Consider the following 250,823-nt stretch of genomic DNA (forward strand, 5'->3'; position numbering starts at 1 on the left):
GATTACACAATGTCTATGCAACCTAATTAACCAACAACGTAATGTAAATTTCCACCTAATTAATTCATTTAATCTGTATTTAATCAGTCAACTACATAGGTAGTTGAAAAAAGTCTAAAGTAAAATTAAAAAACAGTAACATGTATGGTCAGTTTAGCTCCTTTATAAGGGCCTTGTTGGAGAGGCAGAGGCACAAAGTAATGAGAGCACAATCTCATAATCAGACAGTAGCCATCATCCCACACAGCTAATGTTAATATGAAAATGGAACATTATCTTTAATGTAGCTGGCCTTTAAAAGAAAGCACCAGGCATGTGTAAAAGAAACCTTTTCACACCCACACATACACACACTCACACACAATCCAACTCTTTACAAAGTGGTTATATAAAGGAGGAAGTTCAATAAATCTGACATTTGTGTTTCCTTGAACCAGCTCCTTCATCTAGCCAGCCAGGAGATAGTAAACAGATGCAGAGCATGTTATCAGACACTGGGACTACATCTCCTAGCATGCCTTTAATGTACTTAGAAGGATTTTGGGTACAGGGGAATTTGGGAGTACAGACTTGTGAAGACAAGAATTCCTGCGGTGACCCACATCTCATAACTTTACAAATAATGGAGTACCATCATTTTTCACTGCTGTCAGTTTATCATCTCTTGGGACGAGAAATAGATGGAATTGATGATGATGTGGAATTCAGGTAACATTTTTTTGTTGTTATTACAAAACAAACTTGGATTCTTCCTTTACACATTTTAATCCTAGTATTAAGTATGTAGAGATTACTTTAGCCGTCCTGTACACTATATTAGTAAATGTCTGAACACCTGACTATCATATCTCTTCTATATGGCCTATGGTTTGTGGACAGTATACCCCTCCAAAATACTGAATTCAGAAGTGTCAAGTGAAGATTACTGTTATTTCAAAGCATACAAAGACATTCTAAGCAATAATGTCCTCCCAACTATGTGGCAACAGTTTGGAGAAGGCTCTCTTTTTTCAGCAAGTGTGACGTTGAAAAACTTGGGTAGCCTGCACCAAGCTCTGACCTTAACCCTGTTGAATACCTTTGGGATGTACTGAAACCCTGAATGAAGGGTCTTCTTCTCCAGCATTAGTAGGCTGAATGGGAAAAATGGGAAAAATTCCAATGGGAAGAATGGGAAAAATTCCAAAAAAAAAGGCTCCAAGATCCTGTTGAAAGTCTTTCCAGAAGAGTGGAGGATAATATAGCCGCAAAAGCAGTGAGGGGGGATGTCCAACAAGCTCATGTGATAGGTAAAGTGAAACTAAACTCACATTTTTTTTATAACATAAAAATGTCTAAATATAAGTAGAATGTACCTTTTATCTTCTCTTCCTTTGTTTCATCTGACAAATGTAAGTTTTTTCGGATTTTCTCAGAATTCCTGTTCTAGGGTGGCTATGTTTGTTCTTCATGCCCCCCTTGTGTACATAAATGTACCCACCCTTTCCTGTTCATCCCCGAGATGGAAAACACATCTACCTGCAGAAGCATTCTGCTGTTTAGAAATTGTAGCATGTGCAGTATAGAGCATGTGACAAGAAATAATGGGCACTGCTCGCTCTACACTACTAGTGAGGTGCATCAACAGAGTATTGGGGGAGCGCACAGGATAAAAAAGAAGTCTGAAAACAATTGCCAGAGACTTGAAACAAAACAAGCTGCCATATATTTGATATTTTAGAAAGATTGATGTAAAAAAATGTTAGTTTGTCATGTCGTATTATTAGTATAGCGGCTCCTCCTGAGATATCAGTTTTTTTTTCATTGAGCCCTGCTGGGTTAAAAAAAAAAAAAACTACTAGTGTGTATGAGACATAAATGTCCACAAATTGTTTTTTTTTATCAAAGTTATGTGAATGTTTATTTCTTTTTGTAACAATGCCAATTGATTTATCTATGATTAAAATCAGAATGCATTATTGGTAGCATGATGTCTACTTTATATGCAAATCTACAATGAAAAAGTACTCCATGCAAAAGTTTACACATAAATGGATAGCTGCATAAAAAATTGGGACTCATCAAAGTATTTGCTATGCCTCTTCTTGCAGGGCTTTTTCACAAGTATCTTAAGCCAGTAAATCAGGTCAAAAACAAAAGAAAAAATAGGTGCTTCAGTGCTGCCCTTGTTCATCATGTTGCCCTTGGCAGAATCCCACAAACAATCTGAAACCATAGTACCCTGCCATTCTAGTCCAGAAGCTCATAACCTTTACTGTAATAAGTAGATTCATTGTAAGATTATTTTCAATTATATTATGAACACCTCCGGAAATAGCTATATATCATTTCTCTGGAATGATGCAAATTTAAAATGTCCAACCGAATGGATGTTATTTCCTATAGACCTTGCCTGCCACCAAGGCAAACAAATTAAATCAATCCATCTAGCTTCCCCTGTGAAAAACACTTCTAAATCAGGAGCAGATGGTATCAGATGGCCCCTAATATGAATCCAAAATGGGATGAGGGAGCGTGGGTGGCATCAAGGGTTTGGCAGGCTCCTAGATGTAGAGAATAGAACACTTGGCTTACAGCTAACTGCAAGATATTGTATATTTTCCCAGAAATAGTAATATATCATAACATATTATACATCTCATCAGAAATAAGTATTTCCCAGGTTTATCTTAACTGTGACTGACATCTGATAAATAAACTGCTAATGGAATAATATGTGTTTAATCTGGCATGAATTAAACTGGCACAGAGTTTAATAAAAAATGTAAACACCACACTGAGAAAAAGATGGTTTGTAGGGTAGTCCACACAAAAATAAAAATATTTAAGTTAATGGCGTTTTCTTGGACAAAATCACCCACTGGCTTGAATTTGCTGGAGACTCTTTGAGTCTCCATAGTCTGTGACCCTGCCCTCCACTCACAGAATCTCCCCATGCCTGCTGTCATACAAAATGCCTTTGTAATACTAAAGTATTCCAAGGACCGCACTAAGGCTTTTGGGTCAGTTTAATTTTAATTTTGGCAAGTTTCCAAGTTTTAATCAAATTTTAAATCTATTTTTGTGCTATCTACGTTGTATGTTTTTGACTAAAACTTCATACAGCTGTTGTTTGTAGACAGTAATTAGTGTGTTGCTTAAGGAGGGGTAAAGTCAACCTTTAAGTGCCGGTTCACACTAACGCGGCACAACTTCTGGGGTGACCTGTGAAGTCGCGTGCACCGCGACTTCGGCGCGACTTGCACGGACTTCATATAATGAATGTTTATGCAAGTCGCTCCAGGTCGCCCCGAAGTAATACAGGAACCTTTTTCTAAGTCGGAGCGACTTGTGTCGTTCCTATTAGAACGGTTCCTGTAGCACACAATGGATCGCGACGGACCGCGACTTGTCAGGCTGACAAGTCGCCTGACAAGTCGCGGTAGTGTGAAAGGGCACTAAGAAGAATTTCAGGTATGGATATATTTTACATGGGTACATTGGTCCAGCTTGAACCAATGTAACTATGTATATACCATTCCTGGCCAGTGCTCTTGGAAGCCGTAAATCCCTGAAGTAGACACCCCTACTCCAGTGATCTCCACTTGCTCCTGAGTCCTATGCTGAGCACCCAGCCTGATGCATTGTAAACACAAGAGGTCAGCTGCTCAGCACGGATGCCATTCGGAGAATGCATTGCATTTTCTGAATGAATGCAAAGATTACTATCATTGGACAAGGTAGACATCACCCCCCACCTCGTACATTTAGAGAACGCTGTGCATTCATTCAGAAAATACAAAGCATTCTCTGAATGGCACCGGTGCTAAGCAACTGACCTCCTGTGTTCACAATGCATCAGGCTGAGCACTCAGCAGAGGACCCAGAAGCAATCAATGAATGAAGTAGCAGTGTCTACATCAGTGATTTGTCAGGGGCATTGGCCAGGTATTGTATATACATAATTACTTTGGTCCAAGTTGAACCAATGTAATTATATATAATATAGCTATGAATGGAATTCTTTTTTAAAATGTTAAAAAAGTTAGAGACAGCAAGTGGGCAGACTTTGGATTTTTTAATTCCATATTTTATTTATTGAAAATGTTTTTTCCTACAAACACATATACCATAGACCAAAGCAAATGTATCAAACTAAACCCATTCTTACATATTAATTACACTTTCTAATCTATTCCATCCCTCTTTTTTAAACTGTTACAGTAAAAAAGAGAATGTTTTTTCTTCTTTTTGGACCAGAGTAATGGGATTGATTAGAAGGTGTAATGTTATAATATGTGGGGTCTGTTTTAGTTTGGAATTTTTGTTTTGTGGATGTAGTTTGTTCTTTATTGGGATGGTTTTCTATGGTATATACTGTAAGTTTGTCAGAGAAAAACCTTTATATGCTCACTAATATGTACTAATTTGTACAAGACCAGGTACCTCAGGTTATTTCACCCAAATCTTTTGAAATTTGTTTAGAACCTTCCTATTATGAAAAGTAAATTAATTTCAAATTCCATATTTAAATTGACTTGACTTCTGATATCTATTTCTCCACTTTTGGTGATTTTGGCAAAATCCACTTTTGTGCAATCAATTTTCTAACAAGAAACAATGTCCTACTAAACTCCAATCCCAGATTTCCTTGGCTTTCCGTAACCTCTAAATGCCCTGAAATACAAATATATGAATTACATGCAACATTTGTTTTAAAAACAACATTGATATGTTCAACAGCATCAATATTTTACCAACTTAGGATATATCCAAATACAATGTAGGAAATTTCCCAGGACCTGTTTACATCTAGTACAATTATGACTATTCCTACGACCTGCTCTAAAAATAGAATAGAGAGTGCTATACGTCCTATGGAAATAAATAACTGAGTTTTTCTCTGGGAGGTTGATATTGAGATACAAGGAGATGTCTTTAGTATGTCTGACCATTTATCCTCTTCAGCACTGCCTACGTCTCAAGACCATTGGTCTCTGTATTTCAGGGGATATTTCATTATATATTTATAGATTAGTATGTTGTATACAAAAGAAATAATACCCTCTGTATTATCAGACAATACTGCACTTTTTTTTTTATTAATATCTAACAAATCTTTTATGAATTCTGTGGTAGCAAAGGGATCATGAAAACTTTGTTTAGGTATGGAGAACCCATAAATGTTCAAATATTTTTTGAGAATCACTGTATTACAATTTCTCAAAATGTATATGTGTGGCTATATAATATATCCAAGGATTAGGGGATCTACATTTAATATGGTTTATATCTTTAAAAGGTTGAAAGTAATTATTACTCCTAAATATTTAGAAAATGTAGCCATCTTATTGGATGTGGCAGAGCTGGGTAAAGGAAAATTAATTTAATCAACGGGTAACAAACAGGCCTATTCCTAGTAATGAATCATCTTGAAAAATTACCAAGCGCTGAGCAAATGCACATTACACGCCCCCAAACAGAAGAGGGGGGGGGGGAACTGGGAGTTTTGGATATAGTCAAATATTATCATGCCGCACAACTGGCACAGCTAATTAGATTTCACACTCAGTGATTCCCACAGTCTATGGATTACATTAGAATTATCCCTCTATCTTTTGATACAGATTAGCCATTTGATGTGGCTTTTGGCTAAGACAGACCCATTATCTTTAGCTCAACCTTAACTTTTTCACTAAACCTATGGGGCAGATTGTCAGCAACCTATAAATTTAGCTAATTTTCTGATTTTCAGCAGGCTTATCATTTACACTCTATGGCTTATTTTTGCTATTTACAATTGTGACATACTGTAGCAGCACAATTTGGGTTAACCAAAATATCTCTACAGCCTTCTGCTTTGGAGAACTTATTATGTAGTTCTTCTCATTCTAAACTTATCTCTATATATTACTCCTCCCTGCTTCATGCTAAAACAGTTAGACTCCATCTCACTGAATCTCGCTGGTGTTGGGACATCCTGGAGCTCGCAGAGGAGGCTTGGCAGGAAGCTCTTCCCTTACAGGTACCCACAGCTATTTCCTCTAGGGATAAGGTTATTCATACTACATTTCTGTGCAGATTTAAATTTTATTTCCAAAAGCAGATTACAAATATACATAAAGAAATGTAACAGGAAAGATGTAAAGAATTCCAATAATCATGAGGTACAGTTGTACAGAGTTGATAGTCAAAACTAATCCACAGAAGTTAAGGACACGGTAGTTATTGACTAAAACATTATCTAAAAACATAATTGAAACCAGGTGAAGTTACCTTCTAGCGTTAACTTGCTAATATGTGTCGATAAATTTTGGGTAAATAATCCCAAAGCATAGGGGGACTCCAGATGGGTAGGTAAAGATAATAAAATGCAGTGTTGTGTAATTAGAACATGTACCTGAATCCACCTAGGTAAAAAAGAAGAAGACCAGAAAAAGAGACAAGGAGGGAAGGAAAAAAAAAGGGGGGGGGGGGTTGGAGTGGGTAGGGAGGGTTTTGAAGCAGGAGTATCAGAGCTAAAAGGTAGGTACCAAGGCAGCCAACTCATGCCGAGTTGTGGGGAATCCATCAATCACCGGGAGTTACCTCAATGACAGCCTTCCCCTCCTCGGAAAGAACAAACATGTTCCACAATGTCCAGGTATGCACATAGACTTCTCAGTTCTGCCGAGCGGTCATAATCAGGTCCTCCATCTTGTTAAGTTCCTCCACCTTCCCCATCCACATGCCAGTTGATGGGTGCTTGGATTGTTTCCAGGTGGTAGGAATGCAAGACTTGGCTGCATTCAGGAGGTGTCAGAGTATAGATTTCTTGTATACTTTGGCGGGCATCATGGAGGCGTGTAGTAGGAAGAACGCTGGGTCTTCAGTGATTTTGTAATCAGTACATTTTTGAGTAATCAAACGGACCTCTTTCCAAAAAATTTCCCAACCTGGGACAGGACCAACAGACATGTAGTAGCGTCCCATGCTCCTCTTAGCATCGCCAGCACAAAGCAGAGGTAGACAGGAAGTATTTGTACGGGAGAGCGGGTGTGCGATACCACCTGGTAAGAATCTTGAAGTTGGTCTCTTGTACTCTTGTACATAGTGAGTATGAATAATGAAGGCAAAATGAATAATGTTGGAATGCTGTGTCTTCGAAAATGTTCTACCCTGATCTGATTCCCATTTTGCCAGATATGGGGGCAAAAAATCATTATGGGGGGTGACAAGGAGATTATACATTGCCGAAAGAGAATATGATAGCGTGCCACCCTAAGAGCAGTACTTTTCGAATGTGGTCGAACTGCGGCAGAACTTGTCAGGCGCTGGAAGGGTCTGTAGGAAGTGATGTAATTGGGACGCGCTCCAGAAATCAAGGCCGAAAGGGCCATTCCGGTCTATCAGGGTCTGTAAGGACAGCCAGGACCCAGCTGTCATGAAATGAGAGGCTTGATATCATCCAGATTCAATCATTGAATTAAAAGGCCATGTACGGAGACTCAGAGCGAATCTGGGATTACCAAAAATAGGCGACAATGGAGACTCCGTGGAAGACCATCTACCTATCGAGATAAGTTAAAAGCAGATGCGGGCCATTGTCCCTATTAGAGGGTGTTTTTTAAGAGATGGAGTAAGGTCCTCAAAACACCAGGGAGCCCCATAAAGCAGACTTGACTCTGGTCTTTTTCTAAGCCAGGGCAGAGCTTAACCCCTTCCATGTCGGCACCAGTCGATGAGACATCCAAATGTGTGGCCTGGTAATATTTGTAAAGATCAGGAAACAGACTACATTTCTTTATAGATCATATTACACCACTTGTCTTCTTTTTCATTTGGATAAGCTGTCCTCTTCTGTTTGTTCTTAATGCTCCTGGGCGGATGGCACATTCTACCATATGATCTGGGACTTCCCACCCATTAGAGCCTTTCGGCCACAGTTACTGCTTTTATTAGTTAAATTATGCAACTACCTAATATTTGTAATCCTCAACAATGTATATTTGGATATATAGATGACTTTACTCTCCCTAAGTGTACTAAGCTTTTTTGTGTTTGGTTCTGTACTATGCAAAAACATCTATAACTATCCACTGGAAATCATCACCTCCCCCTACTGTGGCATCCTGGCTTACTTTAGGTCATCGGGCCATTCCACTATACAAATACACATATGGGGTCAGGGGTTGTCCTAAGAAATTTCACAAGATCTGGGGCCCATGAGTGTTTCACTTGCTACTCTGAATTAAGCATATGGGCTAAAACATACAGTATGTGTCTTATTTGCACATTATGACTGTATTTAGGCTTTATAGAAAACTATACCATGGCTCCTTCTAGCTCTTCTACTGTTTATTAACTTGCAATTTGGTTTTTGAAATACTGCATGTATTGTTTTCAGCTGTAATGGTATACTATATGTGTATCCTTTATACTTGCTGACAGTGTACTAAATGGACATTTTTCTGTCTTAATTTATTATGAGCAAGGTTCACTCTCCCTGTTGTAACTCTAATTCTATATTCAGTAAAGTTACCTTAAAAAAAAGAAAAGATGTCTTATATGGAGAAATAGAAAGGAGACATGGGGAGATACTAGAGCTTGATGACAGGTATTAGTTTTGCACATTGTACTTCCAGGACATATATTAACACCTCTATAACAGGGGCACACTATAAACTGGTGTTGAGATAGTATATGATTCCACCTGTGTCACAGGTGGCCTCTCCATATTTCAGAGGATGTGGTCAGGAGGGCACAGCTTTCCACATTTGGTGGATATTCCTAAAAGTTAAAGTGTTACTAAACCTAGGACCCTGCATTCACTATATCCGGTCTCCCACAGTACATAGAACATGGAAATGCAATTCTTTTAGTATAAAAACCTGCTAAATACCTTTTCTCATCAGCAGTATATAGCAGTCTTGTGACTTCTATCAGTGTCTGGTTAAAGCTTGTCAGAGGAGTTTTCATTCTCTTCTGACTGTCCTATGAGGATGCAGGACCCCTGACCCTCTGTCTGGACAGTGCTGATTGGCCCTGTGCTGATCACATGCACCCTCCCAAAAAAAAAAAAAAAACTGAGCATGTGCAGAGTGTCTCCAACGCTCTGTTTTATCAGGAGATGTATTGGGGACTGTTGAAAAAGGGGAGGATCAGAGAAGACAGGATCAAACAGCCTTTTTACACAATGCAGATGATTGACTCCTTAGGTTCCACAGTGAGTATAACAAGCATGCTTTACTGCATATACAGAATGATTTTACTGTTGTGGGTTTAGTAACACTCTTAACGCTTCTGGAGGTGCTTATATAACTTTATCTACTCTCTTACCCAAGTGAACCTCAAAAGATCCTCTCAACAGGCTTTGCTGTGTCGACCAGTGGACGAGGCATGGGGACACACAAAGAGGTTAATTGCGTTTTTATTTGTGGCAGCAAGAATCTATATTGCCAGATCCTGGAAGTTGCCCACCATCCTATTTGAATTGGTGAAGACAAACCGCTCATGGATTATGATAAACAAAAACCTCCCAGCTATCCAGAATGATAAAAGTAAACATAAAAGTGTTTGAGAAAAATACATAATACACTAGATGCTGCATACTCCTGGAACAGATAGGTTACAAATTCATCTCTGATTTTCCTCCACTATTTCTCCACATTTTCCTTGTTACTCTTTAAATTACTTTATCTCTGAGACAACATGTGAAACTAAGAGATGGTGGCCTGAAACCATGGGCACTAGGAACCATACCTTAAAGGTATCCTGGCAGGATTCAACCATACAAAACTGGTAAGGTTCCTGCCTTTAAACCTAGGCTAATTTTGACTGGCAGGGTGATTGCCTCGTAGTAGTGATCTCTGTGCTGGGACTGCATTCATGTTAGAGTAATGACAGGCTTCCATCAATGCAAAAACACCCTCAAACCCTTGGTTTGATGCCTTTTTCTGTACTCTGAGAGAATATTAACCCCCCCAAAAATGTATTGTGTTGCAGCTTACCAGTTTTTAGAGATGGCAGCTGCACTGGTTTTCTTTTTTTTTAATTGTTTCTTTTATTTTATCTCCTGATCTTGCCAGAAGGTCAGTTATTTTTTAACACACTAGGCCGTCTAAAAAAAGCAGTTAGGGAGTTGAAGAAAAACATTTAACACTAACAGGGGTGCTTACAATGGTCAGCTTTTTTTTATTATTTATTAAAAACCTTTATCGCAGAAGGAAAAGAAACTGACTCTTTGACTGTTTAGCTGGAGTTTAGCTTAAATTTGTTAGTTAAGTTCATCTAAATTTGCTAGTTTATCTAACATTATCCTCTCCCCCAAAACTGACAATGCTGCTGTCCAAGGGTGGTTCTGTTGTTCCTCCATCCAGACTGGAGACCTCATATAATTAAAAATTGACCACACTAAGCAGGAGAGAACACTGTGGTCAGTTCTCTAGCTATGCTGGGAACTCAATGTGCTCTCCTCCAATAATCAGACTTGTCCTTACAAGTCCGATATATCGAGGGCCGATATTGACTTTTGCCGATATATCTGTATCGGCCCCGGAACTGGCCAATATTGCCAATATTCCAAATATTGCTCATGTAAGGTATCGGTATCTCTCATGCACTTGCCGTAAGTGACACCCGGGTGATACCGCTCCGTCCGGCATACGATGATGATCTCGGAGGCCACGTGGTCACGCCGGGCGTGACCACGCATGTAACCTCCGAGATCGTATGCTGGACAAAGCGGTATTACCCGGGTGTCACTTACGGCAAGTGGGCGAGAGACAGATCTGTATTAGGTGGGTGGGAGATGGAGCGGGTGAGAGACAGAGCAGTATTGAGTGGATGCCGAATGGAGCGGTATCACGTGGTATCACTTATGGCAAGTTGGTGAGAGATACCGATTTACCAGCAGATCTGCTAATGTGGAATTGCTTATATCTTTAATTTGTACATATGTGAGTGGCATATTCAATAACATTTGAAAACGGAATTATGCTATGTGACATCATTTTACCCTTACATGAGCATCACCACCTAATGGTTGGAGGAGGAAAAGACTAGTCTCGGACCCTGACATAGGATGTAAAAAATATCTGCCCATATCAGCCGATACCGATATGCGATGGCCAAAATATCGGTATTGGTATCAGTATCGGCAACAAAAAACCTATATATGTCGATCCCTAGTCCTGACACGCCCCCGCTGCACAACCAATCACTGGGAAGATCAGTGTACTGCTGCTTCTCCTCCCCCCACCTCTTAGGCAGCTGTGAACAGAGAGAATGTGATCACAAATAAAAAAGGGAAAAAAAGTATTTATAATGTTTTTTTTTTTATGTCTATACAAAAATGTTTTACCATTACTTTCTATTTTAAACTAAATAGGTGTTTCACAAAGTGATCATTTACAATCACTTTAATAGGAAGTGTTTCTAATGCTCTTCCCAGCACTTCCAAGGTAAAAGGAGAATGCAAGTATTCTAAGTCCAACTCCAAAAAGTATATTTCAAAATGTTCTAATGTAATTGGGGAGTTGTTCAATCTCTCTTATTTACTGCGTTGCTCACCTCCAAAGATATGCATATAGATCTTGTTCCTAGATAGTGAGGTAGCCAAGAATATCAATAGCAGCAAAACAACAAAAAAGAAAAATCAGAAATAAATTCACAAAAGCTCAAAAAATATAAAACTCAGAACCAATCAAACAAAGTATGCTTAACCCCTTTGCGCTGACACCCCCCAGCCCTTTAAAAAGTTTCAGATGCCGGGAGGTGGAGATTAGGATCACGTGACCACCACGATTGGCTGTCATGGCAATCACATGAGTGAAAAGCTCCCAATTCCAAGAACTGATCGGGAGCTTTCCGTTAGCTGCCGGTAACTGTTCCGGGAGCACGTAGGGAGCGCACTCTCAAAACAACTGTGTCTACTAATTGGTACGCAAATATGCGGCTGCTCAGCGCCAAGACCCAGATGCCGAGAGGCCGCATATTTGTGTACTTTTGGTGCCTAGGGGTTAAAAAGCTGGGAATAGAATTACATCCCAGTAGCTAAAACATTGCACATATATAATATGACTCAGGGTATATGCATGTAACCCTTTATACACCTACTATATTACATCTATACCAATAATACAATACATGATTAACCAATTCAATACCTGGCACTTTTACCCCCCTTTCTGCCCAGACCAATTTTCAGCTTTCAGTACTCTCACACTTTGAATGACAATTACTCAGTCATGCTACGCTGTACCCAAATACAATTTTTATTGTTTTTTAACACAAGTAAAGCTTTCTTTTGGTGGTACTTAATCACCGCTATTTATTGTGTGTGTCCCTGTGCTGTGGTTTTTGAGTATGTGAAATATATGGTTGGACTGCCGCTAGGATAGAGGGTGTAGTGTCCTTTTAATTAAAGGAGTTGTAAAGTCTCAAGGTTTTTTACCTTATTGCATTCTATGCAATAAGGTGAAAAACCTTCTTGGTTTCAGTTGCCCCCCAGAACCCCCGTTATTCTTACCTGAACCTGAACGTTTCAGGGACAAGCATGAGCCCAGCAGCTCTAGCCGCTGTCTCAGGTCCTGATTAGCTAGATTGATAGCAGCGGGAGCCATTGGCTCCCGCTGCTTTCAATTAAATCCAGTGACATGAGAGTGGGAGATGTGGCCGAGTCCTGCAGTCTGTGTCAATGGACACAGCAGCGGGACTCATGAGCGCGCCCGCACGGGTGTCCCTATGGAAAGTGGCTCTCTGTGGGGGCACCCGATGAAGAGGAGGAGCCAGAGGTGTTGCTGGGATACCCCAGAATAGGAGGATCGGGGCTGTTCTGTGCAAAACCTTTGCAAAAAGCAGGTAAGTATAACAATGTACGGTGCAAAATAATATTCGTGAAGGTGCTGTGCTTCCCTTCCTCCTGTGACCTCAACTCACCTACTTTAAGTGAAAATAACGCCTGCTAGAAAAATCCTCGGTTAACTCTGGTGGATGATTTCCAACTGACCCATGTAATTCCACAGGGCAGGTATGCTCTCGCATTTGTATATCATGGAGGGAGAATCAAAGTATATCCATAGCATCATACAAACAAAAAATTATTTTATTAAGAAAAATTTAAACTCTCTAAACTTTCTTGTGAACCATGAAACAGAAACTTAGTAGCCGCGGTTTGTGTTCCAAATGCATTCCAAATAACAGGATATGACATCACTGGAAGTTCCCATCTTGGTTATCTGGAAGCGTCATCACTGGGTTTTTTATTTCTTGAAATATAAGTGGAAAAAGAGCGAAAATTAAAAAAAAAAAAAAAAACTATATTTTCTACTTTGTTACAAAAAATATCCAATAAAATCAAATTTCGGCATACATTTAAGCCAGAATGTCTTTGGTAAAAAAAAAAAATCCCAATAAGTTTAAAATAATTGGTTTGTGTGGAATTTATAGTGTTTTCAAGCTATGCTATGTATCATGGAAAATTGGAAAATTGAATAATCCTGATGTGCTGACTGCCTGTCTTATTTCTTGAGGCCCTAAAATGTCAGGACAGTACAAATACCCCCCAAAAGACCCCTTTTTGGAAAGTAGACAGCCCAAGGTATTTAGTAACAGGCATGGTAAGTATGGCTTGTTTGGTATTTAAAAAAAAAATTTAAAGGTTTAAAATCACTTTAATTTCCTGGAACTTAACACTCTTGTTTTGCAGTTTACATAGTGTAGGTACAAGGCACGAGGCAGCATGCTATCTGTAGAATGGTACATCTATCTGCTAATCAATTAGTCCAGTCAGAATTGATTTTGGCACTTCCTGAATGGGTCAGAATACAGTGAGTCTCCCTACTTCATGCATCTTCATGCATCTTTCCCAGACAAAGAAAGAATCCATCCTTTCAATATATTTGGTTATCTTGTCCCCTTCGACCTTTTTCAGAACTCCAACAATTCTAAAGTTATTCCGACACACACATCCATGTCATCCGTTTTATCATATACATAATATTAGCAGTTGTCTTTTGCTCACCTATTCACCCTTCCACCAGAACTAAGATTCTTTCCTGAATTTTTTTAAATCATGTCTAATAAAAATTATTTATTTTCCAATTGCTTTCACCTAGGTATTTTTTGATGAAATAGAGGAACCACATTCTTGCACTGTAGTTAAGGGCTACTTCACACATTATAAGGTGACAGACACTTTACTGAATTATAAAACGCCTGTCCCCGCAAAGACACACAGACAACAATTCCTGCTCTTGTGTGCCACATGTACACTGCAATGCAGCCTGGAGCTGCTCTACAGTGTGATGCAATAAACTGCAGACATGTTGCATTATTTTATTGATTTAGTTACATAATACTAAATATAAATTATGATAAATATTACCAATAAATTCATATTATGGATAATAAATTATTATTCCTAGCTAGATTGTAAAGATTGCTAAAAACTGACCTTATCCAGTAACTGAATTGCAGTGTGATCATGTACATGCATGTAAGCAGGGGTTAGTTTCCCTTTTAGTAAAGCCCCGTACACACGATCAGATTATCGAACGATCTGTCGTCCGTTTTTTTGTGGCATGCTAGTCTGATGTGGAAAGTAAAGAGGTTATTTTCATACGAATTTTCCCGTACGACAGAATTATACTTCAGAAGTGATGTAATTTGTTGGATTGTTTTGTATGTGTTCTTTCGTCTCTGAGCATGCCTAGTCTTGCTCTTAAGATTTTTTTCCGTCGAAAACTGTACTAATGAGACCAAAATCGGATGTTGTGTTGACGGACGATAAAAATTTTATAGCCTGCACAGCAGGATTTTTTAGGCCGAAAAGTCAGAGTTGGCTGTTGAAAGCACCATACTAACAATCCGAAAATCGGCAGATCGGTCCTCGGACAAATTTTCCCTACAAATTTTCTTATCGTGTGTACGGGCCTTAAGACCCCTTCCCTGGCTGGTTGGTGGGAGGGCCTTTTATATACTTCAGTGGGTGGAAATTTTAAACAGACTGGAACTGGTCACCCCAGACTTACAATATACTGGTTTGTGACCCAAGCAAGAGAAAGAGCCAGAGCTGAATTGGCAGGAGGCTCTGTATGAAGGGGAGAGAGGATGGGAGAATTGGCTGAACTTTCTGAATGTGTGTACCTATCAGAAGAAGAAATGGGTTTGAGGCTCTGACTAGTATGGTGGGAAACTGCAGGTCTCTAGGTCACTTACATGCATTGCATAAATACTGAACAGAGTAATGCTGTGGCAATGGTGGGAGGACCCTACTGGGACATGAGAAGCTCTTTCCTCGTTTTTATTTCTTTGAAAAACATGGGGCTCAGAGCAAATGCTCTGCCTTGCAGTGTGGCATATGTATGGAGAGCTACAATCTGGTATATATGGCAGACATGTAGGAATCCAAATAAATACTGAGCTTATGGAAAGAGTCTTCACACATCTCCATTAATAGATGCAAGTGGGGTGGCAAGACTAGTGTGCCATCTGTCGTAAGGGCATTTAGTGTTTTTTTCATGCTGGCAAAGTCTATTTATTCATTTGGTTAAGATTTGAACTTATGTCTTGCAAAATTTCGTATTTGGACTTTGTACTAATCAGCTGCAAACACACCCTTTTAGCATTATTCCACAAGAGGACAGGTTTTCAAGAGTAAAATGGAAATGAAAGAGGTGTTGCCTGACAAACACTTCCAGCCTAAAGTTCTTCCAAACTAATTTAAAGACCTGAAGCAGCCTGAAGGAGGCTGGACCTCGGAAACTAGTTGTGGCCCACCCCCTCCCTAGCTTGTGTGCCCTGTCTTGTTGCAGCCAGTAGTGGTGCGTGAGAGCCTGTGATGCTGCCATCCTTCTACTCTCTTATGGTCTAGACTTGTGTGAGCGGTCGTCTCTCTATTGGGCCACTTTATCTTCAGTCATTTGGCAGTGGGAGCCTTGGAGTTTGCTAATGCAATTAGCCCCAGTTGTCATCTTCAGCGGGTCCAGACATCTTTAGCAGCCCTCCAGTCCACCCCGCCTACCGTCTTGGATTACCACACACGATACTACAGCACCTCTACATGCAGTCTGCAAGTTATTCAGATTTAAGTGGAATAAAGTGTTGTTGTTTTTACCCGCACTGACCTGGCACCCGGTTTTCTCTTTTTATTTTGGATTTAAAGACCTGGGTTACATGAAGATGCAAGTGTAGAGAACATAAGGCTGAAACAGTTAGAGCAAGTACCTAGACCTGCACGCCTTATACATTCATTATGAGTTATTCCCCTGTTGGATATTTCTCCTATTTGTTTACTATGAAGAATTAAATATTAACCACTTTCCCTCCGGAGGATTTTGCTGTCTTACGTCCAAGCCACTTAAGCTTTCTTTTGGTGGTATTTGATCACCTGTGCAATTTTTACTTTTTGCGCTATAAACAAAAAAAGAGCGTACATTTTGAAAAAACAACAATATTTTTCACATTTTTTTATATGAAATTCCCCCCAAAAAATGTAAAAATCAAAATTTTTTAAAATTTTTGGCCAATATGTTTTCTGCTACCTATGTTTGGTAAAAAAAAAAAAAAATCACAATAAGCATATTTTGATTGGTTTGCGCAAAAGTTATTGCGTTTACTAACTAAGGGAAAGATTTCTGTCATTTTTGGTGTTTTTTTTTTTAAACGAGTAATGGCGGCGATCTGTAATTTTTTTTGCGGGACTGCGACATTGCGGCGGACAGATAGGACCCTTGACTGACATTTTTGACACTTTTGGGGGTACCAGTGACATTACTACAGTAATCAGTGCTATAAATATGCACTGTTACTGTAAAAATGACACTGACAGGGAAGGGGTTAATTTTATTGGAGAGGGAGGGGTTAATGTATGCCTAAGGTGTGGGGGGAGGTGACTGAGTGACACAGGGACAGATCGCAGGTTCAGCTATGCTGAACACTCCGATCTGTCACTGTCTGTCACTTAGGAGATCCGCCCGCTTTGTTTACACAAGCGGGCGGATTTCCACACTCGATTCCCCGACGATCGGGAAGAGCGGCGGTGATCACCACCGCTCCTCCCCTGGCCCGACTCCCGCTGTGACTGAATACAGTGGGAGCGAGTCCACACTCGCTCCTACTGTAGTACAAGGGGAGGAGTCCAGCGACATAGGTCTACGTCGCTGGACGGGAACGAGCCTCTTTGCCGCAGTAGAGCTCCAGTGAGCGTTCGGCAAGTGGTTAAACAAGGAGAATGAGAACAACTCATATTAGATAAAAAAGGTCTGCAGACCTAGAAACTCAAGTGCAGGAATCTTACCAACAGAATTCCCAAAAGATGTGAGAAACCGTAAGATAGTTTCCTTCTACTTTATCTGCCAAAACATGAAATATCAGATTGGGAAGACTGACCTTTTAAAATCACAAAGAACAACGCAATCAGCATACTACTCCATTTTGCTTAAAGTGTCATTATCACAAAATCAGCCTTGGTACATTTGTGCCATGGTGTAACCCAGGCTTGGAAACCAATTTGGAAGAAATTGACAAAGGCCGTCCTGACCAAGTGTTGCAGAGGTGTCTACCTTCCTCCAGTCTGGGCAGCTTTGTTCCATGTATGTTCATAACAGGTCAAAGTCAGAGCGTTTTAGATATGGGCTGTATGGTGGATGAGGAATGCATGACCAGACAATTTTTGCACTGGGCAGACTGAAGCATATATGATTTTCATGGCTTCAACCTAGTTGTCACTAGGTTTACCCCTACAATCAGCATACCCCATTTTGCTTAGAGTGTCCTTATCACAGAATCAACCTTATGGTTGGAACATTTGTGCCATGGTGTAACCCAGGCTTGGAAATCAATTTGGGAGAAATAGACAAAGCCCCCCCACCCCCCCCTAACAAAGTGTTGCAGTGGTGTCTACCTTCCTCCAGTCTGTGCAACTTTGTTCCATGTATGTCCATAAGGGCTCTTTCACACGGGCGTTCCGTATGTCCGTTTTTCATCCCATCCGTTTGCGGATGAAAAACGGACATAATGTATCTCTATGTAAATACGGATGTCATCGGATGATCATCCTCTGACATCCGTTTTTTGTCAGTTCAGTTCAGTTCAGTTCAGTTTTTTTGAACGGAGGAGAACCCTATTTTTTCTTCCTTTCAAAAAACGGAACTGAAGCAAAAACGGATGTCAGTGGTGTCATCCGCAGACATCCGTATTTACATAGACATGCATTATGTCAGTTTTTCATCCGCAAACGGATGGGATAAAAAACGGACATACGGACCGGATGACACAAGTGTCATCCGTGTCCGTTACAAAAAAAAAAAAAGGACCTGATCGGGCAAAAAAAAAGGAACGCCCGTGTGAAAGAGCCCTAACAGGTAAAAGTCTGAGCGTTTTAGATGTGGGCTGTATGGTGGTGGATAACAAATGCATATCAGCCAATTTTTGCACTGGGGCTGACTGAAGCATACATGATTTTGATGGCTTCAATCTGGTTGTCACTAGGTCTTATTTACGAACTGTTGCACACAGCAAAGTGAAAACGTTATTCACTTAAAAATCCCTTTACTTCCCTTCCAATGTCATGAGACGTCTTTCACCGCTATCATCCAATTTTGCTTCAATAACAAATTAATAAGAGAGGGAAGATACATTTCTTAACAGGGTAGAACTATTACCGGAGCGGAACCGCTCCCTCAGATATCTTCATGAGGTAGAGGAAACTTTATAGTGCCAACACTTTTAATCCAATCTATTTATTAATGGAGACCCACTTAGAACTTGCATAGTGTGAGGAAACCTTCATGTGAAATGATTGCCCTGAAAGGTCCCCTCTGGCTGTTTATTTTTTGTCTTGTGAACCTGGGATCAAGTCCTGATAACATTTCCAGATCTCCTAACAAAGAAAATATGAATAACTTTACTGCAATGGAAGTTGAACAGCAGGAAAATGAAAAAAGGCAAACTTTAATAAATTTCTGTATTTTTGTATTTTTTTTTAAATGCAAGTACCTGAATTTATTTGGTATTGGCTTCTTGCAGTCCCTGTATAGCACAGCTTAGCTCAGACTGGGGAGGAAGAAGCAGAAAAAGTAGCCATTCAATTAGTCTTATGTAAAAAGCATGTTGATAGGAGGAGAAAGATGAGTGACAAGGAGATGAGCTTATCAGTTTGTTGCTTTTCTTTTCACTGTAAGGGAGACCTGTTAGTGTTACTGACCTGCAACATTAAAAAGAAAGAATTTTTTTTTTGCCCTGCTAGACAGGTATGTGTTGTGTAAATAAAAAAAAAAAACGTAAAGGAGAAAAATACAAATCTTTTGACGTATAAAATCGCTCCGAAAATGTATTTCATATGCATATTTAGATGTTTGCTTGGAGTTCAACTTTGACCACTTGCTGACCACCGTATGGACAAAAATATCCCAGCTGCAAGTGGTTATAGGAAGCAAATGGTTGCAGCTGCAGCCATGAGCTTGGTGTTGATTTTTACAGCTGATCACTTTTGCTGTAGTGAGAAGACACCAATTGATTAACTGCACTGGAAGGCAGAGGAGACACTGGGAGTCTAAAGCCCCGTACACACGTACCGATCGTCGGCCGACAGAACGTCCTACAAATGTTCGCGGCTGGTGTGTTTGTTGTTTGTCTGTTGAAAAGTGCTCAAAACTTGCCCAGGACATTTGTCTTCCGACAGAAAATGACGTCACTACGTTCCACGCACGTTCGCCGCTACAAAAGAGGAAGTGAGTGTTTGGCCGTGACCCTTCTGGGCATCTCGCGCTGCTTTCGGTAGCATTTGTTTGGTTGACGACATTTCGCTATTTTCCGAGACATCGTTCGAGAATTTATTATGGCGACCGTGAATTCGTCCGTTGCTGTCGTTAGTGTTGGAGTTTTGGCTCTGAGACGACGTACGAGCAATAGGAAGAAGAAGCGGACCTCCTGGACGAAAAATTGGTTGCTTAACCGTGATCAATTTTCTCATATGTCCTTGCTGAGGGAGCTCCAGGAAAATAATCCTGATGACTTCAGGAATTATTTGAGGATGACGGATCCCATCTTTTACCGTCTTCTTGCCCTGGTGTCCCCCTATATTCTGAAGCAGGATACTTGTATGCGGCTTGCAATTACTCCTGAGCAAAGGTTAATTGCGACGTTGAGGTATCTTGCAACAGGGAGAAGCCTGCAGGATCTGAAGTTCACCACAGGCATCTCCCCCCAAGCTCTTGGTATCATCATCCCTGAGACCTGCTCTGCCATCATCAAGGTCTTGCAGAAGGACTATATCAAGGTATGTTTGATTTTTTACATTACATGTATTACTAGTTTCACCCTAATTATGATGTTTTTGGATGTACAGCAATTGACACAGGCCATTATTTGTAAACTACCCTCTGTCCGCATGCACATAGTAGTAAAGATGTAGATTATCTTTAACCATTTGTAAAATTACCCACTAACCACCCCACCATTCTCTCCTATGTGTCCCTAAACGCATTGCCTGTTAACAGTATGTCGAATTTTTCAAATTTTATTGCTTTCCCTCAAACAATTAGTCCTTGGCCAATGTTTTAGTACCTAGTTAATGATTTATCTAAAATACATCAGTCCATCCATTCCCACCTATGATTCTGTATGTTTATGTAATGATGTTAAAACCTTCACTGACCACAAGCCCTTATTGATGTATAAATGCCCAGTTTTACTTACCCATCCCCCACCCACATGCTAAATCTCAAAGTCAGCATATACCAAAGCTCAAGTTCAGAGGTCTTCAAACTATGGCCCTCCAGTTGTTCACGAACTTCAATTTCCATCATGCCTAGTCATGTCTGTGAATGTCAGAGAATTACAAGGCTTCATGGCATGTGTAGTTCTGCAACAGCTGGAGGGCCGTAGTTTGTAAATCTCAGCTCTAGCTGGTGAGTATAATGGGCCATACACACTAGAAGATTGTCAGAACAATTTATCCTTCCGATTTACCAAAACCAAATAATATGAGGTCCAACAAACACTTTCAAATCCTATGCAATCTGGCAGGCCCTTGCACTACATAGAAAAGGTAAATCTGCACGAAAAAGTCTTCAGAGAATCTTCTAGTGTGTATGGCCCTTTACAATATAAGAACAATAGGAGGTTGAAAATAAATGTATGTAGATGTTACATCCCCATATCCAAACCTTTGCCTTCCTGTTGTTTATTTTTTTAGCAAGTTGCATAAGCATTTAACAGACAACTGTGTGTGTAATTAATAATGTGATGTGCTCAAGCACTAATTTTTTTTTTTTCCCCACAGTTTCCTTCAAACGCAGAGCAATGGCTGGAGATTTCTGATCAATTTCTGGAGAAGTGGAATTTTCCCAATTGTGGGGGTGCTATTGATGGGAAGCACGTCCGCATTGTCCCCCCTCCGAATTCCGGCACATTTTTTTATAATTATAAAGGTTTTTTTAGTATAGTCATGCTAGCCATAGTTAATGCAAACTATGAGTTTATTTTTTTGGATATTGGCAAAAATGGCCGCAATTCGGATGGGGGAGTTATTGATCAGACGGAGTTCGCTCGTCGTCTAAAGAACGGCACTCTGAACCTGCCATCCAGGGAGCAAACTGTTGAGGGTATGAGCTTTGTGTTTATCGCAGATGAGGCTTTTGCGCTTGGGGAGCATCTCATGAAGCCCTACCCTCAGAGGAACCTCACCCCAGACCAAAGGATTTACAACTACCGGTTGTCCAGAGCTCGCAGAGTTGTGGAGAATGCCTTCGGGATAATGGCCAACCGGTTCCGGATATTCCTGACGTCCATAAACCTGGCACTGTACAAAGTGGATAATGTGGTCTTGTGTTGCTGCATTTTGCACAACTTCCTACGCAGGAATGCACAAAATTATGTATTGCAGCAACTGGATACTGACCCTGCTATGCCAGGTACAAGTGGAGAGGCCCAACCTTCTAACCAAGTGGAGTCCATGACGTCAATGGAAGTTGGACGGTCAGCATTGGCATCACACAGGGCCCGTCAGATCCGCCAGGAATATCTGGACTATTTCGTGGGGAGAGGAGCTGTGTCCTGGCAGCAATCACTGTCACACACCCATTAATCTTGTTAAAGATTGGACACACAAGATAAATGTCAGAGATATATTATTTTTCAACACATTAAAAAAAAATTGCAATGATTCAGTATTGTGGATTCTAATCATTTGGGCACATATGCCAAACACAATTATTTGGGTTAATCATGTGTTATATATGTGTGACTTTGGAAGGGTTAATACATTCATCAGTGTGTTTCTTTACTGTAGTCTCTCACCAGCTGATCCAAAGTGATGATGGCCATGTGTTATTTTTGAGCCAGTGGTGTAAATACAAGGGCCTTCTGCACCCCACAAAATTTACACAAACCCTGTCACATTGAGAACTAGGTCACACCCATGGTTCATCTGATGTCACCTTACATTGGTGGTTCTTGTCCAGAAGTTGCCCATAGTATATATTTAATATAATACATTAGGGTATTAACAACGTACCTACACCTGTTATGTTGTGTTCATTTATGACATCCTTCTCACTGCCCACCAATGTTAGGATATGTCAGTGTTATGTGAAACTTGATCATTGTTCATCTCAAAGTGTTATATATATAAGTAATGGAAAGTGAACTAGAGCAACGAACAAGCAATACACTATAGATTACACTGATCTCCCTACACTGCCAATATCAATGCCATATTGAATCCTAGGACTGCTAGTACCTTGAGTGTTGAGTCACACTTATGCAATGTGGGAAGTCTGCGACTTTGCATCCTTCCTGCATCGCATAAGGGTGACCCACCACTTACTTTTTCCACAGGATTGTATTACACAAGTCTGAAGAACTGTGCCATCCAATCCTGATACATCAGAAATAAAGGGTCATGTGCGACTTGTGTGCGTGTTCAGTGTGAATGTAGCCATACAAAGTGTATGTCTCAATTCGCACTACACTCGCACAAAAGTCGCACATGATGCATTTATTCAGCTGCATCAGGATAGGATTGCACAGTCGTTCACACTTGTATGATCCAATCCTGTATGAAATGTCAGATCGCACTGTGATATGCGTATAAACGGTTGGGATCTTTAACATTTCATTGACACCTCCAGCAACTCGCATATGGCAGTGTCCAAAATGCTTTCATTAACATGTAAATGTGGGAATAGGACAGCCATCATACATGTAATGCTTCTTTACACAGCTTTAGATCTCGACCCCCCCAACGAAAGTCAAATAAAGAATGGAACACACATTGTTGAATGTACAAAAATTTTTTTTCCAAACATTCACAGGGTTAGGGTTAGGGTTAGGGTTAGGGTTAGGGTGTTTTCAAGTTTTTTTCCCAAACGTGGGTACACTCTTAACAACTGAGTGCCATCAAGATATCATAAAATATTAAAAAACTTTTGTAAGAAAAGGAACCAATAAAAACATAAAAAATGTCTTTAAAACTTTTTAAAATTTGGCAATCATGTCGACAAAATCTCGCATTTTTGATTGCAATGCCGTTGCTGTTTCCTTGATTTGCTCGAGGTCTGAGCAACATTGGAGTGCCTCACGGGTTAGTTTTGCTAAAGTGCAAGTAGGTAAATCATGATCTGTAAAAAAATATACAACTGAGTCAATGTGAATCACCTACATGAGGTCATAATAGAGAAACATTTGGTGTCCAGGTTATTTTTAATTACTCTCGAGTTAATACCTACCCTGTTCTTATGCTCTTTTGCCCTAGGCTCTTCTTCTTCCTCCTGTCCTCCTCTGATCCTGTTGCTGATGATTCTGCCGGTCTCCTGAGCTTACTATATATTCATTAGGGGTGTGAACGCATGATGACGTCATTGTGAGGGCATGGTCGTAATGTATATATATTAAGCTGCAGAGACCAGAGACGGGCAGAATGCACGGCAACAGCATCAGATGAGGACAGGAGGAAGAAGCAGAACCTAAGGCAAAAGAGCAGACAACATAAGAGCAGAAGATTGCACAGCAGAAGAGTGGAGAGGAGAAGATCCAAAGAGCAGAGTGGAGAAGACCGGATGAAGATATTTAAGAACATTTCATAAACGTCTCCTGTCGTTATTCACATACACTTCCATTTATGTGGTTAATGTGTAGGGGTACTATGTACCCCATACCCATTCACACAGTGATTGGTGTCCGGGATCTGGGGGCCACCCTGATGAAGGTTGAAGGTTGAAGGTTGCTTCCAAAGTCCTAGGAACCCCCTGGCCGCATGACCCCCCAAAACCACCAGACAGGGTTGTGGGGATGAGGCTCTTGTCCTCCTCTACATGGGAGTAAGGTGCTTTTGGGTGTGCGGTGCAGAGGCCCCCTGGCCCAAAGCAACAAAACCCCCCCATGTTGAGGGCATGTGTCCTGCTGTGGTCCAGGGGGTGTTTGTTCCGCTTGCTCGTTCTCTTTCCTGGCCTGACAAGCTGCATACTTGTATAAGGGTCTGGTAGGGGTTTTGGGGGTAACCCACGCTGTCTTTTTGTTGTGGGCATACCCTCAAACTCAATACCACACACAAAAGGCCTGGTTGTGAACTTGGGGGGACACCCACGGTGGGTTCTTCAATTTTTTGGTGTAGTTCCCCCTCAAAAATCTTCACAACGCAAGTGGCCCCGCAAGTCAGAGCATCCTGATCCGACTTACGGTGCGACTTCCATTCAAATAAAGAGGCTCCCATAGGGAACTAGTGTTGTAAATTGGAGGCTAAAAATAACACTGATAAAAATCATTCTGAAAAAACCTACGTGGGCACACAATTGGCTCTTGGACACTTGGTCCGGGATCCTCAAGATTTTGGGAAGTGGCTTCCACGCTGCTTGGCAAGTTGCCAGGAGATCTGGGTTCTGAGCTGGCTGGGGATGCCACATCCTGGCATGATGCAACATCTGCAATGTAAATTTGTAAGGGAATACAAGAATATAAGGTTAAACAATCATTGCAAATACACATATTTCTATGATCCCACTACACAAAAATCTGTGACTACCAACCTTCTTGTTGTTCTGGTGTCTGGTCACTTGTAGGCTCCACCAGAATCACCTCAGGCATAATGTCTTCATCTACATAATACAAAACATTGGCCATATCATAAAAGTCACAAGAGGTACATTTGTTAGGACATGGTGCCCTGCTTGATAGCTCTTTCAGTAACAAATATGAAGACATGTACATGGTTATCTACGAAAAATATGGTACATTAATGTTTGACAGTGCATAGGAACCAATTACCTTTAGTCGAATCTGTGCCACCATCTGGGCCCATGTCCTCCTCTTCTTCCACAACTGCCGATGGAGCTGCCAAACTTCTCCTCCTCCTTTCCCATTGTTTGGCACGGAGTTTACGTTTTTCTCCTATTTAAAGGTTTGAATAATAATCTGTGATTAATAGGAATGTTTGCTGAGAAGATTCGTGCAGGAAAGAACGTTCGTTGCAACACAATACATATATTTTTAACTATGGCTTCCTGACTTTTAATGTCATATACTAAAACATCAACAATAGATCGATCTAATCACGACATGACAACTAAAATGAGTAATCTAACTTTTTACATAGACATTATAATCTAGACATGTTAATACAACATACACCAAATTAGAAAAAACATATTGCATGATTAAAAATAAAAAAAAAAAATAAAACTTACTTTTTTTCAAAATCCTATGGATTTGGGAAAGCTGATCCTGCTCACGGTGTTTCAGGTCAGACCACCGTTTCCGAATCTGATCTTTCGATCGCTCCACACCAAATTTTTTTACCAAACAGGCCACCACCTTATCCATGATGCCATCTTTCCTGGCATTGGGCCGATCGTAATTTGCCAACTTGCCATCATAGTCCATTTTTTCTAAAATGGAGACCATCTCCACCATTTCTGCCTTTGTCATGGGTGTAGCCCTTGATTTTCTGGTGGCCCAATCACTTCGGCCCACACTAATTGAGCTCCCAGATTGTTGAGACATGGTTCGTAATTAAAAAACGATTGTTCCTCTGCTTCAGGTGTGAGTGTCGCATGTAGGCCTGATCTTCGGCACGTACACACCCCTGCACAAGCCCGCCACTGGAGGAGGAGTTGACGCCTGCGCTGTATTTAAAGGACGCAAGTTCGTTCGGCCGACGATTCGCTAGCGGACATATCGAGGGTTGGAGCACGATCGAGCGGCGAATCACGACTTTTCCCCACAAACAAAGGTACGACTCTTTTAATAGAAAGTGTGTGTTTTGGGCCCTATACAGCTTTTATTAGGAATATCTTTATTATGTGCCAAAATACATGCTATTTTAATATGTTTTGTGTTGTGTTGTGTCTTGCAGGCATATACTGTCCTGCAATATGGTGGACAATTACACCACCCACAACTTTCTCATCAGTTTCATTGATGAGTACAGGCAACTGCCGTGTTTGTGGCAAGTGAAGTCGGCAGAATATAAAAATAAGAAACTAAAAAAACAGGCCATGGAACATTTGGTGGCCTTCTACAAGCCCGTCTGTCCTGGGGCAAATTTTAATTATATACGCAAAAAAATAAACAGCATTCGCACTGCCTACAGGCGGGAGGTAAAGAAAATAGAAGAATCCACCCAGTCTGGAGCAGGTGCACGGAATGTACATGTACCACGGCTGTGGTACTTTGATAACCTGCAGTTCCTGGCAGACACCTTGGAATCCAGGCCGTCAATTTCTACGCTGCCTTCGACTTCGGCAGAGGGCTCAGTGTCTGTAGATCCAAGCCAGGATGAGGATTTCCTGGAGGAGAGTTTTACTCAGGTATGGCATTTCACAATATATTGTCTGCTAAAATGTAATCATGTAACAAAATTATAAGCTAAACCATAATTGACCCTTTATGTAAACGGGCATAGCAAGGGGTTGGCATGACAGGCAACCGCCAGGGGCGCAGGCCAAGGGGGGTGGGTCACAAAAACATTGGCATTGTTTTAGTGTTTATTTTAACAATCCACTCAGCCTGCACACCCCAGAACCCCCAGTTTGCAGGCGGATTCATGCAGGTGTAAAACATTGAGAGCTGCTTCATGCAGGTGTAAAACATTGAGAGCAGCTGAGCCAAAAGACCAGGAGACTGAGACTGCCTCTCACTGCATCCCCAGCACACCTCTGGTCTTACAAACACTGCTGCATCCCCAGCACACCTCTGGTCTTATAAACACTGCTGCATCCCCAGCACACCTCTGGTCCTAACAAACACTGCTGTAGCCTCAGCATTCCTCTGGCTCAACCTTTTTTAATACAAAACTAACAGCTCCTGCAAATGATCCATCCATCCTTGCTTCCATGTCTCTGGTCTCTCACTCTGGGTCAGCAAGGCAGGTGGCTTCCTTATTCCTGTTTCCCTGCACTGCTTCACCCTCAATGCCCTACATCAAGCCCTCTGCAAGTTCAGGCCCCTCTCTCTCTGCAACCCCCTCCTCTCTCTCACACCCCCTCTTTCTCTCCCTCTCTCTAGCTCTCAACCCTCTCTTTCTTTTTCACACCTGAGACAATGATTGCCCACTAGAGAGCTCTACACTGGGCAAACAAGGGGCAAATTAGAAACTTTTAATGCCCTTTAATTTTTTTTTGGGGGGGTGGGTTACAGTTTTACATTGATCTTGGGGGGGGGGGGGGTTGTTGCCAAATACAGCTCCTCAACAAGGGCACTGGAGACCCTAGATACGCCACTGTATGTAAAGTCTGCTATTTGTTCACAATAATATAACAAACATGACTTTTTATATACACTATAACATTCTAATCAATTGTTCATTTCATCAACAGGGAAGTGTCACTGAGGAGGAGCCAGGTTGCAGCCAGGAGCCTGGGGAGCCTGCGGAGCCTGAGGAGCCTGTGGAACTATTTCCACCACCACCTCCTCCTGCCAAACGGAGGCAAAAGAGGAAGCACGTGGATGATATCACAGACGAATTTATCCAGGAGGCCACCATAGCCCTACGTCGGAAACCGGAGGCCAATGAGTCCTTCGGCAACATGACGGCAAAAATTTTGAAAAGGGGGACCTCAGGCAGTGTCAGTATGCCAGAAAAATTATCCTCGATGTGCTGCAAAAGGCTGAAAACGGGATCCTTAATGAGCACAGCCATGCATGCCAGGAGCACCCGTGCCCTCCACCTCCACCTCCACAACACCCACCACCTCGCCAAATGCCACATGGCCAGTGGCAATATGGCCAGCAGGATCCAAACCTGCCCTCATGGCAACCTGATTTCAGTTACCAGCAACTTTAATTTTTGTAACCCCCTATTATTTATTTTACCCCTGTTTGCCAGTTTCTAGTTTAATTTTGTCCAAATGGACCTTTTTTATGTTTAGTTATACGGAAAGTATTGATGTTTTCTTTGGTTTTTTTTGCTGAGATACAAAAAATAAAGAAAATGAAAATAAAAAATGGCCTATCTGAATTTGTTAACATGTTTAATATTGTGCATAACCTGAAAAATATGTTTTAGACATTAATTCATACAAGAATAAAGGGTCATATCAATAGTTAGATCTTTGCTGTTTACAAAATAATAATGGTGAAGAGTTCAAATTATTTAATTATAAAATTTGATAGAACAGATAGAATAGACAAACATTATCTTCATCATAACAGAACACATGCCTTTTGATTAGAAAAGTATGGCATTATGAGCAGCATCTTCCTTCTTCTCACATTTATCAAGATGAGCATGTGCTCCGCATTTCACCTATTTCTTGGACTGCCGCGAGCCGAAAGTTCTTTCTGAATAAAATGATGAGTTTACTAGAGAAAATTCTTCCGGGAACTCATTTGGTTTGATCATGCGTGTTGGGATTTGTAGCTGTGTGTCGGCCGAATTCTGTACTGACAGGCGAACAATCGTCCGTTCTGGTGTCCGCAGACAAAAATTTTCATGTTTGCAAGAAAGACTTTTGTCCGCGGATTGTGCGCAGACAGCTGTCGGAGGCACCATACTAACACGCGTACAATCGGCAGATCTTTCGTCCGCCGACGTTTGTATGACGACGATCGGTACGTGTGTACGGGCCTTAATAGACCCCTGACGTCTCCAAAGAAAAGTACCTGACACTTCCCAAACCAAATCACATAGTGGCATTCTTAGCCCTCTTGTAACAGCAATAAAGTTAAATGAAAAGGTGTAAAAAGCAATTGTCATAGAAAAAATAAAAATAATTTAAAAATATAAAGGCACTCGCCACACATAAACACAAATGCAAACTGCACGTAGGTCCTGCACACGTAAACAGCAATTGCACCACACAAGTGAGGTCACCCCAAATGTCAGTGAGAGCAATAATTCTAGAGCCATCTTTCACAATTAATATTGATAGCCTGTAAAGGCTTTTAACCACTTTACCACCGGAGGATTTTGCTGTCTTACGTCCAGGCCACTTTTTGCGATTCAGCACTGTGCGACTTTAACTGACAATTGCGCAGTTGTGCAACGCCACACCCAAACTAAATTTACGTCCTTTTTTTCCCACAAACAGAGCTTTATTTTGGTGGTATTTGATCCCCCGTGCGATTTTTACTTTTTGCACTATAAACAAAAAAAGAGCGTACATTTTGAAAAAATAACAATATTTTTCACATTTTTTTATATGAAATTCCCCCCAAAAAAAATGTAAAAATCAAATTTTTTTTAATTATTTGGCCAATTTGTTTTCTGCTACCTATGTTTGGTAAAAAAAATCACAATAAGCGTATTTTGATTGTTTTGCGCAAAAGTTATTGCGTTTACTAACTAAGGGAAAGATTTCTGTCATTTTTGGTGTTTTTTTTTTTAACGAGTAATGGCGGCAATCTGCGATTTTTTTTGCGGGACTGCGACATTGCGGCGGACAGATTGGACCCTTGACTGACATTTTTGACACTTTTGGGGGTACCAGTGACATTTCTACAGTAATCAGTGCTATAAATATGCACTGTTACTGTAAAAATGACACTGGCAGGGAAGGGGTTAATTTTATTGGCGAGGGAGGGGTTAATGTATGCCTGGTGCTTACTAACGTGTGTGGGGGGAGGTGACTGAGTGACACAGGGACAGATCACATGTTCAGCTATGCTGAACCCTGCAATCTGTCACTGTTTGTCACTTAGGAGATCCGCCCGCTTTGTTTACACAAGCGAGCGGATCTCCAGACTCGATTCCCTGACGATCGGGGAAGAGCGGCGGTGATTACCGCCGCTCCTCCCCTGGCCCGACTCCCGCTGTGACTGAAAACAGCGGGAGCGAGCGCCGCCCACAAGGGGAGGAGTCCAGCGACGTAGGTCTACGTCGCTGGACGGAATCGAGCCACTTTGCCGCAGTACAGTCCCAGTGACTGGTCGGCAAGTGGTTAAAGTGTGACTTATAAAAAGTTTTGGGTACCGAAGTTTGTTGTCATTTCATGGACATGCACAATTTTGATTCATGACATGTTTAGTATCTATGTACTCGACACAACATTATTATCAAAAATTGGGTATTATATAGTGTTTTTGTACACTAAAATTCATATTAATGCATTTTTTCCTGAAAATTTGTGTTTGACTGTGTGGCATGAAAAATTGCAACACTCACCATTTCATTCTCCAGGGTCTCTGCTTTCAAAAAATATATCATTTTTGGGGATAATTTTGTAAATACATTTTTTTTGCAAAAAATGTTGATTTTACCATGTGTGAAAAAATAAAAAAATGCTCCAGACAGCAAGTGGTTAAAGAAGAACTTCACTTGAACAAAAACCAACAGAAACCTTGCTTGATGTCTAGCTATGTACACCTGATGTGTTTTTTTTTTTTCAGTTGTACCTCAATCCTACAAATTAGAATTCAGTCTGTAACTGATTAAGTAAGACATTGGAAACAAAAAGTACTGCCAAAGAACAGGTGTCAGATGGTGCCTTCTAATACCTTGTTGGATGGAAAAGCCTCTTATGTGTGACTCTTGTGACTAATCCTGATTTTGTTATGTTACTAGGGTCCAGTTCACATTTAGGTCTCTTTAACACATGGAGTCCCCATGCATCTCTATGGGGGAATCGGATGGGAACGGACCGTCTGTCCATTCTCATCCGATCCAATCCGCTGGACGGATGGAAAATAGGGTTTCCATCCGTCCAGATTTGACGGATCGGATCGGATGTCAGCGGACATGTCTCTGCTGATATCCGATGCCCCAAAGAGATGCATGGGGTGACCATTCAGATCCGCCAAAAAAACTGACAAGCGGATCTGAACGGTCCGCCTGTGTGAAAGGGGCCTTAGGCTACATGCACATAATAAGCTAAAATAAAAAATGCTAGAAAAATGGAAAAATGCTGGATAAAAAATGCTCATAATAGAGTTTTTTTTTTTTTGGTGCACATTGAGAAAAGTGCTGCTTGCTACATCTTTGATGCAGTTAACATGAAAACATGGTTTACAAAAAGTTCAATAGTAACGCATGAAAAACTCAATAGAAATGCACATATAACTCACAACACCTAAAACGTGTAGATGTGGAATGGAGCCTAAGGATTTTGTCTATTAAACTTCAATGTTAAGTTGGGCTCTCAAATTAGCTTTGTGTACTCACAATCACCCTGATGTTCCTAGGTGACCAATAATGCCACCTTTTTTCCAGTGTGCTGGGCTTTTCTCCACTGGAGAGGCATCACAATACTTAATGTTCGAAGTATAATTTATTTACAGTTTAAAAAATGTTATTCTGATTTTCAAAAAAAATCACAGGGACTGTTTAATTTTAAGAGATTCATGTAATGTACAATATCCCAGATAGCAAGCAATTGTGCTGCAAGTTTGAAAATGACTTGCTAAGCTGTTGCTAGACTTGCCAGGCTTTACAAATTTGTTGCACAATTGCAGCAAGTCCGCATTGCATGACTCCAGATCTACTTTCTTTGCAAACATTCTGCAAGTCTGCTACAAGTTCTGGTTCAGTTTTGCAGACATCCCAACCTGCAAAAACTCATTTCAGGGAGGTGGCAAAGTCATTTCAGGGAGGTGAGCCCCCCCACACGCCGACGCCCCCCCCCCCCCCCCCCGCGCACGCCTGCGCCGCACCCCCCCCTTTTCCAATTTAACACTACCAGAGAATAATGAAATGAAATGTAATCAGTATACCTGGTCACTGGTGCTGGTCACTGATGCTGGTACTGTACTGGTCTGGTAACTGGTGCGGGTACTGGTCACTGGTACTGGACATTGATGCTGGTACTGGACACTGATGCTGGTACTGGACACTGATGCTGGTACTGGTCACTGGTGCTGGTACTGGTCACTGGTGCTGGTCACTGGTGATGGTACCGGTCACTAGTGCTGGTGCCGGTCACTGGAGCTCGTACTGGCCTTGTCACTGGTGCTGGTACTGGTCTCTGGTACTGCCCTGGTCACTGGTGCTGGTATTGGCCTGGTCACTGGTGCTGGTCACTGGTGCTGGCCTGGTCACTGGTGCTTGTCACTGGTGCTGGTACTGGCCTGGTCACTGGTGCTGGTACTGGCCTGGTCACTGGTGCTGGCCTGGTCACTGGTGCTGGCCTGGTCACTGGTGCTGGCCTGGTCACCGGTGCTGGTACTGGCCTGGTCACTGGTGCTGGCCTGGTCACTGGTGCTGGTACTGGCCTGGTCACTGGTGCTGGTACTGGCCTGGTCACTGGTGCTGGTGCTGGCCTGGTCACTGGTGCTGGCCTGGTCACTGGTGCTGGTACTGGCCTGGTCACTGGTGCTGGTACTGGCCTGGTCACTGGTGCTGGTACCGGTGCTGGTACTGGCCTGGTCACTGGTGCTGTTACTGGCCTGGTCACTGGTGCTTGTCACTGGTGCTGGTACTGGCCTGGTCACTGGTGCTGGTACTGGCCTGGTCACTGGTGCTGGTACTGGCCTGGTCACTGGTGCTTGTCACTGGTGCTGGTACTGGCCTGGTCACTGGTGCTGGTACTGGCCTGGTCACTGGTGCTGGTACTGGCCTGGTCACTGGTGCTTGTCACTGGTGCTGGTACTGGCCTGGTCACTGGTGCTGGTACTGGCCTGGTCACTGGTGCTGGTACTGGCCTGGTCACTGGTGCTTGTCACTGGTGCTGGTACTGGCCTGGTCACTGGTGCTGGTACTGGCCTGGTCACTGGTGCTGGCCTGGTCACTGGTGCTGGTACTGGCCTGGTCACTGGTGCTTGTCACTGGTGCTGGTACTGGCCTGGTCACTGGTGCTGGTACTGGCCTGGTCACTGGTGCTGGTACTGGCCTGGTCACTGGTGCTGGTACCGGTGCTGGTACTGGCCTGGTCACTGGTGCTGTTACTGGCCTGGTCACTGGTGCTTGTCACTGGTGCTGGTACTGGCCTGGTCACTGGTGCAGGTACTGGCCTGGTCACTGGTGCTGGTACTGGCCTGGTCACTGGTGCTGGTACTGGCCTGGTCACTGGTGCTTGTCACTGGTGCTGGTACTGGCCTGGTCACTGGTGCTGGTACTGGCCTGGTCACTGGTGCTGGTACTGGCCTGGTCACTGGTGCTGGTACTGGCCTGGTCACTGGTGCTGGTACTGGCCTGGTCACTGGTGCCGGTACTGGCCTGGTCACTGGTGCTGGTACTGGCCTGGTCACTTGCTGGTACTGGCCTGGTCACTGGTGCTGGTACTGGCCTGGTCACTGGTGCTGGTACTGGCCTGGTCACTGGTGCTGGTCACTGGTGCTGGTACTGGCCTGGTCACTGGTGCTGGTACTGGCCTGGTCACTGGTGCTTGTCACTGGTGCTGGTACTGGCCTGGTCACTGGTGCTGGTACTGGCCTGGTCACTGGTGCTGGTACTGGCCTGGTCACTGGTGCTGGTACTGGCCTGGTGACTTGCTGGTACTGGCCTGGTCACTTGCTGGTACTGGCCTGGTCACTTGCTGGTACTGGCCTGGTCACTGGTGCTGGTACTGGCCTGGTCACTGGTGCTGGTACTGGCCTGGTCACTTGCTGGTACTGACCTGGTCACTTGCTGGTGCTGGTACTGGCCTAGTCACTTGCTGGTACTGGCCTGGTCACTTGCTGGTACTACTACTGGCACAGAGTGGGGTGTCACAGTGTCACGGTCCCGCGCGCGCCAAAATGCCTCCTGGAGTAGAATGTGGCTGTAGTAGAGAGCAAAGCCGCTGCTTGCTCTCTGCAGCTCCTCCCACAGGCGGAGTGCATGACTCATATCACTCCGCCTGTGAGCCGGATCTATTTCGGCTCCGACGTGATTTCTCTGAGTGTGCAGGCTCAGCTTGCTGACAGCTGACACACTCCTGCCTGCATCGATGAGTCATCTCATCTGAGTGACTCACTCTGTGACTGACTCACAGCCGGGATATTGCCCTGAGCTCGCGGGTGTCCGTGAGCTCAGGGCGGATAGCGGGAGTCTCCCGCGACTTGCGGGAGACTTGAGATGTCTGGTTTTGTTGTGCAATAGTCCTCCCTCCCCAAGGGTCACTGTGGCTGATTTTTCATGCTGTACACTTGCAGAGCTCTTGCTGTAGACTCACCACTGAAACTTTACTCTTGCTAAAAACTTGCCACGCAAATATGCTACAAACTGGAAAGGTGTTAACTAGAACTTGTGCTTCAACTTGCCAGTGAAAATGTGCAGCAAGTTAACAGACTTACAATTCAACCCTGCCATAAATGTGTGGCAAGTTATCCTTGCTATCTGGGATATGTAAGGCATTCTATATGTATAAAGATTTGCATCTCTATAATATAATTGTCTGATACTGTATATGTCTGTACTTTGCACACTGCTGTAGAGTCAATATAGTGGCTATAGAAAAGAATCACCCCCTTTAAAATCACATTTTGCTGCTTTGCAGCCTGAAATAAAGACAGACACATTTTTTGTTTTATCCAGCTGTATTTACCCAAAGCAACTTGTAACATCCAAGTGAAAGATATAACACGAACATTTCAGAAAAAAAAATCAAAAATAGAATCACTGAGTTCGAAAAAGGATCACCCCCTCCTAAAAGTGACTTGCAAACTCAATCAGGTGTAACTAATCACCTTGGCACACAAAGCTATTTGACTTTCAACTGTGATTAGCTGTGGTCATTTTGATTAGCTCAGCATGAAAAGAGCTTTCCTTGAGCTTTTCAGTCCCTGATAGTGCAACTGAAGCAAACAATCAACTTTTGGTGGCAAGGCACCATCAAACGATCTCAGGCATAAAGTTGTGGTCAGGAGATGGAAACAAAAACTTTTACAAGGCTTTAGCAAAGCCTAAAAGCACAGTGAAGTCTATTATAAAGAAGTGGAAGGTATTTGGTACAACACAGACTCTCCCTGGATAAGGATGTTGCTCCAAACTGGATGAAAGAGCCAGGAGGAAACTGGTCATAGAGGTTACCAAGAGGCCTACAGCAACTCTGAAGCAGTTACAGGACGTTATGACAAATTGGCCATTGTGTGCATGTGACAACAATATCACAAATTCTCCACAAATGTGGCTTGTATGGGATAAAACAAACCTTGAAGATTCTGAGACCACATGGGAGGTGTCATGGTCAGATGAGACTAAAATGTAATTATTTGGTCTCAATGCCAAATGATATGTCTGGTGGAAATCCAATACAGCTCACTATCCAAATAACACCATTCCTACTGTAAAGCATTGAGGTGGTAATATCCTGCTATGGGGGTGTTTCTCTGCAGCAGGAACTGGAGCACTTGTTAGGATTGAAGGAAAAATGGATGGGGCAAAATCTGCTGCCTTCTGCCAGAAAGTTGTCAATGGGATGAACAACTTTCAGTGACCCAAAGCACACAGCAAAAATGACCACACAGTGGTTGAAGGAAAAAAAAGGGGGATGTCCTGGCATGGCCTAGCAGAGCCCAGACTTGCCCAGGCCAAATGTCAGCGCTGTCTCTCTATGAATGACAATTGCACAGTCATGCAACACCCAAGTACCCACAAAAAGTTTTTATAATTTCTTTTTACACAAATAGAGCTTTCTTTTGGTGGTATTGATCACCACTGGGGTTTTTATTTCTTACTAAATAAACAAAAAAAGACAGAACATTTTGGGGGTATACCTTTCTTTACCCACTGTAAATTTCTAAATGTAGTATATTATTTTTTAAACATATTTCTATGCATGTTAGATTGTTAAAAAGCAATAAGTAAAATAGATATTATGTTTGCATTTGAGTGCATTATTTTTAGAAAAAAATGTGTTGGTATTTTTAGGAGGTAGGTTGAGGAGGTTTTATACTTTTTAATGTTGTTACAGGATTAGGCCCCAATTCACATTTGTAAATAGGGCTGACTGGGGAAGTCTGTGAGCAGAGCCAGTCATCCGCAGGTAATCGCTGCATGACTGATTACATACAAATGACTGCAAATAAACAATATTAAAAGTATTGGGACGCTTGCCTTTATGCACACATGAACTTTAATGGCAGCGAGTTTGGGGTGGAGGAACTTGACTGGCCTGCACAGAATCCTGACCTCAACCTGATAGAACACCTCTGGGAGGAATTAGAGCGGAGGCCTTCTTGTCCAACATTATTAACCCCACAAATGCGCTTCTAAAATAATGGTCAAACATTCCAATAGACACACTCCTAAATCTTGTGGACAGCCTTTCCAGAACAGTTGAAGCTGTTATAGCTGAAAAGGGTTGGCCAAATCAATATTGAAAGCGAAGACTGGTGTAGCACAATTCCCAGCATGGGTGCTGGCTGTAAGTCCCCCTGGGTCACCGGGTGCAACAAAAGTACCTTTGAACATGTTTCTCCAAGTGTGAGCACTGTGACAAGGACCAGTCCAGTATCTTTGGGTTTTTAGGTTTATTTAGGAACTTGGATGGGAGAAGAGATGAGCTGAATAGTCCTGCAATTGAACTATACACAACTTGACGGGGACTCTGAAAAAAATATTCTTGACGCTGATTAGCGCTGGCTTGATGCTCGTTAACGCTGGCCGAATGCCGGTTAACGCTGACTTGATGCTGTAACTTCCCTTTTTACTATGGAAGTCCCTTTTAGCTCCCTGAGGTACTCTCACCTGAGGTAGCTACTTGTACACCTTTGCTGCACTGCTGAATGCTTCAGGGCCCACACTGGCGCCTCCTTTCACTTTCCTATGTTCAGGGCTTTTAACACTTGGCACCCCCTTCTACTGCCACAACTACTGGGTAGCTGTCTCCTGGATCCCTTTGACCTTCTGGAGTGGTACCCTTTCCTAGGCAGACCCCTGGGCAGGTCTTGAGTACTCACGATACTGTTTTTCCTAAAGACTTCTGCCCAGCAGCTTCACTCGGTCAGAAACACTCTGGAATCCTCTCTGCAGCACAGCTCAACCACTGGTCCCCTTAGGCCGACTGCCTGGACCACCTTCACTCTCTGACAGGAGGAGAGACAGCCATCACCTCCTCCTGAAACTGATGCTCCCGCCAAAAGATGCTTTGTCACATGCTCCCCACAGATTTATATCCAATCCCAGGGTGCATTGTGGTAAACCCCGCCCACTGAGACAGTCATAAACCCTGGTGTGCCATTGGCTAGATTTCCTACACTGACCAACAAGATCCCTCATTGGACACAGTGGGGAGACTCCCCAGACTCAATAGACACACCTGACAGCTAGCTAACAATTTAGGCCCCCTGATAAGCAGACAGAGCCACATATGCTTTTTTCTAGCACCTACCTAGGAAGGTGCTACACTGGGACGCCATTAAAGTTCATGTGCGTGTAAAGGCAGGCATCCTAATACTTTTGAAAATATTATAGTACAGCTCTTTGTTCCATCTTTCTAGGGGCTGTAGATGTTGAGATCCAGTATGTGACAGTGCACCCCAGCAAATGTATCTGCAATTTTATTTTTCTGTCGAGACAGGTTTCCTTTAAAACTGTTTCTGTTTTATGCATTTATCATTGAGAATGATTTTCTGAATTTTCTGATTAGAAGGAGACCAAGAAAAAAATATGGTAACTGATCTGAAATTCATTGAAACTAGCCATAGAAACAAATGCAGTAGTAGCCATTGACCCCAATGGCATAAAGCAGAAGCTGCTGTCACATTACATTCATCCCACATGGTCCAGTTACAACTTCTTCAGAACAAGAATCTCGACTATCCTAACAGCCTAATTTTAACGCAGCTGTCTCAGCAGGCAGAAGAGGCATCTCATGCAAACAACATGACAGGAGTGGTACAGACAGTACCTTTTCCATGGGGACCTCTGTCATGTCTTTAGTAGGAATTGCTATGCGTCTGCAATGTTGTTTCAACAAAACAAAAGCACCAGTTATATTGTACTATATATCTTTAATCGTTAAAGCCCAATTCTAGCCAACATATTTTTGTTTTTGGATAGCGTAGGAAAGGATTAGTCCTTGTTCAAATGGAGGAACGACCTTAGACAGTAGCGATGGGCTCGGGCATGTTCAGATCGAGCCCGCCAGGAAGCCGGCACTGCACACCACCAATCATAGGCAGAGTGTTTATGTGCAGCTTCTGGTCGGGAAATGCCTCACCGTCTATGATTGGCGGTGTGCAGTGACGGCTTCCTGTCGTCACAACCAGACAGCACCAATAGACAGTGCATTGCTGAAACTGGGCAGACAGGTTGTTGCAGACTGTTTTGGCAGCTGTACACCATTATTTGCATGTATTGGCACATTGAGCGATTACCTGGACACACACAGATCCAGGAATACACTGGATTCTTTCCACAGTTGGCACATAAGCGCTGTGTGAATGAAGCTTTGCCTGGTGCAGGTATACAGCTGTTTTTTTTTTTTTTTTTTACTTTTATTTATAACTGGTGATTAGTAGAGGAAGGTATTAAAGTGGAATTTTTCCCATAACAATTTTATAAAAAATAATGTTCTTTAGCAAGAAACATACATTCTACATTAATAATTATGCAACAAAAATTAGTGTGTGCTGTAAAATGCCAAAAAAATAACAAATAAATAAAAAATGAAAAAAACAAAACCATATGAAAACAAAAAGCTGCAACCAAATGTGTAAGACGTGTAAAATGCCGCCAGCATTGTTCCGGTTTCTTCTTGCTTGAGGCTGCCATTTTGCTGAAGCCCAGAGCCCCTGAACAGCAGTAAATCTTTAGGCTGTTTGCAGATCAGCCTTTAACAAATTTGGCAGTGCCTAAAAATAGAGAACAACTGAGCATGTGCAGAGCAGGGTTGAGTCAGTATATTACTCGATTTTAAACAGTATAGGCACACATTTTTATATAGCTGTACCTGCAAAAGGGGCTATCCTGAAGTAGGGTTGCCATCTCATCCCCACCTCATCCCTTTAATCCAGGACACATTAATTACACAGGTTCTGAGGCTGATATAATGTACATAAGGCACTAAATAAGTTTAATTACCACCTTAATCAGCCACAGAACCTGTGTAATTATTGTGTGTCCTGGTTTAAAGGGATGAGGTGAAGTGATCTAGCAGGACTTAATTTTCTGACTAAGGTTCCACTTTAACTTTTTCTGGTTCTGCAGGAGTGTTGTGGAGATCAGTCAGTGAATAATAGAAGTGTCTGGGAAGAAAAATTTAAACACAGCACACTACTTCTGGCCAATCAGGAGTTTTCAGGGGTAAAAAAAAAAGGAATTAAAGGGTAAGCTTACAGAGTGGCATTATATTGGTTCCAGTAAGCACTTACATATTCTCTTGTGGCAAGGCCTATCTCCCACAGCCATGCTGTTCTTCTCTCCTAGTGAGAAGCTCCAGCCAGGCACAGGTGGTGCTAAGGAAGCAATATGTGATTTCTTGGTGCTCTCCTGGGTGTTTTGTGAGATCTGATGCTACTTTTGAAGAAAGGAACAAATAATTTTAAAATGAACAGGTGTGGACATTACAGTCCATTTTACGGCCCTGCCGCACAATGAATGAAGGCATTATGTAAAGTTCCAATTATAGTACTTATTATTTCCTTTGTGTGTGCCCCAAGTCATTTCCTTCATAGTGGCGGTAAAGTCATGTTAGAATATGAACAAGTTGAGAGTTTTGGTGAAGTGACAGGATACAAATAACCATATTGGTTATTAGGCCTGCTAATTAGAGTTGCCACCCCATCCCTTTAAAACCAAACACATATTAATTACACAGGTTCTGTGGCTGATTAAGGTGGTAAATAAACTCACTTGGTGCCTTACCTACATTAAATTAGCCTCAGAACCTGCACCCCCCACCACCATGCTTGACTGTAGGCAAGACACACTTGTCTTTGTACTCCTCGCCTGTTTGCCGCCACACACGCTTGACACCATCTGAACCAAATAAGTTTATCTTGGTCTCATCTGACCACAGTTCCAATAATCTATGTCCTTAGTCTGTTTGTCTTCACTCTTCAGCATACTGTTTGCGGGCTTTCTTGTGCCTCATCTTTAGAAGAGGCTTCCTTCTGGGATGACAGCCATGCAGACCAATTTGATGCAATGTGCTGCATATGGTCTGAGCACTGACAGGCTGATCCTCCACCCCTTCATCCTCTGAAATGCGTAAGCCTTTACAGATTCAGGGGACAGTGTATCCTTAGATCTCGATGCTGAGGACTATGTACCTTGTTTGATATGCTTTTATCAAGAACTCGTTTGTGAGTATTTTTATACCTTTCTTTTTAAATAAATCTTTTAAAGGATAATGCACTAGGCCTGTGCGCCCTTGTGTTTGTTTGTCATTTTCAGTGGTCCCAGACTATCCTGGTCTTGTAAGGGGCTGCAAGGCCTAAGTTATCCAGTGTTGCCGTGTCGGTAGTTCTCAACAACTGCAAGTTTGTGGTTGAAGTGGATAGAGGATTACACCACTCAGAGCGCAGGGGACAGGTGCTTTGCATCAACGTTTTTATTTGTTGCTAATGGTGATTACTGGTCTGCAGGCATCTGCAGATGCTACAGTACGTAGAAGCACTTCAGAGCTGGGTCTATTTTTTGAACTAGAGCCTCCTTGAACACAACTGCAAGGAGTGTCTTGCCATACCCGTGTCTTGCCAGCTGCATTAATAATGCATCCACCATCAGGGGGGAATGCAGCAGGTTGACCTTTAGCTTTTTCAGGGTATATAGTTTTGACAACCTGTTTATACAGGCCTTTTCCTCTGACCCCTTCCGGATCCCATTCTTCCTGGATTTCCTCCTCCAGTTGTTCAGTGAAGGGAAATTAGTACTTTCTAACCTTGTGGAGTTTCCTCTACTTCACTCCAGGTTATTGCGTCCTTAACTGCCTTTGCAAAAGGCTCTATTGGACAATCGTCAAAGCCTGTGGCCCCTTTAATGCCTTCTTCCTTCAATGAGCTTTCCAATTTGAACACCACCTACTGGCTTTGGTTGGATGTGCTAGGCAATTCACCCACGTATGTATCAACTCCTTGGCCGATTCTTTAATCAGGGTGGCTACTTTCCAGACATCCCCTTCTTTGTCAGTTGTCGCTTCCTCCAAGAGGACTTGACATACCAGCTTTTCAAGCAATGACTTTCCACCACAAACGCTGCAACCATTAGGGCTGGTAACCTGTGGTGTTTGTAAACGGGGAGCAATATTAATGAAGTGCGAGATGATGACCTTGATCAACATTGCCTGGATGTTTGTGCCTAAACAGAGCAAAGCAGCAGACTGAAATTAAAAACAGCATGACACAGTGATCCCAGAGCAAGCAATGAGAAGGGGATAGGAAGAGCCAAGGTAAAATTCCATAAATGGCACAGTGATCCTAGAGCAGCACTGAGAAGGAGAAAGCAAAAGCCCAGGTGAAAGCCATAAAGAGCACAGTGATCCCAGAGCAACACTGAGAAGGAGATAGGAAAAGCTCAGGTGAATGCCAAAAAGGGGAAAACATACCTGCAAACAATGACCCAATAAGCATCCAGCATGCATGAGTAGAGAGCTCCACCATGTGTTGCCCAAAAATGCCATAAAACCATTTAAAACAATCACATTTTGCCATTAGTAATGATATCAGTGCCTGAGCATCTTGGAAAAGGGCTAGCCAGGAAACAGGCCACAGGAGCTGCATCACTTCCTGCCTTTCATGCTCAGAGTATATTTGCACTTCTGCAGCCATCTTGGAAATGGCAAACACCCACAAAAAAGAGAAATTGAACAGAGGGAGTCCCCTTCCCATATAATGACCATTACTGTTTTAATGAGATGAGGAGTCAGATTCAGAGATCGAGTCTCTAAGGTTCACCTTACTCATTACATTCTGACTGTACAATCTACTTTAGATCTACTAGATTTAGTAGAAGTAGTGAAAAGCCTGCTTGATTGCATACAGGTTGATTGAATAGTTTAGATAAGTCCTCATATTACCTTTTTTTGGTAATCTAAGGTTGATTGTACAAGGATTGTAGGATCAGATTTTAATATGAAGCGTAAGTTAGAAACACTCATACCTATACCAGACCCAAAGCATATTGAGGTGCCACATCCCAAAAAAAATAGTAGCAATTTAGGATTATTCTGAAAGGGGAAGAGACTTTTTAGCACCCAAATATAATCCAAAAAGTATATAAAAAGATCACAAAACTTATATTGACATAGTAAGTGTTAAAAATCAGCCTTTAGGTTACAATGGCACAAAAAATGTGTGCATGCAAAGTTGAAAACACATTCTAAACCACTACCAAGTAAGTATCTTCAAGAGCAAAAGTGCCAGAAGTTCATGTATAAACACCAACACGTTTCAACTTGCAAATAGTGTATGTCTTCTTCAGGGGGTTATTGTCACTGTATAATTATGTTCCTTCATTAGAGAATTCTACAGTGACAATAACCTCTCTGAAGAAGAATACATTGGATTTATACATGCACTTCTGGCACTTTTTCTTATTGCCGAAGAAACATATTCAGTGGTGATTTAGAATGCGTTTTTAACTTTGCATGAACACATTTATTGTGCCACTGTAACATACAGGGTCATTTTTAACACTTACTATGTCAATATAAGTTTCGTAATCTTTTTATATCATTTTTGGATTATATTTGGGTGCTCAAAACTCCCTTTTCTCTTTCAGAAAAACCTTAAATTGCTACATGTATCATGTTTACTGGTATTAGAAGCCAGCAGGTGACTTTTGCTGCTGGTATGTACCCAAGACAGAAGATTTGGATGAAGTAAAACTTTAGTTGCTATTGGATTTATTGTTTTGTAAGCTTATAAAAGTAAAATAGGTTTGATAAAACACAAGAATCCAGTCAAAGTCAGCTAACGAAGCTGGACTCCTAACTGAAAGGCTCAAAATTATATCAACATTATTATTCTTGGGAAAAGTATGAGGAGGCAATTCGTCAAGATTATGTCTGCATCCCATGGGGATAGTACATTTCCAGAAAAAGAAATGCCCCCACGAAGAATGCCAGTCACACACACACATACACACACACCAAGCTAAGTGTCATATCTCAGATGCCTATCTCTTGGCCTGCTTTACATTTCTATATACTGGTATGTAACACATAACGTGCATTAGGTAAGATGTAAAAGAAGTTCAATTGATTGGTATAGGGGGTCCAAGCTGACCTGAATATTTGCTAAATGTGTTGCAGTGTTTCAATGCTGGTGCAAAAAAGGGTCTTCACTCAAGCAATGTGCACATCAGTTAACTATCATGGAGCTTTGATTGGGGATTAAATAACATTATATTTCATCTGCCTGGTGCATTACAATGCATTACGATGAATAGGGGTTTTGTATATAATTTCTTTATAGCTCAAGCCCTGAAGAAGCCACATGGTAGATTGTGTTCTCTATTCTTCTGCCTTAACACTGAGAACAACCTCAGCCATACTGACACATCAGGTTAAGCAAACGGATACTGCACTGCTACTGGGAGCAGAACTATAGATACCCTGCAGCAGGACCGGATCTAGCCTGTCTTATCCGGGGGTGCAGTAAAAAAAAAAAAAAAAAGTCAGGGGGCATTATGTCAATACATTATAATTTCATCCTCCCCTCACACAGCTTCATGTGACTGCAAAAAAAGCACATGTATTAGGCCAGTATTTCTTAACTGTTTTTTTTTTTTATTATTTATGGCACCCTTTAAAAGTATACAAAATCCCAAGGTCCCCCAGTTCTGATCTGTATATATTGGACTGAGGGACACTGACATGTGCACTGGATGATGATGTCACCAACTCCTTAGTGCTGCATGGAGGAAGTTCCCCCTTCACATCAGATTCCACCCACCACTTCAGAGTCAGCCCCATTTACATCATAGTCCCTCCATTACATCACCTCCTTCAAATTAGAGTCATCATCATCTTATGAGATTTCCCCCCCCCCCTCCCATTGGAGCCCTTGCGTTAAGTATAAGAGTTCTGCCATCATAACGGGGGGGGGGGGCTAAAGGGGGGAGGAGGAAGGGAAGGAAGAGAGGGTGAGAGGGTGAGAGAGAGAGGACCAGAATAGCGAAGGGGTGGATGGAAGAGAAATGGTAGAAGGAGGAATAAGGGGGGGATGGGGAGGGAGGAAGAAGATGAGAGAGAGGGGGAAAAGGGAGAGAGAGAGAGATGGGGTGAGGGGAGACATGGAGGGGTAAAAGAGGGGCAGAGATGAAGAAGGAGAGATTGGGGGTCAGAAGGAGTTGAGGAGAGAAAGGGTAGGGAAGAGGGAAATAGGGGGCAGAGTAAGAAGGGGAAATAGTAAGAGGGACAGAGAGAGAATGAGAATTGGGGATGTACAGAGGTCACTATGCAGTGGTTACTTTTTTCATAAGACTCTGCAGTTTGTTTCTTTTTTTAATTCAGGACTTTTACATATGTGTGGTTGAGGGCATTTAAAACCATGTGGTTAAACTATGATTTTACCGATTCCCCTTCAAGGTATATTCACAACTGATGTGTTAGGTGGCTGTTGTAGCACAGTCCCACTGCATGACAAGGAAAAATGCCATGTATGTCTGGTTCAGTGGTACTTTGCAGTACTTTTTTCCAATACTGCAAAGTGCAAGGCAGTCAACTGCCATAAAGAAAAAAAAAAATAAGTAACGATACAACTTGCCACAGTCAGCGCATCTACACTGCACTTATACCGCACAGCACCCCAGCTGCTGCATTGTAACAAAGCAGCTGGTGTGAATGGATTCTTAGCTGACAAGTCAGCAGCCAGGGGGATGTACACATGTTGCAGTTGTGATGCTTTGCTTCACAGCTGCAGCAAGAATTATACCCCCTGTTGCATTTGGCAGGCACCACCCACAAAATGTGACATATTCAATTATAAAGGTCCACCCCAGCACCCTGCTAGAGCCGGCCCTGCCCTGTACACAACTAGGGTTCAGGATAAAGAAGCAAACATCAAACTGGTTAGTGGTAAAGGAACCCAATATATTGTCACAGGTTGCAGTAAATAGCAGTAAGCACATTAATAAGTAAAGGATTAAGTCAATTACAGTTCACTAGACAATATCTTCACTAGCTTATAGCAGCATAAATTGGAGCTGGCTGGTGCTTGGCTGGGAAATGAGAGTGAGAGGGACATTGGCTGCAGCTGCTTTCTACAGCTGCTGCCTTGGGGTGCTGAACTAGTTAACAGCTAAATCAGCAAGAGGAGGAAGCTGAGCAGGGAGAATTGAATGGAATCAGATATCGCTGCACTGTGGGAACTGTCATCCAGAGGAGAGACTCTACTGTAGTCAAGAGCTTTTGAACTTCATTTCCCACAGAAAGACTGCCAGGAGGAGGGAAACCACTGCATTTTCTTGTGCTATACAGGACACAGCTTACTCTTACCATGAGGGAGACCGGAGAGTGCACATCATTATGCAGTGTGCACCATCACTACTGCATATTAGCGGACTGAGCTGGATACAGAGTGTTGAGCGGAGTCACCTGGGTGAAGAGCAGAGAGTGGACTAATTGCTGTGCATTATCAGAGAGTAAGCTGCAATATCACTGGGACTGGGGAGCTGCTGCTGTGGGGATTTACTATCTGCTGCTAGAGAGACTGAGCCCTTAAGGAACTGACCATATAGCCATCTAGGTGCCTTATGGCAGCCTGCAGGCTTGACTAGGACTATTCTCATCTTCATCAATGGTATAGCTGGGCCCCAATGCTGGCCTGCTGAAGAGTTAGGACTAAAGACTGCCCCTTTTACAGCTGCTACACAGAGACTTTAACCTATTGCTTATGCTACGAGGTACCTCTCATGGGATATTGCACCATATCCTAGCCATTCTCCTAGAGTGCACTCTAGACTAGAAATAATATTATTATTCACATTGCAGTTAATGCTTATATGTAGGGTTGAGCGGACACCTAGATGTCCGTGTTCGACGGGTTCGGCCGAACTTTAAAAAAAAGTCCGGGTCCGTGTCCCGGACTTTTACCGAACTTTTCCCGGACACCGAACCCCATTGAAGTCAATGGGGACCCGAACTTTAAGGCACTAAAATGGCTCTAAAACACCAAAGGAAAGGGCTAGAGTGCTGCAAATGGCAGCAAAACGTAATTAAGAGCATGGCAAGTGCTCTGCAAACAAATGTGGATAGGGAAATAACTTAAAACAACAAAAAAAAACAGAAAAATAAAACAATGTTCTTCTTCATCTCTGAAGGACGAGGCCCATATGGAGTAGGAGGGAGGTTGAGGTGGTGGTGGATGTGGCGGTGACATAGGCGTGCGCACAGGGTGTGCTGGGTGTGCCTGGGCACACCCTAATCACCTAGGGCACATAGCATTGCCAGTGAGGAGATGGGAAAGATCTCCCTGGGACCTGCTCTGCTCTATTTCTCCTTGCCTACAGGTACATGGCCCCGATACATTACTCTCCCTGCTGGCAAACACATGCATGTGTATTTCAACTTTGGGGTGCACACCTTAATGCAATAGGCTGCGCACACCTATGGGCGGTGTAGGTGGAAGCGGCGGTGGAGGAGGACCAGGGCCGGATTAACAGCATCATGGGCTTGGTGCTGAGGATTTTGAAGGGCCTTAGGGCCGTGCCTTGCCATGCACCCAGAGGAGGAAGGGTGCAGCCATGCATGCCTAATTCAACATGGGATGCTGTCTCTGAAGCCCATAAACACATCCATGCATCGCCAACTGTCCCTCCTTGTCCGGCCTTCACGCTGTGTGGGGAGGTTCTGAGGGTGCTGCCTGGGGAAGCGAGCATAGAAGCCAGACTTCTGTGTTTACAAGTGACAGAAGAGCGGTAACAGTGAATATGGCCAACCCGGGGCCTATATAAAAGGTAGGGGCCTGGAGCTGCAGCTCCAATAGCCCCTACATTAATCTGGCCCTGAGGAGGAGGACGAGGTAGCCAACACTGCTTCTTTTCACAAATTTTAAATGAGGGTACACCCCAAAAGAGTGAGAAAGAGCAAAAATGGAACAATGGGTGGGTAAGGTCGGTATCCATTGCTATTCTGCATAAGGTACGGAAAAGTCCCGTGGGATCCATGCCTGGTTCATTTTAATGAACGTGAGCTTGTCCACATTGTCTCTGGACAGGCGGCTGCGCTTGTCTGTTATAACGCCCCCAGCCGTGCTAAATACCCGTTCAGATAATACACTGGCTGCAGGGCACGCCAGCACCTCCAAGGCGTAAAGGGCAAGCTCAGGCCATGTGCCCAATTTGGAGACCCAGAAGTTGAAGGGGGCAGACCCGTCATTCACTACATGTAGGCGTGTGCACACATACTGCTCCACCATGTTGGTAAAATGCTGCCTCCTGCTAAGACGTTCCATCTGAGCTGCTGGTGCTGCTGTTTGTTGTGGCGTGCTGACAAAGCTTTTCCACATTTCGGCCATGCTAACCCTGCCTTCTGAGGTGCTGGCGGTGCCCTGGTTGCGTTGGCGACCTCCTCCTCCTCCTCCTCTGCCTTGTGCTTCCACTGTGGCCCCGCTGTCAGATGGGAATGCCAGCAGCATGGCGTCTACCAGCGTGCGCTTGTACTCGCGCATCTTGCGATCGCGCTCCAGTGAGTGAATTAAGGACGGTACGTTGTCCTTGTAACGGGGATCCAGCAGCGTGGCCACCCAGTAATCAGCACAAGTTAGAATGTGGGCAACTCGGCGGTCGTTGTGGAGACACTGCAGCATGTAATCGCTCATGTGTGCCAGGCTGCCCAGAGGCAACGAAAGGCTGTCCTCTGTGGGAGGTGTATGGTCCGTGTCCTCTGTATCCCCCCAGCCACGCACCAGTGATGGCCATGAGCTGGCCTGGGTGCCACCCTGCTGTGAACATGGTTCCATCTCCTCCTCCAGCTCCTCCTCCTCCTCATCCTCCTCATCCTCCAGAACTGTGCCCCTGCTGGACAATTGCGTCCCTGGCGTTTGCGTGTGCAGGAACCCACCCTCGGAGCCCCTTGCGAATGACTGCCCTGAAAGCCTTGGAAATGTTACCTCTTCATCCTCCTCCTCCTCCTCATCCTGTGCCACATCCTCTTCCATCATCGCCCGAATTGTTTTTTCAAGGAGGCATAGAAGTGGGATAGTTAAGCTGAGAACGGCGTCATTGCCACTGGCCATGTTGGTGGAGTACTCAAAACAGCGCAACAAGGCACACAGGTCTCGCATGGAGGCCCAGTTATTGGTGGTGAAGTGGTGCTGTTCCGCAGAGCGACTCACGCGTGCGTGCTGCAGCTGAAACTCCACTATGGCCTGCTGCTGCTCGCACAGTCTTTCCAGCATGTGCAAGGTGGAGTTCCACCTTGTGGGCACGTCACATATGAGGCGGTGAGCGGGAAGGCCGAAGTTACGCTGCAGCGCTGCCAGGCGAGCAGCAGCAGGGTGAGAACGCCGAAAGTGCGCACAAACGGCCCGCACTTTCTGCAGCAGCTCTGACATATCGGGGTAGTTTTTAAGGAACCTCTGCACCACCAAATTCAGCACATGCGCCAGGCAAGGGATGTGCGTCAAACCGGCTAGGCCCAGAGCTGCTATGAGATTTCGCCCGTTATCGCACACCACCAGGCCGGGCTTGAGGCTCGCTGGCAGCAACCACTCATTTGTCTGCTGTTCCATGCTCCTCCACAACTCCTGCGCGGTGTGTGGTTTGTCCCCCAAACAGGCAAGTTGTAAAACTGCCTGCTGTCGTTTACCCCTGGCCGTGCTGAAGTTGGTGGTGAAGGTGTTACGCTGTCCGGATGAGGAGGCGGTAGAGGATGAGGAAGCGGAGTAGGAGGAGTTAGGAACAGGAGGCAAACTGAAGCGCCCTGCAATCCTCGGTGGTGGAAGGACATGCGCCAAATTGCTATCCGCCTCAGGCCCATCCGCCACTGCATTTACCCAGTGTGCCGTTAGGGAGATATAACGCCCCTGACCGTGCTTACTGGTCCACGTATCCGTAGTTAGGTGGACCTTGGCACAGATGGCGTTGCGCAGTGCACACCTGATTTTTTCCCCCACTTGGTTGTGCAGGGAAGGGATGGCTTGCCTGGAAAAGTAGTGGCGGCTGGGCACGACGTACTGTGGGACAGCCACCGACATAAGGTTTTTAAAACTGTGCGTCTCCACCAGACGGAATGACAGCATTTCAAAGGCCAATAATTTTGAAATGCTGGCATTCAGGGCCAGGGATCGCGGGTGGGTAGGGGGGTACTTCCTCTTCCTCTCAAGTGTTTGGGAGATGGAAAGCTGAACGCTTCCACGGGACATTGTGGAGATGGTTGTTGGTGACCCAGGTGGTGGTGTTGCTGACAGATCGTCTGTTTGCGGGGTGGCAGGTGCCGGTATCACTACAGATGTGGCTGGAGCGGCCGAGACTGCAGCAGAAGAGGAAGCAGGATGAGCCAGAGACGTTTCTTGGTTTTGAAGGTGTGTACTCCACTGCAGCTCGTGCTTTGCACTTAGATGCCTGATCATGCAGGTTGTGCTCAGGTTGAGAAGGTTCATGCCTCGCTTCAAGCTCTGATTGCACAGGGTGCAAACCACTCGTGTCCTGTCATCAGCACATTTTCTAAAGAACTTCCACGCTAGAGAACTCCTTTGAGCTGACTTTGGTGCGCTCGTTCCCTTGCTGCGTTGGGCAGTAGCGGGCGTAGTGTCTAGGGCACGGCCGCTCCGCTTCTGCACCCTGCTCCCTCTTCTGCTGTGCTGGTGGCTCTGTGCGACCACCGCCTCTTCCTCCAAACTACTCAGTTCACCTGCATGACGTTCATTCCATGTGGGGTCGAGGACCTCATCGTCCTCCACATCATCTTCCACCCAGTCTTCACCCCTGCCCTCCTTGTCGGTCTCCACAATGCTGAACGCCGCAGCAGTTGGCACCTGCGTTTCGTCATCATCGGAGACGTGCTGCGATGATCCTTGCATGTACTCATCTTGAGAAATAAGTGGTTGGGCATCGCTGCACTCAATCTCTTCCACTTCTGGGGCAGGGCTAGGTGGATGGCCCTGGGAAACCCTGCTGACAGAGTCCTCAAAAAGAATAAGAGACTGCTGTATGGCTTGGGGCTCAGACTGCTGGCCTGATTTGCAAGGGGGTGAGGTGAAAGACGGTTGGACATTGGCTGCAGGTGCCAACTCTGACCTTTCTGCAGTAGACTGGGTGGGAGACAATGTGAAGGAACTGGAGGCACTGTCAGCAGCAAACCAATCTACTATCGCCTCAACTTGTTCTGGCCTCATCACTTCTAGGGGCGTTTGATGCCCTACCAAATACTGATGCAGGTTCTGTCGCCTACTCACACTTGAGGAAGGTGTTTCACTTGTGCGTGTAGCTGGCACAGATCGACCATGTCCTCTCCTTGCAACAGGAGCTCTACCAGCAGCACCACGACCCAGGCCACGGCCCTTATTTGACGGTCTCCTCATATTTCTGTAATTTAAGATCTTGCCCTAGAAAGGTTTTTATTGAATAGCGGAATAGAAAATATGATCCAAAAAAAGTGTATGTATATCACACGTACACAACCACACTAGGCCCCAATTACTATTGTTTGTACCCCTAAAAGGCTAGATGAGGAGTAGGGGGAGTATGGAACAGGCAGCACCCTCAAACCTTCAGAAGTATGAGATGAACCCCAACAACTTGGAAAGGTGGATCTCTCTCACACGTACCGACACAGACTATCCCGCAATTCAATTGATCCTCAAAGGTTTTTATTGAATAGCGGAATAGGAAATATGATCAAAAAAAGTGTATGTATCTCGCACGTACACAACCACACTAGGCCCCAATTACTATTGTTTGTACCCCTAAAAGGCTAGATGAGGAGTAGGGGGGGTATGGAACAGGCAGCACCCTCAAACCTTCAGAAGTATGAGATGAACCCCAACAACTTGGAAAGGTGGATCTCTCTCACACGTACCGACACAGACTATCCCGCAATTCAATTGATCCTCAAAGGTTTTTATTGAATAGCGGAATAGGAAATATGATCAAAAAAAGTGTATGTATCTCGCACGTACACAACCACACTAGGCCCCAATTACTATTGTTTGTACCCCTAAAAGGCTAGATGAGGAGTAGGGGGGGTATGGAACAGGCAGCACCCTCAAACCTTCAGAAGTATGAGATGAACCCCAACAACTTGGAAAGGTGGATCTCTCTCACACGTACCAACACAGACTATCCCCCAATTTAACTGATCCCCAAAGGTTTTTGATTAAATAGCGGAATAGAAAATATGATCCCAAAAAAGTGTATGTATATCACACGTACACAACCACACTAGGCCCCAATTACTATTGTTTGTACCCCTAAAAGGCTAGGAGTAGGGGGAGTATGGAACAGGCAGCACCCTCAAACCTTCAGAAGTATGAGATGAACCCCAACAACTTGGAAAGGTGGATCTCTCTCACACGTACCAACACAGACTATCCCCCAATTTAACTGATCCCCAGAGGTTTTTGATTAAATAGCGGAATAGAAAATATGATCCCAAAAAAGTGTATGTATATCACACGTACACAACCACACTAGGCCCCAATTACTATTGTTTGTACCCCTAAAAGGCTAGGAGTAGGGGGAGTATGGAACAGGCAGCACCCTCAAACCTTCAGAAGTATGAGATGAACCCCAACAACTTGGAAAGGTGGATCTCTCTCACACGTACCAACACAGACTATCCCCCAATTTAACTGATCCCCAAAGGTTTTTGATTAAATAGCGGAATAGAAAATATGATCCCAAAAAAGTGTATGTATATCACACGTACACAACCACACTAGGCCCCAATTACTATTGTTTGTACCCCTAAAAGGCTAGGAGTAGGGGGAGTATGGAACAGGCAGCACCCTCAAACCTTCAGAAGTATGAGATGAACCCCAACAACTTGGAAAGGTGGATCTCTCTCACACGTACCAACACAGACTATCCCCCAATTTAACTGATCCCCAAAGGTTTTTGATTAAATAGCGGAATAGAAAATATGATCCCAAAAAAGTGTATGTATATCACACGTACACAACCACACTAGGCCCCAATTACTATTGTTTGTACCCCTAAAAGGCTAGGAGTAGGGGGAGTATGGAACAGGCAGCACCCTCAAACCTTCAGAAGTATGAGATGAACCCCAACAACTTGGAAAGGTGGATCTCTCTCACACGTACCAACACAGACTATCCCCCAATTTAACTGATCCCCAAAGGTTTTTGATTAAATAGCGGAATAGAAAATATGATCCCAAAAAAGTGTATGTATATCACACGTACACAACCACACTAGGCCCCAATTACTATTGTTTGTACCCCTAAAAGGCTAGGAGTAGGGGGAGTATGGAACAGGCAGCACCCTCAAACCTTCAGAAGTATGAGATGAACCCCAACAACTTGGAAAGGTGGATCTCTCTCACACGTACCAACACAGACTATCCCCCAATTTAACTGATCCCCAAAGGTTTTTGATTAAATAGCGGAATAGAAAATATGATCCCAAAAAAGTGTATGTATATCACACGTACACAACCACACTAGGCCCCAATTACTATTGTTTGTACCCCTAAAAGGCTAGGAGTAGGGGGAGTATGGAACAGGCAGCACCCTCAAACCTTCAGAAGTATGAGATGAACCCCAACAACTTGGAAAGGTGGATCTCTCTCACACGTACCAACACAGACTATCCCCCAATTTAACTGATCCCCAGAGGTTTTTGATTAAATAGCGGAATAGAAAATATGATCCCAAAAAAGTGTATGTATATCACACGTACACAACCACACTAGGCCCCAATTACTATTGTTTGTACCCCTAAAAGGCTAGGAGTAGGGGGAGTATGGAACAGGCAGCACCCTCAAACCTTCAGAAGTATGAGATGAACCCCAACAACTTGGAAAGGTGGATCTCTCTCACACGTACCAACACAGACTATCCCCCAATTTAACTGATCCCCAAAGGTTTTTGATTAAATAGCGGAATAGAAAATATGATCCCAAAAAAGTGTATGTATATCACACGTACACAACCACACTAGGCCCCAATTACTATTGTTTGTACCCCTAAAAGGCTAGGAGTAGGGGGAGTATGGAACAGGCAGCACCCTCAAACCTTCAGAAGTATGAGATGAACCCCAACAACTTGGAAAGGTGGATCTCTCTCACACGTACCAACACAGACTATCCCCCAATTTAACTGATCCCCAAAGGTTTTTGATTAAATAGCGGAATAGAAAATATGATCCCAAAAAAGTGTATGTATATCACACGTACACAACCACACTAGGCCCCAATTACTATTGTTTGTACCCCTAAAAGGCTAGGAGTAGGGGGAGTATGGAACAGGCAGCACCCTCAAACCTTCAGAAGTATGAGATGAACCCCAACAACTTGGAAAGGTGGATCTCTCTCACACGTACCAACACAGACTATCCCCCAATTTAACTGATCCCCAAAGGTTTTTGATTAAATAGCGGAATAGAAAATATGATCCCAAAAAAGTGTATGTATATCACACGTACACAACCACACTAGGCCCCAATTACTATTGTTTGTACCCCTAAAAGGCTAGGAGTAGGGGGAGTATGGAACAGGCAGCACCCTCAAACCTTCAGAAGTATGAGATGAACCCCAACAACTTGGAAAGGTGGATCTCTCTCACACGTACCAACACAGACTATCCCCCAATTTAACTGATCCCCAAAGGTTTTTGATTAAATAGCGGAATAGAAAATATGATCCCAAAAAAGTGTATGTATATCACACGTACACAACCACACTAGGCCCCAATTACTATTGTTTGTACCCCTAAAAGGCTAGGAGTAGGGGGAGTATGGAACAGGCAGCACCCTCAAACCTTCAGAAGTATGAGATGAACCCCAACAACTTGGAAAGGTGGATCTCTCTCACACGTACCAACACAGACTATCCCCCAATTTAACTGATCCCCAAAGGTTTTTGATTAAATAGCGGAATAGAAAATATGATCCCAAAAAAGTGTATGTATATCACACGTACACAACCACACTAGGCCCCAATTACTATTGTTTGTACCCCTAAAAGGCTAGGAGTAGGGGGAGTATGGAACAGGCAGCACCCTCAAACCTTCAGAAGTATGAGATGAACCCCAACAACTTGGAAAGGTGGATCTCTCTCACACGTACCAACACAGACTATCCCCCAATTTAACTGATCCCCAAAGGTTTTTGATTAAATAGCGGAATAGAAAATATGATCCCAAAAAAGTGTATGTATATCACACGTACACAACCACACTAGGCCCCAATTACTATTGTTTGTACCCCTAAAAGGCTAGGAGTAGGGGGAGTATGGAACAGGCAGCACCCTCAAACCTTCAGAAGTATGAGATGAACCCCAACAACTTGGAAAGGTGGATCTCTCTCACACGTACCAACACAGACTATCCCCCAATTTAACTGATCCCCAAAGGTTTTTGATTAAATAGCGGAATAGAAAATATGATCCCAAAAAAGTGTATGTATATCACACGTACACAACCACACTAGGCCCCAATTACTATTGTTTGTACCCCTAAAAGGCTAGGAGTAGGGGGAGTATGGAACAGGCAGCACCCTCAAACCTTCAGAAGTATGAGATGAACCCCAACAACTTGGAAAGGTGGATCTCTCTCACACGTACCAACACAGACTATCCCCCAATTTAACTGATCCCCAAAGGTTTTTGATTAAATAGCGGAATAGAAAATATGATCCCAAAAAAGTGTATGTATATCACACGTACACAACCACACTAGGCCCCAATTACTATTGTTTGTACCCCTAAAAGGCTAGGAGTAGGGGGAGTATGGAACAGGCAGCACCCTCAAACCTTCAGAAGTATGAGATGAACCCCAACAACTTGGAAAGGTGGATCTCTCTCACACGTACCAACACAGACTATCCCCCAATTTAACTGATCCCCAGAGGTTTTTGATTAAATAGCGGAATAGAAAATATGATCCCAAAAAAGTGTATGTATATCACACGTACACAACCACACTAGGCCCCAATTACTATTGTTTGTACCCCTAAAAGGCTAGGAGTAGGGGGAGTATGGAACAGGCAGCACCCTCAAACCTTCAGAAGTATGAGATGAACCCCAACAACTTGGAAAGGTGGATCTCTCTCACACGTACCAACACAGACTATCCCCCAATTTAACTGATCCCCAAAGGTTTTTGATTAAATAGCGGAATAGAAAATATGATCCCAAAAAAGTGTATGTATATCACACGTACACAACCACACTAGGCCCCAATTACTATTGTTTGTACCCCTAAAAGGCTAGGAGTAGGGGGAGTATGGAACAGGCAGCACCCTCAAACCTTCAGAAGTATGAGATGAACCCCAACAACTTGGAAAGGTGGATCTCTCTCACACGTACCAACACAGACTATCCCCCAATTTAACTGATCCCCAAAGGTTTTTGATTAAATAGCGGAATAGAAAATATGATCCCAAAAAAGTGTATGTATATCACACGTACACAACCACACTAGGCCCCAATTACTATTGTTTGTACCCCTAAAAGGCTAGATGAGGAGTAGGGGGAGTATGGAACAGGCAGCACCCTCAAACCTTCAGTATGAGATTGTGTTCACTGTACCCCACAAAGATTGAGTTCACTGCACCCCACAATGATTGTGTTCACTGCACCCCACAAAGATTGTGTTCACTGCACCTCACAAAGATTGTGTTCACTGTACCCCCCAAAGATTGTGTTCACTGCACCCCACAAAGATTCTGTTCACTGTACCCCACAAAGATTGTGTTCACTGCACCCCAAAAAGATTGTGTTCACTGCACCCCAAAAAGGATGTTGTTCACTGCACCCCAAAAAGGATGTTGTTCACTCCACCCCAAAAAGATTGTGTTCACTGCACCCCACAAAGATTGTGTTCACTGCACCCCAAAAAGATTGTGTTCACTGCACCCCAAAAATGATTTTGTTCACTGCACCCCAAAAAGGATTTTGTTCACTGCACCCCAAAAAGGATGTTGTTCACTCCACCCCAAAAAGATTGTGTTCACTGCACCCCAAAAAGATTGTGTTCACTGCACCCCACAAAGGATTTTGTTCACTGCACCCCAAAAAGATTGTGTTCACTGCACCCCAAAAAGGATGTTGTTCACTGCACCCCAAAAAGGATTTTGTTCACTGCACCCCAAAAAGATTGTGTTCACTGCACCCCACAAAGGATTTTGTTCACTGCACCCCACAAAGATTGTGTTCACTGCACACCAAAAAGGATTGTGTTCACTGCACCCCAAAAAGATTTTGTTCACTGCACCCCAAAAAGATTGTGTTCACTGCAGCCCAAAAAGATTGTGTTCACTGCAGCCCAAAAAGATTGTGTTCACTGCAGCCCAAAAAGATTGTGTTCACTGCAGCCCAAAAAGATTGTGTTCACTGCAGCTCACACACAGAAAAATGGATGTGGATCACTGACACCTGCCTATCTCCAATCCCACACCACACAGCAATATCGATTGTAGTTTGTAGAACACAGTTTCCCTAAAATTCAGCAGACTCTGTCCCTAACAGGATTGAGAAGAGATCGTAGATCAGGATTGAGTGCAGACCCCACCCCCCACACAGCAATATCGATTGTAGTTTGTAGAAGACACTGACCCTATATAATTCAGCAGACTCTATCCCTAAAATGCCTACAACTCGCCCTGCCTAAACACTCCGACCTGTCCCTCAATTCTATCCGGACACAAATGGTTTTTTCCTGCCTATCTTTCCCTAATCAGCAGCCAGCACGTTGATGTGTGCTCTGTCCCTGAATCTAAGCAGCATAATGACGCCGCTGCGGCTGCCTCGAACTTATAAAGACTTGGTCACATGCTTCAGACGGCCAATCACAGCTACTGAGACATTTGCAGGCATGGCTGGGATGGCTTAAGGCACACCAGTTAAACGATTGTTGATTGGCTGTTGAAAGCCCGCCATGAAAAGAGCGCCAAAGCATGCAAAACCCGGAAATAAAACGACCGAACACGGATTTTTACCCGAACATACAGTAAAGTGTCCGTGTCCGTGTTCGGGTACAAAAAATCCAATTATTCGGTACGAACACGAATAATACAGTCCGTGTTCGCTCAACACTACTTATATGCACTGTTTATTGCTCACTTTGCTAATTCATGAGTTCATGCATGTTTAGTGGTACAGAACTCTATTCTAAATTACCTTGGCATAGTGATACTGTCTAGCGGATAGTGTCTGAACCTACTTTCTGTGTGTTCATTTATGCTCAAACCACAATTTATTCCTACTATATCATCTATACATGTGTTCTTATAAGTGCTTGGATTAACTTTCATTTAACCAGGTATGTAAGAGGGGCTGAGGTTTATTCTTGGAGTCGAGGCACAGAACAGAGAACTCAAATTTCTAAGCCACTTCTGTGGGGGTAGCACTATACCTGATAATCCACAAAATGGCATTATAAAAACAGTAACAGCAATGATAATTAATACTGTGAAAACTCATCTGTAAACAGTAGGCTATCCACTTTAGAGTGCACTCTATATGAATGGCAGCAATTAAATGTAAAAACTCCCTAAAGAGGTACCTCTTAATAGAGATCGACTGATTATCGGCAACACTGATATATCAGGGGCCAATATGCACTTTCCCCGATATATCGGAATCGGCCCCGGCGGGTACCGATATTGCCATGACGTCATTGCGTATGTTGCGCCACGTGCCACCGTGCACTGGGCAGCTTCTGCGACCTTCTTAGGCCGCCTCCCTCAGCCTTGTTACAGTGTGTTTTACCCACCGCAGCCACACTGGAGTCTGCATGCTGTGCACAGTCGGTCGGGACAGTGAGTGATCTTCTAGTTCTTATCAAAATCACAGTACAGTGACCAGTCACAGACACAGTGCATGTTGTTTAACACAGCCGCCGTGGCCACCCACCACCCACAGTTGCCCGGTGCCAGCCAGCCACCCAATCCCACACACCCACAGGCCTGTGTACCAGCCAGCCACAAGCCCTGCCTGACTGTGCCAGCTAGCCAGCCACAGGCCCTGGGCTTGTACCTGCCAGCCACCCACCACACAGGGTGCCAGCCAGCCACCAAAGGGTGCCAGCCAGCCAGCCAGCCAGCCATCAAAGGGTGCCAGCCACTCACCACAGGGTGCCACCAGCCAGCCATCAAAGGGTGCCAGTTGCCAGCCATCCACCACAGGGTGCCAGTCAGCCACCAAAGGGTGCCACCCATGCACCAAGGGGTGCCAGCCAGCCAGCCACCAAAGGGTGTCGGCCAGCCACCCACCAAAGGGTGCCAGCCAGCCACCCACCACAGGGTGCCAGCCAGCCACCCACCCACCACATGGTGCCAGCCAGCCACCACAGGGTGCCAGCCAGCCACCAAAGGGTGCCAGCCAGAAACCCACCAAAGAGTGCCAGCCAGCCAGCCACCCACCTGAGGGTATCAGCCAGCCACCCACCACAGGGTGTCAGCCAGCCAGTTTCCCACCCACCACAGGGTGCCAGCCAGCCACCACAGGGTGCCAGCCAGCCAGCCACCAAAGGGTGCCAGCCAGACACCCACCAAAGAGTGCCAGCCAGCCACCACAGGGTGCCAGACAGCCACCCACTACAGGGTGCCAGCCAGCCAGTCACCCACCCACCACAGGGTGCCAGCCAGCGATCACACGGTGCCAGCCAGCCACCAAAGGGTGCCAGCCAGACACCCACCAAAGGGTGCCAGCCAGACACCCACCACAGGGTGCCAGCCAGACACCCACCCACCCACCACAGGGTGCCAGTCCTGGGCCTGTACCTGCCAGCCACCCACCACACAGGGTGCCAGCCAGCCACCCACCACAGGGTGCCGTCAGCCAGCCATAAAAGGGTGCCAGTTGCCAGCTATCCACCACAGGGTGCCAGCCAGCCACCAAAGGGTGCCACCCACCCACCAAGGGGTGCCAGCCAGCCAGGTACCAAAGGGTGCCAGCCACCCACCAAAGGGTGCCAGCCAGCCAGCCACCCACCACAGGGTGCCAGCCAGCCACCCACCCACCACATGGTGCCAGCCAGCCACCACAGAGTGCCACCCAGCCAGCCACCAAAGGGTGCCAGCCAGACACCCACCAAAGAGTGTCAGCCAGCCACCCACCACAGGGTATCAGCCAGCCAGCCACCCACCCACCACAGGTTGCCAGCCAGCCAGTCATCCACCCACCCACCACAGGGTGCCAGCCAGCCACCACAGGGTGCCAGCCAGCCAGACACCCACCAAACAGTGCCAGCCAGCCACCACAGGGTGCCAGCCAGCCACCCACCACAGGGTGCCAGCCAGCCAGTCACCCACCCACCACAGGGTTCCAGCCAGCCACCACACAGTGCCAGCCAGCCAGCCACCAAAGGGTGCCAGCCAGACACCCAGCAAAGGGTGCCAGCCAGCCAGCCAGCCACCACAGGGTTCCAGCCACCCACCACAGGGTGCCAGCCAGCCACCCACCCACCACAGGGTGCCAGTCAGCCAGCCACCAAAGGGTGCCAGCCAGACACCCACCAAAGGGTGCCAGCCAGCCACCCACCACAGGGTGCCAGCCAACCAGCCAGCCACCCACCAAAGGGTATCAGCCAGCCAGCCACCCACCACAGGGTGCCAGCCTGCTACCCACCAAAGGGTGCCAGCAAACCATCCACGTAAAGGGTGCCAGCCATCCACTCACCAAAGGGGGCCAGCCAGCCACCCACCCACCCACCACAGGGTGTCAGCCAGCCACCCACCAAAGGGTGCCAGCCACTCATCACCACAGGGTGCCAGCCAGCCATTTTGTTTAAGCCTATATTAGTGTCTTTTCAAGTTTCAATGGCGATGGATGGAGATAGAAAAATTAAAAGTGTGGTCTGGGACTATTACTCTTCTCCATCTCAAAGAAAATCTGCAGCGCTGTGCAAAAACAATGTAAGCATGGGATCAATAACTGCAAAAACCAAAAGGTGAAACATCACTTTCCCAGGCAACAATAACAGATAAGTTTCAGAAAAAAACAGGTGGCTAAAATCTGATGGAAGATTCCAACTGCTGGACAGAGTAATCACAGAGATGATGGTCACTGATAACCAGCCATTTACAATAGTGTCTGGCTCTGGATTTAAGCGGTTGCTGTCCATACTTGAGCCAGGGTACACACTGAAGAGTGACAAATTTTATCGAACTGAAATGCTGCAAAAGATTCACCAAAAGGTTGTTGACAAAGTAAAGACTATGCTGCAACCAGAGAATGCTGGCAACTCACTCTCATTCATGACTGATTGCTGGTCAGGACAAACCGAATCACTAATGAGTCTTACATGCCACTTCATTGACAGCCGATGGACAAGAAGGCATTTGTTGTTGAATACTGAAGAAGTGCGCAGGCCATTTCCACCATTCTATTCTTGCCAAGCAGCGACTGAGGTGCATTCAGGAAGACCTTGGCCTACCCAAAAACAACTTGATACAGACTCTTCCAACACGATGGAACTCAATGCTACACATGTTACAAAGGATGCTGGAGCAGAAGCAAGCTCTCACTATATATTCTGGTGAATATGGACTTAGGGGAAATTCTTGTCCTACTGCTGATCAGTGGGACATAGTAGCCAACATTATTGAGACGCTCCTACCCATTGAGGAAGTGACACTAGAGGTGAGTCATTACGACTCATCTGTGTCCTCTGTCATCCCATGTGTGAGAGTGCTGAAGATGCTTCTTCAACAGAATGAAGGACCCAACACACGTGGCATTAAAAAAGCATGTAGGCAAGCCATGAGGGACAGCCTCACCAAATGGTTTGAGAAGCATGAGGAGAATAAAAATGTTGTGGTTGCATGTCTTTTGGATCCTCGATACAAGAACCATCCTTTCTCTTCTGATGATGTATTGGCCAAGGCAAAACAATGGCTATATTCAACAGAAGGTGCAGGAGGTTTCTCCTGACAAAAAGAAAAGTCAAGAAAAGAAGGTTTCTGATGTGGAAGAGCAGGATGCAGGAGAAATATGTCCAAAAAGACAACGGACAGAAGAGAAAATTCATCATGGTCAAATAGATGCCATGTTCAGCGTTTTATTGAGGCATCATGCGGAGGATTCATCAGAATCTGCAATAATGAGCCTAGATGATGAACTTCATCTCTATTTGAAGGAACCAGTAATTGACAGAAGAAGTGATCCTCTTCAATAGTGGAAAGAAAATGAGGCACGCTACAAAAGACTTGCTTCTCATGCTAGAATATACCTTTCTGCTCCTCCTTCCTCGGTACCAAGTGAGTGTGTTTTTAGTGAAGTGGCAACAATTTATGAAAAGAAAAGAAGCCGTTTAACTGGGGAACATGCTGAAGTGTTATGCTTTCTGCACTATAATATTGTTCTACTTAACTGGGATTATTGATTTGAAAGTGTAGTAGTAGTATCTGTTCACCAGTCCACTGAGTCCACTCCAATCCACTGTGTAGCTTTTGTCTATCTATTTTTTCTAGCAGTTTTGCACTGACTGCAGTAGTTTCAGTGAGTGCCATACTGCAGAGGTAGTCCACTGACTCCAGTCCAATCCACTGTGTAGCTGTTGCCTAGCTTTTTTCTTGCAGTTTTGCACTGAATGCACTGCAGTAGTGAATTAAAATGATTGCAATGAGTGATTTAACTACTGCAGCAGTTTATTATGCATTAATGTACAATCAGATGATGTGAAATGTCCCTGCGATTGAAGTTTTCCTATCAGTTTTCATGCAGTTAAGGTGTAAAGAACAAGCCCTTAATGTTAAAAATGTTAATAAATAAAGATTTACATGTTCAGTAACAGATTTGTGTTGAAATTTGTGGGTTTTTTTTGCAAAATTTTAAATGTGCAAAAATATCGGCCAATATCGGCCAATACCGATGTGCGATGGCCAAAATATCAGTATCGGTATCGGCAACGAAAAACCGATATCGATCGATCTCTACCTCTTACTATGAACAACAAAGTTCTATTCTGAGGCAAAGTAGCTATGTGAGTGAGCAGTCTTTATCCCTAGGTCTTCAGCTGACTAGTGTTTGGGCCCAGTCTTTTAGGTGGTGCACATGAGTACAGTCCCAGTAACGTCTACATGCAGTAAGTAATGCTTCTAGTTAGATGTCCAGTACCTATGTGCTCGGTCTTTGCTAGCAGCAACAGGTTAATGGCAGCAGTGTCCTTTCACCAGTCTCAGTGATACAGGAACTGTGGTTCTGTGGTTCAGATGTCAGCTTACTTCCAGATCTGCCTGGAGCAACTCTGGCCCTCAGAACACGTCTGCAGGCTTGTAGCAAGTTGATGTGCACACCTTGGTCTCCTTGCAGTAAAGATAAAGTTCCTCGGTATTAAGCCTGAGAAAAGACAACTTTCTCGCCCCTTATGGCCAACTCACATTGGGAATTGTAGTCCAATGGTCCATAGACTCTCATTGTAAAGCTTCTTTCCCAATTTTCATCTTCCATGATTTAATGCTGCCAACCATGTCTTGAACTCCTTCTGCATCTGCATTGTTGAAAAACTGTATTTTCTTTATTATCCACTGAGGGACTCAGGAAGTCAGGAATTCTGAGACAGTTGGGTTTATACTGCTACTTAAGGGAGGTTAGCAGCCAAACAAAAACATTTTGAAGCCAGCTTCGGATAAACCAACCTCTGATTGTTATGGTATATCCTTAAACCTGCCTACCTGTACCCCTTTGTGTGGGTATCATGTATCACCTTACCATCTGCCTTAGGAGAATTCAGGTTTAAAACTCTTAACGTTATACAAACCCTGTGGTTCATTCCCTTCCAACCATTGGTGTTGTTACTCTATGAGGAATCTAACACGTGGCTATCAGGATTGTCCAATCAGGTAAACTCTTTCTTATTATACTTCTTCCTTTCCATGAATTCAAGAGTTAGGAATGCTAAGGTTGAGCCTTCTGCAATTGACCAATTAGTCTTTTGGTTGTATATTCTATGTCAAAATTTCCTTTCCTTGAAGTCTAAATGCTAAATTTATGCCCTCTGCTGCTATCACTGGTATCTTAAGCCGACCATACATGGGTCAAATTCCGAACAAATTTTCGTTCAAAAATCAGAAATGTTGTGCAGATAGAGCCATTATTAATTTTGAAATTTGACCAACCAAGCCTTCAATTTCACCTTATATTACTACAGAAAAGAAAATTGTGGCTGGGAATAGTGATGGGCTTGATGTGCGAGTCGAACGTAAGTTCGACTTGAACATCGGGTGTTCATGTGTTCGCCAAACACATAAATGCCTCGGCAGCAAGTTCGCCCGCCGATAAGCGCCCCATCATACACTGCACGATTGCAGTGCATTAAGTGCTTGTGATTGGCCAAAGCATGCACCTGACCTGTATGCTTTGGCCAGTCACAGCACAATGTCCTGATTGGCCAAAGGTAGAGTGCCTTTAGGCAGGAAGGGTGTGAAAGTACCCTGTATTAAAGTGGTTAAGAGGAACCCTATGACAGAAGAAAAAAAAATGGCATGGGGTCCCCCCCCCCAAATCAATACCAGGCCTTTTGGGTCTGGTACAGATTTCAAGGGGAACTCCATGGCAACATTTAAAATAAAAAAAAGGCGTGGGGTTCTCAACAAAATCCATACCAGACCCTTATCCGAGCATGCAGCCTGGCAGGCCAGGATAGGGGGGGGACAAGTGAGTGTCTCCTTCCTGAACCATACCAGGCCCCTTGCCCTCAACATGGGGAGGGTGCTTTGTGGGGCACTCCAAAGCAACTGTTCCCCATGTTGATGGGAACAAGGGCCTCTCTCTGGGTTGTGGTTGTGGGGGTCTGCGGGTGGGTGGCTTATCGGAATCTGGAAGATTCCCGCCCCACCCCATGTGAATGGGTATCGGGTACATTGTACCCCCTACCCATTCACCAAAAAAATGTAAAAAAGGAAAAACCACATAAGACAAGTCCTTTATTAAAAGAAAAAAAATATTGTGTCTCGATGTAAATCAATGTGACGTCAAAAGGGGGCGGTGCCACCAGGTGACGTAATTGGGTGGCCCTTCCCCTTTCCTAAAAAACAGCTGTCAAAGCTGAAGAATAGCATATGGTAGGACGCCTCAGAAGAGGCAAAGCATTTTTGAAATTTTTCAAGTTTTCGGGTCAGCGGGTGTCATGATTGATGATGGATTTACATAGAGGGACACTTTTTATTTATTTTTTTAAAAAAGGACTTGTCAAAAACTGTCTTATGTGGTTTTTCCTTTTTTACATTTTTATGGTGCATGGGTAGGGGTACTATGTACCCTATACCCATTCACATGGGGGGTGGGATCTGGGGGCCCCCTTGTTAAAGAGGGCTTCCAGCTTCTAATAGGCCCCCCCACCCGCAGCCCCCACAACCACAGCCCAGGGTTGTTGGGAGAGGCCCTTGTCCCCATCAACATGGCCCCCCTTCCCATGTCGAGGGCAAGCGGCCTGGTATGGTTCAGGAGGAGAAGGGCCCCACGCTCACCCCCCCCTCCCATTCTGGCCTGCAAGGCTGCATGCTCAGATAAAGGTCTAATATGGATTTTGGAGGGGGATCCCATGCCATTTTCTTTTTGAATTTGGCTTAGGGTTCCCCTTAAAATCCATACCAGACCCTGAGGCCTGCCAGGCTGCATGTTCGGATAAGGTTCCGGTATGAATTTTGGGGCCATTTTTTTTTACATTTTTGCATGGGATTACCCTTAAAATCCATACCAGACCCAAAGGGCCTGGTATGGACTGGGGGGGGGGGGGCACGCTACACTGTTTTTTCATTTTTTTTATCAGTATTGCCGGGAGCCGACGATACATTACAGCTGTGAGCAAGTTTAAAAGACAGTTTCAAAATGTCAGTATTGCTGCAGCTGGCTACATACATCGTACAAATGTGCCACTTTGCAAGCACATTAAGGGGACCCCCCAGGCACAATATTTAAAGGAATTTTTCATTTTTATTGATTCACTTTAAGCATTATTAAAATCACTGCTCCTGTAAAAATTATCGTTTTTACATTTTTTTTTTGCATTGATACATGTCCCCCAGGGCAGTACTCGGGTCCCCATACACTTTTATGGCAATTACTTCCATATAAGCCTTTAAAATGAGGACTTTTGATTTTTCATGTTATAGTCCCATAGACTTTAATAGAGTTTGCATGTTTGCTAGAACTTTTTCCCTGTTCGGGTTGTTCTGGTGGGAACCGAACAGGAGGGTGTTTCGGCCCATCACTAGCTAGGAATCTTCTTTTCTTTCTGGGTCACAGCTCATGCAAATTTCCTATTTTATTATATTTCTCGCACAATTTTCCCATTAGAAATTAGTCAGTTTTCCGAAAAATTTCCAGCATGCCCAATCACTCATGCCCCATACATACTATAAGAAAATTGGGCTAACATTTTCGTCAGAGGAACGATCATACGATTTTCTGATAGTGTGTACACAGCTTTTGACAGCCGAATCCGACCTTCCGAACAAAAATTTCCAAAGAGACAAACTCCAAAATTTTTCTCGTACGGGAACAGAATGAACAATTTTAATTTAATGTGTACCCTTTTCATACAATTTTCGTACGAGAAATATCAGATACAAAAGACTGCCCATGATCAGAAACCGAAAATAACAAAAAAAAAAGCCTTTGTCGTATGAGAATTTTTGTACATTATTTCTATCCTTGGTTACAACTTGCTGTGAAACAATGAGGAAAACCGGACAGATTTTCTCATAGTGTGTTCACTCATAGGTAGTGTTGAGCGAACACGGACTGTATTATTCGTGTTCGTACCGAATAATTGGATTTTTTTTACCCGAACACGGACACGGACACTTTACTGTATGTTCGGGTAAAAATCCGTGTTCGGTCGTTTTATTTCCGGGTTTTGCATGCTTTGGCGCTCTTTTCATGGCGGGCTTTCAACAGCCAATCAACAATCGTTTAACTGGTGTGCCTTAAGCCATCCCAGCCATGCCTGCAAATGTCTTAGTAGCTGTGATTGGCCGTCTGAAGCATGTGACCAAGTCTTTATAAGTTCGAGGCAGCCGCCGCAGCAGCGTCATTCTGCTGCTTAGCTAAGGGACAGAGCACACATCAATGTGCTGGCTGCTGATTAGGGAAAGATAGGCAGGAAAAAACCATTTGTGTCCGGATAGAATTGAGGGACAGGTCGGAGTGTTTAGGCAGGGCGAGTTGTAGGCATTTTAGGGATAGAGTCTGCTGAATTATAGGGTCAGTGTCTTCTACAAACTACAATCGATATTGCTGTGTGGGGGGTGGGGTGAATCTGCACTCAATCCTGATCTACGATCTCTTCTCAATCCTGTTAGGGACAGAGTCTGCTGAATTTTAGGGAAACTGTGTTCTACAAACTACAATCGATATTGCTGTGTGGTGTGGGATTGGAGATAGGCAGGTGTCAGTGATCCACATCCATTTTTCTGTGTGTGAGCTGCAGTGAACACAATCTTTTTGGGCTGCAGTGAACACAATCTTTTTGGGCTGCAGTGAACACAATCTTTTTGGGCTGCAGTGAACACAATCTTTTTGGGGTGCAGTGAACAAAATCTTTTTGGGGTGCAGTGAACACAATCCTTTTTGGTGTGCAGTGAACACAATCTTTGTGGGGTGCAGTGAACAAAATCCTTTGTGGGGTGCAGTGAACACAATCTTTTTGGGGTGCAGTGAACAAAATCCTTTTTGGGGTGCAGTGAACAACATCCTTTTTGGGGTGCAGTGAACACAATCTTTTTGGGGTGCAGTGAACAAAATCCTTTGTGGGGTGCAGTGAACACAATCTTTTTGGGGTGCAGTGAACACAATCTTTTTGGGGTGGAGTGAACAACATCCTTTTTGGGGTGCAGTGAACAAAATCCTTTTTGGGGTGCAGTGAACAAAATCATTTTTGGGGTGCAGTGAACACAATCTTTTTGGGGTGCAGTGAACACAATCTTTGTGGGGTGCAGTGAACACAATCTTTTTGGGGTGGAGTGAACAACATCCTTTTTGGGGTGCAGTGAACAACATCCTTTTTGGGGTGCAGTGAACACAATCTTTTTGGGGTGCAGTGAACACAATCTTTGTGGGGTACAGTGAACAGAATCTTTGTGGGGTGCAGTGAACACAATCTTTGGGGGGTACAGTGAACACAATCTTTTTGGGGTGCAGTGAACACAATCTTTGTGGGGTGCAGTGAACACAATCTTTTTGGGGTGGAGTGAACAAAATCATTTTTGGGGTGCAGTGAACAACATCCTTTTTGGGGTGCAGTGATCAAAATCCTTTTTGGGGTGCAGTGAACACAATCTTTTTGGGGTGCAGTGAACAAAATCCTTTGTGGGGTGCAGTGAACAGAATCTTTGTGGGGTGCAGTGAACACAATCTTTGGGGGGGTACAGTGAACACAATCTTTGTGGGGTGCAGTGAACACAATCTTTGTGGGGTACAGTGAACAGAATCTTTGTGGGGTGCAGTGAACACAATCTTTGGGGGGTACAGTGAACACAATCTTTTTGGGGTGCAGTGAACACAATCTTTGGGGGGTACAGTGAACACAATCTTTTTGGGGTGCAGTGAACACAATCTTTGTGGGGTGCAGTGAACACAATCTTTGGGGGGGTACAGTGAACACAATCTTTTTGGGGTGCAGTGAACAACATCCTTTTAGGGTGCAGTGAACACAATCTTTGTGGGGTGCAGTGAACAACATCCTTTTAGGGTGCAGTGAACACAATCTTTGTGGGGTACAGTGAACAGAATCTTTGTGGGGTGCAGTGAACACAATCTTTGGGGGGTACAGTGAACACAATCTTTGTGAGGTGCAGTGAACACAATCTTTGTGGGGTGCAGTGAACACAATCATTGTGGGGTGCAGTGAACTCAATCTTTGTGGGGTACAGTGAACACAATCTCATACTTCTGAAGATTTGAGGGTGCTGCCTGTTCCATACTCCCCCTACTCCTCATCTAGCCTTTTAGGGGTACAAACAATAGTAATTGGGGCCTAGTGTGGTTGTGTATGTGTGATATACATACACTTTTTTTGGATCATATTTTCTATTCCGCTATTTAATCAAAAACCTTTGGGGATCAGTTAAATTGGGGGATAGTCTGTGTTGGTACGTGTGAGAGAGATCCACCTTTCCAAGTTGTTGGGGTTCATCTCATACTTCTGAAGGTTTGAGGGTGCTGCCTGTTCCATACTCCCCCTACTCCTAGCCTTTTAGGGGTACAAACAATAGTAATTGGGGCCTAGTGTGGTTGTGTACGTGTGATATACATACACTTTTTTTGGATCATATTTTCTATTCCGCTATTTAATCAAAAACCTTTGGGGATCAGTTAAATTGGGGGATAGTCTGTGTTGGTACGTGTGAGAGAGATCCACCTTTCCAAGTTGTTGGGGTTCATCTCATACTTCTGAAGGTTTGAGGGTGCTGCCTGTTCCATACCCCCCCTACTCCTCATCTAGCCTTTTAGGGGTACAAACAATAGTAATTGGGGCCTAGTGTGGTTGTGTACGTGTGATATACATACACTTTTTTTGGATCATATTTTCTATTCCGCTATTTAATCAAAAACCTTTGGGGATCAGTTAAATTGGGGGATAGTCTGTGTTGGTACGTGTGAGAGAGATCCACCTTTCCAAGTTGTTGGGGTTCATCTCATACTTCTGAAGGTTTGAGGGTGCTGCCTGTTCCATACCCCCCCTACTCCTCATCCAGCCTTTTAGGGGTACAAACAATAGTAATTGGGGCCTAGTGTGGTTGTGTACGTGTGATATACATACACTTTTTTTGGATCATATTTTCTATTCCGCTATTTAATCAAAAACCTTTGGGGATCAGTTAAATTGGGGGATAGTCTGTGTTGGTACGTGTGAGAGAGATCCACCTTTCCAAGTTGTTGGGGTTCATCTCATACTTCTGAAGGTTTGAGGGTGCTGCCTGTTCCATACTCCCCCTACTCCTCATCTAGCCTTTTAGGGGTACAAACAATAGTAATTGGGGCCCAGTGTGGTTGTGTACGTGTGATATACATACACTTTTTTTGGATCATATTTTCTATTCCGCTATTTAATTTAACTGGGCCTCCATGCGAGACCTGTGTGCCTTGTTGCGCTGTTTTGAGTACTCCACCAACATGGCCAGTGGCAATGACGCCGTTCTCAGCTTAACTATCCCACTTCTATGCCTCCTTGAAAAAACAATTCGGGCGATGATGGAAGAGGATGTGGCACAGGATGAGGAGGAGGAGGAGGATGAAGAGGTAACATTTCCAAGGCTTTCAGGGCAGTCATTCGCAAGGGGCTCCGAGGGTGGGTTCCTGCACACGCAAACGCCAGGGACGCAATTGTCCAGCAGGGGCACAGTTCTGGAGGATGAGGAGGATGAGGAGGAGGAGGAGCTGGAGGAGGAGATGGAACCATGTTCACAGCAGGGTGGCACCCAGGCCAGCTCATGGCCATCACTGGTGCGTGGCTGGGGGGATACAGAGGACACGGACGATACACCTCCCACAGAGGACAGCCTTTCGTTGCCTCTGGGCAGCCTGGCACACATGAGCGATTACATGCTGCAGTGTCTCCACAACGACCGCCGAGTTGCCCACATTCTAACTTGTGCTGATTACTGGGTGGCCACGCTGCTGGATCCCCGTTACAAGGACAACGTACCGTCCTTAATTCACTCACTGGAGCGCGATCGCAAGATGCGCGAGTACAAGCGCACGCTGGTAGATGCCATGCTGCTGGCATTCCCATCTGACAGCGGGGCCACAGTGGAAGCACAAGGCAGAGGAGGAGGAGGAGGAGGTCGCCAACGCAACCAGGGCACCGCCAGCACCTCAGAAGGCAGGGTTAGCATGGCCGAAATGTGGAAAAGCTTTGTCAGCACGCCACAACAAACAGCAGCACCAGCAGCTCAGATGGAACGTCTTAGCAGGAGGCAGCATTTTACCAACATGGTGGAGCAGTATGTGTGCACACGCCTACATGTAGTGAATGACGGGTCTGCCCCCTTCAACTTCTGGGTCTCCAAATTGGGCACATGCTCTGAGCTTGCCCTTTACGCCTTGGAGGTGCTGGCGTGCCCTGCAGCCAGTGTATTATCTGAACGGGTATTTAGCACGGCTGGGGGCGTTATAACAGACAAGCGCAGCCGCCTGTCCAGAGACAATGTGGACAAGCTCACGTTCATTAAAATGAACCAGGCATGGATCCCACGGGACTTTTCCGTACCTTATGCAGAATAGCAATGGATACCGACCTTACCCACCCATTGTTCCATTTTTGCTCTTTCTCACTCTTTTGGGGTGTACCCTCATTTAAAATTTTTGAAAAGAAGCAGTGTTGGCTACCTCGTCCTCCTCCTCAGGGCCAGATTAATGTAGGGGCTATTGGAGCTGCAGCTCCAGGCCCCTACCTTTTATATAGGCCCCGGGTTGGCCATATTCACTGTTACCGCTCTTCTGTCACTTGTAAACACAGAAGTCTGGCTTCTATGCTCGCTTCCCCAGGCAGCACCCTCAGAACCTCCCCACACAGCGTGAAGGCCGGACAAGGAGGGACAGTTGGCGATGCATGGATGTGTTTATGGGCTTCAGAGACAGCATCCCATGTTGAATTAGGCATGCATGGCTGCACCCTTCCTCCTCTGGGTGCATGGCAAGGCACGGCCCTTAAGGCCCTTCAAAATCCTCAGCACCAAGCCCATGATGCTGTTAATCCGGCCCTGGTCCTCCTCCACCGCCGCTTCCACCTACACCGCCCATAGGTGTGCGCAGCCTATTGCATTAAGGTGTGCACCGCAAAGTTGAAATACACATGCATGTGTTTGCCAGCAGGGAGAGTAATGTATCGGGGCCATGTACCTGTAGGCAAGGAGAAATAGAGCAGAGCAGGTCCCAGGGAGATCTTTCCCATCTCCTCACTGGCAATGCTATGTGCCCTAGGTGATTAGGGTGTGCCCAGGCACACCCAGCACACCCTGTGCGCACGCCTATGTCACCGCCACATCCACCACCACCTCAACCTCCCTCCTACTCCATATGGGCCTCGTCCTTCAGAGATGAAGAAGAACATTGTTTTATTTTTCTGCTTTTTTTTGTTGTTTTAAGTTATTTCCCTATCCACATTTGTTTGCAGAGCACTTGCCATGCTCTTAATTACGTTTTGCTGCCATTTGCAGCACTCTAGCCCTTTCCTTTGGTGTTTTAGAGCCATTTTAGTGCCTTAAAGTTCGGGTCCCCATTGACTTCAATGGGGTTCGGTGTCCAGGAAAAGTTCGGTAAAAGTCCGGGACACGGACCCGGACTTTTTTTTAAAGTTCGGCCGAACCCGTCGAACACGGACATCTAGGTGTCCGCTCAACCCTACTCATAGGCTTCAAATTTAAAGGCCGCTTGAAAATCGTCCGTTGTTGCAGCCCACTAATGGTGCGAGATTCTAAAAATCTTAGATACAATTTGAATTTGACCCATGTATGGCCTGCTTTAGTGCAGACTTATGGGAAAATCAGGGAGTCAATCACACAAGCAGTTAATTACATTTTTAGGGAAGTTCTGTACACCAACTGTATAGAGAAGGCCTCCAAGTTGCCATATGGCATTGAAATGTACAGAACATTACAGCAACTACAGATTAAAAAGGGAAGGTCATTTTTATTAACATTAAATTACAACATTGCTTGTGTAACAACTGTATAGTATATGCTATATTATTTTTTTATTTGCCATATTTTTTTTCCACAAAAGTGGAGTTAACCTTGAAAGTCAATCTAAACCCAATTGCAATTACCCGTCGTTAGATGTTGTGACTGTATTCATTTTCTTTTTACAGGCTAAAATATATATTTTACAAAGTACAGAAAAATACTTGGGGATCCTGCCAGAGATCCAGTCTCATTTTAACTTTCCGTGTACTGAATTACTCTACAATGTTTTCAGCCTTCCCAGCTATCTTCTGTAAGCTACAAACTTCTTTACTCCAATGTAATGGAGATGAGGTTAGGAAGAGATGCTTTTAGTTCAAATCAGGAGAATTTGACTGGCATTACACCAGGTGAAAATAAGGGAATATGAGCCGGAATAAAGAAAACAAGTGCAGCATGTTTTGGGATTTACACTTTATGTACTCCCTGAGTCATTAACCCGAAAAAAAAAAAAGTGTGTAGATAAGAAGTGTTAAGAGTAAAGTCTGAACTTCAGAACTCCTGGATATTTGTTCCAGGTCAGTGAGATTTTCAGGAGTGCTAAGAAATGGCAGCCTCCATATTCTACATAAGTTTCATGAAAAGTCAATCCAAAGCCCACACCTACATGCCTCCACTTACCCAAACCATAAAAAAACAAACACAATGTCTGCAATAAATAATGATTTATTATTAGATAAATATTCATTACTCCAAAATGCCATTGTGCTTACATTGATTAAGAAGTAGCCTATGCCACAGGCCGTTGTGCACGTGGCACATTTTTTTATGATTTAACAGCAGTAGTTCTGTGTAAACAAGTTTTTTATTGTTGACCAATAAGTTAATACAAATTATTGATGCATAAAAGCACTCAAAGAAGAATAAAACATTGTGGTTCTATAAAAACAGGCTTATTTATTCTGTTAACCAAACAAGAAATTTGAAAGCAATGCTGAATTTACCTATGCAGAAAAGCCTTTGTCGTATTTTGTTAAATTAGAAATGGGAACCTACAGTTCTTCAGCAGTCAATGAACTACAGGTTCTAGCATGCCCTTTATTGTGGTTCTTTGATGGTTCAGAGATGCAATTTGCCCTCCCTGTATCTAAATGCCTGGATGTGATGTGTTCTACGTGTTATCAACTACTGGGATAACTCAACCCGCCTTCTTCTTTCCAGGAACAAAACTTCACCCTATCAATTCTTTCCTTGTCATCTGGTTGCTTGGAAGGCTCATTAAAACAAGACAACTATGCAGTTTAATTTGGCAAGCTGGTTGATTGAACCAATTACAGCTCTATGTTGAGTCTGCAATGACTATGACCTTATTGACTCGTGAAGCAGTTGAAGAGGTAGACATGAAAACCAACTCCTTCACATTCTAATGACTTTAAAGACACTCAGAAGCACATGTATGAGCCCCATTCTCCAAATACCTAAAATGGACTCTCTAAAAATAAAATTCTGATACAGCATGATGTCCCATTTTAAAACAGTTTCTTGATCAGTGCTACACATTTACATATTTCTCCCATGATGTCCTGCAGATCTTTCAATATTTGGAAAAGTCCAAGTGGTGGGAGGGATTATACAGCTGTGTTATTTCTCTGGTCTGTAATGTTCCTCATATCCTTCCAATAGCATTGTAAATTCAAGTGTGGATTATAACCCTAGTTTCTATGATCTTCCTGGATGGAATAATCAAAATTCACAGTAATGCTGATACCAAATATGTTTTGATATAATTTTAGATTCTTAAGGGTAAATTAAGGGACAGAGAGGTAACACAGAAATGTTGCACCTCTGTGGCCATTTTTGCTTCGCCAACTGGAAAAACCTCGGTCGTTACAAAACTGTCAACAGGGGATACAACATTGGATGCAGAAAAAAGGGCAACTTACACCTTTTATGTGTAGATACTGCATGGGAAATGCTGAGGAAATATTTTTCATTACAATAGTTTAAGCTTTGGCTGCTCTAAGTGATCCATAGGCATAAAGGTCATTCCGTATGCATAATTCTTACCATTTTAGCAATTATCTATGTATGTATATGTGTGCAATTATTAGATTATGGTAGACAATTAAATAAATGGTTGAACAAACTGGCTGAAAGTTTTTTTTTTAACTTATTGTCAAAGGACAGTGTGTAGTGGGCTGCTTTTTCACAATGTTTGGGAGTTGCTCATTTGTTTTTAACATCATTAAATGTATTTTTTTTTTTTTTGCACAAGATCTGTGCACCCTTGTTCTGCTCTCTATTGTTTCTGTATCCTTGTTATGCATACCACAGGACAAATTCTGAAGGAATTTGAGATGTTGAGGTTGTGAAATTGATAGTCAACGACTGCAGTTGCAATTAATATTATTCTTACTGTATAAAGGAGTTAAGTTCCAGAAGCATATATCACTTGATTTAAAGTGCTTACAAATCAGTGCATACCTAAATGTGAGGGGGGAATGCTGTTTTTCAGAAAAGGTTTAGTCTGGAAATGTCTTATTTTACAATGTACCAAAAGCAGAAAAATGCTGCTGAGGAAACACAAACACATTTAATCTTGCCCAGGGGGTCAATAGAATACGGTGGATTTTGCCTTCATTGTACCCGTATAATGACCCACTGACCATATTTTCATACATGACTTTATAAATTATTGGACCTTTTTTTTTTTTTTTCATTTTTTCTAGTCTCTAGAACCAACAAAGAGGGTCACATTGCTAGAAATCATCAAATTGACTATCTGATGTTCCCAATGTCAGATCAGCTTATTATAGCTTCTTTCTATGGTCTCAAAGAAGACATTCACAGTGACCCTAACTATTTCAGTCCTACAGACTCTAGAAGTGTACAACTTCTAAAGGTGTGGACAAGCACGGTATTTCTTCAGCTGCCATTGTGCTCTTAATGAAAGGAAAGTCTGGATGGCTGCACATCAAACTGAGATCCAATTGCCTTTATTCACATAAAACCATGAAGAACACGAAGAGCACTACATGTACAAGCAAGGGAGGAACAGCTTACACATTCCACACACAAATTGTGCTTATATAGCACAATTTGTGTGTGAAACGCATTAGACAAGGTCAATTTGGTTTTGTTGCAGGCTAGCTGGTAAGTGAGCTGAGAATTTGTGTTTGTTTGTTTTTGATGTGCATTGCCCTTCCATGTGCTCCTTGCTGCAAAGGCTAGTTATAGGTTGGGGTGGTTGCCATTAGTTTGTTCAGCTGAAAAATTACTTAGTTCAATGTTGCTGTTTTTGCAAAGTGATCGACTTTATACAACGTTGTACTTACTTGCCAGTTTGAAAACATTTCAGTGTCTTTTGATGAGGGTTGTAAACTATAGCAATAAAAAAGGCAACATTGGCATACAATCATAAACACCTTGGTGTAGAATATACATTGGGAATAAATATTCTACACATCAGGATTTTTTAAAAAAGATGATAAATAAAATCGAACACAAATGCCACTATTCAGAAGGAAAAAAGAATTCACTTATCAATGAAGTTTTCCCTAAACCCAGGATAATTTAAATGTTTTGCATTCTCCAGTTTCTTTTACCAGAAGCAATGTGTAATGGCGCTTTTCCACTGCATGGAACCGTACCGGTTCGGCACGCTTTTGTGCTTTTCCACTGCTGGTACCGCATGGTATAGGGTCGGAACGGTTCGGTACGGAATGGTATAGGTTTGCTTTTCCACTGCATGGAACCGAACGGTACGGTACGGCTCTGAAAAAACAGTACCTACTCGATTGTGGTTCCAACAGGTACCAAACTGGTACCATATCCCACAATCCTTTGCATGCAGTCACTACTAGCCACTGATTGGTCAGAGAATCCCACCCACCCAGTTGTTATCCCACCCACTTAACTTTAGTACTACTTTAGTGGAAAAGCAAACCTGTACCGTACCGAACCGTTCCGACACTATACCATGCGGTACCAGCAGTGGAAAAGAAAACCGGGCAAAGCAGGGCTGAGTAGAGCCGAGCTGGTACGAGCCGGTACGAGCCGGTACTTGCAGTGGAAAAGTGCCATAAGAGGTGTACACTCTGGAGGTGAACATTTTATAAAGGGTCTCACTATTATAGACCACTAAAACTAAAATATACATTGTTGGTGATATAAGAGTGGAACTCTATATAAAATTTCCACATCCAGAATACAGATAGTTGTTTAGGTATGTGTTTTCTTTTTTTTTTTAATCCAAGTAACACTTTAAAAAAGCCACAGTAGGTAGATATTGACTTGTGAGTCTGTGAAAAGACCTGAGAAGCTCTCATTAGTAATAAACAAGGGTAGTATACATTTGTATGCAGAAAAAAAGGAAAGAGGCATTTGGAAAGTAATCAGCTAACCTTAGACATCTATGTAAGAAATATTGATATGGAAGGTGCATGGCTGCACTACTCTCATGAAAGAAACAATAAGAAAGCAAGCAATTCATGTGCCAGGCATCCACTGTAAACCTGTTCAGATCTTCAAGACAGGGAACAATCTAGTTTATTGCCTACATGTTTTTTGCTGCTCCTGGCTTTAGCCATTGTTGATGACTAAAGCCCCGTACACACGATCAGATTATCGAACGATCTGTCGTCCGTTTTTTGTGGCATGCTAGTCTGATGTGGAAAGTGAAGAGGTTATTTTCATACGAATTTTCCCGTACGACAGAATTCAACTTCAGAAGTGATATCATGTGTTGGATTGCTTTGTATGTGTTCTTTCGTCTCTGAGCATGCCTAGTCTTGCTCTTAAGATTTTTTTCCATCGAAATCTGTACTAATGAGACGAAAATCAGACGTTGTATTACGGACGACAAAAATTATATAGCCTGCACATCAGGATTTTGTCAGCCGAAAAGTCGGAGTTACGGTAGCTGTCGAAAGCACCACACTAACAATCCGAAAATCGGCAGATCGGTCTTCGGACTAATTTTCCCTACAGATTTTCTTATCGTGTGTACGGGCCTTAAGGCTAGGTGCAGCTGAAAGGTGTAAGCAAGAAGTTATGTTGCATCCTGATTTGAAGACGGGTAATGAATAAACAGTGGATTCAAGACTCCTGGAGAGCTAGTTTTCTAAATGTGAAAATGGGAAATTGACAGCACCTGAAAAAGGCTACACAGATATTTGGGGCCCAGTATAAAAGAACTGAGCACTTCTGACTTAGATCAAAAGTTGCACTACCAGAAATAATAGACAATGTGCCAAGATTTTCAACTTAAAGACCTTGAATGAATTATTTTGTTACAAAATATACTTTATAAAAATTAAGACCAACCTGACTGAAATTAATATTCAGTTTGAGCAAAATAAACATGAAAAAACCTCAAACACCCTGAATAATATGTACTTGCTGAGCATATTGACAAACATTTTCCTGCAATATTATAGACTTGGGGAAAAAAATATTAAGAATATTCTAAGCAGTCCATTATGTATATGATCCGATTTAACATCAACATGTCTGCATAGAGGCAGATCTTTCGAGATCACCCTTTTATCATTGGGGTTTGAACTTAATCATACAAAAACTACAGACAATGTTATTTTGTAAACCTCAAGACTGTAAAAATCAATTTAACAAGCATTTTTCACAAGCTGAGGTTTTCTGGTTCCCTCCAAAGCAAAAAATTAGTTTTCCAGTCTTTAAGGATCAAATTCCAACAATAAATATACTGCAACAAATAGAGGAGCAATGGAATCTTGACATTCAACTTAAATACATTTTCTCTGTAATGCCATCTTTGGTGGAAAGGCTCATTCAGCATTCATGCCCTTGGTTAGCTTTACAGGCATATATTTGTATTTAGTCAGTTGCTGTTATTTGATCTTTCCCTCCACTATCTGTTTCTCTGGGCTGTACAGCACTTGTAATGTAATAGCCTGCTCTGTTTTTTCATAGTTGTGTAATGTCCAATTGCTTCCCTGGGGATGTTGGTGGGAAATACTTGCTACTACAAGTGCAATGCATTTTTCAAAGCCTTTCACTGGCTCAACAGTGAGTTCCAGTCTCCAAGTCCAAAAGTCTTCAATAAAAATCCTATGTCACCTGTTGAGGTGTCATTTTGTTTTATCTCCAGCTTTGCATCAATCCATGATGACGATTCCTAAACATCATCTTTGTATGTCAGATTGTTGAAAAAACACACAAACTCTAAAGCAGTTTCCACTGGTTGCATAAAATAAAGAAACCAAGGATTTAAAATCAGTTTGGTACCATGCAGTTTATTGTTGAGGATGTCTATGTATTTCTGTAAAACTTTTAATTTAAGACTCCTGAATGAAGGCTGTTGAAATAAGGCTAGGTGAGAGTAAACCATAATGACAAAAGTCACACTTGGGTTATAATATGTGACTGTCCCACAATCATATTTTTATCATCCACAAGTCCATCAAGGTATTCTGCCTTGGAATTACTGTATAAGTTCTTTAATTTATCCAGCTTTGGGCTCTTATCCTTCACTTTAGGCTTTGGAGTATGTGGAGGCCCATTTGGGCATGAGCCAACATGGTTGTACTGGCCAATATCTGAGCATTCAGTTTCACGGTGGTAAAAGTAGCTAAAGTTGGATACGATGACTGGTACAGGAAGAGAGATAGTTAGGACACCTGCAATGGCACAAAGAGAACCCACCAATTTTCCACCTACTGTCTCAGGAGACATGTCTCCATAACCTACTGTTGTCATGGTAACCACTGCCCACCAGAAGGCCTCAGGGATGCTGGTAAACTTTGTACCTTCATGATCAGCTTCTGCAAAGTATACAGAACTGGAGAAGAGGATAACTCCAATAAAGAGAAAGAATATGAGCAAGCCCAACTCTCTCATACTTGCTTTAAGTGTTTGCCCCAAGATCTGTAATCCCTTGGAGTGTCGAGACAGCTTGAAGATACGAAAAACTCTAACCAAACGGATAACCCTAAGGATAGCCAGTGACATGGCTGGCTGGCCCACCCCTCTGTGACGGGCAAGTTCTGTGCCCAGAGCAACAAAATATGGTATGATTGCTACAAAATCAATCATGTTCATGATATCTTTGAAGAAGGCAGGTTTGCTGGGGCAGGCAAAGAAGCGCACAGAGAGTTCAAAAAAGAACCAACAGATGCAAATAGTCTCCACGATAAAGAATGGGTCTTCAAACGGACTCTTCTCTTTAAAGTTGTGAGTAGTGTTGCTTCTGTGAAGGGGCTGTACCTGCAAAAAAAAAAAAAAAAAAAACATGTAAACAACAAGCAAAAAACAACCTAATCAGCTCAAAATGAAATAGTGACATCCGGTGATTCATCATTTACCAAACTGTTCTTAAAAGTAACCCAAGCTGTATGCATTCAGTAGGACATTAAAGAGGAGCTTCAGGCACCTATCAAAAAAAGAAATCAGCAGCTACAAATTGTAGCTGCTGACTTTTAAAAAAACAGCCACTCACCTTTCCCACGGTCCAGCGATGATCTCACCCCAGCCATCTTCATCCTCCGTCCTCCCTCGGCTGGAGTTGGATTTATATTCATTTTTTGACATATGACATATTGGACCGTGAATACGAACTGTTTACATTTATTGCACAAAAGTGAATTTGGGAAGATTTTGGAGCACTGAAGCACTTTTATGAAGGATATTGTTGCATAGTATATCTGTTGGATCACATTTGTTTTTATGATACAAATTTTGTTTTCCTTTATCATTAGCACTTAATTATGATCCAATTATGTTTTTTTTCACAGCATTAGTACTTTAATGATTTCACAGTTTAAAAGGTTTTATTAGACACTATGTTAATTTAGGCAGAGATTGTCTCAATACTTGTGTACAGCACTGTCACTTTTATAGCATCAATTTTTGATTGAGAATTCCTCAATAGGATAGCAGCAGTATTAGATTAATATTAATTACCATCTGGGCACCGTCACCCCCATTGGTTTTTCTTACATTTTTCAAGTTGCAACAATAGATTCCTGAATGCTCCGAGTGAACTTAATAGGTTTCCTGACACAAGCATGACAGCATACACGAATGGGTATAGGCTCCGCCCCTCGCCCAATCAGGACTGGTTATACTATATAGATGAGTCGTCTCCCCAAGGCTGCATTGTATTTTTGTTCCTCAAATGCTCAATCGGTTATAACTATGGAAAGAAGATTTTTATTTTTGCCCTCACCTTGGCGGATTTATCTGGCCAGTCACACAGGTTCAGCCTTTCCTGTGCAAAAGCTCCCTCCATTCGGGTGTAAACCACCTAGACGAGGGAGGCCTACCCCAAGTACGGGGGTGCAGGATACTGGTCTCTGGATGCAGGTAAACAGTTCTGCCTTGTTATTTGTTGTGACTGATCCAGTCTCTCCACCCTGGTGAGTTGTGGCCCCACTCACTATTTGGTTAGTCTGGCACTCTGTGTATGTTTGTTTCCTTTGCAAAATGCTGGCATTGTTGTTAGAGAAGCTGCCCCCTTCCAAGATGGCTTCTTGTCTACTTCCTGTGGCTGTTCTGTGGGCTTCCCTTTCCAACTGGATGTGTGGATGGGGTTGGCACCCGGCAGACTTCTGGTCGACAGGGAGCAGCAAGATGTGATAACTTCCGGCGTGCGGTAATAGCAACCGAGACCTCTGGGTGGCTGCCTGGGGGTGTATTGGTGGCCACCTGTTAAAGAACAGAGCCTCTCCCATCACCTTAGAGCCAGTCAGGGATGTGTGCTGCACAGGTAGGTAAGCCAAACCTTAGGCTGCAAAGGTAGGTTAATTTGCTGTTTATAGTTCTGTCTGTTTCATTAATGCCTCACAGGTTTTTTTTAGTCTGCAGTATTGCCAGTGGCGGCCGGTTCATTAGGGGCGCAGGGGCGCCGCCCCTCCATTAATGCGTCCGGCCCCCTAATCTGCGTGCAAGGTCGCCGAACGCATGGAGTTCAATGGGGATTTTTTTGCCAGAGGCTCTAATAGGGCGATGCAAAGGGTGGACCCGGGGCGCAGAGCAGTGCGTCTCGAGCCCACCCATTGTGTGACAATAGCGAATGAAAATTTGCACCGATCCTCCTCCTGGCCAATCAGGAAGCGCGTCCGATACACGCTTCCTGATTGGCCGCAAGGCAAACCCCATGCCATTGGCCGAGGAGGAGGCAGGAGTGGAAGGACTGGAGGAGACGCGCCGCTGGGACCAAGGAGAAGCCGCCGTTCGGGGGACTGAGGAGAAGCCGATCGCCGCCGCTGCTGCTCCAGGTAAGTAAGGGGGCACGCACGCTGATCTCTGCATTGGGGGAATGTATGCTGGTCACTACATTGGGGGCACACACGCTGATCTCTGCATTGGGGGCATGTATGCTGGTCACTACATTGGGGGCACGCACGCTGATCTCTGCATTGGGGGCATGTATGCTGGTCACTACATTGGGGGCATGTATGCTGGTCACTACATTGGGGGCACGCATGCTGATCTCTGTATTGGGGGCATGTATGCTGGTCACTACATTGGGGGCATGTATGCTGGTCACTGCATTGGGGGCATGTATGCTGGTCACTACATTGGGGGCACGCACGCTGATCTCTGCATTGGGGGCATGTATGTTGGTCACTACATTGGGGGCATGTAAGCTGGTCACTACATTGGGGGCATGTACGCTGGTCACTGCATTGGGGCATGTATGCTGGTCACTGCATTGGGGGCATGTATGCTGGTCACTGCACTGGGGGCATGTACGCTGATCTCTGCATTGGGGGAATGGTATGCTGGTCACTGCATTGAAGAAGGGAATGTATGCTGGTCTCTGCATTGGGGGCATGTATGCTGATCTCTGCATTGAAGGGGGCATGTACGCTGGTTACTGCATTGAAGGGGGCATGTACGCTGGACACTGCATTTAAGGGGGCATGTACACTGGTCACTGCATTGAAAGGGGGCACGCTGGTCACTGTGCATTGAAAGGGGGCACGCTGGTCACTGTGCATTAATAGGGGGCACGCTGGTCTCTCTGCATTGAAAGGGGGCACGCTGGTCACTGTGCATTGAAAGGGGGCACGCTGGTCACTCTGCATTGAAAGGGGGCACGCTGGTCTCTCTGCATTGAAAGGGGGCACGCTGGTCTCTCTGCATTGGGGGCACACTATACCTTAATTACTGAAGGCCCCTTTCACACTTTTGCGACCTCAAAGTCACGCAATTTTTTACAGCGTTTTTTGCCGCAAGGCAATGCCTATTACATTTTTCTGTTTGTGCCCCCCCCCACCAAAAAAATTTTGAGCACCAGCCGCTACTGAGTATTGCTTATGCATGGCCTGATATACAGGGGTTGCTGTACAAAGTTGAGTCTTTCCTATTAACTCAGCAATGCCTGCTGGCTCTGCAGATTCAGATTTCAGTTTAATGCTCTAATGCCTGGGTTTGCTGTTTTTAACCTTTTAAAGCCAGTGACCTTGTGTAGGTTATCCTGCCAGGGGTATTGGTCTGAGGTATATTAACCCTTCATTGTGCTGCTTATAATATAGTAATTCAACAGTATTAATGGCTGCTATACATTAAAGGCTGCTATCAGAGGTGTAACTAGATTTCTCAGGGCCCCCTGGTGCAAGAAATCATGAAGGCCCCCCCCCCAAAAGCATGTTTTTGACACTTTAGTAATAGTGCACCACCAACCATGGCGATGGTGGTGAGTAGGGTGGGAGCAGTGGCAGCGGTGGTGGTGCGGGGTGTGGGATCAGAGGCGGTAATGGTGGCGAGGGGGGTGGGTGGGATCAGTGGCGGTGGTGGGGTGGAATCAGTTGCGGCGGTGGTGGGGAGGGAAGTGGGATCAGAGGCGGTGATGGTGGGGAGGGGGCTGGGATCAGTGACGGCAATGGTGGGGAGAGGCAAGGGATCAGTGGCGGCAATGGTGGGGAGGGGGGTGGGATCAGTGGCAGCGCCGTGGTGGGGAGGGGGGTGTGATCAGTGGTGGCGGTGGTGGGGAGGGGGGTGTGATCAGAGGTGGTGATGGTGGTGAAGGGGGGGTGAGATTAGTGGCGGCGATGGTGAGGGGGGTGGGATCAGTGGCGGTGGTGAGGGGGGTGGATGGTGGGGTGGGATCAATGGGGATGGTGAGGGGAGTGATGGTTGGGAGGGGGGTGGGATCAATGGCGGTGGTGAAGGGGTGATGGTGGAGAGGGATCAGTGGGGGCGATGGTCGGGGGGGTGGAGGAGGGGTGGGATGTGGTGTCATCATCCCCCACCACCACCACCTCTGTCTTACTGATCCCATCCCCCCACCACCGCAGATCTCATCCCTACACCCCCCCCCCCAACACCTCTGTTGTAGATAGGGATGAGATCTATTCTGTGCCAGGCATGGGATCATTAAGAGGCAGCATTCCAGCAAGCCAGCAAGGGTGGAGTTTTGGATCAAAAAGGCAAGTTCACTTACAATTAGCAGTCGAGTCGGTCAGTCAGCGAGACGATTATTCCCCCTCACTCAGCAACTCCAGCCAGGCAGACACACTACTTCTAGCAGGCACAGCATGTGGTCTCTTCGCACTTGCAGAGGAGAGAACTCCTCCTCCCCCTGCACTCTATTGGTGTCAGCTGGTCAGCTGACTTTGTTTCAGTGACTGTCCACCCCTGCTGCCTCACTGCATTAGCCATCTCTGATTGGAGGATCGGAAGGGATGAGGGCGGTGCAGGCAGCACAGCAGCAGATTGCTTTACACAGAAAACTGGCTGCTGTAGACACCTCTCCCCCCCCCCAGCACAACGATCGGGGGGGGGGGGCGGCAGCCGGCAGCCAGTTACAGACTCGTCTCCCAGCCACTAGCGAACAGTCAGGCGGATGGACGGGCCCCCTCACGCCACGGTAAGAGGCTGCCCCCCCTCAGGTAGCGGAACTCCAGGGCCCAGTCTGCTGCGACCCTGATAGTTCCGCTACTGGCTGCTATGTGTTTAATGATTGCTATGCATTAATTTGTTATGTCTAAATGCTGGAGTAAAGTTCAGTGCTCTGCTTAAATTTAAAGTGTCTTAAGTAATTTGTCTATTACACATCTATCGGTAATTGCTTCTTCTGAGGGGTTAATCCTCACTCACACTAGCATATACAGTATCTCACAAAAGTGAGTACACTCCTCACATTTTTGTGAATTCTTTATTATTATTTCTTTTCATGTGACAACACTGAAGAAATGACACTTTGGTACAATGTAAAGTAGTGAGTGTACAGCTTGTATACCGGTGTAAATTTGCTATCCCCTCAAAATAGCTCAACACACAGCCATCAATGTCTAAACCGCTGGCAACAAAAGTGAGTACACCCCTAAGCAAATAATTTCCAAATTGGGCCCAAAGTGTCAATATTTTGTGTGGCCACCATTATTTTCCAGCACTGCCTTAACCTTCTTGGGCATGGAGTTCACCAGGGCTTCACAGGTTGCCACTGGATTCCTCTTCCACTCCTCCATGATAGCATCACGAAGTGTACTCACTTTTGTGAGATACTGTAGGTCCATTTCCTGCTTCAATGTCTGCAGATGGATGTGTGGATGGCCACTTATAGTGTATTAATGCTAATGTCCTAGCCAATACTTCCAGATATTTATTATGACCACAAACCTTCAGCTCATGTCCTGAAGCCATGAGCTTACCCAGAGACCAGTCATGATTAATAAGGTGAGGGTCAGATAGGTATACTATCCTAAATAAAAATAAAAGAGTGTGCAGGCAGTATGGATGGTAAAATTATCCATCCCTTAATACCAGCACCACTCCCCAAAGGAAAAGAGGCAACTTGTCCCTTCAACAGTGACAACTCCTCTTTGGCTTTGAAGAAAACCGCTATACATTCAAGGTGCTGCCAGGAAGGGCAAACTAAAGTAAATCACTATAATCCTGGGGGGTATGGGGAGTGTGGTTAGCTGATGTGCCCGCCAAAATGCTGTGCCAAGTTGCATATCAGGCGGCAGTAAACAAAAAGGCAGATGTTTTGACGCTGTTCAAACTGACTGGGTGGATCTCTAGTCGCTAACACTCAGGTACTAAGCTAATTAAACAGCTAAGTTTGTTTAAAAGGTACCTCTGCCGAAAAAAGCAGCGGGTCAAGGAGCATTTATCACATTGGCCAGATGTGTCTTCATGCTGGCAGGGGATGCACGATCCTTTCTGTACAGCCCAGCTTTACTTTGGAGGCAGTTGCCCAAGGAATCTTCATCAGACTAGCCAGAAGTGCCAGTCTGCCAGCTGATGATACAATATCCTTAGCAGAGGCATGGGAACAGTAATATGGATTTGGAAATGAAGGTTTATTCTACCATTCGGTAGTGTTGTTTGGCCTGCATGGGAGTTCACTTCAGTAGCCAAGGCTATACGGTTCTCAGCAGAAGAGTTGAAGGCAAAAGGGGCCAGTATTAAGTCTCTGTGGTGTGTGATCCCTGATTGAAATTAAAGTGACCAGCGATGCAGTACAACCACTATAGATGCAGTATGCTGTTCCTCTAGTATTCTGTGGGATTAGTCAAGCCCTATGGCTTAACCCACTGACTGCATATACTTTTTCTAAAGCGAATTGACTGCTATTCAATATAGAATCAGTAATGTCAAGATTTGAGACTTATCCCTTAGGCTAGTCACCTAGGCCCAGAACAAAGAGTTGGTGACAGGGCCTGAAAAGAGCTATAGAAGAGATTGAAAGATCCATAATTTCTTTCTTTGGTCGCCTAAATCCAAGTCCGCTCCTCCCTGGGAGCAGCAAAGTTCCTTTCACTAAAATTTTCCCAGTAGGTGTTATTGCAGGAATTATCACAAACTTGGGCAGAAGAGGCTCAGGATCTGTGGGGCCTGTGCAGTAAGGAAGTCAATAGAATTTTCTTCCCACTCCTCCAACTCCTCTAATTCCCACTATAGTTCTTTAAAGCAATCAAAGCTTTAAGCAAATGTTCCAAATCTTGTTCCAACAGTGAGCCATCAGTCCATTGTTCTTAGTGGAAAAGCAGATTTAGGCAAAAAATGGAACGAAGAATCAAAATCCAAAACTTTATTTTGGATGAATTGAGAACAATCGTTAAAACCATCAGATAAAGCAGCTGTAGTTTTTCTCTAGATCTAGCTGATGTGTACATACGCTTTTCGGTACATCCATGCTTCTGAGAGTTCACCCTAGGTTCATTCAACAACCGTTGGCCTTTCCACATACTCCAGACATTTTCCAGAACATTGCTTCCAGTAGTGACCATCTTTTGAAAGCAAGGGCTGCAGGTTTCATAGCTGGACAACAGCCTGTGGGTGGCTCAACATTCTCCAGATCCTGGAAAATTCTGATTCAGACTCCGATCAAATTTGGACGGATCATCAGCTGCGGAAGACCAATACATCTCATCTTAATAATGAAATTTTGAACAGTCAGGAGAATACTGTAGAGTTGCCCTCATAGAAGGTGACAGTATTAGGTTCTCACTTGGGGCAAGTCATAGCTCTATCCCATCTTTTTATATCCCATGGTTTCAAAAGGTCAAGAAGTATTCTGCAGTAATCCATGTCCGATTGGACTCACTGGAAGATTGAGAACATTATAATCTGACCTCCTAAGGTAATGGAAGATTTGCTTCCTACTCCAGAGAAGATGGCCCCACAAATAAAACAAGTCCCGTTGGTGATGGCCAAAGATAGTTAATCTTTTCAGCTTTCATCAGCTTCCTGGCATTCCAATAGTCACAATCTATTCACTTTCTTGGTGTTCACCTCAGTGACCTCCTAGCTCAAGGTCATTGACAAATGCCAATGGAGGACAAAGTATCTAACATCAGGGGTGCAGTGATTCCCAAGCATTGAAGTAATTTGGGCATCACTGCACACCTAGGTGGCCTCAGTAATGCTCCAAACAGACGGCAATGGTAATCTCCTATCTTCCTGGCAAGAAGGAATATGATATTATTAAACTTACAACAAAGCTATCTCCCATTAAGGTTTGCCAACAGTAGAACCTGTCTCATCTCATCGTTCTTTATGTTCTGGCTTCCCAGAACTTCTTATAAGACACTGTAAGATACAAAGTCTTGGATGTCAAGAGTGCGTCCCTGGACCAACAGCAGTTTAATGAATCTTAACCTGACAGTAACCTCTATGGTCATGAATGAAATGTATTCCTGCAAGAAGGAGCTTCTTCTCAGAAGTTGGAGCAGTGGATCTACTAACATCCAGTTGGGTCAGCAGGTTAGCCTATATAGCCACCAGACCCAGTGGTCTCCAAGCTTCTCATTAGAATCTGTAGTCACCCAGCTGTGATGAGAGCAATAATGTCCTGGTGGCCTTGCAGGCCGCGGTATCCTCAAGTTCAGTCTTTGGCCCAAGAACCTCCTATTCTCCTTTCTGAGATTTCAGACCTTACACAGTGGGGCCAAATGTATCCAGATTCAGCCAAGTTAGATCTAGGAGACCAAGTAAGAAAGGCTCATCTAGGGGTCTAATTTTTAGTATTTGAAACCCTGTGTAGGCCAGGGCACCTGCTACAAACTTCAGGTATACTAGAACATGGGAAACCTCACAGAATTTAGGGATGGAATCCTCTGCCCCCCACTGTAAAGATTAAGATGTCTGCAAGTAAGCAGAGATAAGGGATTAAGTGATAGTCAAGTCTTGGTCAGGTCCTCACTTCCTGAGATCGTTCTTTCCCCTTAGAACTTGCAGTGCAACTAGTGTTGAGAAGGTTGTCCCACTCCTCCATTCTTCTGAGAAAGACTTCCACAATATTTTCCATGACACTGAAGCGGTATTTCCTAAGGCTATCACATCTGGGAGAAGGATTTCAGATATCCAAGCAGTAAACTACCTTATTGCTACCATTATCAAACAAAATATCTCTAGTTTCCCCACAAGCTTGGGTAGTGGTCTCGATGTGAAAGAAATACATGGTGGCCCTTCTTTAGAAGGTCAGACAATGACCTCTTCAGGCCTGGCAGTATCAGAAGAAGACTTTTCACTGTCCACTAGGACAATGGCATTATCTCGGGTCAAAGTATCCTAGGGGGCTTATATGGCGAAGACAAATCCATGAATGTAATGCAGAACCCACTTTACTAGACAGGTGGTGTGCTCATGGGCAGAATTCAGAGGTCCAGAATTAATTTACAGGGTACCAACGAGGTTCATACACTACAACCCATTTTTAGCCTATTACAAAGTTAATCATGCAACATTGGAAGCAGGGGAGTTGACTTTAGTTCCAAATGAATCTAAGGATATGTTGATTAAAACACTTCAGCAGGGCCCTCCCTTATGGTCTTTTGTGGGCATGCTACATCCTATACGTGTATGCTGTCATGCTTGTGTCAGGAAAATGGAAAATTGTATGACGGTAATTTTCCTTTCCTGATGGATAAGCATGACAGCATACGGGTCCTCCCTTGGAGGCTTCGCATTTAAGTATAGTTACAAGAATGCCACCTTAGGGGAGGCAACTAATTTATATATAGTAGTATAACCAGTCCTGATTGGGTGAGGGGCGGAGCCTATACCCATACATGTGTGCTGTCATGCTTATGCATCAGGAAAGGGAAATTACTGTCAGATAAGTATACAATTTTCTGTTTTATCACAGTTGTAGTGTTTGTTGGATAACATTAGCAGCTCATGACATTCTTAGTGATGATAGCTATTTTTTAGAGGTTCTTTCACTCTACAAAAGATAATTGTGCTTTACACTGTCTTTCTGAATAAGGCTAATTTTAAAGGTCAATGATCTATAGTAGTTGTGGTTTAATTTAGTGCATTAGTAAATAAACAGGACCGTAAATGTATCCCTCAACATGTCCAGAGGGCCACACGTTTAGTTTTCAGAAACGGGTTGCAATCAGCCAGAAATAGATCACTATAGCAGTGATCTACTGCTGCAGAGAGAGTCTAAAGAGAGATACTTCAGCTTTCCCTGAGCCTCCTTAGGTGGATTGCTGTGATGTCACTTCTAATATAAACACAATGCAATAGCAATGTCCTGCTACAAGTGGAAGCCCAGTAACTGCTTCTAGAATTCTGAACTGCCTGACACTATTCCAGCACTAAAGCTCAATGAAGCTGATGTCACTTAGCATGTAGCCTGCTGTGCTCCAGACTGGATTAAAGTTCTGGAGCATTGTGAGCTGCATGCTGGACACAGGCAAGCTGTCTGTTTGACATCAATGTTCTTCATTTTTTATATATATACATTTAAACAGATCATCTTAATGCAAATAATCTTGGTAATATGTGTTTGAGTTTTAAATACCTTTTTTCTATGTAAAACTTTTATGTAAAAAAAAAAAAGAAGGGCGACCATACGTGCTCATTACATGTCCATTGCGTGCACCCTTCTTTGCAGTGATACACAATACAGTAGATTTACTAAAGGAAAATGGACAGTGCACCTTCCAAGTGCAGTTGAACTAATTTCCTCCAGAGCCTATTAAATGTGTTAAATCACTCCAATCATGTGCAAGCAAAAATGCTGTATTTTTTTTTTTTCTTGAACCTGATTAAAGGGTAACTTGGGAAAAAAAAAAACCACAAATACTGTAAAGAAAAAACAATATAGTGTATTGCGACACAAATCATATTGTAATTGAATGTTATTAAAAATTACTTTTCCTTTTCAATCTGCAGCTGTTGAAATTTTCTGAAAATGCAATGCAATATGGCTACCTGGGGCTGTTCTGTACACAGAATGTATACTGACCACACCCCAGAAACATCATTTTTTGTTTAATAACTTTTTATTGAAATTTTTGTGAAAGAAAACAGAAAACATGTAAACAAGTAATCCAGTCATATTTGAATGAGAGTACATAATCTGGTGAACATCAAACAAGTCAACACAGGTGAAAATAAAAACCAGAAAAATGTGATGGTAGTAGTAAGTATCAGGTAGCCTGACGTCGACCTGTGGGACATGAGACCACGCCTACTGCAATTCCACATAGGCACGGGAATAGCCACCGTCCCACAGGGCGACCCCACTATAACAGACAAAGGTATGACATGCATAAACGTACGCAATGTAGGTATATATAAAAAGTCCAGCAAAAACAAAGGATATCAGTGTAGAATAAAAGAATAGAGTAAGATGGAGGAAAGCAAAAGAAGAAAGAGAGAGAGAGTGAATGAGGGTAGGGGACGGGGGAGGAGGGCAGGGGAGGCAAGTGGAACCGTGACTGTAGGCATGAAGATCAAGTAGAACTTAAGCTTTACACATCAATAATAACCAATACATTGACCTCTATGAGAGCTGTGGAGGGCAGTGACATATGGGCAAGTATAAAGACCATCCTAGGGAGAGGTTTGGGATTTGAGGGCAGCAAAGTCAGCAGTGAAGGTGAAGGAGAGCCAGCAGGCCCATGTTTTGTTTGATAATGAGGAGAGGCCTCTTTGAGTAAGTGTTAAGTCTTCCATTTGGTAAAGGCGATCAACTTTCCTAAGCCATTGGGGTATTGATGGTACATCAGATTGTGCCCAGTAGCAAGGGATTAGGGATTTGGCAGCGTTCAGCAGATGGGGAGTGATAGAACGTTTGTATGGTGCCACTGGGTCTTTTGTGCAGTGAAACAAGACCGCCCATGGATCATGTGGCACTGGAGAGCCTTGGATCTTGGAAATCCAATGAAGTACCTCCGACCAGAAGATTTGGATTTTGGGGCAAAACCACCACAGATGTGCATGTGTACCCAGAAACATAATTTCCTGCTTGTGTGATTGGCTCACCAATTTTCACAGAAGTCTGTCTAAGATACAAGTCAGATTTCTGGCATCCCCTGCAACAAAAATGTCATTTTTGGTGAGATACTCCCATAAGGAAAACATCTAAAGGGATGCAGGCCCAGCAGCTTTCCTCGCTAGAGCCCTACAGCTGCTACAGCTGATAGATAATTATGAAACCACTCCCATTAGACTCACTCGATACAGAGGCACAGAGGCACAAACAGTGATTTCTTCACAATAACAAAAGGCAGGAATCTGCAACAAAGTTTGGTAAAATCCCTGCAATGTAAAGAGATCACCCAGAGGGGAATGTTTTTTTATCAACAAAAGTGAACTTATGCTTTAAGTATTTTTTACCAACTTGAAAAGCTTTACCACCTTTTCTAAGCCCTGGGAAAAATTATTGCAACTGCACTTGCAAAGTGCACAGTCTATTTGTCTTTAGTAAATCCACCCCAATGGTTGTGTTTACTGCTCTTTCCTAAAATACAAATCTATTGTTTGTCTAACGTGCTGAAAACTATGTTTCTTATATATGGCTAATACATTACCTCAACAGTTGTTAATCGGCAAAGAAGAGGGTTTATAGTGACTAACTGGGTATGAATCTAGGGACTAATCGAATGATCTTTACATTTAATGTAATTTTTAAAATTAAAGGAGAGTAAGAGATATACAAATGTGCAAGTAATATCAAAATGATTTTAAACTTTTGCCAAGCAGCCTAGGAAAATATAGGGTGTAGTTCTAAGGGTGTATGTTGTACAAGCAGGGCCGCTGATAGGGGGGGACCACCAGCCCTGTTGTAGGGGGCCCAAGCACACAGGGGGGCCCACACAGAGAGGGGGATTAGTGATGGACAACAAATACAGAAATCTTCCTCCAGCACCTGAATCTGATCTGTCCCTCTCCCTGCTATCAGCTTTTATCTGTTGAGAAAGAGACAGTCGTCCCTCACTAATCCCCCTCCCTTGTGTGGGCCCCCCTCCCAGCACTTATCTCTGCTCAGGAGTTTATTTGTAAATTGTAACTTTGTTTCTTCCTCTCTGTCTCTCTGATCAATGAGCTCCTACTGCCCAGCCTGTATATTTTTCTCATCTCATCTTTTTTATTTAACATAGTTTTTTTTTTTTTTAGATTTTGCAGGAATTATGCAAGTTATGTTATATTTGTGTCTGCTAATAGTGATTTTGTTGTAATTTTAGCTAAATATATCTTTAATATTTTCTTGGGGGGGGCCCTGCCAGGTAGGCTGTACGGGTCCCCGCGATTTCTAACAGCAACCCTGTGTACAAGTATGGTATTTTCATTGATAAAGGCTCCAGAGGGAGACAGGCATGCAGTCAGGCAGGAGACTGAGGTCCTTTCCCATTAGCGGTCTGGTCAGAAAAATAATGAGGGTTGGGTACCTGGCCATCACTCTGGGGATTTTTTTTTTTGCACCTGGCCCAGTATATTAGAGGACAGTGCTCCAAATAGAACTCTCCATGCAACACTAAATGTGTAATATTTTGGATCTGTTGGCCAGGAGGCATAGAAATACTCTTTTGTGTTCGGTGTATCACTGAAGAAATGACTTTGATATCATATTGAAAAGTAAATGGAAGAAAATAACTGACAATGTGGGTTGACCAGCATGTTTCTGTTCTTCTGTGCTGAAAAGCTGTCTGCGATATTATGCTGATAAATCTGAGTCTTTCCCCTGTGGTTTGAAAGTAATCTCTTACAGTACAAGTACAGTATAATAAGACCTAAAATATGCTTTTAATGAAATACACTGTACTTTTCCTAACCAATACAGTCAAATTCTTTTTATTGAACTACTTCCAAAAGTCACAGTGCAAACAAAAAACTGGTGATTCTTTGGTACCACTGACTCTGACCCTGCCTGTATATAACACGGGTTCATGTGAGGACATACCCTTTCAAACTTTACACAGGGGATGTTCTCTTCCAAATGAGTGAGTCCCTAAGCCAATGCACATTGCATTGGTGCATTGTTAAATCTATGCAATGAAAAATGTATCATTTAATACCAATCAGCTGTGTCCCAAGAAAAATGTAGAACCCTATAAATTCTCATGAAGAGTTTTCGAAATGTAAAATGTCAACTTTTACTGGACCTTCGGCTCATCTATTTCTGTAACTTGCAATACATGCATCTGCTTGTAATTACTTCATTAGCGTTAAATCTTAACCTGCCATCTAGTTTACAGGTTAGACTCCCATCAAGGGAGCACTTGACTGGAGGGTAGAGGAGTATTTACCCTGGGCCTGTACAAGATATGTACAGGGCTGGAGGCCCTGGGTGGAGATACTCCACAATTCAGACCTCTATCAGAGTGGGACCTGTAGCCAGTGACAGCTGTTGAGCTTTGTATCGCTATCTGCTTCCTGATCAAACATACAATCAAAGAACCTGGCAAATGAAATACTTTTATCCTTGCCTTCTTTTTTGGCTCTAAGGCCAAGTTCACATATGGCCCAGGTTCATGCCTGTGGTCCGGTGCATGTCTGTTCACTGGTTCAGGTGCGATTCAGGTCCAAGTTTTCATCTGAATTCCCACCTGTACCGGACCCAAACACACACAGGACCCTTTTGCAATCCATTCCGCGGCTGTCTTGGACCTGTGTAAACTGGCTCTATTGAGAGCCGGTCACACTTACCTGTCATGCGAATTGGATGCAGGGAAACCCGCATCCAATTCGCACATATGTGAGCCCAGCCAAAAATGTTCTGAGAACCGCAAAAGAAGTTGGTGCTGGAGGAATGCATGTGTTATGCACATTTGTTTAAAGGCGTTGTAAAAGCAGAAGATTTTTTATCTTAATGCATTCTACATATTAATATAAAAAGCCTTCTGGTTGTAAACAGCTGCCCTCAGCCCCCCAAATACTTACCTGAGCTCCATCTCTATCCAGCGATGTCCAGGTGTCCCTCAGCTGTCCAGAACTCTCCTTCCTTATTTGATGAGACACAGCAGGGTCGCCATTTGCTCCCGCTGCTGTCAATCAAAATCTGTTAGCCAATCAGGAGGGATAGGGGGCAGGGCTGATGGCAGCTCTGTGTCTGAATGGACACACAGATCTGCAGCTCGGCTCGGGTGCCCCCATAGCAAACTGCTTGCTGTGGGGGCACTCGATAGAAGGGAGGGGCCAGGAGCAGCAAAGAGGGACCCTGAGAACAGGAGGATCCGGGCCACTCTGTACAAAACCAACTGCACAGAAGAGGTAAGTATAAAATGTTTGTTATTTAAAAAAAAAAAACAGGAGACTTTAAGGAAGCTAAAAAAAAGGAGGAGTTACCTTGTTCAGCTTACAAAGTCCTTCTTATTTTACAATTCATCCCATACGATCCCTCCTTTTAGCATATACTGTATATCATATGTGAAAAGGTCTCTTACAATCAGGGCTGGATTAGGAACATCATGGGCCTGGTGCTGAGGATTTTGGTGGTTCAGGGCTTCAGGTATGAATGAACACAGTCAGCGATCGATAAGGATCAATACCCAGAGAGAACGGGGAATCTGATGGACAGTCTGGGGTGAACGAGGGGGGGGGGCAGTTATGAGTACTGATCTCCCTCTATGGTTCACGAAGGAAGAAGCTAAAAGCATGGGAGGGAGAGGAGGAGAAGTAGCTTTCAGCAGCTTCATGGAGAGTCATAGAGGGATATTAGTGCTTGTAATTGGCCCCCCCACCGCATCGATAACCCCCCCGACTGTCATATTTCCCCAGCTGCAGGAGGTGCTGGGAGACTCTCATATGGCCCCCTACTGGCCCAGAGCCGAATAGTCAGTCTGCCCCTGCTGGGCTTATATTAAGGTGGGGGCCTGGAGCTGCAGCTCCAATAGCCCCTACGTTAATCTGGCCCTGCTTACAATAAACCATGCATGCAAAGCCATTTTTTTTAAGTTTTTGGATAGAGTAAGAAATAGTTAAGACGCCTTTCCCGTTTTTTTTTTCCCTGTCTGAGTTCCATTTGCTTTCACTTTGTGTCCCAGAGATACAGCAGGAAGTGGAGAACATTCCCATACAAGAGGATAACCCTTTCATAGATAGTTGTCAGCAGAACAGTTTTCCTCTCAAGATCTGTTTATGTGAAAACCTAAACTTTTTAGATTTCGTGTCTTTCTGCACCCAAGATGATGGCCATGTAGCACCCTGCTAGTTAGGATGCTAGGTAAATTTGTCTCCTTTTCTAATCACGAAAGCAAAAATTGTTTGGTTTGGTCAGGGTTTCCTGGGTTGAAGTTTGATTGCTTTCCCTTCTCTCTAGAAGAAGCTTCTAGAGATTAGGGAGGATGAGTTCAAATAGCCGGCTTATATATTGATCAGGGCCTAGCCATTCAGTGGGGAGGTGTGCTCAGATGGTGGTTGGACAGCTGATAAATAGTCTGAAGCCCTGGAGAGATTGCCTTTCCCCAGAAAGGAAAGTTCCCAGCCTCGGAGGGGGGGGGTGCTGTTGCCCCTGTGGCAGCTTAAGGATTGTGTTGCTGTTCTGCAAAGTTCCAGGAGCTGCAGTGCTATGACCTAGAACCAGCCTGGATCTGACTGCAAGCTTTCTTCAAGGGATCTGGTCTGGAGTGGTGTCCAAGGGAGGCTGGAAGGAGGTCGCTGGGGACTTGTAAGTAAAGATCCTTAAAGTAATCCCTGTGACGTGACGTATATTGTCCTTAAAATATAATTTGGTACCAACAGTTATTTATTGAAACAAGGTAACCAGATGCCAGCATTATCCCCCCCATTCCCTATAGTCTTCAGCTGTGAGGTAATAGACTGCTCAGTGTTCACATTTGAGTTTCTTTAACTGCTCAGTACTTTTCATTTTGGTGTATTCCGTGCCCTAATCCCTCTCCTGTTACAAGTTTTTTCCAGCAATAAACTACAAAAAGAAAAAAACCCTTGCCTGTTTATTGGAGCTGGAATGAATGGACTGTTGTTTGGGTGACTGGCAGCCTCTCTACAGCTTGGGAAAGAACCAGTTAATATCACCAGCTCCCTGAGGGGTAGCACTTCAGTCATCAGGACCAATAGTAAGGGTGAATAACAACTAGCCAATGGTAACCCTTCAAAATTATATCTGAAACTAAATGTTTGTGCTTTATATACACTTTATGGCAACATGCAGCACCTATTACTATGGCCACCAATCACTGCTGCATTGCAGCACATGCTCTCACCTGTTTACCCAGTCGTTCACAGTGTGAGTGGAGACAAATGGATTTGTAAGGAGTCCAAGATACCCCTTTAATTGTTTGCATTCCAGTATGGGAACCAGGGGAGGTCTGCATAATATGATCATTTAAAGGTGCACCGGCCTATTAAACCATGTAGCAGGGCTGTCTTAATAGTATCATGGGCCCATGGGCAAAGTAATGCTCTGGGCCCCTACCAGCCTCTCTAAATGTATGTACCTACTGTCAAAAATGTAGGTAAAAATTGCTGAAAGAATTCAACATAAACTTATTAGTACGTTCAATATAATCGATTTAAAAAAAAAAAAGAAAGTAGGTAAATAAATAATAATAATAATAAATAAGTGGTGCCTCATTGCTAGATAAAAAAAATAAATGGAGTGTGCTTAGTGTGCTTGGTTTTCATTGTGCTAGGGTTGTTTCTAGAATTGTAAAATACTTGGGACACCTTTGGGCGCCTCAAACATAATGGTAATGTGGCAGGCTGAATGCGCCATAGCAAACAGTGAATGTGGCCAAATTGTGTTAACAGTGGGAGGGGCTTAACGGGGTGTGGTAAAATAAAACAAAACACTTCTTGTACCCAATAAATATGCTTAGATTGGTGTGCCACAAGTAAGAGTTTCACAGACATGTACAGTATGAACAGCGCAATCATTCTTTTAAAAATGAAACATTGCCACTTCTATTACAAATGATTTTGTGTACACTGAAAAGAGCTAACACTTTATTGAGCCTTCTTTCTAGAAGAACTTCAATAAAATAGTTAGGAACTGCTTAAAGCAGAGCTCCAGCATGGAAAAAAAATTTAAAAGTCAGCAGCTAAAAATACTGTAGCTGCTGACTTTTAATATAAAAACACCCTCCCCCTCCAGGGATCCTGCGATGTCAGCACCCGGAGCCAATCAGGCTATCGTCTTCGGGAGCATTGTAAGTAAGGGAAACTGGCAGTGAAGCCTTCAGGATGTCTTCTGGGACCTCTGTGTGTCCCAGAAGGCAGCAGCGGGAAGAAGGAGGGGCCGGAAATGTCGTAGATCGCCGATAAGTGATCTTACACAGAAGTGGGAGTGAATACCTGTTTTGACAAAAAAGTGTCAAATGTGGCAGTGGAGAGGGGAGGGTGCGAACAAGCAAAGCTTGCCCTTTTAGGTGGAGCTCCACTTTAACTACCAGCAACTGTTGAGACAATGAATACTTTGGGCAGATGTTTGTAATATACAATATAGTGTATGTAGTGCAGAAGTCTGAAACAATAAAACAGTTGGGCACAATTAACCCAATTCCTGTGCATAATAGTAAAGATTATGTTAATACATAATATAATTGTATTATAATATTATGTATTAACATGATTAGTATGTATTTTATAGATACCTTTGTACCCATAAAAATCCACCCCTGATGAAGCAAAAAATTGTCTGAATTCTCGAAACGCGTTGGGTACCTGTTCACTGTTATGTACAGGAATTGGGTTAATTGTGCTCAACTGTTTTATTGTTTCACTACCCGCAGGAATTTTATCTTGTTATCTTGATTTGTCAATAAACTTTATACTTTTTATACATAATTACTATTGTTGCCCTTTAAAGTCCTACCTCTTAGGGTGTTTTTTCTGTTTGTACACATTTGGGATGTGGGCGTTCTGTCCAAGTATATGTGGTAACACTTCCTCCTTATAAACACAATGTGTTAAACAGTATAGATTGACAGTCCCGAGCTGGTAGCCAAAATAGCAGTGCTCAGATGATAGTCAAAGATTCTCCAGTGAAGCAGAACATATAATGTGAAGAGGGGAAGATGGGTCCACCACCAGGAAAGAGACACACACTGACTCTTACCAAATCCAGATGACTGCTGGGGTTTGCACTGGCATGGCTGATTTCCTTTCCCCCAGGCTTTGGTGAATGAAATCAGTGCCCCACCCCCTCCAGAGATGCTGAGCCAGTCCCCTGACAGCTGCCTAAACCTCATGCATAGAGAGTCCCACAGAGGGCAGTGACAGGAAGAGGAACCCCACAGCAGGCAGTGACAGGAGGCGGAACCTCACAGTGGGCAGTGACAGGAGGCGGAAACACACAGTGGGCAGTGACAGGCTGGCTGCAGCATCTCGGGATTTTCTCCTCCATGGGTGCAGTGTGGCTCAGAGCAAAATGGGCCCCTATTCTCCTTGGGGCCCATATGCACCTCACACACATTGCACCCATGGATTATGTATTCCACTGTATGTAATACAAGAATTTTACAGGATCCCCATGAGCCTGGGGTCCCTGGGCAGTGCCCAGGGGTGCTCCTGCATTAGGACAGCCCTTGCCATGTAGGAGGCCCAGAAGGGAACATTGGGAAGAGGGCATAAAGAAAGCAAACTAGTTCAAAGGACCTAGAAGGATTTCCGCAATTTACTTGATGGCAGAGTAACTATTGTAAATTGTGTATTGTTTGGACTGCACCACATTTTTATCTGATATGTTGACATAACATCACAGGACTGTGTTTAATAACTTTACCTAATTTAAATGTGATGCTGTAGTGATATTTTTATGATATAACATATACAGCCTTTATGTATGAAAGGTGAATGATGGAATGTGAATGATAGGTTGGCATTGTGATGATGATGCGAACTGGGAACCCCAAAAACTGTGTAATAAGACACTGGGCAGCCATGTTGTTCGAAATTCAAAAATGTCAGTACATTTTTTATAATAGTAGACACATACAGTAGCAACAGTAAGCCTCCCCCCCCCCTCCTTTTTTTTTTTTAAGACATACAAGGCTATATAAGGACTGCATCCTCTACAATTAACAAACTCATAGCCATATTAGCTAACATCAAAATAAAGCATGGCAAACAGATCACCCTTTGATTTAGCCATGTAAGATTCTGGTACCTTTGGTACCCTTATTTCCCATTTCTACCTTAATATTGCGTCCCACCTTGCTAACTAGGTGGAACGCATACACCTTTAAGAACAATGACATCATCGCCGAGCGCCGCTATGAGCGGCTATTTCAATCGCCGGTCTTCTCTCACTCATTGCTCGTTCAAACCGCATGCTTGACCAGTCTTGTCCTATGCTGCCGGAGCTTCTAGCTATTTCTTTGCCTGAACAAAACCGGAACCTCGCTACCGATCCCGTATCTCGCTACCGGATCACTCTCTTGCTCCTGGACCTTGCTACTACTAACCCAACTTGTGATAAGTACCCCACAGGGGATTTCTTCCAACTAACTTACACTATCTACCTCTGCATACTAAGGACTGTTACTATGTAAGCACTATTCCTATCATCTGCATAACTTCATAGATTGCTAGCTCTTGAGCCTACCATCATCTACATCATTGCACTAGGTTACTCTCTCTTGTATACTTCATCTGCTGTCCCCCTACCACCTGTTACTATACATGATTGCTAAACCTATCTGCATACTACCTATCATCACCTACCACTCTCCTGAATATTACTACTGAGTGCTCACCATTTCTAACGCCTGTCTCACACCTCTATACTATCATATACATCCTATCACTCCAGGAACATCATATTGAGTGTATGTATATTTGCATAAAACAGGCTGTGCACGGTGATGAGTCCTGAGAGTTGGATATGTTTGTTCAACACATCTCTACATGACTACTGAGTGTAATAATTCTGCAGCTGCAAATCCATTCACTAACAAAAAACGTAAGAGCGTTACAGATTGAACGAGCCATAAAATATGGATTCAGCAGAATTACCCACTCAAGTTATGCAGTTAAAACAACAAGTAGATGCATTGATACTTGCCCTTACAGAGGTAAAAAACGAAAATCAGGCTTTGAGACAGCAGGTTGGCCGTCTCGCACAGCTCTCTGCTGCTCAGCCCCGTGAGCCTAAGATAAACCCTCCTCTAGTGTTTACAGGTGATCGGAAAAAAATTCGTGAATTTAAAAACGCATGTCAATTGCTTTTCTTGTTAAAACCTCGTACCTACCCTACTGACCAAATTAAAGTCTGTACCACTATTTCCTATCTGACGGGTGATCCCCGTGTCTGGGCAGACTCTCTCTTTGAGAAAGATGATCCACTTCTCAACTCCTATCCTTTATTCCTAGCGCAACTCGCTAGTTTATATGAAGACCCCAATAGGCAGAGTACTGCTGATACCCAATTGAGGGCTTTAAAACAAGGAAGGAGACCTGTTGAAGACTTTGTGGCAGAGTTCAAAAGATGGACCCTTGATTCAGGGTGGAATGATACATCTCTAAGAACTCAGTTCAGACTCGGCCTATCAGAAGCCGTTAAAGACGAGCTCGCCCGAGCGGATTTACCTGACACCTTGGCTGCCCTGATACAGACCAGTATCAATATTGACAGACGACTGCGAGAAAGAAAGGCTGAGAAGATGGGATTTCCATTGTCCAGTCCTTCTCGGATGTCGGCTGTTGACCCTACTCCTATGGAGGTAGGAATGATACGTCCACATTTATCCTTTACCGAACGTGCCAGGAGAAGATCCGAACATCTCTGCATGTACTGCGCCTCCCCGGATCATTTGTTAAGCGGCTGTCCCCTTGTCCGCAAAAAAGAGGGTGAGTGTTCAAATGTCTTGCTAGGGGGACTAACGACTTCCTTTTCTAATCCTTATCTTTTTATTCATTTGACATTACAGTGGGACCAAACTAGGATCACCACCAAGGCTATGATCGACACAGGATCTTGTGTTAACTATATCGATACTTGTTTTGCTACCTTAAATAAAATACCTATTATTTCAAAACTCAAACCTGTCTGTTAGTTTCATTAACGGTATTCCGTTATCCTCTGGTCCAATCACCAATCAGACACAAGCACTCCTTGTCACTGCCAATGAGTCTCATATGGAGACTACCACTTTTGATGTACTAACCTCACCACATTTTCCCATTATTTTGGGACTTCCCTGGTTACACATACATCAACCAATCATTGATTGGAAAACAAGAACTCTAACCTTCTCTTCTCACTATTGCGAAACCACGTGTAATCTCTCATCATATGGAAAGATTCTGTCTGTGGTGACAGATGAGATTATACCTCTATGTTACCAGGATTTGTCGGAAGTCTTCCTTGAAAAAAATGCTCAAGTGTTGCCTCCCCATAGGGACTATGATTGTTGTATCGATCTACTCCCTAATAGCAAGTTGCCTTTCGGTCATGTTTATCCTCTTTCACAGGATGAACTCTCTCATCTCAAGGAATACTTGGATGAGAATTTGGCGAAAGGGTTCATCAGACCTTCTACTTCCTCTACTGCTGCAGGACTCTTCTTTGTCCGCAATAAGGACTCAAGTCTCAGGCCTATTATTGATTACAGGCAATTAAATACCATTACAATAAAGGATCGCTATCCCTTGCCCCTCATTCCTGAACTTATTGAACAGGTGCGTGGGGCTACCTAATTTTCGAAATTGGACCTGAAAGTGGCATACAACCTAATCCGAATCCGTGACGGGGATGAATGGAAGACAGCATTCAGAACCAGATACGGATTGTTCGAGTACCTTGTGATGCCATTCGGGTTGTGTAATGCTCCCGCAGCCTTTCAACGATTCATAAATGACATCTTCAGAGACTTACTTGATGTTTGTGTTGTAGTATATCTGGACGATATACTTATTTATTCTGAATCTTTATCTGAACACATAAAACATGTAAGACTCGTGTTGTCCAGACTACTTGCACACAACTTATACGTAAAATTAAAAAAATGTTTATTCCATAAAGAAGAAGTACTATTCCTAGGATACATCATATCTAAAAATGGAATCAAAATGGATATGAGCAAGATATCCTGTATTCTAGATTGGCCTGTGCCAACAACTCGTAAAGCATTACAAAGATTCCTCTGATTTTCTAACTTCTATAGGAAGTTCATCAAGAACTTCTCTGCTATTGTGAGACCTCTCACACAACTCACAAGTATAAAAAAACCATTCAAATGGTCAGAAGAAGCAAATGGAGCTTTCCGCTTGTTAAAATCAAGCTTTACTTCTGCTCCCATACTACGCCATCCAGACCCATCCCTTCAATACATCCTGGAGGTAGATGCGTCAAATATGGCAGTTGGAGCAGTTCTCTCCCAACGACCAACAAATACTTCACCACTTCACCCAGTTGCTTTTTTCTCAAAATCACTAAGCAGCCCCGAGGTGAATTACCCAGTGGGTGAAAAAGAGTTGCTTGCAATAAAATTGGCATTGGAGAATTGGCGACACCTACTTGAGGGTACTCGATTACCAGTTCTCATATACACAGATTATAAAAATCTTCAATACCTTCAGACTAACAAGACTCTTTCCCCCCGGCAGGTACGATGGCCCTTATTCTTTTTAAGATTCAACTTTTTGGTGACCTACACTCCTGCAGACAAAAATAAAAAGGCGGATGCGCTGTCACGATTAACCAAGGATAACTACGCCGAAATACCTTCAATTCCTATAATACCCTATGAACGTATTGTCGGTGTTGTTCGTTCCCTGAAGGAAGAGATTTTGCACAGCATAGGATTGGATTCACCTCCACCACAACTAAGTGCTGATGCAGAAGGCTTCCTCTATTACAACGACAAACTTTACATACCCCCTACTATGCGTACCAAGATTTTGGAATTGTCGCATGATGTGCCTATGGCAGGACATATGGGTATGACTAAAACATTTCATTTACTTAGAAGGCAGTTTTGGTGGCCTGACATGAAGACGACCGTACAAAAATTTGTTTCTTCTTGTGACATCTGTGCAAGGTCCAAAATTGACACTACAAAACCATCTGGTCTACTTTGTAGTCTACCAATACCCCAGGTTCCATGGGAAGTTGTGTCCTTAGACTTCATAGTAGAACTACCACCTTCCAAAGGATTTAACACCATCCTAGTGTCAGTGGACCATCTGACCAAGATGGCACATTTCATTTCTATTCGAAGATTACCCTCATCCAAGCAAACAGCGGAATTGCTAGTGAAACATGTCTTTAAGTTACATGGTATTCCAAAGACCCTTGTGTCTGACCGTGGTTCACAGTTCATCTCCAAGTTTTGGCAAGCTCTATGTCAGATACTACGAATAGAGCGAAAACTTACTTCTCCTTACCACCCTCAGACCAACGGACAGACAGAAAGAGTCAACCAGTGCATTGAGCAATATCTACGTTGCTATACCTCATACCTACAGGACGTTTGGGTGGACCTCCTCCCGCTGGCGGAATTCGCTTATAACAACGCATCCCACAGTACTACTAAGCAAAGTCCATTCTACTTGAACTATGGGTTTCATCCCACTCTTCTTCCACCACGCATCCTTCCATCAAGTAACCCAGTGGCCTCTGATTATCTCACCCAAATAAAGGACTCTCTGGGTTTACTCAACACCACCATATCACATGCCCATAGTCAACAAAAAAGGTACTACGACCTACGTAGAAAACCCTCTCCTCAATATGCTATTGGGGATCTTGTTTGGCTATCTACAAAAAATTTGAGATTAAAGATCCCTAGTAAAAAACTTGGACCTTTATTTCTGGGACCCTTCCCAATTAAGAAACTCATTGGAAAAGCTGCAGTGTAACTCACCTTACCGGCAGATCTCAAAATACATCCCATCTTTCATGTGTCGCTACTAAAACCACATGTTCCTAACCAAGGAATAAGGCCTACAATCTTACCTCCACCTCCAGTACAAGTTGAAGGCGGAGAAGAATATGAGATCAAGGAGATTCTGGATTCTCGTATCCACAGAGGAAGACTCCAATATCTCATAAGATGGAAGAACTATGGACCCCAAGACGACACCTGGTTGGATACTGCTGATGTTCACGCACCTAGGCTTATACGAACATTTCACTCGAAATACCCGGAAAAAACAGTGCTATAGGCCTTCCGGAGCCGGCCTTAAGGGGGGGGTACTGTAAGATTCTGGTACCTTTGGTACCCTTATTTCCCATTTCTACCTTAATATTGCGTCCCACCTTGCTAACTGGGTGGAACGCATACACCTTTAAGAACGATGACATCATCGCCGAGCGCCGATATGAGCGGCTATTTCAATCGCCGGTCTTCTCTCACTCATTGCTCGTTCAAACCGCATGCTTGACCAGTCTTGTCCTATGCTGCCGGAGCTTCTAGCTATTTCTTTGCCTGAACAAAACCGGAACCTCGCTACCGATCCCGTATCTCGCTACCGGATCACTCTCTTGCTACTGGACCTTGCTACTACTAACCCAACTTGTGATAAGTACCCCACAGGGGATTTCTTCCTAACTAACTTACACTATCTACCTCTGCATACTAAGGACTGTTACTATGTAAGCACTATTCCTATCATCTGCATAACTTCATAGATTGCTAGCTCTTGAGCCTACCATCATCTACATCATTGCACTAGGTTACTCTCTCTTGTATACTTCATCTGCTGTCCCCCTACCACCTGTTACTATACATGATTGCTAAACCTATCTGCATACTACCTATCATCACCTACCACTCTCCTGAATATTACTACTGAGTGCTCACCATTTCTAACACCTGTCTCTCACCTCTATACTATCATATACATCCTATCACTCCAGGAACATCATATTGAGTGTATGTATATTTGCATAAAACAGGCTGTGCACGGTGATGAGTCCTGAGAGTTGGATATGTTTGTTCAACACATCTCTACATGACTACTGAGTGTAATAATTCTGCAGCTGCAAATCCATTCACTAACAAAAAACGCAAGAGCGTTACAAGCCATCATAAACCCCATTACCAGAATCCAAACAATATACATCCCAGTCTGATGTTATTAGCCTTTCCTAAAACATTCAATTTTCCAGGCTTAAGTAATTAGAACATTAAAGGAGTTTTAAAGTCAGAAGGTTTTTTATCTTAATGCATTCTATGCATTAAGATAAGAAACCTTCTGTGTGTAGCAGCCCCTCCAGCACTCCCTAATACTTACCTGAGCCCATCTCTCTCCAGCGATGTCCACGAGTGTCTCGGCCATCCGAGACTCTACCTCCTGTTTCCTGAGAAAGTGGTAGAAGCATGATCGTAAGACTGTGACATCCCATTGGCCATTCCTAAGACCTCTTGATTGGTCAGATAATTTCTATCCACACCCCATCCATGGCCCAAAAAGACATGGATGAGCGAGTTTGGGGTGGAGGTACTTGACTGGCCTACACAGAGTTCTGACCTCAACCCAATAGAACACCTTTGGGATGAATTAGAGCGGAGACTGCGAGCCAGGCCTTCTCGTGCACATCAGTACCTGACCTCACAAATTTGCTCCTGGAAGAATGGTCAAACATTGCCCTAGACACACTCCTAGAAGAGTTGAAGCTGTTATAGCTGCAAAGGGTGGGCCAACTCAATATTGAACCCTATGGACTAAGACTGGGATGCCATTAAAATTCATGTATGTGTGAAGGCAGGCGCCCCAATACTTTTGTTAATATAGTGTACGTCTAAAGTGACAACCATAAATAAATTCACGTGATTAATGTGCTCAAAAAATTCCATATAAGACTTACATAAATAATAATCAAATAAAAGTGCACTCTGGTGACCTCACAATTAGTTTTGGTCAAATCACGCTTTTTAGCCTCTCCAGGGCTGAGATAAAAGTTATGTAGATATCCTGATTTCTCCTCCTTTTTACCGCTTCCTCATAGCTTGTCAGTCTCATCAGAGTGCATGTATAAAAGGGAAAAATGCCAATAGTGCTTATGCCATCAAAACAAATCTTTTTTAAAATGCAGAAGAAATCTACTCACATACTTCAGGTGCCTCCAGTGCATCACTCTGCAACACGCTTGCAACTCTTATTTGGTATACTTGTTACACTACACAAGCCACGATGCAAGTATATTCACACTGGGTACAGGCACTGTAATGTCCTTCTGCCCCTTCCCTATGAGGCAGCAGCAATAAGGAGGATGAATGAGGAGATCTAAATAATTTTAGTTAGATCTAGACAACTTTTATCCCAGTCCTGGAGAGGCTAGAAAGCGCAATTTGACCAAACTTAATTGTGAGGTCACATTTACCAAGGTGAGAATACACCTAAAAGGGCGGCGCACAAGTCTGGTGACACACTGGCATGGTCTTTGAGTAGTTCCAACAGCAGATGGAATAAAATATCACAGGTGTGAGAGGTGGATGGCAATACAGCAACAGTCAACAGACTTGTCACCGTATTCACTATATGGACTGCACTTTTATTTGAGTAACATTTATTTAAGTTTTATATGAAACAATAATTGATAATTTTTTGAGCACAATAATTGCATGAATTAATTTATGATTGTCACTTTGGACATCCTGTATATGTGTGATGATACACAATATGTATCTTGTGGAATATGTTTAATTGAAAATTCTAAAAATACTATGCTCATTGGTCTCGTGTAAATTTGGATGGATATAAGCAGCCAGCACAACAGAAGACAGTCTGTAACAATATATACACATATATCTGGGGCCCCAGATGATGTCTTATTAGACAAAACACGTTGGGTCCAGCTCCATCTATGCCATTGCATTCCATAATTGTTACAGGATCATTATTGATGAAAGGCCTGATTTTATGTACTATACTGTAAGTGTTTTTAATCCTTTAATAAACACTTTTTCCATACGGTTTTACACTATGTGGAGGCTCTTTTTGCTTCTCCGGTTATCCATCTATTGAGTTTTACTGGTGAAGATACACTCATTGCCTAATGTAATTCCTGGTGGAATACTTTACGGTGTTGTTAGTACAGTGGAAAGTGATGCCATACATTGGAAATGTTCTTTTCCTTCTTATACTGGGTGTAGATCCACCACTGCTTGAATTGACCCACTAGGCATAAGCTAAACTGGGTCCACCGTTTCTGGTAAGCCCCCTAGATGTTGGGGGTGGCTGACTCATTCATGGTTTACTCATACTATTAGCAATTATTACTTGGATTTCATTTGGAAGACTCACATTTCTTCATTCACTATGGACTATATGTAATTGTTACGTTTGCTTTATTGTTTTCTTACTTAGTTATTATTATGTATCATGTTTAATATAATTTATCTTAAAATTTTCATTTAGATTTTTATAGCGCTGCACTTTGTAGGTGTGAATATGTTTAATTAACTTTTAAACATAAAGGTAATATAAAGATTTTACTTGTTTGGGGGAAAACAGCATGGCACAGTGATTTATGTGTTATATTATGCACATGTTTATGGGAATGTGAAAAGTGCTATTTTTTTTAGCTTTTGATGAATATACATATACATTGTGTACCCGGGCTAACACAATAATCAATCTGTTGCAGGGAATTGATGAACAAGTTCAATTAAAGTTACTGCCTTGCAGATCCTCACCTAAAACACCACTGTTAAAAGTACAGAAGAAAACATTTAAAGCGGTTGTATCTTCACCAAAAAGAAAGAAAAAAAAAAGCAAAGCCTGCAAGACAAATCGCATACTAGCTCATTATGAAATACTTACCTTAAAACGAAGCCCCGACACGGACGCCCGGACACGGCTGAGGTAGCTCGTAGCTGTCATGTTCCCTCTGCGTCTCTTCCGGGTTTGGTGGCTCCGAGGCTGTGAGTGGCCGGAGGTGCGATGACGTCATTCCCGCCGGACCTTCAGAGCGCATGCACCGCTAGTGTCAGCGGCTGCATGCAGTTCGAATATCTCCTAAACCGTGCAGGTTTAGGAGTCATTAATTGTACCTACAGGTAAGCCTTATTATAGGCTTACCTGTAGGTAAAAATTAAGTATACTCCAATACTTCCACTTTAAGGGCAAACACCTAGTTATGGCATAGTGCATCATTTAAGGGTAATTAACAAGATAATACAGAAAGATACACCTGTGGTCCTTAATCCAGTGTTTCTCAACCTTTTTCCAGTCAGGGCGCCCTTGAAAAGTATTTTTAGTCTTGATGCACCCCAGTCTAAAGCTTGGTTTACATTACTGCTTGTCAGGGAGTGTGCGCAAAATTAAATGCATTCCTGGCATGCAGATAAACATGCTGCTCTTTAGCAGACCTGCAAGCTGCATTTTCAGTTCAGTGGAATTTCTGCATGACTCCCTGCATTTCTGCGAGTAGGACAGCCCATTAAAGTGAATGGGTTGCCCTACATGCAAGCCACACAGATGTTAACCAAGGGCTTGTTCACACATGAGGTTGGGGGGGAGGTAAAATGGCATTGTTGGCCCATTTTCACCACCCCCACTTTCCTCCTTTAGCTGTAGAGGCAGCAGCCAGGAATGTAGACATGTTGTGGCCACGTCTAGGTGGGGTGCAGCGGGGTGTGGCTGCAATAAGAGAAGTGTGAGGAAAGAACTTGTATTGAAATAATGCAAAGACAGTTCACAAATAATCCAGTGGGAAGGCAACCCAACCGGGAACACTCAAAGGTCCAACAATGTGTAGAGAGCAGGATTCAGCAGAACGGACAGTACCTGTTTAGAGGGGCAGAATGCAGCCTGGCCATTTTGTGCCCAAGCAGGAACATGTTCAGAGAAGTTGCGAACCCTACACTTTCTTTTCTCATTAGGAACCTTTCCCTGATGCTAATTCGGTCCCTACCAGGTGGGGTTCTTGTCCCTACTTTATACACTCACAAAATGCGTGCCAAACCTGAGAGTCAGGACCTTAAAAAGGCTCTGCCTGACCCAAGATGGCTGGGGGTGGCAGCTTCCCCAGTGACCCAGGAAACCATAGAGGAACAGGATGTTCCTGTTGACCTTCTCTCCAACTGCATGCGTGATGCTGCATTTAAGGGGTTAAAACAGGCCTTGTGGAGGTGACATATCACCTCTTTACTGCCTCCTTGCTGCTATTCTGAACGAGCCTTAAACAAGGAGTTCTGATCATGCAAGATTAGGGGCAAAATTCAAAGTAACGTACATACATACAGTATATACTGTATATATATATATATATATATATATATATATATATATATATACACACTATATTGTCAAAAGTATTGGGATGCCTGGCTTTACACGCACATGAACTTTAATGGCATACCAGTCTTAGTCCGTAGGGTTCAATAATAAGTTGGCCCACCCTTTACAGCTACTCAACTCTTCTGGAAAAGCTGTCCATAAGGTTTAGACCAAGGATAAGACCTGGCTCGCAGTCTCCACTCTAATTCCCCCCAAAGGTGTTCTATCGGGTTGAGGTCAGGACTCAGGCCAGTCAAGTTCCTCCACCCCAAAATCATCCATGTCTTTATGGACCTTGCTTTGTGCACTCGTCCAAATCATTTGGTGGAGGGGGAGATTATGTTTTTCAGAGGCCTGGGTTGCCTGACGACCTCAGGCAACCCAGTTTAAGAAAGGCTGCCCTAATCCACATATACTCTTAGCTTGAATGCCACCTGTAGCTACTTGTTTTTAGTAATATATTTAGCTAAAAATGTATGTTCTGTTCTATTACATGAGCAATGTTAGCACCTGCATTCACACTAATTGAAAGCTGACATGCGAGTAAACACCTCTCTCAGGCTATAGTAATTTTTTTTTCAAAGTGTCTTGGAAAATGAACAAGCCTTTAGTAAATCTACCGCATAATGTTTGTGGTTTGATGTTTGTTCTCTAGTACTATGATTCTATTATGTGTATTTTATGTATGTCTTATTTTTATCTTGTCTTGTTTATCTAAAAATGGCTTCACTTCAGTGTAAGTAAAAGGTCATTTCCCCTTCAGCTGTTTCTCCATTCCAAAGAAAATAGATACATGTTTTAATTGGTTCCATTTAGGCATTTCACTGCCGCCAACATAAGACTTACATTGGCAGCCGTGCAGACTTTTACACACACTCCTGGCTGCTACTGTGATTACATTTGTTGAGCCGACTTTCACACAATCTCAAAAGTACCACTCCCCTGCTTGACCCCCAAACCCCTGCCCACCCTGCCATGTATTTCCGGCTCTGCTGTTCTACCTGCAGGCTAAGGATGGGCATGGTGGGTGTCGCCTGTTAAAGTGGAGGGAAATTAGCAAACATCTATTCCCTGATCTACCCCCCTCAGTGAATGAACATGGAACCTGTATTAGGTAACATCCAGGTTCAAAACTGTAATGCCTTGGGGTTGGGGAAGGAGCTGATTAAGCACCTTCCAGAGGTAAGAATATGAACTGGATGGAGGGATGCAAAAGTGAGAGCCGTGGATAAGGATGAGATGTGGTCAACAGAGTGCAGAAGTGTGATGTGGAAAGAGGTGAGGCAGAAAAAGGCTGTGGAGGAGTGTTGCAGAGGTGAGCTGTGGAGGAAGGGGGGGGGGGTAAGAGGTAAGCAGTGGAAGATGGGTGTAGAGGTGAACCATGAATTCAATTTTGGGAGTTATTCTTGAGTTAGGGGCACTGGGGCACAGCAACAGAGTCCAGTAGTCAAGAGGATGCAATGTATGACAGGGAATCCACAGTGCAGCAGTCAGAATTTTGTAATGTACCTATAGTGTAAATATGTTACATATCTTTTACGGTCATATATTGCATATTATTGGCTATTGGAATGAATGCTACACTGTTTAATGGGGTGTATTTCCCCATTAAAGTCCTAGGCCCTAAGCACTTCGATTAGTGCTGCACACTACATACTCTTGACCACTGTATTCTGTATGTGGGACTATATGTTACATAATCCTTACAACCCCGTATGCTGGAATTGCAGTTGTTAAATGTGTGCAAGGTACACTGCAGCATACAGAGTTCAGCAGTAAAGTACCACACAGCTTTCAGAAGGCAGTGGTCAAGAGGATGTAACATACAGCTTAGTGTAAAGAGAGAAGGGGTCTGACAATTGGGTTGACATATGGGACCTTCCATTTAAAACATTAGTTTCCATGCAGAATAGATTGATTCACTTAAAAATCATACATAGAGCTTATTTTACCCCCTCTAGAAGACACATGATGAATACATCTTCTTCCTCAGAGTGCTGGAGATGTGGTCAGTCCCAGGCAGATTTCTCTCACATCTTTTGGTTGTGCCCTATCATCACAGTGTTCTGGTCAGAGGTGCTAACGGTCATTAATACCTTCATGTCAGCTCTTGTCCAAAAGAAGATTGAAATTAAGGCCTTGTTGACATTCTCCTTCACACAAGGGCGGAATAAACTTTAGTCAGTCTCCTCCTTTTTTACGCAAGAAAGTCAATTACCTTGCATTGGAAAAAGAGGGCTCCTCCTTCCATCTCCTTCTGGAAGCAATTGATCACCAAGAACCTCCCACTTTATTAAGGCACCTATGCAAATATGGTTTGTCCTGCCAAATATGATAAAGTGTGGTCCAAATCGTTGGCGGACCCCAATACCGATTCACAGCCTCTGATTGACGAAGGGACGATGGACACCCAGCCACACACAAGTTGATTCTGGGAAATTTTCTAGGGAATTTGGGCTGATTTTCTTTTCATATGGTCTTCCTATCCTATAATTTATTGTCATCTGCCAATGCAGGTCACGGAGTCACACCACCACTACTGATCTGGTGTTGTTCTGAATGTTCGCATATGTATTACATGTACTATTTTCTAGGCCAGGGATTCCCAAACTACGGCCCTCCAGTTGTTCAGGAACTACAATTCCCATCATGCCTAGTCATGTATGTGAATGCCAGAGTTTTACAATGCCTCATGGGATGTGTAGTTCTGCAACAGCTGCAGGGCCGTAGTTTTGGAATCCCTGTTCTAGGCCCCTGCGTGGGCAACACTTGGTTCGTATTGTTTATGTGTTTTGTGTTTGTTTTTGTTGTAACTTGTTTGCACACAAAAAAAAAAGAGAGAAGGGGTCAGGATTATATAATGTTTAGCACAGTATTCAGGGGTAGTGATTAGGAGTTTGCAATGTATGACACAGCATATAGACTGCAGCAGTCAGAATGTTGTCAGGAATGGTGTACTTTACATGTTCCTGACCATACTCTGTATGCTGTGCTGTGCGGTACATACCTTTTTCTATTGCATCTTACATATGTATGCCCTCAGCAGGCTGTGCTCTGGACTGAACATTACATACCCCTTACCACTACACTTTGTAAGCTGGGTTGTACGTAATATATATCTGACTACTTCACTTTGTACATTATGAATACCTGACCCCTGCACTCAGTATACTATATTGTAATTACATACTCCCGATCAAATAGGTTTTTGGGTCAAAAGTTGTTGTTTGCTATAATTAGCTACTGAATAAAGACGAAAGAAGTGTTTCTGTAAGGTAGGCAGAAAAGCATATGTTATGGAAGAGTTTCAGTTTCTAAAAGTGATTGTGCTGAGGTTTATATGTGTCTGTCAGACTCTTGTTTGTGGCACAATAATTAAAGCATTTTTTTTGTTGTAAGGACTATGGCAGATGTGTGCTGTGCATGCAGCAAGTAGGTTTAGGTTCTAAAAAATGTCCCTGTATTTGAAAAGACCACTCACCCCCATGTATACTTACCTGAGCCTGATCTTGTTCTAGAGCTGTGCCTGTCTGCAGTGGCTTGCTCTGCTCCCAGAGTCAGCAGTGGGAGAAATTGGCTCCTGCTGCTGTTAATCAAATCCTGTGAGTAGAGGGCGGGGCTGGGCTGAGCTATGCTGTGTGTCTTAACAGATGCACACAGCCCAGCTTGGGAGTGAGCCCACAGGTTTGTCCCAATAGGAAGTGGCTTCCTATGGTGGTGCACCTAGAAGAGGAGGAGCACAGAGTGCTGGCCGGAGACCCGAGAGGCAAAGGTTTAAGGCTGCTCTGTGCAATACCATTACGCTGAGCAGGTACATATTACATGTTTATTATTTTAATTTAAAAAAAAAGAAAGCTTTATAATCACTTTTAAATTGTCCCCTTTCCCCTGTCCCCTTTCCCCTCCTAACACCTATGCTAACTAACCTGTGAAAGAAAGATGTATTTACCACTTTAAGTCTTGTGATTTTGCTCCACTGTGTCAGCCAGTGCGCCTATGGATGACATCACCACTCCAGGATTAATTAGCCATTGTTGGAGCACTCGTTTCTCTCTACTGCAGCCGCTGTCATGGTCTTACCTTCTTGCTGTTCTCCTTCGTTTGACATGTGCTGGCGGCCATCTTGGTTTCTGGGTTTCTTGTAGCCTCCCACTCTGCGGCTCCTCCTTCCCACTGGGAGGAGCTGGATGCCTAGCTCATATATATAGGAGGTCTGTGGCTTCAGTTCCTTGCTTGGTCCTCCTGTGTTCACATGCTTCTAGACTGCTGCTGCTTCTGGTTCCTGATCCTGGCTTCGTCTGATTACCCTGCTGGTTCCTGATCCTGGCTTCGTCTGACTACCCTGCTGGTTCCTGATCCTGGCTTCGTCTGACTACCTTCCTGGCTCCTGACCTCTGGCTTCGCAAAGACTCTGCTTCGGTTTTGCCATCCGTTTGGACTTTTGCTTTACAGCTTGATTTTCAATAAAGCCTTCTTATTTTCACTTATCTGTTGTTGTACGTCTGGTTCATGGTTCCGTGACAGCCGCAGATGGCTGACTCATGTGACTGGACTGGAGTGGGCTGAAAATAGGCAAGTACATACATACGTCGCTGTTTCATTAGTTAGCATAAGTGTAAGGAGGGGAGAAGGGACAAGTGTTAAGGCTAATTAGGTGTATAGCCAAAATCCTACTTTAAATGTATTGCAAATCCTAGCAATGAACCCTTATTTTCTTCCTTTTGATCTGTTAAAAAAGTACCATTGGAAGCATTTTATATTTGTTTTCTAAGTGCAGAAAATACTTGTTGATCTTGTCAGAAATTCAGAGCTGTCCCGTGTCCTGTGCTATCTCAAAAGTTCTTGCTGTTCTTATCTGGGATTACAAGTCATTTTGTACCTACACATCAATTTGCATCAATACATCAGTGAATAAAAAGACTAGTCAAAGTCCATACGAAGTCCGTGAAACCAGGTGCTTAAGGGTCAGAAATGAAATGAAATGGAGATTCCAACACCGTAATAAGAAACACAAGTCCTGGAACAACCCCATGCTCAAGTGTAATAATACCCTTACCGGAACATTAGGAGGAGGATTTTGTCTTCAGAGATCAGAGAACAGAACTGGTTCTGTGGAAACGATATATCGATGATGTCATTCTTATATGGAATGGTACTCTGGAGACATTGAATCGTTTTTTTTGAAGATCAGAATGACAATGTCTTTGGGATTCGGCTGCAACATGAGGCAAGTGATCACAACATTCACTTCCTGGATCTCAACATTACTGTCCGAGGTAACACTTTGATTACAACAACCTATTTCTAGGCTACTGATCGGAATGGCTTTATCGGCACCGATAGTTTCCATCATCCTTCATGGCTGAGATCGGTGCCGAAGAGCCAGTTTATCAGGATTCGGAGGAATTGCACCCTTTTGGAGGATTACTTCCAGCAATCCCGAGTCCTGAGAGAGAAGATCCTTGATAAGGGTTATCTCAGTGCTGACCTTGATCGGGTAATCAACGAAGTGGCTGATATTAATAGGTCTAACATGCTGCAAGAAACTCCCAGAGACAAAGATTCCAATACAGGCTTCGCCACTTCCTTTGTAACCTCATACACCCAACAATATCGGGATATAAAAATATTTTTTTCTTGACATTGGAAGGTGCTGAAAAATTATAAAGTTTTAGCTCCGGTGGTAGGCAAACAACCTTCGGTAGTGTATAGAGGCGCACCGCCTTTGAGATTAAGAATAGCCCCTAATATTGTAGATCAACCTCTGAGATCCACTTATCTCTTTCAGGAGATCAAAGTTTTTTTCCCATGTAGAAAATGTGTGGTCTGTAGGGCTAATTCCATCAAGGATAGGAAGAGCACTACTTTTTGCTCACGGACCACACAGAAAGTGTATTCCATTGATACGTTTATCACATGCTCTTCGAAAAATGTGGTTTATCTCCTGGAATGCCCGTGTGGATACCAATATGTGGGTAGGACTACCAGAACCTTACAAATCAGGGCTAATGAACACCTTGGCAATAGTCGCCGTGGTTTTCCCAAACATAGCGTGTCTAGGCAATACTTGGAATGCCACAATAAAAAGGCGACTGGTACCAAGATCATGGGTATTGATAGGTTCACGGCACATTGGAGAGGCAGCAATGTGAGACGGGAAATCTCCCAATGGGAGACCCGTTGGATATTTGATCTTAAGTGCTATACGCCTCATGGCCTTAACGTGGATTGGGGCGTTAACTGTTTTATTAATAATAGCTGAGGGAGAGATACAGTTGACGCCCCGTCCCATTTTATTGAACCTTTTATACATTTTTTAGTACTTTTAGATGCACATAAATTTTAGATCATGGCTGATTGCCATATTTTTAGACATTCTTCTATTAGTATTTATAGTTTAGTAGGTCAATCATTTACCGTGATGGATTTATTTATTAGAATATATATTTATATTTATTCATGACTGTCATAGACATGGGTTATACAATATAATGTATGTTCACCATTATGAGTTTTTTGACCATTTATCCGTTTTGTGACACACCATGAAAAATGGGAGGTTCTTTTTTCCTGTTTTTCTATCCTTACATGTTTTTTCATGCTGTGTCTTTTATGCTATTTATTTCTTTTAAATATTTGATTGTCCTGATTGCCATTGTAGTGTATATTAGTCATTAGGTTATATACGCTGTTTTGATGGTTTTGTCTGCTATTTAAGTATCTATTAATGGCTTGTACAATTAAATTCTCTTGGGGAAGGAGCAGCGGGACGTGGGATGGACCGCACTCACAACGAGTTGCTTGGGTCTGGTGAACCGCACATCATGCGCTGCCCTTCTTCCGGGGTGTTGGTCCTGATATGACGCGCCTTGTGGGAGGACACTCGCAGGTGTGCGTTCCATCTTAACATCCGGTCTGTTACCATCATGGGCGGAAGTGCTTCATCGCGCTCGCCGCAACCGCAAAGCGGAAGTGCGTCATCGCGCACACCGCTACCGGAAGCGGAAGTGCGCGATCGCACTCTTTCATTTGTGGACAATATATAAGGCGTGCTGCATGTCATGGGCTTCGCCTTTGACAACGTCTAGGTACGTCGAAACGCGCCAGAAAAGCCAGCCATATGCAGTCACGCCTCCAGCCGCGGCCTATATGCATACATGCCTTGTATCAAGCAAATGATATGTGAGTTTTTTATCCATTATTTCTTTCAAATAAACATGCATACTTCACCATTGGAGCCCCATTTGTTTTTTGGAGGGTATATCTGTCCATCTTACATGGAGCACGAATGTGTGAGGACACGTCATCTATGATAAGTTTGCCATGAGGAACCCGATGCCTAACATCTGAGTGGACCCTATCCGGTTTGGTGGTGCTTGTGATCCATGCCCAGGTGACCTTCCTTAATCGGGGTCTAACCAGTTCTGTTCTCTGATCTCTGAAGACAAAATCCTCCTCCTAATGTTCCGGTAAGGGTATTATTACACTTGAGCATGGGGTTCTTCCAGGACTTGTGTTTCTTATTATGGTGTTGGAATCTCCATTTCATTTAATTTCTGACCCTTAAGCACCTGGTTTCACGGACTTCGTATGGACTTTGACTAGTCTTTTTATTCACTGATGTATTGATGCAAATTGATGTACAGATGTTTTGATGCAAATTTAATGTTTGGTGCTGTACTTTTTCCAATATTTTTTCCTGGTTTGATAACACCTTTGTATGAGCAGCCTTTTCTCTTTGTTTACCAAGCTCGGCTATCTTTCCTTTTGCATTTTGTACCTATACTGTGAATAAAAACAATTGGTTAGGTACTTAAGCAACAGACAATGAGCAAGACCACTAGTCCACAAAAGTGCTGTGTGTTGTCACAACAGGAAAGTAAGTGGCAAGTTTATTTCTGACAGATGAACAGGTATATTTACTTGCAAGGTATTTTAATAACTTGCCGCCCGCCCACCATCAAATGACGGCGGAGCAGTGTGGCTCTCGTTCTGGGATGGCGTCATATGACGGCGCCCCAGAACAGCCACTCTCGTGCGCCCGCGGGGGCGTGCAGCCCGGCGATCACGGCTGTGCTGTGTTTCTAGGACACGGCGTGACCCGGATCTTGGTAAAGAGCCAATGACGTGGCTCTTTACCCATGTGATCGGCTGTGTCCAGTTACAGCTTGTCACATGTATAGTAAATGAGGAAGTGCCGTTTATCGGCGCTCCTCGTCTCACATTGTCAGAGTGTGTGGTGAGGAGAGCTGATCAGTGGCTCCTCCTCGGAGGGAAGTCCAGGAAAGGTAATCAGGGCATCATCATCAGTGCCATGATTACAGTAAAGTACAATATAGTAAAAAAAAAAAACAGCGTCCAATCAATGCCCATCAGTGACTCAAAACAGTGCCCAATCAATGCCCATCAGTGACACCAATCAGTGCCCAAAGTGACCTCAATCAGTGCCCATTAGTGATGCCAGTCAGTGCTCATCAGTGCCTGCTCATCTGTGCTGCCCATCAGTGCCTATCAGTGTCAAGTGTCATCTATCAGTGCCCATCAGTGTCATCTGTCAGTGCCCATCAGTGTCGTCTGTCAGTGCCGTCTGTCAGTACCCATCAGTGCCACCCACCAGTACCACCTATCAGTGCCCACCAGTGTCGCCTACCAGTGCCACCTATCAGTGCTCATCAGTGCCACATATCAGTGCCACCTATCAGTGCCCATCAGTGCGGCATATTAGTGCCACCTCATCAGTGCAGTCTATCAGTGCTCATCAGTGCATCAGGAAGGGGGTGAAAGTGGTCAGTATTAAAGTGGTTAAGGGATAAAAACTGGGCTACTCTGCATGTATTGCAGAGATATATAGCATGTGTCTTTACTTTTGCTTTGCTTTGACATACGCTTTAACCGGTTGTTGCCTGGCCACAGTACATTTACCGCGGCAGGGCGGTGCAGGCAGGCTACAGATACCTAACCTGGGGATCACATGATCACAATGTCAACAAAGCTGTTATAAATTAATTTCATTCATAACAGCTGTGATTCCTATAGCGATGCTGTGATTGGCCCACGGCTATCACATGGTACCTGGAACAATCACAGCACCATTTACCATGTGTCACTATCGTGACACTGAACTACTCTGATGAAAGTATGTAAAAGAAAATAGTAAAAAAGAAAAAACATATTAAAAAAAGGGAAAAAAATGTTTAATAAATGTAATTAAAAAATGATTCGTTTTTTTTTTTTTAACATGTTACTGTTACCAGTCAGTATCCCTGATCATTGCCACACCACCCCATGATGACGTTGTACTACACTAGTGACAGTATGTAAAAAAACAACTGTGAAAAAAAAATCTAATTTTACTTAACCACTTGCCACCAAATCATGTACCTGTACTTTATGTCATTGGATTCAAGTGGTTGTACAGGGCTGATGCCTGCAGCTGCAGGCATCACCCTGGTACCGTTATTAGAGCCGACAGTCGGCTTTCTTGTAATAACCTACCGGGAGACTCAAGCCACCAGCCAGGACATCCGCCGGCTGGCCAGAGCTGATTCCGGCTTTGTTCGGGTCTCGGATGTAGTAACTCAGCAGCGACCTTACGACGTCCCTTCTGGTTTACTCATCAGCTAATGGCACCAGTTTAAAAAATATCAAAGTATTCAGAAACGCCGATCTTGGCGTTTTGAATACTTTCAAGTGCAGAGGAAGGATATGGGGTCTGTTAGACCACCGATCCCTCCATAAAGAGTACCTGTCATTGCCCATTACTGTCACAAGTGATGTTTACATTCCTTGTGACAGCAAAATGATCAGAATTTTTTAAGGGACAATGTAAAAATAAGTAAATAAATAAATAAAATAAATAAGAAAACATTTTCTTTTTAAAGTGCCCCATCCCTCCGTGCTTGTGCGCCACAGCAAATTCATACATAAGTTGCGCCTGCATGTGAGGTATCGCTGCAATCGTTAGGGAAAGAGCAATAATTCTAGTGCAAGACCTTCTCTGTAACTCTAAACCGGTAACCTTTGAAATTTTAACTTTAAACTTTTTACTTTTAAAAAGATTCGCCTATGGAGATTTTTTAGTACTGAAGTTTGTTCCCATTCCAATGTGTTCGCAATTTTTTAAGCGTGACATGTTAGGTATCTATTTACTAGGCATAACATCATCTTTCATATTATATGAAAACATTGGCTAACTTTACTGTTTATTTTTTTTAAATTTATTAGTGCATTTTTTCCAAACAAATTGCGCTTGGAAGACCGCTGCGCAAATAACACAGTGTGACATAAAATATTGCAACAACTGCCATTTTATTTTCTAGTAATTTTCTAGTAAAATATACTGATTTTAACTTGTAAGCAACAAATGTCAGAAATATGCCTGATCTTTAACCGCTTGCCGACTGCTCACAGTATATTTACTGCGGCAGTCAGCCCCAGTATATTTACTGCGGCAGTCAGAGGGCTCTAGGGAGCAAGCGCGTGCCGCCGGAGGCGCGCTCCCGCTCCCACGTGGTCACGGACCTCCCTGCGCGTGTGACCGGCGAACCCGATCGTCTGCCGGTCACTCGCGATCGTCGGTGAAGAGGGAAAAAGGCAGGCGGCTGATGTAAACAAGTCGCCTGTCATTCTCCCCGGTGTATGAATGGTGATCATACGGTTCTACTATGTAGGGCCGTTGATCACTGTTCATACACCTCAAGCCACAGCCAATCACAGTTAGAATCACGCCCCTAGGGACACTCCTCTCAAAAAAAAAAATTAACCCCTTCACTGCCAGTGTAATTTTACAGTAACAGTGCATATGTATAGCACTGATTACTGTAGAAATGTCACTGGTAACCCCAAAAGTGTCAAAAACGTCAGTTAAGAGTCCGTTCTGTCCGCCGCAATGTCGCAGTACCGCAAAAAAATCGCAGATCGCCGCCATTACGCGTTAAAAAAAAAGCAACAAAAATGACAAAAATCTTTCCCTTTGTTAGTAAACGCGATAACTTTTGCGCAAACCAATCAAAATACGCTTTTTGCAATTTTTTTTACCAAACATATGTAGCATAAAACAAATTGTCCGAAAATGTTAAAAAATTTTGATTTTTAAATTTTTTTGGGGGGAATTTCATATAAAAAAATGTGAAAAATATTGTTATTTTTGCAAAATTGAGGCTCTTTTTTTGTTTATAGCGCATGATCAAAAAATCACACAGGTGATCAAATACCACCAAAAGAAAGCTCTGTTTGTGGGAAAAAAAGGACGTCAAATTTGTTTAGGTACAGCGTCGCACGACCGCGAAATTGTCCGTTAAAGTCACGCAGTGCCGAATCGCAAAATAGGCCCTGGTCAGGAAGGGGGTAAAATCTTCCGGGGCTTAAGTGGTTAACCTCTTTCAGACCACCCGCCACAGATATACTGTGGCAGGCTGGCCCTCCTGCGCGAACCGATGTAGTCCTACGGCCTAGCCTGCAGCTAGGGGGCGAGCTTCCGCCCCCACTCGGCAGTGGGGACTCCGATGCATGGGGCTGGCGGCTCCGATTGCCACCAGCCATCCGCGATCGCTCCCCGCTGAGAGAGAAGAACAGGCTGCTGTTGTAAACACAGCTGACCGTTCTTCTCCCTGGAATGATCAGAGAGCGCCTGTGATTCTGCTATATAGGATCACATGTCTCTATGGTCATTTCAAAAGCCCAACCCCCATACAATTAGAAACATACCCCTAGGTACACATTTAACCCCTTAATCACCCACAGTGTTAACCCCTTCCCTGCCAGTGTTACAGTAACAGTGCATATTTTTAGCACTGCTTACTATAGTAATGTCACTGGTCCTGCCAAAAGTGTCAAAAACGTCAGTTAGGGGTCCGATCTGTCCGCCGCAATGTCGCAGTCCTGCTAAAAATCGCAGATCGTCGCCATTACTAGTAAAAAAAAAACCAATAAAAATGACATAAATCTCTCCCCTAGTTTGTAGACGTGATAACTTTTGCGCAAACCAATCAAAATACACGTATTGCGATTTTTTTTTACTAAAAATATGTAGCAGAAAACAAATTGGCCTAAAATGTTAAAAAAAATAGATTTTTAATTTTTTTCTTTTCGGGAATATTATATAGCAGAATGTGAAAAATATTGTTTTTTTTTTCAGAATTGTCGCTCTTTTTTTGTTTATAGCACAAAAAATAAAAATCGCAGAGGTGATCTTCTTACTAAATACCTCAGACTGTCTTCCAAAAAGGGGTCATTTTTGGGTATTTAGGCTGTCCTGGCATTTCTAGAGCCTCAGGAAATGGGATAGGCCATAAGTACATCAGGATTGATACATTTTCAAATATATATATATATATATATATATATATATATATACAGTATCTCAGAAAAGTGAATACACCCCTCACATTTTTGTAAATATTTTATTATATATTTTCATGTGACAACACTGAAGAAATGATACTTTGCTACAATGTAAAGTAATGAGTGTACAGCTTGTATAAGAGCCCATTCACACAGGGGCGACACGACTTGCTGGGGCGACCTGTGAAGTCGCGGTGCACAGCATGCACCGCGACCTCTGCGCGACATGCACGGACTTCATATGTCGCTCCTATTAGAACGGGTCCTGTGCTAATCGATGTGCTAAACCAAGTCGCCTGACAAGTCGAGCTAGTGTGAATGGGGTCTAACAGTGTAAATTTGCTGTCCCCTCCAAATAACTCAACACACAGCCATAAATGTCTAAACTGCTGGCAACAAAAGTGAGTACACCCCTTAGTGAAATAGCCCAAATCAGGCCCAAAGTGTCAATATTTTGTGTGGCCACCCATTATTTTCCAGCACTGTCTTAACCCTCTTGGGCATAGAGTTACCCAGAGCTTCACAGATTGCCACTGGAGTCCTCTTCCACTCCTCCATCATGGCATCACGGAGCTGGTGGATGTTAGAGACCTTACGCTCCTCCACCTTCTGTTTGAGGATACCCCACAGCTGCTCAATAGGGTTTACGCCTGCAGACATGCTTGGCCAGTCCATCACCTTTACCCTCAGCTTCTTTAACAAGGCAGTGGTCGTCTTGGACATGTGTTTGGGGTCGTTATCATGTTGGAATCCTGCCCTGTGGCCCAGTCTCTGATTGGAGGGTATCATTCTATGCTTCAGTATGTCACATGTTGGCATTCATGGTTCCTTCAATGAACTGTAGCTCTCCAGTGTCGGCAGCACTCATGGAGCCCCAGACCATAACACTCCCACCACCATGCTTGACTGTAGGCAAGACACACTTGTCTTTGTACTCCTCACCTGGTTGCCGCCACACAAGCTTGACACCATCTGAATCAAATAAGTTTATCTTGGTCTCATCAGACCACAGGACATGGTTCCAGTAATCCATGTCCTTAGTCTGCTTGTCTTCAGCAAACTGTTTGTGGGCTTTCTAGTGCAGCATCTTTAGAAGAGGGTTCCTTCTGGGACGACAGCTATGCAGACCAATTTGATGCAGTATGGTCTGAGCACTGACAGGCTAAGCCCCCACCCCTTCAAACTCTGCAGCAATGCTGGCTGCACTCATACATCTATTTCCAAAAGACAACCTCTGAATATGACTCTGAGCATGTGCACTTAACTTATTTGGTCGATCATGGCGAGGCCTGTTCTGAGTGGAACCTGTCCTGTTAAACTGCTGAATGGTTCTTTACCATGAGGTGCCATGTTAAACTTCCAGTGACCAGTATGAGAGAGTGAGAACGATAACACCAAATTTAACTGCTCCCCATTCACACCTGAGACCTTGTAACACTGACGAGTCACATGACACTGGGGAGGGAAAATGGCTAATTGGGCCCAATTTGGACATGTTCACTTAGGGGTGTACTCACTTTTGTTGCCAGCAGTTTAGACATTAATGGCTGTGTGTTGAGTTATTTTGAGGGGACAGCAAATTTACACTGTTATACAAGCTGTACACTCACTAATTTACATTGTATCGAAGTGTAACTTCTTCAGTGTTGTCACGTGAAAACATATAATAAAAATTGACAAAAATGTGAAGGGTGTACTCACTTTTGTGAGATACTGTATATACCATAGTTTGTAGACACTATAACTTTCACAAAAATCTATAAATAGGTTGTTACCCTAAAAAAAAAAAAAAAAAAATAGAGATCTGTTTCCTTATAGCAGGTTAAAAAGCATAATGCTTGTGCTGTCTAACCTGCCCCTGTCAAAACTGTAAAAAACCTGGCTGATCCTGCCACTCCCTGTGTCCCCCTCTGTGTGATGACCACAATAATCATGGCTAATGAGCCCTGATCACTGTGGTCTGCCTGTGATCCTCCATCATCCGTTGTGTCTCCTCTCTACTCTCCCTGTCCTCTCCCCCTTTCCCTCCCTGCCTGTCAGCTCAGGAGTCTGTGTCTCTGCCACCTCCCCCCACCACTGTTAATAAAAAATTAAAATATCACTGCCTGCCCCTCTCTTTCAAGCTCCCATCCTGCACTGTATAAGTGTTTGTAAGAAATGAAGCCTCTAAATACCTTTTGTGAAGTGACTTCAGGCCGGTCACGTGACTCCCGGTCACTCTGATACTACAATCCAGGGTTACAGTGGGAGGGGCCGGGCAGCCAGCTTGGCTGGTGACTCCTGGCTGAGCTCAGAGGGAGAGCTCAGCTCTTCCTGCTGTAGCCCTTAATAGTAATAGCAGAGCAGCCGGGAGTCACATGACCAGCCTTAAGAGACTTCACAAAAAGGTATTTAGAGGCTTTGTTTACAAACACTTATACAGTGCAGGATGGGAGCTTGAAAGATGGGCTGGCAGCAAGGCATAATTAGGTTCACACTGGGGCCATTTTGGAATCGTGCAAGCTCAGTTGAACTCGATTTCAAGCCGGCATTTCAGTCCGATTTGGAGGGCAATTTCCCAGACATCTGTGCGGGTTCCTGCACAGATGTCTATGGAAATTGCCCCCCCATATCGCCAAAAGTAGTACTTTGCACCGATTCAGACAGTGCCTTTGCCGGCAATTGCCTTGATTTAACATGTCAAATCGCATGTCAAATTGAACCAATGTGAATGTGGGCTTAGGGTTACAAACCCTTTAATATACACTTATTGTAATTTTTTTTTTTTACCAAAGACGTGTAGCAGAATACATTTTGGCCTAAATTTGTGATTACACTTGATTTTATTGGATATGCTTTATAGCAAAAAGTAGAGAATATCATTTTTGTTCATAATTTTGTGGTGATCAAATACTATTAAAAGAAAGCTATATATGTTTGAAATAAATTGCATAAATTTCATTTGCGTACAGTATTGCATGACCGTGCAATTGCCAGTTGAAGTAGCACAGTGCTGAACAGCAAAATTTAGCCTGGTCATTAAGGGGGTAAAACCTTCTGGAGGTCAAGTAGTTAAGCAAAGTTGCATTTTAAGTCATTATTGTCATGCGGATCATCAAAGATTAAAAGAACCTTGGCCAATGGCCATACAGCATAAATATCTATTTTATTACTTTTTTTTTTTACAAGATAATCTAAGGTTTCACAGATTTAATTTCTCTCCAATTCTGAGTACATGCCAACAACAAACTGTGCCATCATGTTCTGGATTAAGTGACTCCAAGATGTCCATACACCTCAGAATGCTGCTAATCCTGTCAAGAATAGACATGTAACTAGGATGAGCCGTCATAAGAAATCAAACACGCCATGAAATGAAAGGCTCAGTTTCCTTCACCCGAATGCAAGTTCAAAACATAAAAAATAAAGTCCGTACCTAGTTCATTTGGTTAGAAATATATAAAGATTTTGAAGTCAAACATTACATTTTTACTGATGAGTCTATTTACTGGCACCTACAGTATAATTAAATAACTTACTATAACCAAATGTACATTATTAAAGGAAATCTATGTTGGGTGTAATAAGTAATTTCCTTTTTCTGATGTCCTTATAGACATGCTAGTTGCCTGGCTGTCTTTTTTCCAAATTGATTAAAATTTTTTCTGATTTACTGACCATGAAGAGGTATACAGTCCATGAATCAAAGACAAGTCAGACATTGATAGAAAAGAAAGCAATGGTACTGGTGCAAAAGGAAGGGTTTGGGAGCCACTGATTCTGCTGGCGGACAGTTAAAAAACAAAAAAGGACATAATCTCTACATACAATGTAAAATCCATAAATGTGTCCATAGGAGAATGTCCATAGTAAGCAAAGTCCATGCACAGCTCACTTGGGAGGCAGCACTGTATACAAGTGAGAAGGAGCTTGGAGGCAGCTAGGGAGAGAGCACAGGTGCCAAACTAAGAGAAGCATGAAGGGCTTTATTAATAAAAACAGAAGTAATGTTACTCACAAACATAGGAAACAGCAGGGCATGAAACCAGGATAGGTGTCGTGAGAAATCATCCCCATCAATGGAGTGAGAATTCAGGATGGCCTCTAGGGGTCATGGCTTCTTGGGACACTGTCGGTGGTTTGCGGCACTTCCTCTGGCCATGGAATGCTTGGGTGTCTTCTGATGTCACTTCCCGGAAGTGATCGGATGCTGTAGGTGACGAGTTTGCGGAGGATGCGCTCCTTCTTAATGCCTTCTTAATCAAACCACCGGCAATGTCCCAAGAAGCCATGATCCTGCTAATAGAAGAGGAAGAGCGATGGTATATTATTAAATCCTTTGGATGTGACATGCTGGTTGACCCTGCAGGGTCTCAAGGATAAGGTGAGCGGCAGTGGATGATATTCGCTCTAGGACCACCAACCACTGGGGACAGCTCATCGTTTCTTTTTATGTTGACAGCTGAATCCTTGGGACTTTTGTTTGACGCATGCCTGTATTTGTATTTATGATTTACCATTAGGATTGCGCTGCACTTTTATATTAATATGTTTCAGGAGGTGTTTTTGTTGGATTGCCCTTGAGTGCTTAGCTGCTAGTCCTTATATATGGTAATATTGGGTCCAGCGCTGAATATATTCTTATATAAATTTATTGATAAACTCCAACTAGCAAACTTGTTCTAGAATACAGACACAAAACTCAGAAAAAATGTAAGACAGAGGATTAGCATGGCAGCCAAGTAAATGGCATTTGTGGAGGCAGCCATTAGCAACTGCCGCCCAGGTGTCTCAAATAGCACAGGTTTTCATTACATCTGCTTTCCAAAATTCCTTGTACCTGGTTAGGAAGAGGATAAACAGGTTATTTTGTCATAGGGCGATGAGAAATAAGGTACAGTTGAGCGAAGTTTGCTTCAAATGTCCAATTTAATGCTGGAACATTTACAGTACATCCAGGAAAGTATTCACAGCACTTAACTTTTTCCACATTTTGTTATGTTACAGCCTTATTCCAAAATGGATTAAAATCATTATTTTCTTCAAAGTTCCACAAACAATACCCCATAATGACAATGTGAAAGAAGTTTGATTGAAATCTTTGCAAATTTATTAAAAATAAAAAACAAAAAAAAAAATCTCAATTACATACGTATTCACAGCCTTTGCCATGACACTCAAAATTAAGCTCAGGTGCATCCTGTTTTCACTGATCATTCTTGAGATGTTTCTACAACTTGATTGGAGTCAACCTGTGGTAAATTCAGTAGATTGGACATGATTTGGAAAGGCACAAACCTATCTATTTAAGGTCCCACAATTTACAATGCATGTCAGAGCACAAACCAAGCCAGACCTCTGAGACAGGATTGTATTGAGGCACAGATCTGGGTAAGGGTACAGAAAAAGTTCTGCAGCATTAAAGGTCCTAATGAGCATAGTGGCCTCCATCATCCATAAATGGAAGAAGTTTGGAGTAGCTGCGGGACAACTCTGTGAATGTCCTTGAGTGGCCCAGCCAGAGCTCAAGCTTGAACCTGATTGAACATCTCTGGAGAGATCTTAAAATAGTTGTACACTGAAACTCCCCATCTAACCTGATGCAGTTTGAGAGGTCCTGCAAAAAAGAATGGGAGAAACTTCCTAAAAATAGGTTTGCCATGCTTGTAGCATCATACTCTTAGACTTGAGCAAAGGCTGTGAATACTTACCTACATGTGATTTTTTTTTTTTTTTTTTTTTAAAACATTTTGCAAAGATTTCAAACAAACTTCTTTCACATTGTCATTATGGGGTATTGTTTGTAGAATTTTGAGGAAAATAATGAATTTAATCAATTTTGGAATAAGGCTGTAACATAACAAAATGTTGAAAAAGTGAAGCACTGTGAATACTTTCCGGATGCACTGTAAAGCATCAATATACCAAATTGGTATTTTAGTTTTTTTGGAGGATACGCTTTTTTATATCTCTTTCAAGTACTCTATTGATGATAACTATTCACTTAGTCCCTGGATCTTATCAGGGGTTTCTGCTCCTCCTGCTTGATTTTTTAGTTATTTTATGTTATGAGGAATGCGACTGGAGTACTGTAGTTGGAATATACAAGGTGGATGGCAACATCCAAGATTTCTTGGCTAAGAGAGGAATAGAGTAGTAAATTATGATTAAGTTGATTAAGATAGATCCAACTGTAGAAGTATGCTAAACATACAAGCTAAGATTGGCTCAATATACCAAGCTCCACCTATATTTATTTTTTTTTAAATGGAGTAAGCCTTTAAATACATATGACTTCTGCCTGTTATTGTTCACTTTAATAGATCACCGGAAATTACTTTGTTTCATAAATCTCAATCAAAAATGTTAATTTAAAAAATGTCTGGAGAGTAAAAAGAAGATATACTGAAATTAGCACAATTAAATAGGGAAAGGGTCAAACAGGAACATTTATTAGAGATACAACATACCAACAGGACTGAAATACCAAAAACTAAACTAAAGTCAGCTTACAAAGTAGGCACACCCACTGTAAGCTTGATTTTAAATTTTAGATGGCATGTGATAGAACAAACTAATACTTATTTCACCTCCTAACCAGATGCAAGATCATTTGAACATGTGTATAGAAGAATTCAGGTATTGCAATAAAACATTTTTAGCAAAAAAAATATTTTTCCCAGTGCACCTCAAGCTGACTTGTGTAAACATGATTTACAATTTGTGACTGCAAGTTACTTGCACAAAAGAGTTCAGCAAAATGCAGAAAAACCTAATAAAGTGAATACATATATATATATATATATATATATATATATATATATATATATATATATCTTAAAGGAATTAAATGCTGTGTTTACATATTTGTCTTCAATAGTTCTTTCAGCATTTCAGTACCCATGAATAGTAAAGTGCTCCTTTTATGTGTACATGGCTGATGATGGCGAAATGTAGGTGGTGTCACGTTAAGTCATGCTGACACTCATGGTATGCACATAGCAGAAGTGAGAAGAAGATATGAAAGCTTGATTGAGATCTGGATATAAATAGTCTGTCTTACATCGCAACTCACATACTCCCGGCTGGCATTTACTTCAGTGTCATATGCCCACTGCCAGACAGACCTTAAGCCTTGTATTTCACTTAAAGGTTCCACAATACTGACCCTGCTCCACAGGAACAGATACATTATATAAACATACTTAAGAAAATCACTGAAAGCTTCCCATAAGTTCACGATACTATGGTTTAGCTGCACAGTCCACGAAACAGTGAGGTTGACACACCCCCGCCACGTCTCCTTAAAGGAGAATTATATTTTTAAAAAAAAGATTACAGTAAATCCACAAGTCCTTTTATTAAACACTACTATTCCTTTATATTGGCTTTTGAAATATCCAAATGCAGCATTTTAGAAATTGGATGAAAGGTTTAGAACTTGGAAACACTTTTAAAAAAAAATGTGCATTTTATATACAACTATATAGATCAGGCCAAAAATGAGGGACAAATGAGGAGGAACAAGGGATAGAGGGACATTGTTCCTAATCAGGGACAGTCTCTCAAAATCAGGGACAGTTGGGAGTTATGCCTTATGCTTTAGTACAGTGGTGTAATTGGAAAGTAAGTGAAATTGAAAGCAATAGCATATTTTTTCATCTTGGAGAATCCTTAGCAAAGGTTTAAAGACAGGAGGGGATAATTCTGATTGGAAGATCTCTTTGCGTGTGTCACCAAGAAACAGATGACATAGATAGAATATATGTGCACTGTAGGGTGGGTTGAATGTAAAAGGCAGAAGTGAAATAAAAAGCACGCTGGCCATGTTTATATGACTAAACTTTACTGAGCTGGGCAGACTAGCAATGTTTTTTATTGCCAAATTGCTCAATAGATCACATAGTCTAGTAGATCTCACAGCAGACCATGAATTCACTAAGACAAATCAGCTTGCATGGCACATTTTGGCTAAATATGTTTATGCGAATAGTGGCAATGAATTCTAGTGTTGTCTGTATTGTTTTAAATGTTCTAAAACACAAGGGGAATGAGCAGTACTCTGGGGGGGGGGGGGGGGGTTAGCATTAAGCAAGGTCATATGGTTGGAATGGAAAAGGGTTTTCCCTTTCATTCTTAATAATTTAGTTTCTGTTGTAAAAATCCTAAAAGCCCAAAAGCAATGTTAAAGGAGACCTGTATTTATTCTAAACGTATTGTAGTTATCTGGAACTTAGATGCAATAGCAAGAATCCCAAGCCGTCTGCATTTAGCTTTCTTTCTTCTCTAGTGTATAGTTAGCCTCAAAGTCCAGAGGACACTGTTGTGCCAACAATTACTTTTCAAAGAGGCCCATGCTTTGACCATACCTCATACTGTTCCCATGCCTGTCAGCCAGGAAATGTAATAAATTATTTAAATAATAGAACAGCCTGGGTTGTAAAATATATGAAACTATGTGCAAGCGGGGCCAATTCTCCCTGCACGCGGAGTTACCTTTCGCCTAGAACATGCTCATCAATGCCCGGGACCAGGGTGGGACTGCGTTCATGTGAAAATCCAACATTAAGGCAGTTTCCCGATTCAGAGTTGAGGTGTGTCACTGTGTGCAGTAATAAAAGTATCGAGTTCCTCTGGAAAGTACTGCCCCGTATCACTGCACACTCCTTGGCCCTTTCCACGAATCCAGTGTACCTTTGTTACCTCACTCCCAGTAACAGAATGGAGTCCCGCTGGGCACAAGCGCTGATCTCATATCTGCTCATGTTAACTCTTTCCTTCCTGTACTTTGTGACCAGGTCATGGATCTCCGTAATGTGGGTTTGGTTCCAGTTGCTACAAGAAACCGAGCGCTGGGGAGTGAGCCATAACAACAACCCTCTCACTACCGGAGGACCAGTGACCTATTCCAGGTACCATGCTTCACGACTAGCTGCAAAGTTCATTGTCCTTTGTCTAGTCTTTTGATAAGCCAGAAACCAACATGCACCCCTTTAAATAACCTCAGACCAGACTTAGAGAAGTTGATGTACCTTTACTCAAATTGTTTCTGACATTATAATCCAGCATGAACAATGTCCATATCCTGATCCTAACTATGGCTGATTGGCTGCCCATGTATACCTCTACAAGGTAGTAGTCCATAACTGGCATGTTCCATGTCCTGGTTGATCTCCAAACTCCTGATGCATCAAAGGAACTGCAAAGAGCAGCAGTCCTTCTCCACCATAGCTACAGCATGTTCTACTAGTGCAACTGGTCCAATGACCCCAAACCCAGCCTTCCCCCAAATTTATACCACTGATGGGTAGGCTGGATTCAAAAAGCCTGGGAACTGCAGCATACACATTAACTCTTTCCCCCCTAGCCTGAGCCAGCCACTAACTAAAACCAGCATCTCGGTAGGAGACCTGCCTACACAAGAACCCGTGCAAGGCTGTTATTGTGTTTGATTTCCAACATTTTTATTTCATGATTATAATGATATTGAGTTCTGAAAAACTCCAAGCTGTGTGGAGCATTCAAATTTAGTTGTGCCCCCACAAAGCTCCCTGACCAACCCCCCTCCACCCTGGTTGCTCTGCCCAACCTTAAACTCCTTTCTGATCCTAGCTCACCACATGGCTCCTCCTCCCCACACTACACACAGCTGAGATCACATTCCTTTACACACAGCCACGATCTGCACATCCTTGTGCCTAACCAAATGATGATCCCTGTCCTCTGCCTCTCCAAGTTAGGATCCCTGTCCTCTGCTTCTCCAGAGGTAATCTCTGGCATCTGATTCTTCAGCAGTGATCCTTATCTTCTGCCTCTCCAGTGGTGATCCCTGTCCTCTGCCTCTCCAGCAGTGATTCCTGTCCTTTGATGAATGTGTTATGTGGGTACCTGCACTGCTTTAAATTAAATTAAATTATTAACTTTCCAATAACGTCCTTTGTGTATATAGCTGCTGCTGAAATTAGAGGTAGTGGCCCCCTTTAAAAATGAATTGAGTGTCTGTCAGCGCTGCTAGTTAAATAGTTTACTGAATAAGTGTCAAACAATAAGTGCAAAATGTCCTGTCCTTTGCCTCTCCAGCGGTGATCTCTGTCCTCTCCCTCTTCAGTGGTCCTGAGCTCCTTTCTTATCCCAGCCCAGCACATGGCTCCTCCTCCTTACACTACACAAGGCTGAGATCACATTCCTTTACACACAGCCATACACAGTGTGCAGCTAGCTACTGCAGCTACACTTCAGTTCTGACCAGGGAATTTTTACAGGTCTGAATTCCAATATAGCAGCCAGCTACACACTGTGCAGATCATGGCTGTGTATAAGGGAATGTGATCTCAGTTGTGTGTAGTGTGGGGAGGAGGAGCTATTTGCTGTGCTGGGATGAGAAAGGAGCTCTGCTGAGTACCCTGTTAGTGGTGATCCCTGTCCTCTTCCTCTTCAGTGGTGATCCCTGTCCTCTGCCTCTTCAGGGGTGATCCCTGCCCTCTTCCTCTTCAGTGGGGATCCCTGTCCTCTGCCTCTTAATTGATGATCCCTGTCCTCTGTCTCTACAATGGTAACCAGTGACCCCTTTCCTCCCCCCTTGCCATTGGTGACTCCTGTGCTCTTTCCTTCCAGGAGTGATCCCTGTCCTTTGCTTCTCTGGTGGTGATCCCTGTCCTCTGCCTCTCCAGTAGTGATCTCTGCCTCTCCAGCAGTGACCCCGGTCCTTATCTCTGCCAGCAGTGACCCCTGTCCTTCACCCTTCCGGCCCCTTATTTTTGGCCCTGCTGACTCTGGTCCTCTGCGCTACTGACCGACTGTACACTTTCCGACCAATTGCTTTACAATCTCTTGCTTACCTTCCATCCTTTACCCTACTGACCTCCTGTACACTGCTCTACCAACTGCTGTACAAGCTCCTGCTGACCTTCCATCCTTTGCCCTGCTGACACCCTGTACACTGCCCTGCTGACCTCTGCACACTGCCCTGAAAACAATTAGCTTCTTTACACTGCCCTAAAAATTGATGACCTTATTCTCTGCCCTGCTGACCCCCTGTACACTGCCCTACTGACCTCCCATCCTCTGCCCACCTGACATTTTTTTACTGCAGGCCCACAGGCTAGATCCGACCCTAGGTAGGTGACACCTTTGATGGAATATAGTCCAGTTTAAGAAAAATTTGACACAAAGAAACGAAAGTTAAATAAAATGCAGATTTGTCATAAAGGGTTCACAAGAGACTTCTAAAGAGTAATGAGAAAATTGCCTGGGATCAATTTGCAGGCTGCTTGTCAAATTCATCATCATTTCTGGAAATTAAGAAGTTTAATCCCAACCCCGCTCCAGTCTTTGGGATCTTAGAAATAAATTCTGGCCATTTTCAAGACTAACAAATAAGGGATTGTCAAACAAAATGCATGGTATGTTGGGCACTGCCATGGGGGAACTGTACTAATGCAAAAAGAGGTTTGAAAATGGCAGTTCAGCAGGGATATGTGTCTGTGTTGCTGTGTAAGTATAATAAAAAACATCAGTTTTATCTTTGCATTGTTTCCTTTGTATGGAATACCTGGTGATCCTGCCAGTCACCCTGCCTTCCTATTTCCAACTGACCAAGCCAAAGAATTGAAGCACATCAATCCAAGTGTGGTCAGTTTTCTTCTTTGCATTCTACTTGGGAGCATAGCCCACCTATACTCTAGTGGTCAGACTTGTGCTGACATGCCTCCCTGCACAGCTCTTCACTGGGAAGATCAGTGTACTAAAGTATCTCTGCCTCCTGCTGTCAAGTAGTACCACACTGTATTGTCTAGGAGTTTAGTAAAATATCAAAAATAGTGTGAACAAAACACTTCAAAATAACAACCCCACATTTATATCTCACAGAAAAAAAATATTATATAGACTACATAGACTACATTACAGCAGTTGAAGCAGACTTTACACATTTAACACACTGCATGCTGTTTTTAAGGCCAAATATCCACAATAAAGTGTATTTTTTTGCTGTAAAAAATTAAGGCATAGTGTAAAGAGAGTATAGGCAGTATTTCAACGCTCTGTTTTAGGCCACATATGTAAAATTACATATGCCTCAAGCAACTTTTAAGGCCAAAAAAAAAACATTATGAAGGGTATATATTTTTTATTTAACAATAAAGGAATATTGTACAGACTGCAAAGAGTTTTTTTTTTAACAATCTCTTCCAGGCCACATTTGCAAAATGGCATACATCATGCAGACTTTAGGAACAAAGAAAAAAATCACAATAAATTGTATGTGTTTCATTTCAAAAACAGAAATTGTACTGAGTGCATAGTCAGTATTTTAAAATCTCTTGTAAGAAGAAGAGACAGCAGTCAGACTTTAATCCAAAAGTCAACATTAGGGTATGCTAATTTTACAGAAAATGAAAAGGTATTGAAGTCTGCGCACAAAATTCAAGCATTTGCTCTAATTGCATTTTTGGACAGGAGAGACAACAGTCAGCTTTTAATCCAAAAATCGTGTTGTGTTTCAGGGACTAAAGCCATAAAAATGATGTACTGACTCTGTACACAGTGTTTAAATAGGAATTAAGCTAAAATATTTAATATATTGCAGCTTACCAATTCTTGGATGTAGTGACCGCATTTGTTTTCTTTTTTAGGATTCTTTCCTTTATTTTCACCTGGTGATCCAGCCAGTATATGTGTTATTTTTCAACTTCAACTTAAAGTAGAATTTCACTCTCTCAATCAACACTGACTATTTGTAATCCTTAGGCTGCTAGCATTAGTAAATAGATAGGAAAGTATATCATATTTACTTGTCGGGATCACCGACACATTTCAACATGTATTCAGCACATTACTGTTACTATTACTGCAAATCTTTCTCCGACTTGAAGTTAGTGAAATTAATGGTGGCAACCTTTTTCCGCTTTTAAAAGTAATAGCTGTACTTTCATTGTTGTGCAATTTGCAATATATGGTATACCCTTTTATTATGCACCCCTGGGGAAGGAGTTTTTCTCTGAAACGCGTCAAGTTATCCTGTGTTAACAGCAGCAATAGAGACAAGCTACTATAAAAGAAGATAAATTATTGTTAACCAGGAATTTTGGGTATTCATACGTGTGTATTGCATTGCACATTGTATGTACAAAAAAATCAGCCGTGTTATATATTTAAACAATTAAATATGTAACTGAATAAAGATTGACATGATTGTCTTTTAACACATTGTGCTATTTTGCCTAAAAATTCCAAAAGGGTAAATGTACATTTCTTTGTTATTAGTCACTAGGGATGTTGGCAATGACCAAAGCAGTCCATCTGTAACCTTATGCATGATTAAAATGAAGGTACATTTAAAATGAACATATAAAATAATATATATATATATATATATATATATATATATATATATATATATATATATATATATACCTGGGACATATCCTATGATGAGCGCAACATAGTTAAATTTATTCCAAGGATAAAAATGTTATATCAGATAAGGTTTATATGTATATCTTTCCAGAAGACCTAATATTGAAATGCCTAGTCTCAGAGAGCCGTCTGGTGGGCAGGTACAGTAAGTGCTTAAAAACATTTGATTATTCTATAGAAGTACCTTCCAATCAGATGTGGGTAAATATTCTGAACTACACCTATAGGCTAGTCCTTATCTAAGGGAATTTTGGAAATAAAAAGGGAAATGTTAGTGAGGAAAAGGATCTCTATCACTCTTAAATTTAGGATCGTCACACACCACAGATCATCATCTTAACCCTTTCATACATCACGCTGTCTTGATCTAAGATGCATTATTTATCAGTCTGCATGAGAGACCACCGCATATCCTCTACAGGTCATCAGACAAGCAGCCTTGTAAAACCCCAGATGGGGTTCCATAATAAATCACCATTGGTATAATGTAATTACTACATTACAAAATTGTCTTCTGACTTCTGAAGGTCACTGTATGTAAATCTTATAATTTCTTGTGTTAAATTTTGGCATTAGATCCTTTTAAAAAAGGTATATTTGCCATCTCAGGAATCAGGTAATTTTGTCAAGCTGTTGTTAACATAACTATTAGCAAAGGCTTGACCCCTTTCATTCTGCTGCAGAAGAATCTGAGAAGTTCTGAAAGAGTGGATCTTGTTTTCTGCTAGTTTAGTCCAATATCTTGTACCCTGTAAAAGTGGTGGTGGTACCTTCTGAATGAAAAATACATTATTAAATCAATCATAAATTCCTAGATCTAAATCTTAAGTGTACTAAAGATTTTTTGTAGTTACGTGATTTAATTTTACTGTGTCTATTATTTTACAATAAATCAGACCCATCCATTTGACTTAAGGAAATTAATTGAGTCAGTGTGGTTTATTTATTCATTTTTATAATTTATTTAATGTCTAAAGGCTGGAAGCACTGTCATTTATCAATTAATTTATTAATCAATTTCACCAACTTGATTAATCATGTAAACTTCCTGACAAAAGTGAACCAGCCAAATGTGTCATGGGACAGATGATTTGTTCCTCTCTCACAAAACCACCTGCTACACTGAATTATATCTGAGATAATACACTGGTACAGGACAAGCCAACAGCTCAACTGTGTACAGGGCAGGCTCCGGCCAGTGATCCAACCTAGACACCCAAAAGTCTACGGTGTTCTCGGGGTTCCAAGGTTGTCTGCACCAGCCCTGGACCCCAGGTAACCTGAAATCATATGGTCTAGGCATTTGGTGTGACTGCTGCCAGCGGCCAGGCCTAATTAATTCCTTTTAAAGAACAACTTTAAAGTGGCACTGAGGCAGTGACCTCTTTTCAGTGACCCAAGGATCGAGGCCACATTAGTAATGAAAGAGGATCCTGACACTTTCTTGAAAGGCAACCAAGAGGCTCTTCCATGGCACCTCTTCCAAGTGGCGTGTAAGATCTGCCATTTTCCCTTGTATCAGAGGATCAAAAAAGGTGATCAACCAGCAATGGTCCCTCTCCTTCATAGCCTGAATCCTAGGACCTAGTCAAAAACTGCAGCGTGAACGAGCCTATTCACCACAACAATCCCACCCCACCAACATACAACTCCCAGAATTGATGAGGTAAAATGTATCCCTCAACCTATACCCCAACCTCCTTCCCCTTCTCTTCTAAGATGCTGGGGATGGGTTTTTTTTATCCAACAGCTGGACAAGAAACACTTGCCTGTTCAAGGAAGCTGCTAGAGAGGGCAGGGTTAAGGTTTGGAGACAAGCAGTGAGGTTCAAGCCTACACTTGGCTCTACTTTATATGGCCTTATACTGACCCTGTTTCCCTCTTAATGTTCTGTAAGGTAAAGCTCCGTACACACTGGCCGAATATCAGGGGACATTGGCTGGTCAAAAAAAAAAAAGTCATATATTTAGCTCGTGTGTATTCCACCCTGTCCTCTGTCATACAAGCATGCTGGAAGACCAGCAACCAGCTTACTCCCAATCAGCGTTCTCAGCCAATAGAGGAGAGCACTAATTGGAGTGTTCTGGCAGGGGGGGGGGTGTCCCCCTCTCAGAACACAACAGACCAGCAGGTTAGTTAGTTAGTATAGTGACTCTGACCGGAGCTGACAGGTTTTTCTTTGTTCAACTTGCTGGGTTGAACAAAAAAAAACAACTTATAGTGTGTACCAGGCTTAAGCCTCTCAAACCTCTAGTCAGATATCCAGGCTATTGCTTGAGACCACAGATGTTGCAGCAGACACAGATGGAGATTCTTATGGAGCGGTGGAGAGGTAGAAAGGGAGGCCTCAAGGCAGAGCAGGAGTGCAGGCTTTTTGCTGCAGACCAATATAATTTATGTATAGGATTTGCTACAGTATAGAGGAGGGGAAAGGTGCATTTGCAGCTGCTAATTAGGATGTGCTGCCCTGCACCTGGGAGGAGGATAAAAAAAAGACTTGTTTCTTACCTCCATGGCCTCCTCTGCATGCTTTGGCTGTGTAGCATGCCCCCTGCAAGAACTGAGCACAATAAGCACAGTGTATAGCCAGTTTAATGCCTAGTACATAGGGTGTCAAATTTTTTTCACATTCAACCCAGTGGGCAGAACAAAAAACTAGGGAGCTCACGAGGAGCTTGCTGTACTAACTATGCAATGTTAGTAAAGTGATCTCCCACTTGTGCTATTGTGTTCTGACCAGGGGACTGCCTCTACCAAAATACACCAGTTAGTGCTTGCAGCCATTGGATCCAAACACTGATCAGATAACGATCGGCTGCTGGTTTTCCAGCATGCCCATTTGACAGAAGCTGGACAAGCTGCTATAAACACTGGCCAAGTGTTGGCCAATTTCTGTTGAACCAACCAAAACTGGCTGATATTCAGCCCGTGTGTGCCAGCCTTTAGCCACTTAGCCACAGTTCAAAGGCCAGGAAGGGCATGACTGCTAATTGGCTGCTATGGCAGTAAACAATCACAGTTAGTCATTTTCCCAAACTGCAAATTACTTTTTACCCTACACTGAGCTTCAAGAACCAAACTTCATACTTTTTGCAAAATTCCTGCTGTGATGGAGCTATCTTCTTAAAAAGGTCACATTGGAGTGATATTAAAGGCAATTTAAAAAAATAAATAAATAACAAACATGTCCTACTAACTTGTTCTGTGCAATGGTTTTGCACAGAGCAGCCCTGATCCTCATCTTCTTGGGTCCCCTGCTGGTACACCTAACCCCTCCATCCTGCTGAGAGCCAGAGCAAACACCTTGCTGTGGGGAAACCCAAGCAGGTTCACTTTCAAGCTGCTGCTTTGCACTTCTATTCACAAGCAGAGCCGCGGGTCGCCCCGTCCCCTCTTTCCTCATTGGTTTACTAGCTGTGGTTGACAGTACCGGGAACCAATGTCTTCCGCTGCTGTCTCAGCCATTGAGGGGGAAGAGACCTGGAGGTCCTGAAGGCTGATAGGATACATTAGACCTCATAGGAGAGGCAAACATAAGGTGTCTATCAAATAGTAATTTACATTTTAAAGCATTTGTTACCCCAACACTTCATATCCCTGATATGTGCCTGCGGTGACATGTACTTGTATGAGAAAGTATCCTGTTCTCTTTGTATTGCTTCCTTTGGAATCCCTGGTGTTCCTGTTAGTCCCCTTGCTTTCTTATTAAAAACTGACCACACTAAGCAGGAGAGCACATAGTGGTCAGATCTCTAGCTGTGCTGGGAACTCAGCCTGCACTTCTTCAATGATCAGACTTGTCGTGACATGCCCCCGCTGCACATCCATTTACTGGGAAGCTTAGTCTTCTGTTGCTTCTACTCCCCCCAGCTCTTATGTAGCTGAGAACAGAGGGAATATGATCACTTAGAAAATAGGGGAAAAAAGGTATTTACAATGTTTTTTTTTTTTTTATAGGTATACAAAAGCATTTTGCCTTTCATTTCTATTTTAAACTGGATGGGTTGTTTTACAGGGTGATCGTTTACAATCACTTTATATAGTATGTTGGTTGTGGGATTGTGAAACCTTTTCACCTTTACAGATGTGTTTAAGATAGTTGGCATAAATGGAGTGTTTGCTGAGCATTAAATACTCTACAGCCCCACTACAGCGGACCCTCTGACCTTTTGTTTGGGTGAAGTTGACTATACAGGGTAGGTGTTTATTTTGTCACATTTTGGTCACAGCTGTAGGATCTGAGAGTGTAATAAATGGTACAGGTGCACTATATATTTCCAAGAATATTTTCACACAGTGCTGTTGTAATTCAGCTTGCCCTGCAAAATACAGCTTTAAAGGTTTATAGGAGACTTACATACGTGTTTTTTTTTAATGTGCTCATTTCTGCCAGCACTGGTTCTGTCCTCAGGGCTGACTTGCTGCTGCCACTTGTAAACCTGTAGAGGAAGTCTTCCACTAATCGTTTTTCTCTGCTGCACTCTATTTTGGATAATGTCATAAGTCAGGGCTGCAGAGGAAGTGAGTAGTGGAAAACTTCCTTTGCTGGCTTCTATGTTTACAAGTGGCAACCACATAGGTGCCTAGATGGGATAGGGGACAGCCAAACAGAAGGCAGCAGCAGACAGCTTCTTCTTCTTATAAGCATTACATACATATTGTGGAGCAAACCTGGTGATCATACAGTATTGTTCTGCTGAGCTGTATTACATAATCTAGGTCTAATATCACTGCATTGTGCTTTGCATTGCTGATCTCCTCATCATACACTATCACTTGGGAGGCTAGTTTGCTTTACTTAGTGACAACAACAAGAGAAGGGCGCACCGGCCTTGTGCATTACAACTAAAAAGTTGGCGTGGCATTTTTGGCTCTGAGGAAAAGGGGTTCTCACTCGAAAACCAGGTCTTTGTGGACGCCATCATGCCATCCAGCAGTAGAGAAGTGTTCTGGAGGTGAGTGGTTCCCATTTCCTACATGCTTGTACACATCCTATGTTTGTGAGTATATTGTACTCTACCCATTTCGATTTTAATAAACGTTTTAGTGGTAATGCACAAGGTCAGTTCTCTTGTTGTTGTCTTACAGTGTTTTTGGATACCCTTGGTCCTAAGGGGGCAGCAAGACCATGCTGACCATTCACCTTCCCACATACCACTTGAGTGCAGGAGAGATACTGTCTTTGGAATCATTGTTTTACTTAGGGCTTGTGTGTCAACATTCTAGTTCAGATTAAAACATGAAAATTATTTTGCACTGGGTATTGAAAATCTGAATAAATAAATGGTATTATCTACTATTTGTTGGGTTTACTGTTGACTGTCTTACCAACAGTAAATGGCTTCAAATGTGCTTGGGACAAACGTAGATCTATACCAGTGTTTTCTCAACTCAGGACCCACTAACATGCCAGATTTTAAGTATCACCATGGGGAGATGCAGACTAGAATACTGCAATCACTGAGCAGCAAATGAGATCACCTGTGATGTATTTCAGTTTTCTTACAAACCTGGCCTATTAGTGTGTTCTGAGGACGGGAGTTGAGAAACACTGATCTATACTCAGACAAAAAAGTTAACGAAAAAAAAAAAAAAAGGCAGACTGGATGGACTACTCAGTCTTTTTCTGACATCACTTTTCTATGTTTCTGTGTTACATTCCTTTTCAGAACCATCATTAGTCATCATCATCAATAAGCAGTGCATTATAATTCTAATGAGTGGACTGCCTTACTACTGAAGAAATAATAGGCAATGGGAGGTATGTAGTTCATTCTGAAGTACTACTGTAGCTTAATGCCCTCTGCTCATGATGCCAGCTTTGTGAATGTATTGCATAACCTACACTGCCAATGTACGTGTATACGCTGGATATACACTATAGTTAGTATTTATGGATACAAATGCATAGCATAGAGTAACTTACATTTATCGTAGATTCAAAGGAAAAAGGACATATCAGAGAGGGGCGTGTACAGAAGAAGCAGGCACAATAATAAAGGCTGTTACCATTTTTGCAAGAAATGGTATAACCAAACGCCTGACAAAATTTAGTTTATGTTTTGATCAGTGGACAAGCGGTCCATCAGATTGGCTGTGTAGGGGGGCAGGGGAGTATTTTTTTTCTAATGGAGTCCCTAGTTTAGTGTGACTGTCCAGAGTAGCCGGTTATACTACCCAAGAAAACTATAGTACAATACATTTTTACAAGACAGGGCACTTGCTTAGACTTAGCATTCTATGATAACTGCATAGACTAAAAAAGTATTTAAATGTAGGCTATCCACTTATAATCTAAGCTAGACTACACATTAGATGTACACTATACTAAATTTCTGCTGTTGCTATGGTATCTATCCAAGCATATGCAGTAATACAGTTGTTCTTACAGTGCCTTGAAAAAGTGTTCATACACCTTGAAATTCTCCACATTTTGTCATGTTACAACCAAAAACGTAAAAGTATTTTATTGGGATTTTATGTGATAGACCAACACAAAGTGTTTCGAAGTGGAAGTACATAGCAGGACCGTTAGATCTCTGCTGTTACACAGGGGAGAATGACAGGCGGCTGTGTTTACATTAGCCGCCTGCCTTTCTCCCCCTGTATCCGACGATCGCGAGTGACCGGCGGACATCGGGTCCGCCGGTCACAAGCGCGGGCTTCTTAGTGAACGAGCGGGGGCGGGAGCGCTCGCCCCCTATTGGCTCACAGGCTAGTAACGTACCGGTACGTCACTTTGCCTGGGAGGGGCTGACCGCCGCTGTATATACAGTAGTCGGGCAGCGGTCGGCAAGTGGTTAAAGAACCTTAGTGAACCTTAGTGAACAAAAAACTTCATGAAGGCCAAGAAACACACCAGACAGGTCAAGGATAACATTGTGGAGCAGTTTAATGCAGGTATGTTATAAAAAAATATCCCAAGCTTTGAACATCTCACAGAGCACTGTTCAATCCATCATCCTAAAATGGAAAGAGGATGGCACAACTGCAAACCTACCAAAACATTGCCATCCATCTAAATTGACAGGCCGGTCAAGGAGAGCATAAATCAGTGAAACATCCAAGCGGCTCATGGTAACTTTGGAGGAAATCTACAGCTCAATTGGGAGAATCTGTCCACAGGACAACTATTAGTCGTGCGCTCCACAAATCTGGCCTTATTGAAAGAGTGGCAAGAAGAAAGCCATTGTTGAAAGAAAGCCATATAAAGTCCCATTTGAAGTGTGTGAGAAGTAATGTGGGGGACGCAGCAAACATGTGGAAGAAGGTGCTCAGGTCAGATGAGACCAAAATGTAACTTTTTGGCCTAAAAGCAAAACACTATGTGTGGTGGAAAACCTGAAACATCATGTTGTAGGGATGCTTTTCTTCAGCAGGGACAGGGAAGGTGGTTAGCGTTGATGGGAAGATGGATGGAGCCAAATACAGGGTAATCTTAGAAGAAAACCTGTATGTTAGTGCTCATATCCATGTTTAAACAGTTGATGCAAAAACTTCTCTACACATTTCCTAGGAAAGGGAACACCTCTCAAAAAATGTAAAATGTATAATTATAATCTAATAAAAAAGATGCTAAGAAAAAGCAGTTGCTTATTAATAATTGCAGTGTTTTTTTGTGGCTATATGGTATACATATACTTGGCCTATCCCTGCACACTCATCAGTCTTCCATTTTAAAAAAAAATAATAATAATTTGAAAATACACATTTAATAGTATTACAAGCAACTGTAAAACCTTCTTCACATGGCTGTTTAGCCACATACATCAGATTGCAGCAGGAAGTATCAGTGGATACATGCAGCTTGAAGGACCAGTGAATGTGGTGGCGACTTAACCTGTACAACGTACTGACAGGCTGACAGGAGTCATCGCTGTTCACATGTAGCAGCACACCTGCGGTTAGGGATAGAGGTCTGAGTCTGGACGCATCTGACTAATTGGGGTACAAGCTATATGCTAAAGATGGAAAATTGAAGGGGATCTGCTGTGCTCAGGGAGAGGTTTATGAGAAGGCTGGAAGAGTATTTAAACTAGGATTGAGGGGGGAGGGAGAATTAGAATATAATGAAGTAGACAAATCAGAAACTAATGGAGGGTGGAAATGGGAAGTTGGGGGAAAGAGGGTTATGGCAGGTGATAAGGAGTTTCCCATGTGCAAAATGCAACAATTATTAAAGTGTTTGCTCATCAATGCCAGAAGTCTGCAAATCAAAATAGTAGAGTTGGAAGCTTTGGTGCATTTAAAGAGAACTCATTCACAAGGAGTCTGTTAAAGATGTAGAGTTTAAATCTATTTTCCTCCAGATATAAAGAGTGCCCCTTGTCCTCTGTAATGAACTGAAAATGAATAACTCAACACCAAGTTCACTATATGGACAATATATATTTATACATGGTTATCATATCATTAATTGGTGCCCAAAACTGAACTGCACCTCCAGATGAGATCTTGCTAAATATTTTTACGGGGCAAAATTATGTCTCTCTCTCTATACCTTTTTAAAAATGATTTCGCTAGTTTTAGAAACCACAGCTTTGCATTTAATGCTGTTATTAATACTCTAATCCACCAGAACACCTGTGGGGTGCACGCGGTGTGTTTGGGCATATCCTTGCCGACTAAGCCAAGTTGCGGACCAGGCCTACTCGCTCTGCATGTGATTGTACATTTCCCGTGTGCATGCTCATTAATGCCTGGGACCACAATCATGTGAAAGTCAAACTTGTGGTGGTACCCCATCTTAGAGTAGAGACGTACACTGTGTAGAGTAGGTAAATTTACAGAGTTCCTCTGTGAGAATTCCATCCCATGTCACTATACCTCCACTGCACAAACAAAAGGTCCTGGCCTTGCAAAAAATGTGGGGGGTGTACTCACTTTTGTGAGATACTGTAAAAAACAAAGGGCAAAAAAGACATCACAAAAATAAACCAAATGTCATACAATACTGACAAGTATGTATATAACACAAATACAACTGTATAAAGTGTATACACACGTCACTAAAAAAAAAGTCAGCACAACAGAATTCTCAGAGAGCAAAAAGCAAACATTTACAGTATATGATTAAAACTATATATATATATATATATATATATACACACACACTGCTTTAGAAAAATGAAAGGTACACTTTGAAAACACATGAGATCTCAATAGGGAAAAATATCATGCTGGATATCTATATTGATATGGACTGGGTAACGTGTTAGCAGAGATGTATAGTAACGAAGTAGAACTACTTAAGTACTGTACTTAAGTACCGAAATGCGGTATCTGTACTTTCCTAGAGTAGAATTTTTTTCTCCTACTTCTACTTTTACTTCACTACATTTTTTCGATGATTTCAATACTTCTACTCAAGTATTTTTTTTTTGTGCTGCATAGTTACTCGTTACTTTTAAAAAAATTACCACTGCCAGAACAGTAGATGGCAGGTTGCATAAAGCTCAAAAAAATGTGTATAATGTCATTTGTAAATCTGCGCATACGAAAATAAAGGCTGTGTATAATAAAAGCTGCTATACCAAATCTTTCCAATAAAAAGAAAATATGAAACAAACAAGTAAATGGTGCTACAGCGCTTAAAGTGCATCAAGAAACTACTAACAAACACAGGTTAATCATTTGAATAAATCATTTGAAATAATAAAAAACAATATGATGTTCAAACTTTTGACTTCTTTCTTTAATAACTACATAACACAGTACTTGTACTTCTACTTTCAGTACTTGAGTAGAATTTTTTTTTCAAAACTACTGGTACTTTTTACTTTTAGTACTTAAGTAGCAAATTTTTTGAAAAAAACTACTTGCAATACTTAAGTAAAAAAAATGTTGAATACTTTAGTACTTCTACTTAAGTAACTTTTTCTGCGAGCACTTCCACTTCTACTCAAGTCACTTTTTGATTGAGCACTTGTACTTTTACTCAAGTAGAAATTTCGAGTACTTTATACAAGTCTGCGTGTTAGGAACGAAAGGATGCCACATGAAAACGATCATCCTACAGAGGGCTGAATTCAAGGACACCCCAAAAATCAAAGTGAAAAAATGATGCAGCAGGCTAGTCCATTTTACTGAAATTTAATTGCAGCAACTCAAAATTGTGCGCAGTAGTTTGTATGGCTCCCACATGCTTGTATGCATGCCTGACAATGTCGGGGCATGCTTCTAATGAGACAACAGATGGTGTCCTGGACTCCTGGGGTATTTTCTCCCAGATCTGGACCAGGGCATCACTGAGCTCCTTAACAGACTGAGGTGCAACCTGGCGGCCAAAACATAATGTCCCAGAGGTGTTCTATTGGCTTTAGGTCAGGCGGGCGTGAGGGCCATTCAATGGTATCAATTCCTTCTTTCTTCAGGAACTGGCAACATATTCGGGCCACATGAGGCTGGGCATTGTTGTGCACCAAGAGGTACCCAGGACCCACTGCACCAGCGTACGGTCAGACAATGGGTCTAAGGATTTCATCCCGATACTTAATGGCAGTCAGGGTGCAATTGTCTAGCCTGTAAAGGTCTGTGCATCCCTCAATGGATATGCCCAGACCATCACTGACCAACCACCAAACTGGTCATGCTGAACGATGTTACAGGCAGCATAAAGTTCTCCATGGCTTCTTTAGACCCTTTCATATCTGTCATGTGCTCAGGGTGAACCTGCTCTCATCTGTGAAAAGCACCAATGGCGGACCTGACAATTCTGTTGTTCAATGGCAAATGCCAATTGAGCTCCATGGTGCTGGGCAGTGAGCACAGGGCCCACTAGAGGTCCTCAGGACCTCAGGCCACCCTCATGAAGTCTGTTTCTGATTGTTTTGGTCAAAGACATTCACTCCAGTGGCCTGCTAGAGGTCATTTTGTAGGGCTCTGGCAGTGCTCATCTGTAGGGCTCTGGTAGTGCTCATCCTGTTCCTCCTTGCACAAAGGAGCAGATACCAGTCCTGCTGATGGTTTAAGGACTATCTACGGCCTGTCCAGCTCTCCGAGAGTAGCTGCCTGTCTCCTGGGATCTCCTCCATGCTATTGAGACTGTGCTGGGAGACACAGCAAACCTTCTGGCAATGGCACGTATTTATGTGCCATTCCATTCTGGAGGAGTTGGATGGTCTATGCAACCTCTATAGGGTCCAAGTATCGCCTTAAAACTTAAAACAATCCTGTTTTGGAGGTTGTCTCATTGTTGCCCATCTAGCGCACCTGTTGTTAATTTCATTAACACCAAAGCAGCTGAAACTGATTACCAACCTCCTTTGCTACTTTGCTATATATATATATATATTTATACACTGCCTGGCCAAAAAAAAAAATAAGTCGCCACCTGGAATTATTTAAGCAACTAACTAAACTAAGCATGAAGTAACTATCCTTTTAGATAGTTACTGCATGTGCCCAAAGAATGAGGTCAGCTGACTACCTGAATATACTGAATGACCAGGTTATTCAATCAATGGATTGTTTCTTCCCTGATGGCTTGGGCATATTCCAAGATGACAATGCCAGGATTCATCAGGCTCATATTGTGAAAGAGTCATTCAGGGAGCATGAGACATCTTTGTCAAACATGGATTGACCACCACAGAGTCCAGAACTTAACCCCATTAAGAATCTTTGGGATGCGCTGGAGAAGGCTTTGCACAGTGGCCTGACTCTCCCATCATCAATACAAGATCTTGGTGAAAAATGAATGCAACACTGGACGGAAATAAATCTTGTGACATTGCAGAAGCTTATCAAAACAATGCCACAGCGAATGCACGCCGTAATCAAAGCCAACTAAATATTAGTGTAAGACTTGTTTTTTTGGTGGCGACCTTTTTTTTTTTTTGGCCAGGCAGTGTATATATACAGAAGAGAAAAAGACCCTGGGTTAAGAAAAATCGGTCTTACTCATACAAGCGGGAAACCTCTCATTTAAAATTGAGACCCACGGTATTCAAACAAAAAATCCAAAACACTTCTTTTTTTACATAATAGTCTAATAATAATAATAATAGTCATAATAGTCTTTAGCCCCTCTCTTGGGCAACACTATTATATATAAACCTGAGACATCACCTGCATGATGTTCAATAAAATGTTTGGCTGTATTTGTTGAATGATTATCATATAAATGGTCATGCAGCCGATCCCTCAATCTGCGAGTAGTGCGACCCATATATTGTCGGGAACACAACTGTCAGGTGATGACATATATGACAATAAGATATTTTGTGTTACAATTGATAAAGGGAGGGGGAAGGGGGGGGGGATTCTGTGATTTTTTGTTAGTGTTGGTGGAATTCACAACATCACCTCTTTTTACGTGGTGACAACAAGGACATCCACTGACCTCACATCGGAAAGAGCCCTCAAACTGTAGCCAATGTAAAGTAATGTTTACACTAGAGTACAAACTGGGGGATAAAGATTTACCCTGAGTTGGAGCTCTGCGAAATGGTTCTCATACCTTTGGATAAAACCTGTGCATATATGGTGCGGTTAAATAAGAGCGGTAAAAACAGTGTCTTGAAAAAGTAGTCATACCCCTTGAGATTTTCCACATTTTGTCATGTTACAACCTAAAACGTAAATGTATTTTATTGGGTTTTTATGCGATAGACCAACACAACAAAGTGGCACATAATTGTGAAGTGGAAGGAAAATGATAAATGGTTTGGTTTGCAAATTTTTTACAAATAAATATTTGAAAAGCATGGCGTGTATTTGTATTTAGCCTCCTTTACTCTGATACTCACTTAAATCTAGTGGAACCAATTGCCTTTAGAAGTCACCTAATTAGTAAATAGAATCCCCCTGTGTGTTATTTAATCTCAGTATAAATACAGCTGTTCTGTGAATCCCTCAGAGGTTTGTTAGAGTACCTTAGTGAACAAACAGCATCATGAAGGCCAAGGAAAACACCAGACAGGTCAGGGATAAAGTTGGGAAGAAGTTTAAAGCAGAGTTAGGTTATACAAAAAAATATCAGATAAAGAAAAAGGGGGATATTTGCCAGTACCTCACTAGTCTTGTAAATACTGTAGAACTTAAATTCGCCAGAAGGACAGCGTCCCAATCACCGACGCAGCTTAAGTTAATTGGGTGAAACATGTAGGAGGTCCCTACATCACGTGAGTAATGCTCTGACGTCAGGGATGCCGCGGCCCCCACACACTTGCAAATGCTTGATGCCCCAATTGAGGCAGTGGACGCCATCTTTTCAACAGGCACCACAATGCTTAATTACAGCAAACAGACCAGATGATTAAAGACCGCTCCAACCCATTCGAGAGGCCCGAGCAATTGAGTACCGACATCGGTAGCCAGTCTGGCTCTCTGCGAGCTGTACACCTGCAAGAGCAGTGCTTCCCTCCTATGACCCAGGAAGTGGGTATAACCGTATGCGGGTCAGGTGAGCTGATCCATCAGTCTTGTATTACGTTTACAGTGCGGATGCACCTCACTGCTACCTGCATGAGCGTTTGAACTATCTGATTTATATCAGTACACACAACGTTTGCATAACAACTGTAATCATGCGGTGCTGAAGCTCTAAGAGACTCTATTCAAAACAGCTGAGTTCTTTACAATCTAATATTCAGTCATACTATTTGACTTTATCTCAACCCAGATGAGGACTGATCATACTCAGCATGAGTGACTTTATACCCTCAGCTTAACCTGGTGACAACATTTCAATATCTATGTGCTGCAGACTCTAAGGGGCTATGAACACTTTACTGCAATGACTCAGTGTACACCACTGGCCATACTCCATCTTGCTGACAGCCATATAATTTATATTAGCCAAATAGTGTGACTCTGTGGGGTCAATTTACTAAAGGAAAAAAGACTGTGCACTGTGCAAAGTGCAGTTTCCCTCTGCAAGAGCAGTTGCTCCAGAGCTCAGTAAATGAGCAGAAGCTCCGCTGATTTCCATCATCCAATCATGTGCAAGCAAAAATGCTGTTTTCTTTTCATTTTCCTTGCACGTGATTGGGTATTCTTTGCAAAGTGTATCTTTACCTCATTTACTAAGCTCTGCAGCAACCACACTTGCAGAGTGCAATTGCTCTTCGAAAAGTGCACAGTCTACTTGCTTGTACAGCCATGGCCAAAAATTTTGAGAATGACACAAATATTAATCTTCACAAAGTCTGCTGCTTCAGGGTTTTTAGATCTGTTTGTCAGATGTTACTATGGTATACTGAAGTATAATTACAAGCATTTCATAAGTGTCAAAGGCTCTTATTGACAATTACATTAAGTTTATGCAAAGAGTCAATGTTTGCAGTGTTGACCCTTCTTTTTCAAGACCTCTGCAATTCTCCCTGGCATGCTTTCAATCAACTTCTGGGTCACATCCTGACTGATGGCAGCCCATTCTTGCATAATCAATGCTTGGAGTTTGACAGAATTTGTGGGGTTTTTCTTTTGTTCACCCACCTCTTGAGGATTGACCACAAGTTCTCAATGGTATTATGGTCAGGGGAGTTTCCTGGCCATGGACCCAAAATTGTGATGTTTTGTTCCCTAAGTCACTTAGTTTTTACTTTTTCCTTATGGCAAGGTGCTCCATCATGCTGGAAAAGGCATTGTTCGCCACCAAATGTTTCTTGGATGGTTGGGAAAAGTTTCTCTCAGAGGATGTTTTTGTACCATTCTTTATTCATGGCTGGGTTCTTGGGCAAAATTGTAAGTGAGCCCACTCCCTTGGCTGAGAAGCTACCCAATAAATAAATGGTCTCAAGATCAGAGAAAATTACTTTACCACAGTCCTCAGAAGTCCAATCCCTGTACCTTTTACAAAATATCAAGATGTCCCTGATTTTTTTTTTTTCTGGAGAGAAGAGGCTTCTTTGCTGCCCTTCTTGACACCAAGCCATCCTCCAAAAGTCTTCACCTCACTGTGCATGCAGATGCACCCACACCTGCCTGCTGCCATTCCTGAGCAAGCTCTGGTGGTGTCCCGATCCTGCAGCTGATTCAACTGTAGAAGATGGTCCTGGCGCTTGCTGGACTTTCTTGGACGACCTGAAGCCTTCTTCACAAATGCAGTGGAAATGTTTTTTTATGGGACTACATTTATTTTCGTGGCAAAGAGGGATTTTGCAATTAATTGCAATTCATCTGATCACTCTTTATAACATTCTGGAGTATATGCAAATTGCCATTGTAAAAGCTGAGGCAGCAGGGTTTGTGAAAATTAATATTTATGTCATTCTCAAAACTTTTGGCCACTGCTGAATGTCTGTGTATTGTGTGACTGCAGGTACATCTATCCAAGGCAACGGTGTCTTTTTAATTTCCATTTCAAGGTGAAGGTGCTGGTGGAGTTTTTTACTCAGAGTTTTTTTTGTACTTGTAAATATCCGAATAAAATTATTCCGTGGTTAAATTGATTCTTGTCTCGTTTTAAAAAACAAAACAAAAAAAAACAAACATGTTATGCTTACCTCCTCTGTGCATTGGATTTTACAGAATGGCCTATATCCGCCTCTTCTCAGGTCATTCTTTGCTGCTCCTGGCCCCTTCCTCCTGTAGAGTGCGGCCACAGCAGGCAGCTTGCTATGGGGGCACCTGAGCCGAGCTGCAGCTCTGCGTATCCATTAAGACATGGAGCTGTGGATTCTGTTGGTGAAGCATGTACTGCATATACCAGGGGTCTCCAAACTTTGGCCCTCCAGTTGTTCAGGAACTACTATTCCCATCATGCCTAGTCATGTCTGTTAATGTCAGAGTTTTACAATGCCTTATGGGACGTGAAGTTTCGCAACAGCTGGAGGACCGTAGTTTGGAGACCCCTGGCATATACTATCAACAGACAATGCTACAAATGCTGCCCACCTTCGGTCCATAGAGAATAAACTTGGGTGCTCTCCTGGACTAGAATGAAAGGTTTGTTCATAGGCTTTGATCTGCTTGAAGTTGCACTATGGGGGTTAATGTAGCTGGGCAAATGAGGAGTGATTTTAGATGCATTCAGCTTGTGCTCTAGATCGGTTTGATATATTTGCAAATACACCAACACTAAATTAACACCTTTATTGGTGATTCCACACACTGTTCTGAAGTATATTTATAGTGTCAAGATGTAGCGGGGGGGGGGGTAAAGGTAAGTGTTTTAACATCTTCAGAGGGCAGTAACCAGGGGCTGACTTGCAACTTTCAGTCCAGGGGACAAGTACAAACCAGAAGCCCATGGTGCAGTGACCCCCCCCCCTCCCCACTCTCCCTCTTCCCAGCCTCCTCCTGACCCCCTTTCCAGGCTGAAGCTCCGCTCCAGGTACTCTCTACTTATTGGCCAAATCTGGGTTCCCACCCTGGCCAACAGGGAGCAGTTGGAGGGGGCTGGGACAGCTCGTCGGAGCTGCCTGGCGAGGGTGAGTCTCCAGTGGGGCACAAAACCAGCCTCTGCTCAGAGACAGTTTACACCATCCATACTGGAGAGGAGGACTGCGCTCTGTCCTTGTCTTCATCCCACACTCAGTAAGTCAGCAGTGGGGACTTTTTACTTCTCTTCACCAAGAATCATTTAGACATGTCTGTGACAGAAGTGGTGCAGCCTTTTTACGGAGCATCAGAGCGGCCCGGGGTGCAATTGCCTCCCTGCCCCAGTCCTCCCCTGGTGGTAACTGACACAAAAATACCAACTAGCCTAATGGCAGGAAGGACACCTTAATTCCACTGCTGCATGATTGCATTACAAACCTACACCTCTGCCTTCTTCACATTGCTACAATTTACCATAAAAAATAAATACCCATTGATAATGGAAAAGTAGCTTGCATTGATAGTGCTATTTTGTGCACAGAGGAAAGGTTTACTGTATTTTATGAGGATTACATTTCCATATGTTTCCATATGTCAGGATGTAGTAATAGATGCCAGTTGTAAATCAACTCTTTAGATACAGTTCTCAGCTCTGTTTCTCTCATTTAGCTCCATGAACCGCACACCCTCAACATGAAGAAAATAAATTAAAGCAGAAAAAGAATGAATGGTTATGATTTATGACAGCAGTGCTGTTTACATCAATAGTCAGTTAACACTCAGTACTGTACAAACGTGAACTTAATGCTACCATCCTCTAAAGTACACACTGCTAGCAAAAAGTATGGTTGACCTATCTGCCTGAAAATTCTGGTGGCCTGCCTCGCTTGTTGAGCTAATGGATTTAACATTTTCTGAGAGACTTTTCTTTAAGCCAAGCACTTTAGTAAACAGTATTTTTTTTTTTTTTTTTATGTAGCAGTACCCCCGTAGGAGCTGCTGGTTATACTTTTGGGTCTACGTCCTGCCTATCAACCCCAAGAGTTGGCTCGAACCCTCCCTGGGCACAATTGACATGAAAAGGGATTGTAACACCAAATGGCGACAGAGGAACACAATTCAACATATATCCCTCCAATAGGTAGTAAATAACTTGTTACCTTTCCCTGGCCGCAGTCCCTCAGGGACACAAAGGTGCAACACACAGATTTTGCGCTTAACCAAGAATAACTTTACTTGGCAAAAAACAAAAGCAAAACACATTAAGATACAAGTTGAGTCTGCAAGACACTGCAAGAGTCAACTAAGAAAGATAAGGTTAGTGTCACAACAATAGACAATATGGTTCAGACAGCTATACTGGTATACTTGTACAGCTAAATGATCGCTCATGAGCTTTCCTCCGTTACGGCTATACTTTACACGTGTCTAGTCACCATACCAGACAGGCAAGGTCTATCTGAGTCCCACACACAGTTCCTTCTTTAAATCAGAATCTTCGCTAGCAATCATTGGTGCACAGGTTATTTGTAATCCAGAGGGGTTGATTGATAATCCAACAGTGTTGAAACAAAGGGGTTACAACCACCCGCAATGTTTCTGATTAATTGTGTGCCTACAGTTCAATAATGGCACATATGTCGGCCCCCCGACATAATGGCACATATGTCGGCCCCCCTGGCGCCTTATGCGCCTGTATTTAGCTGCTAGGTCTCCTGGGAGGTACACAAGGCCGCGGGGTGTATGGCGTGCTATTTGAAGTGTGGTTGGCACTGGCTAAAGTCGCTTTCTTCCAAACAAGAATCAATTTTAGGGCAGGTGCCCTTCTCACCAACAGGCCTTTTTTCCCCTGGAACTCTCCGCTGCTGTCACAGTCTCCAGCCGCACTAGGTGTTGGTGATGGACGACTCCAGTCTCTGCAGAGCAACGACGGGACCTCCCGGGAAGGGTCCTCTGCTGGAGGTCAAACGATCCACCTTGATCACTTCAGACCCAGGCGTTTTGGCCTAACATTACAGCAGCAGCACTGAGCGCTGGCTTCCTGCTTGGTTCAGCATGGAGTCCCAAGAGGCCGAGCATGGCCCCTCCCTTCCTTTTTAAAGCTTCTCCCAGAAGGCTGCGCGGTGAGGCACTGCACCCTGGTTCCACAGCTGCACCGTGGGTAGTGTAGTCCTTTCTTTTGCTAGAAATCATAGAGTAATTGCAGTGTAGCAACTAAACCACCAGAGGGAGTTAAGTTCCTTCCAAATGTCAAACAGTCATCTTTACCTATATTGTATAGGGCAGTGATGGCGAACCTTTTTGAGCCCAAGTGCCCAAACTTCATCACAAAACCAACTTATTTTTTTCAAAGTGCCAACCCTGCAATTAAACTGCAGACACCCAGCCACCCAGCCTCCAAGAGGGATTGTAGTCAATTCATCACTCACCTGCCTCTGGTGTCCAGTGTCGGTGTGCCTGGCAGCAGCTTCTCCTTTTGTTAGTGCCTTTGATCACCCTCCTCACTCTTGATGGTGTCCTCTCAGCACCATCCTCTCTGGCTGGTTGAACTTCAGGGGCTGTTGTGGCTTGGGCACTCTTTCATTTCTGAACCACCTCGTGTGCCAACGGAGAGGGCTATGTGTGCCAGCTGTGGCATGCGTGCCATAGGTTCGCCTTTACTGGTATAGGGGGAACCCTGCTACATTTAGTATACACTATAGGATTGAAACTGACCTGGGACACCTTTGGGCACTCCAAAAAGAATAGCTATGTGGTGCACATAGTGCCCCCTCACCCTCCTGTCAAGCCCTGTTCTTAGTCACATTCCTGTCTGAATAATGTGTCTGGGTTATAGCTGGACTAAAACCTTGACACATGATTCAAAACCTTCTCCTAGACAGCTGGCAACCCTAGACACTGACCAGGAACAAATATGCAAATAAAGCATTTTTAACTTCCCTGGCCACATCGTTCAAGGTTGGTGACTTTAAGACCTCATGCACACTGGACGTTTTTACAGCTGCTGTTTTGGCTTCAGACATTTTTTTCGGCAGTCAATAAACTCCCCAGCATGTTATCCTATCTGTCCATGCACACATAGGCTGTTATCAGCAGTTTTTCCCAGGGGCGTTTTCTGGCTGGAAAAAAAAAAAACCCAGATTTAAAGCCTCATGCACACTGGACAGTTTTTACAGCAGCTGTTTTTGGCTTCAGACATTTTTTTTTTTTTTTTTGCAGCTAATAAACTCCCCAGCATGTTATCCTATCTGCCCATGCACACATAGGCTGTTATCAGCAGTTTTTGGCAGGGGCGTCTTCTGGCTGGAAAAAAACCCCTAGTATTAGTGGGTTTTCAGAGGAGTTTTACAGATGTAAACACGCTCTAACTCTAAAAAAAACGTAAAAATGATGAAAAACAATGAAAAACGGCTATTCGGTGCTCATCAGCGTTTTTAATGCTCCACAAAAGCCATAAGCTTTTGTGGAGGTACAGTTTGCTTAAAAAAAAAGCTAAAAAAAACGCTACAGCTAAAAACCGCTGAAAAAAGCTACTGAAAACACGCCTCAAAACTCATTCTACAGCTACAGCTTTCAACAGCTAACGCTGCTGGCATGTTTATAACATCCAGTGTGCATAAGGCTTTAATGTACTGAACATCATGACTGACAGGCAGCTAACATTTTGTAGATAAAAGCTAGCAGTTCTAGTCGTTATATTTTTCTCAAATCAAATGTTTTGCAAATCTGTACTATAAAAAAAAAAAAAAAAAAAAAGGTTGTATAATGTTCAGCATAATGTGCTTCATGCCATGCCTTAGCAACTACCTGTTCAGAGAAATATATAAAAACTAAAATTGCACCCAGTAAATTCAAATCCAAAAAATATGCTTCCCTGTCCCTGACCTTTTTTAACGTCACTGGCATGTACCAGTGTCGTAAAATACAATGCCTGACATGTTCATATGTCAAGCATGGACAGAAGGATTTTGTGATTGGAGGCAACAGGTATGGAATCAATGAATTCCATACCTGTTCGTCTGAATTTGTGGTGTATTGTCTGGTATGTCCGTGTGGCCTGCACTATGTTGGCAGGACTATACGGACTTTAAGAGCACGATTTGGTCAGCACCGACGTTATATCCAGGAGGGCAAAGACCACCACAGCGTCCCCAGACATTTCCTTCAACATCATGACAAGTCCACTGAGGGACTATATGTCTGGGTGATTGAGGCTATCCCAAAAGGTACTTCTGAGGCTGAGAGGTTCAGGCGTCTGTGCAGTAGGGAAACTTACTGGATATACGCCCTGAATGTTCTAGCTCCCGGGGGATTAAACGAGGAGCTAGACATTAATACTATTCTGTGAGTCAGTGCATTTTTATCCACCCAATTTTTTCTTCTTTTTTCCTTCTTCTTTCTAATCCCCCCCTTCCCCCTCCCGTCCTCCCCTTTTCCTTCCCCCTCGCTTTCCCCCCCCCCCTCCCCCTATCCCAGGGTGCATACGTACATATGTGTCTGCACGTGCTTTACACCTGCACACATATAGGTATGCTTTTTAACATATCTTATCGTTTTTTAAAAAATTTATCTTTTATCTAGTATGTGTAATTCTTTTTCTTATATATATATATATATATATTTTCATAATGCATTTCGGATCATGGAAAATGAATTCCTTGGTGAGTTCATGATTTCTGGATTCAGGAGCCTATGTTTTCTTCTTATTTATAAGGTAGCCCCCTTTTTCCGGTGTACCCCAAAACAGAGGGACATATGTGTATATATAATTTATTTTTAATTTTTAATTTTTAGCATATTGAGTGAAAGTCATGTTTCAGTACATCTATAGTAGAGGACGTAATAATACTTGTAATGTATATTGTTTGTTTAAAGCTGTTTGTATATGGATAAGCCCCAGTATGAAATCCACTATATTATTTAAAAGTGTTGTGCGGACTCTCCAGAAGTGTTGGCTTTATAGCTGGTCCTGCAGAGTATTGCGCCGCCCCTTGTGTTGATTTTAATGTTAATTGATCGTGGACTGCTGTATTTAAACCTGGCACCAGGTGGCAGTCACTTACGCTTGAGGAAGGAGCCGAGTGCGCATGCTCCGAAACGCGTTGCGTCATTTCCGGGAGCCTGCGTTCCATTTGCGGCTTCCGGTTTAACCCAGTCTCCGACCAGCTTCCTGTGACGTCACCTCCGGACCGGTGGACGGCCGGATCGTGCGCTGGAGACGCTGCGATACGGATTGGAGCTTACTTATATGTAAGTCAGTATGTATTTTGTGCAATAAACTTTCTGGCTAACTACAGTGGCGCCTGTTTTCTTCTTTCTACTTAGCAACTACCTGTGGGCAAGCCTGTGTGCTATCAGGCAGGGATGGGGACGTACCTAAACATATGCAAATTACAGCTTTTAGAATGTCACTGTTAGAATTATATAATCAGTAGGCTCTAAAAGTGCTTTGAAATCCATTTTTAGTAATGCTGCTGTTAGGCTATTGAATCTTATGGAGGTGATGTTTAAAAAAGAAGGTATTTACAACTTATCAAAGTTGAAAAAAAGCCCTCATTGTTTAACCCCCTTCATACCCAAGGGGAAAAAACAAATGTTAATGCCTAAAAACAATTTTGCCGCGTGGGAAGAGCACTTATCCTTTAAAGGGTAATTCCACTTTAGTGCGACAAAAATTAGGGAATTAAAAAAATAATAATTTTAAATTTTTTAAATAAATTGAAGGTAATTAAAAATTAAAAATTACCTTTCCTATTTCCAACTGCAGTGCTGTAATTTTAAAGAAAGATTTTGTACAGAACATCCCCTAAAAATTAAATTTCCTGCTTGTGTGATTGGCTTACTCATTTTCCAAAAAATACACAAATAAACCTCCGCTCTCCGTATCACAGGATTGGAGTAAGGGGATAAATTGTGTGCTTCAAAACACATGAATTGAATAATGCAAACATGCAATGATAACCATATAAAATAAAACTTTATTAGTGCATTTAAAATATAAAAGATTAAAAACATTCTATATCCTTTATATATCTTCATTCAATATTTAATAGTTACATAGTTAATCAGGTTGAAAAAAGACACAAGTCCATCTAGTTCAACCAATAAATAATAGCATAATACATGTACAAAAAAGCTTGGTGGATCGACGCGTTTTGCACATAAGATTGCTTCATCAGGATTCACTTGCCATAGGAAATAACAAAGGACAAATAAATTATGTGTCATATTTCAATACTTGAAACCATAATTATATGCATCAATCCTTGTCAATATAAATTGTTTAGAGACTCAATATCAGAGGAGAAACTGAAGAAAAAAAAAAAAAATATATATATATATATATATATATCTATGTGTAGATATATATATACATATTGTAAGGGATTACTCATTGGTAGGCGTATGGGTGACCCCTTTGGGGGTGCGTTTTCACAGAGAGATAGCCGATTAGAGGTTGAAAACAAGACTGATTTATTCATGCAATTTACTTTTCACAATTGCAAGCATCAAAACAGCCAAAATAAAATAAAAGACAAAATAAATCCTTGCCTCTGTGGGCGGCTACCTTCTCACGCTGGAACCTACCTAAGAAGTCTTCCCAACCTACTGTTGGGCCGACACTGCTGATCCTACAGCAGACACTCAAATGTCCATTTGTTTGCTTTTCACACAGCACAAACATTGTCCATTGAACATGTCCCTTTGTTTTCTTTCACACAGCACATGTTCATTTATAACAGGATCCTTTACTCTTCAGATTCTTCATATTGAACACAGTTCATTTAACAGGTCCCTTTACTCTTCACACTCTTCACATGGAACACTTTGTCTTCTCACCTTTGAGACGTCTTCACTCGTGGTTACCCTCCTTAGCTTCACATCGCTTTAGGGGGTCTTCTCCCATGCTCACCAGCTTGTCGGGAGGCACACATCCGACTGTCCCCCTCTCCCAGCCCACACGGCGACAGGCGGCAGCAGTCCTTCTCCCATGCCCACACGGCGTCGGGAGGTACACGTATGTCTGTCCTCCTCTTCCCAGCTCACACAGCGACAGGAGGCAGCACTCAATAGATTTTCTCTGGACAAATTATAGAGTCCTTGATCTCCTCATTCTGAACAGCTGAATGGTTTTCAACTTCCTGCTGGCTCTCTCTGCAGCCAACACCCTATAGTATCAGTGAACTTTCAAAGCAGGTGGGAATGTGTCTCCTCTCAGTGACTACATTCCCAGATTTACCTGACTTCCTGTCACATACCCCCCCCTCTTGTTTCAACCCTAGGGTTGGGACACATATTTCCAGGCACGCATGTGTCAGGCACTGCTGACTCACTGATAAGCCTCCTATTATCCTCAAGCTTCCGGATGAAACTGTTTTGTCATCTTCATTGACAGATTTCTCATAAATGCCACACAGTTTGTCTCTCATCTCATATACACATTCTTCAACTGCATTTTTGGCATCATTTTGCTCCTTCTCGTTTCTGTCATCTTCATTGACAGCTTTCTCATAAATGTCAGACAGCTTGTCTCTCATAACCGTCTGTCCAATCCACCATGGAGGACCGTGATCCATAGGCAACTCAATTGGGCTAGTCTTAATGTCTTCAACATTCTTAAGACGCCTCTCTCTGCAATCCATAAATGTTTTCCACAAAACTTTGAGAACCTTTGCTTCACTAAGCTTTGTTCCAAGTAGGGACTCTTGACATCCCTCTGTGACTTGAGTTGCCTCTCCATACATCTGTACACAATCATTGACTTTTTGTTGTAAAAGGGAATGATCTTCCTTCTTGAGCTTTGCTTGCTCTAAGATGCTGTGCAGAGGATTTTCCAATTGAGACAACAGGCTGTCACACATTTCTTCAAAGTGACCCCTGTTCCTTTTCCCAGAGATATCAATATCATTCACCAAACATTTCATATTCATAGGCAGATCGGAAGCATTTGCACTCATCAACTTCTTAAACTTTTCGCCCTCCTGAGCGAGTCGCAGTAAAGGCCTACTATTTGATTTGATATTCAGTTTATATTTCTTGCCAAACTCTTCACAGAAGTAGTCAACCAGAACATCATCAACTTTCCTTACACCAACATAGGGGTTAAAGGCAACAACACAGTTGAACCCAGCGATCTGGGTGGTATCCATTATAGACCTCCTCTCTGCATCAGTGAAGAAGCATGGAACTGCAACACATTCTTTTACAGGTTTCTTCAATGCACTTTCTGCTGAACTATTTGACCGCTCAAGGTCACCTAGTTCTTTTTCTCTATCTGAATTCCACATGGAATGCATCTCAAGATCACGATCAAACTTCTGCCACCCGTCTTTCACCAGTTCCATTTTGGAAACACTCCCTGAAAGGCACTTATTCATTTGCTTCACGTTTTCACCAACAGCCTTAGTTTTCTCCACTAGGTGGCGTTTGCTTTTTTCTCCCAGATTTATATCACTTGCTTTAGTTTTCTCCGCTTTAGTTTTCTCCACTAGGTTTTCAGCCTGAACTGAGAAATCATCACATTTCTTACACAACTCTTTTGTTTGCTGAAGCTCTAATGATACATTTTCCAATGCTTGAAGTTTTTGAAGGAACGGTTTATTCCAAAGGGGTGATTCAAGCCACGTGTCATCACATTTCTGAGGCTCACTCAGGACAGACCCCAAAACACTGATCCTTTTAAAAACTGCATCAGGCACACTATCCCCTCTTTGGGACAGATCCTCTGTTGCCTGGAATTCCTCTTCCAGTTCCTGCAACGGAATATTCATCTCTTCTACTTGCTGTTCTAAGGCTCGCTTAGACTTTTCTAGCTCCTGAACGCTTTTCACAACATCATCCTTGGAGCTGACCAATTCTTCCATTTCTGTACGCAGCTGTTTGTTAACACTTTCTAGTTCAGCCTTACACTCTAGAGCTTCCTCCAAAGAGCGAGCCAAGAACAGGGCTTTGCTCTCGTTATCACGCACCTCCGTTTCTGCACGTGCGCGTTCTTCTGCATATTTTGCAGACACAGTCTTCTCTTCACCAAGCATCTGATCAAACTTCTTTTTCACATCTTCAACACACTGTAATGAACCAACGCTTTCTTCCATGCGTTTTTTCATATCCGCTATCTGAGCTTGCAATGTTGCGACTTGCTCTGATAGGTTTTTCTTTGCTTCCGCCTCCTCTTTTAATTGTTCCAGGAAGCCATTTTTCTCATCTTCCATTTGTTTGAGCTTTGTGCTAAAACTCAGCCTTTGACACCTCTCTTCCTGTAAGAGTTCCTGCGTGTCTTGCAGCTGCGATTCCAAGATAGAAAAATCTTCCGCAATTTCTCTAGATTTTCTGTCTGCTTGAGAAAGCTGCTTTGTAACATTGTCCAACTCAACCTGCAGTCGGTTTGCCTTCTCTGACAGCTTAGCACACAATCGGTCACCTTCTGACACCTTGACTTGCGATTCCAGAAGCTGTGCCTCTACTTTTTCCCTCTTATGTTCACAATCTCCTTTTCCCTGCATAAGAGCCTTCACCTCATTGGCTAGTTTCTGGGAATGAGACTGTAATTCTGCCACACAGGCTTCTTTCTCCTTTAACTGCTGCTGGAAACGTTGGGCTTCACCTTTCCAACTTTCACAGTCTGCACGTAATTCATCTACCACATTGCTCAAAGTGGTGAGCTCATACACAGTACTCAGTAATTTAGCCTCTCTTTCACTTTTCTCGTTGTCGCTGAGAGACAATGTCGCTTTCAGAGCAACATTCTGTTCCTGCGACTCCTGCAGGTCTATTTTTGTAACTTCCAAACACTGAAGACTTTTTTCCAGCTGATTACGCAACTCCAACATTTCACACATACTTTGCTTCTGCAAAGTCTGAATTTCAATTTCCTTTTCCATGAGGATGGTATCTTTCTCCTTTATAGTGTCTTGACATTTTTGCAACTCGACCAAAAGAAGAGCAGTGGATTCTTCCCACTGTAACACATGAGACTTGAGTAGTTCATTCATTTCCTGCAAGTTTCTATGCTCCATTTTAAGCAATTCCAAGGCTTGTTCCTTTTCTTCCATTTTCCGTTGCAAGGCATCCAACTCAGCCCTGCACACATACTCTGTTTCCTCCAAACCGATGGCCTCCATTGGCTGCTGGCGTTTCTGTTTCCAGCCTGCCATGCTCTCTTGATGAGCCTTTTGTTGAGCTGCAAAGCTCCGTTGTTTCAGCATCTCCCCCATTTTGGGTTTACTTTTCATCTGAGCACACTGCGTCTCCATAGCAGTTTCATCAGTGTTGCTAGGGACAACAACCTTCCTCTTTAGTAGACTCTCTTTAGGCATGGATGGGGCTGGTTCAGACGGCAACATCCCCTCCATCCATAGAATCCGGTCTCTCATTTCATCTATCTTTGCATTTTTCAGGCGTTTGGATCGCCCCATCTTCAATAACTCCACAAATTTTTCACAGTCCAGCAAAAAATTTTCAGACCACTGTCTCTTTAACACATGTAGTTTTTCTCTCTCTTGCAAGATCTCTTTTCCTGCGCACACAGTTTGTGCAGTCACTTGCACCAGACACAACAAAGTTCATCAAATAATTTTGAGACCGCTGTCTCTTTAAAACACTTTTTTTTTTTTTTTTTTTTCTTTCAGGATCTTCTCTCCTGCACACATAGATTGTGCAATCTCATGCACCAGATAAAGTTCATCAAACATTTGCACTTCCTTGCAGGGATCTCTGCTTATGCCCACTGCATACCTCCACCATATGTAAGGGATTAGCTCGGTGGCGGGTGTGGATGACCCCTTTGGGGGTGCGTTTTCACAGAGAGATAGCCGATTAGAGGTTGAAAACAAGACTGATTTATTCATGCAATTTACTTTTCACAATTGCAAGCATCAAAACAGCCAAAATAAAATAAAAGACAAAATAAATCCTTGCCTCTGTGGGCGGCTACCTTCTCACGCTGGAACCTACCTAAGAAGTCTTCCCAACCTACTGTTGGGCCGACACTGCTGATCCTACAGCAGACACTCAAATGTCCATTTGTTTGCTTTTCACACAGCACAAACATTGTCCATTGAACATGTCCCTTTGTTTTCTTTCACACAGCACATGTTCATTTATAACAGGATCCTTTACTCTTCAGATTCTTCATATTGAACACAGTTCATTTAACAGGTCCCTTTACTCTTCACACTCTTCACATGGAACACTTTGTCTTCTCACCTTTGAGACGTCTTCACTCGTGGTTACCCTCCTTAGCTTCACATCGCTTTAGGGGGTCTTCTCCCATGCTCACCAGCTTGTCGGGAGGCACACATCCGACTGTCCCCCTCTCCCAGCCCACACGGCGACAGGCGGCAGCAGTCCTTCTCCCATGCCCACACGGCGTCGGGAGGTACACGTATGTCTGTCCTCCTCTTCCCAGCTCACACAGCGACAGGAGGCAGCACTCAATAGATTTTCTCTGGACAAATTATAGAGTCCTTGATCTCCTCATTCTGAACAGCTGAATGGTTTTCAACTTCCTGCTGGCTCTCTCTGCAGCCAACACCCTATAGTATCAGTGAACTTTCAAAGCAGGTGGGAATGTGTCTCCTCTCAGTGACTACATTCCCAGATTTACCTGACTTCCTGTCACAATATATATATATATATATATATATATATGTGTGTGTAGATATATATATATATATACACACACACATGTACATACATTTATTAATGACGATATATCCCCCACGTCTCCAGAAGAGCAAGGATCTCAAGTTCAGGAGGGAGAAGAGGGAGGCAATAAGGCGGGAACCTGGGCCCCAAATTTACAAAAAATATCACTGATAGAATCATGTATAGAACCATAGATCCATGCATGGTTTAATGCTGAAAAAATCAGTTAAGTGTGCACACCTCCTAGCTTACACTTGAAATAGAAATTATAGTGTATTATTTGAGAAGCAATAGCTAGGATAATATTCAGCAGCTGTACAGAATGTAAGCAGCTTGGTTAGGTCACAATATAACCATGCCTTTGCACTTCCTGTTTGCCAAATTATTGTGCCCTTTACAGCCAATATCTTGCTCTTTTGCGTACCTGCAGCTGTCCCTATCTTCACTACCACTCATTACCAACCTTTGGCTTTTTCCTCTACTATGCTTCTGCTTGTTCCCAACCTGCAACCACTTGTTAGGACCTTTGGCTTGTTTACTGACCATGCTTCTACTTCATCTCTACCTGATAGATCTGCTACTGGACCCCGGGTTGCTCCTCTCCTGGTGAATCATTCCTGAGGACCAGGACCTGGTAGTAACATGCAGCAAAACACATCTCCACATTTGGAACTCTGGTGAATACTGATTAGGGCCTAGACCTCAGGTAAGCCTACGTAATCCGCCTGGGGGACCTGCTGGTGTACAGCTGGTCAATGGGAGCCTCTCTACTGCTATTGCATCTGGTCTCCAAACCTGACCCCCGACCATGACATCAAGAGTACTTGAATAGGCCACAAATTTCAAAATGCAGTATTTTCCCTGCACAAACACTTGAAATTTGGCAGCTTCGATCCAGTTGTGGAAGCATTGTGTGACACCTTTACATTGCTGGCGCACTGAATTTACCCTGCATCAAACATTAGAAATTTGGCAGCTGAGGTCCTGCTGCACTAAAAGCACACCCAATAATTCATGGGGTCCTCAATTCTGAAAGTGTCTGCATCAACCCTGGACCCGATGTAGTCAGCAATCATGTTGTTCAGGAGCTGCCTGTGAGGGTTGCCCAATCTGACCCTTTGGTTAAAAAAGTTTCAGCTGAGGCAATTGCTGCCACCATTGCACCTCTTTTCAGGGATGAGGGGATTGTAGGCACATTGTTCATCAAGAATTAGAATCAATTTAGAAATGTGGCATAGAGCTTCCTTCACAGAGCCCCCTCAAAGTGCTGCATTTTAGACTCCTTATGGCATTATGGAAGTAGATCCACCATTTTACCCTTGAGAGTGCCCATGCAGAACATTTCTTTAATGACCCAAATCCTGGGGTTCTTGTACAGGCATTTGATCATAAAAGACTCCATTCATCACAAATTGCCTACAACAGAGGGCCTCAAGTCCTTGGTGTTGCTGTCCTTACAAATCTTACCCCTTCCACATACAAATAATATTTTGGTCACCTCTTTAGAAGATATAATGCTGCGGCACACATCCTAAATGAAGGACCCTGCTCTATAAAGTTTGTTCCCAAACCACTATCGCATAGGCACTAAAATATGGCACAATGCTGTTGGTGCAACCACAGCAGCATGGCCAACATTGAGTTCAAGGACATGAGGTGTTTACAGGTGAGGTAGCTGGCAGGCATTTGATGCTGATGTTCCATTTTTTCCAGGCAAACCATGGCTGGGTATGACCGCCTGAAATCGATTCGCCACAGACCTTTCTGATCTGACAAACGATCTCCTGGAAGCCAGTGTGCTTCATAATGAATCATTGCACCACCAGGTTGAAAAAAGGTGCCAGGCAAGCTTTCTCAGGTGAAGGGCAGACAGTAGGTTGGTGTCACACCAGCAGCTGACTTATTTAGGAGTTTACCAAGTAAGTGTGGGTCAATGATTCTTGAGTAACACAACTTTGACTGTACATTAAAATGTTGTTCTCCTGTTTTTAAGAATAATCCCTACTTCTCAAGCTGTTTCTCCATTGGCTCTCCCTCTTTCTATGTAGTCAGGCTCGACCAACAGTTGAGTGCACAGGCCCAGGAACAAGCACCAATCCAAGAATTCAACTTGCCTAGCCACACATGTGCAGTTTGCGCTTTCTCTCGCAGCTGATCAGCATTCTGTAATTGAGAGAGAGAAATAGCAGGCTGCACATGGGCGGTTAGGCAACCTGGATTCTCATAGCGGAGTTCATGCTCATTAGGTAATAAGCTAAGCCTTCAAACACAGGACAGAGAAGGAGAACCCACAATATAGGCAGCTCAAAAAGAGGGATATTTTGTTTTTTAAATGGAGGATGGCATTTTATTATACATTCAAAGCTGTGAATGCATACTTTTTTGTAATGTCATTAAAGGTGAACTAAACCTTGAAGTCATACTGTAGGAAAGTAAACAGTAAATGTTCCATGTAATCCAGTTACTGATTAAAAAAATATGTATATTTAAATACAACTGGTACAAGTATTTGAACTTTAAATCTTAATATCAGCTTCCTTTTATTTCCTTTAGAAGCATTAAGATTTGGAGAAGTAATGGGACAGCAATTACAGTCAGTCAGGTGTTGCTGCATTACACACTACATTTCATCTTATACTGATAAAAGGAGAGAAGAGTGCTGACTTCATCAGTGTACTGCTTCTACCTCATTGTCCAGTCACAGGCTGGGGTGGGTCTTAAACCAGGCTGTAAAAACCACCTGTAGTACACAGCTGGAAGGCTGGGAAGGTGTACAGACAGTTCCAGATTAACGTAGGGGCTATTGGAGCTGCAGCTCCAGGCCCCTACCTTTATATAGGCCCCGGGTTGGCCATATTCACTGTTACCGCTCTTCTGTCACTTGTAAACACAGAAGTCTGGCTTCTATGCTCGCTTCCCCAGGCAGCTCCCTCAGAACCTCCCCACACAGCGCGAAGGCCGGACAAGGAGGGACAGTTGCCGATGCATGGATGTGTTTATGGGCTTCAGAGACAGCATCCCATGTTGAATTAGGCATGCATGGCTGCACCCTTCCTCCTCTGGGTGCATGCCAAGGCACGGCCCTTAAGGCCCTTCAAAATCCTCAGCACCAAGCCCATGATGCTCTTAATCCGGCCCTGTGTACAGAATGTGGCTGCGCTGCTTAACAGGGGTATCTACATCACAAAAGTGACTGATGCATTAGAATTATTACTTAAGATTATTCTGCAGCTGCAAACCTAAACACCCCTAATCCTTACAGGACTCTTTAAACTTCAAACTAGAAAAACAGTAATAGGCTTCACTTGCAACAGTCTAATATGGACCTAAACTCATTTTTCATTCTTTTACAAAACGAAAACAGTATCAATAAAATCAGCATTGTAATAACAATACAAACAATAGTTGATGATCCAATATAAGATTACTTGAATAATTCCCTTTTATATTGTGAGTGATGCCTGTCTCCTAGCTGTCACTTTCCACATTTTCCTGGATTTACTGCTTGTTTTGCAGGATCTACTTTACTATTTATTTTTGGTTTCTAAGGACTACATCTCATTGTACCTTTTGCTTGCAAGCAGTGAATCCTGTTTTAACTCCGTCTCCTGAAACTCCTCCCCCTGTGTCACTGTGTTTTTTTGGGATCTTAAATGGGAATTTTACATTTTTATTGTATTTAATGTGGTTCTTAAGCCTTAAAAGAGATGACGAGTTTATTTTTTTTTTTAGATTCATACTTATTCATGCTGTATCTGTCCCTCGCTACATTTAACACTAAGAACTGAGCGATCAAACATTGCCGATCGCTTGGTTCTCACAGCTCCATGAGCAGAGAGCTGCTGACTCTCAATCAGCACCTCTCTGCTCTGCCCCCTCCTCGCTCAATAGAGGCTGAGCCAGGTGCTTGTCCAGGCATGTAGGCTGATCCCGACTCTTTGGTCCTGATGACGCCTGACCTGGACCGGCTCTGTGGCGTCAGCAGAGAGCGGACTTTAGTCCTCTCTCTGCTGAAAACAGGTCACAGGAATGCAAAACGAACTGCACTCCTGTGATCCACAGAAGTACAGCCAACGAGCCTTGGCTGTACTTCTCCTTTAAGGTTTTTCTGTGTTTAAGGTGTTTCTGCAGCTTCCCCCCTGCCCACACCCCCTTTTTCTTACCTGAGCCCGATCTGATCTAGCAATGTGCTAGTTCAGCGGCTCCCACTGCTGTCTCGATCCTCCGTGGACAGATTGATGGCAGCGAGATCCATTGGTTCCCGCTGCCAATGCCAATGTCCCCGAATGTCAATCAAATACTGTGACACAGGAACAGGGGGGCAGGGCCATGTCCCGCTGTCTGTGTCAATGGACACAGCAGCGGGGCTTGGGAGGGTGCCCACACAGGTGCCCCCTTGGAAAGCTGCTTTCCGTGGGGGCACCTGCCGCAGAGGAGGGGCCTAGAGTGCTGGCCGGGTATTGGGACTAAGTAAGTATGACATGTTTGTTATTTTAAGAAAACAAATGAAGGTTTAATACCACTTTAAGCTTTAAAGGGTTATCAAAGCGTATCTATATCAAAATGTAAAATCGTATGTTTGATTTAAATTGTATTTCAATCATCTCTTTTTGTTGTTTGTATTTTTATTACAGTGCTGATTTTCTAAAATGAAAGTGTATGCTGTGACCATCGATTTATTTTAAAGCCATTTTAGTGAGATGCTAATAGCTGGACTTACACGCTCTTGTTATTCTTCTTAATTTTTTCACCTTTGTTCTTGCTCTGCCATCTGTGCCCCAGCTGCATTGGCTGACTTCATGTTTGTGGGTGCCCCCTGTGCCTGCCGGGACCTACTGGAGTTTTCACTTCATGCGTGCTCCCATTTAGAAATAAAAGCTTATGTGCAGAAGCTTTCAATAAGATTAAAGCCGGCGACTCGGAGTGCTCTTGCAAAGGAAATTCTTTATTGGCTACATCTATAAAAGCATGATTCAAAAGATTCTAACGCGTTTCAACTTTTGCAGCTTTCGTCATAGGAACGCTGCAGGAAAGCATTAGTATCTTTTGTATCATGCTTTTATACATGTAGCTAATAAAGAATTTTCTTATAATAATAATAATATAATAATAAAGAATAATAATAGTAATAAAGAGCACTTCGATTCACTGGCTTCAATCTTATTGATATCTCCCACCTTGGGAGTTGAATGTCTCAGCCAGAGCACCGTACTCCAACTCCTGGATATAAAACATAGTTTGAGCTTCTATATTTGTTTACGTGCAGCTGCTCCCTGTGTCGCAGAAATGGGCAAAGTAAGAGACTCTCCTCCACAGCGGTGATTAACAGCAGCTCCAGAGTCAGCGATTTTTGTGTTTCTCACTTGGCCTGTGTGTGCGGCACTGGGAGTGGCTGAATGTAAATTTGAAGTTCTAAACAGGAGTTTGAACAACGTGGAGACTCCAGTGAGACTTGGTGAGCACAGTTGAAATTGAAAAAATGAAAAAATAAGAGCATGTAAGTCCTGCTAGAAGGCACCTCATTCAAAAAATGGCTTTAACATTACTTTAAGCAGAGATGCAATGTTACACAGATAGCTTTGGGAGGTCACTGATTTTACATATTGTCATAAGGTGCTGTTAGACGAGAACAGCATTCCTGAAATGTAATGCATTCTATCACAAGTCATTCAGTAAATGTCAGCCCAAACACATTTTGGGAACACAAATATATTTTGTGTAAGATATTGATGTATCAATGAACATAGTAAAGGGACCCAAAGTACACCATGGACATCACAGTCAGTGCTATTACAATACCAATAAAACTATATGACTTCACTTCTAAATGTTTCATTTCTATTCTTCTAATTGTACTAATTGATAGAAATATGAGAAACTCAGATTAGATTTGTTAAAGTAAATCTCTGCCCAGACTATGCAGAATAAACACAATGCACAGTAAAAGCACATTAACTATCCATTCACACTGCCGCGACTTGTCAGGCGACTTGTCAGCCTGACAAGTCGTGGTCCTCCCGCTCCCACTGTGTAGTACAGGAGCCGTTCTAATAGGAGCGACACAAGTCGCTCCGACTTAGAAAAAGGGTCCTGTACTACTTCGGGGCGACCTGGAGGCGACTTGCATTGACTTCCATTATGTAAAGTCCGTGCAAGTCGCGCCGAAGTCGCGCTGCACGCGACTTCACAGGTCGCCCCTGAAGTCGGAGCGACCTAATGTGAACGGGGGCTTACACAAGCTTTCATTTATCTCTGCATCTATAGGCATTGTGGAGAAATTATTTTTCAAAGTACACAACACATGTGTAGCACTGTCCCCATAGGGCTTGCTGTGTGATGACTTGTTGGGCCTAATCTGATTACCTGCAGACAGTCACTTAGGGACAGTTCACACATCCATCCTTACTCTTTTTTTATTTTTAACTATATAGAGGAAAAATATAAAAAAGAAGTTGAAAAAATTATGTTTCCCTTTCGTTAATAAAACATATCACATAAAAATGCATGGACAGTACAAACAACCCCCAAAGTAATCCTGTTTCAGAAGGTAAACACCCCAAAGTGATGTCGCTTTTTGCCACAATTTTTGGGAAAGGAAAAAACATGCTGGCTTTGACTTGAGGTGGTTAAGGTTTGCTTAGCCTTTAAAAGTCACCCACTGTTGGAAGGCACAACATGGTTAATATCAGACATTTATAAATTTTACACTCTGGTTATCACAGAGCCATATGGCCTGCTGGAGGTCATCTTGGAGCACCAGGTAAATCAGTTTACACAGCAGGGTGTTGGTAACAAGGGGTCGCAAATGGAAATTAATCCTCTGAAGGATGTTCTCACATAGGCCTCCTGATGTGATGTATGGGGAGTAGAGGAACATCAGCTCAGACCTCGTGGTGGGGTGAAAATTAAAATTATTGATTTCCTGCAACAACATCAAGGGAACCAGATGTGGACTGGAATGTTGACCGGGGTCAAGGCAGGTGTTATACAGAGAGTACAGAGTATACAGAGTAATGCTGCCCCCTTGTGGAAGACAGTAACATACTTCCTAGAGGATTTTCGGTGTAATAACACACTTCCTTATGACAGCCCCTTATAGCTTCTCATTGGACAGAGGACTACACAAACAATTTATAGATGGTGCTCCAGAAAATTGAGTTTGCCTGTTGTTTTTTTCACAATACCGAAGTTTCAAGGTGGATAAAATATAACAAATTATCACTTGCAGTATAAGCTATAGCGCCAAATCTGCATGAGTGATAATAACGCAGTCAATTACAGGTTTATGATGCTGAAAATGCAAGTTATGCTATAAAATGTTATGAAATATTCTAGCATTGATAATCTTATGTTAACCACTTGCCGACTGCCTAACGCCGGTCTACCTCGGCAGTCAGCCCCTCACAGGCAAAGTGACGTAGGGCTACGTCACTAGCTTGTGAGGGTCTAGGGAGCGAGCGCGCGCCCCCGGAGGCGCGCTCCCGCTCCCGCGTGGTCACGGACCCCCCCGCGCGTGTGACAGGCGGACCCGATGTCCGCCGGTCACTCTGCGATCGGCGGGGGAGAGGGAGAAAGTCAGGCGGCTTGTGTAAACAAGTTGCCTGTCATTCTCCCCTGTGTATGAAGCATGATCATACGGTTCTACTATGTAGAACCGTTGATCACTCTTCATACATCTGAAGCCACAGCCAATCACAGTAGAAAGCACGCCCCTTGGGACACACATAGCCCCTCCCTTTCAAAAAAGTTAACCCCTTCACTGCCAGTGTATTTTTACAGTAACAGTGCATATGTATAGCACTGATTACTGTAGAAATGTCACTGGTAACCCCAAAAGTGTCAAAAATGTCAGTCAAGGGTCCGATCTGTCCGCCGTAATGTCGCAGTACCGCAAAAAAATCGCAGATCGCCGCCATTACGCGTTAAAAAGAAAACAACAAAAATGACAAAAATCTTTCCCTTTGTTAGTAAACGCGATAACTTTTGCGCAAACCAATCAAAATACGCTTTTTGCGAATTTTTTTTACCAAACATAGGTAGCATAAAACAAATTGGCCGAAAATGTTAAAACATTTTGATTTTTACATTTTTTTGGGGGGGGAATTTCATATAAAAAAATGTGAAAAATATTGCTATTTTTGCAAAATTTACGCTCTTTTTTTGTTTATAGCGCGTGATCAAAATATCGCACAGGTGATCAAATACCACCAAAAGAAAGCTCTGTTTGTGGGAAAAAAGGACGCCAAATTCGTTTAGATACAGCGTCGCACGACCGCGCAATTGTCTGTTAAAATCACGCAGTGCCGAATCGCAAAATACCCCCTGGTCAGGAAGGGGGTAAAATCTTCCGGGGCTTAAGTGGTTAAAGGCTAATAACCCAATAATCAGGAGCTGAAAACAATGTAATGAAAGAAAGCTGCAAGATTAACCTCTGCATAAATCTTTCAATGATTAGACTGTTTTCCTACAAATGGTTATGGTCAACCAGGGTTCTTTTGAAGTCATTACTACTAGATTTCTTATGGCTGGAACAAGCCTCGTCTCTTCTATAGCCTTATTCCAGACAGTGTGTGCTATGAGGTATCTCATTTTGCCTCCAGAGCCAGCCTGAGAGCCGTGTGAAATTTGATCAGTGCTGAATTTAGATTTTGTGTTGCACTAGGCCTCAATTGTAAACACAGAACCTTGTAACTGCGCACCAGTGTAGCCCTATCTAGCCACAACAGTTCTGCCCAATCAATGGAAGGTCATCACGTACATGCACACAAAAGGTGAGCAAAGCAACATAAACCAATCGCATGGTGCTATTTGAATTGTAATTTGCTTTGGACTACTATGGCCCAGAAATAGTCACTGGAAGCAGTTCTTGGCAATTCTAGTAATAAGACCTTTGCTTCATTGATTACCGAAAAGACCTCAGTTATGTCCTGAGCTTTCTTGGCTAGCAACGCTAGTGAATAGTTTTCTATAAAAAGATTGGATATAGTTTACAAATTGTACCTATGCCCACAATCTAGGTAAATTATGCACACATTTTGAATCCAATATCAGATGTGTAAAACACTCCAGGTCTAGGAAACCTTGTGTTCTCACTACTGGACAGGCCACTGACTCCCAACTCTGCCCATTAGAATTTGCATGCAGTCTTTTTTTTCTTTTCTTTTACTTATTATTGAGAAACAGTGATCTAATATGATCTTTAGAGGGATGCAAAGATTAATGATATCATTCTTGCATTGGCATTGTTCCAGCGATTCCTTGATGGCATTATCAATTTGCTGAATGCATTGAGTTGTTTTTTCATTTTAGTTGTTTTAACAATTAGATTTTTGCTTATCAGTTTGGTTTAAAGGGTAAATGATGATAGATTACAAAAAATGGAGACTTTACTAAAGGAGATCTATAACTGAGTTCTACAGTAAAAGAAAAATGTATAAATGTATAGTCACTATTTTTATTAATTTTTTTTTATTCTGTGGTGGTGCAAATCCTTATGGGTGTGCTTTAGTCCACCCCCAGAAGGAATAGGACCTCTACCCAGATCCCCCAGGAAGCAAGGCTCCTGACAAGAAACAAAGGGTTTACAATGGTCTGCCTAGCCAGAAGACCTGGTGGATCCTGTTCTTCTAGGTCAGCCGAAGCGGACCATCAAAATACTTGGTCGAGGGGCTTTCCCAAAGACAGACCCCCCAGGGGCAGGGGGGAAAGGAACCTGAGGGGCACACATCCCCCCTCTAGACGTCAGGGCACACCCTTCATCCAGTGAGAAAACACACACAAAAGTAAAAGAAGTGACAAACAGTTTGAGAAAAATAAAAAAAATAAAAAGTTGCCATGCAATAGTGCACTGGCTGGGCCCTGAGCCCTGGAAGATAAAAATTGCCCAGGACCTAGCTAAAAGGCCCAGCCTAAAAAAGGCGCAGTGCAGAAAATAAGCATTTAGTGACTGTGACCATTGGCCCGTTCACTCTGTAGGGTCCCACACCCAAGTGTTTATAAGAGCACCCCTAGGGCAACCACTTCCAGGGGGCACAGACACCGTGGATTCTCTGCCTCCCCCCCCCCCCCATGGCAAGACAAGGTAGATCCACTCAAGTCAGGAGGTACTGGACGCTTCCAGTTTTTCCTGGGGGATTACTCTCGGACCCAACTGCCTGTGGGTGCTCCGATTTCTGTCCGAGCTAGTACTAACCTTCAAAGCCCCTATCACTCCAGCCTTGGTCAGTCCAGGATGACAGCACAGTACCCCTACTGGATCACTAATAACAAAATACACTACACTTCATCTTAGCCAAAAGGTTAAGAAGCGAAAATAGTATACAAATACCTTTCTTTAAAAAAAATACCTGGTGTAAAACCTTATAAGATCCCCAACACCCCCTCTACTTTGGTGCGCTCCATGCTCATCTCTGCCAACTAATTGTGAGCAAGTAAAAGGAAAACAAACATCTAAAAGGATGCAAATAACCACACTGCTCAAAAAAAAAAAAAAAAAACGGATAAAAGGAACACTTTTTAATCAGAGTATAGCATCAAGTCAATTAAACTCCTGGTATATTTATCTGGTCAGTTAAGTAGCAGAGGGGGTTGTTAATCAGTTTCAGCTGCTTTGGTGTTAATGAAATTTCCAACAAATGCACTAGATGGGCAACAATGAGACGACTTCCAAAACAGGAATGGTTTTACAGGTGAAGGTCATTGACATTTTTTTCCCTACTCATCTTTTCTGACTGTTTTTCACTAGTTTTGCATTTCGCTAGGGCCAGTGTCACTACTGGTAGAATGAGGCAATACATAGGCCCTATAGAGGTTGCACAGACAGTCCAACTCCTCCATGATGGCACATCAATGTGTGCCTTTGCCAGATGCTTTGCTGTGTCTCAAGTATCAAAAGCATGACGGAGATTCCAGAAGACAGGCAGTTACCCTAGGAGAGCTGGACAGGGCAGTAGATGGTCCTTAACCCATCGGTATCTGTTCCTTTGTGGAAGGAAGAACAGGATGAGCACTGCCAGAGCCCTACAAAATGGCTTCCAGCAGGCCACTGGTGTGAATGTCTCTGACAAAACAATCAGAAAAGACCTCGTGAAGATGGCCTGAGGGCCCGCCGTCCTCTAATGGGCCCTGTGCTTACTGCCCGGCACTGTGGAGCTCGATTGGCATTTGCCATTGTACAACAGAATTGGCAGGTCCACCACTGGCGCCCTGTGCTTTTCACAGATGAGAGCAGGATCACGCACAGACCTCTACAGGCTAGACAATGGCACCTTGACTGCCATTAGGTATCAGAATGAAATCGTTGGATCCATTGTCAGATCCTACACTGGTGCCTGGGTTCCTCCTGGTGCACGACAATTCCCGGTCTCATGTGGCAAGAGTATGTAGTCAGCCGACAGGTTGCACCTCAGTCTGCTTAGGAGCCCTGGTCCAGATCTGGGAGGAAATACCCCAGGACGCCATCCATCTTCTCATTAAGAGCATGCATGCATACAAGCACGTGGGGGCCATAGAAACTACTGAGTACCATTTAGATTTGCCCGCAATGAAATTTCAGCAAAATGGACAAGCCTGCTGCATCATTTTTTCATTTAGATTTTTAGGGTGTCTTTGAATTCAGCCCTCTGTAGGTTGATAATTTTCATTTCCATCAAAATATGTGGCATCCTTTAATTCCTAACAAATTACTCAGTCCATATCAATATAGATATTCAGCATGATATTTTTCCCCATTGATAGGTTCTTATCAAGAAATAGAACAAAAAAGGTAAATGGTTATATTTGTAGATAAGTTAGGTAAATAAAAAAGTAATGCTTTTTAAATGTGATCCTATTTTTTTTTTTGAAGAACATTTTACCCAAAAAGTCATATTTCAGCTATAGCTAGTGTGTGGTAGGCTGACTCAGCCTTTTTCAACCAGGGTGCCTTGAGGTATCTTCAGGGGTGCCTTGGCACAATGTCTGCATAACATCCTTGTTTGACCCTCCCCTGCCCCTCGCCATCAGTGTTGGGGCACATTAGCTGAGTGATGGAGAAAAACTGAGAGAGAAGAGAAACATTGGAATACTAGTCAGTACAAGTTTTCAACAGTGTATTTGCTTTGGAAGAATAAATCACCTCTAATGTGTGTGTATGTTGCTGCATTATGTAAAACTATTAGAATAATTTTAACGTTTTAGAATGGAGTGCTTCGAGACTGTCCTACATTTTTAAAGGGTGCCTCAAGACTGTCCAAAATGTATAAAGACTTAAAAAAGGTTGAAAAACACTGGGCTGACTTACAAGCTGGGTTTTTTTTCTATCTACTGTATAAGGGAATCTAGTGGCAAGATTTTCCTGCAATAAACCCAGGCACTGTAGTTGCCCACTGTGGACTGGTCTTACGCTTCATGTTGTACTTGTACATGTAGAAGAGGTTCACCTGTCAAAGGTACAAACTTGGAAGCACAGAGATGGCAACATTGCGGTTCACAAGAAATGTAGGAAACCAACAACTACCAAAACAAGATGGACTGCATCTTTAACCACTTCCCGCCCGCCATATAGCAGAATGACAGCCAGAAAGTGGTTAAGTTATCCTAACTGGGCGTCATATGCCAATCAGTGCTGATTAAAAATGCCACTCAGTGCCCATTAGTAATGCCTGTCAGTGCCTTATCAATGCTGCCTGTTAGTGCCATCTATCAGTGCCCATCAGTGCCGCCCATCGGTTCCCATCATTTCCCATCAGTACCACCCATCAATGCCACCCATCAGTGCCACCTATCAGTGCCCATCAGTGCTGCCTATCAGTGACCATCAGTGGCACCTATAAGTGCCCATTAGTGCCATCTATCAGTGCCACCAACAGTACCCATTAGCGCTGCCTATGAGTGCCCATCAGTGCCGCCTATCAGTGCCCATCAATGTTGCATATCGGTGCCACCTATCAGTGCCCATCAGTTTTGCATATCAGTGCCGCTCCTCAGTGCCCATCAGTGTTACATATTAGTGCCTCATCATCAGTGCCCATCAGTGCCACCTCATCAGTGCCCCTCAGTGCAGCCTCATCAGTGCTTGTCAGTGCAGCTTCATCAGTGCTCGTCAGTGCAGGAGAAAAATTACTTATTTACAAAATTTTTAACATAAACAAAGAAAAACTTTTTTTTCCCAACATTTTCGGTATTTTGTATTTGTTAAGCAAAAAAGAAAAAACCCAGAGGTGATCAATTACCACCAAAAGAAAGCTCTATTTGTAGGAAAAAAAATGATAAAAATGTTGTTTGGGTACAGCGTTGCATGACCGCGCAATTATCATTCAAAGCGTGACAGCGCTAAAATCTGAAAATTGGCCTGGGCAGGAAGAGGGTGAAAGTACCCAGTACTGAAGTGGTTAAATAAGTAATCCAGCCTGCTAATACAACCTAGTAAATGCTCAAGCAATAAACCCAATATAGAGTCAAATCCTGCATTTTATAAAATGGATAATGCACTATACCATTTAGAATTATGTCAAGAATTTACCATGAAGTGAAACAAACTGCTCATTTACCCACATCATTGCTATAGTCTAGAAGGTAGTACAGTTTTAAAATGAATAGGAACTCTGTTCTTCTGGCACACAAGGATGCTTCTCTTCATAAATATTTTATGTTTCCAATGGATAAGCTTATACTGTTTTCCATGTGCAGGAATGTGAAGCAGAGTAATGGCTGTATTATTTTTTCACACCGATAACTTTCCTATAGGAATGCCTCAAAAGAGTACAGGGCTTGTTCTCCAATTAGTATTACAGTCAAGGATGAATAACTGCATAGTGAAGGGCGGCCCGGTCAGCCTTGTGTTACTGCATGATAATGAATTTTAGGCAAAAATTCCATCAATTTACAACATTGCTAGTTCATGTCTTTTGTATGTGTTGCAGCTCAGTGCACATGGTCATGTAGAATTTTTGTGCGTTATTATTGTTACAACAATTTTTTTATTATTATAACTCGTGTACATTGTTGCACATGCATAGGTGTGAAATGGCTTTAAAATATATTCTTGTGATCTGTAGAATGCAGCCTTATTTTGTCCATTATGAAACTATTCTGTCCTGAATGCTGAGATGTTCTCACAACTACAATTTTTCTTTTTTTAAAGTGAGAAATATTCTCATTGTTATCAAGTATTGTTCAGTTGAATGTATAGTGTTTTACCACATTATTTCCTAATTTGGCCTAATTCATAAAGCTGCTAAGTGGTACTTAACACATAAAAAATTGCCTCTAAACATTGTTATCTTATGTCATTTTAGCATGCTTTAGGCACTTTTTGCTTTTTTTAGGTAATGGTGTAGATCAGTGGTCCTCAAACGTCCCTTCGCTTGCTTTTGTCTGGTCCTTGGGGAATTATTCCCCCCAATGTCAGCAACAGTGGGGCATAGTCCCTGCTACTGACACTGACAATGGGGGAACTATTTCTCCCATTGACACCACTGATGGGGCACTATTCCTCCTATTGACACCACTGATGGGGCACTATTCTTCCCGTTAATACCAACGAAGGGTCACTATTACTCACATTATTACCAATCATGTGGCATTGTTTACTCCCACTGACGCCAGGACATTTTTTACAGTGCGTCCCGTCTACAATTTAAAGGACAGTAAACTGCCCCTTTGTTCAGAAAGTTTGGAGAACCCTAGCATGCACGAGGCAGGTGGAGACGGACATGTCCCACTGAAGCTCCGTGGCTCTTGAGGTAACACGGCCAGATAATAAACCCAGACAGCTCCTGAATTACTTTAACCACTTCAGTTCTGGAAGGTTTTACCCCCTTAATGACCAGGCCATTTTTTGTGATTCGGCACTGTGTTACTTTAACTAACAATTGTGCGGTCGTGCGACGTTGTACCCAAATACAATTGATGTCCTTTTTTCCCACAAATAGAGCTTTCTTTTGGGCCAGCGCACTACTGACTTAGAAAACAAAATTGATGACTTAGAAATAAACACACAGTATTGTGCAACTGAATTACAGAACCTTAAAGAGGAAAATATTATTTTACAAAATGGTCTGGAGGATTTTGAAAACAGCGCCGCTCTAATCTCTGCATTTGCGGAATTCCTGAGTCAATTATTGACCTCCATTCTACTATGACTGCACTGTTTCAAGAGCTGCAACCATCACTGTTGAATGCCTGGAGATTGATAGGACTCACAGAGCCCTAACAACACTTAAGCCTGAAGGAAAACCTTGCGATATAATCACAAAATTCAATCTCTTACATACTAAAGAACAATTATTGGCTGCTGCAAGGGTTAGAGAATCTCTTACTTTTCACGGATACTCTTACCAACTTTTTGCAGACCTTTCCCCAATCACAGTCACCATAAGGCATGCACCTAAACGTCTCCTTCAAATCCTCCAGCGACACCAAGTACCCTATCAATGGGGTTTTCTGTTCTCAGTGCGATTTTTGTTAGAACACTAAATACACTTGCCGTTTTTCAGACGAATTTCAAAATACTTTACAAGATTTACAACTGATGGGGAGATTGGTGGCTCCTGATGGTCATCTCCGACATTCTGCATCCTATTCCTCACGAGTATCTTCCAATAATAAAGGCAACAGAGGCCAAAAAAGACCTTCTAAATAAAATTGCTTCCTCTCTCCTACTACCGATCCTTTGGACGCTATGGACTGATGGCCTTTTTCTTTTCTACAATGAATTCTCTCCCTCCTGTGTGTTCAGACTTCTCTTTTTTGAACACCTAGTAATTAGTAATATTACCACCCTATGCTTGCCCTTAACAGGACTGCCAAAAAATACATAGGGCTTGTCCCTAGATCGTATTATCTGTCCTATTCTAACATACTCCTGCCTTTTACCAAATTACAGGGTTTCCCCCCACCCCCCTTTTTTTTTCCTAATATATCTCATGGTTATTCATTTATATTCCACTAAACTGGTTAACTGGTTAACTGCTACATATAGTTTATTATAATTCTATACGTTGATTGTTATTTATAACAAGCAAGGTGTTACTGTGCCTGCATCAGTGCAATGGGTCTGTGTGCGAAGCGAAAGATGTTATTGTACACAGTGAAACCTAAAGAGTTAAATCTCCACATAAAGTGGGACTGTTTGGTTTTACCTTTTTTCTTTTTCTCAATGTATCTCATGATTATTCATTTATATTTCACTAAACTAGTTATAAGCTACATCTAGTTTAATATAAACATAGAAGTCGATTATTATTTATGCCAATCAAGGTGTTGCTGTTTTTTTTATATACGCATATGATCAGCGCAAGACCAATTAGCACTGAGCGGACAGTATATCAAGGATTTTTTTCAATCTTGAAGGTTAGCCAGATTACACCTAGACTTTTTTAATCAAAACTTTTTTATTGACAAGGATTGTAAGTGACCATACAGCCCAAAAATATGGTATACAGATCAATCAGAACATAATTATTGTGCATACTAATACATATATAGTCAGAAAAATTAAAGGCGGTCAATTGGTATATAGCCCATATATAATGTTTTTTGTTTTTTTTGCAAAAACAGAAAACAAAAGAAAAATGAATTAAACCACCCAAGCTTGTTAATGAACATCTGCTCAAAATGTCAACTTAGCTACGCCGATATATAGAACATAGAAAAAGCCCCAAGCCCAGGCAAACATCACTACAACTTTTGGTGGGTTTAAAATCGTAACAATACATCCATCACTATCTGTGGAGGGGCAAGGCTAGGGTTATCTAGCCAGCTTTGCCAGACAAGGTTACATTTTTTGACCGCATTACAATGGCGATAGGCCAATTGTTCTCTAAGAAGAATAGAGTTAACATAGGCAACCTACTGGGCCCTAGTAGGCACAGTAGATGCCAGCCAAAATCAGGCAATCAACTTTCTAGCAAGGTATAATAATCTGGTTACCATGATGTAGATACCTTTTGGATACACTTTAGCATCGATCGCACCCAACAGACACACCAGCGGGATGAGAGGTATAGGTGTTTGGGCTAGATCAGAAATAGTCTACATAGCCTCTGCCCAATATCGTGTAAGTTTCATATTCATGTGTGTAAAGTCCCCTCTGTGGACTGTACATTTCGGGCATAAAGGAGAGTCCCTCCAGCCCCAATCAAATAGTTTAATAGGTGTACGATAAGTTCTGTGTAGGACAAATAGTTGCGAGAGTTTATGGGAAGTCAATACCGACACAACTGGAAGAGACTCCAGGGCCATGTCCCAATGATCCCCATCTGTATTTCCTATATCACCAATGGGTTCTACATTTAAGTAAGGCAGGATCCTGAATGGATGATAACAAGACTGAGTATGCTCGTGATATCAACCCCTTGCGATCAGACGCCTGCATAACCTCCTGTAGCAACGAGGAGCTAGAGACAGTCAAATTTAGCATTTGTTTTTGGGTCTGTATTACATTCCTGAGTTGGAGATATTGATATAATTGTTTGTGTGTTAATTGAAATGCTGCACATAATTGATCATATGCCACTAGAGTATAATTGATTGAAAAAACAGATCCCGTGCTGCCTCCATAAGGAAAATCCTTTTAGCTTACATATTTCAGGATAATTAGGATTATTCTCCATAGGTTTGGTAATGGACAGTACCTCCCTAGTTGCTTGCCAAACCTTCCTAAGCAGATTAGCTGTTGGAAAAGAAGAGGGGACACCTGGAAGACCCATCTCCAGGTGAGAGCCAGCCGTAAGCGTGGGATTAGGTAAAGATACTAGTTGGGCAATAGGGTCATGGTGTCCCCAATCCCCCAACCTGTGAACTGCTGTAATTGTAATGGCAAAAAATGTAACTGGGTTATCAAAAAATGTGAAGAACCATCAGCTATGATCTTTAGCTTTGTCGGGTACAGTATTGCACATTAAGTTTACGTAGCCTTTTTCTAATATCCAGAAATATTGCTCTTTACCTCTGGAGTTCTGCTGAAAAATCATGAAACATGGAGATTTTTGCATTATCCCCTTTAGGAGAATGAGCTGTTCTGGCCTTTGACAGGATGCCATCTCTATCTCTATAGTTGAGAAAGCACAACAAAAAAGGACGCGGTGAGGCTCCCTGTGGTGGCGGGTGCGCCGGAACCCTATGAGCTCTCTCCACCGCAAACATAGCGTCACGGACAAAAGTATTAGTCAGCCATGCTTCTATAAACGCTACAGGGTTCTTGCCCTCTGCCCTCTCAGGAATACCGACTGCACGCACATTATTTTTGCAAAGGCAGTTTTCCATATCCTCCTACCAAGACGCATTAGTAGAAGCCACCGATTGAGTGTATCTAACATTTCTTTGTTAAGGGTGCCAATCATCCTCTTATGTACTAAGGCGCCCCTCCAATGCAGAGGTTCGCTTCCACAATTTATGCATGTCTTCTCTCACTAGTGAGATTTCCAACTTCATGCCCTTCTTCTCCCCTGCAAGACATGCAATTGATGTATTACATATGTTGACAGCAGCCAGGATATCTCTAAGAGTAGGTTCAGGCTCTGTGATGGCCTTCTGGCCAGCCACCGCCATATTAGAGGCATTTTGCTGTGCAGAATTTGTACTCACATGTAAATGAAATGGAGTGTCAGCTAGCAGCAGAGGTGTAGCATCCAGGTCCCCTGAGTCATCCTCATACTCACTGCCTCCAGGAGCAGCTAGCTGTGATGGTGGAGTATCCTTGCCAGCCTTGGAGAAGAGGCGCAGAGTGGGGCGGGAGGTCGCCATCTTGACTGGAGTTTTTCGGGCAGAACACGAAGGCCCTGTCGTCTTTTAGCCATGGGAGGACACAAATATAGCCAGCCAGAGGATTGTAACGCTCCGGCGTTTATTTGTGTGGTGTGGATTTGCAGCTGCGGAAGTTACACTCAGTAGTCATGTAGAGATGTGTTGAACTACCATATCCAACTCTCAAGACTCATCATTGTGCATCAGCCTGTCTCAGCAAGCACATACACAAACACAGACACTCATTAAAGATGTTCCTGGAGTGATATGTTTATATGTAAAAGTATAGAGGTGATACTGAGGGGACAGGCGTGGATAGTGATAGCAATGGTAAGAGGTAACAGATGGTGATAGTAAGCACTTAGGATAGCAATCATGTACAGGTAACAGGTGGTAGTGAAGAGCAGATGAAGTGTACAGGAGATGCTAGGCTAGTGCAGTGACAAGATGGTAATAGGCTCAAGAGCTTGCAATCTAAGTAGCGGTGCAGATGTTAGATGTAATAGTATAGTTCTTAGAGTAGCAATAGTCTTTAGTAAGCAGAGTAGTAGTGAAAGTAGATTAGGAAGGTATTCCCCTGTGGGGTACTTATCACTGGTAGGTTTGTAAGGAGAGGGTTCCGGCGGTGAGGTAATGATCTTGTAGCGAGATACAAGATGTTGTAGCAAGTCTTCGGTCAATCCAGGTATTAGGGAATAGCTGGAGGATTCGGCAGCGTTAGGTAATGCTGTAGCAAGCGGTTTGCACGAACACATGTGAGTGAATGCCGGCGGTTGAAATAGCCGCTCAGAGCGGCACTCACTGATGAGGTCATGGAATTTAAAGGGACAGGTACTAGATGCGTTCCACCTATCTATATGGTGGAACGTAATGTACAAATAATAGGCTGGAAGGTACCAGGATCTTACAGTACCCCCCCCCCCTAAGGCCGGCTCCGGAAGGCCTATAACACTGGTCTCTCCGGGTATTTGGAGTGGAACCTTCGTATAAGCCTGGGTGCATGGACGTCAGAAGCATCCAACCAGGTGTCATCTTGGGGACCATAATTTTTCCATCTTATGAAATATTGGAGCTTTAATCTGTGGATACGAGAATCCAAAATTTCTTTAATCTCAAATTCTTCTCCACCTTCAACTTGTATTGGAGGTGGAGGCGCGATGGTAGGTCTAATCCCTTGGTTGGGTGTATGTGGCTTCAATAGAGATACATGGAACGTGGGGTGTATTTTAAGATCTGCCGGTAAAGTGAGTCGAACTGCAGATTCCCCAATGAGCTTCTCAATTGGGAAAGGTCCCAGGAATAGAGGTCCAAGCTTTTTACTAGGAATTTTCAACCTCAAGTTCCTCGTAGATAGCCAAACAAGATCCCCAACAGCATATTGAGGTGAAGGTCTTCTGCGGAGGTCATAGTACCTCTTTTGTTGGCTATGAGCATGTGAGATGGTGGTGTTAAGTAAGCCCAAAGAGTCTTTTATTTGGGTGAGATAGTCAGAGGCTACTGGGTTACTTGATGGTAGGATGCGTGGTGGAAGAATTGTGGGATGGAACCCCACAAAAAGGAAAGGAAAGGTAGAACGGACTTTGCTTAGTAGTACTGTGGGTTGCATTGTTATAAGCAAATTCTGCCAGAGGGAGGAGGTCCACCCAATCATCCTGTAGGTATGAGGTGTAGCAACGCAAATATTGTTCAATACACTGGTTGACTCTTTCAGTTTGTCCGTTGGTCTGCGGGTGATAGGGGGAAGTAAGTTTTCGCTCAATGCGCAGTATGTGACATAGAGCTTGCCAAAACTTAGAGATGAACTGCGAGCCCCGGTCAGATAAAAGAGTCTTTGGAATTCCATGTAGTTTGAACACATATTTTACTAGCAATTCCGCTGTTTCCTTAGATGAAGGTAGTCTGCGAATGGGAATGAAATGTGCCATTTTTGTCAGATGGTCCACTGACACTAGGATGGTAGTGAATCCCTTGGACGGTGGTAATTCCACTATGAAGTCTAAAGAAACAACTTCCCATGGAACTTTGTGTATTGGTAGACTGCAAAGTAAACCAGAAGGTTTTGTAGTGTCAATTTTGGACCTTGCACAGATGTCACATGAAGAAATGAATTTTTGTACAGACGTCTTCATCCCAGGCCACCAAAATTGCCTAGTGAGCAAATTAAATGTCTTCGTCTTACCCATATGTCCTACCATAGGTACGTCATGGGATAACTCCGAAATTTTGGTACGCATACCGGGAGGTATGTAGAGTTTGTCGTTAAAGTAGCGGAAGCCTTCTGCATCAGTACTTAGTTGAGGTGGTGGTGAATCCAGTCTTAGACTGTGCAGAATCTCTTCCTTTAAGGGACGAACAACACCAATAATACGGTCATGGGGTATTATAGGTAATGAAGGAATTTCGGCACAGTTATCTTCGGTTAACCGTGATAACGCATCTGCCTTGTTTTTGTCTGCAGGTGTATAGGTCACTAAGAAATTGAATCTTAGGAAGAATAGCGACCAACGTACCTGTCGGTGGGAAAGGGTCTTGTTGGTCTGGAGATATTGGAGGTTTTTATGGTCTGTATATATGAGTATTGGCAACCGGGTGCCCTCAAGTAGATGTCGCCAATTCTCCAGTGCCAACTTCATGGCAAGTAACTCTTTTTCACCCACTGGGTAGTTCACCTCTGGGTTACTTAGTGATTTAGAGAAGAAGGCAACTGGATGAAGTGGTGAAGTATTCGTAGGTCGTTGGGAAAGAACTGCTCCTACAGCCATATTTGACGCATCTACCTCCAGGATGTATTGGAGGGATGGGTCTGGATGGCGTAGTATGGGAGCGGTAATGAAGCTTGATTTCAACAAGCTGAACGCTTTATTTGCTTCTTCAGACCATTTAAATGTTTGCTTAACACTTGTAAGTTGTGTGAGTGGTCTCACAATAGACGAGAAGTTCTTGATGAACTTCCTATAGAAGTTTGAGAATCCAAGAAATCGTTGTAAGGCCTTACGAGTTGTTGGTACAGGCCAATCCAGAATACAGGATATCTTGCTCATATCCATCTTGATGCTGTTCTTGGATATGATGTATCCTAAGAATAACACCTCTTCCTTATGGAATAGGCATTTCTTCAGTTTTACGTACAAGTTGTGTGCGAGCAATCTGGACAACACAAGTCTTACATGTCTTTTATGTTCAGACAAGGATTGAGAGTAAATTAGTATATCGTCCAGATATACTACGACACAGACATCGAGTAGATCTCGGAAGATGTAGTTTATGAACCGCTGAAATGCTGCGGGAGCATTACACAACCCAAACGGCATCACTAGATATTCGAATAGTCCGTATCTAGTTCTGAATGCCGTCTTCCACTCATCCCCACTACGGATGCGGATGAGATTGTAAGCCCCTTTAAGGTCTAACTTTGAGAAGTAAGTGGCTCCACGCACTTGTTCAATCAGTTCCGGGATGAGAGGTAAGGGATAGCGATCCTTTATCGTAATAATATTTAATTGCCTATAGTCAATAATAGGCCGAAGGCTTAAATCCTTATTGCGGACAAAGAAAAGTCCTGCAGCTGTAGAGGAAGTAGAGGGTCTAATGAACCCTTTCGCTAAGTTCTCATCCAAGTATTCCTTGAGATGAGAAAGTTCATCCTGAGAAAGAGGATAAACATGACCGAAAGGTAGCTTACTATTAGGGAGTAGGTCAATAGAGCAATCGTAGTCCCTATGGGGAGGCAACACTTGAGCATTTTTCTCAAGGAAGACTTCTGATAAATCCTGATAGCATGGTGGTGGTGTAATTTCCTCTGACACCATGGACAGGATTTTCTTTTGAGATTGGAGGTTACACGTGGTCTCGCAATAGTGAGAAGGGAAGGTTAGGGACCGTGTCTTCCAATCAATAGTTGGTTGATGTATATGTAACCAGGGAAGTCCCAAAATAATGGGAAAATGTGGTGAGGGTAACACATCAAACGTGGTGGTCTCAACATGAGACTCGTTAGCAGTAGCAAGGAATGCTTGTGTCTGAGTGGTAATTGGACCAGAAGATAACGGAATACCGTTAATCAAACTAACAGAGACAGGTTTGGGTTTTGAAATAATAGGTATTTTATTTAAAGCAACAAAACTAGTGTCAATGTAGTTCCCACAAGATCCTGTGTCAATCATGGCCTTGGTGGTGATCCTAATTTGGTCCCACTGTAGGATGAAACAAATAAAGAGATAGGGATTAGTAAAAGAAGTCGTTAATCCCCCCAGCAAGACCTGTGAACACTCACCCTTTTTCTTGTGGACAAGGGGACAAACGCTTATCAAATGTTCGGCGGAGGCGCAGTACATATAGAGATTTTCTGTTCTTCTCCTGGCCTTTTCAGTAGACGATATTGGTGGGCGGATGGTTCCTACCTCCATAGGAGTAGGATCGAAGGACGACTCCCGAGAAGGGTTGGGTAATGGGATTCCCATTTTCTCAGCCTTCCTCTCTCGCAATCGTCTGTCTATTTTGATACTAAGTTGTATCAAGGCATCCAAGGTGCCAGGTAAATCCGCTCGGGCGAGCTCGTCTTTTATGGCTTCAGATAACCCAAGCCTGAACTGGGTTCGCAGAGATGCATCATTCCACCCTGAATCAAGGGTCCATCTCTTGAACTCTGCTACTAAATCTTCAACAGGTCTCCTTCCTTGTTTTAAAGCCCTCAATTGGCTGTCAGCAGTACTCTGCCTATTAGAGTCTTCATATAGGCTAGAGAGCTCTGCTAAAAACGTAGGATAGGAGTTGAGAAGAGGGTCATTTTTCTCAATAAGAGAGTCTGCCCAAGCCCGTGGATCACCTGACATATATGATATAGTGGTGCAGACTTTTAATTGGTCTGTAGTGTAAGTACGAGGTTTTAGATTAAAAAGCAATTGACATGCGTTTTTAAATTCACGGAATTTTTTCCGATCACCCGTAAACACTTGTGGAGGGTTTATTTTGGGCTCACGGGGTTGGGCAGCAGTGAGCTGTGAAACACGGGCTATCTGCTGTCTCAGGGTCTGGTTTTCATTTTTCACTTCAGTAAGTGAAAGAATTAATGAATCTACCTTTTGTGATAGTTGTATCACATGTGTAGCTATTTCCGCTGAATCCATTTTTCTGGTTCGTGCAATCTGTAACGCTCCGGCGTTTATTTGTGTGGTGTGGATTTGCAGCTGCGGAAGTTACACTCAGTAGTCATGTAGAGATGTGTTGAACTACCATATCCAACTCTCAAGACTCATCATTGTGCATCAGCCTGTCTCAGCAAGCACATACACAAACACAGACACTCATTAAAGATGTTCCTGGAGTGATATGTTTATATGTGAAAGTATAGAGGTGATACTGAGGGGACAGGCGTGGATAGTGATAGCAATGGTAAGAGGTAACAGATGGTGATAGTAAGCACTTAGGATAGCAATCATGTACAGGTAACAGGTGGTAGTGAAGAGCAGATGAAGTGTACAGGAGATGCTAGGCTAGTGCAGTGACAAGATGGTAATAGGCTCAAGAGCTTGCAATCTAAGTAGCGGTGCAGATGTTAGATGTAACAGTATAGTTCTTAGAGTAGCAATAGTCTTTAGTAAGCAGAGTAGTAGTGAAAGTAGATTAGGAAGGTATTCCCCTGTGGGGTACTTATCACTGGTAGGTTTGTAAGGAGAGGGTTCCGGCGGTGAGGTAATGATCTTGTAGTGAGATACAAGATGTTGTAGCAAGTCTTCGGTCAATCCAGGTATTAGGGAATAGCTGGAGGATTCGGCAGCGTTAGGTAATGCTGTAGCAAGCGGTTTGCACGAACACATGTGAGTGAATGCCGGCGGTTGAAATAGCCGCTCAGAGCGGCACTCACTGATGAGGTCATGGAATTTAAAGGGACAGGTACTAGATGCGTTCCACCTATCTATATGGTGGAACGTAATGTACAAATAATAGGCTGGAAGGGTACCGCAGGTACCAGGATCTTACAAGGATACAGAGACACAGGGGCAGCCGATGGTGTTGGTCCCAGAGTGATACAAGGTAGGATGGTGGAACTAGATGAAGGATTCTTCAGGATTCCTGGTGGAGCTCTAAAAGACACATCTCACTGAATGCCTTGTTTAGCCACCAGCGTTTGGTTGGAAGTTATTGATAGTCATAGGACTACTCTGGCTGCTAAAATAATTAATATAATAGCTTATATCTACTTAGATCATACTATATACGTTGTGGGAGACCAGATACTCTAAATGCAGTGTTATGGATTTAATGACACTTAACTAAATATGCCATTTGTACAAAAAAAAATGTAATTTTTTTCCTTTGTTTTTCTTATGTTACTCGGATAAGATGACTCCTGTGATAGTAACGTATTTTTCTAAAAACACCCTTTAGGATTTAAAAAGTTATTCTACTTGTATTTTACATGTTAAATACTGAAATCGCTAGTTTGGCTTATGACTATGGAACATAAGTCATAATTTGCATTTTTCTTGATCCTACCTTCTTTTTCCGCTCCCTATACCTCATTCCATTTCCCTTCTCCCTTCCCCCTTTCCTCTCTCCACCCCATCTCCCTCTTCATGGTGCTTATTAGACACAAGTTGCCAGCCAATCTCGGGTGTTTTATTATCTTCTTTATGTGCATAACTAATGGCTGTTGTTGCTTTGAGAACCTGTCACTGCTACCCCCTTTTTTTCTATCCTCGGATATCCTTCATTCTTTCGTTATCTGGAGGACCTCCTCAGATAGTCATTTGGCCTCTGGGCTCATGATCATCACAAACCCAGCACGCCATTTCTCCAGATTATTAGAAATTTGGATAATTTATAGGATTTTTGCTTTTTCCCCCTTCTTTTTTTTTTCACTACTCCCTCCTCTTTTTCTTGTGTATTTTCACCTCTCCTCGAGGTGCGTGTGACTTTATAGCTCCTGTGTGCGTTTAGTGCGCATATTTTTTTTTTTTTATCCTCCTATGGCTCCTTTGAATGTGCTCACTTTGAATGTACAATATAATATGTCTCCAGGAAACCCATTTTACTACAACATCAGCTTCTAAATACTTTAGCTCTGTATACCCTCAGGTTTTCATAGCTTCAGTTAAGACCAAGTAAGACCGGTATTAGTGGCTTTCTACCATACAACACCTTTTTCCCTCCTGGCAGTGATCAAAGACCCTGAAGGGCGGTATCTCATACTAACAGGATATCTACTTGACTCTCCAATTACAGATGTTTCTTACCATGCCCCAAACAAAACTCTGTCCTGTTTTCTTACACATCTATTTCAAGTGATTGAAGCTCATAAATTAGGCACCCTTTTAATATATGGAGATTCAAACTAAGTGCTTTATCCATAGTTGGATAAATCCCCCATCCCCATTGCCTCTAGTCCCGGGAGACGTTCATTTCAACAACTACTCCAGCAATACTCCTTGATAGATTCTTGGCGAGAGACAAATCCCACGAAACATCAAAACACCTTTTACTCTCATCCTCATAAATCTTTTTCCCAAATTGATCATATACTAATTACAATAGGCATGACTCCTGAACTTATTTCTTCATCGATCATCCCATTTCGATGGACTGATCATAGTGATGTATGCACTATGCTAGCATCCCTAATCCCTAAAGCTCATGATCATACATGGTGTATTAATGATACTATTTTATCCCATCCAGTTCACTCGGCTGATTTGGAAATAGCTCTGAAAGACTACTTAACTAATAATTCAACCATTGATGTTTCCCCATTGACACTTTGGGAGGCTCACAAAACGGTGCTCCGAGGAGCTTGTATCCGCCAAGCCTCTTATCTTAAAAAAGAAAGAAGTAATTTTCAACTAAAACTGGAGGTTAAATTAAATTCTTCTCACACGCTTTTCCAATCGAACCCTACCCTTGCAACTAGATTACAACTCGATAAAGCACAGCTTGACCTTGATCTATTTTTATCTGTCTGCTGATAAAATCTTAAGTAAATCTAGACACATGTTCTATTTTAAAGCAAATAAACCTGATACACTTCTAGACCGTACCCTTAAAAACATAAATTGCCCTTCTAAACTGAATAGATTGAAATTATCCCGTCATATTCTAGTAACCCTGTAAAGATTATCCATACTTTCCAGAAACACCTTGCCTCCCTATATAAAATGGAAGGCCCTTTAGACCAGACAGCAACAGTGTAGCGGCCACACCGATGGAAAGAGGGGTTTCGCCGCCAAAGATGTTCTCTTCCCCCTAGTGGGAGGGATGCTGTAGAGTAGAGCAGGAACCGCTCTTACCAGATCTAGTGATTTATCGAACCAAGTAGAAGAGAGATAGAGCTGGTATAGCTTTCTCCCACAAACATGAGATGAAACTCTATGTTGAGGGTAAGCAAGAAGAACTGTTTATTGAACCCACATACACACATTATGTACACTATCAGGTAAGGTGAGTCTGAATACATTTGCATATGCAGATAGATTTGCATACAGGAAAAGAATAACCCTAAACTAATTATCTAGCCACCTGGCCAGAACAATGCGAGGTCATTGACATGTAACAATGGAACAGGAATACTTAGCACAATACACATTCCCTTCCAATACACAAACAATAGGGAAGTCTGCGAATGACAGTCTTTGTGTCTCTCTCACAGCCTAGCATGGAATACACTGTGTAAGGTGGTATTAAATATTCATATTTCTATATGGGGCGGAACAGTGGTGTGGGGCGGCAAAGTGGTGTAGTGGTTAGCACTTTCACCTAGCAGCAAGAGGGTCGCTGGTTCGAATCCTAACCACGACACTACCTGCCTGGAGTTTGCATGTTCTCCCTGTGCCTGCCTGGGTTTCCTCCGGGTACTCCGGTTTCCTCTTACACTCCAAAGACATGCTGGTAGGTTAATTGGATCCTGCATAAAAAAAAATTGCCCTACTATGTATGTATGAATGTGAGTTAGGGACCTTCGATTGTACGTTCCTTGAGGGCAGGGACTGATGTGGATGTGCAAAGTATATGTAAAGTGCTGCGTAAATTGACAGCACTATATAAGAACCTGAAATAAATAAAATAAAAAATAAATATGAAGATTTTGCTGACAAATATTGAAGCAATCCAAACCATTACTTATTTGTCTTTTAATCATAGTGACGTTTAGTACCATCACAGGCAGACTCCTTTTTTTCCCCAAATAACACTACCAGCTATACCTTCGACTTATCAGGACAATTTTGAAAATCACATTACTGCTAATGAAATCTTATTGGCTATTTAAGCTCGCAAGCTGAATAAATGCCCAAGTCCTGATGGTTTTTTGGCCACATACTACAAGAAATTTGCACATATTTTGACTCCATTATAGACTAATGCATTTAACTCTCTTCTGAGAATTTGATGGCAATAATTTCAATGATTCCTAAACCTCCTTCTGATGACTCATCTTGGTCCAACTATAGACCAATTTCATTGCTCAATCTTGACTTCAAGCTCTTAGAGAAAGTTTTAGCAACCTGACTAAATACAGTAATAGGCTCCATAATCCATAGAGATCAAGTCCGTTTTATACCATTACATTGAGCAGGAGACAAAGTACATAGGGCCACTTTGATGCTACATGCTGCTAAGTCACGGAAAATTCCCCTCTGCCTATTGTCCCCAGATATCAAAAAAGCCTTTGATACGGTATCATGGCATTTTCTAGGTAATGTTCTGCAGCGTTGGGGATTTGTTCCCCACTTCCTTAGCTGGATCTCATCATTATACAATAAGCCTATCTCAAATATGCAGACTATAAATCTAATCCCTTTGAAATATGCAGAGGCACACTTCAGGGATGCTCTCTATCCCCACTTTTGTTCGCTTTACTTTTAGAAACCCCTAGCCCAAGCTATTCGTTCTGATCCTTCAATTAAGGGTGTTGGACTTGCTGGTCATCAACATAAACTTTGTTTATTCGCTGATGATATCCTAATTTTTATGTCTTTCCCACATATTTCAGCTCCTAACCTCATTAGAAAACTTGAATGTTTTGCCCATTTTTCAGGTCTTACCATCAACCCTGTTAAATCTACGGCATTAAACATATCTCTATCCTCTTCTGATTTACAATAAGCACAAACATCCCTCCTTTTTTCATGGTCCTCCTCTCACCTGCCTTACCTAGGTGTTACACTTAAAACTAACCTCTCTGGACTTTATGCTGCTAATTTTCCACCGGTATTACGCCAAATTCATAACCTGTTATCCCAAAGGCCTTCTCTTCCCTTATCTTTGAAGGGTAAAATTATTGTTATTAAGATAGCGATTTTACCTAAAATCCTTTATCTCTTCCGAGTCCTAACTATTTCAGTCCCAGCATACTTTTTAAGAATAATACAGCGTAAAGCAACCGCTTTTGTCTGGGGCTCTTCAAAACCCCGACTGCCGAAACACACCCTATACCTACCTAAGATTAGGGGTAGCCTCGGATTTTCAAATTTTGCTACCTACTACCATGCAGCCCAGCTAGCACAACTACCCAAATATCATACAACCTCTAAAGTCCCACTTTGGGTAATGTTAGAATCTGTGGATTGTGATCCATTGTCTCTGGCTAACCCAATCACCAAGCATCTTCTTGCTGTTTGGGACAAATTCAAATTAACACACGGCTTACAATCCCCACATATACCACTTTAATCATTTCTTAAAAACCCTTTTTTTTATCCTGTCTGGCTCTCCCCTACATCCTTTCGAGCATGGCCTGCTTCTGATCTACCTAGATCATACGAAATGACGTCTCCCACCTTAATCAAATCATTCCCCATTTTATGCGAAAATCATGGACTTCCGAAATCAGAACTCTTTCGATACCTTCACATAAAATATTTTTTCATACCATATATTCAAGAAGGAGTTAAACTCGATAATCTATCCCATTTTTGTAAATGTGATGCCCACACAAAAGGACTGGTTTAGACTCTCTTTGCCCAACTTATTACCAAACCTGAGCCTGAACCACTTATCTATGTAGCTAAATGTGAGTCTGACTTTGGGCTTAAGTTTGAAACAACTGATTGGAATGAGATATGGGATGCAACAAAATCACCCTTACAGTTGCATTAGAAACAAATTATAAAGTACTCACACAATGGTATTTGGTCCCTGCCAAGATTGCAAAATTTACTCCCAGTTACCCTGCATCTTGCTTCAGAGGTTGTACTGCTCTTGGGTCACATTCACATATTTGGTGGGATTGCCCAGTGGTTAAAAAATTCTGGAAGGAAATATTCCATATGCTTTCTACATTATTTGAGAAGCCCATCCCTCCTGACCCTTTCGTAGCACTTCTAAATTTAAGACTGGCTAATCTCACCCGATCCCACTTTAAACTCCTTCCGCAAGTCACTAAGGCTGTGAAACAGACCATCGCGAAAGCCTGGAAATCCCTGATGCTGATAATGGCTGAAACCAAACATAGAGTTAACCAAGCTATGATCCATGCCAAAATAGAAGCCAGCACTCGTGATAAAATTTGCAACTTTGAGAAAATTTGGTGCCCTTGGGTCACACATTATTTTCCCTCCAACTTTGATGAATCCTTATTGATGTCTTGGTGACATGATTTTACATTTGAGCTTCTTGTATGTATGTTAAACGCTTGAAGTCACACATTACCTATTCTTATTCTTTCATCCTTTTCATGTGGTTCGGTTAGCAAAATTTATACCTATGTTCTCTATACTTGTAACATTATATTGATGTGCTTTAATAAGCTCCACATCTTAGTCGGTTATGATATACTAGATTTTTGATCTTTTCTAGATATTTTCAAAGACAATTTTTCCTTATTTGCTATACCTATTTTTCAACTACATGGTATTCATTATATTACTTTGTTTCTGTAACTATCTTTATACCCGTACTGTATGATGTTACTTTTTTATTGTTGCATCTGAACCTCCTTGTATAAAATAATAAAACTCAATAAAACAAATTTGACAAGAAAGTTTGGAGACCCCTGATGTAGATTGATGAACCAGGGTCTTCATGCTCGGGAATAAAAAAAAATAAATGTTTAATTACGTTCAGAAAAAAAAATGTTTTTTTCTTCTTTACTTAGTCAGGTATATATTAAATGCATATAAATACTTATTTGTTTTACCATTGTGCAGGAAACAGTTGAAAAATGTGAGCCTGGCACAAAACCACTTCAGACAGCTGTTTACCGCTGTGCTGTGAATACAGACCTAAATAAAAGGACCTCAAGTTGCACATGCACAGCAGATTGACTCAGTGGAGGGATGTCCCCATTTCATTTCCTGTAGTGATGGTGTTGTCTAGATCTCCATTCTGCTGTATCAATTGACAAGAGCATTTCTAGCAATGAATTTTATTATTAGACAGTCCAACATGCAACACACACTATGAAGCATGGAAGCACACCTTTCCTTATTGCTCCCTATTTTACCATTTTGGAACATTTCTTGCCTAAAATGAAGATACATTTTACTTTTGACAGCTGTTATTGGAACACTTATTCTTACAGGGAATTCTCCCCTCTACGATGGGAGCACTAAAAAAAAAATGGCAAAAGTTCTAACCCTTACTTATTGTAACAGAAACCTGAAAAAAAAATTTGGTTGGAGTTACTTTTTTTAGATGCCACTAACATTATTTTAAGTGTTTGATAACTCAGCAGTCATGAGGAATGGCAAGCTTTGAGTACAAAACACTATTACACCTCTCTCAGTAATGTCCACAGCACAGGAGTCCACAGCACTGTTGTCCAAGCATAGCAAGGAGCATGTATGTGACCACTGGGCTGCAGACCAGGTTCTCCAAAGGCTTTAGCAGGTGGACAGAACCACAAGGCTAATTCCTATAAAAACAGAAGGTAGGAAAAAGAAGCTAAGCTGTAAAGTAAGCATGGTAGGTTATATCTTGCAAAAATTATGACTTTCTGTTATGTCTGGAGTTTAGCATTCTGTTGAATGTGTTTTGCCCATGTTGGTCAAAACAACAGGTTCACTGTAAGTGGAACTGAACTCAAAAAGTGAAGATTTGATATGTTATAGGAAACATCTATAGGTGATAATTGTGCATAGCCAGTATCCTAAAAATGTACCTTTTGTCTAGAATTCCCACTAAAAAATATCAGTTCCCTTCCTGGTATGTGAGCCTTGTAGCTATGTATCTACTTACACTGTTGCTTTTGACTACTATTCTCAGCAGATATGGAGTGAGATTTGGTGATTTCACTACTGTACTTCTTACTGTTCTCCCTGCTGGAGGCTCTCATGTGAGGAAGCAAAACTGTGACTCTACCAAGATGACCACCTTCCCATAAGTCTACTCCAAACAGCTTCTGATGAACAATTTACCAGACTAAAGTCCACTTTATTACATTATCTTTTTATTAACATAAAGTCCACATACATTGCTTCATATCTCTCAAGCCCTGATGAATGGGTGTGGCTTTAGCCCCTGAAATGCTTTCGCTTTGCATACAATTTTCCTTCAGTTTTTACAATGGAATAAACTTGAATTTGGATTTGAACATAATGGTTTGTTGCTTCAATTCCAAAGCACACAGTGCAGAACAAGGTATAATAAATCAGTACCTTGTCCTCTGTTTATCTGTCTTTTAACAGTGGTTTCACTGTTCAGTTGTTTGTAAATTACCCTTCCTCTCTCCATTGCTTATACTTCTCTTCCATTCAGTCCCTTGCAGCCCTGTTCCCCCACCAGAACAAAAAGACCTTGTGTAAGTTCCAAGTCAGTATAGCAGAAGGAAGAGGAAAGCCCCTGAAGCTAGAAGGAACAGGGGACTTGCACTTGGACGTGCATCCTAAAGAACACAACATACAGGGATATGGGAAATAATTATCGACACTGACACGCGTACACCCACACTGGTTGAACTGGATAGACTATTGTCTTTATTTAACTTTACCTACTATGTAACGCTGTAACTATGTAACTTCACTTTGCTCCCGCAGGTGACCAGAGTAACAGAATAGCAAATGGAAGGTGAGAATAAGTAATAGAAGAGAACACAATTAACGTAATCCATTTTTAATAGAGGTTTGGACAGCAAAAAAGAAAGGGTAAAAGGCTTGAGAACGTAGGATTGATAGCATTTTATTCTGTACGGAGTGAAATATGAGCTCACAGATGATAAAGGGGGGACAGTGTCAGAGAACCCCCAGGACATCCTGTGCACCACTTACCCATAGCTAGAGGAGGCTTTTATGCTCACAAGTTTGTTATCTCAGATACAGTATGATAAGGTAGCATGGGACCCATTTTCCTATTTTGTACAGGGCTCAGAACAGCTTAACTACACCTCTGTGTTGCACTTTTTTTTTTTTTTTTTAAAGGACTATTACTTGAATTGTCCCTTTTTAATGTGGCCTTTTATTATGCTAGGGGAAAGATATGCCAGATACTCTGTCCTAGCTCCAGTTACTCTTGTCACAGCGTTATCTTAGCCAGCATTTCTTTTTTTGACGCTGAAGAGATAATCCATGAATCTGAAACCCTTCACATTCTGGTAAGTCAATGCTAGTAAATTAGGTGTAAACACATTTTGGAATAACTTTTTTTATGTTAAAATTACATCTCTTGTCTTAGCAATGACAAATGTGCTTCTATAAAGCAGCATTACGAGCAGATTTAAAGGATAATTTCTTGTTTCTCAGTTTTGGGTGAAAGAAAGGTGCATTTACCCCTTGGTTTGTAATAATGGTCAGTGCCCTCTAGGGATCACAACTTCGTTCAATAGCAATTGCCTAGCTTGAAGATCTATGCATTCAATATTTAATAATTTGTTTAATTTGTGCTAAGTATGTAGAGCAGCCTTTCTCTACCTTTTCACCCAGGAAAGAACTTCAAAATAATTTTCAGGTCTCTGGGAACCCCTGCTTAAATTAATTCATCAGGGGTCAGTGGAAAGAATGTCCCTTGACCCATTGATGCTCAGTGAGAATTTGTGGCATTGGACACGATTTCAGATGGGAGGTAGGTCAGGCAGAGCTCAAGGAACTTCTAGCAATCTCTGAAGGAACCCTAGGATTCCATAGAACCCTGTTTGAGAATAACTGATGTGAAAATTGTTCAAATGCCTTACAGAGCATACATTCAAGTTTAGGATCAGCCAGCGGGCTACTTTCTGAGTCTTAGCAAACAGGTGGCAGCTTCATTTAGCCCACCTACCCTGAGCAAACATTTTGTATATAGGGAGATAGGGTTTGTGATGAACTGGCAGGTTAGGGTGAAGCTACCTGATTGCTAAAGCTTCGGACTGATTATTATATTTGGATATATTTACTGCATTGTCCTACACTCCAGTAAAAAGTACAAATCAAAGTACAATTTAAGGCAAACCCTTACAAAATGGCTAGAACAGCGAATATGTTACAGCCTTTATTGTAGTCTGTAAACTATTGAAGAAATGTCCCTTTATTTCCTGTAGGGCCAACTGAGCAAAAGGTAAAGAGAATGACTCCATCAGGCTTCAGACAGTTAGGTTTTTTGTATGTCTGTGTCCACCAAGAAGTGAGGGGAAATAGTGGTACACAGACAGAAAGCAATAAAACATCTCACACAGGTTATACCCTTCCTAACTCTACCTATATGGGATATGTTGATTAGAGTTGGGCTTTAGGCTTTGAGCTAATACATGGCAGAACCTGCCTACCGAGTCCTTCAGTTTGTCTTCCAGGCATTGCTATAGTTAATAAGTCCACCCCATTACCCTTTTTCACCAATATGTGATCCAAGAAGGCAGGCTCTGCAAAATGTGTGACATAACAGTGCCTAGTAACAAGGCATAGTGAATACAATATACTGTATGTGTCACAGAATTCCAGTAGGTAAATGTATAGGTAACTTCGCCCAGAGTAAGTTTTACAAACTTCAGTATCATTCAGAGTATTAGGGGTAGGCTAGAAATTGAAATACAGTGTGAAAATGAATAAAGGATTTTACATTTTGACCATAGATAAAAGGGTTAGGGGTCACAGGTCCACTTTTAAATGTTTGAAGTGAACACCAATCTCTCCAATATATCTCAATCAAAATCTACCAAACTAGAACTCTTCCCCAGTGTTCTTAATCCCCACTGTGGGAGATCACAAAATGCAATTTCCTATCTCTCAACTCTCAATAGTGTCCTCAGTTGACAAGGATGAAATCGGACCACATGGCTGCAGACCACGCTTTGTTAACCACACTAATCTGGACAAATAAAACATTTAACAAATGTGCATTTTTTTTCAGGCTACAGCAACAAGACCATGTGAATCAATTTGGACTGTAAGTACCTAAAAAATGTTCAAAGTGATTTTTTTTTTTCTGTTTTAAACAAAGTAGGGAATGTTTAAGGGCCAAAACAAGCTTTTGCAATCAGGTGTGTTGTGGTAACATGCATGTGTTGGCACATTGCAGTGACATTAGTTTTGAATGGCACCCCAACACAGTAAAGCAGCAGAGCTTCAACACATATGCGTTGTACCAAACTGCAACACATAACAATGCACTACTGTGAATTGTGGTGTGCTGTGTCGGGAGAAAAAAGATGCCTTTGTTTGGTATATTCCAATGCATGTTACATGTTAATGTGTGACACAAAATGGATTAATGTGCATTGTAAATGGGCCCTTAGACATCTGTCTGGCTATTTTTGTATATGTCTCATTGGGGAAATTTCCCTTCATTTTCTAAGAGATTCATTAGGAGATGAGAGAGAATCTCTCCAAAGTGGGAGGAAATGCACTCTTAAACAATTGTAAGGGGAAGAGGTCCCTGAGTGAAAGACTTTTTTTTTCTTTATCCCTGTTCTGGTGACAGCTGTAAAACTGTGGATTTCAATCACATTTGTCACCAGATAATGGTCACCAGAAGGAACAGCAAGGGTAAGTCTTCTCTGCGAGGGCAAAATAGCGACAAAATTCTGATAAAAAAAAGAAGCTTTGTCTTTGAATTAACATTAAATAATAATTCTAACACTAAAAAGCTGCATATACAGTATTTGGGATCTCTGGATCCTGAAAATAATAGCTCAACATGGTTGTGCCAAGAGCATGAGGATTTTATATAGTAATATGTATCCAGTTACTGACAGATTTAAGGAAAACATGTTACTTTATCTAATAAGTTCACTGCTAAGGTACACTTTTTTGTGCCTTGATGAAAGACAAATTAAAACAAAGACAAATTAACATAGCTAACTGCCAGTCTGCTACTAGTTATATGTGAACATGGTTTATAAACTAAAGGGCTGATGAATGAACGTATGACAACAATAAAAATCCTTGTTACCCTCAACAACCCAAATTTCTACTTGTGGCCATATCTTGAAAAGATATTTTGATATTTGTTTGATATTTGTTTACTATTCCATAATGCAATATTTGAGGCTAACAACAAATCCCTTGAATACATTTTTAAAATAATGTAATGGTCCTAATTGGTGCTGTGCAGCCAATAAGAAATGTTAGCAGTTCACAAATGTACCAGTCAAATGGCAGTTTTTCCAGACTGCCATTCCAGTATGCCTTGATATATCCTATGAATCTATAACCTGCTCCTGCTAGAAAATCAATAAAAGTAAAAAAAAAAAAATGAACCTACTTATTAAATTCATATAGCCAGCTACTTCAGCATTCGAAGATGAAAATATAAAGATTAAAGTGGATCTTGCATGGAAATGTAAGGATGACTTATTTACTATTTCCCTCCACCTGCCAATAAATACCACAAAGGTAGAAACATTGTGATAAAAAAATACTAAGTGTAATGTGAGTATATTTGACTTCTTTCTCACAGTTTTTTAATTATAACATTGCCTTCTTAATACTAAATGCATATCACACTACCCTACATAGCCTAAAAGTAAGTTGTTTATAACTTTAAAGTGAACCTGTAAGGATAGAAGGGCTGCCATTCCTGACTTGATTTTAAATAGATAGACTGTCCTTTCTTTATCAACTAGTGAGTGACTTTACTGGTTACATGCTTGTTCCAAGCCAGTAACTCTTTAAATAAGCCAGGATCAAGGTGACAACCCCAAAGACTAAATCTTTAAAAGTCAAGTCTACAATGACAGCTCCTATCTTTTTGCTTTCATAGGTTTGTGTTAAGGTGTTGTGGGTGGAGACATGTAAATCATACTTCCATGTCCCAGTAGTCAACTGTGCAAGCAGAATTGGTGTAACCAAAAAATCCCCCTCTATAGCTACAGTAAGACAACATTGCCTTGTTAAAACTAAATGTATTTGCATATAACCACTTTCATTGCTACACAAATGTTAGGGGGTTTATTCCTTTCTAACAGAGACATGTAAATCATAGTTTAACTACCTAATAGTTGCACATTGAGAATTTCTGCTTAATATGACAGGTTTGTCCTAATATGCATTAATAATTCAAGTAGTATACCATTGTTTGCCACTTTTTGATGGGAGCTATGATATAAATATGAATTAGAAATAAATTAGAAATAAAATTTCATTTAGTTTTAGAGAATAAAATTCTAACACTTACCGGTAAAGACAGATCCCTTTCATCCCGGAATTCAGGTAGTGTTTCTAAGCAGAAAATGACTATGGAGATGAGGATGACCATAACAGAAATAATGGCAATGATTCGGGCTGCAGATGAACTGTCTGGGTGTTCAAACAGGAGCCAAACTTGCTTCATGAACTCACATTCCGGAAGAAGTCTCTCCTCTTCTTTTGGAAAGCCCTCATCTTCCCTAAATTTACTGATAACATCATCTCCAAGCTGGTAAAACATCAGCTCCTCCATAAAGACATCTAGGGGTACATTGGCAGGCCGACGCAGTCGACCTCCTGATTGGTAAAAATAAAGTATTGAGTCAAAACATGGGCGATTTCGGTCAAAGAAGTACTCATTCCTCAAGGGATCAAAAAAACGCATTCTTCGCCTTGGGTCTCCCAACAAGGTGTCGGGAAACCGGCTTAGTGTCCTTATCTGAGTCTCAAACCTCAACCCTGAGACGTTGATCATAACCCGCTCACAGCAGTCTTTCTGGCGACAGAGCTCATGCTTCTTCTCATCGAAGACCATCATGAGATTGGAGCTCCCATTCACCTCCTCCCCATGCTCCATGACTGTAAGCAAACAACGATCCTCAGGGTAGTCTCAAACACAACGATGCATCCATAGTCCACTAAGTCCTGGCTTTTTATAGTATTCTTCTTTCAAAGTTTTCACATTCTTTTCTCAAATTCGTTACTTTCCTATCTTCAGATGGCAGTGTCTGTCAAAATTTTCTCTCTCCTCAGTAAGGAGGGCTGAGTTTGCAGATCATGTTTGATTGACTTTGCCGTAAAAGTTTATCTTACCAACTTTTCAAACTTCTCTTATAAAGTTCCAGTGGAGATTTCTTTCATGCAATGAGCTTCCACACCAGCCTTCTCTCTTAAGCCTTTTCTCTCTGTTTTGTGATTGTGCCTGCCCTGCTCAAGGGATTAACGTTATGTCACATTCTCTCTCTTTCTCTCTCTCTGTCTGTATACTTCTTTCCAGACCTTCATACCAATAGCAGCACTTCACTCTGTGCTGTAAACACACACGCTGAGCTCAAGGTATCGAGTTCTCTTAACTGCATAAGCTAACAGTTCCATGCAAAATAAAAATACACATCTGAGGCTCCTCCCTTTGCTAATGTCCAGGAACTCGCTGAAGGCTGTAGGTCAGCCCGGCCCAAAGAGCATCACTGTGCAGCCACTAAAAATAATATCTTGCTAGCTAGTCTTCTTATAGCAGACTGCTGATGAGGTGTTAGACTACTTTCAATATTCCGATGCCTCCAATACATGGGACATGTTGGTGGTGAAACAATTATGCAATATATTATCTTGGAAGGTCATGGTGCACTACATACCCATAATGACATACCATATTTGTGCATAACATCAAGTGTATCCAAAGCCAAAACTTTTATTTTTTCATTAGTTTTGGATAGAATGGTGGGTTAGAACCTCTGTCATGTTTCTATTGCTGTCCCTAATATGAATATAGGGGAAATAAAAAATGTTGAATTGTCCATTTGGAGAGGTTTCCTCCAAATTCCTGTTGTGTGTGCACAATTGGTAGTAAATAAAAAATCTCTGTAATGGAACAAATAACACAACCACCCCCCACCCTAAAAAAAAAAAAAAAAAAAAAAAAGAAAAAAACGTATTGCTTCAGGTATATTTTAATTACATGATTTAAGTAATACTCATTTTAAAAACTCTTCCAAAATATATTGAAGAAAATTACATGATCCAAAGGTCATGAGAAAGTACAACAGATTGATATTCAGTTTCTGTTAGATGTTGGGGAGTTTTAAATGTTTGCCAAAAAACTTTGGTGATGAGATCTCTCTAGACTTGAGTCTGCACTCCTGCTGGAGTCATTACATGACCCTTTTCTACCTGTTGTTTTTAAGGAACTTGTTTACAATACCATGTGTTTAGTGGGCCATACTTGGATAAAAATGTGATCCATGTGTGGGGACAGCGGTTGTACAGAAGTCGATCTAACAATTTACCTCTGTACAACCATACTGTCTGTTTTTTCCTGATTGATTAGTGCCACCGGCACTGATCATTGTATTCTGATGGCTGGGAAGTCTCCATGCCTTCAGAACACAATAGCTCAGCGGGAGCGATTCCTCCACCCACTTTGAGTGTGGGGATGGGGGAATCGGGTCTTTTTTTTTTTTTTTAGTTGTTCAACTCACTGGTTGAATGAAAAAAAATGACTTATCTATGGGTTGCCTTTCTTAAACAGTAACTGCACTTAAATTGACCATACCTTATTCAATTTTCTTGTTCAATTTCCTTTAGATTTACCTTCAACTATGTAGTGCAAGGGGCTGCCTGATTGCATACAAATTGAAAGTGTTTAGCTTTGACCTCATATTATATGGTTTTGGTAAATATAAAAGAAAATTGTACAAGAAAATTGGACAGCTGTGGACTGGAAAAAAAGAGTGTTGATTAAGACACCCAAAGGTGTCTATTGTGCATATCTACTTCATTTTCCAAAGTACACCAGCACGCCAGAGGGCCCATTCACACCTATGCATTTAACCACTCATCAAGGCATTTACACAGCTTAGTTATTGTTTTAAAGGTGCTGGTGATTCCTTATGAGTGCATGTTTTCTTGATGCGTCAACATGTGGTATAGTGCAGGGCTTCCCAAACTTTTTTGGGCCGAGACCCACTTATGAATACAGATTTTTTTTCGGGACACACTTGCTTGTAATTGAATTGTAAAGCGCTACAGAATTAAGGTATAGCGTGCCCCCTTTCAATGCAGAGAGACCAGCGTGCCCACTTTCAATGCAGAGACACCAGCATGCCCCCTTCAATGCAGAGACGCCAGCATGCCCCCTTTCAATGCAGAGATGCCAGCATTCCCCTCTTTCAATGCAGAGATGCCAGCATGCCCCCTTTCAATGCAGAGATGCCAGCATGCCCCCTTTCGATTCAGAGATGCCAGCATGCCACCTTTCAATGCAGAGATGCCAGCATGCCCCCTTTCGATTCAGAGATGCCAGCATGCCACCTTTCAATGCAGAGATGCCAGCATGCCCCCTTTCAATGCAGAGATGTCAGCATGCCCCCTTTCAATGCAGAGATGCCTGCATGCCCCCTTTCAATGCAGAGATGCCAGCATACCCCCTTTCAATGCAGAGATGCCAGCATGCCCCCTTTCAATGCAGAGATGCCAGCATGCCCCCTTTCAATGCAGAGATGCCAGCATGCCCCCTTTCGATGCAGAGATGTCAGCATGCCCCCTTTCAATGCAGAGATGCCAGCATACCCCCTTTCAATGCAGAGATGCCAGCATGCCCCCTTTCAATGCAGAGATGCCAGCATGCCCTCTTTCAATGCAGAGATGCCAGCATGCCCCCTTTTGATGCAGATATAGCAGCGTGCCCCCTTTCAATGCAGAGATGCCAGCATGCACCCTTTCAATGCAGAGATGCCAGCATGCCCCCTTTCAATGCAGAGATGCCAGCATGCCCTCTTTCAATGCAGAGATACCAGCATCATCAGCACAGTATGTACAGGCATGGCACAGTAGGTACAGGCCATGGCACAGTAGGTACAGGCATGGCACAGTAGGTATAGGCATGGTACAGTAGGTACGGGCATGGCACAGTCGGTATAGGCATGGGCACAGTCAGTATAGGCATGGGCACAGTCGGAATAGGCATGGCACAGTAGTTATAGGCATAGAACAGTAGGTACGGGCATGGCACAGTAGATATAGGCATGGCACAGTCGGTATAGGCATGGGCACAGTAGGTACAGGCATGGGCACAGTAGGTATGGGCATGGCACAGTAGGTACGGGCATGGCACAGTAGATATAGGCATGGCACAGTCGGTATAGGCATGGCACAGTAGGTATAGGCATGGCACAGTAGGTATAGGCATGGCACAGTACATACGGGCATGGCACAGTAGATATAGGCATGGCACAGTAGATATAGGCATGGCACAGTCTGTATAGGCATGGCACAGTAGATATAGGTATGGCACAGTAGGTATAGGCATGGCACAGTAGATATAGGCATGGCACAGTCGGTATAGGCATGGGCACAGTCGGTATAGGCATGGCACAGTAGATATAGGCATGGCACAGTCGGTATAGGCATGGGCACAGTCGGTATAGGCATGGCACAGTCGGTATAGGCATGGGCACAGTCGGTATAGGCATGGCACAGTAGGTATATGCATGGCAAGGTAGGTATAGGCATGGCACAGCACTGCTGCTTACTGTGCCCGGATTGTTACATACTGCAGCTGCTTCAATCTCTTACCTGCTGTCCTGGGCTCGACTCCTGCGGCTGCTGGCTCGCTGCTGGCTCACTCCTGTCACTCCGACAGAGTTCAGGGCACGCTACTCCTCTCGCTGACGGGGGCGGGAACGGGCGGGACGGTGCGTGCGTTAGTCACCGCCCCCAACTACGTCAGCCGGGAACCCCACCCCCCATAGTCAGATATACGTCCGGCGCCCCCATTGGGCTTTTAAATGGTACTTTTTTTTTTTTTTTCTTCTCACTGATGTGATCTCCTGCTCCGTTGTCGGCGACCCACTCGGATGCGGCTCGCGACCCACCAGTGGGTCGCGACCCACACTTTGGGAAGTCCTGGTATAGTGCATATTGGTGACTTAGGCAGTCGATGAACATGCATAATTTTTTATAAATAGCTTTGCACTGATATCGGTATAGATACCCGAGACAATACTAAGCATTTGCATGAGTACTTGTACTTGTGCAAATGCTCTAAAACTAAGGCCAATACCCACCCTGGTTCACATATACACAAATTGGATGCCCACAACCGATTCGTATGACATGTGAGCCAAACCGGCTTTCTATGGAGCTAGTTCACATATGTGCGGGCTGGCCGCAGTGCAATTTTAAAAAGAGTCAGGTACGATTTTCTGTCTAGTTCAGGTGCAATTTCCAGTGTCATATATTTTAAAAATTTGCACCTGAACAGCTAAATAAAACCACACCGGACTCTTTACAAATCAAACTGAAACTGGCCCCACACCTGCAAGTACTTGAGAAAAGTATCGGTACTTGTATTTTTCCCTAAATAAAACTGGTATCGGTGCATCCCTAGTTATAAGGACCTTAGAAGCATATGGAAACACACATATGTTGACTGGATCCTTAAACCTAGTATTTACTGATATGCAAACACTGACTTCATCTAAGTAAAATCCTATAAAAGACACTCATTGGCTAGAGCTTAAGTCAATCAGATTGGTACAGGCAGCAGCAAACCTCAAAATGTGCAAAGTATTTAAATGTTTGCTTCTTTGCTTCTTGTTCAACCTCAAAACAATTCTAGCAGAATTTGTTTGAAGAACCCAAGGGGAAGGCTATGTAGGATTTTGAGAGGAGTCTAAGGGCTATTTTTTAGTTCTGCAAAAGTTTATTAAAGCGTTTGCTACCCCCAAAACTTCATATTCCTGATATGTGCCTGCTGTACTATGTACTTGTATGAGAAAGTATCCTATTCTCTTTATGTTGCTTTCTTTATGTGAAATCACTGATGTTTCTGCTAGTCCCTCTGCTTTCCTAATAAAAACTAAGCAGGAGAGCAGAGAGCACACTGTGGTTAGTTCTCTAGCTATGCTGGGAACTCAGTATGCTCTCCTCCAATGATGAGACTTGTCCTGACATGCCCCTGCTAGACAGCCATTCAAAAACATGAAAAACTCAGTGTGCTGCTGTTTCTCCTTCCCCCAGCTCTTATGCAGCTGAAAACAGAGTGAATGGGATCACTTATAAAAAAGGAAAAAAAGGTATTCATAATGTATTTTTATATATCTATACCCAAATGATTTTCCTTTCATTTTTGTTTTAAACTGAATGGGTTGTTTTATACTGTGATTGTTTTAATCTCAATTTTCTCTTTGGTGTTCAATACAATTGCAAGGTAGCTCTGCATATCAAGCAGACACCACACTGCCTTTATTAGCCCACTCCAGATTTATTTTTTTATGAACATAATACAAAGACAAAACTTCTAATCTGCATGTTTGTTCCACATGTGTGAATAAACGGTGCTGAAAATACTGGATCAGCATGGTAGTCATAAACTAACCATTTCCAAAAAGAGATGTTAATATGGTAGGTTTTTAGGGTTGAGCAAACCCGGACTGTATTGTTCGGGATCGTACCGGACTTTTGGGTATTCGGTACCCGGACACGGACCCGAACATTTTACTGTATGTTTGGGATACAGTCCGTTGTTCGGTAATGTTATTTCATGTCTTGGTGCGGTTTTAATGGCGCGGTTTCAACAGCTGCAAGGCAGCCAATCAGCAAGCGTTTAACTAGTGTGCCCTTATCAGCCATCACAGCCATGCCTACTAATGGCATGGCTGTGATTGGCCAGTGCAGCATGTGACCCAGCCTCTATATAAGCTGGAGTCACATGGCGCCGCGCGTCACTCTGCTATAACTATACTAGGGACAGGTTCCTGATGCTGCTGAGGGAGAGATAGGAGATTATTGTAGGGGCAGGCTGGAGATTGCTTTCAGGGAAAGAATATGAAGAATCTTCTTTAATCAGACAGCGATCTACATTGATTTTATTGTGTGGGGGTGCAGTGCACAATCTTTTTGCCCTGACCTGAGCCCAGTGAGGAGGAGGGTGAAAAAAATATCTTTTATCAGTCTGTTAGGTGGGCGGCGTGCAGCAGCCATGTAATGCAAGCTCAGTGCATATGTGTCTGCTTAATCTGGATTTAAAAAAGAAAAAAACTTTTTTCCTTCATATTTTACTTTGACATACAGTGTTTAGACACTGCTTTTCTAACCTGCTCTTCAAAAAGCAACAATTTAAGGGGAAAATAATTTTTTTTCAGTTTTTAGGGGAAAAAAATATATTTTTCAGTTTTTCATTCAAATGTTTTTTTTTTATTCAATAGCGGAATAGAACATTAACAGTATCCAACCTGTTAGGCGTGCGGCGTGTAGCAGCCATGTAATGCAAGCTCAGTGCATATGTGTCTGCTTAATCTGGATTTTTACTGTGACTTACAGCGTTTAGACACTGCAAGGGGACAATTATTTTTCAGTTTTTCATTCATACTTTACTGTGACACTGTCATACAGCGTTTAGACACGTTTATGCAAATCTGCTCTTCAAAAATCACCAATTAAAGAGAAAAATAAAAAAATTTCATTCATACGTTACAGTGAGATACAACCATTGGATACTGTTGTTGTATTCCGCTTTGCAATAAAATCCCATTTAGGGGAAAAAAATTAAATTGCAGCCTAGTCTGCATATGTTACAGTGAGATACACCCATTGGATAATGCTGTTGTATTCCACTTTGCAATAAAAACCCATTTAGGGGAACAAAATTAAATTGCAGCCTAGTCTGCATATGTTACAGTGAGATACACCCATTGGATACTGTTGTTGTATTCCACTTTGCAATAAAAACCCATTTAGGGGAAAAAAATGAAATTGCGGCCTAGTCTGCATATGTTACAGTGAGATACACCCATTGGATACTGTTGTTGTATTCCGCTTTGCAATAAAAACCCATTTTGCGGAAAAAAAATAAATTGCGGCCTAGTCTGCATATATTACAGAGACATACACCCATTGGATACTGTTGTTGTATTCCGCTTATCAATAAAAACCCATTTAGGGGAAATAAATGTAATTGCGGCCTAGTCTGCATATGTTACAGTGAGACAGCGTTTAGACACATTTATGCAAATCTGCTCTTCAAAAATCACCAATTAAAGGGAAAAATAAAAAATTTTCATTCATACGTTACAGTGAGATACAACCATTGCATACTGTTGTTGTATTCCGCTTTGCAATAAAATCCCATTTAGGGGAAAAAAATTAAATTGCAGCTTAGTCTGCATATGTTACAGTGAAATACACCCTTTGGATACTGTTGTTGTATTCCGCTTATCAATAAACACCCATTTAGGGGAAGGTCCTAAATTACAGAAATATGAGGAGTAGGTCAAATAAGGGACGTGGCCTGGGTCGTGGTGCTGCTGGTGGAGCTCCTGTTGCAAAGAGAGGACATGGTCAATCTGTGCCAGCTACACGCACAAGTGAAACACCGTCCTCAGGTGTGAGTAGGCGTGTCTGCCCCCTTCAACTTCTGAGTCTCCAAGTTGGGCACATGGCCTGACCTTGCCCTTTACGCCTAGGAGGTGCTGGCCTGGCCTGCCCTGCAGCCAGTGTATTATTTGAACGGGTATTTAGCACGGCTGGGGGTGTTTTCACAGACAAGAGCAGCCGCCTGTCCAGAGCCAATGTTTATTAAAATGAACCAGGCATGGATCCCACCGGCCTTACCCAGCCATTGTTGTATTTGATCTTGCTTACTCTTTTGGGGTGTACCCTAATATAAAAAAAACTAAATTAAAAACCAGTGTTGGCTACCTCGTCCTCCTCCTCCACCACCGCCGCCGCTTCCACCTACACCGCCATATCCACCACCACCTCAACCTCCTACTCCATATGGGCCTCGTCCTCCTCCTACATCATTCAAGATTATTATTTTTTATTTTTATGTATTTTATGTTATTTTAAGTTATTTCCCTATCCACATTTGTTTGCAGAACACTTGCCATGCTCTTAAGAAGATTTTGCTGCCATTTGCAGCACTCTAGCCATTTCCATGTGTTTTTTAGAGCCATTTTTGTGCTCAAAAGTTTGGGTCACCATTGACTTCAATGGGGTTCGGGATCGGGGTAAAGTTAGGGTTAAGTCCGGGTCACGAACCCAGACTTTTTTTTCAAGTTCAGCCGGATCCACCGAACCCGGACATCCAGGTGTTCGCTCAACTCTATAGGTTTTCTCCTATCCTGGTCAGTGGTCAGGGGTCAGATAATAGTATTTAAATCAACACAAATTTCAAAGCAAAAAAGTTTGCCAGGGATCTGGAATCACAAACAATGCTTCAAAAGTAATGCAAGCTTGGAAATAATTGTCTTAATAAATTTATTCTTAAAGCGGAGTTCCGGCCACTAAATTTTTTCTTCAATAAAAATACCCCCCGGACAGTCAGGGCTAGTACATTCCTTAATGGATAGCCTCTGTACTGTCCCGGGTCGCACTTACCTTTTAGAAGAAATACTTACCTTGAAAATTTCTTCTCCAGCGCTGCCATCTCGGATGTGGGCAGCTGAAGCCAGCGCGTCCTCTTCTGTGTCCTCTTCCGTGTCCTCTTCTCCCAAAATGCGCCTGCACCGGCCCCGCTCGTAACTATCCATTTCTTTTTCAGGTGACCAAAAGCAAGTGGATGGCCCAAAATCGATTATGTCGATTTTGTGGCCGGAACTCCGCTTTAAGTGTTGCAAGCTCTTGGTCTAAGACACTGACTCTGATTTTAGAATTTTGAACAAACCACAAATGTAGGCCCAGATGCTTCCTAAACACAAAACAGCAAAGAAATACTGAATTACTGAAAAACTAGCATAAGCACAAAAAACAAGTAATATTGATAATATTACTGCTGCTACTTTTGACACAGTAGTAGACAATATACAGTACTGTGCAAACATTTTAGGCATGTGTGCAGAAATGCGTGTGTGCAGAAATGCTTTAAAGTATTTTAATTGCTTATTTTGATCAATTTATAAAACACAAAAACAAAAACAGAAGAAAAACCTAAATCAAATTACTATTTGGAGTGATTACCCCTCGGCTTCAAACCTCAAGCCATCATCACTTTTTACACGAGCACACTTTGTGCACTTTCACAAAATTAGGGAATTTTTAGAATTAGAGTCAAGTGTATGATTATTCAGTTACATTAATCAGGGGCTAATGATCATCAATTTCTAATGTAGGTTAATTTCCTGACCCTACAACGTCACATGCGGGTATCGGTGGAACGTGCGCCGACCGCCACTACATCACCGGTTATTGTGAAGCCCTAAAAAACCTTTGTCAGCAGGCAGACTTAGCGGCTTTCACACAGCATATCGAGCCTTCTTACCTGTGCTTGGATAGCACCACCAAATGTAAGGATCCATTTTTAAACTTTCTTTTTAATACTTTAATAAAACGGTATTATACTATCTCTGGCTTCCTGTCTCTTATACCTCCAAACTGAAACACTGGTACTAGCATTGGGTATTTTGCAATAATACTTTTTAACCAGTCCATCTTTTTAGCATCATAATTTTACTCCACTGGAATTTTGCACCTAGCACTTTATATTGCTTATTTGTCATGCAATAATTTGTTTAAGCACTGGTATTGCACAGTCACTTCACTATATTATTTCACATATTTTTCCATGTTTAATGTGATTATTTTTTAATGGTTTTATTGTGACCAAAGTTATTGCACATGGTTGTATGTTATTAGCAATTTATTGAATATATGGTGCTTTTCACATTATTATTTGATACACATTGGTTTCAGTTATTCAATAGTCAACATTTATCAGCGCCCTTAAACCTTTCACATTCACATTTTTAAATTGTTGTCACATTTAAAACTCAAGAGGCAGCAGATAAAAAGATATAAATATTTAATATCACCTATAACTAAGCGCCTTCACACCTTTTTCATTTTATAGGTTGAAATACAGTCATTAACTGAAACAGAAACAATTGTGTAGGAGGCCTAAAACTGGGTGAGGAACAGCCAATCTCTGCTACTAAGGTGAGTTTGTGGAAGACAATTTCATGTCACAGGTAATGTACCATGGCAAGACTGAACACAAAAACAAGACACAAGGTAATTATACTGCATCAGCAAGGTCTCTCAGGCAAAGATTTCAAAGCAGACTAGGGTTTCAAGATGTGCTGTTGAAGCTCTTTTGAAGAAGCACAAAGAAATAGACAACTTTGAGGACTATAGACGCAGTGATAGGCCAAGAAAACCTAATGCAGCAGATGAAGGACATATCATGCTTACTTCTTTTTGACAAGGGAAGATGTCCAGCAGTGCCATCAGCACCGAGCTGGCAGAAACTAGTGGGACCCAGGTACACCCATCAGCTGTCCAGGGAAGTCTGCCCAGAAGTGGTCTTCATGATAGAATTGGGGCCCAAAAGCCATACCTCCAGCATGGAAACAAGGCTAAGCGACTCAACCATGCACAAAAACATAGGAACTGGGGTGCAGAAATTTGGCTGTAGCAGTTTGTTTGCTGACTAGCTGGAGAGTGGAACAATGATGAATGTCTGCAGGCAACAGTGGAGCATGGTGGAGGTTCCTTGCGAATTTGGGGCTGCAAATTTCTGCAAATGCAATTGGAGGATCAGGATCAATGGTGTCCTCAGTGCTAATAAATACAAGCAGCTACTTATCCATCATGCATCATTACATCAGGGAGGCATGTGATTAGACCCCAATTGATTTTGCAGCAGGACAACGACCCCAAACATACAGCCAATATCATTAGGAACTATCTTCAGAGTCCTGGAAGTGATGCTTTGGCCCCCACAGCGCCATTATCTCAACATCATCGAGTCTGCCTGGGATTACATGAAGAGATTGAGGCAGCCAACATCCATCCCTGATGTCCAGAACAACCTATCTGCTGAATTCCTTCAAAAAGTGTGTGCAAGTGTGCTTAGAAGAACCGATGCTGTTATGAGGGCAAATGGTGGTTAGGTTACACCAAATCATGATTTGATTTGGATTTCTTCTTTACTTACTATTTTGTTTATCGATAAAAATAAATCATTAACACTTCTATTTCTGAAAGCAATCATAATTTACAGAATTTTTTCACACCTTGTGAGTTAAATTACCTAACAAACTCATAGGTCAGTGCCATAACTGTTAAATGTTCTACAAATGTGAGCTCAATTCTTTTAGAAAATGAAGCCATTTTTTTTTTATGACTACTAGCAAAAATATGGCTATTCCAGATTAGGAACAATTGTGAACAACTAATGTTCTTACAAATGTGTTAATTTTAAAGTGAAAAACCAAAACCATATTTACAAATGCAGGTTGCTTAGTTGCGTTTGAAAGCAAGTCATGGGGAGATAGTCAAGGAGGGAAGCACTGTGGGTGTGAGGAGGCTTCAACATATATTTGCGAATGTGAACAACTAAAACCACTGTTTTTAACATAAATTGTTAGATAGTGCCTTTTGTTTTATTTGCAGGCTAGTTTGTAAGAGTGCTTGGAAACCCTTTGTTTGTTCAGTGTGTTAGGTGGTTTAGGGTTGGGGAGGAATGTACTGTGATTGAGGAATGGAATGACCAGGGAGGGATACCCTGCAATCAGAGAGTAAGGTAAAAAAGGTGGGATGCTCTGTGTAGAGGGGTTGTGGAGGGATTCTTTGTTGGGGGGATGAGTTGGTCGAGGAGGGATATGCTGTGATCCAGAGGGGAGGTAGCTAGGAAGGAATGCTGTGTGTTTGAGAAGGGTGAGGTTTACCCGGGGGGGGGGGGGATATGTGGCATGATGCAGGGGGTGGGGGTAGCCATGAAAGGATATTTTGTGATCGTTGGTGAGGTGGCCAAGGAGGAATTCTCTATAATCTGGGAGTTAGGTGATCAGTGGGTGAGGTGGCAGGGGGAGGGGTGTAGTGTGATTTAATTAGAAACTGAAATGAGTGTCATTTTGCAGTCTCATGATCCCTAGGCACATTTGATTGTCATTCCTTTTTTCTCTTGCAATTCTCATTTGCTGTCTTTCCTATTCTGGTTCTTGTCGCAGATTTTTCCTTCTCTCCTCCTGTCCCCCTCCCAATACTCCTTTGGACCCCAGAATCTGTCAATGCCCCCGTGATATGCACACCCTCCCCCTGCTACCCTATTTTCTTGCTGCCTAAAAGTTCTCCTTATTGGCTGGGACTGCCCTAAAGGACAGTTTTACCATGACCATTGCAGAACACACTGAGCCTCCAATGCTGCTAAAGCTTGCTCTTTTGCAGAACAGCCTAGCACCAGCACTACAATAGCCAGAGTAAAAGGCAAGGCTGCACTGAGTAAAACCATTAGCAGCAATTACAGTGCTTGTTTCTGCTGAACTAAACACAGGCTTCCCTCCTTCTTCTCACAGCATGGGACCTCTACCATTGCTCATTCCACCACTACACTTAAGCCTCATACACATGGACCGAATGTCGGGTGGCATTGTCCAGTTCAGTAGAAACCAGCCGAAATTTGGCCCGCGTGTACTGCTGCCGACCGACTCCCGATCAGCGCTCTCAGCCAATGGCTAAGATTGCTGACCGGAGTGTTCTGGCAGGGTGCTTGTCCGCCTGTCAGAACACAATAGCACACCAGGATAAACAAAGGGGAGGAACTAGGGACTTTTAAGGTGCAAAATCTATACCAAAATCTACCAGACACATAAATAAGGAAATTGTATGTAATATATAAAATATACAAAATTTTATTTTCTCACAAAAAAGGAAAAAGAACATTCAATAAAACACATGTATATATTAAAAACAGTAAATAACCGCGCTTTAATTGACCGGTGTCGCGATTGGTGAAACCAGTCAATTAAAGCGCGGTATATTTTTATATTTTTATATTTTATATATTACATACAAGTTCCTTATTTATGTGTGTGGTAGATTTTGGTAAAGATTTTGCACCTTAAAAGTCCCTAGTTCCTCCCCTTTGTGTATTTTATTAAATTGGGATGTTGGTGCTTTATTAAAAACAAAAAAAATATATAGTTCCACCCATTGCACATAATAGCACAGCAGGGGAGATCGCTGTATTAACATGGGATTGTTAGTACTGTGGCTCCGACCTGAGCTGTCAGTCTTTTTTCATTCAGCCCAATGGGTTGAACGCAGAAAAAAAAAAAAAATAGCAGTGTGCATTAGGCTTTAGTAAGCCAAGGGTAGGTGTAACAGGATTCCTCTAAATGGAAATGGAAACAGAAGCACAGTGTTGCATTTGCCTCTGCTTTCATTTCCTCTAAGGCTTACATTGTATATCAGGGGTAGGCAATTGTGGAGGGATAGTGATTTACCTGAACAACATGAAAGTAATCACCAGGGTGCTGCATACTTATTTTCAGGAAAATAACCTAGCAAGGCCTCATTAAAAAGAAAATAAAGCTTGAATAGACTTGGCATTTACTAGAATGCAGAATTTTTTTTCATGTCTGGAAAGTCATTTATCATCCCAAGTCTGAGACAGGAGCCCAGATGGTCATCTGTCAGTCTGCATAGGCATTTGTACTTGATAAATTTAAAGTGCATTTCCACGTTTTCAGTCAAATTGGGATAACACCTACTTTATTTTTGTTACATGTCCCTCGAGTCAAATCTATCAAATTCGAAATGCCCATTTCCTAGGCTAATAGGCAAGGTGTGTCAAAAATAGCATGGGATGGGTGGCACTACCTCGGAAAACATGTACAAATGCAAAAAATATCTTCCTGCCGTGGTTGGCTGCTATGACTATAAGGTCTCTGTGTAGTAGCCGCAAAGGGGCAGTCTTTAGTCCTACCTCTTCAGTCGACTAGCGTTGGGGCCTAGTTGTACCATTGGTGCACCTGACAATAGAACCCAGTCAAGCCTGCAGGCAGCAATAGGGTTGCTAGATGGCTGTATGGTCAGTTCCTAAAAGGCTCTGTTTCTCTAGCAGCAGATAGTAAATCCCCACAGCAGCAGCTCACCAGTTCCAGCTATATTGCAACTCACCATCTGGTCACACACAGAGATTATTCCACTTTCTGCAGCAGTGGGTGTGCACACATGACAGCGATAGCACTCTCTGGTCTCCCTGAAGAGTAAGCTGTGTCCTGTACAGCCTATGAAAATGCAGCTTTTTCCCTTACTTCCAGCAATACTCCATGTATGTAATTCAAAGCTCTCGATTACACAGTAGAGTCTCTCCTCATGACTACAGTCCCCACAGTGCATTGCTGCCTGATTCAGTCTTTGAACTCTTCCTGCTCAGCAGCTCCCTCCTCTTGCTAAAATAGTCGTTAACCAGTTCAGCACCTCAGGGCAGCAGCTGCAGCCACTGTTTTTCTCACTCTCATTCTTAGCCAAGCACCTTGCTTCAAAGGGAATATCCAAGTGCCTGCTGGAGGATCAGGAGGGACTTTACAGTGCATCTGGAAAGTATTCACAGCGCGTACATTTTTCCACATTTTGTTTTGTTACTGCCTTATTCCAAAATGGATTAAATTCATTATTTTCCTCAAAATTCTGCAAACAATACCCCATAATGACAACATGAAAGTAGTTTGTTTGACATTTTTGCAAATTCATTAAAAAAATAAAAAATGAAAAAGTATTTACAGCCTTTGCCATGACACTCAAAATTGAGCTCAGGTGCATCCTGTCTCCACTGATCATTCTTGAGATATTTCTACAACTTGATTGGTGTTAAAATGGCTGTGCAGTGACTCTCCCCATCCAACCTGATGGAGCTTGAGTGGTCCTGCAAAGAAGAATGGGAAAAACTGCCCAAAAAAGGTGTGCCAAGCTTGTAGCATCATACTCAAAATGACTTGAGGCTGTAATTGGTGCCAAAGGTGCTTCAACAAACTATTGAGCAAAGGCTCTGAATACTTATGTACATGTGATTTTTTTCCTTTTTTATTATTTAATGCATTTGCAAAGATTTCAAACAAACTTTTTTTTTTTTTACAATGTCATTATAGGGTATTGTTTGTAGAATTTTGAGAAAAATAATTAATTTAATTTTGAAATAAGGCTGTAGCATAATAAAATGTGGAAAAACTGAAGCGCTTTGAATACTTTCCAGATTCACTGAATTTTTCCCCACTGGAGCAAATTAGACCATGCTTTATATGGGTTATTTTTATTTGCCTTCCTCTGTATCAGCTGTGTGTATAGGATTCAGTATGGTGGTTTTCTGTTTATTTATTTCTATAGGTTGAACATGGACTTGTCTCTTTTTTCAAGCCAACAATGTAACTGTGAAACACAGGTACTTTGCTTTGTAGCAGTTATACTTTTCACATGTTAGGGATAAATAGTCATTTGAGAAGTCACTATGTTGTGTATGACACTGCAGGTCTACAGTGGGGATCGAAAGTTTGGGCACCCCACGTAAAAAATTGTATTAATGTGCATAAAGAAGCCAAGAAAAAATGGAAAAATCTCCAAAAAGCATCAAATTACAGATTAGACATTCTTATAATATGTCAACAAAAGTTAGATTTTATTTCCATCATTTACACTTTCAAAATAACAGAAAACAAAAAAATGGCATCTGAAAAAGTTTGGGCACCCTGCAGAGTTGATATCTTGTACTGCCCCCTTTGGCAAGTATCACAGCTTGTAAACACTTTTTGTAGCCAGCCAAGAGTCTTTCAATTCTTGTTTGAGGTCTCTTTGCACATTCTTCCTTTACAAAAGTCTTCTAGTTCTTTGAGATTTCGGGGCTGTCTGTTATGCACTGCTCTTTTAAGGTCTATCCATAGATTTTCAATTACAGTGCCTTGTGAAAGTATTCGGACCCATTGAACTTTTCGACCTTTTGCCACATTTCACATTTAAAGATATAAAACTGTAATTTTTTTTTTGAAGAAAAAAAATTTTTTAGCAAGTTTTGGATGGTAACTTGATGCCATCTGTGAAAAAGCTGAAGTTAAAGAGAGGATGGCTTTTACAAATGGATAATGATCCTAAACATACCTCGAAATCCACGGGGGATTACATCAAGAGGCATAAACTGAAGGTTTTGCCATGGCCTTCACAATCTCCTGACCTCAACATACTGACGCCTCTTGATGTAATCCCCCGTGGATTTTGAGGTGTATTTAGGATCATTATTCATTTGTAGAAGCCATCCTCTCTTTAACTTCAGCTTTTTCACAGATGGCATCAAGTTACCATCCAAAATTTGCTGAAATTTTATTGAATCCATTTTGCCTTCTACTCGTGAGATGTTTCCTGTGCCACTGGCTGCAATACAACCCCAAAGCGTGATTTATCCACCCCCATGCTTAACAGTTGGACAGAGGTTCTTTTCATTAAATTCTGTGCCCTTTCTTCTCCAAACGTACCTTTGCTCATTCCGGCCAAAAAGTTAAATTTTAACCTCATCAGTCCACACAACTTGTTTCCAAAATGCATCAGGCTTGTCTATATGTTCATTTGCAAAGTTCAAATGCTGATTTTTGTGGTGAGGACGTAGAAGAGGTTTTCTTCTGATGACTCTTCCATGAAGACCATATTTGTACAAGTATCTTTTTATAGTGGAATAGTGTACCAAAACTCCAGTGTCTGCCAGATATTTCTGAGGGATCGTGCAGTCAAACGTGGGTTTTGAATTGTTTTTCTCACAATCCTGCGAGCTGTTCTGTCTGATATTTTTCTTGGTCTTCCAGATCTTGCTTTAACTTCCACTGTTCCTGATGACTGCCATTTCTTAATTACATTCCGAACAGAGGATATTGACATCTGAAAATGCTTTACTATCTTCTTATAGCCTTCTTCAGCTTTGTGAGCGTCAACTATTTTCAGTTTCAGTTTTCTAGACAACTGCTTAGAAGATCCCATGGTGCTGATTGTTGGGGCAAGGTTAGATAAGTCTGGGCATTTAAAATCTTTGAGATTAAAATCACTTGGTCTTCCCAGACGATGATTGAGAACAATCCATGACACTGGCAGATCTCCGCCTTGCAAAGGGGGCTATAAATTCTGCAGGGTGCCAAAACTTTTGCAGACGCCATTTTTTTGTTTTCTGTAATTTTGAAAGTGTCAATGATGGAAATAAAATCTAGCTTTTATTGACATATTATAATAATGTCTAATCTTTAATTTTATGCCTTTTGGAGATTTTTCCATCTTTCCTTGTCTTCTTTATGCACATTAATACAAATTTTTACCTGGGTGCCCAAACTTTCGATCCCCACTGTATATAGTGTATGTTCATTGCGATTACCAGTAAGAAGCTGTTACATCATGTTCCCAGCCAAAGCTCAATCAAACATGACACACTGGGATTACTGGGCAGTTTGTGCAGTGATTATATGCAACAGTACAAAGTATTAACAAAGAATTCATTTAGTTACACATCATAAAAGAACTTATCATACTTAGCATCTCGTCTATTCATTCTGTTACTGTACATAAAAATCCAGCACTCTGATTTTGCATAATCCTGTCTGGCAGAACAAAAGATAATGTTTCCAACACACTTCAACTGAAACAATCTACACTGCAATAACAATTTAAGGTCTAAGCCACCATTACCTAACCAGAAGTCATCAAATGTTTGCCAGCAGTTAAACTGATGCTTGTGCAAGTCAAGTAGCTTAAAGGATAAGTTCAGGTAAAAGGTAAAAAATGTGCATTTATTATTTGTTTGTTTTTTGGAGAATGTAAAGCATTGCACCAGTGATCAGCAGATCGCTAATGCCATGCAGGTATCCTGCAGACCTGTCAGTGTATCTGTGTGTCCATACATCCCGTGCGCGCTCCCAGCACAGTTACCGTCGGGAAGTGGAAACATCACAGCGGTCACGTGACTGTAATGCCCACCTCCCGCCATTTAAAACTCCTAAAGGCGCCTGGGGGACGGTTGGCAGAAAGGGGTTAAACGTGCTGACAGGTTTTTATATCTGTCTGTGACCTCTCAGAAACATACACTGCCTTGAAAAAGTATTCATACCCCTTGGCATTTTCCACATTTTGTCATGTTACAACCAAAAACGTAAATGTGTTTTATTGGGATTTTGTGTGATGGACCAACACAAAGCTGCACATAATTGTGAAGTGGAAGGAAAATGATAAATGGTTTTCAAATTTTTTTACAAATAAATATGTGAAAAGTTTGGCATGCATTTGTATTCCGCCCCCCTGAGTCAATACTTTGTAGAACCACCTTTCACTACAAATACAGCTGCAAGTCTTTTTGGGTATGTCTGTACCAGCTTTGCACATCTAAAGTGAATTGTTTGCTCATTTTTTTTTGCAAAATAGCTCAAGCTCTGTCAGATTGGATGGAGAGCGTCTGTGAACAGCAATTTTCAAGTCTAGCCACAGATTCTCAATTGGGTTTAGGTCTGGACTTTGACTGGGCCATTCTAATACATGAATATGCTTTGATCTAAAACATTCCATTGTAATCCTGGCTGTATGTTTAGTGTCATTGTCCTGCTGGAAGGTGAACCTGCATGCTTACCCCTAAACATAAATTCTTCCTCCTCACAGTACACATCAGCCCCCCCTGCTGAAATCCCCCCACCCAGCAAAAAATATTTGCCCCCACCCCTTAAGTTGAAATCTTTTCCCTCCCCATATGCCCCCTCATAAATCTCCCTCCCCCCAAAAAAAAATAATTTCCTCCTCCTAGCACAAATCCTCTGCCCCTCAAATTTACCCTTCGAACACACATCTCCTCCCCCCAATCTCCTCGTGGTGCCCCACCACCTCACATGATACCACAGTACAGAGGGCAGCGCCCCTCCTGCCCACCCCTTGTCCCAGTCCCTGGCTCTCAACATGGCTTCTCGCAAATTGCAAACAAGACTTTTTATGGCTTTCTTTCAACAATGGCTTTCTTCTGGCCTCTCTTCCATACAGACCAGATTTGTGGAATGCACGAATAATAGTTGTCCTGTTGACAGATTCTCCCACCTGAGCAGTGGATCTCTGCAGCTCCTCCAGAGTTACCATGGGCCTCTTGGCTGCTTTTTTTATTAATGCTCTCCTTGCCCAGGCCTGTCAAATTAGGTGGATGGCCATTTCTTGGTAGGTTTGCAGTTGTGCCATCCTCTTTCCATTTTCAGATGACGGATTGAACAGTGCTCTGTGAGATTTTCAAAGCTTGGGATATTTTTTTATAACCTAACCCTGCTTTACATTTCTCAACAACTTTATCCATGACCTGTCTGGTGTGTTCCTTGGCCTTCATGATGCTGTTTGTTCATTAGGGTTCTCTAACAAACCTCTGAGGGATTCACAGAACAGCTGTATTTATTTTTTTGAACATTTCTTTTTATTGAAAAGTTTTAAAAGATATGTGTCCAAACATAGCCTTTGGGCATTCCCCGGCTAACAAGTATATAAAACACAGATCTACTAAATTAAACATCTTAATATAAAACATAAAACATTCCATACATCTTGCTCAGTTGTACACCCATGTAATCAACTTGAGGATTAATGGATTGTAAGGAGATTCCTGTTCCCTCCCGACCATTAGGATATTGTATCAGGAGAACATTAACTCTTGGATGGATTTATACCTTAACAAATGTATCATGAGTCACTGCAAGGGAGAATCTCTGTTCATAACATAAGCTAAACCTTGTCAGGAGCAAATGGATTCAATCCATAGGCTCCTGATCAACCGTAGAGTCTGAGGTTGTCCACAAGTGCCAGACATTCTCATTTTTTTATGGCAACCCCTAGAAAAATAAGTAGCTTTATATCGGGGTACAACCCTATTGATTAGATGCTTCCAGAAGGGCAGAGAAAGGGCCGTATCTGATTTTCACTTAAGCACAATTGCCTTCCTGGCATAAAATAATAGGAGGCCCAAAAGAGTGTGCATCACCCTATTAACAGCAAGAGAGTCAACTAACCCCAAGAGGCAAACGCCAACCTTTATAGGAATGTAGTAGTCAGTGTAGATATAAACTGGATCACCTCCTGCCAGTAGCTACTAGTTTGAGGGCACTCCCAAAAAATATGGGCGCATCCTGCAAGATCACTAGAGCATCTCCAACAGCAAGAAGAGGGATTAGGGTAAATACAATGTAATCGTTGTGGTGTTAAATAAATTCTGTATACCGTTTCTAATTGGATCAACTGGTCTTTATTCAATATCAGTGATTGAAACGGGCTGTCCCAGAGATCTTCTCAGTCTGCACTGTCCAAGTCCTGCTCCTCTGAACGCCACACAGTAAGCAGGGCATCTAGTCCCTCATGAACAGAGGGCAGTAATGCCTTGTGGATTGCAGATAATGTTTTTTTGAAAGTGTCATCCTGAAGGAGAACCTCCAAATCATCCTGCTCCAATCTAAACGAAGAGAACTTCGATTGTGATGCATGGCAGAGTTGCAGGAATCGGGGGGAAAATGCATTAGGCAATGTAAGTGTATCCTTCAACCTGTCAAAAATAAATAGTGCACTCCCATCACAAATATCTGAAAGGTATCTGACCCATTTAGCAGCCCAAAGACCAGGGTCCGGTAGGGATTGGAATTCCGTTAACGTGGGACTGAACCAAAGCAGTGTTAATTGGGACCTTTTACCCCTCACTGTATTAGGTTTAGTATTGACAACGTGCCAGGCCTTTATACCTGCCCTCATAGCAGCAGTCAGGGGTGGGTGAGAAACTCTCAGACCCCTGGAGAGGAGAGGAGAGGAGTGTGCAGCTTCTAACACTACTGAGGCATTTGTGTCATCACAGATAAGCCAGTTGTGAGCGTGGATAAGCATGGCTGCCAAGTAGTAGGTATAAAAGTCTGGGCAAGCCCAGCCCCCTTGTGTCCAAGGTTTGCGTAAATCTAGCTGGGTGGGATTTCCATAAGAAGGAGCCTATGAGTGAGTCTAATTGCTTACAATAGGATTTCGGTAACCAGACTGGAGAGTGCCTAAGGCTGTATAGTAGAACTGGGAGGATTTTCATTTTTATTAGAATTATTCTCCCAATAAGGGATAAAGAGAGATGTGACCAGGCTTGTAGCCTCTGTTTACGAACAGCTATATTCAGGGCCGTCTCTAACACAGGGCAAAAGGGGCAGCTGCCCTGGTTCCAGTCATTCTTGTGGGGTCCAAAGCAGCTGCCCCTTGAGCCCGCACTGGCTGCAAATAGTTAATAAGTGGTTTGGGGAGGGCCCAAGAAAATATTTGCCCAGGGTCCAATCATAATTAAAGACAGCCCTGGCTATATTTATACTGAGATTATATTACATACAGGTAGACTCAATTTACTAATTAGGAGACTTCTGAAGGCAATTGGTTCCACTAGATTTTAGTTTGGGGTATCAGAGTAAAGGGGGCTGAACACAAATGCACGCCAAACTTTTCAGATATTTATTTGTAAAAACTTTTAAAAACCCATTTATCATTTTCCTTCCACTTCAAAATTATGTGCTACTTTGTGTTGGTCAATCACATAAAATCCCAATAAAATACATTTACGTTTTTGGTTGTAACATGGCAGCATGTGCAAAATTTCAAGGGGTATGAATACTTTTTCAAGGCACTGTATTTTCTTCACTTCCTGTCCCTTTGATGTCTGTACATAAAATGGGGGGGGGGGGGGTAGTCATAACTGGGACAGTAAGTAAAGAACAGTGTTTATTTCTCCAACCCTTCCCCAGTATTCTAAATAAAATATGTCTGCTTATTTGTCCCTATTGGAGGGATTTCTTATCACTTCTTTCTTATCACTTTCTCTCTCCTGACATAATAAAAATCTCAATGTTGACAGATAACAAAAAACCAACAGGGAATCTAACCCATCCCCACTCTGTTCAAGACAAAATAAAATTATTTGTTGGGGTTGAGCTTTAAATGTTGCACGACGTTAGCAACTGGCATGACTACATCAAGGTGAAGACTAGGACAGCGAGTTGTTGTGCTTTGTCCTTTCAGCCTACTAACCAGCATGCAAAAGCTCAGCCAATCCCACCAGCCAGGCAAGAACTCAGGCTAGACAGCCAGCCAGGACAGAGATGAAACCAGTCAGCCAGGCAGGAAATCAGCCTACACAGCCAGCCAGGAGAGAGAAGAAACCAGTTAGCCAGGCTAGAAATCAGCCTACACAGCCACCCAGGAAAGAGAAGAAACCAATTAGCCAGGCCAGAACTCAGCCCAGACAGCCAGCCAGGAGAGATATGAAACCAGTCAGCCAGGCCAGTAATCAGCCTACACAGCCACCCAGGAAAGAGAAGAAACCAATTAGCCAGGCCAGAACTCAGCCTAGACAGCCAGCCAGGAGAGAGATGAAACCAGTCAGCCAGGCTAGAAATCAGCCTACACAGCCACCCAGGAAAGAGAAGAAACCAATTAGCCAGGCCAGAACTCAGCCCAGACAGCCAGCCAGGAGAGATATGAAACCAGTCAGCCAGGCCAGTAATCAGCCTACACAGCCACCCGGAAAAGAGAAGAAACCAATTAGCCAGGCCAGAACTCAGCCTAGACAGCCAGCCAGGAGAGAGATGAAACCAGTCAGCCAGGCCAGAACTAAATCCAGCTAACCAGCCAGCAAGACCAGAACTCAAAGCAGCCAGATTGGCCAGAACTCAGTCTGTGGGTGGGGGCATAACCAGCATATCCAAAAATTTGGGGGAGTCAACACACATTGGTCCTTAAACGTTACTTTATATTGTAGAAATAGAATGATCATTGAAGTTAGGTAGTGTACAGAAATGGCACTGCATATGTTTTGGGTTACACATTTCTTCAAGCAGAAAGGTAATGTCTGTCAACAAGGCATTTTTTCAAAAGCAATATAATATGAGCTTAAAGCGGAGTTCCGGGCACAAAAACGATTTTTTTTTTTGTGCCCCTCCGCTAGGTAGAGCTCACCTGAAAAGGAATTGGATAGTTTTTTTTTTTTTTTTTTTGTTTACTCACCTTTTTATTGAAGATCGTAAATACTCACCTATGACTGCTTCCTCCTCCAGCGCCGAGGCTCACCCCGTCACTTCCTGCCTCGCGATGATTCCTGGGAGCTAAACGTCATAGCTCCCAGGAATCAATGCGACGGCACCGGCCCGCTCGTCATTTCCGGGCGACGCCGCATTCCCCTGCTAAACAGCTTCTGGGCATGCCCAGAAGCTGTTTAGGAATGCGGCGCCGCACCGGAAGTGACGAGAGGGGCCGGTGCAGTGCATTCTGGGACACGAAGACGCGGAAGAAGACAGAGAAGAGGACCGCGCCGGCTTCAGCTGCCCACAACAGAGATGGAAACGCTGTGGAAGAAATTTTCTAAGTAAGTATTTCTTCTAAAAGGTAAGTGCGAACCGGGACAGATCAGAGGCTAGCCATTGTGGAATGTGCTAGCCCTGACTGTCCCGGGGGTATGTTCATCAAAAAATAATTTCTGTGCCCGGAACTCCGCTTTAAGGATCACATAGTGCCTGCCTGAGGAGCACTTTCTGTCTTTCTGTTGTGCTGAGATCCTCAAAGTCCTTGCAGCACATCTGACTGATGATGAAAGAGTGCCAAAAAGTTGGCATTAGAGATACCCTGTAAGGGTAAACCTACTCTTTTCCTTCTTGTCAGATGCATTTCCATAACACTGTTGGTGCTCTGAATAATGCAGAAACTGCTATTTAGGCATTCCTGTATCAAGATGGCTGCTGAAATCTCATTGGATTTCAATTTCCAGTAGGAGGTGCCAGACTCTTCAACATGGCTGCCTGGAGCCCCTAGTAAGGGACAATTTAGTCCCCAAAGATTGTGAATGGGAACCACAATCATTTTTTTATTGAAGTGAATGGCAAGTGTGTATGTCTGTTGTCCGAAACTTCCATTCCTTATTTCAAAAAGAAAATATTGAGAGACCCTCTAGAACATTTCATGCTAAAACTGAAAATGAGTCTGAGTTATGAAAACAGAAAGCGCAACAATTAAAAACATTAGATAATACACACCAAATAATGTTTACCAGGCTTGCAGAGAAAATACCTTTTCTCATCAGCAGTATATAGCAGTTAGAGCAATTTTGTGACTTGTATCAGTGAGTGCTGATAGTTTGGAGAAGGAGTTTTCATTTCTCCCACGATTGTCCTATCAGGTTTTAAGACCCTTAATTCTCTGTCTGAACATGTCTGGACAGTGCTGATTGGCCCTGTGCTGATCACATGTACCCTCCTAAGAAAAAACAAAACATCCATCAATCAGGATGTGACATTCCGCCCACTGTGTTCTTTTTTAGTTACTGGGCATGGAGGAGGAGGGAGGGACTGGGCTGTCATTTAGGATCTGTATAAACGCCCAAATGTGTGATGTTAATACCATGTGACCTGAATAGCTCATCTAAAACCAGGAAGTGTTCTCTGAGCAATAGCGACCAAACTGAGCATGTGCAGCTGAACTACACTTTTTGTGCTTATCTGGACTTGTCCAGAGTGAACTTGCAGGAGGGGGCGGATCTGTGCATACAGGATCACACAGCCTTTTTACACAATACAGAGGATTAATCACTTAAGTTACACAGTGAGTATAACAAGCAGAGTATTCTGCATCTATAGACAGATTTTACTGTTGTGGGTTTAGTAACACTTTAACTCTACTTTCTGCCCAGCCTATAATAGAATGATGGCTGAGCAGGAGCGCTGCCATCCTGGGTGGACCTCATATGACGTAGTTCAGGATTGCGCCTCTCACACCCCCTACGGGCCATGCTGTTGCATGATCTGTCATCCGGCATGTCCACTGCACACAGCAGATGACAAATCAGTGTATGGGGCAGTTGCCAGCGCTATGTGATTGCTGTGACCAATTACAGCATATCACATATTGTACACAATGAATGGCTTTCATTCATAGCCATTTATTGTGTACTATTGTGTTGATATCTGTGATTGGCAACAGTGATAACATAACACAGACAAGGTCAATCACAGTGCATATGTAACATGTGACAGATTTGGTCAATCACAGCTTCACAATAGTACACACTGGATGAATGGATGCCATTCAAACAAAATGGAGGTTCATAATAGTTATAAGCAATCATAGTGTGTAAAAAAAAAAAAAAAAAAAAAAAAAGGAAATCCTAATTACCTTCACAGAGTAGAACAGTGTCACTATGGTAACAATGTACTGCACTGGTGACCGTATGTAAAAAAAAAAAAAATCATAAAAAAAGAAAAGAAATTGGAATAAAAATAAAAAAAATTGTAATTTTTTTTCACACATACTGTAACCAGTCACTGGCCCTGATCACCACCAAACCAGTTATATGATGATGCATACTACGGATCGACCAATATCGGTTTTTCGTTGCCGATACCGATATTTTGGCCATCGCATATCAGTATCGGCCGATATGGGCTGATATTTTGTTCCTTTAAAAGTTTTGAAAAATAAAGACAATTTTTTACACAAATCTGGTACTGAATATGTTCATTTTTGTTTAATGTTTAATGGCTGGCTGTCTAGGACCCTGTGGTGGGTGGCTGGCTTGCTGGCACCCTGTGGTGGATGGCTGGCTGGCACCCTGTGGTGGGTGGCTGGCTGGCTGGCACCCTGTGGTGGGTATGTGAATGTCTGGCACCCTGTGGTGGGTGGCTGGCTGTCTGGCACCCTGTGGTGGGTGGCTGGCTTGCTGGCACCCTGTGGTGGATGGCTGGCTGGCGCCCTGTGGTGGGTGGCTGGCTGTCTGGCACCCTGTGGTGGGTGGGTGGCTGGCTGTCTGGCACCCTGTGGTGGGTGGCTGGCTGTTTGGCATGCTGTGGTGGGTGGCTGTCTGGCATCCTGTGGTGAGTGGCTGGCTGGCTGGCACCCTGTGGTGGGTGTCTGGCTGTCTGGCACCTGTGGTGGGTGGGTGGCTGGCTGGCACCCTGTGGTGGTGGGTGGCTGGCTGGCACCCTGTGGTGGGTGGGTGGCTGGCTGGCACCCTGTGGTGGGTGGGTGGCTGGCTGGCACCCTGTGGTGGGTGGGTGGCTGGCACAGGGGCTGTGGGTGGCTGGCTGGTACAGTGCCTGTGGCTGGCTGGTACAGGGCCTGTGGGTGGCTGGCTGACTGGTACAGGGCCTGTGGGTGGCTGGCTGTCTGGCACCCTGTGGTGGGTGGGTGGCTGGCTGGCACAGGGGCTGTGCGTGGCTGGCTGGTACAGGGCCTGTAGGTGGCTGGCTGGCTGGTACAGGGCCTGTAGGTGGCTGGCTGGTACAGGGCCTGTGGGTGTGGGTGGCTGGCTGGCACCGGGCTGCTGTGGGTGGGTGTATGGCATTGATACACTCCCTCGAGATTAGTCCCGACTCCAGACGGGGCTATTCAAGGCGAGGGAGGCGGCCTTCAAAGGCAGAATGATGTCACAAACATATCAGCAATATCGGTAACTTCCGGGGCCGATTCCAATATATCGGGAAAAGTGCATATCAGCCCTCGATATATCGGCCTCGATCCCTAATACATACTGCACTGGTGACAGTATGTAAAAAAAATAATAATAATTTAAAAAAAAAATGAAAATAAATGTTTAAGTTTCCACTTAAAAAACTCACTATGCCTCTAGCTCAATACCTTGTACTGTCTACTTTCCAAAAAAAATGGTAATATGGGTCATTTGGGGAGTATTCAAACTGTCCTGGCATTTTCGAGCCTCAAGAAATTAGATTGATGGAGGATAAGGATTGATCGATTTTGAAGAAACAATTATTTATTTGCAAAATTGTATAACAGAAACAAAGACAATGCATTTTTTTTCAAAAGTTTCATTTTTTTTTTGTTTATTTAACAAAAATACAAAACCCAGTGGTGATTAAATACCACCAAAAGAAAGCTCTATTTGTGTGAAAACATTAGAAAAATGTCATATGTGTACAATGTTGCATGACTAAGTAATTGTCATTCAAAGTGTGACTGAAAATTGGCCTGGACAGGAAGGACGTGAAAGTGTCCTATAGTTAATTGGTTAAATAAGCCTTTGTAGACGTAGACTCAATTCCTCCATTGATAATTTTAAAAACAAAACAGAAATAGTATGTGCAATAAATTCCCCTTAATGTTCCGCTAGATCAGTTAGAAGAAAGATTTGAAGTCATGGCAGCTGACATCATTTCACAAATGAAAACTTGGATGACTGCAGCTATTTTTTTTCCTTTATCTCAATGGCTTTGTGGAGCTGACTGATAAATCACAATTAGTTATGTTAGTTTTCAGTAACTTTGAAAAAAAAAGTTCTGAAAATCATTTTTTTGAAAGGCCATACTAGGGGTGGAGATAAGTGAAAGAATATTTAATCTCTGAAGGTATTCCTACACAACAGCTTATTGGCATTACTACAAATGGAGCTTCTGCTTCTAAAGGCAGTACCAATGGCATATTAAAGCGGATCTTCACTGCATCTGAGCACCACAAACCAAAAACACTATTTAATTCATTTTCAATATTCAAAGCAAACTCCCCCATCCATCCATGTCTCTATGGTTTATCTTATTGAAAAATCACTTTGAAAAACAACCTCCTAGCACTCTGGCTATGGCCATCTTGAGTAAGGACAAATGATTCATGTAGCATGTAGCATTTACTTCCTGGAATCCATCTGCCCTTAGCTCAAGCATGCATGCTGGAGAGTGGGCTTAGCTGAGAAAACCCTTCCTCCCCTCCTAAAGGCCCATGGGCTACTTAAAAAGTAACCCGGTTTTTGACCCTCCTGAAGACTCCTGGGATGTATGGCATAATTTGCTTAGGCAAGAAACCTGTGATAGTAAAGATACATGTGAGTGTTACTCTGTTTTTATTAATAAATGATCTGGCAATACTTCACTATATTGGCCCGTTTATTTTTTGGAGATTGTGAGGTCCCTTCCATGACCCTACTAAACCGATCCTCAATATAAGGAGAAAACGGTATCCAGTATCTCTATAGGACCCCAGTGGCAGAAAGGAGTAAGGACACAGTATTAGGCTTAATATTGAAGAGATTGAGGTGAGCGCATAGGACACCTAGTGGTCACGAACACATTTGTATATAGGAGGAAGATTTTGATCACCATTAACACTATTTGGGACACTTGAGCACTTTAAATAATAATAAAAAAATAGTATTGAACCACCTGTGAATCTATACAGAGACTTTGAATATCGGTTTAATACAGTGTGCCAATATAAGCACAGAACACTTTTGGAATTTATTTATCACCATTAAGATTGTTTATTTTATATATTTATAATAATTTTATATATTTGTATGGTTTTTATACACTAATCAATACCAAGCCATTGTTTATAGGATTTTCCACAGCAAGCACATATTTAATATTTATTTATTTATTTATTTGACACTGAGACACTTTAGATAGCCTTTATAAAATATTTGCACAATATTATATATACTGAGTTCATACAAAGATATTTTTGAGCACGGATGCACCTTTGAAGCGCGGTACTCCTCCCCTTTATATTTACCTGCATTGTGTGGTTACCAATAACAGTGCCTGCAGCATTAAAGGTTTTTAGGTATCATAATATTTGACAGCGCGAGAATTACACACCTTTTTATGTCTGGTCTGTGGTTTTAAAGCATAGCAGATCCCCCTCTCAGAATGGTTTGGAATGACCACCAAAGTAGTGTAGCAGTCTAGCCTTTAACTGTTAGGGTTGAATCCTTGGTGTATGTATGTTGATGCATAGAAAAGTTACTTTAGTCTTTTTTTATGAAATATACTTTTAGGGGAGCTGGTCAGAGGTCCAGGACACTCACAAGTATAGCAGCAAATCTCATAGGTAATACCGTGTTTCCCCAAAAATAAGCCCAGGTCTTATATTCATTTTGACTACAAAAAATTCATTAGGGCTTATTTTGGGAGGCATGTCTTATTTGTCCCCTGTCTCCTCTCCCCCTCTGCCTCCCTGTCCACTCAGGAGTCAGCATCTCCGTATTCCCCAAAACAAACCCTAGTTAAAGTCCTTGTAAAATCATTTAATCTGCTCTGTAAATGAATTATATAACGTCCAGTGTGTGTCTTTATGTAGCATTGTAGAAAATAGCTTATTTACAGCGCCGCTGGGCGCTCACATGACCTGCCGGAGCTCTTCTTTCCCACTCCCAGCACTGTCGTTGGAGATGCCGAGATCCCGGCTGACGCCAGCCCCACTCCGAGCACTGCAGAGGAAAAGGCTGCTGGCATCACCTGGGAGAAGGAGGAAAGTTCCAGTGGGTCACATGAGGGCCCAGCGGCGCTGTAAATAAGGTATTTTCTACAATCATGTCACATAAAGACATACACTGGACATTATATAATCCTTTTACAGCTTGGATTACATGATTTTACAAGGATTTTAACTAGGGCTTATTTTTGGGGTAGGGCTTATATTGCAGCCATCCTGGAAAACAGTGATAGGTCTTATTTTCGGGGTAGGTCTTATTTTCGGGGAAACACGGTAGTTGGTCCTTAAAGTAGAGGTTCATCCTAATACTAAAATCTCTAAATCTACTGGCATCAACAATCTAAGACTAACCTATCTAGCCCTGTAAAGAAGAAATTACTATACATACCTTTTCTGAAGTGGTGATTTCTATCTATGACTTTGTAATGTTGCAATGGATCTTTCTCTTTCTTTACTCAATTAGGCCCTATGCCAACCATAGAGCCTTGATTTGTGAGCAGTGAACTTTTTGCACACTGCCTAGGCAGCAGCAGCTTCTACCCAGCTTTCCTTGGACAGAACATTGGAGATGTTTCTTTCATGCAGCTGCCTGCCTGCTTATCTTCCCCTGGATATATCCTTCAGCAGGGCAACTGAAATTCCACTGAGCCTTAAGCACAACACCCTTGGGACAAGGCCCAGAGGAGAAAGAAAACTCTGGAAATATTTATCACCTTCCCTCCGCTCACGCCACTGAACAAAGCCCTCAGTGATTGCTCCACAGTGTTACTTCCAACACTTACCACTGGAGGCAACTCAACAGAAGCAGGCAGAAATAATCAATAGCCTGAGCTTGGGAAAAGCCTACAGAGCACAGAAGACATAAACTAGGATGGCTACATAGCAGTTGCAAAAAAACACTAAGTTAAACTAGGAGCACTCCAGCTTATTTCTTCAGTTGCTTCCTGGTTTCTGGCCTAGCCCAAAATTATGTCACAAATCCCAGAAGTCTTCCTGGGCATTTTTTTTCTTTCATCTGAGCACACCCTTCTGCCTGTATGCCTGAGCTAAGAGCAGACTAATTCAAGGAAGTATGGATACACGGATGGATGTGTGAGTTTACTATAAACATTAAAAATGAAATAAACAGTTACGTTTGTGGAGCGCAGGTACTATATAGTTAAAGAGGAGCCCCAGACTCCCCCCAAAAACTCCAAAAAATGAAAAGTCAGCAACTACAAATACTGTAGCTGCTGACTTTTAGTATGAGGGCATGTAAATATCCCTTGATCCAGCAATGTCCAAACCAAAGCTGATTCTTCAGTCCAGGCGCTGGCATCTCCAATAAGGGAAACCGGCAGTGAACCCTTGTGTGCGAATGCGCGATCCACGCTGTGCTTTGTGGATGGAAGGCTGTGGGGGAAGGAGGGGGACTGAACTTCCACTCAGATCGCTGCAATCCGTGCTGAAAGTAGGGAGCGGGTACCTGTCAAAATCAGGTTATTGTCTCTCTCTCCCCCCCCCCCCAAAAAAAAGGTCCAAATATAAAGAAGGAGGTGGAGGAGGAGGAACAGCCTAACTCTTTTGGATGGAGTTCTGTTTTTAGTTCCACTTTTAGGTAGAATCCCTACAAAGGAAAATGTATCCCCATTTGATTTCAGATGCTCAGCAAGTGAAGAACTTCTTTGTGTCCACATACCTTTGCGAGTCACGTGTTCAAACATGAACTTTCTCAAGTAAAAATACAGGAGCAGACTGACAGATGGCCATCTGCACTTATGATGAATTACTCTCCAGAAAAAAAAAAATTGGGAATGAAAGTGAAAGCTAAGTTCCTAAAAAGGTAAGATGCCAATGAAACATTGTTTCTCTGCCATGACCATGTACCCCAGAATGGTACTTACTGGTATATAACTATTCCAAAGTTTATTTGGATTCTCAGTGTTTACGGCATAACAACAGGGGCTTGATTTCTTTGTCCACGGCTCATTACACAGTCTTTGAGACTTGACATCTAAAGCCTAGTACACATTGTGAGTTTTTCTTCATTCAACCCAGTGGGCTGAACAAAAAAAAAACGAAAGAGCTCAGGAGGAGCCACTGTACTAACAATCCAATGTTAGTACAGTGATCTCCCTTGCTGAGCTATTGTGTTCTGACATGGGGACTGCCCCCCCCCCCCCCGCTAGAACACACCTGTCAGTGCTCTCAACTATTGGCTGACCTTTTTTGGTTATGCCCCTTCGGCCCATGTAAACGGCCCATAAGTCCAACTTTTACTGCATAGTTACACCTGCTTGACTACTTGGTCCAGTGCTTAACTTTTAACTCTTGCTGCATGATTGCTTTCTGTTATACTGCAAATATGACACAAAACTTACACAGCAATGGTGGAAAAGGGATTAATTTGAAGGAAGGACACCCAATGGAGCTGATGAAACCTAGAAATTGGTTCCACCAATTATTAAGCACACTCTGCCTGAGCCACAAACAGTCCCCAAATATTGAATCTTGATCCAGCTTTATCAACACTCCAGGCTCACATTGGAAGTGGAGGCTTTAGGATAAAGAATAGAAGTGTAGAAATTGAACTTTATGCTAGAACACCTCTGCACTTATAAGCATTATTATCTATTTATACTATATGAAGGGTCTAGAATGATAAAATAGTGCATTTATGAATTTATATCAAGGGGGAAAGGTCTGGGTAAGGCTTTTGTGGAAAATATTGGTATATTTTTAGTATGTTTCATTATGTAATAAAAATATGTTTTTTTTTTTGTTTTTTGTTTTTTAAATCTGGTTGATAGTGAATAAATAACATTTAATCACTGTTCTGTTTGAATGCATTCTGTGATGTAGTGAACACAATAATTGTAAGAGAGAATATTCTAGGACAGGAGTCAGCAACATATTCCACATTAAGGCCCCTTTCACACATACGGACCATTGATTTCATCAGTTCAGTCACGTCAAATTAGATGAAGTATTCATCAGTTTTTCATCCATTTTTCATCTGTTTTTTATCCGTTTTTTAGCCTTTTTTTAATCCGTTTTTTACATCCTCTACCAATGCAAAAATGGATGAAAAACTGACCGTTTGTCAGTTTACATCCGTTTTTCATCCGATCCGTTTTTTTTAACGGAAGAAAAATAGAGCTTTGATCAGTTTAAAAAAACTGACGATGAAAGATGCAGATGTAAACTAATGTAAATAGATCATCCATTTACATCTGTTTTTCCATAGAGTTGCATTGATGTCTGTTTTTCATCCATCAACGGATGGATGAAAAAAGGACAAACGGACTGTATGTGTGAAAGGGGCCTAAGTCGCAAGTTACAAGTATTAGACAATTGGCGTGCCAGTGAAAACAAGAATGTTGTAGTCATATTGTTTATTTTCAATTCTAGGCAAGTTAAACATGTTATGTTACAACCTCACCCCCCTCTGATGGATCACTATAAAAAAAATTCCCCTATGACTTACCTGAAGCTGTGGTCACATAACTTCCAGTCCCGCATCTGTATTCTTCTACAGCGGGGCTTTTCTTTGAGTGTCTATATCACTGCCTGCAGGATAAGGACGACTCCCATTGATGTTGGTATCACTTCCAGCAGTGTGGTCCTTTCAAAACGCTTCTGAGACACAGAGGGACAAGGGTTGGTCCCAGAAGAGTTAACGAGTGAGCTGAAGTAGCCAGTCCCCAGGACAGCAGATTACCATTCCTCATAGAGGAAAACTTCAACCTAACATGCATCATACATACAAGGGGGAGTACAGCTGGGGGAATCCATAGTGGAGAAGGATCTGGATGTTCTGGTAGATCATAAGCCTAATTATAAGAGAAGAAATAATTGTGCGCTACCCTTGAGACACCACTAGTTAAAAAAATATAGTTATAAAAAAGCTGCTGCTACCACTAAAATGTGTTCCCTATAAAACAATATTAAAAACAAAAATGTGATAGCGCTGCTTAAAAAAGTGATAATAGAACTAGTAAACAAATAATGACATATCATAAGAAAAAATATACTAATTTAACCTTCTTAGCGGTATTCCCGAGCGTGGCTCGGGGTTAAATTTCAGAGCCAAAAGCGGTAACCCCGAGCCACACATTGCTGGATCCTGAAAGCAGGGTTACTTACCTTGTCACCGGGATCCAGCGATGTATCCTGGTGGTGTCTAGCGGCGGATCTTCCTCCCGATCCTCTCCGTGCCCTGGCTTCCATCTCCTGTGACGTGACGTTCGCAGGGGGGGTGGAACCGGCGGCAAATTCAAATGTAAAACACACAAAACACACTGATACAATGCAAAATAAAAAAAATAAATCACATTAGTTTGCCCCCCAGTGCCCTTTCCTGCAGTTTTACTGTACTTTTTATGTATATATATATATATATATATATATATATATATATATGTGTGTGTATATATGTATATACATATATATATATATATGTATACACATACGTATATATATATATATATATATATATATACACACACACCTGTGGAACGCGGAAGCTCCCCGGCGCTGCAAACACGTTCTGAGTCGATCAACTACAGCCTAACCGTGAGTTACTGCTGCTCCCTTTTATAATATCAGCATTACACACTACGCTATGAGGTCTTTTGCTTAAACACTCAGATGGGATCCATTTGTCCATAAGGATTACTGGTGCTAGATCTGGGAAGTATCTGCCTTACCCTTTACAGCCAGGATTGTTACCTTTGCTGAGGGGTGAGTGCGACCTCTAGTGGAAGTCGGGACGTAAGCACTTAAAGCTCACCACCATCACTATATAATTTTTTTTATTCACTTCTTATTCGTTCATGCTTTTATTAATATTTATTGATTATACACACACACTATATCTTGTCACATTAAACAATTTCACCAGCACTTTGTGATCTTTTTATCTTATTATCCAGCCATACATTCAACGATTTTTATCGGCACGGCTTGTTTTATATGCACATATTCTTTGCACTGGCACTTTTTAATTGCACATATCTCAAAAGGTTACCCCACGTCTGGATACAGTGTAGGTACTCGGGTACTCTGATGGGCTACAGAGAGGTATTCGGGTACTCTGATGGGCTGGAGATAGGTACTCGGATAATTTGATGGGCAGAAGACAGGTACTCAGGTACTCTATTGGGCTGCAGATAGGTACTCAGATACCCTGATGGGCTGGAGACAGGTACTCAGGTAATCTGATGGACTGCAGATAGGTACTCTGAAGGGCTGGAGACAGGTACTCGGGTACTCTGATGACAGGTACCCGGGTACTCTGATGGGCTGGTGACAGGTACTTGGGTACGCTGATGACATGTTCTTGGGTACTCTGATTTGCTGCAAAGAGGTACTTGGGTACTCTGATGGGGTGCAGAGAGGTACTCGGGTACTCTGATGGGCTGCAGAGAGGTACTCGAGTACTCTGGGCTGGAGACAGGTACTTGGGTACTCTGATGGGATACAGAGAGGTACTCGGGTACTCTGATGGGCTGGTGACAGGTACTCGGGTACTCTGATGATGGGTACTCTGTTAACAGGTACTCGGGTACTCTGATGACGGGTACTCTGATGACAGGTACTCGGGTACTCTGATGACGGGTACTCCGATGACAGGTACTCGGGTACTCTGATGGGATGGTGACAAGTTCTTTGATGGGCTAGTGACAGGTACTTTGATGGGCTAGTGACAGGTACTCTTTATTGGGGGGGGCAATCAGTGTGTTTTGGGGTGCACTGTAATCAGTAACTAGCTGTTACCGCAATCTCCTCCTCACACAGGATCAGTGTGTGAGGAGGTTGGCTCTTTACCCTGATCAGGGATGGACTGTGTCAGAGTGACACGCTACATCCCCGATCGCCGCTCTGCGTGCTCCTGGGGGCGCGCACGAGCGGCGTGCACGAGGGAAGTGCATGTGGCAGGCTGTTATTGGACACAGCCGGTCACATGGTAAAGAGCCATTTTTAAATTGCTCTTTATACTGATTGGGGATGGGCTGTGTCCCAACGGACACGCCGTATCCCTGATCGCCACGCTGTGCGCCCCCGGGTAGGCTGGAGAGCAGCAGATCAGGGCGGACGTCATATGACGCCAGCCTGGATCGAGAGAGACTTCCTGCCGGCGTCATATTACTATGGCCCGGCAAGGAAGTGGCTAAAATCCGTGCAGCAATCACCAAGTGAAGCGTCTGCTCACCTCCACGGTTAACCCACTAGGGGTCTCAGGCATTATTAAGTTAAAAACTCCTGTCTGGTCTCTAAGTTACTTCACATTAAAGATGTTACTCCAAATGGGTACATGTAGAGATAAAAGGGAAACTCTCCAATGGGGCAGTACCCACAATATGATGAAACAATGAACCAATCCCAGCTTCAACCATTAAACTCACATTTATTATTCAATAAAAAACAGCTTTAGTAATAACACATCCAAGATGATCACAAATGTAGCATCAAACCTGCCCACCAAAAAAAAAAAACCTGCCCACCACTTGGTACCTCTACGCATTACGCTATATCCATCATGGCTTCTACTGGAGGAAAAACTGAACAATCAAAAATCTGGTAGATCATAAGCTTAATAATAGCATGCAATGCCAAGCTGCAGTTTCCAAAGCGAGCAAACTCCTTTCTTCTATTAAGAAATATATGGACTCCAGAGAGAGAGATATAATTCTGCCCCTGTACAAATCATTACCGTTCGAATACGTAGTTCAGTTTTGGGCACCAGTTCTCGAAAAGGATATTGAGGAACTGGGGAAAGTGCAGAGAAGGGCAACCAAACTGATAAGAGGCATAGAGAAGCTCAGCTGTGAGGATAGATTAGAGGAACTGAATTTATTCTCTCTGGAGAAGCGGAGATTAAGGGAGGCTATGATCAACATGTATAAATACATAAGTGGTCTATATAGTAAACTTGGTGTTGAGTTAATCACTTTCAGGTCATCACAGAGGACAAGGGGTCACTCTTTAAGTCTGGAGGAAAAGAGATTTAATCTCCAAATACCGAAAGGTTTCTTCACAGTAAGAGCTGTGAAATAGTAGAATAGACTCCCTCAAGAGCTCGTCTGGCTAGCTCAGTAAATTGCTTTAAAAAAGGACTGGATTCTTTCCTAAATGTACATAATATAACTGGATACTAACATTTATAGGTAAAGTTGATCCAGGGAAGGGGATCACGAAGGAATTTTTTCCCCGGGTGGAGTAAATTGGATCATGCTTTGCTGAGGTTTTTTGCCTTCCTGTGGATCAACTGTGGGTATAGGGTTGTGTATATGGGATTGTATGATTTTATTTCCCTTTTATTGGTTGAACTAGATGGACCTGTGTCTTTTTTCAACCTGACTAACTATGTAAAACATAAATTGCAATGGTCATGCGATGACTATGCAAAGCCATATTCAGTCGACAGCGCACTAAAGTCTGCTGTTGGTTGACGTAACTCAGCCGGTCCAGGCTCTGGAGAGATCCTGACTTTAATGTTGGGATCCACTCAGATGCCTAGATCAGCTGCTGGTTCAGCCTCTTAGAAATTTGCTTTTAAAGCGGTAGTATCCCGCTTTTTGACACTTTTACCTACAGATAAGCCTATAATAAGGCTTACCTGTAGGTACAAATAATATCTCCTAAACCGTCACGGTTTAGGAGATATTTGTAGTGCATGCAGCCGCTCGCGCGAGCGGTGCATGCGCTCTGAAGGTCCGGGGGGACCTTCAATTATGTTTGCCGGGAGCTTGCCGGAAAATCACTCCCGCGCGCATGCGCGGGAGTGACGTCATCGCGGCTCCGGCCAATCATCGTGCCGGAGCCGTCTCTTCCGGCCAATCACAGCGCCGGAGCCGCCGAACCCGGAAGAGAGGGCGAGGAATCATGGCAGCGCCCGCAGCAATGTCCGGGGGTCCGTGTCGGGGCTTCGTTCTAAGGTAAGTTACACATAATGGGCTAGTATGCGATGCATACTAGCTCATTATGCCTTTGCCTTGCAGGTTTGTTTTTTTTTTTTTTTTTTAGGGTTTACAACCGCTTTAAGCATTATTCTATTTTTACTAATTTATTCTCTTTTTCTTTTATAATTACTATAAAAACACTTATGACACTATCAACTAGATAACATTCAACACGTTTTACTACCATTATGCTTTAAATAAAACCAAAATCAAATCGTTTTGTAGACATATGACAATTGGTCACATGACCACTGAAACTAGTTTCACCTGCCCACTATTGCACGCGTACCTTAGGTTGCTGACCTCTGTTCTATGTTGATTACAGTTTTAGTTCTACAGTGACATTTGCAGGATATATTTCAAAGTTTCAAACTTTTTTTTTTTTTCCAAATGGGGTTTTACTAGGTTATCGCTATATGTTATTCATGTTCATCTTCACCTCTCCATGGTTGCCTACCATGCTGTAAACAAACTGTTCTTGGCCATCACTAGAGGGTGCAGTTTGGAGATAGGCAACCTGCTTTGCTTTGAGATAAAAGAGGAACCTAGGAGCAAAACTTCATTAGAAAAGGTAGCCATGATACTAGATTTTTTTTAGGCTGCTCCAGGAGAGAGTGTGAATGCAGTGAAATCACTGTGACAGTTAAACGTCAAATAGAAATGACAAGATAAAAAATAGCTCTTTGCATGCTGCTTTCTTTCATACTCCATCACTAGCATACAAGGACTGCAAGACGCTGATACCAGGGCAAATTTAGATAATACTGCTTGCATGTGAAAATAAATGTAATAATTTATTAATGCATTCGTTTGTTTTTTTGATTCATCACTGACTGGAGTTCATCTTTACGCTAGCAAAACACTAACAAATGTGGCGGTTTCCAGTGTTGGGGTAGTTACTCAAAAAATGTAACTAGTTACTAGTTACTTCTGTAAATTGTAATGAGATTACTTTACTGGTTACTGCATTTGAAAAGTAACTTCACTACTTATTACTTTACTTCCCTCTTTCTTAATTGACCGTGTAGAAGAAGATCCATGACACTCTTTCTGCATAGAGTTTATTGTATAAACAAAGGCTTTGGTAAACATGAGAACAAAAGCTGAAAAAACAGAATAAAATACAAAGTGCAACAAAAAGTCATAAACTTCATCCCTCTCTATTCTTCGAAATAACGATTGTATCGCACGGCTTGGGTAACGCAGGAAAGCGCGATCCTGTAGCCTAGTAAAGTAGTGTAGTTACTTCCTATAGCCTAGTAAAGTAGTGTAGTTACCAATATTAGTATTGTAACTAGTTACATTACTTAGTTACCAAAAAAAGTAATGTAGTTACTATAATCAGTTACTTTGTAACTAGTTACCCCCAACACTGGCGGTTTCCATTGGTTTTTAGTTGACTGTTTGGAACTGAATAATCTACAGAAGTCTTTATGTTTGAAGCCTGAAATGTGGCAAAAGGTCGCAAAGTTCAAGGGGGCCGAATACTTTCGCAAAGCCAGGGCTGCTGTTAGAAATCGCGGGGCCCCGTACAGACTACCTGGCAGGCCCCCCCCCCCCAAGAAAATATTAAAGATATATTTAGCTAAACAACAAAATCACTATTAGCAGACACAAATATAACATAACTCACATAATTCCTGCTAAATCTAAAAAAAAAAAATTATGTTAAATAAAAATGAAGATGAGATGAGAAAAATATACAGGCTGGGCAGTTGGAGAGACAGAGAGAGAGAAACAAAGTTACAAATAAACTCCTGAGTAGAGATAACATTAGAGCCAGTGCTGGGAGGGGGGCCCACACAAGGGAGGGGATTAGTGAAGGGACGACTGTCTCTTTCTCAGCAGATAAAAAATGATAGCAGGGAGGGGGAGAGATCAGATTCAGGTGCTGGAGGAAGATTTCTGTATTTGTTGTCCATCACTTATCCCCCTCTCTGTGTGGGCCCCCCTGTGTGCTCGGGCCCCCTACAAGAGGGCTGGTGGTCCCCCCCTATCAGCGGCCCTGCGCAAAGCACTGTATATATTCAGGTACATTGCCCTCTTCAAACTGCCCACTGAGAGCTTCAAAATCTGCATCATCATATGGCTGTACTACCTGATCTTCCATGGAGTCTGTTATCAGTTACAGGATGAGCTGGATTTTCCCCATTCTTCACGCTAAAGAACTTTTTTATTGCAAGTTTTTATGTGAATTTTTAACATTTCAAAGAAATTCGTTTCAGAACTTGTGGTAGAGTTCAGTCTGTTTGTAATGATTGCATTTCACAATCTTGTAAATAGGATGGTAAATGTGGTATTCTGGACTGTGGAGACCCATTTTTATATTTTCAATGATGGGTTGAGAGTTGAATCCTGAAATTGTTTCAAATGCCGCAATGGAATTGCTAAAAGGACATATTAAACTGTAATGAAAGAAAATCAGAACTGGAATGAGGCATAACTTCCTCAATAGTGTGTGTGCCATTGTCCACACTGTTGGGCTTCTACTCGTGTACAGTATTTGGTCCCTGATCTTTAGTGGTATTCTGATGAGTTGCTTAAATGTTCATGGACTTATCTTCTGATCTGGTTTTTGATAACTTGTCTGTTTTTTTTTAGATACATTTTTTATACCTATGTTTATTTGCACGACTTTTTTGCTTAGAGAATAGGTGCAGGAACTCCTCTCTTCTGAGTCACTTCTTCTTGTCTCCGCCCCCTACTCACCTCTGAGCACCATCCCTTGTTCCACCCCCTACCCACCTCCCAGTACCAACCCTTGTAGAGAATACAGAACCAAGTATCATTTTGTGGCGATGAGTCATTTGTGTGCAAATTTTTTAATAACAGGAAAAGCAGTAAAGTAGATCTCCCTCAGCCAGCAGCAAAATACCCTCCCCAGCAAAAAATAGATTATCCCAGCAACAATTGACCCCAACAACAATATACCCTGGCAGCAACAACAGATTTCCCAGCAGCCAGCCCAGCATCAACAGACTGTCTAGCAGCTAGCAACAATAGATCCCTTCCTCAACAATATATCCCTTCCAGCGACAATTGTCCTCCAGCAACATAAGCCTAACCAGCAACAATAGACCTCCCTAGCAACAAAAGACTGCCATGCAAAAATAGATGCCATCCAGCAATAGATTCCCCAGCAGCCAGCAACAATAGATCCCTCCCTCAACAGTAGATCTCATCCAGCAACAATTGACCCTCCAGCAACATAAGCCCCCCTCCCCCAAGAAACAGTAATAGACCTCCCCAGCAACAATAGATAGCCATGAAAAAATGTATCTTCTTCAAGAACAATAGATCCCCCAGCAGCTAAAATCAATGGACCACCCAGCACTCCTTGCCATTACATACATTTAGTGCTGGAGGCGCCGGAACTGCATTCCCCTGCTTTCATGCTGAAAAAAAGCCCTGTTTCTTTGTATTATTTAATTTAGCATATGTCCTCTGAGGTCTCAAAAGATTGTTTTTTACTCCTATTGGTACTATTATGATGCTAATACTGGAACACTTGTTCTGCCACTCTTGGGTCCCTTGGGTTTTAGCCTTCTCAATTTCCAATAGAAAATTACTCTCATATTTATGATCTTCTAGATCCCTAATAAACTTTTTCTGTTTGTCCGTTATCTTTGAAAATATATATGTATAATGTATGTATAATGTATAATGTATCTAGTATTAAGCTCAGTACACCAGCTCGAATTGGAAACGTATTCATTTGTGTGCAATTTTTCTGTCAGGTTTTTAATGATTACGTTATTGTTCTCAATTATTCATGTTCTCTGCATGCACTAGATCTTCATCCATTGTACAGTGCAGAGAGCAGTCATTTCTCCAATGTTTGTTTTAAATCTTCATCTAAAAAGATTCACCTTTTTGTGTTTCCCAGTCCTATAGGTGCTAGGCCTTCTTTTAACCACTTTACCACCGGAGGATTTTGCTGTCTTACGTCCAGGCCACTTTTTGCGATTCGGCACTGTGCGACTTTAACTGACAATTGCGCGGTCATGCAATGCCGTACCCAAACGAAATTTACGTCCTTTTTTTTTCCACAAACAGAGCTTTCTTTTGGTGGTATTTGATCCCCTGTGCGATTTTTACTTTTTGCGCTATAAACAAAAATATTTTTCACATTTTTTTATATAAAATTCCCCCCCAAAAAATGTAAAAATCAAAATTTTTTATCATTTTAGGCCAATTTTTTTTCTGCTACATATTTGTGGTAAAAAAAATCGCAATAAGCGTATTTTGATTGGTTTGCGCAAAAGTTATTGCGTTTACTAACAAAGGGAAAGATTTCTGTCGTTTTTGGTGTTTTTTTTTTTAACGAGTAATGGCGGCGATCTGCGATTTTTTTTGCGGAACTGCGACATTGCGGCAGATAGATCGGACCCTTGACTGACATTTTTGACACTTTTGGGGCTACCAGTGACATTACTGCAGTAATCAGTGCTATAAATATGCATTGTTACTGTAAAAATGACACTGGCAGGGAAGGGGTTAATTTTATTGGAGAGGGAGGGGTTAATGTATGCCTGGTGCTTACTGACATGTGTGGGGGGAGGTGACTATGTGACACAGGGACAGATCGCAGGTTCAGCTATGCTGAACCTTGCAATCTGACACTGCCTGTCACTTAGGAGATCCGCCCGCTTTGTTTACACAAGCGGGCGGATCTCCAGACTCGATTCCCCAACGATCGGGGAAGAGCAGCGGCGATCGCTGCTGCTCCTCCCCTGGCCTGACTCCCGCTGTGACTGAATACAGCGGGAGCGAGCCTCCGGCGGCGCGCTCGCGCAACCGAGAAAGGGGAGTGTCTGGCGACGTAGGTCCACGTCGTCAGACCTACAAGAGCCACTCTGCCGCAGTAGAGCTCTAGTGAGCAGCGGCAAAGTGGTTAAAGTGGTATTAAACCCAAAATCAAACATTTCTTATATTACAGATTACTATTTCTTAGATGTGATGGCTGCATTCATTTTCTGTTTTAGGCTTTCTTTCTTCTATTTTCACTTGGTGAAGTCAGTGGGTCTGTTGTGTTTTAAAAGAACAAGATATCAGTTACAGAAATAAGACAAACCATTTAACACTAGCAGGGGTGCTTACAATAATCAGATTTTATTTAATTATGTAAAACATTTATCTCAATAGTAACAAAAAACTGTTTGCTGTAACTGAATAAAGTGTGAGCTGGAGTTTGGCTTTATGTTTTAATGCATATAAATCTGTAAGTCCATCTAACACTCCCCTCCCCCCACACTGATAATTCTGCTGCCCAAAGGTACCCCCTGTGCTCATTCATCCAGAGTGGGGGTACTGTAATACAGGAGCAGTGTTACTGGCCAGATCACCAGAAGGAAAATGCCTAAAAAAAAAAATGATGCAGCCACCACATCCAATGATTAGTTTAATAGCACTTAACCACTTGCTGACCATCCGCCGTCGTTTTACTACGGCGGGTCGGCTCTGTTACACAAAACAATGTACCTGTACCTCGCTTAGTGTAACAGAGAGCGGGGGCGCACGCATGCACCAATTGGCAAGAGGGGAAACCAATCAGCGGGTCCAGGGGACTTGATGTCCACCGGGCACCCGTGATCACACCCCATGGAGACAGAACAGCGGTCTGCCGAAGTAAACATGGCAGACCGCTGTTCTGTCAGTGATGAACACAGGGATCCTGTGTTCATCCTATTTAGGAACACAGGTCTCTGTGTTCATCTAGTGAATACAACCCCCACACAGTTAGAAATAGGGTTACCACCTCATTCTTTTAAACCAGGACACATATTAATTACACAGGTTCTGTGGCTGGATTAAAGGGATGAGGTGTCAACCCTAGTTAGAAAGCACTCCCTAGGAGCACACTTAACCCCTTTGATCGCCCCTGGTGTTAACCCCTTCCCTGCCAGTGTCATTATACAGTAACAGTGCATATTTTTTGCACTGATTACTGTAGTAATGTCATTGGTCCCCTCAAAAGTGTCAAAAATGTTAGTTAGGTGTCTGATCTGTCCGCCGTAATGTCGCAATCCCACTAACAATTGCTGATCGCCGCCATTACTAGTAAAATAAATAAATAAATAAAAATTACATAGATCTACTCCATAGTTTGTAGATGTGATAACTTTTGTGCAAACCAATCAATATACATTTATTGGGTTTTTTTTTTTACCAAAACTATGTGGCAGAATACACTGAACAAAATTATAAACGCAACACTTGTTTTTGCCCCCATTTTTCATGAGCTGAACTCAAACATCCAAAGCTTTTTCTATGTACACAAAAGGCCTATTTTTCTCAAATATTGTTCAAAAATCTGTCTAAATCTGCCTAAGGCCCCTTTCACACAGGCAGCCCATTCAGATCTGCCTGTCAGTTTTTTTGGCGGATCTGAACGGTCACCCCATGCAGCTCTATGGGGCATCTGATATCAGCGGAGACATGTCTGCTGTCATCCGATCCGTCAAATCTGGACGGATGGAAACCCTATTTTCCATCCGTCCAGTGGATCGGATAGGATAGGATCGGATGAGACGGTCCGTTCCCATCCGATTCCCCCATAGAGAGGCATGGGGACCTGATAGCTGTGTCTCCGCACACATAACGGAGAACAGCTGTCATTCTCCTGCTCAGAGGGGGATCGGCGGATCGATACCCGCTCAGAAAAACTGAGTCCGCCTAACGGACTCCATGTGTGAAATGGCCCTTAGTGAGCACTTCTCCTTTGCCAAGATAATCCATCCACCTCACAGGTGTGGCATATCAAGATGCTGATTAGACAGCATGATTATTGCACAGGTGTGCCTTAGGCTGGCCACAATAAAGGCCACTCTAAATCCATGATCAAAAATTCTTTATTTGTAAATATAGCATTTAAAGATAAAACGTATTGGTACAAACAAGAAGGTATACAGACAAAGGTTAATAGACAATATTTTCAGGTATCTTTAAGGTAAAGTGACACAAGCTGGACAATTACTGGTGCGTGGAAATTGTTTTGAGGTATCATAATTCCAGAATGGGAAGTTTTTACATACATCAGTGATATTTTAGTGGGGTATGGTGGGGAAGGAAGGGAGGAAGGAAGGGAAAAAAAGGGAAAGGGAAGGGAAAAAAATAATAATAATATTGGTGGGGGGGGAATGGGTGTAAGTAAATTATTAGTTTGCAGGCTGGCAATGAATAGAGTTTCATCTGTTGTGAATGAGTAGTGGGGAAAGCTTTGGCTTTCTCATAGATTACGTTCCTTAACGCTAAACCCTTTAATGCTTCATAGCCTGAAGCTCTGGGATGCTGTTAGATATTCTGGAAACGTGATGTCCCCTTTCTTGCCTCTTTTACCAATCGTTAATAATCCCCATTTTCTGCTGGGGTTGGAACAACCTCGTTCCTTCTTGCTTTACCGCGGTGCACTACTTTTTAAGTGCGCATTCGTTTCCGTCATGGGCGGCCCTCCAGGAGACGCACAGGATTCCCAAGCAGGAGCACTTCCACTATTTGCAATTGCGCAATTGGATTTTGTCTCTTTGTCATATTTCCACCTTCCCTTTTCGCAAGACGTCTTTTGAGCATACTTGTCTACATTCCCCTGGTCCCCTGGTCTTATCTCATTGCTTTACACCTCTCTTATTGGTAGGTTATCTTTATTGACCCTTTCCTATGTGACACAATGGGAACTAGATCTTGGATCTGGTATTGAGGGGGAAGACTGGAGTAAGGCTTGGACAAGAATAGAGAAATATTCATTCAACACGACCACCCTAGAGGCCGCTTATAAAGTGCTCCTGCTGTGGTATTGGGTCCCGGCTAGGCTTGCTCACGCTTATCCTGGCAGCAGTGACAGATGTTTACGCAATTGTGGTCAATGTTGGGATGTCCTACATGTTTGGTGGACTTGCCCACGTATGATCCGCTTCTGGTCCAGGATCTTTGGCCTACTACAGACATTATTTATTATGACGACCAGAAAGGATGCCAGGCTGGCTCTCTTACCAGGCCTCTTCTCACCCCACCAGAAATTGGCCACATACCTTTTTATCTCCCCCAAGCAAGCCATTGCCTAGGCCTGAAAGACTCCACCTGTTACCTTCTAGGGGGTGAAAACCAAAACCCTATATAGGTTAATGAGTAGATGTTTAGTATATTGAAGGATTTGCATGCAAGATTTTAGAAAATCTAGGAACCCTGCCCTGACTAGTTATGATCGGCTTTAAACCTTGTTTGTACAGGTCACATGTCCGTGGTACTCATCCTCTCTTCAGGCCCCTCTCCTCTTTTCTCTTCTTTCTCTTTTTTCTCTTCTTTCTCTGTTTCCTCCTTCTTCTCTTCATCCCTGTTATGAAGGGATCCCTATCAGTGTAGAATGCTATACTCCAGTACTGAGTACCGAGTAGAAAAGCCTATGATATATGCCTAATTTTTACCCAGTCCTCTATGGTCCTGGTAACAGTTCACTGTTATGTTACATATTATGCATTCACACGCTGTTTCTTTACACGCCTGTTTAATGTGTGGGCATGTGTGGGCAATCCATGGCCTGGAATGATTCTTGAAACTTCAATAAAAATACTGAAAAAGAAAAATAATCTTCCTGAGGATACTATGGTATAATGTATGGTACTATGGTGGTATAATGTATTGTGTATAATATAAGGTTACAAATATTCTTCCTGAGGATACTACGATAAAACATCCTGTAGCTCTCTTATACTATGGTAAAAGATTCTGTAGCTGTGGGCAGGGCTTGGCCTAACTGAAGAAAAAGAAGAACCAAAAAAGTGTCTATTTTAGAGAGTAGCAACAGTGCAAAGACCAGGCAAACCTGCCCTCAATCTATCCATTACTATATACTGTATGAGCTTCTTCTCTGGAGGCATTCAAAATGTATAGAGTTAGGACGGCAGATAATACTGGGGTGTTTTGTAGCTGCCTCTGCAGCTTACGCATGTATTTGCTAATGTGTGCAAACTAAACCCCTGTTTTTAACATGAACTGTTTGAAAGGACAATTCAGTTTGTTGCAGGGTGGCTGGTAAGTTGAGCTTGGGATTTTTCTTTGTTTTTGCTTGACATGCATTGCCCTTCAATTTGCTTCTTGCTGTAAAAGCCAGTTATAGCTTGGATCAGTTGCTGTTTGTTTGAACAGTGCACGGAGTTGTAGTTGATTTTGGAGGTGAAGGTTCACTTTAAGGCATTGCAGCTGTACAGATTGGCTTATATTATATTATAAAATGGTTTATATTATACCTCTCGATTCCAATAAACTTTTCAGTTCTTGGATGTGATTGTGCTGACACTCTGTGTTTGAACTGGCATTATAATATTACTCCCATGTGTAAATAATTTTTCTAGATAAATAGTAAAAATGCCATTTGCAACAAGAAAAAGCCATCTGCGCCTAAAAAGTTTCATGTTTTTGCAATACACAGTTTATCAAAAGTGTTAATAGAAATGTGTTTCAGGTTTGAGGTCTTCTTTCCATGGTTGAGATAGATAGATAGATAGATAGATAGATAGATAGATAGATAGATAGATAGATAGATAGATAGATAGATAGATAGATAGATAGATAGATAGATAGATAGATAGATAGATAGATAGATAGATAGATAGATAGATAGATAGATAGATAGATAGATAGATAGATAGATAGATAGATAGATAGATAGATAGATAGATAGATAGATATGCTATAATTAGCAGCCCACTTGGAGAAGTCGGCATGTTTGGGGATCCATAAAATTAGAAGAAAATGACATAATTACAAAGCCTTGATTGCCAAAATTTGAAAAGGCTGTAAAGTACTCTAAGCACAAAATTAGCAGACTGAAGTGGCAGCTCCAACATATGACATGTGAGTAAAGTTCTGATACATGACTTTGCCTTCCAGAGTCCTGCCATATAAAACTAATTATTCAGGTTTAGTGCCTTAAAAAATATTTATACCCCTTGAAATTTTCCACATTTTGTCATGTTACGACCAAAGACGTAACTGTATTTTATTGGGATTTTATATGCTAGACCAACACAAAGTGGCACATAATTGTGAAGTGGAAGGAAAATGATAAATGGTTTTCAAATTTTTTTACAAATAAATATGTGAAAAGTGTGACGTACATATAATATACCCAGGGATAGAGCTCAGGGTTCCACCCAACAGACAGGAGGTCTGTGCATGGGAGTCAGGAGGATTCCTATCCTCACTAGGAGTCAGGAGGATTCCCATCCTCACTAGGTGTCAGGAGGATTCCCATCCTCACTAGGTGTCAGGAGGATTCCTATCCTCACTAGGTGTCAGGAGGATTCCCATCCTCACTAGGTGTCAGGAGGATTCCCATCCTCACTAGGAGTCAGGAGGATTCCCATCCTCACTAGGTGTCAGAAGGATTCCCATCCTCACTAGGAGTCAGGAGGATTCCTATCCTCACTAGGTGTCAGGAGGATTCCCATCCTCACTAGGAGTCAGGAGGATTCCCATCCTCACTAGAAGTCAGGAGGATTCCCATCCTCACTAGGTGTCAGGAGGATTCCCATCATCACTAGGAGTCAGGAGGATTCCCATCCTCACTAGGTGTCAGGAGGATTCCCATCCTCACTAGGAGTCAGGAGGATTCCCATCCTCACTAGGTGTCAGGAGGATTCCCATCCTCACGAGGTGTCAGGAGGATTCCCATCCTCACTAAGTGTCAGGAGGATTCCCATCCTCATTAGGTGTCAGGGGTATTCCCATCCTCACTAGGTATCAGGAGGATTCTCATCCTCACTAGGTATCAGGAGGATTCCCATTCTCACTAGGTATCAGGAGGATTCCCATCCTCACTAGGTATCAGGAGGATTCCCATTCTCACTAGGTGTCAGGAGGATTCCCATTCTCACTAGGTATCAGGAGGATTCCCATCCTCACTAGGTGTCAGGAGGATTCCCATCCTCACTAGGTGTCAGGAGGATTCCCATCCTCACTAGGTGTCAGGAGGATTCCCATCCTCACTAGGTGTCAGGAGGATTCCCATCCTCACTAGGTGTCAGGAGGATTCCCATCCTTACTAGGTGTCAGGAGGTTTCCCATCCTCACTAGGTGTCAGGGGGATTCCCATCCTCACTAGGTGTCAGGAGGATTCCCATCCTCACTAGGTGTCGGGGGATTCCCATCCTCACTAGGTGTCAGGAGTAGTGATGTCGCGAACCTAAAATTCGCGGTTCGCGAACGGCGAACGCGAACATCGGCAAATGTTCGCGAACCGGCGAACCGGGCGAACCGCCATAGACTTCAATAGGCAGGCGAATTTTAAAACACACAGGGACTCTTTCTGGCCACAATAGTGATGGAAAAGTTGTTTCAAGGGGACTAACACCTGGACTGTGGCATGCCGGAGAGGGATCACGCAAAAAAAAGTTCTTAAAAATTATAATTTTTTGATAGAGAGCCAATTATTGGAAAAATTAAAAAAAAATAAAAATAAAAAATTTCTTTGGATTTAGCATCTGGGGGGTCTAAAAAGTGTACCTGTGAAGTTTCAGCTCTGTAGCATGTCCAGAACCCCTAAAAAACAGCATTTTTCTTATATTTTCAGGAATATGGCTTCTCTGCGGCTGGCTTTTTCTCTTGCAGGCATTTAGCGGGCATTTTTTTAGGCAGGCATGTCATTTTTTGTATTTAGTGTCTGGGGGGTCTAAAAAGTGTACCTGTCAATTTTCAGCTCTGTAGCATGTCCAGAACCCCTAAAAAACAGCATTTTTCTTATATTTTCAGGAATATGGCTTCTCTGCGGCTGGCTTTTTCTCTTGCAGGCATTTAGCGGGCATTTTTTTAGGCAGGCATGTCATTTTTTGTATTTAGTGTCTGGGGGGTCTAAAAAGTGTACCTGTCAATTTTCAGCTCTGTAGCATGTCCAGAACCCCTAAAAAACAGCATTTTTCTTATATTTTCAGGAATATGGCTTCTCTGCGGCTGGCTTTTTCTCTTGCAGGCATTTAGCGGGCATTTTTTTAGGCAGGCATGTCATTTTTTGTATTTAGTGTCTGGGGGGTCACAAAAGTGTACCTGTCAAGTTTCAGCTCTGTAGCATGTCCAGAACCCCTAAAAAACAGCATTTTTCTTATATTTTCAGGAATATGGCTTCTCTGCGGCTGGCTTTTTCTCTTGCAGGCATTTAGCGGGCATTTTTTTAGGCAGGCATGTCATTTTTTGTATTTAGTGTCTGGGGGGTCTAAAAAGTGTACCTGTCAAGTTTCAGCTCTGTAGCATGTCCAGAACCCCTAAAAAACAGCATTTTTCTTATATTTTCAGGAATACGGCTTCTCTGCGGCTGTCTTTTTCTCTTGCAGGCATTTATCGGGCATTTTTTTAGGCAGGTGTGTCATTTTTTGTATTTAGTGTCTGGGGGGTCTAAAAAGTGTACCTGTCAAGTTTCAGCTCTGTAGCATGTCCAGAACCCCTAAAAAACAGCATTTTTCTTATATTTTCAGGAATACGGCTTCTCTGCGGCTGTCTTTTTCTCTTGCAGGCATTTATCGGGCATTTTTTTAGGCAGGCATGTCATTTTTTGTATTTAGTGTCTGGGGGGTCACAAAAGTGTACCTGTCAAGTTTCAGCTCTGTAGCATGTCCAGAACCCCTAAAAAACAGCATTTTTCTTATATTTTCAGGAATACGGCTTCTCTGCGGCTGTCTTTTTCTCTTGCAGGCATTTATCGGGCATTTTTTTAGGCAGGTGTGTCATTTTTTGTATTTAGTGTCTGGGGGGTCACAAAAGTGTACCTGTCAAGTTTCAGCTCTGTAGCATGTCCAGAACCCCTAAAAAACAGCATTTTTCTTATATTTTCAGGAATACGGCTTCTCTGCGGCTGGCTTTTTCTCTTGCAGGCATTTATCGGGCATTTTTTTAGGCAGGCATGTCATTTTTTGTATTTAGTGTCTGGGGGGTCACAAAAGTGTACCTGTCAAGTTTCAGCTCTGTAGCATGTCCAGAACCCCTAAAAAACAGCATGTTTCTTATATTTTCAGGAATACGGCTTCTCTGCGGCTGTCTTTTTCTCTTGCAGGCATTTATCGGGCATTTTTTTAGGCAGGCATGTCATTTTTTGTATTTAGTGTCTGGGGGGTCTAAAAAGTGTACCTGTCAAGTTTCAGCTCTGTAGTATGTCCACAACCCAAAAAAAACAGCATTTTTCTTATGATTTTTAGTAGAAAACTAATGCAGTGTCTTTCCAGCTGTCTTTTTTTCTTTCTGGCAAGCTGAAATATGATATGCCAAGGCAAACATGCCTATCAGTTGAGCTATGACACAGACAACACTGCACACATGGGGAAATATGTAAAACAAAAAACAGGAAAAGGAAATTAGGTGACGGTCACAAAACATGATATTGTGATTGGCCAAATAAAAAGTCACCTCGCGATGAGGTCGCGCCAAAGTCGCGCTAAGTCGCGCCAAAGTCGCACTGGAAGCGACGCTACTTTAGTGGTAGCGGCAGTGTAAACCAGCACTAAAACA

The 250,823-nt window shown here is 42.5% G+C and overlaps 1 protein-coding gene across 1 annotated transcript; it reads right to left on the minus strand.

Annotated features, from left to right (window-relative positions):
• Positions 1-78,216: 78,216 nt before the first annotated feature.
• Positions 78,217-200,764, minus strand: KCNA7 (potassium voltage-gated channel subfamily A member 7). Its single transcript, XM_082273426.1, has 2 exons — positions 199,682-200,764; positions 78,217-79,183 (listed from the first exon to the last, which is right to left on the minus strand). Exons 1-2 carry the CDS (start codon positions 200,267-200,269, stop codon positions 78,320-78,322), a joined length of 1,452 nt encoding a protein of 483 aa, XP_082129552.1. The 5' UTR covers positions 200,270-200,764; the 3' UTR covers positions 78,217-78,319.
• Between the last annotated feature and the right edge of the window lie 50,059 nt (positions 200,765-250,823).

This window comes from Pelophylax lessonae, assembly GCF_965119305.1.
Source record: "Pelophylax lessonae genome assembly, chromosome: 12".
NCBI classification, from domain to species: Eukaryota; Metazoa; Chordata; class Amphibia; order Anura; family Ranidae; genus Pelophylax; species Pelophylax lessonae.

Excerpts from the sequence above, each read along its gene's own strand:
- KCNA7 (XM_082273426.1), bottom strand. The coding sequence starts at position 200,269 with ATGGAGCATGGGGAGGAGGTGAATGGGAGCTCCAATCTCATGATGGTC. Across the intron at positions 79,184-199,681 it reads AAAGGGATCTGTCTTTACCG|GTACAGCCCCTTCACAGAAG; the intron begins GTAAGTGTTAGA and ends TTTTTTTTGCAG.